The 243,413-nt window shown below is 38.0% G+C and overlaps 8 protein-coding genes across 18 annotated transcripts; 6 read left to right on the plus strand and 2 right to left on the minus strand.

Moving 5' to 3' along the window:
* The first annotated feature begins 363 nt into the window (after positions 1–363).
* Positions 364–24,281, plus strand: LOC117422133 (adhesion G protein-coupled receptor G3-like). The gene is made up of 14 exons (XM_058991389.1): positions 364–443; positions 1,443–1,484; positions 2,343–2,414; positions 3,884–5,153; positions 6,581–6,725; positions 8,058–8,189; positions 9,823–9,930; positions 11,565–11,604; positions 13,436–13,536; positions 16,104–16,225; positions 17,904–18,172; positions 18,567–18,657; positions 20,420–20,700; positions 22,107–24,281. Exons 4-14 carry the CDS (start codon positions 3,901–3,903, stop codon positions 22,226–22,228), a joined length of 2,664 nt encoding a protein of 887 aa, XP_058847372.1. The 5' UTR covers positions 364–443; positions 1,443–1,484; positions 2,343–2,414; positions 3,884–3,900; the 3' UTR covers positions 22,229–24,281.
* Positions 24,282–29,209: 4,928 nt separating this feature from the next.
* LOC117970505 (L-amino-acid oxidase-like) lies at positions 29,210–34,002 on the plus strand. The gene is made up of 4 exons (XM_058990622.1): positions 29,210–29,502; positions 30,077–30,291; positions 31,633–31,769; positions 32,557–34,002. The coding sequence occupies exons 1-4, from the start codon at positions 29,490–29,492 to the stop codon at positions 33,347–33,349; spliced, it is 1,158 nt and encodes a 385-aa protein (XP_058846605.1). The 5' UTR covers positions 29,210–29,489; the 3' UTR covers positions 33,350–34,002.
* Positions 34,003–34,854: 852 nt separating this feature from the next.
* Positions 34,855–42,049, minus strand: LOC117432012 (small kinetochore-associated protein-like). Of its 7 annotated transcripts, none has more exons than XM_034053428.3 (9): positions 41,961–42,049; positions 40,985–41,059; positions 39,144–39,285; positions 38,753–38,782; positions 37,842–37,941; positions 37,451–37,565; positions 37,068–37,129; positions 36,688–36,762; positions 34,855–35,441 (listed from the first exon to the last, which is right to left on the minus strand). In XM_034053428.3, the coding sequence occupies exons 2-9, from the start codon at positions 41,046–41,048 to the stop codon at positions 35,283–35,285; spliced, it is 747 nt and encodes a 248-aa protein (XP_033909319.2). In that variant the 5' UTR covers positions 41,049–41,059; positions 41,961–42,049; the 3' UTR covers positions 34,855–35,282. The 7 variants fall into 7 exon arrangements, with proteins under 7 accessions (XP_033909319.2, XP_058847381.1, XP_058847379.1 ...); XM_058991398.1 differs by having other exon boundaries at positions 40,970–41,059; XM_058991396.1 differs by lacking the exon at positions 41,961–42,049 and adding an exon at positions 41,679–41,938.
* A 9-nt stretch (positions 42,050–42,058) lies between these two features.
* LOC117416944 (kinetochore scaffold 1-like) lies at positions 42,059–70,385 on the plus strand. 4 transcript variants are annotated; one of them, XM_058991393.1, is made up of 30 exons: positions 42,059–42,140; positions 43,250–43,297; positions 44,604–44,643; positions 44,935–44,994; positions 47,020–47,096; positions 47,312–47,358; positions 47,605–47,632; positions 48,598–48,635; positions 50,310–50,362; positions 50,962–51,163; positions 52,162–52,186; positions 52,346–52,383; positions 52,584–52,636; positions 53,547–58,574; positions 59,933–60,086; positions 60,605–60,672; positions 62,650–62,748; positions 62,924–63,039; positions 63,223–63,313; positions 64,153–64,269; positions 64,521–64,608; positions 65,226–65,312; positions 65,692–65,731; positions 66,145–66,249; positions 66,411–66,511; positions 66,806–66,874; positions 67,434–67,543; positions 68,010–68,131; positions 68,562–68,687; positions 69,768–70,385. In XM_058991393.1, the coding sequence occupies exons 2-30, from the start codon at positions 43,266–43,268 to the stop codon at positions 69,889–69,891; spliced, it is 7,338 nt and encodes a 2,445-aa protein (XP_058847376.1). In that variant the 5' UTR covers positions 42,059–42,140; positions 43,250–43,265; the 3' UTR covers positions 69,892–70,385. The 4 variants fall into 4 exon arrangements, with proteins under 4 accessions (XP_058847376.1, XP_058847375.1, XP_058847373.1 ...); XM_058991392.1 differs by having other exon boundaries at positions 42,073–42,140; positions 43,247–43,297; XM_058991390.1 differs by having other exon boundaries at positions 42,109–42,266; positions 43,247–43,297.
* Positions 70,386–78,230: 7,845 nt separating this feature from the next.
* LOC117424632 (DNA repair protein RAD51 homolog A) lies at positions 78,231–104,164 on the plus strand. The gene is made up of 10 exons (XM_034041201.2): positions 78,231–78,459; positions 79,038–79,146; positions 79,764–79,901; positions 82,233–82,350; positions 87,019–87,110; positions 88,543–88,637; positions 92,214–92,327; positions 93,852–93,981; positions 100,260–100,381; positions 103,948–104,164. Exons 2-10 carry the CDS (start codon positions 79,051–79,053, stop codon positions 104,069–104,071), a joined length of 1,029 nt encoding a protein of 342 aa, XP_033897092.1. The 5' UTR covers positions 78,231–78,459; positions 79,038–79,050; the 3' UTR covers positions 104,072–104,164.
* A 37,595-nt stretch (positions 104,165–141,759) lies between these two features.
* On the plus strand, positions 141,760–145,886 carry LOC117425026 (cytochrome P450 1B1-like). The gene has a single exon (XM_034041659.3). It carries the CDS (start codon positions 142,196–142,198, stop codon positions 143,780–143,782), a length of 1,587 nt encoding a protein of 528 aa, XP_033897550.3. The 5' UTR covers positions 141,760–142,195; the 3' UTR covers positions 143,783–145,886.
* Positions 145,887–152,401: 6,515 nt separating this feature from the next.
* LOC117424383 (regulator of microtubule dynamics protein 3-like) lies at positions 152,402–232,913 on the minus strand. Of its 2 annotated transcripts, none has more exons than XM_058991403.1 (13): positions 232,898–232,913; positions 231,834–232,103; positions 229,627–229,807; positions 225,069–225,215; positions 220,654–220,942; positions 218,792–218,894; positions 208,782–208,842; positions 172,208–172,283; positions 170,252–170,329; positions 165,563–165,661; positions 164,877–164,930; positions 158,949–159,029; positions 152,402–158,191 (listed from the first exon to the last, which is right to left on the minus strand). In XM_058991403.1, exons 2-13 carry the CDS (start codon positions 232,045–232,047, stop codon positions 158,141–158,143), a joined length of 1,434 nt encoding a protein of 477 aa, XP_058847386.1. In that variant the 5' UTR covers positions 232,048–232,103; positions 232,898–232,913; the 3' UTR covers positions 152,402–158,140. The 2 variants fall into 2 exon arrangements, with proteins under 2 accessions (XP_058847386.1, XP_058847385.1); XM_058991402.1 differs by lacking the exon at positions 232,898–232,913 and adding an exon at positions 232,231–232,485.
* Positions 232,914–235,410: 2,497 nt separating this feature from the next.
* LOC117418204 (GTP cyclohydrolase 1 feedback regulatory protein) lies at positions 235,411–239,265 on the plus strand. Its single transcript, XM_034030948.3, has 3 exons — positions 235,411–235,602; positions 236,439–236,533; positions 237,810–239,265. The coding sequence occupies exons 1-3, from the start codon at positions 235,567–235,569 to the stop codon at positions 237,937–237,939; spliced, it is 261 nt and encodes an 86-aa protein (XP_033886839.1). The 5' UTR covers positions 235,411–235,566; the 3' UTR covers positions 237,940–239,265.
* The last annotated feature ends 4,148 nt before the right edge of the window (positions 239,266–243,413 follow it).

Here is a 243,413-nt window from a genome sequence, read left to right on the forward strand (position 1 = left end):
AAAGCCAACATAATTTAAAGTCATATTAAAATAATCACCACTTTTTTCATTGGCAAGGAATGCTGAATTTTTAAAGATGTTGAAAAACTAATGGATATGCAGTTTTCTTTGGAATTACTGGAAAAATTTGAGAAAAACGGAATAAAACTGAAAATCCAGGAAACAACTATAGACACTCACTGTGCTCCAAATTATGAATATACTTTTATAGCAGAAATCCGTGAAAAGACAACTGAAATAAAGCAATCTAAGAAGCTGTCTATTTCCTCCTTATTTCTAACAGTTTTTAATTGTGCTTATTTATGTACACTTAGCAGGCATGAAGAAAGTGGAAGAGAGCGGACACTACACAATATATTTAAAATCCCTCTCCATTTCAACTCTACGAATACTATCAGGATGCAATGAAAACACTGTTTACTGGTGCCCCAGCCAAATAACTGGTACCGTTTCTGTTTTTATCTCTATTTTCTGTGTTTTCCATTAATGGTTTGAATGTCTCCCTTCCTTTATCAGCATCAATACATTACTTAAGGAGCTACATTTGCATTTCATATGGAAAACTGATGTGGTTAGATGACAATCTGTTAACACTGCACTGACTGATGAATGGAGTTATTGTCATTGCTACATAAAAGCACCTAATGCTAAATCAGTTAAAGTCAGAACAAAAATGAATGGTCTTTCCCCATACATTCATAAGAACTAAGAACATTTAAAAAAAAGAGGTCGTTTGGCCCATATGAGCTTGTCCTGTTCCTGGTAGCTCATTGATCTCAGAACTTTGTCAAGTTGGATCTTAAAGGGTCTAAGTGATTGTTTCTCAACAACATGACTAGGTTGCCCATGTCATACCCTCACCACTCTGTGATGAAATGCCTTATTCTCTCTGTCCTAAGCCTATCTTCACTTAATTTCCAAATGTGTCCTCTGGTCCTGGTTTCAATTTTTTGTGGCTATTTATCAATGCATTTATTATTCAAACACTAATAAAATATTTTACACATTTTATTACTATGAGAACCCATTTTTTTTTCAACATCATCCACAAAGCCATCTACTGAAAAGTAGGGGTGTGCAGAAACTCGTTCTCATAGTCGTAATAGCCTTTAAGAAGTATTTATTGTTAGGTATTCAATAAATCCATTAATTAATGTGTTGATTTCAAAAGTTTCATTGTCAGTTTTACAGCCTTGGCCAGCGCTCAAGAAAATAATCTTTCAAAGTTTTTTAAAACACTCAATGCGGAAGTTAATTTCCATTGATTGGCACTCAATTGTAGAGGTGAGGGAAGGACAGTTTTTTTTTGTTGTTTTGCATTAAACCACATAAGTGGTGTAAATTTCCTTTTTCATGATAAAACGGCATGCTTAACTCATTGACGTGATCACTTACTTAACCAGATGTCTCAAATGAATTACTTGACCGTTCATCCATTCCAGAGCCCTGTGAAGACACATGTAATGGGACTACATTTACTCAAGGTACCTTCATTTTTATCCTGTCCATTGGTTTTGATGATCATATTACAGACATTATAAGCTTTAGGCAACTACTTATGGGTATAAAATATGTATTCTTTGCTTTTAATCATTTGCTGTTTTAGTCATCAGTCATCTGGTGACTTTTTAAAACCGAGCAGTTTAAATAACTCAATAGAGCTCTCAGAATCATGTCTAAAAGAGCATCAGATACACCAGTGAAGAAGTGTAAAGTCTTGTGCTGGGTTTAGACCATTTGGGCCAATAAAGAAACCCAAACCCCCAAAGTGTGTGTTCCAATTTCTAACATGGAAAGGCAATACAACAGGCAAACGGATTACATAGCTAAATGTGCAGAAGTATATGTTGCTAAGAATATATCTCCTCCTGTCCTGTCGTGTTTTTTTTTCTGAATGTACTGTATGTCTAGTTATCCCCCATTTTAATACTGTATCAGCTCATTACAAAAACAGGATTTAATATCATGAGCTGTGATATAGATCAAAGGGATACTTCATATTATTTACCTGTTGTCTTATTCATATTTTTTACCAGTCTTACTGCTACAATGGCTTTGCGTCACCCACTGAATGAAGTTCATTTCAAGTTAGTGGGTGGTGTCTAAAAAATCACTACTAGGGATATGTTGCTGTACTTTGTAACCCTCTGAAACTGCTATTTTGATGGGCAGTTGCACACCCCTTTTTATTTTATTGATCCACATTGCAAGTGCCATGTGTTGTGAAACAGAGTTGGATCTCATCAGAAAGATGGCAGCTTTTATTACAAACAGTCCATAGAGTATGGTTGATGAGGTCAGACTCCATTGCCTTTAATTTCATTATCTTGCTTTTTTTTCAGGCAACTGCTTAGCTGTCTGCATCAATGCATCCAAAATATGCACCAATAATTTTACAACCCTTCCTTGTGACGGTAAACACATTACTTCGTTTAAAACATGATACACTGTTTTAATCAGATTTAAGTTCCTCAGTTTGTAAGTGTTTTAAGCAGATTCATCTTGCATTCCTGATCAATTATAAAAGTTTGCTATTTATTAAAGCTGTGCACGGTGACATGCAAAAGTTCTGTCCATATCTAAAACACTACCGAACCTATGAAAGCCACACATACGCCGCAAAGCAGAAAATATAGCTCATTCTAGTTTTTAAACTACATTTGGGACCATCTGTCATACCCGTTTCATTTGGAAGGAAAATACTGACACTTTGGAGTACATAAGTTTTACAAATACAAAATAAATCATCTAATACACAAGAACATAGAACTGGTTTTACAGGCGCCGCTTAGCACTAATCTTATGCACTACCTAATGTTAATTTACAACATCCAACATTAGAGCTAATTGGGTGTGTGAAACCAGACCTTTAGTTAGAAGTTAGTTATCATTCATCGCATTTGAGTTCAAGTTCTTGTTTAGTTATTGTCTCTAGTACACATTTGCAAGTGTATTTTTTCTACTAAAGACCGTTCAAACATGCATAGTATCATCAATGTGAGGTAAGAGAGTGAGACTAATTTGATTATTAGTCTCACCTTCAACACCTGTAAAAACATGACATCTTGTTAGAATCTTGATTTAACTCAACCAGCCCCTCATACCACACATTTCCTCACGGAAGCTCACTCAGTCATCAGTGAAACTGACAATCACATTAGTCTCAATCTATTTAGTTTCCTTAGGCCCTTGTGGGGATTGGGAAATTGGTTCAGTATGTGTAGGATATATTTTGATCAATTAAATGATAGTAAGCCAACTTAATATACAGCTTCTGCCAATTCCTTAATATTTATATTATTGAAGCAGTGCACAGCAAGTGTGGATTCACTTTTAAAAATGTACCTTTTTTTTTTGGTTAGTTTTTTTTTTTTTTTAAATGCTGTTTTTCAGATATGTATGTTGAATAAAAAATCAACCCAGAAACATACCTTCATTTTGCAGATGAAAACACTTACAAATTGTTTATTAACATAATAATTATTCATGAAATGCTATACATTTGTGGATACAACAGAACAAAAATGTGTACCCATTATTGTACTTTTGTCTGGACAAAAAATTGGACATTGAATTCAAAATAATTTTCTTGTCAAAACAGTTTGAAATAATTTAACTTAAGTGAACATCATGGTGGAATATTAAAACATCATAAGTATTAACCTTATGCCTTTTCTTTGTAGATTTCACACCAGGGCATATGTCACTGTTAATCTCAGAAACTGGTAAATCATAAGACTATCTAACCCTAAATCAGTTACTAGTATCAATAACTTGATCATCCAAGTTCTAACCTCAATTTGTTGAGACTTAAAAATAGTTTGGTGAAGATAAATGCTATGAATAATTCAATAAGTTCCTGTTTCTCTCTCTCTCTTTTTAGATGTTAATTTCCAGCCCATGTATGTCCTCAGTGTGAATTTTACACAAAATAAAAATTATACTGTCAGCTGTAACACATGTAATTTGACAACCACCACAGCAACTACCAATACTACACCAGTGCCCTCAACTGCTACACCAGCATCCACACCCACAAGTACTACACCAATGCCCTCAACTGCTACACCAGCATCCACACCCACAAGTACTACACCAGCATTCACACCCACAAGTACTACACCAGTGCCCTCAACTGCTACACCAGCATCCACACCCACAAGTACTACACCAGTGCCCTCAACTGCTACACCAGCATCCACACCCACAACTGCTACACCAGCATCCACACCCACAACTACTACACCAGTGCCCTCAACTGCTACACCAGCATCCACACCCAAAAGTACTACACCAATGCCCTCAACTGCTACACCAGCATCCACACCCACAAGTACTACACCAGCATTCACACCCACAAGTACTACACCAGTGCCCTCAACTGCTACACCAGCATCCACACCCACAAGTACTACACCAGTGCCCTCAACTGCTACACCAGCATCCACACCCACAAGTACTACACCAGTGCCCTCAACTGCTACACCAGCATCCACACCCAAAAGTACTACACCAATGCCCTCAACTGCTACACCAGCATCCACACCCACAAGTACTACACCAGTGCCCTCAACTGCTACACCAGCATCCACACCCACAAGTACTACACCAGTGCCCTCAACTGCTACACCAGCATCCACACCCACAACTGCTACACCAGCATCCACACCCACAAGTACTACACCAGTGCCCTCAACTGCTACACCAGCATCCACACCCAAAAGTACTACACCAATGCCCTCAACTGCTACACCAGCATCCACACCCACAAGTACTACACCAGTGCCCTCAACTGCTACACCAGCATCCACACCCACAAGTACTACACCAGTGCCCTCAACTGCTACACCAGCATCCACACCCACAACTGCTACACCAGCATCCACACCCACAAGTACTACACCAGTGCCCTCAACTGCTACACCAGCATCCACACCCAAAAGTACTACACCAATGCCCTCAACTGCTACACCAGCATCCACACCCACAAGTACTACACCAGTGCCTTCAACTGCTACACTAGCTTCCACCGCCCCCACGTGTCATTGTAATTTCACTGAGGATCTAAATATGTTTCCAAAAATGATTCAAGCAGCAGAAAAGAACTGTGGAAGTGACATCAAGTCAAAGTGTGGAGTCTCTTTGAAATTAAAGTGAGTATGCAGGCACAGACTCGCACACAGTATTATTTTTTCCAGTACCTCTTAATAAAAATGTTTCCACAAAATATTCAAGCTTTTATCACCTACAATGGTTCAAATTGGTAAAAAGATTTGGGTATTGTGACAAGGATGACAGAGGTTGAGACTCAGAGACAAATTGAAAGTTCAAAAATAAAGTTTTTAATACATAAAAATACAAAATAAATCGGCACGAGGGCCAAACAAAAAGGTTTCAAAAACACAAACAATCAACACAAAAACAAAACTTACAAAAATACGGCTTCCAGGCTGGGCATTGCCTTCACTGGTTTGCAAAAACAAACAGAAAAACAGCACACACAAAATCTTTCAATCTTTCTTTCTTTCTTTCTTTCTTTCTTTCTTTCTTTCTTTCTTTCTTTCTTTCTTTCTTTCTTTCTTTCTTTCTTTCTTTCTTTCTTTCTTTCTTTCTTTCTTTCTTTCTTGAACTCTCTCCCCCAAATGGGAGGCTAAGGCCTCCTTTTATGCCAAGTGGCTGAGTGCTTAATTGAATAATTAATTGGTTGGTTGCTCCCACCTGACGCAATCAACCTGGGCAGGGAGGAGAATTTAACTCCATCCCTGCCAGTATTTCCATGGGCAGAGCCCTGCTCTGCCACAGGTATATATTTACTTTTTTTTAATCTGGTGGGATAAAGGGTTTAATTTTACACCTGGCCTTACAATGATTATGAACATATTTACCTGAATTATAAAGAATATTCTAACATGGACAATTTACATTTACAATACTAAGGTGTATACAGTTAAGGACAGGAAATTAATTAAAGACAAGCTTAGTCAAGTTGACAGACGTTCTAATGCTTTATTGAATGTATTGTTTGAGTCCGGAACATGTGAAATATTGTGACATATATATATGAAATATACTGTACCGGCCTGATATGTATTCTTCAGATTTGTTTTATTATATAAAGTCATGATATTTAGAATAGTGGATGTACACAAAAGTTTTAAAGGGTTAAAAAGAATATCATGACTTTTCAGACAAAAGTCCTTCAGCTGAAAAATATACCTAGCATCCATCTTTGACAGCCTCTGTAGAGCAGCCAATAGAAATCCAGTATTTTCATGATTGTTCTTTAGTAAATCGCCTCAGTATTCCTGCCTACCAAACCCATTATTATTCTCAGAGGCAAACTCCAAACTAATACAAAAAAATGCTTTCAAAAGGTACAGTATTTCAATTTAAGTTGCTCTGAAGATTGTAATATATATAGTTTCTACAGTCTATAATTGAGTTTCTTTGAATTTGAATTTGCATGTAAATCTTTATCTGGCTACCCTGCTTATTTCCTCTCTATAGAAGTATGCAATTATTTGCCTAACATTTTGGGTGAAGGGTGTGCAAATAAACTGGATGTATTTATTTGTTACAGATCTTCTTTAATGAAACTTTTGGATGACGACGAAGGTTTCAATGAGTCCATCAAAATAATCGATACAGATGTTATGAAAGGGCTTGTGGTGAAATCCAACACCAGTGACCTTAAAGACATGCTGTTTGACTTTTCTGCACAAGGAGTAAGTGCTAGTTTCTGTTATAATAAGGCTCATATTTCAAGAGCAATCCGATTTTCAGGGACTTTTTTGTTGTGGTTATAAATGCTATGGTGCAGACAACAAAACAGCAAGTTTGAAAGTAGAGTAACTTTACACTTAAGTAGTGGAACCCCTGTATGAGTATAGACTGTCTAATTTAAGGTAGAAATCTATGACTATACCTCCAATACATTTTTGAGTGGACACAACCTTTTCTTGATATTGTTTGCTGTTGTGGGATTGAGAACCCAACTCAAAAGTAAATGCAGTACTCAAACAGAGGGGATAGAGCTGGACTATTCCGCAGTGTGCCTGCTCTACTCAAATTATTTTACAATCAGGGTTTCCAGTTTTTTGAGTGTTTTTGCCTGTTCAGCTCTGGTGAATACATAATCACACGGGAGAGTTTATTAGTTAAACCAGTTGTTTTCATTGCTGTAACATGTATGTCTTTATTCCTGCTTGAGATATCATAATATACATCATTACAGTTTGTTCCATTGTATAGACGTTTATGAATTCATTTTACAGAAAGGGTTCAGATCTTGATTTGCTGTGTATTTTGATTGTTGGGGCAGACAAATGTGAATATATTATTTAAAGCTGCAGCATCATACACTAATGTTCATTTTAAAGCTAACTTCAAATCCCTGATGGCAGGAGAGAACACGAGCTTCTCTTGCATTGTATCCTATTAGCCACCACGTCAGTTTCTGAGCTACTTGCAGCAGTAGGAGTTAATTTTTTTTGAGGGTGTAGCTTTTGTTCTACTGATAACCTTTAGTAAGAAATCTTGCATTCATTAAATCCAGTGATGGAAGGACCTGGCGAATCGCACTGTTCTAAATTAGGCCACACTGCAAAGCTGTGCATGTTATATAATCAGAATACTCCATGGACATTCAGAGAGTGCTGTGCTTATTTCACTCACAATGAGAGCCGTGAACGACCTACTTGACATCGGGATTCATTCACAAAGCTTTAGTTCATGAGTTGTTTAAAGAATGTTTTTGAATATTTCTGATATTTATGGCACAGTGCTTTACTGTTGTTAAGGAAACCACCAATATTCCAGAACAGTTATATCTAATTCATAAAAACAGACTTTAAAAAAAAACAAAACATTATTTAAATAAAACTTAAGAGTTGAAGCTTTGTGAATAGAGCCCACAATGACAAAAAAACTGTGATTTTAACAAGGTTGCCTAAAATGCTAAATGACTTCACTCTTCTTCCACTCATAAACACCACTTATATTGTGAAAATATAATATACAGAGTGTGTTTAGTTTCTTTTTCCATTCTTCTGTTTCAGGTCTATGAAACATCAAGACCTACAAATAATTTTACAGGATCAATAAAGATTTCAGTGGAAGCATTGAGGAAGAATAGCACAGGAACAAATGTAAAAGTTGCTGTTGTCAGTTTTGCTCCCATATATTTTCAGGTAAGCCTCATTAAAACAACTCCCCAATCCAAGTCTACATTCTGCCACCCAGCAGTGGAGTCAGCTCAAGTCTTAAACCCCTCTGTGAGGGGCAGTTGAGGTCAGTACCATTATGGTATTCATACAAATATATATCTTTTTCAATAATACTGTTCTCCAACAACCTGGCTGCCCTCCAAATTCGAATTAGTGCATTCTGAAACAGAAACTGAGAATAATCAAGAAAACAAACAACATCAAATTTGCCAAATTAAATTATCATAACGAGCCATTGGTGAGATCACTGATGTGATTATTTCTTTATTTACTGCAGTGCAACAAAAACCAGACAACAGACCTTTTTTTTGTCTATTTTCCTAGGCTATATGTCAAATGTAAACTGAAGGGATGTGCCGAATGCTTGGATCATCTGAGTATCCAAGATTGAGAATTGAAAAAGTCTTTCACTCGTAAAAAGCTTACTGCTTTATAATTTTGAATCCCTGGTGTACACGCCCACCAGTTTCCTAGTGCCAGTGGACATTTGATGCCGAGCACAACAGTAAATAAAAATGGTTACTGTGTTATTTAATCACAGGAAACCTGTACCAGGCTTTCCGGTGAGGTGACACAAGGACATTAGGGATGCACAGGGGTTGCTGTCAGTCGGTTAAGGTCAAGATAGAGGCAACAGATCAGACTTTGAGGGAGAATACACAGTAGGCTCTAAGATGCATCCAACATGACTGTTTCATGAGGAGCAGACACAAAAGCAATGACTTTCTAACTGTTACATATTGACACCATATTTTCTGAAGATAGAGATGGTGAAATGAAGGATCGTCATATATCCCTCACAACAGTCAAAGCAGCTGCCCAAACTGCCCTTGGTGGCCCTACACTCAGTTAACAGAGTTATGGCAGATGTTTCAGTTTTGTTTAAACATAAGGTCTTTCTATATTCTAGTTATGTACCATTGATATGTAAATCCTACATTATTGTGTGCAGCATGGAAAACATGTAACATGCCTTGTTTCATCCCAGTTCTGCCTGCTATCTAAATCTCTTTGGGTTTGCTGGGCTGCCACAAATACAAGATTGCTAATATTCCTTTCTATCAAGATAGTTTATCTAGATTAGAAAGAGCAGCGATCCATTTGCATGTGCTACATTGGATTCCCACTGATTTTGAGCTTCAGGATTTGTCTTAGCACTTTGTCAAAGGCTTTTTGAAAGTCCACGTATTGTTATCCATTTTCCTTGCTGTAGCTTATTTTAGAAATCCAGGAGGCCAGCAGGATTGTCCTTTTAGGAATGAATGTTTACTGCCTCCTCCTAATGCATCTGTACAGCATTTTTTTTTCTTTTTGTATAAGCTTTTGGTGTTGAAGTCAAGTGTCAGTCACTGTGTAGATTGCTAATAATTGTGAATGAGCTTAGGAAGACCGTTGATCCAGAATGTGAAAGGCCCAAATGCATAAGCACAAACCAAGTGCACATTGCTGAGTCATTTTAAGCCCAATAACTCCAAATAAAAATCATTCCGTTGTGTATTTTATCAATGTACTGATATGTATTGTGTGAAAAATAATATAGTCTTACTTAATAATCCTAACTCTAACAAGCTACTTTCTGTGTTTTTGTTTTATTTAGGATAACAACATTTTAATTTCAAGTGCTGAGGTGATTGGGATTGAAAAGCAGAGTCCAGTTTCCAATCTCACAGATCCTGTAACAATCTCATTTCCCTACAATTCACAAGTAAGGCCTTTTCAGATTTCTAAGCATTTAGCAATTTGTCATCCCAAATTATTAGATTCAAATGCTTGAAAGACCCGTGATGTACTTCAAGGTAAATGATCCTAAACAACAGTAGCATTTGTTTGATCTGCAGGATTCTACACATACTTAAAAATCTGTATATTCTGAAATTAAGTTTAAAAATAAAGGATTGAAAAGTCTTATTTAGCACCCCTTTAAAGTTAAATTCACCGTAGAAGACAAATGAACTATTAAGTGCCAGTAGTACAAAGTTGCCAAGCCTGTTATCTCAGATACCATTTGAGGTAGTGACTTCAAAACCCTGTATGTTAAATGTGGTGGTGACCATGACATTGACCTCTTTCCTAATATGGCTGTCATGCGAGGTCATGTGATTTTCTGCTGTATAGAGATAGTACACTTTAAGATATTGTCTTAATGTTATGTAAACAGCTGTGTTCTTTGATTTTCGTAGTCCGTTACTGGTGTTGTCAAGTACAAAAAGTGTAACTCAGACCTAGAATGTGGATAAAACGACTGTGTATAATATATTAAACCTGTCTAATCCAGCCCCTCTGCAAACCCACATTCTGTATCATTTTGGGTTCGGTGCTAAATCCCTATTAATGGTTTTATATTCTCTACAGTCCGGATTCCGTCATGACATGCAAGTCTTCTCTGCCTAAAATCAGTCTAACCGTGCAGTCCGGCACCAAGTCATGTGTTTCTTTAGTTTGCTTTATTTTATAAATTTATATTCAAGTATGTTTTCTAACTATGTCCTGCGGGTTTGGTACATCTACAGTAATATCGATGTGCACATAATGGAGAAAGTAAAATAAAAATGAATACAGTCCAACCAACACTAGACATGCATTTCACAGGTAAAGACAACATTTCCCTACAACTCGTGTTAAGAAATAAAAAGCTTTTTGTACAGCATGCAAAGTATTACAATGAAAAGATAAAACAAAGGAAGGGAATTATGCAAAACCAGTACAAAAATACTATGTAAAAATGTAAACAGTGGCTCTTATCCAACATGCAAATAAATAAAGCATACTGTATGGACCTTCATTGGGTATTCCACATGCAATGGTAGACATCTTTATTTTAAAACATGATACATAATGCTGTACTACCTCTTAAAGAAATCTCTGTTTGCAAGCCATGCTTTCCATTAATGTTGCACTTGCTTGGTCACTTTGAGGGTGATATTGTCCCCATCCTTCAATGGCTTCTTTCCTGTGACTGAAGCTAATGGAAGTGCAAAACAGGTCATATTTATGGAACTATTTTGTTAGCTACAATTGCTTTAAATCACTTACTACATCCATTCAAGCAATTACATGTTTCTACAGACAGCAATGCACTAAAAATGCACACCACAACATGCTAATGAAAAAGACCTGTCAGAGTTTATGATTTGATGCCATACTAATTAAAAAGAAATATTCTGTGCCATGGACAGGGAAAATATGAGACAGTATTCCTTTTGTTACATTGTAGTCTCAGAATTGCTGCATATGTGTACTAATTATTATAATACTTTGTTTTAATGTTAATGGTACTAACTAAACTGAAGTGTTTTCCTGTAACATTTTTCAAGGATAATTCCATATTTCTGTTTTCAGAACAATTCTACTCTTCGATGTGTATTCAGGGACAGAAAAGGTATTTTAAATTGTTTTCTTTTATTTAGTTTTCATCTGTTTTTTATGAGGCTATTCCTAAGCAAGAAGCACATATTTAAAATGGTATATGTTCATATGTGAGCGTGTGCATGAGTCAGCTAGTAGAAAAACAGTTGCCCAAGCTTCTATTTAGTACAGTTGCAGCCATGCCCAGCTATAAAAATGATCAAGTGTGGCACTCTATGCTCAGCACCACAATTTAAGTCAATGTGATGTAGGCTTTGGGTTACCTGTCTTGCATGTTTTGTGCACTAGAGGGCATGTTTAGAAGGTGGAATTTAACAGATTGTCACTGAAATACAAGAGCTTCAAGTCATAGATCTTATACTGTAGTGTATGATTGCGGTAACAGATTGAATATGCTAAAGTTTAGATAAGGAATTCAAGCAACTGCTGGAGACACACAGAAATGCAGTATGGTACAGGCAAAGGAAAATTGGTGTTATTACTGTAAATTAACTCTTAAGTAGCATACAACATTAAAAAGTATGACATTTGGTCCTAGAATTACTTTTGTTGCGTACTGACTCACTTTAACTGGTTTTCCATCCAAATAGCGAGTGAGTTAAGGGAAGTTTATTTCATTTTATCTCACCAAAAAAATAACCATGCTAAATTTGTTTCCATACCACGATTGAGAAAAAATTCTCGTTATCTCACAAAAAAAAATTCTCGTTATCTCACAAAAAAAAATTCTCGTTATCTCACAAAAAAAAATTCTCGTTATCTCACAAAAAAAGCATGGCATACCAAAAAAAATAAAAATAAATACAGAACTACTTTCATCTGTTTCGTCATAATATTCAAATTTACAATAAACTGCTAGGCTGTGAGAACTAAATTTCTACTGTTATAGAAAAATTAAAATGAACTGCATACGATACACTATATACGGGAATATATTGCTTTCAAAATAGCAGCATACCATTACCATGACTATGACACTGACCTCTTCCCTAATACAGCTGTCATGTGGAGGTCATGTGAACAGCTGGATTCTTTGATTTTCTTAGTCCATTACTGGGTTCAGGATTAAAAAAAATTAAAAAAAAACACTCAGATCTAGAATGTGTATAATATATTAAACCTGTCTAATCCAGCCCCTCTGCAAACCCACACTCTTTATAATTCGGCACAATTTTTGGGTTTGGTGCTAAATCCCTATTAATGGTTTGATAGTCTCTACAGTCCGGATTCCGTCATGACATGCAAGTCTTCTCTGCCTAAAATCAGTCTAATCATGCAGTCCGGCACCAAGACATGTGTTTCTTTAGTTTGTTTTATTTTCTAAATTTATATTCAAGTATGTTTTCTAACTATGTCCTGCGGGTTTGGTACATCTACAGTAATATCCAATAAAAATGAATATAGTCCAACCAACGCTAGACATACATTTCACAGGTTAAGACAACATTTCCCTACAACTCGTGTTAAGAAACAAAAAGCTTTTTGTACAGCATGCAAAGTATTACAATGAAAAGATAAAACAAAGGAAGGGAATTATGCAAAACAAGTACAAAAGTATTTTGTAGAAATGTAAATAGTGGCTCTGTACCTAACATTCAGCTCACAGATATGGATATATGGATATAAATACAACTATACATTTTGTATAATTGGGGTCTGAAATTGACTTACAACATGGAGGTGCAGCTTATTTCTAGTACAGGATATGTGTCTGGGATGGAATTTGTATAAATAATTAGTCAAGCAGGAATATGTGGCCACAGCATTGCAGAGTCTTTGACCAGTTCTTCAAAATGATAATGCATTTCACTTCACTCTTTGTTGTCTTTCTGTTTTTCCCACAGACGGCAAAGATTTCTGGAGTGAAACTGGGGTTGAAACTGTTTATGAAGAAAATAAAATCAGTTGCAGAAGTTATCACTTGAGTTTCTTTGCTGTACTAGTGGTAAGAAAAAAAGATTTCTGGATTGATTCATATACAGACGTGCTCAAATTTGTTGGTACCCCTCCACAAAAAACGAAGAATGCACAATTTTCTCTGAAATAACTTGAAACTGACAAAAGTAATTGGCATCCACCATTGTTTATTCCATATTTAATAGAAATCAGACTTTGCTTTTGATTTTTTATTCAACATAATATTGTAAATAATAAAACAAATGAAAATGGCATGGACAAAAATGATGGGACCCTTAACCTAATATTTTGTTGCACAACCTTTAGAGGCAATCACTGCAATCAAACGTTTTCTGTAGCTCTCAATGAGACTTCTGCACCTGTTAACAGGTAGTTTGGCCCACTCTTCCTGAGCAAACTGCTCCAGCTGTCTCAGGTTGGATGGGTGCCTTCTCCAGACTGCAAGTTTCAGCTCTTTCCATAGATGTTCGATAGGATTCAGATCAGGACTCATAGAAGGCCACTTCAGAATAGTCCAATGTTTTGTTCTTATCCATTCTTGGGTGCTTTTAGCTGTGTGTTTTGGGTCATTATCCTGTTGGAGGACCCATGACCTGCGACTGAGACAGAGCTTTCTGACACTGGGCAGTACGTTTCGCTCCAGAATGCCTTGATAGTCTTGAGATTTCATTGTGCCCTGCACAGATTCAAGGCACCCTGTGCCAGGCGCAGCAAAGCAGCCCCAAAACATAACCGAGCCTCCTCCATGTTTCACTGTAGGTATGGTGTTCTTTTCTTTGAAAGCTTCATTTTTTCGTCTGTGAACATAGAGCTGATGTGACTTGCCAAAAAGCTCCAGTTTTGACTCATCTGTCCAAAGGACATTCTCCCAGAAGGATTGTGGCTCGTCAATATGCATTTTATTAAATTCCAGTCTGGCTTTTTTATGTTTTTCTGTCAAAAGTGGAGTCCTCCTGGGTCTTCTTCCATGGAGCCCACTTTCGCTCAAAAAGCGACGGATGGTGCGATCAGAAACTGACGTACCTTCACCTCGGAGTTCAGCTTGTATCTCTTTGGCAGTTATCCTTGGTTCTTTTTCTACCATTCGCACTATCTTTCTGTTCAATCTGGGGTCGATTTTCCTCTTGCGGCCGCGCCCAGGGAGGTTGGCTACTTAAACTTCTTAATAATATTTGCAACTGTTGTCACAGGAACATCAAGCTGCTTGGAGATGGTCTTGTAGCCTTTACCTTTACCATGCTTGTCTATTATTTTCTTTCTGATCTCCTCAGACAACTCTCTCCTTTGCTTTCTCTGGTCCATGTTCAGTGTGGTGCACACAATGATACCAAACAGCACAGTGACTACTTTTATCCATTTAAATAGGCTGAATGATTGATTACAAGATTGGAGACATGTGTGATACTAATTAAAGAAACTAATTAGTTTGAAATATCACTATAATCCAATTATTTATTATCTTTTCTAAGGGGTACCAACAAATGTGTCCAGGCCATTTTAGAATATCTTTGTAGACTAAGCAATAATTCATCTCTTTTCACAGCTTCTTTGCTTTATTCTATGACATACCAAAGGCATGCAAGTATACATGATAAAATAGCTTTTAATTTCATCACTTTTCAGGAGGAATGAAGCATTATTTCAATGAGCTGTAAGGGTACCAACAAATTTGAGCACGTCTGTATTTAGGAATAGGTGCATGTGTGCTCACTAAATATCTTAATATACTTGCTTTAGATAATTATCTTATCATCCGTAACTATTAAACACTCAGTAGTGCTGAATTAAGAACTTGTCTAATTCAATTAGATAATTGCCTCCTATTCAAAAATAATCATAATATTGTAATAGGTATTCAACTCTACAGGTTAATGGCACCCCAAAACTTATTCATTTACTACTAATGTAAAAAGGATGGATGAGGCATTTTATCCCCCCAAAATGTGTTTCAGCAAGATTGACATTGCTTATTAAAATCCTTTTCATGTATTTGAAAATGGGGCAACAATGCTCCAACTGCAGTTCTGTATTTCTTGCTGGATAATAGTTTGTGGTATCACTTCACTTGCATATCTATTCAAAAGTGTAATTTCTGAAAGAATTGTGTTTTAGCAAACACATATTTAAATTAAAAAAAGTAATATCTAGTACAGCTCCGCCTAAAGAAATCTCTATTTTCAAGCAATGCTTTTAGACTGGCTTGCACTTCTTGGCTCATTTCATTTGCTGAGTAAAATTGTCCCCACCCCTTCATTGGTTTCTTCTCTATCAATAACCAACAAGCAGCCTACTGAATGACATGCTTTCAACCAGTAACATGCTTTGACCTACAAAACACTGCCGGGTGAAATGAGCAGTAACAAGTAACAGCAGTTACAGACTTCCTGGATGGCAAAGCAAGCAAACTGGGAACTTTCTTTAACTTAGTGTATTACCAGATGTTTTTAAATTAAAATACATGTATAGCTAATGGAAGTGCAAAATGGGTAATATGTATGAAATGATTTTGTTAGTAACAATCACTTTAAATCCAAGTGAATACATTTCTTTTTCAATTTTTTGGGATAAATATTTGTGTTCTCTGATTTCCCACAGAGCCCCGGTAACATTACTATCAGTGCAGAGGCCTTGAAATCTCTGACCTATATCTCATACATCGGCTGCGGGATTTCCTTCTTTTTCTTGTGTGTGGTCCTGTTCATGCACTGCATGTTGAGGTATTGTATAACTTAAGAACATAAGAACATTTCTGAAGGAGAGGAGGCCTTTTGTCCCATCTGTTCATCCAGTTCCTAGTAGCTGATTAATCTCAGAACTTTGCCAAGTTGGATCTTAAAGGAACCAAATGATTGTGCCTCAAGAACATGACTAGGTTGCCCATGCCATGCCCTCACCACTCTGTGTAATGAAGTGCCTCCTTCCCTCTATCCTAAGTCTATCTCCACTTCATTTCCAACTATGTCCTCTGGACCTGGTTTCTGTACTTATTGGTTCAGATTAAACCACCACCAAAACACCATAAAACACTACATTATTTACAGGCAGAGCTCTTGCTCTGCCACAAATGGACTAACCCTTCACACTGTTTATAATTTTAAAATATTTTCATGTGGTCAGGGGGGCATTCCTTCAAGTGTTAATGCAACTAAAAATTCCCAAAAGTGTCATTAGTTACATTTGAATTGATTCAAGTGAAACTAATCATTCCAGACAGTGTTCTCAGAAGATTTCAATAATAGGTTAATAAACATTCCTTTGTGTTACTTGAATATTGTAGTTGACACTTCACAAAATGAATCCAGTGAGTCCACTTTGTTAGCTGTTAACACCAGTCCATGTTCATCATTCGTGGGGGTAAACTAACCTGGTCCACACAAAGGTTAACTCTATTAAGATGTTTTCCATTTGTTCAACAACCTCTGGTTACACTTTAAAACAGTGCTGAGACAAACATGGTGATTTTATCCATTCAAGATTCAGACAAGTATTGGAATATTCGTTCATTTGCAAAGCGTAATCAAAGACATTATATGGAACGCTTTATGAAAGCTGAAAAATATCCCAGTCATAAGAATAGGTTGTGAAGACCTTACTTTACCCTAGTGAACGAACGACAAAACAAAGGCCGGCATACAGTAGTTATGGTTAAAAAAAAGCCTTGTGTGTATTTCAGGTACAAGCAGTACATAAAGTAGATAACACACTTTTTTTTATAACCTCTGCACTGTCATGTCTTTTCAATAAACAAAATGGCCATAGACACATTTTCATAAAGTAAGAACAATTTACGAGGTGTTGTACAATAACATTTTTTTTACCGTTTTTTAATTCTCTTTTATTACATTCCACATAACAAAAAGTTGAATCACAACATTAAAGAAATACAAAATGTCGACCCCTACAGTATACAAGACATTTATTTATTAAGTTGGGCCAGTGTTGAAACCGTGAGGCATTTCAGAGTGATCTGATCTGCACCTGATCTGTATCATATGGAAGTCAGAAACAGACCCTGATTGACTCGCTTCCAAATCACTGTTTGGCAGTTTATTTTGCGTGCGTATCCAAATTTAAAATGCTGGTTTTTGGAGATCCAGAAGTAAGTACAGGACCAAAAAAGCATCAGTGTTGATCTTCAATTATTTTTTTATTATACTATAGAAATACCACACAGATAGAGCCATTTTTCCACTTGCTAATTTAGAAACTGTCACACAAATTGTAGCAAGGTTGTAAATCGGTGCAAGACAAAGCACGATTTGATACGGACATGATTTTTATTACCTTCAAACACATGCTAAAAATTTGCATTTGGATATTCGGATATTTGTACAGTACAGCAGTACAGTACAGCAGGAAGAACATTACTAGTCATGAAATGTTCTTTTCTTTCAGGAAAGCCAAATCCAATAATACCACCTCAGTCCTCATAAACTTGTGTGCTGCTTTGGCCTTGCTAAATCTCACCTTCCTCCTTAATGAGTGGCTGGCAAACATGAATAACAAGGGACTCTGTAGTTTCATCGGAGGCACCATGCACTATGCCCTGCTCTCCACCTTTACATGGTTTGGAATTGAAGCTTTCCACTTGTACCTGCTGATGATAAAGGTCTTCAACATTGAGATAAAGCATTATCTGAAGAAGCTGGCTGTTGTTGGCTGGGGTGAGGCTCAGTATACTGCAGTGTGAGGTGGTGGAGTAATGGAAATGCTTTGAAGATAGCATTCAAAACGTACATGTTTTTTTAAAACTGTGTTATCAGGGCCAGCAGAACTTTCTGAACACAAATCTATTTTTTTTAAGTCACTATTCAAAGTTTATTCCCGTTGCTAAAATATATCATAATTACCCTCTGACCTTTAGTTCCATGTTATTTCCTCAAATCATGGAGGAAAGCTTCTGAAAATAGCTGTCTATAATTCAGAAAGATGCTGAACACCATGTGGTGTTTACTGCTAGTACATTACTTACTGTTGCTAGGTCTGGACATTTTAGAAATACTTTTATACTTATATTAATTAAGTTGTCAAACAGAATCTTGCTTTTTTTTATTTTAGGACTACCATCGCTAGTTGTCATGGTGATTGGAAGTTTGGGCAAGTATGGAAAATACAGCATATCCACTAAGGATGGGAAGTCTGTTTACATGTAAGTCAAGTAGTATACTAACATCCAGATATCAAATAAGGAATATTTTACTATTAGCATTACTATTTTAAATACATGTTGCATTATACTATATATATATTGTAGCGTTCTCGGTTCCCGCAGGCAGGCGCATCACACAGGGCGAGGAAATCCACACACAGGCGGAGAGCGGGCGCGAACCCGGGACCTCTCGCACTGAAGCATAGCGCCGATACCGCTGTACAAAAGAGCCGACTCCTTTGCAAGGAGCGTATATCGGGCTTATGTCTCTGTGTGTGATTACGTCACCTACCAGCCCTACTGCTGCCTTCCCCCGTGCACGCTACACTCTCCCCTGCCAGCCTCAAGTCCGCCCCGGACTTGCTAACCAGGCTACAGTCCGACAAGTGCGTGCTGGGGTACCTGCGTCCACTTCTGACACCAATGTAGCGTTCTCGGTTCCCGCAGGCAGGCGCATCACACAGGGCGAGGAAATCCACACACAGGCGGAGAGCGGGCGCGAACCCGGGACCTCTCGCACTGAAGCATAGCGCCGATACCGCTGTACAAAAGAGCCGACTCCTTTGCAAGGAGCGTATATCGGGCTTATGTCTCTGTGTGTGATTACGTCACCTACCAGCCCTACTGCTGCCTTCCCCCGTGCACGCTACACTCTCCCCTGCCAGCCTCAAGTCCGCCCCGGACTTGCTAACCAGGCTACAGTCCGACAAGTGCGTGCTGGGGTACCTGCGTCCACTTCTGACACCAATGTAGCGTTCTCGGTTCCCGCAGGCAGGCGCATCACACAGGGCGAGGAAATCCACACACAGGCGGAGAGCGGGCGCGAACCCGGGACCTCTCGCACTGAAGCATAGCGCCGATACCGCTGTACAAAAGAGCCGACTCCTTTGCAAGGAGCGTATATCGGGCTTATGTCTCTGTGTGTGATTACGTCACCTACCAGCCCTACTGCTGCCTTCCCCCGTGCACGCTACACTCTCCCCTGCCAGCCTCAAGTCCGCCCCGGACTTGCTAACCAGGCTACAGTCCGACAAGTGCGTGCTGGGGTACCTGCGTCCACTTCTGACACCAATGTAGCGTTCTCGGTTCCCGCAGGCAGGCGCATCACACAGGGCGAGGAAATCCACACACAGGCGGAGAGCGGGCGCGAACCCGGGACCTCTCGCACTGAAGCATAGCGCCGATACCGCTGTACAAAAGAGCCGGCTCCTTTGCAAGGAGCGTATATCGGGCTTATGTCTCTGTGTGTGATTACGTCGCCTACCAGCCCTACTGCTGCCTTCCCCCGTGCACGCTACAATATATATATATATACATATATATATATATATATATATATATATATATATATATATATATATATATATATTTAACTTACAGTAATAAACATTTATTCATAATAATTTCTATTAATGCATTCAAATGGACACCAGCAACTTCTCACTAGGAACAGGTTAAGCTGTGGTGCCTCAAGAAAAGCAGGCCAGCAGTTTTTAATGTGCAGTGATTCTAATAAGAATTAAGAATTCAAGTTAACTGTCTCAGTTCTTAAGTTCAGTATGTTAAACAGACAGCCCCTACCGAATGTAAAGTCATGGATTTTCTTGGTTTAAATTAATATGTTCACCAATCAGTAAACAACGACCTACAGCTGAGAATAAAGGGCCTTGGCTATACCATAAGAGTCAGAGCAGCAGTCCTTTCTCTACAGCCTCGTGTTTACTCGTCTCTGATATAGCTTTGGTGTTTCCTTCCTCACCAGGTGTTGGCTGATGGATCCTGTAGCCCAGTACATCACCATCATTGGCTACTATGCAGTGCTGTTTGTTTTTAATCTGATGATCTTCGCTGCAGTGGCAGTGAGAATCATTCGTCTGACAAAGGCTGGTCCTGACTCACAAAAGGGTACTGTCAAGAAAAATGCATGTATCCTGCTTGGCCTGTGTTGCTTACTGGGCATAACATGGGGAGTGATGTTCTTCAGCTTTGGACCCCTCCAGGAGCCTTCATTTTATATCTTTTGTATCCTGAATTCCCTGCAAGGTAAGCAATATGAAAAATGTGCTGCCACTGCCTCTTAAGGATTGCAAACCATGATTTTAAAATCAATTTCTTACCTTGATATCACAAATCCACCTATTCTTTTCCTGAAGACCTTTAATTCTTTGGTAGATATTTTGTAGATATTTCCTAAATAGACACTGCTTCCTTGTATTTAATGACTTCATGTGTTTTAGTTCAAGTTCATTCACAAGTGAAAAACCGAAAGGTTATCAGCACAACATAGCAAAATAGCAGTAATGATATTAATAAGGCTAATGAAAGGTAAGAAATTGATTTTAAAGAACTGGTTAGCACTCCTTGAAGAGGTCACAATGCAAGCAGAGTTGCACACATTTGCAAAATCTTTGAATATCTGACCCTCAGTTATTAAGCCATGCTGTTAGGCCCTGTCCACACTACATAACCGATCTCGAGAACCGTACTCAAAAACATTTTGATGAATCCAGCTTAAAGCGTCCACTCTGAAGTACTGTTTCATGTTTAGTCGGGCTTGATGCGTACACATACTATTAAAAAAGTTCAGTTACAGTTCCTAGCAGCGCAATGAAAAGTGGAAACGAATACGATAATATCCCACCTTGCACTATATTTTAAAAACACACAGCGTTGCTCACCTGCACATTCTTGTTTAAAACAGAGGAAGGACACAGCAATGAAAATCACTGTCAAGAGCTGAAGTGCCTGATTAGCATGTTAATCAGTAATGATGATAAATGGTTAAATTATGATAAATGAATGATAAATTATGGTTCTCCAGGATTTTGTGATGTGGTGAAATATAAAAACGGTGTAGGGGCCCAGAAGAAATAAAACCAGCCCTTGAGTGTGTAGATGTAACAGCGAAGTATATTGTACAGATTCTGGAGAGAAGTAATACTGGAAGTCTGCAGTTAGTTCTCTGACGCGTAATCACAAGTTACAACCTTTTATACCAGTGCACAGACAAGATAATGATCAAAGAAGTAGACCTGTTTTATGTACGTATACCAGTGACAAGATAACTATCAAAGGAGTAGACTTGTTGTCTACGTGCAGTAGAACATTTACTCATGTGGGTGTTGTCTCTGTTACATTTTAGGGAAGATGTTACATTTAGCAAAACGTTGACTCACTTATCCTAGTTCCACTATGTTATTCACACATATCCTTGGAGAAATAGTACATTATAATTCATTTAACCCCTTCAACGGCTGAGGGTGTTATGAGGCACGACGTTGTAGGCACATCCCAGCACCCTGCCGTACCATAATGCAGAATCGTGATAGCTGCAACCAATTCCCCTGTGCAGCGAGGTGTAACGTCAGGAAATAAGATATCACCTTGTTTTGTTTGAATTGACAGGGTCAGGAACTTATCAGTACATTCTATTACCCCTGTCCCAACAGGTGTCTTTCTGTTCGTGTGGTACTACAATTCAAGCCAAATTCCCAAGCCATTGGACCCAATCAGCCAGAAGCCTGACAACACTTCCAGCAACACTAGCACAGATACAGGGAGACCTTGTTAAACACATGTCTTCTCAACCATGCGTTGAAGACATAGTAGGGCTGGGATGAGATGGTTTTCTTATGAAGGTTTGGATTCACAGACCTCGATTAACACTACCTTACTACTGCATTAGATGCTCCAAGATTAGTGTTAATCAGGGCCTGTGAAACTCATCACAAGAGTTCATCTTAACCCAAGGTAAAACTTTTTGCACAATATTACCCTAACCCTTTTCTGATACAATTGTATACATACATATATTGTGCAAAAAGATTTATAAATTAAGTACATGCATAATACCACTGCAATTATGTGTAAGTACACATGTATTTACTAAGTAACTACTATGTAAAGACACCATAATTAGAGACACTTCGTGTGAACTTTATCACCATGATATATCTAATTAAGCTCCTAATAAACCCTGAAATGGCTTTACCGCTTATCATGAAAAATGTTCAACCGCTCTGAAAAGCCCTAAAGATTAATATGTAAAAAAAAAATGTTTACCAAGCCCAGTATACACAAGGAAACACTGCCTTTGTCCAATCGGGAGAGATTCATTGATCATGTGACTATGGAAGATGGCGTGGTTTAGATAAAATACATTATTTTATTGATGTACACTGACAGACCATGTCTGTGCAACGTAAAAAGCAAACAATACCATAACCGTAATCTTAAAAAAAAAAAAAAAAAAATCCATTCCTCCATTTTCAGACTGTGTAGAGAGCATTTTCCTCTGGTATGCCACATGTGTGGTCCAGTGGTTAAAGAAAAGGGCTTGTAACCAAGAGGTCCCCGGTTCAAATCCCCCCTCAGCCACTGACTCATTGTGTGACCCTGAGCAAGTCACTTGTGCTCCGTCTTTTGGGTGAGACGTAATTGTAAGTGACTCTGCAGCTGATGCATAGTTCACACATCCTAGTCTCTGTAAGTCGCCTTGGATAAAGGTGTCTGCTAAATAAACAAATAATAATAACATTTACTGAATGAATACTTAAAAAATATATATATATATACTATATATATATATCATACTAAAAGTACAGTTTGTTTTAACTACATATTTTACATTTAAATACTTCAGTCAACCATATACAGTACCATGCAATACTGTACTTTTAACTTTTAACTAGGTTCCTATCAAAGATGATGTAGCATAGACTTGTAGTCATTGTAGACGTATTCAATATTAAGTTGTGATTTATTTGAGGTGGAAAATGAACTAGAAAATATATAGTTACTTTTCAGACCTTTTTATTTTAATAATAGAACACTCGCAATCAAGCTTTACTTAGAGAATGCTTGAATACTCCATGCTGTATAGTTAGCTAGCAGTTGTTATTTTTATTACAATTAGTAGTAATGTTTATATCTACAGGAGTTTACAGTGTTATTATTTTACAGTTGTCATGGGATAGTAAGACTGTAGTTAAAAAGCACACACATCTTCACCGCCTTCATCAAGGACATACCAGCAAAAATGCAAACAGATTCCAAGAGAATAAAAATGTATTCAACAAGAAAATATTGCAAAACTGAGAAAATAAACTATGAATGTACTGACAAACCGCAGAAACCATGGCGATTCATTTAGCACTGTGTAATGAATAGGAATCTCAACACATTAAATGAAAAGTCAAGGTCTGGACACCATCTGCAAACCATACAGTTTAAAGACAAACACCTTATCATTCAACTGAAGAGCAAGCTCTATAGTGGAGAGGTACATGTCTTCTGCTGATGTCAGTATTATTAACTCATCAGCCACTATGAGGAGATCCATTACAACTGAGTGCTGGAGACAAGAAGTAACTTCTCTCTTGTGAAATAAAATTACAGTCTTATCAGGTGTGCTTTATTATTATTATTATTATTATTATTATTATTATTATTATTATTATTATTATTAGACGTAGTAGTAGTAGTATTACAAATAATCATATACCTTTTTGATATTATTAGTAGTAATTATGTTTTACATCAGTAATTTATACATGTTTTAATAAAGATATAATATATTACTTTTGTAATTATTAATGAGATTTGGAATATGGAATTCAATTATGTGTGTGTATTGTGGGTATCATTTATCTTAATAAAGGTTCAAATAAGTTACATTGTGTTTGTCGTAAATTATATTTTAAAATATTCTTGTAAGGCTGAGGGCGAACATGTGGCCGCATAAGCCCTTCCAGCCTAAGCGCCAACAGGAGCACCAGCGGTGTAGAACACCACCGCAGCACCTGCCGCGGCCACGGGGTGCTAAGACCTCTCCCTCAAGTACAGCAGCGCGTGGTCAACCTCCATTTGTAAGACTGCAGCGTGGAAGGTGGCGCCCTCGTGGCTCTGGCCAGGCCCCTCGCGAACGAGCGCAGCCGAAACAGCCCTGAAATCTCCAGGCAGCTGTTAACCCACCCCTACACTGTCCCACAGCTCCAGTTCTGGCAACATTGCACCGACGACATCTGGGTGCACAAAACTATACTCACCGGGTACACTCTTCAGTTCCGGTTAAAACCTCCCCCCTTCCGGGGAGTGGTGGTAACTGCAGTGAAGGACTCGGTTCAGTCCTCAGCTCAGAAATACAGGCATTGCTCAGGAAGTGTGCAATTCAACAAGTAGACCCTGCTCTGATCGACCAGGGGTTCTATTCCAAATACTTCCTGGTGCCCAAAAAGGACGGCGGGCTCCGCCCTATTTTAGATCTGCGAGTACTGAACAAATACCTGCGGGTGTTATCATTCAGGATGCTTACGCACAGGCACATCATCCAGTCAGTCCGACACGGCGACTGGTTCACCACCGTGGACCTGACAGATGCGTACTTTCACGTTCCCATCTGCCCGGGTCACAGGAAGTATCTGCGTTTCGCATTTCAGAGCAGGGTATACGAGTTTTGTGTCCTTCCATTCGGCCTGTCACTAGCTCCTCGAACCTTTTCGAAATGTATGGATGCCATTCTAGCTCCCTTGCGGGTTCAAGGCGTCCGACTGCTGAACTATCTGGACGACTGGCTCGTCTGCGCACAGTCAAAGGAGCAGTTGGCACAGCACACAGTGATGGTTACAGACCATCTTCAGCGGCTAGGTCTGAAGATCAATTCAGAAAAGAGCTGCCTCGTGCCGAGCCAACAGACCAAATTCTTGGGTCTGCATCTGGACTCAGTGTCCATGGAAGCGACCCTGTCGACACAAAGAGTTGCCTCGCTGGAGCGGTGTCTCTCCCTATTCAGGTTGAGAGAAACAGTCAGCATGGAGCTGTCTCAGCACATGCTGGGGTTGATGGCTGCCACCTCGCAAGCCCTTCCTTTGGGCTTACTACACCAGAGACCTCTGCAGGCCTGGTTCAATGCCTTCACATTGCATCCACGGAGAGACAAACACCGCAGGTTGAGGGTATCCCGAACCTGCTGGGAAGCACTGCGCTGGTGGAAAGTTCCATCGAACATCCGCCAGGGCGTACACTTGGGTCCCATCTTCCGAAGGGAGGTTATTACGACCGACGCTTCCAACCGGGGTTGGGGAGCAGTCTGGAACGGGTCGGGGACTCGCGGAGTGTGGTCAGGACCCTGGAGGTCGGCCCACATCAATGCTCTGGAACTCAGAGCGGTGGACCTCGCCCTTCGGCACTTCTTGCCAGTGCTTCTAGGCAAGCATGTGTTAGTGCGGTCAGACAACACCACAGTTGCGTCGTACATCAACCGCCAGGGCGGCTTGCGGTCCCCCGGTCCCCCTATGTGCATTTCCACCGATTCCGATGCTTCCCGCCTTCTTGGAGAAGGTCAGGGTAGAGCAAGCGATAGTGATTCTGATCGCTCCTCGGTGGCCTCGGAGAATATGGTTCCCAAGTCTGGTGCAGTTGCTGCACAGTCGCCTGAGGCAGCTCCCTCTGCGAGTGGACCTGTTGTCCCAAGCTCAAGGAGGGCTATGGCACCCGAACCCCAAGCTCATGCAGCTATGGGCTTGGCCCCTGAGCGGGAGCGCCTGTCAGCCCTAGGGCTTTCTACGGCGGTGATTTTGACCATTCAGAGTGCCAGAGCACCCTCTACTAGGTCGCAATACACGTACAAATGGCAGTTGTTTCAGAATTGGTGTCTGGCAGAGGGCCATGACCCAATATCCTGCCATATGGCAGTGATATTACAGTTTCTACAGAAACTGTTAGATGAAGGGAAATCTCCTTCTACACTTAAAGTGTATTTAGCCGCCATATCGGCTTGCCATGTACGCATTGACGGTTTATCACCAGGTTGCCATTTTCTGACATTGCAGTTCCTGAAGGGCGCAAGACGTTTGCGGCCTCCGAGAACGACCAGTTTACCGTCATGGAGCCTTGACGTGGTACTAGAAGCCCTTACCAAGGCACCGTTCGAGCCTCTCCACAGCGTGGATTTGAAGCTTGTGTCTATAAAAACTGCGTTTTTGCTGTCTGTGGTATCAGCCAAACGCGTGAGCGAGTTACATGCGCTTTCAGTGCATTCGTCATGTACTCGTTTCGCAGGAGACAGTTCTAAGGTCTCCATGCGCCCTTACCCGGCCTTTTTACCCAAGGTCATATCCCCGTTTCATATGAACCAATCAGTCGAGTTGATGGCGTTCCATCCTCCTTTTTCTTCCCCAGAGGAAGAACGGTTACACATGCTCTGCCCCGTGCGGGCATTGAGGTGTTATATTGACCGTACAGCGACTGTGAGGCAAACGGGACAATTGTTCATATGCCATGGTTCTAGGACTTTGGGTCAGCCGTTGTCTAAACAACGCCTTTCCCATTGGATAGTGGGTGCTATTAAATTAGCTTATGAATCTGCAGGCCTTCCGCCACCAGGGCAGTTGAAGGCGCATTCCACTAGGGGTATGGCGACATCCTGGGCCCTCTTTAGAGGGGTGCCGGTGTCTGACATTTGCGCAGCAGCCAGTTGGGCTACACCGCATACTTTCATGAGGTTTTACCGGTTGAACGTGCTGGATTCCTCTGCTCCACTATTTGGAGCATCTGTACTACACTCTATGACGCCTCAGGATGCGGACATATAGAGTGGTTGATAAGATGGTGTTGACTATTCCACCTTAGGACAGGTGTCATTGCGAGCATAGACGCTGAGGCGCAGCTCCGCATATGCGTAGATGTACTGCCTACGCAGTTGCGTTATGACGTAAGTCTGTCCTACTGCTGAGAATCCTCCCTCGCGACGGCTTGGGTACACTGTTCCCATACCTTGATGGTTATTTTCGACTTGAAAGGGAACGATAGGCTGAAAAAAGAAACAAGGACCAGGGGTCACAAATGGAGATTAGATAAAGGGGCATTCAGAACAGAAAATAGGAGGCGCTTTTTTACACAGAGAATTGTGAGGGTCTGGAACCAACTCCCCAGTAATGTTGTTGAAGCTGACACCCTGGGATCCTTCAAGAAGCTGCTTGATGAGATTCTGGGATCAATAAGCTACTAACAACGCGCAAGATGGGCCAAATGGCTTCTTCTCATTTGTAAACTTTCTTATGTTCTTAACAAAACACTATCAATACCAAAACAAACAACAATGGCCTGGAGATTTAATGTGTGATCCACAGAAGACGGAGAAATGTATGGGAGAGCAGAATAACACAAAAATACTGTTATGTTATGTCACCATGTATTATAATATAGCTGTATGATTCACAGTTGGGTATACATCAATTGTATGGTATCCTTTTCAGTTTCATTTCATTTCAACCATGGTTTAATGAGCTGATGTTTGCTATTTAAGTTCTGGACTTTCAAGTCCTTTAATAAACATACAGAATTTTATGAAGTGGTCTCTAAACCTCAAGGCAGCCAGTATGCTTCCTGTTTGCTGAAATAAGTTTACCAGGGCTACTTTCAGTTTGAGCAGTTTTCAACTGAGAAAGAATTGCTTAGTACAGCAGTGTCATTACTGGAATGTAATGCAAGGTTTTGTCTTAGCAGAAGAGGCACAAGAATAACCCCCATATTCCGAGATGACTCGGAATATGGGGGTTATTCTTGTGCCTCTTCTGCTAAGACAAAACCTTGCATTACATTCCAGTAATGACACAGAGTTTAAAGGACTGGTTATGGGGTAAAGTTGAAAAGTTTATTTTCGAGGGATGCTGCTCTACTTCTTTGCAGATGGAGGCCCTGAAGGCACAAGGAATTCACCAAGTGAGAAACTGTTGTTGCATGTTGCAGTGACAAGTTTGCTCAGGTATCAAGTATGAACTGAGGTACCAAAAAGTTGTCAACAAGTTCAAAGTAGGCAGTGTGTTTAAGTGAACCCAATGATGTAAGGAGATGAATTAGTGTAAAGATCTTAGAAGAACTAATACTGCTGTCAGCAGCGAACCCTGTTAATGTGTGTGACTCTGCTCAGCCTTTGATGAACGCCATGTATGGTCAAGTAGCTCATGACAGTGATGCTTATCAGATTCGTCGCCTAGGTAAGTTCTAGATCATATTTTTGGGATGTCATTTCTTCCTATGAAAAGCTTTACACAAAGAGGCACTTTTTTACACAGAGAATTGTGCGGGTCTGGAACCAACTCCCCAGTAATGTTGTTGAAGCTGACACCCTGGGATCCTTCAAGAAGCTGCTTGATGAGATTCTGGGATCAATAAGCTACTAACAATCAAACGAGCATGATGGGTCGAATGGCCTCCTCTCAATTGTAAACTTTCTTATGTTCTTATGTTATGAGTTCAAAGGTTCTAAGTCTTGTTTGTGTGAGCTAGCTTGACTTAAATGGACAGATACAGTAGATCCCTCAAAAAAGTCACAGTAAAAAGCATGACAATGTGTAATAAAGACTGCTAAGCACAGTATAGAATAGATAAGCATTGTAAAGCCTAGACAGGTACTGAATGGTAAAACATGCTAAAATGTGACACTGCTCGTTACTGTGAGACATGCAGCCTGCTAGTGAAAAACAAACCTTACACTTCACTATTACACTGTGCAAAGATTACTCAGAATTTAATATCAATCGATCTTTAAAGTTTTTGTATAGATGTCTCTTTTTGTATAAAATGATTGGGGGTGTTGCAAGTGTTAGTGTTATGGTATTGATGTCAGCTGCTTATTTTTTTATTTGCTTATAATAATACAAATGTGTCAGCAAAGTGAAACTAAAACATTGCTTCCTGTTAAGCAGGAGGCATTCTAATAACCGGAAAAATACATTTCTGAGAAGTTGAACCATTGAGCAATATGTACTAGTTGCAGTCCCACTTCAGTATATAAGGGATTCTGTACAATCACCTTCTCGTTACACTGAAACATGGAGCGATGCGGTATGTAACCCTAGTGTATGTTTCTATTTGCTGTGGCAATTGTGAAAACTGTTTTTCAATATTATTGGAACTGTTTTGTACAATAAAAATAAATAAATATTGGTGCTTTAATGCAGAAACTAGGAATTAAGAAAATCATTTTGTAAGCTTTTTCTCCAATTTATGCATCAGTTTAAAAAAAATTCCGTAGTGATAATTGCCAAGACTGGTGGAATATTAATTTAAAAAAAAAAAACATAATAACAAGTGGAGATGTGTAACACTGTATTTACACAGTTGTAGCAACACATGGGGACGTGTAACGCAATATGTTTTGGAGCCCCGCTACTTACTCTTTAAGTTTTTTTATTGGTGTAAATACTTAGCTACTGTATAATCTCTTAAAGAGTCACAACACTCAGAAATAAGAGTAGGGGCACCCACCATCTTAGACAGGTGCCCTTAGGTGTTCTTGTATGAGATTACATAAAGAAAGTCACACTGTCGTATACTACATAAATATAGCAATACACTCATACTTGTTTACAAAGAATCAAGTCGCAATTGTCTTTACTGTTTACTGTTTTTTCCCAAGGTGTCTTGCTGGTAGGTCTTCTGGTGATATTACCAAGGACACAAACAGAGGAGAATCCCTTTGAAAAATGCTTCCATGATCCCGATTATGAGTTTCTACTACAGATTGCGGAAAATGGCCTCAACAAGACTCAGTGTCCTAAGCATATTGCAATTGTCGGAGCTGGAATGTCTGGATTAATTGCTGCTAAACTGCTGGAGGAAGCTGGCCACAGGGTATGGTATTCAGATACTCTCCATAGTTGCTCTGGTAGAGTCTAAACATGTATGGCTGGTTTCACAGATCCAGATTAGCACTAATCTTGGTTTACCTTATCTAAATTAACATTGGGTAGTCCAGGATTAGTACTAATCAGGGTCTGCGAAACCAGCCATTAGAGCTGCATTCATAAAGAATGTTTATCTCAGAGACTTTTTTATTTTTTTCAGCTGAACTTAAAACCTGCAGCTATTTTTAGTGCCATATTCATATATTTTTAAAATGTATCTTGTCAGTGCTTTCAGTCACATTTGTGTAGAGCTTGTTTAAGTATAAAAACAGTAGTCAAACACAGAAGTGACTACTGAAATTAAGAAAAAAAATCAATATACAAGACATTGAGCTATAATAAAATATATTCTAATACAGGTACTTTTATTCAGTCTCCCAAACACACATTTTTCTACAAGCTTTATGCAGTAGAATTTAATCTTAGTATTTAACTAGGACAGACTGGGGTAGATCTGTAGCTAACAGCCAGGAGTGCCCAATGTACTACTGTGCAGAGGCCCTCCGCAAATGGCACCTCATGTTATCAGCTGATAACGTGCCACTAGGGTCCAATCGGTATCCAATCATTGATGTTCTTCTGAGAGAAGATCTGAAAGGAGGTTATGGAGGATGTGTACTAGGAATCTTACCCTTGTGGCAAAGCGTTAGCACCCTTCCTCAAAGCCTATTCACTTTAAAGTTTTACTTTCCTTCACCACCCGAATCTTTCTGCCTCTCGAACACATTCATCACCGCGCAGCCAAACTGCAGGTCTTTTATATTATGGCCGAGGGGTTAACTAGCTAGTAATTATCTTATTACCCCTCGGCCATAGTCTGCACGAGTTTAATAACGCATTGTCACAAGGTATTTATACAATAAATAATACAAAACAATACCATGGCGGACGGCATCTCGCTCGTCCGACCAAAAAATTATAAAATACAAATAACACAGCTTTTTGCTGTCGTATATAATATAAATCATAATGCACCAACTCTTAGAACTGCTGTTTAGTATTCAATAATCGAGAAGATGTTTTCCGAGCTCGGCAAATGACACCAATGTCAGCTTGCAGATCTATTAACAGTCAGCCGGTTGTTTTTTTGAGTTGTTTCGAATGAACAGTAAGGTATAAAAATCTGTACCTGTGCAGGTTTTGTACCTCCATCAATATGAAGCCATGTGCAAAATGTTCAGATTAATCCAACAAGGTGTTCAGGAATTACCATCTTCTCAAGCTTTGTACAATCTCCAACCAAAACTGAATGAATTCTAATTTCCTTGATACTTTTCTGTCTCAACAGGAATATTTACAGAAGGAAGGCAACTTAAGTAGAGCAGCAGTCCGAATGGTTGGTGATATTCTCAATGAGCAGTCCTTGTTTTACACAGCTTTAACTGAAAGTCTACGAGATGAAGCTGACCTCAATGACAAAGTCACGTAAGATATTTTCAAATCTGCATTCGTTTTTTTATAACTAAACATACTAGGGAGTGGGGTGGTTGCAAGTGATACATATGATTTCATACAATACTCTCAATATGTGTTTGTTTCTTCTTTGTATATTTACTTATACTGAAGTATAAGAAAACCTTTAGTACCACAATGTAATTTACTGAGTGCTGTTATTGAGACAAGCTATAGAGTATATAAGTGTGTAAACGGGTTTGGAAAAACAACACAGAAAACTGATCATGGAAACCCAAATGCCAGTCGATGGTGAGGTCTATCTGTTTATATTTTTATGTGGAACATTCCATGTGACAAAGCCTACTGTCTGACTATTCCGAGAACAGCAACTATAATCATGAAAATGGTCAGTTATTACATTTTTTGACCAGTACTGGGAAAGCCAGACAAGGAATGAACAAAATGTAGCCTTAATAGGAGGGATGGCTTTACTACACATTTGTCAAATATTTTTAACTAAGCTGCGAATTTGTTTTAGTTTCCTTCTATTCTAACTGTTTTAATTTATTGTTTTATATATCAAAGTTTTCCGAGGGTTTGGTAGTCTACAGCATGCTGATGTTAGGTAATTATGGTGTGATATATTTGGGAATAACGAGGGTGGCCTTAATACTGAATGCAGGACTTTACCTAATATTTAAGGGAGCTTTATATTGTCAATAGGATCAAATTAGGTCTAATTAAACTTTAAATAAAAGTTTAAACAATCAACATGCTCTATACAATACATGTAAAGATGTTTTATTTTTTATTCCAGATTTCATGGAATAAGTGGTGGTCTTGAACTACTGCCCAGAGCTATATATCAACATCTTAGTTGTGCAATTCTTCTGAAATCAAAAGCTGTGGAAATAAATCAAAACCTGCAGGATGTCAGAATTGTTTACAAAGACAAGGATGACAACTCAGTCAGTAACCTCAAGGCAGATTACCTTCTGTTCACTGGGACAGCAAAGGCTGCTTTGCATGTAAAATTTAACCCACCACTTCCAGATTTTAAAACAGAGGCCCTTCGTAACACCCACTATGATAGTGCAACTAAAATATTCCTGGCATTTCGAGAGAAGTTCTGGGTGGAGGAAGGGATACGTGGTGGGAAATCAATCACAGATCACCCATCAAGGTACATTTACTACATCAGTAACAGTTTCCCAAGTGGAGTTGGTTTAGTGCTTGCTTCGTATACCTGGTCAGATGATTCCTCATTCTTTCTAGGAATGAGTGATGATGAATGCATGCAATTGGCACTCAATGACCTTGCTTCAATACATGGTGAAAAGATTCGAAGCCTCTATGAAGGTGGTGTGGTGAAAAAATGGAGCTTAGATGAGTACAGCCTTGGTGCCTTTGCTTTGTTCACCCCGTATCAGCTGACAGAATATTCTTCCGATGTGTTTAAGCCTGCAGGAAGAGTACATTTTGCTGGAGAACACACTGCCCTCCCTCATGCTTGGATCGAAACGTCGATAAAGTCTGCAGTTAGGGCAGCCAGAAATATTAATAATGAAGCATGTACTGAAGTCCTTCCTAATGAAAAGACAGAACTTTAAAAAAAAAAGGCCAAAAGTGTTGTTGTCTATATACAAATCATCTTTAGGCAGAAATGTGAAAATACCACCTTTTTGTCTGAAACAAATATTTGTAAAACTTGATCATTTGTTTCTGTATGTTTCTGTTTGTTTTTTTTTGGAAACTAACAGGCATACAATTTTAAAAAAAGAGACCTGTTTTTTGTTACTGGCTACTTTTTAGGGAAATACAAAGATTTTATGGAATGGAGCCAACACAATCATGCCTGTGATTTGACTTATATTGGTAAAACATCCTGTCCAACACCGCAGTGCTATTGACAATCCTGTTACCAACCATTTGTTGCAGAATAAACACAATTTATTTATGTTTAGATTCTTGGGTATTGAAAGGGGTTTTGTGCCCAGAAGAGGTGGCACTGTCAATTATCTTTTGTTAAAATGTTAATGTTTTTGGATATACACTTTGGGCACCTTGAATCCAGATGGTCTTAATGAAGAGTTGGATCTCTGTAAAACTATCTTATATTATATATTGATGTTTATGATCTTTGCATGTACAGATATTGGATTATGAATCTGTATACTACTTTGGAAATATGTTGTTTACAATTATGTTTGACTTTTCAGATATGAAGATGTCAGATTGATTTTGAATAAATGTTCAGCTTCAATTAGGGATTTGTGCTTTCTGTACTGTTTTAATTCTTTAACGAATAGGATAAAGTAAAGGCAGAATACTGCATACATGAAATGAACAGGTATGTGTAATTCTACTTTTATTCACAATCTCCTCTCATTAACTTACTCCAACAGTTCATTTAGATTGTCCTTTCGCTATAGAACGCCTTGATATTACAGACAAACGGCTTGGACCCCAACAGGTTCGTTATAGCGACGGTGTACTGTATTACATTTTATTTATAAATCAGCTTTACGAAGTAGCTATGTTCTGTACATCAGCTAGATGAAAGACATTGCTGTCGAAACGCTTCAGGATTCTTATAGTGAATTCTCAATAACAAGGTTTTCCTCAGCTGAAAATATTGAGTGTGCAGTCGTTTCATTTTAAAAGAATGGGGCCAAGGAAATGTTGCTGTTACTATACTATTTAAGTTCCTAAAGTTGCTGTGATAATTTATAAAATTTGCTAAGACAATAGTTTAAATAAAAAACTTCAAAGATTTAACCAACCTCGCCACTACATTCTATATATATACACAATTTGTTTGTTTTTTTAAATTTAATTTTACAGTACCAGGATCCTGGATTGCATCAACCACTTAATTCCAGGATAACCATAGAGAAGTGGTTGATGCAGCCCAGAATGATTACCCAGTGCTGTAAGGTTCATCCAGGTGGAGCAGAAAAAAAACGTAACAACTGTATTCTTGAGTTTAATAAACTTCGAACCTATATGAAACAAGCATATTTCAAGCACCTCTTCCTGTGTTTATACGTGTTGTCCGCATTGCAGCAAATCCCTCCCCCCACCAACAACAGCAACAACATATTCCTGATACAAGTAGTTTTGATATATATTTTATTTTCACAAATCATAGGTACATAAACTTGGACCGAAGAGATTATTTCCTTCTAAACATTGCAGGCATATTGTGGGAACAGAAAACCAGAGCATTGATCAGGATACGTTGCGATCCTTTGAAGATTTTCTTTTAACACTGCGGTACAGTGCACTTAAATACAAATGGGAAGAAAGTAGTGTATACAGTGTAGCTAATAATTTAAAAAGCTGATAAACCTGCAAGCCTATCAACAGCCTGACATTGTTTCTCCAGCCTTGTGAAGGGGATACAAATATATTTTTAAATGATTAAGCATTTCAAGCTGACCACGCTTTTACAGAGAGGGGTATCCAGCATGTAAGGGTTCTGTGGAAATCATGAATGACTTAAGACATACAGTACAGTATACACTTTAATTAGAAAACAGTTTACAAATATTGTACATTTACAGCATTTTTAGTTTCCAGCAGCGTTTGTGCTTCCTCCAGTTCTTTCTGCATGTTTTCCAAATCGGCTTGAAAATCACCTTGCTCCTGAAGGCAACTCCCTCTTTCTTCCTTTAATATTCTTCCCTTGTTATTCAGTTCCTGCATGCAACAATAAAAATAGCTTATATATTATCATGGCAAAAACGTTAACAAAAACAGCAAACCCTATGTGTCATTTGCAGTGTACCAGTGACTTAGTCTACATCAAAATACAAACTAGAACATCCTGCAAATCTATCAAACTTAATCCTGACTGCAGCGTACCAAATACATGATCCCAGTAATTGGTTTAACTGATCGGAACAAGTTAGGTCGATAATGGCGACTAACCTACAGCTATGGCCAAAGGTTTAGCATCACCCTATAGAATTAACACATTTTGTTTCATAAAGTCGAATGAAACCTACTAAATAATGTTACATTAGTATATTAAATTACATACCGTTTTGTAGTTTTCCACCTACTTAACAAAAAACTGATCTGACTGACTGCCCGAGCGTGACGGGCATAGGAAACGTACGGAATAGTTCAGATGTATGAGTCATTTCAGAGGAAAAATGCAGCAGTCTCTGCAAACAAATGTAAGCAGTAAATGCTTAGAACAAGCACGCGTACTAAGTTAATCCACTTGAACAGGATCATCACGAATCTGATTTGGTGATTTGGTACGCTGCAATCAGGATCTTGTTTAGTCTGATTTTGCAGATGATCCACCTGTGATTTAACTTCCGGTACGCTGCAATCGGGATTTGAAGGTGTACTAACTTTAGTCCAATCAAGTGGACTAAACCTGCTTAATCCACTAGTTAGACACAGCAAGTGGACTAAATTTGGTATGCTGCAATTGACCCTTTGTGCTCTTAGCACAAAATGGTAAAAACAAACAAACAATAAATTATCTGATTGTCTACATTGGCGGCATTAATTGTATTATTGGGTTATTAATTTGAACCTTAATGAACACTCCACAGCTGTGACCTCCATTAGGTAAGTTAATATAAAATGAATGCACTCCTTATTTACTTACGTTTCTTTTTTTCTTTTAACCAAATATGGGGCATTATATGATGAAAATTATAGCGCAAATTATTAAGAGCATTTGGGGTGTATGTGCACCTGTCTGTCTCTCCATCTTTGTTACACTAAGTTTTTACAGAGAGAGGAAGGCACTAATTCAATTGGTCTGGACATATTTTAGTACACGGTATTGGAGGTACAGTATATTAATCAGTATAATAAAAAAAGTGTCCTGTTTGATGCCAATTCATAATTTTTAGCAGAGGCAGGGCAAGAATGCCACCAATATGCTTGCTATACATGTCATCTACTCTGTGTGTCCATTTACCTGCAGTTGTGCTCTCTGGATAGCAGCATTCCTGCTGAACTGCTCGAGTTCATTCTTTAGATCCTGGACTAGACTCTGGAGAAAATAAAAAAAGACAAACTATTAATCTTACCCTGGTGCCATCCGTTTCTAAGATCAGTATCCTAAATAACAGTAAAGCCTGTCAGGTCCGAAAAATGATGACGAATTATACAGAATGGTGGTTTATAGAGGGGCTGGATCAGACATGTTTTACTGTAACTGCTTTTAAAATGAGTACCCTTTACTGTGAAGCTTTACTTTAAAAAGCAATGGTAAGTACAGTATTTAATCTAGAAATACCAACAAGGTCTGGTTTCTGGTGACGTATTCCACAGAAGGGGAGTTATTGTTTTGCTTACCATGGTTTCTTTTCTTTGCTCTTCATTCTGTTGTGCTGATTCAAGGATTCTACCACCGGAAACTAATGATTAAAATAAAAATAAATAAATACATACAATCAAAAAACAGTAATTCAACAGAAGCTGCATACGTTTTATAGTATTTTCTTTGTAATATTATAAAACAAACAATTTAAAATACATGTCATTCATGAATCCATAAAATACCCATGGATCTAAACAGTGTTGGATCCAAATACCACTGTTCATTAATTAATTAATTAATTAATTAATTAATTAATTAATTAATTAATTAAAAAACATTTTATTACACAGGCAAATCCACAGCTCAGACAAAACCCAAACCTTTATTGTAACACAAAGGTGCAGCAGTAAAAGGTTACCTGGATCAATATTGCTGGTTTCTAGATACAGCATGCAGGTCTCTAACTGCTTTTGTAGTTCATTACTGTTGCCCTCCAGCTTTGTGTTTTTCTCCAACAGCTCTCCAATATTCTCCTTAGAAACAGAAAGGTATCTCAATTCACTAAAGCAGGGTCTGCTTTATGATACATATTCACTCCAGGAGTTTTAGTTCAAATTCAAGTCAATGGTATAGCTGCAGTCGGATCATGTGACCTACAGCAACCACAATGCTGCATTTTTTCTACAGTGTATCCTCAATTAACATAAAAAAGATGAAGTGAAGAAACAAAAGAGCCAGTAATGTTTATAAAAAATAAAACACAAAGAGCCTATTAAGTTGTTATAGGTGACAGGAAGGTTGTAAATTACCTTTGCTTCCGACAAGTTTTCAATGAGCTGATGATTGGCGGCCTCAAGCAATTGATTCTTGTCTCTGAGCTCTGCCTCCAACTTGAGTCGTGCTGCCGGTCTGGAAAGACAAAAAACATGTGTAAGCACATTGCTTTATACAGGCCAGGAAGTGCTTAGCATTATTAGTAATGCTATTGGATCAATATCTTTAGAATCTTATAACTAATGAATGTGTTCTGCATTAACTGTTTCTGTGTCTTTGACAAGCGTTCTTGTCACTTTTGTCTCCCTTGATGTTCCAATGACAATAAATACATTTTTAATAAAAGGCTGTAACACTGGTCTTTGTGGTCGTGTGAGGTTTATTCTCAGGATTCTGCACCAGAAGACATTGATGGCAGCAAGTATAACCTTAAAATGTATGAAACATGTTTAAAAAACATCTGTCTTGCAATATAATATGGTATATACCCATAAGTATTTGTTAGCATTTTTATTTGATAGCACCATTTATGAAACTGAAGCTACAACACAGTTTAAAGTTATGAAAAAACTCTCCGGCAACTGTTACTGTTTCTGAATACTGTCCCAAATACATTATCACTGCAACAAATGCTGGATAATGTAATGTAATTTGCTTTGTTATTACACAGATTGTTTATTTTATTACATAATGCATCGCTTACTAAATAGGGAATTTGGGCAAAATATTGTTACTGAATGTTGGCTTTAATTTTATTGCGTCAATTGGTTTGGTTTGTACTTCTTTGTGAATTAAACACAATCAATAAATATCCATGTTTATAGAGTACAGTTTTGTTTTTGACAATTAGTTTACCCATGGAAAGAAACATGGAAGGGTATTAGGATACAATTCCATTGCCAGCATTGACTTCGAGCCCAGGTAGAAGATGAAAATGTTAACTCACCCCCTGGCAGCATACGTAGAAGGCTTTTTCCTGTAACAGAACATTAACGACTCAGTACTCTTGTTTTCTAGTCTGCTTCAGATCTTCTAATAATTGCAGTATCAATTTAAAAAGAACAGTAATTGTGAAATCCAGTTTATCATTTCTTAGCAGTCAGCGATTGTTCCCGTTTCGATCAGTACAAATCATTTATACATAAGTATGTATATACATTATATATTTAAAATAAGCATATTTTGCTTTATAATCCAGCCAGATGAGAAATGTTTTTAAATATTAAATTTGCATGAGTGACTGTTTTTTGCATTGAAAGTTTAATTAAGAGAGATGGTGTATATAAATAGGGGTTGTTCTTAAATAGCAAACACTATCCACCAACATCTCTATTTACCTTTGGTTGGCAGCTGTATTCTGTGCTTTGAATACTGCACCGTTTTGACTTTTAGAAGCAAAGTTGAAAAGAACAGGTAATTCTTTATTGAGCTCAAGCTTGGGAACAAAGGTCTTCTTTCCATTGTCCATAGGTTTGGAAGCTGAAAAACATGCGAGATTATTATAAATCCCTTTTCTGAAAATATGAGCTCTGAAGGTTTTTCTAGACAACATTTTCCTTAAAAGGTCATTTAAAACCCCCTACTGCTGAAGGTCTACTCAGCCTGCGAGTCAAGCTTGCTTCTACAGGAAAACTTTTGTCCCCGCAGCTAAAAATGCCTTCTGGGGAATGTAAACAGATATTTATGTTTATGTTATACTTTTGGCCTTAATGCTTTTTACCCCCTTACTCTCAAATTTAAAAGCCAGTAGAAATTCTTACAATTGTAGCACACACACTAAAGCAGAAATGTGTGGATTGTTTCCACATCCTTGCTTCAGCCTGTTGCGTGTCAAGTGGTTTAATTAGCCTTCTATTCCAACACATTAATTATGTTTATGAAATATATATAATTAGTAGTTTGGTACACTCATCAGCGCCTCAAAGTTTTTTTTTATACACATTTGTAAAAATTAACTAAATTAATGGATAAAAAAATGCAATTTTCCCTTTTAAAATAAACTATAAAAGTAATATTTTTCTCTACCCTTTGAAACATTTATGTATTAAAAGTGCTTACAGAAACCTAGAATATAACAGCCAGACACTGATCCTCTGTTGGCCCTGCCTTGTTTTCAAAGCCTGTCTGATTGGCCAAGCGCTGGAAGCAAATGATATCAGGACTAGGGGTGTGTAAAGAGGCAGGCATGGACACAAAGGGCGCCAGGGCTGAGCAAGTCACCTTGTGAAAACAAGGCAGAAGTCATGAAATCTCATGGAAATATGAATACGATGGTAACAATCCCCAAGAATAATCAAGATTTTTTCGAAATAAAATTCTTAAAACCTCTTCTGAACCTCTGTGCCTTTCTACAACAAAAAATATGTGGTTGCATGTCTGTTTATCAACTATTAAAAAAAAATACTGTTATCATAAAATGAATACTGATTTTGTTGTCCAAAAATCAGAAACAGAAAACTGCACTGAATTCCAACATGAGGTCATAGCATAGCAAGTATGGAAAGGTTGTGGGTGCAAAGGTGGTGACAAATGCACGTAGCCCTGGTGCACGTTGCTACGGCTTTGTTACAATGTCCTCAACCGATGAAGCAACAAAGTGCATTAGCCATCTACACAGAACAGAGTTGCATGGAAAAATGGTATCTGTGGAGCGGGTAAGTGATTTATGTATTTAACCCAACAAATAAGAGAATGTTGCACTCTGCAATATCAAACTTGCTTAAATGCGATTTACTTGTTCTTATCTGCTCCCTATTTTACTGCATTTAATCCTGTACTTTAGAGTAGTGTAATCTGTCACAAGTGTTATTTAATCTGTAGTATTTTGTATTTAATTCTATCCTGATGTAACTGACATCAGGATATTGAATCGTATTTTGTCATACTTGTACTTGCTAGAACCGAAGTCATTGTATTTTATCTTGCTCTTAATTGTATTAATACTTGTACTCTGATTCTTGAAATGTATTTTTGTTGACGACTAAGTCGCCCTGGATAAGGGCGTCTGCTAAGAAATAAATAATATTAATAATAATATTAATAATAATAATAATAATAATAATAATAATAATAGCATAAGCTTTCAAGTAGTATGTATTAATGTACTGTTGACACAAAAGTTTCATACATCTGCAATGTGGTTATTATTTAATAAACAGTTTACCAGGGAGTCTGTTACCCAAATTATCTTTTGAGCCTTGATACATTGGAAGTTTTGAGGACTGCATGTCTCCTTGTTCCATGAATTTGATACCTGAAAAGACACAGAATAGTATTTATTTCTACAGCTGGTTTTGTATTAAACAACCTACATTTGAAGTTTGTGATATGTCTTTTACCACAATTTGTACCCACTAAATGTTTATATCCGATTAATTTGAAGGCCTTTTTTTCTCTTAATTTGGAAATAATTAATATTAAGTGATGACCATTTTCACCGTTCCCACTTTTACAAACTGAAGTATAAGCAAAATACAAGAACCGTTAAAATATTCAACAGAAGAGAGACCAGTGATAGCCTAGCACAAGAGACAGGCAAATAGATTTTAAAACATTGGGAACGTACGTACGCCTTACAAAAAGATCTCAAACCAGAGAAAGGGATATAGAGGTTCCCAACTTCAGATAAGTCGTTTCGACAAAACATTTGATTGCAGACACACTTTAGACTTTTACATATATCTGGCGAAACCAATTATGATGAAACTTACAATACATCACTTACATTTGTAGATGTATCAACCTCTTGTTAATTCTGATTATACTTCCTAGTCATTTTTTCTCACTTCATTTCCGGTGTCATTTTTTTTAGAACAAGTTATTGAAGAACTGGTTTTACCATTTAATAGCAATATTGCATGTACTTCGCTCACAATTGTGTGATAACAAGGCTGGAACTCCGTACGTTAACAGCATGTACAACGAAGTTATTTTGCGCAACACAGTTTACCGGTGAAACGCTGGTTTTGGTACCCCATGGAATTCAGTATCCACTGTAATTTCACGCCTGCATCGAGACTATTACACCAGTAAAACCATCTGTGTAACTACAGAAAACTACGATGGGTGCGCTATTCATCAAGCTGCAGTGACATATTAGTTAAAAAATAACTTAAGTCTTAAACATGACATAACATAACATACTAGACTCAAACCTTTTTGTTTATTCTGCTGCAGGACAATCTCCAATACCCGCTCTAAAGTTTGAAAAATTGCACCACCCACAAATATACGTCATGAATATTGAAATCCGTTTGAAAATGTAAATGTCACTTCCTTTAACCGTGTGCAGGGAGCGGAATTGGTGGTGACAGCAGTGACTACGCATGCGTTTGGTAAGGCGGTTAAATTTAAAAAATGTATCTGGAGGACAATGCCAAGAGAAAGGATTACTAAGAGTGTGTATTATTTGGAAAAAGACACATAAATCATACAGATACATTTCCTTACTGTTGTAACAGGTAAGTGAGAGCTTTTAAATTGATAGCGCTCAAACTTACTTGCCTGATTTTTTTGTTTACTAGCTCGACTAGCGGAAGTGTTTTTGTTACATTTTTTCATACAGCACCGAAATAGAAATATGCAATTTGGAAATACATGTTATAAATGTTTATACACATTTTTGTGCAAAGACGTTTCTGATATACATTGCTTGCAGTCGATGTCATCCTTGTATATAATTTACATTAGAGTAAACAGTACTTAGAGTCTGTAGGATATTCCCTTTTGTTTACCGTATTCATAATTGAAAATTGCATTTCATGTAATTTCACGGACTGCACTGCATTAGTGATACAATTGGTCTATACTAGTAGGAATAATATTTACTATTAATCGCCTTATCCAATTAGATTCCAGCATGATTTAACTTCAGGATGCTGTGGTATTTTTATAGCTATGGCATGAGTTACAATTCATGCTAGACGGGGTGAAAACGTTAGTAAAACCCCAGGGCCATAACACACTTTTAAGCTGCCTTTTGTGAATGTGTTTTATTATTATTATTATTCAATTCAATTATATTGATTTCGTAAAGCTGCATCTCCTGCTGCAAAAATCGTAACTTGGGTGCATGCAGCATGAATGATGAAGGTGTTCGTATTTTTTGTGTGTGACAGCCTTGGTGGTTCATTACAATATTATGTTTTTTTTAAAAAGTAATTTTTATTTATTTATTTTCTCCAAAGGTTGGCGATATTTCTTAGGTCTGTTTTTTACAGTGAGGTCGTGGCTGTTGCTGTATAGTGTAGTATTTAATTCATATCATGTAACGTCCAATCTTTTAGAAATACTAATGAAGTCTGAGAATCTAACAAACATTCTGACACTACAGTACATCTGTAATCAGAAGTGCAAAGCAGACCATGCTGGTGATATTCTGGTTTTGCATATTTGTACAATCATTTCTTTAATAATTCATTTTTGTAAAATATTTTTTCAGCAGGTATCTTCATGCACAAATGGAGGACCCTGGATCTGTACAAAATGAAAAGTATTTTTTTTAAATTCCAATTTAATATATTGACTTTGAAAATGCTTCTTGATATTACTTCCTAATATTGCTACAAATTTGCCTGATATTATTATTATTTATTTATTATTATTTATTTATTAGCAGACGCCCTTATCCAGGGCGACTTACAATCGTAAGCAAATACATTTCAAGTGTTACAATACAAGTAATACAATAAGAGCAAGAAATACAATAACTTTTGTTCAAGCAAGTACAAGTGTGACAAACCACAATTCAATAATACAGCAGATAATAGTGATAGTTACATCAGGATATGATTAAATAGTGATAGTTACATCAGGATATGATTAAATACAAAGTACTACAGGTTAAACACTTGGCAGATTACAGTATTCTGAAGTACAGGATTAAATGCAGTAAAATAGGGGGCAGATAAGAGCAAAATAAAGCACATTTACATGAAGGGTGATAGTGTCCCAGGATACAAACAGAGGAGTTCTACAGGTGCTGTTTGAAGAGGTGAGTCTTAAGGAGGCGCCGGAATGTGGTCAGGGACTGGGCAGTCCTGACATCTGTAGGAAGGTCATTCCACCACTGGGGAGCAAGGGTGGAGAAGGAGCGGGCTCTGGAGGCAGGGGAGCGTAGCGGAGGTAGAGCTAGTCTTCTAGTGCAGGCGGAGCGGAGAGGTCGAGTGGGGGTGTAGGGAGAGATGAGGGTCTGGAGGTACCTGGGTGCAGTCTGGTCAAAGCATCTGTAGGCTAGTACAAGAGTCTTGAACTGGATGCGAGCGGTGATCGGGAGCCAGTGGAGCGAGCGGAGTAGTGGAGTAGCGTGGGCGAAGCGAGGCAGAGAGAACACCAGGCGGGCAGCAGAGTTCTGGATGAGCTGGAGCAGACGGGTGGTGGACACAGGGAGGCCAGCCAGGAGGGAGTTGCAGTAGTCTAGGCGGGAGAGTACCAGGGCCTGGACCAGGAGCTGGGTAGCATAGTTGGTGATAGGCCCAAGGTTAACTTGAACTGATTATCTAATGATGAAACTTGGTTACTACAAAATCAATATTTCCAGAGCTCTGATATCTGTACATAATCAATATACGATTTCAAAGAAAACATCTTCAAAATTGACCACATCCCACAATCCAAGCTGCCAAATACTTGCATAATGAAACAAATCCAGGATACTAATAACACAGGACCATAATCCAGATAGGCTGTTTGTTTTCAATATTGTAATTGCTTATCTTTGGATCGTATGTATTAATACCAAGTTTATTTTAAGTGAATAATTGTATAATTTAATCTCGTCATTCAATTGTGTTATGCAGTGGTCAGACTGAACTGAAACCAAAGAGGAGGATCTCATCAGTAAGTGTATTTATTTGTCAAATAACTTAATTCAAATATAGATTTTACAGTGTTAAAAGATTTTTCTCAAACATACTGTAAATTGTTCTTGGTGAGGAGATTAGTGAAATTGATTTAGTGCCATGCCCCAGGCTGATTTATGCCCCAGGACATGTACATTTAAAAAATATAGTTTCCGACTTGAGTAAGAGCAAAAAAAAAAATAATGTACAATGTCTAGTTCCAATATTTATGCTGTGTTCAAAATGTCTGCAATTTACATGTAAACATATAATTTTCCCTATGTTTTAGATATTGAAGGCACCTCGGAGTCCCCTTACGTCTATTGGGCCTATCAATGACAAAGTTAAGGTAATATTTCAGTAATGAAAGTTAACATCTCCAATTTTCTAAATGTAATTATAAATGAGAATCTGCAATCTGCAGAACGGAAGTGAAACTAAGAACTAGACGAAGGAGCCTATTTATTTGATCTAAGCGGATCTAAATGCTTTATCTACAGGGCCTTTTTTATACAAATATTATATACAGTGCCTTGCGAAAGTATTCGGCCCCCTTGAACTTTGCGACCTTTTGCCACATTTCAGGCTTCAAACATAAAGATATGAAACTGTAATTTTTTGTGAAGAATCAACAACAAGTGGGACACAATCATGAAGTGGAACGAAATTTATTGGATATTTCAAACTTTTTTAACAAATAAAAAACTGAAAAATTGGGCGTGCAAAATTATTCAGCCCCCTTAAGTTAATACTTTGTAGCGCCACCTTTTGCTGCGATTACAGCTGTAAGTCGCTTGGGGTATGTCTCTATCAGTTTTGCACATCGAGAGACTGAAATTTTTGCCCATTCCTCCTTGCAAAACAGCTCGAGCTCAGTGAGGTTGGATGGAGAGCATTTGTGAACAGCAGTTTTCAGTTCTTTCCACAGATTCTCGATTGGATTCAGGTCTGGACTTTGACTTGGCCATTCTAACACCTGGATATGTTTATTTGTGAACCATTCCATTGTAGATTTTGCTTTATGTTTTGGATCATTGTCTTGTTGGAAGACAAATCTCCGTCCCAGTCTCAGGTCTTTTGCAGACTCCATCAGGTTTTCTTCCAGAATGGTCCTGTATTTGGCTCCATCCATCTTCCCATCAATTTTAACCATCTTCCCTGTCCCTGCTGAAGAAAAGCAGGCCCAAACCATGATGCTGCCACCACCATGTTTGACAGTGGGGATGGTGTGTTCAGGGTGATGAGCTGTGTTGCTTTTACGCCAAACATAACGTTTTGCATTGTTGCCAAAAAGTTCGATTTTGGTTTCATCTGACCAGAGCACCTTCTTCCACATGTTTGGTGTGTCTCCCAGGTGGCTTGTGGCAAACTGTAAACGACACTTTTTATGGATATCTTTAAGAAATGGCTTTCTTCTTGCCACTCTTCCATAAAGGCCAGATTTGTGCAGTATACGACTGATTGTTGTCCTATGGACAGAGTCTCCCACCTCAGCTGTAGATCTCTGCAGTTCATCCAGAGTGATCATGGGCCTCTTGGCTGCATCTCTGATCAGTCTTCTCCTTGTATGAGCTGAAAGTTTAGAGGGACGGCCAGGTCTTGGTAGATTTGCAGTGGTCTGATACTCCTTCCATTTCAATATTATCGCTTGCACAGTGCTCCTTGGGATGTTTAAAGCTTGGGAAATCTTTTTGTATCCAAATCCGTCTTTAAACTTCTCCACAACAGTATCTCGGACCTGCCTGGTGTGTTCCTTGTTCTTCATGATGCTCTCTGCGCTTTAAACGGACCTCTGAGACTATCACAGTGCAGGTGCATTTATACGGAGACTTGATTACACACAGGTGGATTCTATTTATCATCATTAGTCATTTAGGTCAACATTGGATCATTCAGAGATCCTCACTGAACTTCTGGAGAGAGTTTGCTGCACTGAAAGTAAAGGGGCTGAATAATTTTGCACGCCCAATTTTTCAGTTTTTTATTTGTTAAAAAAGTTTGAAATATCCAATAAATTTCGTTCCACTTCATGATTGTGTCCCACTTGTTGTTGATTCTTCACAAAAAATTACAGTTTCATATCTTTGTTTGAAGCCTGAAATGTGGCAAAAGGTCGCAAAGTTCAAGGGGGCCGAATACTTTCGCAAGGCACTGTATATATAGTCTATGTATATATATATATATATATATATATATATATATATGTCTAACTGCACATATTGCTTGCTTTTCTAATGCTAATGAATTTGCAAGTTTAGGGGCCAGTATCAAATTATTTTACATTTGCAAAGCATTATTGATTTTATATATATATATATATATAATATATTATAATATATAATGTATATATGTATATTTATGTGTGTGTTTTTAGGAGTGTCCAACAAAGCCAGTTGAAAAAAAACAGCGCAAATCTCGGAGAGTCAGCTTTGCTGAGACCACAGGTGTAAAGTAAGAGATTAACAAATAATGTATTTTTCATATTAATTGACATTTTGATAACTTTGAATTTGGTCTGTAATTCCTTAGCAAACTGCATTAATAATAATAATAATAATAATAATAATAATAATAAATCAACCACTTGTAAAGTAGAGTAAAGCATTACTGTATGAAAAACCCTGAAACAATTCCAATGTGTGAAATATTGTTGATTTAATTTCCAGGGTGTTTGAGAAAGATGCTACAGAGATAACACTTTTGAATAATGCAGGTAATCTTATAATTTTGTTAACAGGTGTTTTAGATTTTAGATATTGTCCATATTCTGCTTTTACAGACAGCAAACCTACAGCATTAGTTTTTCTTTAACCCCAGTGGGTGAAAAAAAGTTCACCATGTGTAAGAATTTGAGCTGTATGCATATGTTTGACTCTGTTTTAACACTGATAGGGAAAACAACTGTTACATTATAGAATGGGGTAATTAAAATGTCACAAAGTTCTCTCTCATATTTCAGCAAAGGAAGTGGAAGGGGAGCAGCAGAAGTAAGTACAAACAAAATTGAAAATAGATAATTTGTTCATGAAGTTCACATTTGTTATGGTAACTAACTCCACATTAGAGTTCCCAGCAATATATGGCAAGTTATTCTAATTATATAGTAAACTGAAGAAACATTTGTTACTAGGTAGTACTGCTGCATGTAATGATTATCTATTGATTATTGCTAGGGTTATTTTGAATAATTAACCAAACATCACTCAACAGCAAGTTCAACCATTTTTTTTAAATGTTGTGAAACAAACAAAAATCTGCACACCATGGGTAACTGATGCTTTTGATCCATTTTTTTTTTTTCTAACCTTGGAGACTTCTTTATCAGATACATATTTGTTTGATTTGTTCTTCATTGAACTTTTTTTGAATTCTGAACGTTGGGCAGATATCGCCACAATTGCTAATGCACACACGTTATTGTAAGAGTGTGTTTGTTATTGTTTAGGATCAGTAATTATTTCAAAGTTAATATTTATATTTACAAGGGGCTCTCCCGAGTGGCGCATCCAGTAAAAGCACTCGCGTTGTGTGCAGGATGCGCCCTATAGTGTGGAAGTCGCCGTTTCGAGTCCAGGCTACTCCTTTGCCGACCGAGGAGCTCCCAGGGGGCGGCGCTACCCAGGGGAGGGAGGGTTATGTCGGCCAGGGTGTCCTCGGCTCACCGCGCACCAGCGACCCCTGTGGTTTGGCCGGGTGCCTGCGGGCTTGCCTGTAAGCTGTAGCTCCGGGTGGCTGCATGGCGAGTGTAAAAAAGCAAGCGGCTTTGGAGGACAACGTATGTTCGGTTAAAGTTAGTTAAAGGTTGGTAAAACAATGTGTACACGTGAGCTGCAGTAGTAAAAGTGTAAGATTGTAATCTGTTTGCATCCAGTTGAATTATTAATATGATCATTTCTGAAATTTAATCTGTACACACTTTTGTAAAATTAAAACAAACTTCTTCATTGTGTAGGATGGACGCTGTTCAAGATGTGAAACGACAGATTAGTGGTAAGTCTTCTTTAAAGTTAAAATGAGGATTTATATAACACAAGGGATGCACAGATTGTGTGGTGTGGTGTGGTGTTGGTGGTGGTGTTGTTGTGGTGTGTTTATCTGGCCTGAATCAGGTTACCGATATTTAGGGCTTCTGTTTTATAAATTTCATTTTTCGATGCTTATTTTGAGCGATTTGAGTTTTTTGCTTTTATATAGTGTATGACATTGTTTTCGGTTATTTTCCAAAGTCTTGGCCGTTTTTTTGTTTTTTTTTCTGGCACAATATATCGTAATTCGACAGTGTTTGCACATTTAAGTTGTACCATCTTTTCTTTGCTGACTTCCACAACGAAAGCTTAGTCACAGGCACATACTTCCAATAGAAACGTAGGGATTTGCTGCCACTCAGTAGTTGGGGTAGGTTTAAAGTATTCAGAACTGCATTGGTAAAGGTAGTGTTTTTATTATTATTATTATTATTATTATTATTATTAAAGACAAGCTTACATTGAAAACCATTTTTATTTAGAAATATTTTGGTACATAAAAATGCTACAATAAGACTGCAAAGAAACTAAATAATAATGTGCATTCAACATACTTGTGTCAAAAACATAAACACAACATACTTCTGTAGATTTCACATGTATGCAAGCCTGTTTATTATGTATAACCTTTAGTACCTGATACAAAGGTCCATAGGAGTCTGTGTGGTCGTGGTTAAAGAAAAGGGCTTGTAACCAGGAGGTCCCGGGTTCAAATCCCGGCTCACTTACTGACTCACTGTGTGACCTTGAGCAAGTCAGTTAACCTCCTTGTGCTCTGTCTTTCGGGTGAGACGTAAGTGACTGCAGCTGATGCATAGTTAACACACCCTAGTCTCTGTAAGTCGCCTTGGATAAAGGCGTCTGCAAAATTAAACAAATAACAAAAGAAAGGCAGATGATGAATAATTGAAAAGCCCCAAGCATACAAATGGTGGTTATGCATAAACAGAACATATGTTCATATTGTTACCAATACCAACATCAAAAAAATAATACATTAAACAGAGTGTGGATTGGAGATGAAAACTGTGGGTCTGTCGCATCAAAGATTTGGGACTGTGACTTTGAATTTGATATGTATTGGAATCAACACGGCATGTTTACTACACTGCAGCTTGGCTACAGTGGAGTCATTACAAATGGCAGATAATAATAAATAATAATAATTGTTGATTAATTATATTGAAAAGCAGATTATGGTATTTTGTTATTGATCGGTGCCGATTTCCAATGATCAGTGGATTCAGAAAGGGATATACTAGAATTAAAAAATATATGCTTGCAGTACTGCTACTGCTAATTGACCCCTGTTGAACGTTAATTCTTCTGGCCTCAAATGCTTTAGGAACATCCACACTTAAAATAACATTAGGTAGTCCACGATTAGTGTTAATCTAGGTGTTTGAAACTAGCCATTAGTGGTTCCTGACAACGCTGCCCTTAGTTATGTGATTCAGTCTGGAAAAAATGGCAATTTGTGCCGTAATGTAAATGGTTACCTTTTAAAGGTTAATTTGTGCACTTCTAGGATACAAAATCTCACATTCATCCAAATTGTAACAGCATTTTTTGACTTGCACAACACGATTACTGGCAGAAATATGAATTGTAATAATTGGTTTTTTTTTTATTCTTTTAGGTATGGAAACATTGCTTCATGCTCCCATCCAGGTTTCCCAGCAACAGTTTGGGGTAAGATATTTTGTGTAACATTGGTTGAAGTTATATACTGAAGTTGTGTGTGTGTGTGTGTGCTTGCTGGTTGATTTGGCAAGCCTAAGGTTTAAGCAAAGCATCTATTTTAGTTATTCATTTGTAACAGATCTTAGTAGCTTGAAATTAAACAGAAATACATTGTCAAGAAATGATTAAATATATAAATTCACTTCCCAGCATTCCAAGATATTATCTATCACACAACTTCTGTATTCGTTGTGGTTGTGTATTCTTTATGCAATCCCTGTTGATGGGGAAGCAACTGATGTAAACACAGAATTGTCAAAGCACTAAACGTATAAATAATGGAGCTTTTATAAACATTACTACTGTGGGCATTCCTTTGCAGAATTCATTGAATAACTTATTTTCTTTCTGACTAGTTATTTCATTAATTATAAACTGGAAAATCTTCCAAAGTCTTTTTGATTGTTTTTAATGTATATAGCACAGCACGTGTAATTTGTTAATACTAATTAATACAATCTTTCTAATTTATTTTACATGTCATTTTTAAAAATGTGGATCATTGAGTGGTTAAGAATCTTGAAGGGTTGTGTTCCTATGTTTTTCAGGAAAACTACAATGAACAAGTCAACATCGAGAGAACCACGGGTGACAGGACAATTGTGTTTTCCGGTGATGATAATGAAGACATGGATATGACCTACAGCCACACCGTTCTCATTAATGAAAATCCAACCAGTAATGAAAATCCTTCTTCATCCAAAACTGGAAAAGTGGACTTTAAGGATTTTCTTTCCAGGCTTAATGCAGGTAAACAATTAAATAAACCATTATTTACTGAATGTTTACCACACATACAAAGTATGTGGAAACCTGTCCATTTCTCACTATAGTGCCTCATAAATAACAGTATAAGCATCAAATGGAATTTGCATAATCAGCTTTATATCGTTTGATGTGCTATTTGGTTTATCTACATTCTGCAGCTAGAACTGTTATTGTTGCTTCCTTATTTTGAAATTTGGAGTATCAAAAAAAGGATATGGCAAGCCAGTTTAATTGCAAAAAGTCATTTATCTACATGTATAAGATATGTGTGTGTGTGTGTGTGTGTGTAATTTCTTTATTTCTTTATTTATATATATTTGTGGCAAAGCGTCCCAGCCCACGCTGGTTTGCACCCTTCAATTAGCGACACACACACAGGAACTGTAAGTTTCAGCATGGTTGCACACTTTTATTCAACAAAAATAATTGGGGAGAAAACAACAAAAAAATTAAAAATTAAAAAATTAATAAAATTGGCGACTACTAAATAAAAATAAATAAAACACAAGCCTGTCTCCAATTGGAGACCTAGACTAAACACAAGTTCCTTAACTGAAGGGTTGGGATGGTTTTCCCAACAAAACCATTCTTTTTAATTTGACCAGGCTGGGCAAAGCCTTCAGTGGTCAAAACACACAGCATTCCTTTCTGTTCCCAGCTCCCTGGCAGTCCACCCCCATACTGAGAACAAATCCTGCTTTTATACCATGGGGATGAGGCTTAATTGATCGCCAATTACCCAATTTATGCCTCAGCCACATTCCAGGCAAGGACTCACTAAGGCAGCATTCTTTTCCCCTGCCAACCACCACTCACACTTTTCCCTCCATTTCCCCACCTTGCCACAATATTTTATTTATTTATTTATTTATTTATTTATTTATTTATTTATTTATTTTTTTTAAGGACATGGTCCTTCAGCTGTTAAGAGGATTTTATAATTGCACTAAAGACAGCTTATTTTCTCTCTCACATTCCAGCAAAAAAAACAGATGAACAATTAAAGTAAGTACAAAATCCAATTTTAAATCTCTCTCCCTCTCTTTTTATTTATTTATTTATTTATTATATATATATATATATATATATATATATATATATATATATATATATACTTTTTTGTATAAAGAATACTCAATTAACTAAGTACTTTTGTCACTCTAGGATAACAAAAAATCAGAATGTGCACCGTCAGACAAGTGGTAAGTATTTATTTAACTAACATTTTCTGTGGGTGAATGAAGACCTGTGAATAAATGGTGATATAATTCAGCATTACAGTACAAATTATAGTTACTTTGTGCTCAATATTGTAGCTGTTGACACCCTCACTATCTGTAAAGACTGCATGTATTTTAAGGTTGCATGAGCTAGCATATTGAATTATTTTTTTTTTCCCCAGACATGGAAGCCTTTATTTGTGATTCCAACCCAGTTACACTGCAAAAGTTTGAGGTAAAACATTTTGTATTGAGTCCTGTGAAAACCAGTATTATTTGAACTTGGAGACTTCTGTTAGACATAGTGCTAATTTACTTGACTCTTATTTTGCTTTTTAATGTTCTTACTGGTCCACTTTTATGTTGCTGAGAATCTTTTGGTTCTTCATTTGCTTTTGAGGATATGAAGATATTTCAAATGCAATAATACATTTGCTTCCAAATATTGGTTTAAATATGGAACATGTGATGGTTTTTGTACTCTAATTGATTACATGTTAATATTGCATGTGTTCATTTATATTTAAAAAAACTTAGTATACTGTAACCCCATTTCACATTAGTAAAGATTGGATGCCATTATATTTAGTAGAAATGGGAATGCAAACAGATTGAATGTCCTTATAGTTCTTGATATTTTTGTGAAAAATGTGTTTATAAAAATTAGCATTCCAACACATGATGATCTGTATCATGAGTAGACCACATTTCTTTAATAAAATTAATGATCCAGCCAGCAACATGTAATTTTAATGCATATATTGTAAATATTATTGAGGGTGGTAGCATATTACTTCAACCTCTTCACATACAGAGTTGTGAAGGTATGGAAAGGGTTACCTTTTCATGTTGAGACCACTTGGAACCAACATGACAAAGTTTTGAGATCAGTTGGCTCCTAAAACCTGTGATGGTCCGAATAGCCTCCTCCTCGTTTGTAAATTTATGTGTATGTGTTTTATATAGTATATGTTTTTACATGTGAATAACCACCGCTACAATAGTAGTAGTAATAATAATAATAATGTTAAAAAATCATACAAAAATCATTATTTAACATCAGCCCTCATACTATACTACTGCAAGGTTTTGTCTTGGTGTTTGTGTTTGTGTACTTTTCTAAGTTTTTTTTTTTTCCCAATCAGAAAAACTGCAATGATCAATTCAACTTGCAAAGAACCATGGGAGACAAGACAATTGTATTTTCCAGTGATAACAATGAAGACATGAATGTGACTCGTAGCCACACCGTTCTCACTGATGAAAATTATGATAAAAGGAAAAGTAGAGCTTCTACTTCCGTCAAGTTGGATTTCAGAACGTTAATTTCAGGTGTAAAGACAAGTGAGGAGGATAATCTGTCTGGAAGAAGGCAGGCAGGTACACCTTATAGTAGTTCTGAAGATCAAGCGCTCTCTGGGAAAGCCCTTGCAGAAAACAAATCTCAGTTTACAGGGTTCCTGTCAAGCATTAACCCTAATGGACAAAGTGCATCTGTAAATTTAAATGGACCAATTGATAATCTGCCAGTAATTCAGCCAAATCCTCCTTCATTAAAAGTTGGAAAAGTAGACTTTAAGGATTTTCTTTCCAGACTTAATGCGGGTAAATCCACGACTGCTAAAGAAAACAGTTTTGCTGCAAGTACAGAGATGTTCGGTTTTGACTTGGACAAACCGTGGGTGAACAATGCTAATAGTTCTTTGCCAACTAACACTGATAGTTTAGGCGTAAACTTCTTTCCAGAAAAAAGGAATGTTTTGTTTGAGGAGCTGGATATGGAGATTACCAAAAGCCACACTGCTGCAATTGACGACAACTTTATGAGACAGTTAACTGGTCAACAAGAGGATTTTACTGGACATCAAAGACCATGCAGTCTACAACCAAGTATGTCATTATTTCCCACTGACCAGGAACTAAAAAGGAGTAGCACTGTTAGTAAAAAGTCTGTTAACCAGGCATTGTCTGAAAGTGTACCTGGTTCTTCATTCCTTTTCCCTAAAGATCAAACTATTGTGTTTGCTGGAGATGACAATATGGATATGACTAGAAGTCACACAGTTGCAATAGATAGTCAGAGTCTACAACATAACATGACTGGACAAAGAGTGTTTGGGACTGGTAGGGAAATCTGCTGTGAATCTGGAAAATCTCTAAAGACAAGCAGTACTGTAGAGAATCGTACAGAAAGGTCTGAACTTGGTCTGAATCTGTCAAAGAGCATCACTACTCACTACTCCCAACCTGATGAGCAAGATGATATGGAAATGACAAAAAGCCAGATAGTTGCAATTGACTACAAGGATATTGAGGCAAATAATCAACAAATGGAGAGCACAAGAACATCTAGAAAAAGCGTGTCTGGCTTATGTTCTATTCCTGGTGATAAAACTGTTGTCTTTAGAGATGAACAAGATGATATGGAAATGACAAGAAGCCAGACAGTTGCAATTGATTACAAGGATGTTGAGGCAGTTAGCAATCCAATTACATGGACCAGTAGAAGTGTTGGTGCCCCAGTAATGTCACTTCCCACTGATAAAACCGTTGTGTTTTCTGAAGAACTGGATGATATGGACATGACTAAAAGTCATACCGTGGCTATTGATAGCAGAAGTCTTTTGCAAACGTCAAATGGAGGTAAGATGGACTGCAAGAATATGGAGGCAGTTAATCCACTAATGGGGATCCCTAGAAAACCTCGGAAAAGTGTGGGTGGTTTATTTTCACTTCCTGCAGATAAAACTGTTATGTTCACTGAGGAACAGGATGACATGGACATGACTAAAAGCTTAACAGTTGCTATTGACTACAAGACTATTGAGGCAGTTAATCCACTAAAGGAGTTCACCAGAAAATCAAGGAGAAGTGTGGCTGGTTTAACTTTTCCTGTGGTTAAAACTGTAGTGTTTACAGAGAAACATGATGATATGGACATGACTAAAAGCCATACAGTGGCTATTGACAGAAAGCACTTTATGCAAGCTTCAGGAGTCTTTTCAGAATCTAAGTCTATGTCTAAAAGTGGCCAAAACAGTGCTTTAGTCTGTGATGAACAAGATGACATGGAAATGACAAGAAGCCAGACTGTTGCAATAGACTACAAAAATATAGAAGCAGTAAATGTTCTAGCAGTGAGCCCCAGCAAAAGAGGTACTCCTGGGACCATACCTATTAATAAAACAGTTGTGTTTTCTGAAGAACTGGATGATATGGACATGACTAAATGTCATACCATGGCTATTGATAGCACAAGTCTTTTGCAAACTTCAACTGGAGCTAAGATGGACTGCAAGAATATGGAAGCAGTTAATCCACTAATGGAGATCTGTAGAAAACCTCGGAAAAGTGTGGGTGGTTTATTTTCTCTTCCTGCAGGTAAAACTGTTATGTTCGCTGAGGAACAGGATGACATGGAAATGACAAGAAGCCAGACAGTTGCAATTGATTACAAGGATGTTGAGGCAGTTAGCAATCCAATTACATGGACCAGTAGAAGTGTTGGTGCCCCAGTAATGTCACTTCCCACTGATAAAACAGTTGTGTTTTCTGAAGAACTGGATGATATGGACATGACTAAATGCCATACAGTGGCTATAGACAGCAGGGGCCTTTTACAAACTTCAAGTGGAGGCAAGATGGACTACAAGAATATAGAGGCTGTTAATCCACAAATGGGGGTCACCGGGAAGCCTAAAAAAAGTATGACTGGTTTATTTTTTCTTCCTGCAGATAAAACTGTTATGTTTGCAGAGGAACATGATGATATGGACATGACTAAAAGCCATACAGCGGCTATTGACAGCAGGGGCCTTTCAGAGTCCTCCAGTAAAGAAAAGATAGACTGCAAAAATTTAGAGACTGTTAATCCACTTTTTGGGACGAGAAAATCTCGAAAAGGTGTGGCTGGTATATGTTCTCTTCCTGCAGATAGAACTGTTATGTTTGCAGAGGAACATGATGATATGGACATGACTAAAAGCCATACAGCGGCTATTGACAGCAGGGGCCTTTCAGAGTCCTCCAGTAAAGAAAAGATAGACTGCAAAAATTTAGAGACTGTTAATCCACTTTTTGGGACGAGAAAATCTCGAAAAGGTGTGGCTGGTATATGTTCTCTTCCTGCAGATAGAACTGTTATGTTTGCAGAGGAAAATGATGATATGGACATGACTAAAAGTCATACAGTAGCTATTGACAGCAAGAGCAACTTACAAGCTTCAAACAAAGAAACGACTGTGTTAGATTCTACTCTGTCTTTGTGTAAAAGTGACCTTAGTGCTGTTTTGTTGTCTGATGAGCAAGAAGACATGGAAATAACAAGAAGCAAAACTGTTGCAATTGACTACAAAACTATTGATTTAAATTGTGAACTAGGAATGGGGATCTCTAGGAAAAGTGCTGGTTTAGCATCCCATCCATCAGATAAAACCGTAGTGTTTTCAGGGGAAGAGAATGATATGGAAATTACTAAAAGTCACACAGTTGCTGTTGATGGTAGCAGCTTTGAGGCCAGTGCAAAACAGAACTTAATTATGCCAAATAAGCCTGGAAGAGCAAGTTCCCTGCAGATAAATTGGATTTCCCAGAACAAAAAGACTGAAAATGAAATGGAAATGACCAGAAGCCATACTGTCTGTATAGATGACCAGCTTCCTATGGAGACTCGAGGTATATACAGTGTTGCATCATCTTCTGATAATAGGACTGTAGTATTTTCATCTGAACAGGATGATATGGATATAACCAGAAGCAATACAGTAGCAATCGACAGCAAAGATCTGCAGACCACTAAGAATGTGAGAGAATCAGTATTGACTGCTTCTAATGAGCAAAACATTGTTTTCTCTGGAGGGGAAAACATGAGTGCAAACCGTGGTATTGGTGGCAGTAATGATAACAGTGCACATCTAAACAATAAAAAAAAATATTTTGACCCTGAGAAGCAAGAGGCAGAAGTTGTGGATTCTAAAGACAAGATAGATGCTGCTCATGTCAGTAATCAAACTGCAAAACTCAAGAGAAAGAGTGTTTCTTTCAGATTTCCAGAACATGAATTTGATTCTGAAAGGGAAGTAAAAATAATCTGTACAGCTCCAACCACTGAGTTAAACAGCTTGAATACTATTCCTTTGGAAAACACTGAAAGTTTCAGGTGTCAGACACTAAATAAAGAACTTACTGAAACTGTTCATGTGGATAAGGCAAGTGAAAACTTAAACATGGGAAATGATGATGAGCATGCACCCCACCAGCCACCAATGGTGGAAAGTGATGGAAATAAATCAATGCAGAAAACATCTTCCTGCGAAGAATCTATATTTACAGGAGAAGAGCCTCTACTAGTGGCCACAAAAGCTAGGAGGAGGAGTCTTGCTGATATCCATTCAAAGCTTAAAAGCATTCGAAAGATTTATGAAGAATGTCCAGAGAAGGAAATGTCTAGTCATACAGCCCCTTTGCCTTTGCAGGTAATAGAGTTAAAACCTGAAAACACAGATCGCAAGAATGAAGATGCATTATCTAACAAAAGCTGTCGAAATGAGAATAAAAGCTTTGCTGACAAAAGTGAGTTAATGGAAGAAGCACCTGAAGAGCCTAGGGACCAGCCATTGGAAAGCAGTTTTGTTCTTGGAGATCAAACTAGGAATATGACTACCCCAGTAAACTTCAGCAAAGAAACGCCTCAAACGAAACGGGTATCACTTGGAGTTTTCCGTCCTAAGCTGCCGAATAAAAAGAGACCACATTCGTCTGAAGGCTTTTTGGATGGCAGTAATCCGACTAAGTTAACAGGCTACCATCTCTTTGGAAAACATCTCTCTAAAACAGCTGGTTTGGGAGCTCTAGAAGATGCATCTAGGCCACAAAGTACATTTTCTTTAGTGGAAAACCTACATGAAGAAATACTTCCAGAATTTAATGACGAGATGGATTCAGCTGAAAGCTTGAACAGTGAATTTCCAACAAGCTGTTATGATGAGACCAAGCCTATGGAGGAACTTCAAAAAAAGAGTAACACAGAGGATTTATTCTTTGACTGCCCAGAACCAGTGGGAACAAGAGGCCAGAAAAGACCATTGCCAGAAGATAGCAGTGAGGATAAAATGTTAATTGAGAGTACTGAGAAAAGGAGGAGCCAAGATGGGGTGTCTTCAAACAGAGAACAGGTATGTCTGTTTTAAAAAGCATACATATATATATATCAGTGGCATGCCATGGGTTTCCCAAAAGGTCATGCAGTGAGACTGTATGAATGTAACATTAGATAGAGGCCGGCACTGGTACCCGAAAACTGGGTACCCGTTGGGATTTAAATTACCCGACACAAACCCGGGTCCAATTTTACTACCCGGGTATTGATTTATTAATTTGAGAAAATATGCCATTGATTATTTATTTATTTATTTATTTATTTGTTTGTTTCTCAGTAATTTATTCATATACCACAAGCCAGTACTTTTGGGTGGCACTAGGACCCAGTGAAAAGCCTAGCCTGCCTGCCTTGGTTGGTGCGCAATGCATTATGGGGCACTCTAAAGGTGCAAACAAAATTAAATCAGTATGAGCTAACGACCGTGCACAGTCGCAGACTGTCATGCTACTTGAATACAGCATGACTTGAGCTCCACAACCCACGTGTGGCTGCATCGTCACTCAGAGAGCCTGGTACTGTTTTAAGTGCCAGACTAGTCATGCAGAGCTAACGCAGCGTGACTCGAACATAGCACAAAGAATGGAGTGGTCTGCGCATGAACACGCATATAAAAAAAAAAAAAGATTATTTAGACAGACACATTTTATATTATCGTATTATGGCAACATTCTTAGTTTTCTGATGCCGTGCATGATTTTCATATATATATATATATATATATATATATATATATATATATATATATATATATATATATATATATATATATATATATATATACATACTGTGTGTGTGTGTGTATATATATAATATAATATAATAAAGCATCAGGTATATGATTTACTGGTAACATGAAGTTAAAATAGAAGTACTGCAGACTGATAGAGAAGCAACACTGAGGCCAGTTTGTGGCTGACACACCTCTGAGCAGTTGAAGTAAAACCATAAAATGCAAAGAAAACACAAAATGAGTATATGTGCCGTCCAAAACAAAATGGTAGTGCGGTGAACTCAGTTCAACTTCTCTTAAAGGCATTTAGCAAATGTACATCTGTACACCTCTTTCGCTTGAATTAGTAAAACGTACTTCTTGAAGTGATTCCTCTTGTGTTTGCTTTATGGCGCTACCATTCTAATTCTGAACTTGGAAGGGAATTGAGAATTATTTATTTATATGAATAAAAAATTCTTGTTAATATTACACATGGTTTTTGTATTCTATTGTAAATTGTAATGCTATTTGTACCATATTTTAAATTTAAGCTGTGCATATACTTTGTGTAGTATGTTTTCCTCATTAGACAAATGTTTCAGCTTGTTCTTTTATAACAATTGTTTTAAACTTAACTGTTTATTCTTTTTCTGTTATAGGTGACAAAGTATACAAGCCAGTGGGACAGCAATGGAGAAGGTATCGCAGCAGAAAATCCACCAAGCATGCTGGCTAAGACCTTGGACAGCACCAATTCTAGCAGCAACACACTGAACTTCACCAAATGTGATAGTACCTTCGGTGACTTAAGTGGTAAATACAACTATACTTAAATTAATTTAAAAGCCTCTGTCTACTCAAGTTTCATCTACAAGGGGGTCCTGGGGTCCTGGAATCCTTCAAGAAGCTACTTGATGAGATTCTGGGATCAATAAGCTACTAACAACCAAACGAGCAAGATGGGCCAAATGGCCTCCTGTCGTTTGTAACCTTTCTTATGTTCTTAAAGTAATTCCTGTATATGTGATGTGATTTATATGATCGTACCTTCTCATGCGTTATATTTATAAATATTTTATGAAAAACATTTCTTGTTTTGCAATATACAGTGGAAAATTTGGTAATAGTATTTGGTCCAAAGAAGTGGAGTTCATAAAGATGCGGTTTCTTGGTGTGTTCAAGGAACGGCATCTTTCATAAGATTTGCACTTCTAAAAGAGGTCACAGTCCTATCACTTTAACTTGGATTACCCCTATTGAAATGCAACATTTTTGCAGTCCGGAATATTAGCTGATTTTTATTAATTTTTTGTTTGTTTGTTACTTCTCAGAACAGAGATACAGTCAGATGGAGTCCCAGTTTCTAAATGGTGATCGGTATGAACACAATTTAAGAGAGGTAATAACTTTTTGAAGTCAATATAAGAATGGTCATGATTAATAACATTTCTTCACAATGCACTTGGGTCTCAAATATGCAGTTTTGAAAGAAACACATGTTATAGCACACGTGTATTTTCATTTCAAAACATATCTGGTGCTACATTAGGTTAAAAATAACTATTTGGAAGTCATGCTTTTTAATGGTCTTGTACTTCCTGGAGAGTGAAATTGTCCCCACCCCTTCACTGACATTTTATTCTTGTTCATAACCAATCAGCTGCTTCCCCTATTGACTGACACGCTTTCAGCGAGTAACAAACTTTGACCCAGAAGATACTGGTGAGGTGAGATATAATACAAATGCAAACAGATAACCCAAGATAAAAGCATGGCAACTGAGTTTCCTTTAACACTAGAAAAGCCAAGCTGGTCAATTTCACTGTTTTTGGTTTTAAAATTGAAATTACTCTGCGTTCCAGAATGTAATGTGCATGCCCGTTTGTGACTTTTCCTAAATAAGTCATAAATAAACGCTGTTTGAGCTGCATATTCGCAAGAAATTGATAATTAAGCAAGTCATTTTAATCGGTTATTTCAATAAATATTTATTCATCAAATGTATTTGGCCAGAGAATTGAAGAAAAAAAAAAACACCCTGGTAGGAAAGGAACTGTAAATAAGGCAAGATGCGAACTACCCCCTTCAGCTCCAGGCTTGCGAGCACCCTTGCACTCGACTACACTGTTCAGGCACTGCAGCTGTGCCACGATCAGTGTTTACAAGTGCAAGAAGAACAAAACGGTGATTATTCTCAGCTCTATGCACTAAACAAAAAAAGCCTGAGACTACAATGCCACAAAGTTCGGTGTGGATGTGCTGGACCAGATGGCACAACAGTATTCAGTCAAAGGCGGATCTTGTCTGTGGCTTGTGGCTGTATTTTAACATTTTGGACCTGGCAGCCATCAATGTGTGTGTTTTGAACAAGGGATGTACCAGGGAAAACTGTAACAGGAGGGACTTCATCTTGCAGTTAGCCACGGAGCTTCGGCAAGCACATATGGATCAGAAAAGGGCAGAGATAGATGCACCTTCTGGCAGTGCTGCAGCCGCTGCACCCACACGCAAGAGGAAGCAATGCCAGGTTGCAAAATGCAACGACAACAAAACTTTGGATGTCTACGTCGGTTGTGGAAGGGCAGTGTGCGGTAAATGCTCAGGGAAAGTGGAGAAGCGTGTATTGTGTGTGGACTGTAGAGGTTAGAAAGCTACCAGGTATATAGGCTAAATAAATGTTATGTTAATAGTTTATTGTATTTTATAGTTATTTATGTTTTGTAGTGCATTTATATACCATTTTTGAAGATAAAAAGACCCTTTTGATGTTATTTTTACAAACAAATAAAATGTTTATACAATTTTGTATGTACAAAGACCCGTTACAAAGTAGTTACTAGTGAAATGTGAAATGTACTGCTCTTTTTGAAAAATAGTTTGTTTTGTTTTCCATTTAAATATGGTGTTTCTGCGATGCAAATGTTTGATTTGATGTTTATAAATAAAACGTTTGAGTTTTGTATGATTGTTTGCTTTCCATTGTCATATTACAGCTGTTTAAAAAGCTACCGGTTAAAATGACAGGTTTGGCGCTTCTAAGTAGTTTGAAATTCCAGCACTTCTAGTGTTAATCTAAAGTAGTACCAGGTATGGTGTTAAAAAAATAAATTTGTGCTGTAACATGTTTCTTTTAAATAATGCACATTTGGGACATATGTAACTAATGGGACTGCAAAATAGCTAAGATTTGTGGAATACTTTTGTTTGCCAGAATTACTTTTTGATAGTTATGGATGACAGTAAAAGCACTGCTGCTTAAAATGTAGTTCTATGTCATGAATTTCTTCTCTTTTAAATGAGAGTATTAAATGGATGTGTACACATTGTTTTTATAAAGTTTCTTAGCTTCCTAGTAAGCGTCTTCTCTTTATTTCAGAAATGTCTGGATGGCAGTATCACAGTTAAAGAGTTTTTACAGGTCCTTGGGGTCAATATCCTTATCCAGAGACCTAGACAGAGCCAGCTTCCCCCCAAAGTAAGACTTGAAACAGTTTTTTTCTGTATCGTGCCTGGCACAGCAGCTACCCTACTCTTTAAATGATTTTTATGATGAGTGGAGCATAATGTGAATTTGTTAAAACTTGAAGCACCTCATGGTCAGCATGTCTATTAATTGAAGCTTGACACCAATTACTCTTTTCGTATTTCAGTTTGCAGCCGATGCAGCCCCTACACCTGAGGATTGGCTAAATGAGATGTATATTTATCGGCCACAACTTAAGGTTTATGAGGAAGACTGCCAAGCCCTGTATGAAACCATTGAGAAGTAAGTTTAAGTTTCTATCTTGTGAACAAAGAACCACATTGATTAGAGAAAAAACTGAGACCACACAGCAGTTAATGCCGTTAAAGATCTTAGCCACCATGTAGTGTATGGCTTACTTAAAAAGCTTCTAGTTTGTCATTGTCAAAGTGTTACCTTTTGAAAATCTTTTTTTTTTTTTTTAAGGTTAAAGAAACAAAATTGTGATCAGGAGAAAAGTCTGAGGAGTTTAAATGAACCTCTTTGGAAGATGGTGAAAACGTATTCTGAAGAACAGGTACACTTTAGTTTACTCTTATTAAGAGCTCCATAACACCTGTAGACAAATACCTGGTCCATGCATTCATGTTTATTCCTTTTAATATTAAAACTTGAGGTATGGTGCCAACAACTTTCACCTTTTAATCTAAGATACTATCTACCTATTTGGTCATATGACTTTTTAGTTTCCGGACATTAAAGACCTAACACATAAAGGTACTGACATTATACTCTATACCCAATGACATTGACCTCTGACCTAATATGGCTACCATATTGAGGTCATGTAACATTTTTCTTTTGTATGGAGTGGAGACTACACATTTTATTGTCTTAACATTTAGTACATATCTGAATTCTTAGATTTTTTTAAAATTCCATTAAAAAAGAATGTTTAATTGTCACATTTGTTTTATCCAGAGTACATGCTTTGACTATTGTCTTGGTACGCAGGTGTATTCTATAATTCTCTAAATAAAGATTTAAATAAAGGTGATGTCCAATTGACATTTGCCAAATTGTTCCCCAATTTACAGTTGGTACATAGCTGTACTGTATTTTGTTTTCCTCCAGAAATATCAGTTTCACTTTTCAAAATGTTTCATTAGAGATGCCATGCCCCCTAGGATGCTTTGTTTTTGTTGCACCCAAAAAAATACCTGTCCTAGTTATTACCTGCTTCAATTAAATTAAATTAACACTTTCATGATTGCTTGGGTTGTAGGAGAGAGTTGTAGGTTTGTTTTAGTGTTTAGCAAAACTCATGTTTGATTTGACCTGGAAATATTGAAATAACGATGCATGCATTTTCTGAAATGGCTGTCTTTGTTACTGATACTATTTTGTCCCATCTAGTTGAGAAGCCTAGGATCGATGCTGAATGAAAGGAAGTCAGATTTCAGAAGGAAATCTAAAATGTTGTCTCACGAAAGAAAGGTTGGCCTGTATTCCAAGCTGCTGCAGTCTGCACAAGTAAGAAACGATTTAGCTCCCACTGACTTGTTTTGTTTTTTGTAGAGTAAAACTAAAGTTTATCATTTAGTCTTTCTTTTTTTTATCATATTTTATGCAATTCATACACACCTTTATTTTTTGTAGAGAAGGATTCGATGTATCATTTAGTCTTATTTTTTTATCATGTTTTATGCAATGTCTATTTTATGCAATTTGTACATCTTTGTTTATATATTTTTTTCTAAGTATATTCATTACTGTGTCTGTAGTCTGAACAGAAGAAATTGGAAGACAAGATTACCATGACTGACAAATTACTTTCTGACCTGGATGAATGTATGAGTTCTCTGGAAGCTGGTAAATGGAGCATTTTTATAACACATTTGCAATATGCTGCTTAATCTTTATTGCCACCAGTTTGCAACCTACCTCCCTTGATTTTTACTAATGATATATATAATTATACCATGTTTACTCAAATTTAAGTCGCCCCTGAATTCAAGTCACCCCCCCAAATACAGACACAAAAAAAAAGACGCAGAATGCAAGTCACATTTAACTCGTAATGAAATACATATAATTAATTAACGGTTAAATTACGTTTTAATGTCTAGGTGCCAGCAGGGAACACTGTATTGCTGTACATTAAAGCACCAGAGTATGTCACCTATTATATTAGAAATGCAAATGGGAAAAGAAAATATGTACAGTACTTTCAGTATTGAACAACAGTCTTTGCATTTTATGGTAGCTGGTAAAGGGTAAATTACCTTGAACTTTATTTCAGTCTGCTTTATTGTCCTCGTTTGTTTAATTTGGCCATAAGTACTGTAACTATTTGAATTAGTATTTATATTGATAGACTGTTGTAATGTTCAACTACAGCATAGACAAGCTCATTATTCACTGTGTCATGCTACATGAGGGAATAAACAACAATTAGGCAAGCAAAGATGTTTTGTCTTTCTTTTTAGAAGCTACAAACATGGATTTATTTGAGGTGGAAGATGATGACCACAGTATTTCTGAGCTGGAACTTGCTGTGAAAGCCATGGAAGAAGGTAAGTAATGCAACTGGATGTGATTCAATTACTTTTTAATGGAGACATCCACAAGTATAGCTGTCAAAATAGCCCCATTACATAGGCTAGTCTTTGTGCGGAATATGTAGATCAGCATTTAGACATCTTAATATTCCTTATATCCTAAATGCCTTTTAGTGATATTTTAGAAATTAAGGGTTGATTGTAACATAGGGGAATTCAATTTTAGTTTTTTCAGTTTGTGTACTAGACGTTATGAAAGACATTTTCTGTAACATCACAAACTTGACATGGTACATTTGTGTAAAAGCAAGGTTTCTGTCTGACTAACTATGAAGTGAGTTTTCTGATTTTGTGTTTTCCACAATAATACTAAATACATTTTCTTAATTTCTAGAATTTGAACATTTAAAGACACACGAGGCAAATATTGAAAGGTAAGTTTCAGTTTAATCCTTTTTTTTTTTCCAGTGGGATGCCAGTGCTTTTTAATTATTTTTTGGTGAACATAAGAAAAGTTATTAATTGGAGATGGCCATTCAGCCCATTGATGCTTATCCAGTAATAGCTAATTCATCCCTGTACTGCATCCCTCCCCCTCAGATCAATTTAAAGTTACATGAATATAAATATTTTGACAACAGTCCACTTAAGAGTAAGTTGTTGCGTAAACCAGGCAGATCTAGCATGCTTTTTCAAACTCATAAAAGATTAGGATAGAATTCTTCAGCCCAAGGAAAGAACAAACCTTCCAACAGTACTGTGAATGGTTGAATTTATACATGATTTATAATGCAATTTAAAAAAAAATAAGCAAACTAAAATATTTTCCCAACCTTGTGTTTTTCAGAGAACAGTTGAATTTATATTCTGAACAAAAGAACATGAAGAGTAAACTTTGTAAGCTGCAGGAGAAAAAAAGGCAGTTGGAAATGTCAATTCAAGAGCTCAGCAGGTTAGTTAGTACTTTTTGCATTGCATTTCATTATTTAGAAGGACTTTCCTTAAAACTTTGAATTGTAGTAATGTAATGAGCTTTCAAAAAAGAGGGTTTGTACTATCCAGAGTAGTTTAAATGGTTTCACTCACATTCATCACATATTTACCCCTTTTCAGTTTGGCAGAATGGACACTTTCTGAATGGCTGGATGAGAGAGCCGTCTTCACCTTTCTCAATGGCTCCCTTGAACTTGAACTGATATTTGGAGAACCAGTTGGTGGGTACCTGCAGTAGACATGACAGAAACCATTGTTTTTGAATCTCTGCTGATTCTGTCTTTTTTACTTTAGCATTAGAACTTCAAAATAATATGTTGAAGACGTTGAAAAAGCCGAAACATTTGTAATTAAAATGTATTTAGTTTCTTTTAAGATTTTATCATTTTGATATTTGAATGCTATAATGTTGGCATCTTGATGACTGTGGTAAGCCTGCAACAGGTCACGTGTGCACAAAATAATGTCAATTCGACACAAACCCAGGCCAATAACTTTATTTTATCCCTGTACAGATGGAGTTCAGTTTAATGGCAAACCAGGCAAGAAGATACTGGATATAAAGGTTTACACACTCCTGGATGGTACGTACAAATCTTCTTGGTTGTGCTCCTGTTTCAAACATTGCCTTTTTGTCTTAGCAGCCATTGCACTCTGCGGTCCGCCGATGCAGTGGGCAATAGGGCTTTCTTGTCCTACGCACCAAGCCTGTGGAACTCACTGCCGCTCGAGATTCAAGTTTCTGAGTCCCTGTCTGTTTTTAAATCTTGCCTTAAAACACATTTATTTAAATTGGCATTCTCTTAGATTCTTTGTTTTTGATTTTCTTTTTTTTGTTTGTTTTTTGTTTTTTGTTAGTAGTTTGTATCCAGTTCTCTATAGGTAATGAGTTTGTTTTATTGCTATTTTACTTGTCTTCCCTTGCTTTGTTAAGCGCTTTGTGCTAATCCTTTATGAAAGGCGCTATATAAAACAAAGTATTATTATTATTATTATTATTATTATTATTATTATTATTATTATTATTATTATTGTTGGATCATTGTATACTACAGGTTCTCGAAGTACAGGGAAATTCAGTAAAATCGTAATTTGAGAGCACATTGGTTGAATTTGATTTTAAATATGTACTGTTTTCCACAGATGAGGCAGCCCCATCATCTTCACTTGTTGCTCACAAACTGATCACCCAGTTTATTGAGAGTAAAGTCAGCTTGTGCCAGAAATACACAACACAGCAAGATCTTCAAAAGGTAGGCTTGCATGATGCTGTCTTATATCTTTACTTTGGCCAAATAAAAAAATTTCATTATTTCTGTACATCTACTTTTATTACTACCATTAGAAAATACATAATATTCTGTTTGTTTATTGATGTAATAGCAAAGTTATTGTAAAGCATTACTACTGTTGTGCGATGATGTAATCTACAGTTCTGACACTGCATCAAGTACTGTTTCATTTTAGTTTAAGTTTTTGTTTTTCGGTGCAAGATGTAGTCCTTGGAGAAAATCCCTGTACACCAAATGGGTCCCTATCATATATGAATGCTAAAAGACATGAATCAGGCATTTGGTTTATTAGACAGCCTTTATCAAAACACGTGTGAACATTTTTATGTCATGGTATTTCCTGCAACAATAAAAATAAATGTTAACTTTGTCCATTTAGTGCGTATTTTATTACTTTTTGTACTTTTTTCTATTGCTATCTTTACAGCTTCTACTTGATATTTCTCTTGTGGTCTGTCGTTGTCGCCTCCTTGGAGAAGAACTCCATTATCTCCAGAAGAATGGCCCTGCTAAGTTTGAAATCCTGGAAATGGTGATTTTGAACACAGAGTAAGTACTTTAGGGGATAAATAGTAAAAAGTGGTTGTTGCTAACAAAATAAATCCCTAAAACTTACCTGTTCACTTTCATTTGCTACAGAGGTATCAAATGTGCACGGATTTATTTGGACTCCGGACCAGATATCTATTCACAAATACAGTCTAACCTATTTTTCATGGACCTACATGGGGTGGACTGCACATTTGAGACCTACAGTATATAGTGAATAGAAGTGCACAACAAAGATTAATGGCATTACTTTACTTTAATTGGTTACAATACTGGAGAAACACAAGATTCGCAAAACATTGACTCGATGTCCGGCCCCTTGGGTATTTCATATTACAGACCTTAGATAGACATTATTTCATTTAGGGTTTTGTTTAGTAGTTCCATTCTAAAATTCTCATTGTGTGGTTTTTTTTTTTTTTTTGTACAGCATCAAGATCATCTTTTCCAGTTTCAAAGCATTTGCCAAGTTTGAGATCACATTGTCTCTAACCCCAGTTTACCCAGCATCTCGACTTCATCTGTCAAGTTTCAACAACTACATTGGAAACGCAAGGTGAGTAGGTTGTAATCAAAATTAAATACAGAAGTACATGCAGAACTGAGAGCTAGAAGTGGCTTGTCAGTATGTGAATTGACTTGGGTGCAAAGGCACCTTCTGTAAAGCTTAATTTTATCACCTAGTACAGTATCTGTAAAGTTCTTGGTTCCATAAGCAATTAGTTGGTACGCTATACCAAGACTTCATCGTTCAGTTGCAAGGTTGCACTTATACTGGATTTAACTGAGGTTTAAAGTAGTCTTGAAGACTGCTTTATGGACTCAATTTTAACATACACATTTAAATTATTTATTTATTTCCAAGGTGTCAAACTTCAAAACCTACGTACCAGCAGTGGCTTAATTTAACCCCATTTACAGGTTTAAATTAGACCATGCCTCAAAGTTTAACTCTGTGTTTTTTCTCTTTCCAAACGCTAATATTTTTTAGTGATTTTATAGTTATAGATTTTCTTGTTTTGTTCGGAATTTACAACTTTGAATAGAATATTTTTTTTATACATTTGGACAGTATGAACGCATGTTGGTTTTAATAAATTCAATAACATATCAAAAGAACTTGATGCTGGAAGTTAGATGTCAACGTACGACTTGATGCTACTGGAACAATTTCTTTTAATGCAGGGAGTAGTAGACCAGGACTAAAGGATTATACCTGTACTTTGCTACTGTCTACTTCCTACTTCCTGAATGTTGCATTTGACCCCATTTGTTTTATTGTTTTTCTCTCCTAATACCCTTTGAATATTAGTCTTGCCTTGTAGGACACAGGCTAAGATTTCCCCTCCTAGTGTCTCGGCCAAAGTTATATTTCTCTCGTTCTCCCTGAATGTATAGGTTTACATGCTTGTACTAGGAAACCAACCCGTCAAATGATTTTGCTAAAACAATACAGGTATTTTGAGTTGATAATATATATTGAGAAATGTAAATACAATAGACCTGTAGTAAAGATGCATATTTAACCATCTACCTGCCCACTCTGACACTGGCATTCATTGAAGTTTTTTGCTGCCATCATCCCTGGTATATAAAATAAAAAAATTGTTATTTACAATTCTTTCTCATTTTTCAGCTGTGACCAGGTGGAACAAATTATATCTACTGTTAAACCAGCAAATTCTTATTTGACCAGAATAGTTGAAAAGATTCACCAGAATCTACTCACTAAAGAGCATCCCTGGAACACTGTGTGTTGAAGAAGCTCAATATATCCTCATGTCATTCTGTATATATACAATGCAACGTGATGCTGTACAAAGCCATATGGGTACAGCAACCCCTGCCAGTACTGTGGATAATATATGCAGGTAAAGCCTGAAAACTTCTCAACCTTTTTTTGTAACTTTGAAACATGTTTATGTAAAGAATTGTTGTAATTTAAAACGTGATGTGCTTTTGTTATAATATTTAGAAAGTTGGATTTTGTCAGATATTCAAGTCAGTGTTCTGATGTTTTTATAAAGTAAAAAATGTTATTTCAGCATAATTTTAAAAAGGGGCAACATTTGCTATTTTTTTTCATTACTAATAAATGCCATAGACTTTGTTTTGCATTCTAAAAATGCAGTGATATTCCAAACCAAAATCAGATGACAGGTACTTAGTTATTTGTCCCTTTTTAAAAAACAAAAACAAAGTGAATTCAGTTGTTGAATAAAATGTGTTTGCATCAACAATGTGTTTGCATCAACTATGTGTGGTGTGTTGTTGTGTGGGTTTTTTTTTTTGTTTTTTTTTTTTAAATCATTTGAGTTGTGGGTCTCTCCTATGCCAAGTGGTAAATTTTTGCGTTCAATCAAATATTAAACTTTGTGTACTCCTGACATACAGTAGAATGGACTACTACACATAAAGGGTTCTATGCCAATCAAACCATTTTATACCCAATTTTTGAATTCAGCTGTCTTGATTTGACATTTGAAACTGCGTGAACTATTAGGAAATTAATCTATTCTTGGGTATCAGATTTTTTAAATAAAGAAATGTATCAAAAGGACAGCTAAGAACTGAGGATCACTGACAAAGCTGTGCTGGGAAGCTGTATCCAGTGGCATATTTCACCTTTCATTGGTAGACTGATTGAAAGCGCTAACCAGAACTGTAGTATATAGAACCAAGAGTGTTTTACATCTATCAGACATGTGGTGCTGAGGCAGGATAAATGTGATCCATCAGAGTGCAAAACTATTGTTATTTTTATTTTTTTAAACCTTTTATCTTACTGAGGGAGACATTCTAGCACTGGTCAGACCTGGTAGTAGAATTGGACAGTGCTTGTTTTCAACTGGCCAAGTTGGTTCAAGGCAGTGTATAACTGGTTAAATTCAGTGTGGATCTCTATTAATTTGTGCTGACATTTTACCAGGGTTATTTGTGCTGACATTTTACCAGGGTTATGCATTTAGGTAAAATGCTGCAAATTCCATTCTTTAACCACTGACTGCCACTGCAAGTCATTTGAACAGCTGCTGATGCAAGCACTGCTTCTGTGACTGAACTCAATTCAGAAGCAGACAAGGCAACCACAAAGCTAAAAGTTGATATTGCTCTGTTGTATGGTTTTGTTTTTATTGTAACATCAATATGATTAGTCTCTGTGAATTGCCTTGGATAAAGGCATCTGCTAAACAAATAATAAAGAAAATATGTATAGAATTAATAGTAACCCCTTAAAGTTAACAAGACTGATTTAAAAAAAAAAAAAAAAATGTAAAGAAAATAACAAAAATATTTGTGATCCTAAATTTCACTATATTTCTGCTCTACACAGAGAAAAATATAATATAGGGGTTTGATACTCTGGATTGTGTTTTGATAAAAAGAGAAACACCATAGCCTCATTCAGCAAAGGAGGTTGATCTCATGAAAGAGGTACTTCAGTAAAATATGAGCTCAGAAAATATGAAAAGTATTTGGAAGTCGGGTTTACGTAGCTTGGAAACCACGGTGATCCCCAGCTTCATTGTGTTGTGTGTGCAAAAGTGAGGCCTTGCAAGCTCTGCAGGCATCTGACATATTTTTTACATTTGTTTTTCAGTATTGTCAGGTAAAAAAAATGGGTGGAGGTGGTCATTATTTTTTCCTTACCCATGGGAGGCCTGCTATATCAGAAAAGGGCCTAGAAAAAACAAGAATTGGGGGGGGGGGGGGGGATGACTTGATTATAGGCCTTAAAGTCTTAAAGGGGTGGTGGTTAGCCAAAGTGCAGCAGAGAAACCAGGACCACAAGACAGTTGCAAATTATGTGGAAATAGACTTGACAGGGGTAGGAAACACTTATTTACATAGAGTAGTGAGGGTATGGAATGGGTTACCTAGTCATGTTTTGAATGCTGAATCACTGGGATAATTTAAGACCCCACTTTATAAAGTTTTAAAATCAATCATCTAATAGCAATTGGAGGAGCACAGATGGCCCAAATGGCCTCCTTTGAGTCATACATTTGTTATGTTGCAGTAAACGATTATCTAAAAATTCTATGTTTTTATAAAATGTAACTTGGTTGTGAACGCAACTGTTTTAAATGGAGTTGACCGAATGGCTCTGCCCTGGTCATAGTCAATACAGTGGCTTCACTTTACTTAAGATGTAGGACATGTGTCTGAATATGTCGTCATATGACATGGGGATCAAAAGGATTAGGTTAGTACCCTGACCTCCCAGCCCAGGGAACTGAATTATTTTTGAACAGCAGTTACTGACCTAAAGTATCGCAGTACATGCACCACCTCATCTAAACTGCAGAGGGCAGTAAAAGACACAGAAAAGATGTAATAGTAAATTTAAGCAACCTCATGCCCACTTCATACAAACTCACTTCATCATGCTGAGCAATGATCGAAGTATGCTTTCTGCTTTCTAGTAACTACTGTACCTGATGACTTCCATACTGACTCATCGGGAAATACTTTTTACTATAATTCAGTGTTTCCTGTGAATCAACGTGGACAGGGTATGTATAGTGTATGTGGTAGTCGTGCATACTGCCACTTTTACTCATCAGCATAAAGGTGCAATTTAATAAGACAGAGAAATCTGGACCAGATGTACTACCGCCACAACTTTTTCATTCTTAAATGACCTGAGCATTAACAGCACTATGTATCACGTTTTCATGGTGTCCTCTATCTACTGTTGCAATAGAAGCAGACACATGCCTATTCCGCTCACATTCATGGAAGACAGAAATCGATTGATTATATTTTAGTATATAATTGAATATGTTTGTTGGACAGTGCAGTATTATTATTAAATTATAATTATATATATATATATATATATATATATATATATATATATATATATATATATATATATATACACACACAATTATTTATATTGAAACAAGTTAACTATATTGCTGGTGTCAAATGGAAAACAGCATGGTTTCTGCTTTATTATTATTAGTAGTAGTAGTAGTATTCTATAACAGGTAATTCTAGAAATCATTTTAAATATACAATCAAGTAAGATTATGCACTCCATACCACACTGCAGTAGTTTCAGGTGAATAACATTGCGTGCCTGGTAATAATTAAGCAATGTGATTGACCCTATAGCAAGCAGAACCCACAGACATTTAACTTTGTAATCTGATTCTACTCACTTCAAACTACCTCTGTGCACATGGACTGTAGCTAATAAAGACTAACCGAGGAATACGTTGATCTAACTCCAGTGTTGAGGCTGTGGATTGTGCAGGGAAGGTCATGCCCACTGCCACTGAGCCCAGGCTGAAGGCCAGAGCGGAGATCCCATTAGATACACTGCAGTCAAAGCACTCTGTACCCTTTACTGACCTTCCTATTCTACCAGCACAATCTGGTTCACATCACAGCAGTGTATGATCAGCTAAGAAGAAGAGACTTACTCTTTTAATATGTACTCACATTATTGGCCTTAAAAATATAAATAATGTATAAAGTGGAGTATACAGTGCCTTGCGAAAGTATTCGGCCCCCTTGAACTTTGCGACCTTTTGCCACATTTCAGGATTCAAACATAAAGATATGAAACTGTAATTTTTTGTGAAGAATCAACAACAAGTGGGACACAATCATGAAGTGGAACGAAATTTATTGGATATTTCAAACTTTTTTAACAAATAAAAAACTGAAAAATTGGGCGTGCAAAATTATTCAGCCCCTTTACTTTCAGTGCAGCAAACTCTCTCCAGAAGTTCAGTGAGGATCTCTGAATGATCCAATGTTGACCTAAATGACTAATGATGATAAATAGAATCCACCTGTGTGTAATCAAGTCTCTGTATAAATGCACCTGCACTGTGATAGTCTCAGAGGTCCGTTTAAAGCGCAGAGAGCATCATGAAGAACAAGGAACACACCAGGCAGGTCCGAGATACTGTTGTGGAGAAGTTTAAAGCCGGATTTGGATACAAAAAGATTTCCCAAGCTTTAAACATCCCAAGGAGCACTGTGCAAGCGATAATATTGAAATGGAAGGAGTATCAGACCACTGCAAATCTACCAAGACCTGGCCGTCCCTCTAAACTTTCAGCTCATACAAGGAGAAGACTGATCAGAGATGCAGCCAAGAGGCCCATGATCACTCTGGATGAACTGCAGAGATCTACAGCTGAGGTGGGAGACTCTGTCCATAGGACAACAATCAGTCGTATACTGCACAAATCTGGCCTTTATGGAAGAGTGGCAAGAAGAAAGCCATTTCTTAAAGATATCCATAAAAAGTGTCGTTTACAGTTTGCCACAAGCCACCTGGGAGACACACCAAACATGTGGAAGAAGGTGCTCTGGTCAGATGAAACCAAAATTGAACTTTTTGGCAACAATGCAAAACGTTATGTTTGGCGTAAAAGCAACACAGCTCATCACCCTGAACACACCATCCCCACTGTCAAACATGGTGGTGGCAGCATCATGGTTTGGGCCTGCTTTTCTTCAGCAGGGACAGGGAAGATGGTTAAAATTGATGGGAAGATGGATGGAGCCAAATACAGGACCATTCTGGAAGAAAACCTGATGGAGTCTGCAAAAGACCTGAGACTGGGACGGAGATTTGTCTTCCAACAAGACAATGATCCAAAACATAAAGCAAATTCTACAATGGAATGGTTCACAAATAAACATATCCAGGTGTTAGAATGGCCAAGTCAAAGTCCAGACCTGAATCCAATCGAGAATCTGTGGAAAGAACTGAAAACTGCTGTTCACAAATGCTCTCCATCCAACCTCACTGAGCTCGAGCTGTTTTGCAAGGAGGAATGGGCAAAAATTTCAGTCTCTCGATGTGCAAAACTGATAGAGACATACCCCAAGCGACTTACAGCTGTAATCGCAGCAAAAGGTGGCGCTACAAAGTATTAACTTAAGGGGGCTGAATAATTTTGCACGCCCAATTTTTCAGTTTTTTATTTGTTAAAAAAGTTTGAAATATCCAATAAATTTCGTTCCACTTCATGATTGTGTCCCACTTGTTGTTGATTCTTCACAAAAAATTACAGTTTCATATCTTTATGTTTGAAGCCTGAAATGTGGCAAAAGGTCGCAAAGTTCAAGGGGGCCGAATACTTTCGCAAGGCACTGTATGTGGCAGTCGGAAGGATACCAGATTTGGGGATCCCTATTGATGGGGTGCTTTTGTGAATCACAAGCTTTTCGATGCAAAATGAATTGCATGTAAATTTCTGGGACTTTTCGTTTCACTAACTTTACACAATACAGGTACAGTCTTGTGAATTTGTCTGGCCTCTTGTAGGTTTTGCTTGTGGTAAAGATATCATAAAATGGCTGAATGGACTACTTTAAAACTGCAATATGTAGGGTTAGATAAGATAAAACATTTTATATAAAATACTGTAAACTGAATTGCTACCAAAACAAATGTTCATTTGAAGTCATGTTACTATATTCTTGTTGACAGAGATATACCATCCATCGGTTAGTCTTTTTTTTTTTTACCTTTATCTTAATTACCGCTCTTCTAATAGACAATTTGACTTGGACATCATGTTGATTTTCACACAATACTAATACCTTGTTATATGACCAAATCTAAGACATATCTTGCTAACTGCTACTATTTTACTTTCCCATATCCAGGCATTACCATGCTTTCACTATGCTTTACTACACTTTGCTAGGTAGCAAGGTATACTGCAGTAACTGCCAGGAAAACTTCAATGAAGTCAATCTGTTAGAGCTCTTGATCTACCCCTCCTACTATGCACTGGACTTGCCTGACCTCATCACCATGTTACTGGATCCTCAGCTGATGCACTATCCTTGCCCTATTGCATTACTACTATGTCTTTGTAGATATAAATTGTTGTAATCCTAACTTGTTGCATCTTATTTCATATTGTACTTTAGTAGTATAATTTGCGCTCACCGCAAACTGTATTTAAATATTGACCTTGCATTGTAACCCTGTACTGCCCTGTAACACCTGTAAGTCTTCTTGGATAAAGACACCTGCCAAACAAACAAATAAATAAATAAATAAATAGATAATAGTAAGACAGAAGCAGAGGAAGCATGCATGGCAACTCCAGTACTGAAGCCCTCTCAGGGGACCGCTAATTCAGCTCTGCAATGGAAACAGACCACACGCCCGAAGCAATTTTCATTCACAGCTGGCAAATGTCTGAATGTTGCAACAATCCATGTACACCTTTGTACTGTATATCTGACTGAGACACTGAGACACTATCAGTCATTCTGAGCAGATTACAGGCAACAGACCCCAAGACTACATTTATAACAGCCAATTAAAGCTGCAGTGTCCCACAGTAGGATTACTGGGAGTCTGTATATTATAGTCTTTAAAACTTTGTCATTCTAGATACTAGAACAGTTAACACCTGTATTTGTTATGCTGTTAACACTTTAACACAAATATCAAAAGCTCCTAAACGTTCATCATTAGTTCATATTGTTAACATCCTTGTGTATATGCAATTAATAGGACACCGCATGTGGAATAACCAGTTGCTTTAATTCCATTTTCATTCATAAGCATCTTAAATTGCTTTACAATGTCAGAAACTAAATAACAAAAGCAATAACGATACAATAAATACAAACTTTTACAGTTTAAGCCATTTCAGTATTTTATTTGTTAAAAGTACATTTTTAATAATTCCTTAATTTTAAAATAATCATTCATTTAGGCAACTGTTCTCCCCCACATCCAGCTTGACCCCTGTAGAACTGAATTTTAACTTATTTGACCTTATAAGCGCTTGCTGAAAATATAACGATCCCTTGCTGGGGATGCATATCCCTGCCCAGGGCGTATAGCGGAGGATGGTGTACATGTATACGGTATGTCGTGCTTTAGAGTTTTACATATATCTATAAACCGCTTATTCAATTGTAATGATTTATGACTCTTAAACACTCAATAGTGCTGAAATATGAACTACTAAAAGAAACTGAAATTCAATTACAAACATTTCAACTAGAAGTCTTTTTCAATGTCTTCTTCTTTAGCACCTGTTAGTGTGTGCATCAAAATGTTCTTTCACAAGTTACTGAGTACATCACAACATCCCTTGTAAAAGCAAAGCAAAGCAGAGTGTAATAGAGCATAACGAACGTAGGCATTGTTCAGACCAATGGTATGGTAAAGCACATTAATAACATGGCAAACCTATGGTAAATGCATTGCCATTGGAAAAGCATGGTAAAACCCAGTGGAGGTGGGTTGTCGAGGATGTGTGGCACACTCTACAACGGTTTCTCAGAGATGTCGGGTTCAGTGGTCAAGAGTTGCGTCGCACAGTGAAGAACTTATCTGAAGCAGCAGAGAGGAGCAGCAACTGGCTGTGGTTATTATTATTTGTTTATTTAGCAGACACCTTTATCCAAGGCGACTTACAGAGACTAGGGTGTGTGAACTATGCATCAGCTGCAGAGTCACTTACAATTACATCTCACCCGAAATACAGAGCACAAGGAGGTTAAGTGACTTGCTCAGGGTCACACAATGAGTCAGTGGTTGAACTTGGGACCTTCTGGTTACAAGCCTGTTTCTTTAACCACTGGACCACACAGCCTCCTGGTTGAGAGGGAAAGATTTTGGCTGGGGATCTCAAGCACCTCATCGCAACTGTTGTGTGTGCTGGGGAGGAAAAATAAGCTGATCCCTCGAACCAGCATTACACTTCAGCCATCAACACCAGGCAGAAGGATATCTACATCATCAGATGGACAGAAATGCAAATGGATGGAGATGCAGATGGATCACATTTGTGTACTGTAAAGCTACGTCTTAGTTGGTGCTTATCCATCGAGTTCAAATCAGCCTGACGTTTTAACATCTCCTCACATGTAATGGAAATCATGGTAAATTTTAGGGATATGGGGAATATGGAGGCTGTCTATGGACATATTTATGTGTCTTTCTATCTGACACCGATATAATGTATATGTTTTTTTTTTTTTGTTTTTTTTTTGGATTTATTTTTTTAATATATAAATACCAAACATAACTCACATGTGTCTGACCGTTTTAAAACACCATGTGACACTGCACCTTTAAGAAAATGCTTTTTTTCCCTTCTGAAAGGAATATCGTCATCACGCGAGAACTTCCTGGATGGCCGAGCGGGAGATTTAATATTTAACACAGGGACAATAACACAACAGTGAAGGAGGAGAGAGCGGAAAGAAAAACATAATACAGATTGTAATACTGTAAAAAAAGATACATTATTTAAGGAATTAATTAGAACTAAGTGTTACTGGAAAAATCCCAACGGAACCGTATTTCACATAACACGGTGGGTACATTATGTAACTGGTTACGGCAAGCTTTATAATGTTTGTCACTTTGATTTGCATACTGTATTTTGGATTAATGTCCTGTGAACACAAATCCAGGAGATGTCTTTGTGCAAGAAATATTTTTTTATATCTAGCCTATGTGAGTTTTGAATACATCATTTGCATAGCTACCGTAGTGAAAGTTTTCTTTTAGCTAATGACTGTAGTAGAACAGGCCTCCGGCCAGATGTTTCTTAACTTCCCGTTCTGCATGTAAACAGTCTGTCTTTTCAGGGGGAGGTCTGAATATTTTGTAAGAACAGTAATTGTATTTTGATTTTATTTACGTGGTCTGTTCATCATTCTATAGTATTGTATTATAAGGCGAGTACTGCTTTCCTGGCAGTGAGAAGAAATGTAGCTTTCAATGGTTTAAAAAGTTATTTCTCGAGAGCTCTTTATTAATTTAAACAAGATTATATGGATTCTGTCTGCACAAAGTGGGCGTCTAAGATGAACTGATTTAATGCAACACAGTAATGATGATGATTATTATTTATTATCTGCTTCCTCTGTGTTTATTTCGTGTTTTCAGACAGTTTTCCAGCATGGCCATGCAGATGTTGAGTAGTAATAATAAAACCGCCGACGCTGAAGTGGAGCAGGAGGAGAATTTTGGACCACAACCCTTAAGCAGACTGGAGGTATGAAGGATATGCTAGAGCAGGGATTATCAAACTTGGTTTTCATTCCAACCGAGCTCTCAGTTACTTGACTAGACCCTTAATTGAACTGATAATTTGCTTAATTAGACCTTTTTACTTGTTTTCAGCTCTTGACAGTTGTATATTTCAAGTTAGCTGTAACATTTTGTAAGTAACTTGAACTGCAACTGTTTAAGAGCTGATAACAAGTAAGAATATCTAATTAAGCAAATTATGTTCAATTAAGGGTCAAGTAAAGCAATTGAGAGCTCGGTTGAGAACCCCTGTGCTACAGCATACATGTGTTTATTTCACTTATAAATCTGTAACCAAAAACCTCACGTCTGCTAATCGTTAATGTTTGTAACCAATTAAGAACCAATGTTTGTGCTTATAAGGTATTGAGTCATTTCAAAGCATTATATTTAAGATGATAATGTTTAAATATGAAACTGAATGAGAAGTGAGTCTTTTCAGCTGTTTCCATTGTCCATTGCTGTGCTCTGGTGCATGTTTTAAACATGTTCTGCTGAGCACCATTCTTGTACAAATTTAACTTGTGTGACAGACCCCTGTGACCGTCTGTTTAGTAATATGCTTCATTTTCCCTGGCACAGCAATGTGGGATCAGTGCGAACGACGTAAAAAAGTTGGAGGAAGCTGGGTTCCATACAGTGGAGGCAGTTTCTTATGCACCGAAGAAAGAGTTGCTGAATATTAAAGGAATCAGTGAAGCTAAAGCTGAGAAAATATTGGTAAGAAATATGTCTCTGATTAGCCATTGTTTTTTTTGCAACATTAGGTGTGACTGATGTTAATTCTTTTCAGTTATCAATCCTGAGAATATATCTCTGCTAAAGGATTGCTCTTCACTCATATTACACTTTTGCATTTAAGTTTTCTTGGTCTTGCAGGGCATTTAAATACTGGACTGGAATAGCTACTGAAAAAAAGTAGTTAAAGAAAAGGGCTTTTAACCAGGAGGTCCCTGGTTCAAATCCCAGCTCACTCACTGACTCATTGTGTTACCCTGAGCAAGTCACTTAACCTCCTTGTGTCTTTCGGGTGAGACTTTGCTGTAAGTGACGCTGCAGCTGATGCATAGTTCACACACCCTAGTCTCTGTAAGTCACCTTGGATAAAGGCATCTGCTAAATAAACAATGTTGCAAAAATGTTCCTAAACAAAATAATCTAAAAAGTTACATGTACAAACATTTTCACAAGGTGTTCAATTGTGTTTGTGTCAGTTAGATGTGTGTTTTTTTAGTTCAGATTTCATAATTGTATATATAAAGTTTATGTATGTCAGTTAAATATACTTATCTAATTTATTTTAACTCGCTTTAATCAGAATATTTAATAAGAAATACGTTACCACTGTTTTGGTAATGTAGGTATTATAATATTGAAACTCCCAAAAATCTAGTATTTACAGTAGTAGTGCATGATGAATCTGTTGCCATGCTTGCAGAACGCATAATAAAACTTATCATGTTCCGGCTGGTACCAGTCTTGTGCAGTATTTTTACACCTGTTAAGCATCAGTCTGAAGCAATTGAGCATATAATTAACAAGCATGGCTCAATTGTGTACGATTAAAACCTTTAGAGCATCAGTGTTATCCTGAGACCTATAAATGGGCTCCCAGTCTTTTATACAAGTTAAGGCAACTGAGTCACAGCTAATGCTATACAAGGTATATGTTGACACCAGTTGAATAACGCATTAGCTTCTACCACTGAAACTTGGCGATTCAGTTTTTTCTCCACTTGGAAGAAAGGAAGATGTCTATGCATATTTAAATCATGTTTTACAATGGCTAATAAAATGTTAAACTTAATGGAACATTTTTAGGGCCAGGTTGCAGCTTTAACACTCAATAACTCACTGGTGAAGACTGCTAATGAAACAAAAAGGTGTACAGCTTAAAGTTGTTTTGTACTGATCTGGATTTTCTAGTTCAACAAACTAGTAAACTACATCGAATAATATCCAGTTGTAAAATCTAACAAAGGTTGAAATAAACACTACATATGTTCCATAAAATTAAGAAACATGGCTGATTTGTGTCTTGACATTAGAAGCAAATTTCACAAACTATGACTTTTTTTTTTTAATTTGTCACAATCTTTTTCTTGCTCTCAACCAGCAAAATGGAGTTTAAATTCATGCTGATAAGGGGATACTTCATGCCCTTTCCATAATTAAAGCATCTCATGCTAATACAGTGAACATATTCTGATGACTTTATTAAACATGCAAAATATCATTTATAATATAAATATCAAAGTGCATATATGATCATTAAGATACATGTGTCATTTTCATTGCTGTACAGATTCAGATCATATCACCTATTCCTTAAAGGGACCTGTTTTCGCAAAAAGGGCAATACAGAATGCATTTAACCTGTAACATAATGAAAAACTACTAAAATATAGGAATGATTATGGTCCAACTGCTTACCGGCCAGATTAATTAACAATGTAATAATAAATGTTGGTAGGTATAATGTTCATAACTTTTAACTGTAAACCATCAAATACTTTTCTCGCTCATGTTTTTCCATTAAAGACTGTTTCTTTTTGTAATTCTGCTTAACATACAAGCTGTTATAATAGGAATACTGCCGAAATGAATGCATAGTTTCCTGTGTTCTCTGCAGTGCACTTTCTGAGAGTTTGCAAACAAACTTACTACTGACCAAATGCTATTTTAACACCTCTATCTTCATTGTTAGTCTGTTTTTTTTAATTAACTACAGAAGTTGGTCCCCATTAGGAACTAAAGGTCTGTTTCCCATAATGTTAAAACCACTGCATCTAAAACTTGCTCGTTTTAATATGTACAAAATAATTTAATTCTGCTGCATTTAAAGTGTCTTTACAAGGCTGTAAATTCTTCTGTGATCTGAAGGCTGCTTGGTGAAAATTTGGAATGAAATTGACACAAAATGTAACTAAAAATGTTTTATCTGACACCAAAAATGTACTCTTTAACCTATTGCCTGAAAAGACTCTAAAATAGGACCTGTAATGAATTCCTGTTAAATGTTAAGTCGTAGTATGCTCTTTTCTTTGACAGGCAGAGGCGGCTAAATTGGTGCCAATGGGGTTCACAACTGCCACAGAATTCCATCAGCGCAGATCTGAGATAATACAGATCTCAACAGGGTCAAAAGAGCTGGACAAGCTACTTCAAGGTGAGTGATTATGTGTCATTTGTGGTCACAGTTTTAGGTTGAAGCTTAATTATGCTTCCCCTCTTTCTGCGTTTTTTACATGTCCTAGTTCAGGGTTCTTGTAAAATTGTTTTGCTTGTTTTTCTATAAAATGATTTAAAAACATTAACACCTAAAGGTTAATGTAAATGGTTTAATAAGAAATTATAGATTTTGTACATAGTGACTCCGGCTAAGTTAGATAATGACGAAAGGCACCAAAGTTTACAGGCAATCTAGGGTTCTGCTACAGCTATTGCAATTACTGAAGTTTCATCATTACTGTAAGATTCTGTACATCTAGACACTTGAACATTGCATGTGAATTAAAAAGCATTTTAAAATATTTAATAGATCGTAAGAAACGGTTGATCAAAAAGTGATTTTTTTTCCCCCCTAAATAAAGCATATGGCAAATAAAACTGATTGAAATGAACTATGGAATACACCTTGCACCTAAGCCTTTGTGTGTCTGTTTGGTTTAATTAGTATGTATGATTATCTAGTACAGTATTCACAAGTCAAACAGGAATGTGTAAGTGCCCGATTCAAAATGGTTTAGTGGTCTAAGGTGCTGTGTTCAGGTTGCTGACTGCTGGAGGCATAGGTTTGACTCCTGTATTAATAGTTTTACAGTGAAAACCAGGGATTGAATTTCTTCACATTTTGTGTTTCAGATGGTCACTTAAATGTGTTAATTTAGGGGTCCACTATCAAATCTTGGACTCAAACTCATAAGGAGCATTGTACTTTAATCTAAAAAGTCTGACCGGTTCATTGTTAACATCTATCAATCAAGCTGATGTAGGATCTAGGAAACATGGGTCCTTCTGAATTTTGAGATCTAAAACCCTGTTGATTGTACCAGACGCTCACTTAGTCTAGTTCTTGCTTTGTGTAGTATGTGTTCTTTTATGTCCATTCTTTCCCAATAATGCAGCAGTAGTGGTTAGGGCTCTGGACTCTTGACTGGAGGGTCGTGGGTTCAATCCCAGATGGGGGACCCTTGAGCAAGGTACTTTACCTAGATTGCTCCAGTAAAAAAAAAAAAAAACTGTATAAATGGGTAATTGTATGTAAAAATAATGTGATAACTTGTAACAATTGTAAGTCGTCCTGGGTAAGGGTGTCTGCTAAGAAATAAATAATAATAATGCAGTAAAGGGCATGGTTTGGATTTTTCCCACGTTGTGGGTACTTCTCTATAGACTCCGATTTCTTAGAGGGCCTTAATCTGTCCTTTAAATCTTTCTTGTCCGCAGTATTTTTCCCATTGTCCCATTTCCAGCGCATCTGTTGTATCTTGGTTTTCTTTAAACCATAGCATCTGTTCTTCCTGATGTACCAGGGGTAGTCGTTTGTAGGATTCAACGAAGTTTGAAAAATGCAACAGAAGGGTATACAAACTGTGGGATTGCTTTCTTGACAGCAGTTGTGACCATTGCAGCAGCCAGTTTATAGTTCTGGGTTTCAATTTGGGATTTTAGGGCAGTGCTGAAAATGTGGCAGCACATTTTGTCTCAAGCCATTTACTTGTGTTAGATTGATTTGGTAGTTTGGCAGTGCATGGAAGGGGAACATGTTTGTCCCTGTGGTCCCCCCGTCTTTGAAGCTCCCTGCAGCCTGTGGCCATCTTCCGTCAACAGCTCTCAGTCTCACTCTACATGTGGAATATGCCCACAAAAATACTTCTGCCATCTACTGTAAACTTCATGGAACAGCAGCTCCATCGTGTTTCACACTATGGGGTCTCTTCATGAGTTCTATCCCTGTAGTTCTTACTGCTTTAAAGCAAAGTTGACAAGTGATTGACATACGAATTAAACTTAACTCCACTGTTTGGAAGGTACATTTGTGGGGTATAAGATTGAGTTTAGTATTAAATACAAATGTGCTGGTTTAAGGGGAAGGTCGTCCTTAGTAATCAATGTAAGATTAATCTGCACAATGCATTCGAAGCTATGTAGTTTTTCAACAATGTAATACTTGGACTGTGATGGAAAGATCCGTCACTGAGTAATACTGGACTTTTTAAAACTATGAGTAAAAACAAAATGGCAACTAATTGGATTCAAGAATCAGGAGACAGCAAGAAAAATTTGAATGTTTGGAAACCAATAAATTATAGTTAGTGTTGGCTAAATCCTCTAATATTAAAGATGAATAGTATAATGCAAGCATTTTAAATTGAAACTGGTCTTGGGTGAAACCCATTCATACTGTCCTCAATACTATGTTAAATTCATGTGTCTTATAAAAATAAAATAAAAATTCTATGATGGGTATCACATCTCATAATATGGAAAATGTTGTATTCTTTAAGATGAAAACATGAAAGTTATTTTTAAACGGGGGTCGGGGGGGAGACACATGCATTATCTTTTTTACATTTCTGTACTTTGCATTGGTTTTACCAGAGTGTTTTTTTTTTTTTTAATTGCTGTATTTTCAAAAGCCAGGTTGGGTGTTTACAGTCTGGATACATTCCAAAGTTCTGTTCCAGGGATCATCTTAACTTAGTAATGCGGTTTAGGGAAAACCAAAAGCTCCCCATTGATCCATCTGGGTGGATTGGGCACAAAGAGAATGAAACTGACAAACTGCAGATGGTAGGAAAATGTCTAAGCGGACGCTGTAATTATGCCCTTTCTCTGCCTACTTTATAGGAGCTTCACATAACCCTACAGCTGTGGTCCTCAGTTTTTTTGGCCATAGCCACATGTAATTTGGGTGCTTGATAATATTTTTGTACACGACATTACATTCAAATACAGACATATCAAATGGCACAAAACAGACATTCCAATAACTAGTTCCTCTACTACAGTACTGCATCAGTGTACATATTACCCAATGTCAGTTTGTGTTGCAGGCACAAGTTTGCCTAAGCACACAGCGTTGAGGGCCACAGTAGGACAGTGTGGGTGTGAATTACAGGGACTGTTCATGTTGGAGAATTGGTCGTCGTACCTCTCTGGAAACTTAGACAGAAAGGTTGGCTTTAGTTTCGTTTCAGTTTTCTTTGGAGGATCTTCTGGGGCTCGTTTGTGTCAAACATGAACGTTGATAAATTTATTAGGAAAAAGCTTTTGTATAACCTTTGACCCCCTTGATGAGTTCACTCCCAAATATCTCTAGGTTTCCTGTAAAACAATACAATTCTCAGAATTGAGGGAGTAAAATGGCAATAAGCGTTTTGATTTTTAGAAGGAAAAGATCATTATCATTCTTCAGATGCATTGTGCAATTCATTTATTAAAATGATGTATGTTTTTGGATGTAGGTAAATACAGGGTTGGCTGAATCACTTGAATGAAAAAAACATTATATATATATATAATATTATATATATATATATATATATATATATATATATATATATATATATATGTGTATAAATCATTTTTTTATTTACTACCTATTTTATATAGTTTCTCAAGGAAAATCCATGAAAAATATGTTTTAAAAACCTTTTATTAACACAAGCATCTTAAACTCTTAGGGCTGCATTCTGATCACAGTGCAAGTGCAAGTATGAACGGCACTTGCCCCCGATTCTGTAGAGCATAAATGGAGTAAAGACATAAAAAAAAACTGCACTGAAATGGTATGTCTTGCCCTGTTATAGAGCTGCCCCATCATTAACATATTCACCGAAGCGATTCTGATGACCGTGCAATGGGGTCCCAAATAGACAATTGAGCACTGTGTTAAGACCTGCTGAAACCAGGTTTATTTAGTGGGGCAAACAGAAACTTTAAAAAGCAAAGTAGTCCTAAGTAACAACTGCATGTGCTTGGACTGACACAGAAAGAGGAAATCAAAGAAAGAAAAGTAAAAGATAAGAATGACTGGGATGAGTGAGAGGTATTTTTTTTGTGGAGTACTCCATCTCTAAATTCTTGTAGTTCACATTGTAGTTCATTTAGAGGATGCCACAATGATAAATAATTTGCTTTATTTAGGCATTCATTTAAGATTTGAGTAGTTTGGTATGTAACTATTCACAAACCACCATTTCCAACATCCTTAAATTTACAGTTTGGAGGTACTGCAGACTTTTTTTTTCTTTTCTTTTTTTTTTTAAATAAAAAAAAAAAATCATCAACCCTGGATAAATATAATGCATTTACAGTTTATCAGTTGATAATGCAACAATGCTGAGCTCAAGATAGCTGGACTCTTGTTCGTACACTCTTTTTTTTCACTTTAAACCTCTAATTCAGGATGTTAAATTCTGACTTCTTTTCTATGTTAAACTTTAACAAATTGGCAATCTATGTAACTAATCAGAGAAGCCTTCATGAGAATTTAATTTGGAGTGGTGCTTATTTCTGATAACGGTCTAATGACCAATTCTAAATGTTTAACATTTTAGAATATGTTTAAACTCTAAACTATCAACATCCCTTTTGTTATAATTTAGTTATTTAGGTTTAACCGCTGAAGCCCAAATTGAATGTGACATTCCACTTCAATGAAACAGGTAATCTATTACTCCTAAATGGTTTCATATTTGTCCTGCTGGGCAGGAGGTGGTAAACAGTTTTTTATTGAATTACTAATACATATGGTAATTGTAGTAAACTGTCACTGTAGCAGGTATAAAGATGTAGTGCTTAAGTCTTTTCATTTCTATTTTATTTACAGGTGGAATTGAAACAGGCTCAATTACAGAAATGTTTGGAGAGTTTCGCACTGGTAAAACACAGCTATGCCATACTCTGGCTGTGACCTGTCAGGTAATCATTATATCTATCTAAATATTGCCAGGCCTATCTGAATATTCAGTTGAGTAACTCAGCAATTCAAAGGAAAACTTGAACCTGGTGCATGACGACATGGTTGTTTGGAATTGGTCTTACTGTACCTGATGTCCTATGTGTGCAGTAGCCACCAGATAAAGTACAAAGGAATAGAAAATAAACGTACGTGCCTGGCAATCATTTTTATAGCAAGAATGGAGCCATGAGACGTTCCCCTTACGGATAAATGAGCATTAGTGTTTTATGACTCCACTAGATTATGATGCTGAACCAGAAAAAAATATATATCTAACATCATTATACCAGAAATAATCACTAAAAGCACATACGTTTTTGTATAAAAATATACTTTTCAAACATTATTTACAGTAAGACATACAATTTAAGTTACAGTACCGGAAACAACATTCTCAGTACAGTTCTGTGCTGAAAAACACATTGAAACAAAAACAAACTTACACGCACATCAACACTAAAACCTACAGTAATGAAAAATAAAACAAAATATTGTATTACAATGTAAAGCACCAGTGCATTTATGATACTAGTATTGTCGGTTAGCACTTTGCTTTTATTTGATCAAATGCAATACCGGCAACGATACACTACTGTAACAACTTCGTTAACGAATAAAAAAAAAATCATTAGGCTACTTAAATGGTTCAGTAGCTATTAATGTGTGTTCCCGACGCTTCCTGATTTGTTGCATGTCGTAGGATGGATAAATGAGAGTTAACAACTGAAAATGTGTGTCACGGTTATGTGTATTTTAGAATCGAATCAATATGCTACAGCGCTGACCGAATGATTTAATGAGAGGTGGATAAATGAGTGCTGACTACTTGATGACTTTAGAACAAAGACACAATAAATGTAAAATGCCACAACCTGCCAGATCTCCCACCCATGCTAATCACTTCTCAATAAAGATTGTCCTTGGGTATTCCCTAAAAGACAGTTTGTTGATCTACCCATGCGTGCCTATTAGACTTGTGCAATTTTGTTTAGTAAGTATTGCTGGTTCTTTGAAATATCAAGACAACCCGCAGTAACCCTCGTCCCTCCCACATTGAGGCATTGAGATGGTTTGACATCATCACTTTGGGAAGGTATTTGGAAACATTCTTGGCCATTCAACCAGGCACCCAATAAGCTCAGGGTATTTGCATAGGCATAATGGTCTAACAAAAAACAGTTAAAAAGCTGTATTTGTTGCAGTTAATTTGAAATTGTGTGTATAGCAAGGAATTGCTTAATTGGGTTCTACAGTGTGATCATGAATCTTTACAACATTGCAAGAATTTTTGATGTATTGATTTAAAAGGTCGATTTGTTTTTATTTGAATCCCTGTGTATCATATATTTCTTAGTATCTTTATAAAGGATTAATGTTTTTGTTTGTTCCCAGCTTCCAATTGACCAAGGTGGCGGAGAGGGCAAAGCCATGTATGTTGACACAGAAGGGACCTTCCGGCCTGAGCGACTGCTTGCAGTTGCTGAAAGGTAATTTTTGTCAGGAACCAGGTCGTGGTACAGGGATTACCTGTGCCAGTTTTACATTGCCTAATGCCTGAAATCTACTTTAAACTCAGGAGGGGAAAATTCCAATCCCCAATGCTAAGTAAAATATTACAGTTCTGTAACCCTCTGCAGTTGGTAGCAGTGGCAAGCACTTCCTTTTTTTGGTTAAGTATTATTTAAATTTACAGATAAAACTTGATTGTATGATGCATAATCATTTGACACGTTCATTATTAAAAGACAATACAAACTAACACGTTTACTTCTAGGTACACATTATGTCGTATCTTCATTTAGTCAACATGGTAAAAATATAACTTTGTGTGAAAAAGTGTATACTAATGTTTGTGGTAAATGCTGGTGGCGAGTCTTGTATAATATAATTGTATAATTATCACTGATTTGACTAAGCTAAAGAAATGGTTCTAAACTGTTGACCTGGCTTTCCCTGATATTCAGTCTGGTAATCCCCACTGGCTATGCCTGTCTGTCGTGAGAACATTTCCTGTTTACCAGAAATGAGTTGCAGTAGACCATGGATAACCTCCTATCTTTCTCTCCGTGCTAAACAAGATAATGGAAGTCATGCACTGCTCCGGTGCTTCAGTCTTGTAATGACCTACCAGACTGAATCATGCTGAAGGATGTCTGCAGAAGTGGGAAATCAGTCTAGTTTCTCACTGTCTAGTCACATGTGAATAACCAAACAAATGTCATTACTGTACAGAGAATGTCAATATTATTTTATTACAAGCCCCCATCACCTTACAAACCAATATAACCTGGAACATTAAGAAAAGAGCACCCCAAATAATCCCAGTCACATTTTAATTTTTTGTACCATAACGTCATATAACGTCGGGGCTTTCTATGAAAGACTCTTTAACTGTAAGACCTACAAAGTGATGGTAATAATAAATACTAGCTAAGATTTACTGGAAACATTTAGTTAACTCTGTCCTGTTGGTTTAAAATTGTTGCTTTTGTGGAGAAACCATGGTTGGCTTACAGTCGTAAAGTGTTACAGTAGTGTTTTAGTTAAGGGATAATGGCATGTTACAAGGTTATAATGGAACTGCCGAGTCCAAGGCAGAGATCACAGGTTATTTGAATTATTATTATTATTAATAATAATAATATTATTATTATTATTATTATTATTATTATTATTATTATTATTATTATTATTATTATTATTATTATTTATTATTATTAAGAAGAAGAAGAAGTCAATTTTAAGAGTTATTTTAACTCTGTCGTAAATAATAATTGTAGTCTACTGAGGTAAATTTGATAACTGGGCTTGAGTGTCCCTATGAAGTGTTTCATCAGTAAGTGCTTTCAGAACAGGTGTAGTTAATGACCTCCATAGAAAACAATGGCAGAGCAGTGTCTTGTTTTTGTATCATTTTAAATAATTAAAAGTTAGACACATGAAGAAAAGTAATAGAATCCTTATCATTGGTACTAAAACTGACCAGTAGTGGTTTGGAAATGCACCCACAAGCCTTAATGTTGGCATTCTTTTCATTATTTCTTTCAGATCATTAAAATGTTGAATATTATTTTCTATTATACTTTAATCGGACTAAACCTAAAATTTAGTTAGTACCATTACATTTTTGTCAGCACATTCTACAAGGGAGAGAACTAACTTCCAAGAGAATGTTGGAATTAATATTGTGCAGACATGAAAATCATTAATCCAGGTAGCAAATAATGTTTTAAAATGTGTATGTAATTAGTATGTAACTTCACTGTGTATCATAGTCTGTGAGAATTGCCTTGTTGGTCATTTCTGCAACCTTTTATGTTATTTTAACTCTTACAGCCTTAGAATGTACTTGTGTTCATGATGATGTCCAGTATGTAATCCTTAAACATCCCCTAGGACTAGGTGCTTATAATATTAAGGGCTCCAGAGTGCAACTGGACAGTGGGTAGCGTTCTTCCATATCCACCAAGTATATTCTGCCAGAACTTCATAACAAATCTGAAGTGACCTGAACAGTAAACTGTGTCATCAGTATAAACTTAATTAATTTAAAATTACATTGAGGCCCCAGCTAGTACTGTGTAAAGCGGATTGATTCTGGTAGTCACCTGTTTATGCACAGTGTCAATTGTTTACGTGTCATCCAAGTTATTCAATTTATCAGTTATAAAAGAAACAGTTGGGCTTAAGTGAATGACTACTAGTTGTTTGCAATGCGTATTTGACCATCTTTCCTAAGCACTGGAGAAAATAAGATCGATCACTATTTAGCTTCAAAATCACACATAAAACAAAAGGCTACTACACAGGCTGCTGAACAGAACTTAAAAAAAAAAAAAACAGCTTTCAGAAACCAACCTGGAAAGTCAGCCCAGACAAAGTATTTCTGTCGGCAAGTTAAATAAATACTACAACGATCTAGCACAGCCACCTCGCTTCAGTTCAACCTGCTGCTTACTTTTTCACAGATGGAATTTTAGACCCAAATATCTACATTTTCTTTGTTTTGACTCGGTACTAATACAATTTCCAAACTTCCAATCAATTCAGTGGATGCAGAAGGTGCAGTCTTAATGCATGGGCAAGTCAACTGCAGGGGGATGCTGCATGCTTGCCTTTAACAAATGACAGCACTTTGTTTTAGTGAGGAAGCAAGTAGCACTATTTTTAGGCTTTATAGTGTTCTAAAATACAGTCTACTTGGGTTTATTTAATCTTTAAACAGGTCCGCAAAATCCTAATTTTATTCTGCAACCTACCCGTGAAAAATACGTAAATTTACAGCGATTTAAGTAGACCCCTAAGTATAACCATTTACCCAACCACTGTAAAAGCATTAAAAGACCTGCAAAATACATTATTTTGGATGCTTGAACTATGATTTCACGCTTCCTTTGCTGTTGCAACATGCTCTCGCCTTCTCACGGCATGCTGCTATGAAGTGTTTGAGCTCCCCTGTGCTACATAATGAGGTCTCGCTCTCCTGCTGTGTTCGTGTGTACTGCTGGCCTCCCTTTTTCCTTTGCCCCTGAGATTTAGGCCCTACAGCAGTTATCACAATGACCCGTGAACCGATCATTAATTATCTAGCGGTGCTTACCACATGGTTGAAAACATACCTGCTACCCTGTCATTCTATATGTATATTTTATACATATTCTATCAACTTCTCCCATCTTGCACGGTATGGCTGTCCCACCTCCTTCCTGATGTTTTAAATAGTATTGCGTGAAAAACAACTCTAGACTTCTGCTTAAACACTGTCTAGGTGGCCACAATTGCATATAGGTCAACTGCCAGTATACTGCTGCATTTTGTATTTCCTGTATAAAAGAAAAAAAGTAACTCATTTTTTTTATATACATTGAACATTGTTTAAAATTGCATCTGCGTGTTGCTTGAGATTTACTTTTGCCAAATTAAATACATTGACCTGTGTTTTTTTTTTAATGCTTTCAGAATCTCATGGATTTTGTGAGATCCTATTAGTATTTTTTAATTAATGTTGTGTACCACATTTGTTGTAAAAATTGTAACCGTTTTTTTTTTTTTTCCATTTAAAGGTATGGGCTATCAGGAAGTGATGTGCTGGATAATGTAGCATACGCCCGGGCATTCAACACAGACCACCAAACTCAGCTATTGTATCAAGCAGCTGCTATGATGGCAGAGTCCAGGTAATATTTCATCTTAAGAGGAAGGCAGTGCCATTTTGGGAACATTTCTTTGAATAAACCTAGGCTTGAAAATACATAGAGAAGTATAATTGATGTACAATGCTTACCCTATGTATAAACACCAAAATAATCTTATGTTAAAAGCAGTTATTTGAAGTACTAGAAGTCATGTCCCCATTGGATTCTGTCAGTCATAACTATAGCTGTTATAGTGTCGTGCACAAAGATGTAATTAAAGTAATATTTAAAAAAAACAAAAAACTTTTGCCTAATTGAAGCTGTGTAACATAACCAGTTACTTCTGGAACCCATCTGGTACTATTAAAGAGATGGTTACTAATGAAAGATTGATGGGGTGAGGAGTAGCAACCCTAATCTTTTTTTTTTTTTATCTACTAAATTGTGGTGATTTTAGCAGCAGCTGCTGTGTAATCCAGATGCTAGACTGACATTGCAAAATATCTTTGACTTCTTTCACTGAGAAATTATAACTCATTAAGGTTGTTCTGTAAGATTGGTTTCCTCTTAAAGACCCAAAATGTTGAACATAATTACCAGATTCCATGTTGAAACTTTAGAAGTCAACATCTCGTGCCATTTTTGTATAAAAGTTTTTAAATTCTTGGAGATAAACGTTTAATTGCAGCTGTGTAATGACATGTTGGGTCTGCCAGCAGAAAGCTAGCCAGTGGTGTCTGTAATTGGTACAGTCAGCCTGGGACTCGGGGAGAGATAGCAATATGGATGCAACTTTCAAGACTTGTAGAATTTGTACATGTGATCTTGCATGGAAAAATAACACATCTTTTAACAATTAATTAGCCTGTCGCATGTTTATAGATGTATTCTTTCATCTTTGGGATATGCTGCAGTGTTAAGTAACTTACTGCCCACCAACTGTCAAATTATATTGTATCAGCTCGACTGATCTCCATTTAAAAAAAAAAAGGCAGACACAAACATTTAACCTTTTTTTTTTTATGCCGAGATGGGATGCACCATCTGTCATTTAAACACATCTAAACCTTCATAAAAAGCATACTGTGATGTATCAACTAAAGACTGGATTGTTCAGTCTTGATGTCTTTCGAAGTTGAAACAGACTCCCAAGTTTATTCCTAATATACGAGTTATCTTTTGGTTAATAGTGTATCATCTGCTCATATGAAAATCATTATAGTTTGCATTGTAGGCTATAAAATAAAAGGAATGTTTTGGTCTATTTTTCTAGTAAGTTTGCAAATCACAAACCTATTTTTTTCCACTGTTAGAGAAAAGTTTATGGTAAGAGGTTTATAGACACCAAATGGTGAAACACCTAGAACAGAAAAGTAATATTGCTGCATTTATAGATTGTCTTCTACTGTGAACTCTTGTTTTAGTTGGAAAAAAAAGTCTTTACTGTCAGAACTGTTTGTGCTGCAAAATACATGTTCTAATAATACATTCAAAATAGATTTCTGGCGTGCTGTATACCCTAACAGTACAAGGGATTTAAGTATTTTACTCTTTCATGGTCCCCAGATATGCATTGCTAATAGTGGACAGTGCCACAGCCCTGTACAGGACAGATTACTCAGGCAGGGGAGAGCTGGCTGCCAGACAGATGCACTTGGCCAGGTTTCTACGAATGCTGCTTCGACTCGCAGATGAGGTACTGTTCTGTGGTTGCTGAAGTTATATCACACAATGTACAATCTGATTCCAAGAAGAATTTTATATATATGGACAAGAAAAGAAGTAGAATTTTCAGATACCATAAAACTTGAGCAAGGTTCAATTGAGACTGACCTCTTCTGTAAACCTACTGACATGCACCAGTATTTACACATGTCCTCTGCACATCCAATACACACTAAAATCCCAAAGGGTCTATGAATAAGAATATGAAGCATATGCTCAAAAGAAAGTGACTGTAAAACAAAGAAATGAAATAAAAACAAATCTTAAAAAGAGGATACAAAGAAAGAATTAGAGTTAAGAAAAGTAGATAAACTAAAACTAGATGATCTAGTAGATTGTAAAAAGAGATAAAAATGTCAAGAGTCCCATTAGTAATGACTTACTCAAGATAGATAGATAATTATGCAAATTCTACATAATTCAGAAAAATTGAAAAAAGTATTTCTTAAGGCCCCAGTTGTAGCATTCAAAAGAGAAGCTAATTTAGGTGATATTTTGGTTCACAGTAAACATAAAAGAATAATTGACAGAATATGTTGTACAAATAATTGCACTAGTACATGTAAAGTGTGTAAATAGGACAAAAGTAAAAATATAATTAAACATAAGAACAACTCATATCCACTAAAAACTAATACATACTGTAAAAATAGCAATGTTTATGGAATAGCCATTGAAAAATGTGATGAAATAAAATATGTTGAGACTGGAATAACTTTATATAAAATAATTCAGAATCACCTTTCATTAATTAGAAATATATATATATATTTTTTAAATTAATGAACCGATAGTACAACACTTCACCAGTCAAGGACATGACATAAATGATGTAAGGTTTGTAGTATTAGAACAGCTAAAATTAGACAATGCGACATAGAAGAATAAAAAAAAAAAGTAAATGGATAAGTAGACTGAACACTATTATGCCAGCGGGACTCGACAGAAAATAATGAACTAATTAACTCCAATAAATATATAACATTTAAATAAATAAATAAACAAAATCCATTCAAAAATTGTGCATGCTGATGCACTTGGGAGGCCAAATCAAGGCTGATCCTCAGAGCCAGCATTGCATGATAATATAAATATCAGTTTATATAAAATAATGTTAATTAGAATTAATACAGATTTAAAGATAGGAGTAAAATGATGTCACAATATGTAGAACACCATTACATCATGTAAGAATAAATCATGGATTTGAATATAAATAATAACAAGTAGTTGTCATGCTGTCAAAAACCTATAAATACCTCCAATGTTTTGATTCCAACACATACTCCCTTGAGAGAGATATGTACAACATATCGAAATGTTGGGCAGCTGGCTCTTTGAGCTTTCATCTTAATATTAGAGAGGACATAGGGTACTCAGGTATTCTCAATATTACCTGAATCCATTTTCAGGATTCAAATCCCTTTTTGCTAACTCACGCGACCTGTTGTAACGATATGATTCCTCAAAACACAATGCGCTGTCAATCGCACCATCGTGTATCAATCTGTTTGTACCACTGAAGCACAGAGAAATTAGAAATTATGATGCGATTAAAATGGTTAGAAATGCAAGCACAAAAAAAAAAATTAACAACTTTTTCAAGCAAGTGTCAATATTTACGAATGCGAGATGACGTCAGTCTGAGATATAATATGATATATATATATATATATAAATTAGTTTTATTTTGTTTTTAGGTGCCGCACTTCAAGATGATGTGTGTAATCATTGAGTTTGTAAATTTCTGGACCTAAGTAAACTTCTTTAATGGAAAATTACGTTTTCATTACCATTCTTATCTATTTTCCTTCCATCACCACACTTTGTGCTCATTGTTCAGTATTATTAGGCGAGTGCGAAAATTGTAAAAAAATGTTTTGTATGTGACGTGATTCCTGAGTGTTGGCCTCAGATGCGTGAGGTCAGCTGGCTTGCATTCCCTTCCCTTCTCCCCTGCTCTGTCCATGACGTACAACGACCTTCAAACTTGATTATTTCAACCTACAGCCACAAACACGCGTGCATTAGTTCGTAGTGCTTCAGGGGCAAAAGCGGTGTAATTAACCCCTTCCAGGAATCTGGTAACCCGGTTCCTAGAAGGCCTAGAACCGACTTTATATAATTAGACATGACATCTACCCGATGTCATGTCTAATTATATATAGATATGCAAAAGTATTCTGACCAATTCTCTCATATTACTGAATTACAAATGGTACATTGAAATTTCGTTCTGTTTGATATTTTATTTTAAAACACTGAAACTCAAAATCAATTATTGTAAGGTGACATTGGTTTTATGTTGGGAAATATTTTTAAGAAAAATAAAAAACTGAAATATCTTGCTTGCATAAGTATTCAACCCCCACACAGTAATATTTGGTAGAGCCACCTTTCTCTGCAATAACAGCTTTAAGTCTTTTGGGGTAAGTATGTACCAGCTTCGCACACAGTGTCGGAGTGATTTTGGCCCATTCTTCTTGGCAGATTTGCTCCGGTTGTTCAGGTTTGTTGGACGACGCTTGTGGACCACAATTTTCAAATAGTGCCACAGATTCTCAATGGGATTGAGATCAGGACTTTCACTTTTTTGTTCTTGAACCACTCCAGTGTTGCTTTGGCCTTATGCTTGGGATCATTGTCCTGCTGAAAGGTGAATTTCCTCCCAAGCTTCAGTTTTTTAGCGGACTGAAGCAGGTTCTCTTGCAGTATTTCCCTGTATTTTGCTCCATCCATTCTTCCTTCAATTTTAACAAGATGCCCAGTCCTTGCTGATGAGAAGCATCCCCACAGCATGATGCTGCCACCACCATACTTCACTGTAGGGATGGTGTGTCTTGAGGCATGGGCAGTGTTAGGTTTGCGCCACACATAGCGCTTTGGCCAAAAAGCTCTATCTTGGTCTCATCTGACCACAAAACCTTTTCCTACATCGCAGCTGGGTCACTCGCATGCTTTCTGGCAATCTCCAGACGTGCTTTCAGATGGTACTTTGAGTAACGGCTTCTTTCTTGCCACCCTCCCATATAGGCCAGTGTTATGCAGAGATCTTGATATGGTTGACTGGTGCACCATTACTCCACTCCCAGCCACTGAACTCTGTAGCTCCTTCAAAGTGATTGTTGGCCTCTCTGTGGCTTCTCTCACAAGTCTCCTTCTTGTTTGAGCGCTGAGTTTTGAGGGACGGCCTTTTATTGGCAGTGCCTGGGTGGTGTGATGCAGCTTCCACTTCCTGATTATTGATCCAACTGTGCTCACTGGGATATCCAAACACTTGGATATTATTTTGTACCCTTTCCTTAATCAATGCATTTGTATTACTTTATCTCTAACTTCTGTAGAATGCTCTTTGGTCTTCATTTTCCTTCAGATTCACAGCCTGACCAATGATCCTTCAACAGTGGGGTTTTTATCCAGAAAATGTGACAGCAACTTTAATGGTTCACAGGTGGAGGCCAATGGTAAGGTAATTGTGTCCTCGTTAGGGCAATTTCTTTCATCGGTGTAAACTGGGAGCTTCCACAGCACAGGGGTTGAATACTTATGCAAGCAAGATATTTCAGTTTTTTATTTTTCTTAAATATTTCCCAACATAAAACCAATGTCACCTTACAATAATTGATTTTGAGTTTCAGTGTTTTAAAATAAAATATCAAACAGAACGAAATGTCAGTGTACCATTTGTAATTCAGTAATATGAGAGAATTGGTCAGGGGTCTGAATACTTTTGCAAGGCACTATATACAGCTCTGGAAAAAATTAAGAGACCACTGCAAAATTATCAGTTTCTTTGGTTTTACTATTTATAGGTATGTGTTTGGGTAAAATGAACATTTTTGTTTTATTCTATAAACTACTGACAACATTTATCCCAAATTCCAAATAAAAATATTGTCATTTAGAGCATTTATTTGCAGAAAATGACAACTGGTCAAAATAACAAAAAAGATGCAGTGTTGTCAGACCTCGAATAATGCAAAGAAAATAAGTTCATATTCATTTTTAAACAACACAATACTAATGTTTTAACTTAGGAAGAGTTCAGAAATCAATATTTGGTGGAATAACCCTGATTTTCAAGCACAGCTTTCATGCGTCTTGGCATGCTCTCCACCAGTCTTTCACATTGATGTTGGGTGAGTTTATGCCACTCCTGGCGCAAAAATTCAAGCAGCTCGGCTTTGTTTGATGGCTTGTGACCATCCATCTTCCTCTTGATCACATTCCAGAGGTTTTCAATGGGGTTCAGGTCGGAGATTGGGTTGGCCATGACAGGGTCTTGATCTGGTGGTCCTCCAGCCACACCTTGATTGACCTGGCTGTGTGGCATGGAGCATTGTCCTGCTGGAAAAACCAATCCTCAGAGTTGGGGAACATTGTCAGAGCAGAAGGAAGCCAGTTTTCTTCCAGGACAACCTTGTACTTGGCTTGATTCATGCCAAAGTTGCCCGATTCCAGCCTTGCTGAAGCACCCCCAGATCATCACCGATCCTCCACCACATTTCACAGTGGGTGCAAGACACTGTGGCTTGTAGGCCTCTCCAGGTCTCCGTCTAACCACTAGACGACCAGGTGTTGGGCAAAGCTGAAAATTGGACTCATCTGGGGGTGCTTCAGCAAGGCTGGAATCGAGCAGATTTGTCTTTGTGAAGGACGCATGAATCAAGCCAAGTACAAGGTTGTCCTGGAAGAAAACTTGCTTCCTTCTGCTCTGACAATGTTCCCCAACTCTGAGGATTGTTTTTTCCAGCAGGACAATGCTCCATGCCACACAGCCAGGTCAATCAAGGTGTGGATGGAGGACCACCAGATCAAGACCCTGTCATGGCCAGCCCAATCTCCAGACCTGAACCCCATTGAAAACCTCTGGAATGTGATCAAGAGGAAGATGGATGGTCACAAACCATCAAACAAAGCCGAGCTGCTTGAATTTTTGTGCCTGGAATGGCACAAAGTCACCCAACATCAATGTGAAAGACTGGTGGAGAGCATGCCAAGACGCATGAAAGTTGTGCTTGAAAATCAGGGTTATTCTACCAAATATTGATTTCTGAACTCTTCCTAAGTTAAAACATTAGTATTGTGTTTAAAAATGAATATGAACTTATTTTCTTTGCATTATTCGAGGTCTAACAACACTGCATCTTTTTTGTTATTTTGACCAGTTGTCATTTTCTGCAAATAAATGCTCTAAATGACAATATTTTTATTTGGAATTTGGGAGAAATGTTGTCAGTAGTTTATAGAATAAAACAAAAATGTTCATTTTACCCAAACACATACCTATAAATAGTAAAACCAGAGAAACTGATAATTTTGCAGTGGTCTCAATTTTTTCCAGAGCTGTGTGTAATATATATATATATATATATATATATATATATATATATATATATATATATATATATATATATAAAATAATAATGAAACAATTACAAACCAGGCTTGATGTTAACCTAGAATGGCTCATTTGAAGTTCATACTACTAAAGGCAGGCAGTAATGCTTCAAGCATTGGATGTGGTAAAAGCAGATGAACATTTACCAAAGTCTGTTTTTATTTTGGATGAACTGTTGCATAAGTGTGGCATGTGTGTGTGTGTGTGTTTTGTTTTATATAAATACAAAAGTTCCTTTGTATAAACATCAAAAGTTCTACGTGTCTCATTGCTATGCCAGAGGGTACAATAACACAGCTTGTCCGAAGTGAGGTTCTTATTCTGTGATTTATTTATTTATTTTGTTTTATTTCTTTCCAAGTAAGCAAAACTACTTTTTTGGTTGTCCTCCAGTAAAGAAGAAACTCTGCCAATCCCGATCAAAGTGTTCAAGTCTCATTTGCATTTGAAATAAATCAGCAAACAAAAGTTGTTTTTTTTCTTTGACTCATTTTGTGGTTTTTAAAACCTTTTTTCTTTCCCTTTCATTGTCATTTTTGGGAAGTCTGTTTACCCAAAATGTGTCATTTCAGCAGGGAAAATGAAATTCCATGAATTTCTGAATTACTAAGGACAGTTACTGGGGAATCTCCAGGTTTCAACAAGGCAATGATCAAAAGGTGTTAGGAGTGTAGATCCAATGGTATCAATATCTACTTTTTATGTGTCTAAACGTAACTGCGTTTGACATTGTATTAAATAAATTGGGTTACATCGTTTTTAATACTGCATTTGAAAGTAGATTTGCAGTAAAATGCCATTATTGCTGGTAGAGCTGTGTTGGTAAAATGGTTGTCTCTTCTCTCTAGTTTGGTGTTGCTGTGGTGATTACTAACCAGGTGGTGGCACAAGTGGATGGTGCAGCAATGTTTGCTGCAGACCCGAAGAAGCCGATTGGAGGGAATATTATTGCACATGCTTCAACCACTAGGTGAGAGTACAATTTTTTTTTTAGCTATTACATTTTATATAACCTACAGAATTTAAATAAGAGGGAAACTGATTTTATTACACAGTGTAACACATTTTATTTATTTTTTTTTGTTCCTGGGTAGTAAGTGTTATTTCCTAATTGCTTATGCCTCAAAAGTATAGAAAATGGCTATTATTCCCTACAAACTTTGCTTTTGTGACCAGGACAGTGATATTTTGAAATGTACCTATTTTCCAGAACATTCCAGATACATTCAGTGCTGAGTAAACTTGGAGTAACTTCTAGAACTTTCTAGAACTTGCCAGTAATATAAATAGTAGTATAAATACAGGGGCCTTAAGCCCACCAGTTCAGTTTAGTTCCAGCTGCCTAAGTGGATACATATATGCATTTTTCTGAGATGGCATCAAGGTCATAGGAGACTTCAAAATGGTGGCATTCCTGATGGGTCTCCAAGGCGGTTTTACCAAGTTTCCCTGCTATCTTTGCCTTTGGGACAGCAGGGACACCAAGGCGCACTACCACAGGCGGGACTGGCCACAGCGGACCGAGTTCTCTGTGGGGAGGAACAACGTCAAGTGGGAGCCACTGGTGGACCCCCGGAAGGTGCTGATGCCACCACTGCACATCAAATTGGGCCTTATGAAACAATTTGTCAGAGCTCTAGATAAGGAGTCGGCAGCCTTCAAGTACCTTCAAGACTTCTTCCCTAAGCTGTCTGAGGCAAAGGTCAAAGCCGGTGTCTTCGTCGGACCACAGATAAAGAAGATCCTGGAGTGCAATGAATTCCCCAAGAAGCTCACTAGTAAGGAGAAAGCGGCTTGGAACAGCTTTGTCGCAGTGGTTCGGGGCTTCCTGGGCAATCACAAGGCCGAAAACTATGTGGAGCTGGTTGAGACTCTGGTGAAGAACTACGGCACAATGGGCTGTAGGATGTCCCTCAAAGTCCATATCCTTGATGCTCATCTTGATAAATTCAAGGAGAACATGGGAGCGTACTCGGAGGAGCAAGGCGAGCGCTTCCACCAGGATATACTGGACTTTGAACGCTGCTACCAAGGACAGTATAACGAGAACATGATGGGAGACTACATTTGGGGGCTGATTCGTGAAAGTGATTTACAGTATAATCGTAAATCTCGAAAAACTACTCGCTTCTAAATCTTTTATAGTCATTTTTGTATTACTTTAGTATAAATACATGTTAATTTGGATTCATATGTTGTTTTTTTCTGACTTTATGTGAATGAAAAGACACACATTCGCCCGTTTTCTCATTGGAAATAGGTCAATTTCAAAATATCACTGTCCTGGTCACAAAAGCAAAGTTTGTGGGGAAGAATAGCCATTTTCTATACTTTTGAGGCATAAGCAATTATTGAAATAACACTTACTACCCAGGAGCAAAAATTGTGTTACATACAGACGTGCTCAAATTTGTTGGTACCCCTCCACAAAAAATGAAGAATGCACAATTTTCTCTGAAATAACTTGAAACTGACAAAAGTAATTGGCATCCACCATTGTTTATTCCATATTTAATAGAAATCAGACTTTGCTTTTGATTTTTTATTCAACATAATATTGTAAATAATAAAACAAATGAAAATGGCATGGACAAAAATGATGGGACCGCTAACCTAATATTTTGTTGCACAACCCTTAGAGGCAATCACTGCAATCAAACGTTTTCTGTAGCTCTCAGTGAGACTTCTGCACCTGTTAACAGGTAGTTTGGCCCACTCTTCCTGAGCAAACTGCTCCAGCTGTCTCAGGTTTGATGGGTGCCTTCTCCAGACTGCAAGTTTCAGCTCTTTCCATAGATGTTCGATAGGATTCAGATCAGGACACATAGAAGGCCACTTCAGAATAGTCCAATGTTTTGTTCTTATCCATTCTTGGGTGCTTTTAGCTGTGTGTTTTGGGTCATTATCCTGTTGGAGGACCAATGACCTGCGACTGAGACAGAGCTTTCTGACACCGGGCAGTACGTTTCGCTTCAGAATGCCTTGATAGTCTTGAGATTTCATTGTGCCCTGCACAGATTCAAGGCACCCTGTGCCAGGCGCAGCAAAGCAGCCCCAAAACATAACCGAGCCTCCTCCATGTTTCACTGTAGGTATGGTGTTCTTTTCTTTGAAAGCTTCATTTTTTCGTCTGTGAACATAGAGCTGATGTGACTTGCCAAAAAGCTCCAGTTTTGACTCATCTGTCCAAAGGGCATTCTCCCAGAAGGATTGTGGCTTGTCAATATGCATTTTAGCAAATTCCAGTCTGGCTTTTTTATGTTTTTCTTTCAAAAGTGGAGTCCTCCTGGGTCTTCTTCCATGGAGCCCACTTTCGCTCAAACAGCGACGGATGGTGCAATCAGAAACTGACGTACCTTCACCTTGGAGTTCAGCTTGTATCTCTTTGGCAGTTATCCTTGGTTCTTTTTCTACCATTCGCACTATCCTTCTGTTCAATCTGGGGTCGATTTTCGTCTTGTGGCCGCGCCCAGGGAGGTTGGTTACAGTTCCATGGACCTTAAACTTCTTAATAATATTTGCAACTGTTGTCACAGGAACATCAAGCTGCTTGGAGATGGTCTTGTAGCCTTTACCTTTACCATGCTTGTCTATTATTTTCTTTCTGATCTCCTCAGACAACTCTCTCCTTTGCTTTCTCTGGTCCATGTTCAGTGTGGTGCACACAATGATACCAAACAGCACAGTGACTACTTTTCTCCATTTAAATAGGCTGAATGACTGATTACAAGATTGGAGACATGTGTGATACTAATTAAAGAAACTAATTAGTTTGAAATATCACTATAACCCAATTATTTATTATCTTTTCTAAGGGGTACCAACAAATGTGTCCAGGCCATTTTAGAATATCTTTGTAGAATAAGCAATAATTCATCTCTTTTCACAGCTTCTTTGCTTTATTCTATGACATACCAAAGGCATGCAAGTATACATGATAAAATAGCTTTTAATTTCATCACTTTTCAGGAGGAATGAAGCATTATTTCAATGAGCTGTAAGGGTACCAACAAATTTGAGCACGTCTGTAGTGTTATAGATCCTTGGGCAAGTTCTATGTTTACTTCCTTATTTAATTAATCAATTAATTATAGAATTCAACTGAATTTGACACAGTAGTTGATACAACCTAATTGCACATTTTCAGCTGATGTGTTACAATCGTGTTCTTGTTGCTGAACAATTTGGAGCTATACATGTTTACTTGCCAGTTAAAATGTGTTACTTACTTAAATTAGTACAGTAATAGTTTTGCTAATCTTTATTGGTTTCAAAGCAACCAGTGTTGCGACTCCTGGTGCAGTGTGACTGGCATTATTGGGGTAAACTATTCCAGTGGTATGTTTAGACTCCTTAACCTGTTAGAATGCTATCCATAACCAATAGTGCTGAATTTAGAAATCACAGACCTCATAAATGAAATTAAAAACTTTAGTAAACATTTGTTTTTTAATTCTTTTAGGTTTCAAAGTGCTTTGACTTTTACATTACATTTTTATAACTTGCCACATTATCTTTCTTTTTCTTTTTAACCAGGCTGTACTTGAGAAAAGGTCGAGGAGAAACGAGGATCTGTAAGATTTACGACTCCCCTTGCCTTCCAGAGGCAGAGGCAATGTTTGCAATTAATCCGGACGGTGTTGGTGATGCGAAAGATTGAGCTTCATAGTGCTGAAGCCTGTTGCACGTGAAGATGGAGACCCTAGAGCAACAAATACAATGTGAACTTCAATAAATAAAAAAACTACTTTCATTTGTGTGTCAGTTTAAATCCACTACGGAGATAATGGCCACTTTGCACTGTTGGATGGTGTATAACTAGCCTAATTATCTTTTAGTTAAATGGCTTTGGAAAGAAATTCTCGCTTATATAAGGCGGCTTTATTAGGAAGCGGCTCCAAATGGTGATTTTAAAAGGTTGAAAAAAGCCGTTTTGTGGTTTTGCAACAAGCAGATGTGGCTGTTTTTGGTTTTGCAATGCATCGAAGGAAAGAGGCAACATGTAGCCATGGGACAGTCCTTGAGAGGCGATTCCACAATAGTCAACATTGTGAATGTATGACAGGTGGAGGCAACATGACTAACCCAGAGATGGCTTTATAACCTGCTTTACTCCATAGACCTTGATCAGAAACACCCACACTATTGAGTAACTTACAGTAAGGTGGAAAAGAGTGGAGTGTTTGTTGGTTTTAGTTTTTTTTTGTGTAGTTTAAAAAAAAAAAAGACTAGTTTCAATCCCATTTGTGTTAGTCACTGTCTTCTGTAACACTCTTCTGTATATAAGATTTAATATGTAAACTAATAAAATAAAAATAAAAAAATTTAAACCACCTGGTTTGCAGGCTCTAACTTTATTTACACAGTGACACCAGTAGATATTCAGCCTTCTTGCTGCAGTTTATTCCTTTCTCATTCTCGTTGTTAGATTGCCTTTTATAAATGACTAGATGGAGTTGAACTTATATATACAGTATTCAAAAGAAAAAGTACCAGCTTCTTGAAACAAACTGAAAAACACATTGGTGTGTTCTGAAGGTGTCTGCTGTCATCGAGATGAAAGCTGCTAAGTTGCAGGTGTCTTTTATATTTGTAAAGGAGCTGATGCTTTGTTCTTTGCTATGTATAGATTTACAAGATCATTGCAAGAACAGGGTCATTTTCTTGTTTTATGTCTCTTGTGAGAGGCTATTTTAGGGTGCGTTCATATTGCTTTGTTCCAAACAGTCTCAGTTCAGTTCCTTCGTTTAAAATAATTAATCGATTTGCTTGCTGTTGACACTTACCTGGAAGCAAATGTACTGAGTTTGTTTGGGTGTAAAATGGAAGTGTTTTTTTCAGAATAGCTCATTTGTGTTCACACTGCAGTTGTTTCTTATGATTGGTGGACACAGTGTTTACACGATCCTGCAATTCTGGTATCGTTTGTTCCTTCAGCCTATCAATGACACAAAATTATATATTATGCTATTTATGTATTTTGTCAAGTTCTGCATGGACTTTGGTGTCCTACCAAATTCTAAAAATGCCTCAGTTTTTCACTGTCCATATTGTTCTGTTGGACATTTGCTCAAACTTTATACTGTACTTTACATTTTTGCAGACTACCAAACAAGCTACACACAAACCTCTGCAAACTAACTGCCCCAGTTCACATTTAAGCAAACAAACTAACTGAGACGACCTCTTAAGGTTTGGTTTATTTGCCATGTGAACTTTGTTGTTCACATTACACTCTTAACGAAGCAAACTGTTTGGAACCCAACCCCAAACTCGGTGTGAACACAGCCTTAGTTTTTTCAAACAAAAATCCTAACTTCTGTACTCTACTGAATTTCGTGTTTCTAGGCATTTCTGAGAATTTCTCTGAAGTCTCTGGAGTGGCCATTTAGACGTGGGCTCAGTGGACTCATTCTGTAAAATAAAAAACGTAAAGCTCATATAGTGTATACCAAACAAACAAGCTGGAGAGTGTCGTTTATTCCATACAGCTCTGATCCTCATTATAAAAATGCTGTCAACATTGTTTTACAATACTCAGAATGATATTATCTTTTCCAGGACTGGTTTGCCACCACTCGCACACAGCTCAGACATGCCTCTGTTGTGGTCAGTAACATCTGTTGCTGATCCCATGGGAATTATGTCTCGCTGAAATACGCAACTCAATTCATCCCTAACCACTGGAAGAGGGAAAGTACAGCAGGTCCTTTTTTTCAAAAAGAAAATGCTCTGCTGTTGTGCTGTAAATCATTTAAGATGCTACCAATCACAGTAGCATGATATCGCTTCCTTTATATTTACAGCTGTGTGTGGTCAGTAGGAATATGCATTTGCAGTTACTAGTTTAAATGTGCAGCATTTCCGCTAAACCACTTCTCCACTTTTCCCATTATGGAAACTTGAGCTTGAAGTCTAGTCAAACATGTATACACTTGACAGATTGATTACTCTAAATAACTACTCTTGGTTTAATTTATATTCTTCCATTTCACTGTAATTAACCAACCACTTTCCTATAATCCACTACTTCTAATTATGAAAGCACTGATTTCATGTCACATCAGTGCTTGAATAAAAACAACATCCGTGGAGGTAATGTGATTCTGCCAACTAAAAAAAACTAAAAACCCTGCAAGGATACAAGTTAATACATTTCATTAAATTAGCTTGAACCATATTGAACACATTCTTCGAGGACTTTATTTATATAACATGCATTTTAAACAGCTTTTCTATGAACACCAATTTTGTCCTAAAATAATTTGAGATACTGTATCCCCATATTAACCCTTTTACACACTATATGTTGACCATTGTCCAATGAACAATAGTCCATTAGTTTGTTGTATTTCTTATTTTGATATTTATCATGTTCATTCATTGGGTTTTACATTAGTGCATTATATTTTCTTTAGCTTCTGTTACCTGTCTCCACAGTTTGAATGTTACTGACCGTATTGGTTTTGCACCTAAAAGAAACTCTAAACAACAGAAAGCAACAACATTGATTCCTCCTGTGAAAAGTGTAGCCTCTCCTTTTTTTAAAGTTACTGGATAAGTGATAATCTTTATTTGCATGGATTTTGGCCTTTCTAGATTTTTTTTATGTAATAAAGTACTGTACAGCAAGCTAAGAGTGCTTGTGTCTATGTAATTAGACTGTTATTTATTCAAGTAATACGGTGAGTTGTAGAATAGAACTACTCATATTTCTAATCAGTTTTATGCAACATGCTTTTTTGTGTGTTTGCCGACAATTTCTGTTCTGATTGCCCTCCTCATATTGTATGTATTACACACTTAACTTGCTGTCACAGTATATACTCTATAATGCTAAGGTAACATTTTCTTTTCGCATGCATTTTAATTTAAAGTAGTTGTTGCTGACAAAATAGTTCTATCGATCTTGCCAGTCGTGCATTTCCTTTTGCTACTTAGGTCTCAAATGTGCAGTTTCGATATATTGAGCAAGCTGTACATTGAGGTAGTTTATTCACTTCTTTGGTAATTTCACCTGGACACTGAGACTTTCCCCACCCCTTCAACATCTACTTTAACCAACCAGCTGCTTCCCCTATTGACTGACATTTTTTACAACCAGTTAAATGTTTTGATGCCACTGAGGTGGAATTATCTAGGAAGAATAAGAGACTACCTGAAAGTAAATAATTTGAATTTTTTACTACCTAGTGTAGTAACAGATACACTTGTTATATGAAATACATGTTTGCTGTACCGGTAACATATGTTTCTTTTTAAACTACACATGAGACCTAAGTAGAGAATGGAAGTGAATGGCAGATAAGGTCTGTGGAATTATTTTGGTAGCTGCAGTGACTTTAAGGGACCTGTAATCTCATTATTTTATTTGAGGGACTGCTGATAACAGACGATTAGCAAAAAATGAACCCCAGGGATTCAATTCAATTCAAACTCCTGCTGGACATATAAAGAGTACCTAGAGATTTCATATCTTATCTACAAGCATTTAACATCACCTGAGAAGCAATAATATAATCACCTGAGAAGCAATAATTGGTATAATATCTAAATGCAACAGTTTTTTTTTTTTTATTTCATGCAATCCTGGTCTCCTGTTATTCTGAAGGCTTTAAGCAGTTCACTATAATCATACAAATGGATTCCTTGATGTTGGTCTCTTTACTACATTCTTTCGTTGCTAATCCTTCTAAGAACTGAACTGTATTGAAATTGTTATTTGTCCAACTTGCTTACCACTTTGGGGACTGTCAGCAAATAACATCCTCAGGCTGTTACTGCTTGAGAAGCTAACCCAGACTTCTACAAAGCCATGGTCTTTTTCCCCTTTGCTATACTGAACATTTTAAAGTACATTCCACAGAACAGAGCTAATATAATCAATATGGATGATTCCTAAAAAGTTTTAAAAAAACATGCAACTGGCATTCAAATACAGGAGAAAGCCAAGGCTTAATAAACTGTATAGAATTCTACCCTGGAAAAAAGGACTTCATTTGTTTCTGGTTTGTTATTGTTCCTTCATGCGCCTCACAACAAAACATCAAAACGAGCCATCTGTAATTAAAAGCAGTTGGAGGGACTTAAGGATCTTGTCTTGTCAATAACAATGATGTAATCGCTACCCTAATGCTGTTACAACCTAATATACACAGCAAAAGTCTTGGAGGACACACCCTTATTCCAGGGTGTAGTCGGAGCAGGCAGGCATGGTACGCTTAAAATATACATTTTAACCAGAACGTAGTGGAACAGTTGGTAATACAGGACGTCCTATTTTAAGCCAAGACATTTGTAAATGTCAATGAAATCTGGGTGTGAACAATCTGGTAATGTTCTGGTACCGTAATATTCTGCACAATTAAATCTTGTGATATATACAGTAGAAGCATGGGTGTAAAGACAATTTGCACGGCTCCTAACCAGAAAAGACTTTTTTAAAGCAGCTCTTATTTAGATATTTTTTTCACGATGTACGCCTTCATTCACTGTATACAGTAGGTCTCTAATGTGTAGTTTTAGCAAACATGTATTTTCATTTTAAAACATGGCGCCTGGTACTTAGAGAGTGAAACTGTCCTCTTCAGGGCCTTCCTTCCTGTCAGTCACCAACCAGATGCTTCCCTTAATGACTGACATGCTTTGCAACCAGTAAGATGCTTGACCCAGAAGACACTGAGCTAGCAAGTGTAAGAGACCTTCTGGAAGGCAAGTTAAGTGAACTGAGAAATTCATTCTTCCAAGTGTAGTCGCAGATGTTTTCAAATTAAAATACGTGTTTATAATATCATGTGTTTCTTTCAAAAGTGCACATTTGAGATGTATATTGTGAATGGAATTGCACTACAATTAGGATAGATGTATGTGGGTTTTTTTGCTGCAACCTGTGCCTGATTAAAGAAATTTCAATTTACAACTGAAAATATGATTTTCTTATAAATTAATAATTTGATGCTTTTTGCTGTAGCATTGTATTTGGAACTTGCTTTTGAGGTAAGGAGACCATGAATAACTATTTTTTTGGGGGGAAGGGTCTGTCTGACAAAAAATAAATTATGTTAACCATAAAGGAAATACTCAGATATTCCATTTTTTTTTTCTTCATAGAACCAATATTAAAACCTGATTTTGCCAAGCATCCGTTCTGTCCAGAAACATTTTTCAAGCCAGCCGTGGGCTCATTGTGAACACAGCCTTAGTTTTACAAACAAAAACCCTAACTTCAGTATATTGAATTTCATGTTTCTGGAAATTACTCAGATCTCTGGAGTGTTAATTTCGAAGTGGGCTGACAGTTGACTTGTTGTGTATTAATATAAAATAAATGAAAAAAAAAAGAAAGAAAGAAGACAATTAAGATATTGAATCTCTAGCCTTCTCGGTAGCTGAGTACTGCTCTCCTGCCTGGCACAACAGCAGCCACACGAAGAAGGTAGACACAGCCCTGAACAACAGCATCACCGGGTGCATTAGATCTACGCCCACTGAGCTGCTACCGATTCTCAGCGGCATCTCTCCACCAAATCTTCGCAGAGAAGCAAGTTGCATCAACCTTGCACTGAAAGCCTTGGATGACCCCAACCACCTGCTGCACGATGCCATCTGCAACCGGAACACCACGATCCTCCGCCTAAAAAAACGGCACACACCTTCTAACACAATGAGGTGCCTTATGAAAGAAGCAAATAACGACAATGGCACCAATTGGGCTAACAAAAAGTGGCAAGACGCGTGGAATAATAACAACCACAGACTGAAACAGTTTATCGACAAAGTATCTAACAAACCCGCTGGAAATGACCTACCCAGACAAGCCTGGGTCAAGCTGAACCGACTAAGATCTGGACATGGCCGTTTCCGGGCCACCCTACACAAGTGGGGTCTCACTGATGACCCAATTTGCGAATGCGGCGACGGCAAGGAGCAGACGGCCGACCACATTCTATACTCCTGCCCTCGCTTCAGGTGCCCCGGCAACTTCACCGATTTGGATGATGCCAGCCGCGACTGGCTGAGGCACCTGACTGTGACAATATAACTATGTAATTTCTGCATGTTAAGCTCATACGAAAAAAAAATAAATAAATACGCAACTCTCAATTCATCCCTAACCACTGGAAGAGGAAACTCTTCTTTGAAACATTGAAGATATTGGCCTGTAAGGACTCTTCCTATGTAAATCGAACATGTTCCATTAGGTTAATGTCTATTCCATTCATGTATATACAAACTTTCCCAAATTGGCAGTTTTCCATGTCAGGAATTATTCTGTTTCCAGTTATGGAAAACACTGCCCGATCATATTCAGGAGTACTAAACATAAACTTCAGTATGTCTAAGTAATAGAAATTCATGTATTCAGTTTTACTAAAAATAAACTATTTCATATTTGAAATGAACTGCTGGACTGCTTTTGCACTGTAAACTCTAGCTAATTACAAGATGAAATGTTGTATTTCTTGCTGTCATCAAGTTGCTTTTGCAATATACGAGAGACTCTTATAGCAGTGCATGTATTTGCTTGTTACTGACTCAAGAGATGTTGACGAGGTAATGGCTGTGTTGTAACCTTTTAATCCATGCAGGAGGGGGCTGTTCAAACCCAAGTCTGGTTAACTTTCAATCATACCTCCTATAAACATCTTACAAATAAAAATAAACAGTTCTCACAGAACTGTTCTAGATGAAGCATTCAAAGGGAAGTATAACTTATAAACAGAAATAAAAGATCTGTTCACCCTGTCAGCTGTTGAAATGAATCCCAAACATACTTTTTGGAAGCACTGTCCTGACGTTTGGGGGAAAAAAAAGTTCTAAGGTTAAGCAGCTTTTAGTTCTCTAGATTTGAAGGGAAACCCTTGAAATGACTTCTAAATTATTCATTCTGCATTTTAACAGTGCTTTTCCAGCAAAGATAAACATATTACTATGAATACACACAGCTGGTGACTAAAGCCTGTTCACATACATATATGAAAAAAGGTTTCTGTAACACAAACCTGTATTTAGTAGGTTTTGGTTACCAGAAGGAGAAAATGCAGATTTAAAGTGAATGCCTCAAACAGGTGGTCTGCTATTATACCTAGCAGTATGGGGCTGGATTTCAGTCTGCATTTTGCATCTCTTTTATTGTGTATATACAAAAAGAAACGCCTGGTGCTCATGCGGGTTAGGGGGACCAAATCGACTAGCATTGCTTCTCCTCACCATGGTTCTACTGGCCAGGCACCTGATGAGCTCAAAGCAGACACCTGCAGGGCTGGTCTTTGCCCTCCATGAGCTGGTAACTCACTGACCTCTGCTGTGGAGTACCTGGATGTAAAGAGCCAATTGGCTCCTGAGCTGTTGTGGGGGAATTGCTGCTGTGAGGGAACATAACTGAACATTTTAAATAGGACATTCTAAATCCCAGGGGGGGGGGGGGGGGGACGGACACTGCTGCTGTACTCTTGAGCAAGGTACTTTACCTAGATTGCTCCAGTAAAAACCCAACTGTATAAATGGGTAATTGTATGTAAAAAATAATGTGATATCTTGTAACAATTGTAAGTCGCCCTGGATAAGGGCGTCTGCTAATAAATTATAATAATAATAATAATAATAATAATAATAATAATAATAATAAATATTTGAGCAAATACTTGACTTGAAGAAAGGAACTTGTTTTTTTTTAGGAATTGGTAAAAAATAAAATGATTATCATGAAAATTACAGTACATTTTACAGCCAACCTTTTTAAAACTTGACTTTCCAGTATACTTGACACAAAGAATTTATCAGCTCTAGCTGATAACTATCCCATATAACTGATTAACTAAAAATGAAATAAAACATACTTTTCACAAGGTTGCCCTCTCTATTTATGACCAGACAGCTGGGTCATGGTACTGTCTGGTTTGAGACAAGAAGAACATTTTTAGTCACCCACAAACACTGCAGCTGTTTACTAAATGTTCAGTTTTCACGCCCCCCCCCCCCCCCCCAAAATAAAAATAAACCAGGCTGTTGTCTAATTATTGCACAAATGGGGTTAAAAGAGCCTGTGAGAAGGTGAGGGAGCGGAAGAGGGAGCAGCATGGTCACGCAAACAGAGCAAGCCAAGCAGGAGCAGGGCAGGGTTCTCACGCAGAGCTCTGTGGCCGTGTTGTATATCTTGTCACGCTACAGCCGTCCTGTCAACATGTATCAACGACGACAGCAGCACTCATCCCAGGCCTATGGGAGGGCTGTGCACTTGTGACCCAAACTCCCCTCTCAAAGGGGAGAATACTAAAAATACTGCAAAAGCAAAACGGATTGAAAGCTATTTTTGCATGTGTTTGCAGTTCCCAACATGGCAAACTGATTTTTCCCAATTTAGAATGAAGATGTTTTTTCATGTAATGATTTATTACTTTAAACTTATAGAAAACTGTATGAAACATATGTGAGATTTTTTTTTCTTTGAACATTTATTATCTCCCATACAAATGTAATGAAGTCTCTAGTTCAGCCAAAGTGTCTTTATATTAGGAAGCAGCAGCACTGTCAAGAGCAGTGCTCTGTATTGTCAGCAATACTAAAGGAAACGTCCTTGTAGCAAATCACAAGCTGTCTCTTACTTCTATAAAGACCCTTTGACTGATCCAGGCTACATTACAGTTGTTAATGCCAGCAACCAGAACAGAATATTTGACTAATTGCAATATGAATCACTCCGAATGATTGTAAAAAGAAATGGGAAGAAGATGTTACTTGATCATTTTTACTCTCTTTAAGGAGCCTGTCTTTGTGAAGACGGGCTATTGTCTTCGTCTATCAGCGAATACAAGTACAATCCTGGTTTGTTTATGATTATTTTAGTTTACAGTTCTCTGAAGAGAATGTAACTACGCGTGGAGATCGGATTGGCTAACAAGTGTTCCAACCTGTGCAAATATGTCACCATATCAGCACAGCATGGAACTTTTAGAACCACTCTGGTTGATATACTTGACAACTTTCAGTATAAGTAACTGGAACTATTTAACTACTGTAGTTATCTAATGATAGTCTTCCTTCTAAATTAATATGCCGAAAGAGTTACATGACATTACTGTCCCAATATTTATTTAACCAACAAGTATATTTTTATTGTGCCTTTGTGACAGGTTGGTGAGTGGTGAATAACTATGACACACAGTACACTGGAGTACTCCCAAACACAGTCCGTGTTTATTTAAAGTTATTTACACAAACAAAAGAAAACAAGTCACCCCTATACCAGTGATGGGATAGGGACGGGTTTGCAGTCCCAAACAAAAATAACACTCCAGTAGCCACAATCCTCCGTGCACGAAACTGTGCACACACTCCGGCTGATCACTATGTCTCAGTGTAAGGGGCCATACTCACATAGCTGCGTCTCCTTTGTACTACCCAACTCCTCCTTGCAATCAGCCCGGCGCCCTGGCTTGTCCAATCGCTGCCTGCCTCGTAAACAATCGCAAGGGATTTGTTTTGTATACGTGCAGCTACGTGCTTCCGCCAAGATGGCCGACCTCCGGTTTCTGCCTACCGCCGAGTCAACCAATCTGCGGAGAAGCATACCGCTTACCTTACACAGCGCCCTTTCTGGTCGGAGGGAGATTTACAGCTTAGATTCTTTCTGTCTGTGTCACAACCTTGCACAGCAATTGTCGTACAATGATGTTTTGATTTTGGTCAATCCATTGCTACATGTGTTCTCCGTTCCTAGAAGTGCATATGGAACATGAGAAATGAGCATATGGTGTGAGAAACGATGTGCCTGGCAGCACAGCTGATTCTGTTCAAGTACAAGAGAAATCTGAAATGTATCACCTTTGTGGGATTTTTCGAAAATGTGGGGGTCACAAGTTCCTTGCTGGCGCTGGTTCCTGAGGGTTGTGTGTTTTATGGTCTGCAGGTCACCAGATGTGTCTGGAGCTGTGGTCAGAAAGGGTAATAAATTACTTTCTTGAGGTTGAAGGTTTTCCTGAGGAAAGACAACTCCAAATTATACAGTCTGCCGTGAATGAATATAACTTTTTATGAGAAAGAATGAAAAATGATTTTGTTTTTGTGTTTGATTTTACAAGCAATTTGTAAAGAAATAAACACGTACAAACTACTTTTTTTTTCTTTAGAAAAAGACAACTTGGTTGCATTTGGGAACCCCTACATTGTTTATTTCTATTTTTGTTTCTCTGTAGAGTGAAAGCTTAGTCAATCTCCATGAAATGTTACATGAAACACATATAAAGCGAATGTTTTTAGATGCCATTTCTTGCCTTTCTGTAGCTTTTTCTCAAAAAGATTAACCTTTCAGAAGACGAATAAGATAGGACCAGGTTCATCCCCTATGGGTCCTATTCACAAAACTTTAATTCCCACTTTTTTTAAAGCACATTTCATTTAATTAAATAGGACAGTATTCCCTTGACTGTTTCAAAAGCAAGTATGTGCTGTAATTGTATGTTTTAATGTTAAAGATTTTATTAAGTCAAATTATTGCAAGTCACACTTTGTTTTAAATGTTGACATTTTAGAGGATACTTCCAGACCAAGATATGATGTTTGTCTCCTCTTATGCTCCTATATCAGATGTATCTGAAATAATATAGAGCCTGCATTACCTAAATATAACCAGTTAGAGAAATAGTGAGGACTTGAGTCATGTACTGCCATATTGCATCAATTAGACATTGACAAATGACAAACCGTTAGCACATCAAACAAACAAAACACGAAGCACTGACGATAATTAATAACGTCCGTTTCCTGTTTGGTCAAATCTCGTAACCACATCAAAGGAACAGATTACATCGTCACATCCCCAATTATACCCTTAGTCATGCCCCCTGCGATAGCTGGTCCAGTCACGTCTCCTCCAATCCATGACTGACACATTGCATACCGCTTTAGGGTGATGACGTCAGGCATTGTGACTCCGCCCCCTTCCTGGCTAGCTGGCTTCCGACTGACCCTGGAATGAACTGCCAGACCAACCAGTACGAGGCACTCTGTTCCTGTTAAACAGCGCCCTCACTGATGGGGAGGGAGATTGTTGATTAGGATTCATTCGCTCTCTGTCACACAGTGCTATAACACTTTATATCTATTTGGAAAATTTCATCCTAGAGGTGTTCACTAACATTTACTGGAAAAAATTGTCAATGTCCTATAATTGAACAGGTTGCACAATCTTGTTTTGTTATAATCCAGACACACAACTTTTGCCATGGCTGCTGCCAGAAGACATTTTAAAACTTGGACTTCCTTGTGCATTCTCCCTGGGCTACACTAATACATAAATATTATAAATATCTTAAATGTGTGTCTGTGTGAGGGAGGGGTCTTCACTACATCTGGTATCTATTAACATCCTCAAATATCTCACACTGATATGAGAAAATGAAAATGTAAAAACAAATGTGAGAGTCGGTATCAATCACACTTGATTGTTCTATTATAGTACGACTGTAGAAAGTGCACCTGTACTGAGTGGCGTTGGTCCATTGTAATGAGTCTCCTCCTACAACTGACATCAGCATAAGACACATACTTGCCTCTCGACTACAAAGCTTTCTCTTTAGTTGAATGGTAAGACTTTCACCTTTGAACCGTATGGTTTCCAGTCTGCGTCCAGCCCGTGCCTTTCCATTTAATGGGCCAAGATACCAATTAATTACCCCATGGCATCACAAATGCCATTCCTAGGCCCTTATAGTAAATTACCTTTTATATCTATTTATAATAATTTGTCTTCTTGTGAGCCCTTGGGACACATGATCAGCTGCATTAACTTATTAAAAATAAACAGGCAAAAGAAGTCATTTTGGTGCTTGGAACCTATGTTGACATTAGTTGTAAGAAGCAGCACCTCAAAAAGATTGTAAGTCGCCCTGGATAAGGGCGTCTGCTAATAAATAAATAATAATAATAATACAAAAAATTATGTTCTTGTGTGTGACTGTGTGACTGTTCAACAGCACACTCCACTGACATTTCTTTCAGCTAACTAGACTGCAGGTTATAGCTCTGAAAAGCAGTACTGTACTATAATTGTGTCCACAGTTGAAGTGATCACTCTGTTTGCTGGCAAACAGAACTCTACCTGCCTCATTACTACTAAGCCTTCCATGTTTATACACCATTAATCACTGCTATAAAACAAGGTGGTTTCTCAGATTAGACGGACGCCCTGGGTCTCTTTCTAGTTTGGCTGCCATTCAGACCATGTGTGTTACCTTCCAAAGACCAGACGACCAGTTCCTTCTCCAAATAAACTGTGAAAGACAGGCCTGCTTCTGAAATAGGAATGACCTCCTATTACATTACACTAACTGCCTCCTTGCTGGGGCGATACTTTCCCCTTTCACCCCTAACCTCACTTGATACATCCCATTGTGACACATTTATCAAGGTCTATATGTTAAAGGACATTTTGCCAATGTTTTGTGATGCAAAATCGAACTGCCCTTGCTTTAAAATGAGTGAATAAAAATGCACATAGAGTAGGACCCTATTTACAAAAATATAAGGAATGTTTAGTTAAGGGCTATTTTTAAAAAACATTTTGACTAATAAAATGTGAAGATCGTGAAAAGTTTAACCTAAGAGAAGGTTTTATCCATGAGCAGATAAATACAAAATAAAACACATTCCTTAACTTCACTGAAATATATAAGAAATATTTTTTCAACAAGCGTTGAGAGGTCGAGCAATGAAAAACTTTTTGTATTCACTGCTCCTGAGAGATATTTTTTTTTAAACACATTTTATTTTGATCTACCTTGCATTCATTCAAATCCATTGACAGGATAGCTAATTGAACTGTTTCTAAAATTTGCTGAGCAGATGTGGAGCTTGATCTAAGGAAAGTAATTCTCATAATTCAGGTGTTTAATTTAGGTTTACATATACATTTGGTTTATTTCAGTCATGAGGAAGACTGTAAACAAATTCAGTACTCAATGTCCATCATCCATCATCAATGTCCAACATCAATGTCCAGTGAGTATCCTAGATTCATAATAATAACATGCTATACATGTAACTAAAGCTGAGGGAACACAAAGCCACTTTTTCAGGAACAGTGTCTTGAAACCTGGTTCCAGGAGACCGGTAGACCTAGTTGGGGCAGCTTTGCTGTATCGAACCCTGTCTTCCATGGCGTGCCAAGCAGTGGCCTGAAAACTAGTCTCTTGAACCCAAGTCCCAAGCCACAAAGCGGCTTTGTTTTCCCTCAGCTTAAGTCATATATAATGAGTAACATATTAATAATGTATCATTAAAATGCTATTGTAATGAACTGCTATTCCTTTTCCTTATATTTTTATAAGCTCCTTTAATACCATGTCTATTTTTTTTTAATGGTTCCTTAAGTTAAAGTGAGTCACATTATTTTAGTACTATAATTTGATGGTTTCCTGTTTTGTTGTCTCTTTTGAGCTGCTGCTATTACAGGTAGTGTTCTGTCTGTTTGTTTTTGTTATGGAACAGTCAGGTTACACGTTTCAGTAGGCGGCAGGGTCTGGAAGTATAATATGAATATGTGACTGACTAAAGAGTGATTAAGCATGTACTATAGTAGCATAGTGTTGTGTTATTCTGCAGTTTAAAGGAATAGCAAGTCTTGAAAGACTTGGTCAAGACTTGGTAAAAAAAAATGCTCCTATTCCAGATATTCAGATTCCTTTTAAAAGATATATATCTATAAATAAAATCTCCGCTTTCAAACAAAATGGCACTTCTGTGGCATTACTGCCCATAATAATACAGCTGAGCCACGTTTAATTGGGATGGGATAAAGTGTAACCAAGGGAGAGCTAATGGGACACGATCGCTGCCAAGATGAAATCCAACTTAGAAGGAAATGGTTTTTTTTGTGTGTTGAGTGATTTGTGAGAAGAGTAAACACACATTAACTTACAGAAACAGGTTAGAAATGGGTCTCCTGTTCAAAAACATAATGCATGACCATTCCTTTACTCCCGAGGGGACATCGCTACTGTCAGGATCCACTGGATGATTGATATCTCCAGACCGTACCCTTACACCCCATTCCTCTTGGGAATTTCCATTGAAACTGGTTCTGAGATAAGAGTGCGGCTAGACTAGATACCCTCTGCCTGTTAGTAGTGTTTAAGAAAAGGCCTTTCTAGGTTTAACGTAGCTGCTGTAAGGGTAAGTGTGTTCTAAAACATAATATTGCCCTGGTCTTTAAGGTGCGATGTTTTATTAGGGTCGTGAGTTTACAATGTGAATATAATGCACATCATGATTATACATTACTTTCTGCTCATACTGTTACATTTACTGAATGTTCATATTTGAATAATCTTGAGCTGAATCTTTTTGCATTTGGCTTCGATTATCTGTTTTAATTTTACACTGTTTTCATTTTTTAATCATTACTTTCTGTAACACTACAGGTCTTAGGCAAGTGCACAGTATTTGCACAGGACTAAATTATTTCATGTCAGTACAAACAATATTTTGAGTTAAAATCCTTTGGCACACTCATTGTGCCATTGGGCCTCTTATGTCCGCACAAAAAATGTGGCACCTCAATTAAATATTATTTTGAGTCGTATGTGTGGACACTGATTATAGAGGCTAATTAAATTGAACATAATGTAGGTTTTATAAGCCAAAAGTGCAGCAGGATTTATGATACTCTCTTTAATGATGCAGACTGCTGAGGTATTTACATACTCTAGGCCTCTGTCCAGCTTGATAATTCACCATAATGACAGTTATGAGTCAAAGGATTTAAAAAACGTCTTGGCCCACAGATGAAGGTAATAATGTACATTGTGTTTGTGTATAAATATATTTTTTATTTGTGGTTTTAGATAATGAACCTGACCTTCTGAAATCACATGGGCAGCTGACATTAAATGAGAAAAAAAGCAAAACAAACACAGCACATTCAATAGACGCTAAACAATCAAATATTCTACTGCTTTCTATTATACTGTAGCTTACATTCTGCATTAAGCAAAATATTTAAATCTATGATGTTCAGGCTCACAAACAAGAATGACTCCTATTAATCTATATTATACACCAATAATGCCAGTTATTCCTGAACCACAGTTCCGATCTTTGTGTTGAACCTGTCCAAGCATTATTTCCAAGCAATCACTCTTTCAGCTTGTGGCAGGATGGCTTGCAGTGGTGAGGTGTGGTAACGTCACGGACCAGGAAGTAACAGAACCACAACAATGGATGGGCGGGTGAAACTGAACGCAACGGCGTTCAGCTGATTTTATTAATAAACAAAACAAACGATTTGAACAAAACAACAAAAACCAAAGGGCACGAGGGCCAAACGAATAAACAGACAAACAAGTAAGTGTTGTGCTGGCTAATCCAGAACGTTTTAGCAATTGTTTATTTTAAAGTCTGTCTCCTCTCTGTACACCCAACCCTGCAGCACGGACAGCTGCAGGTTCTTATACTCTGGCCGAGGGGTTAACTAGCTGTTAATTATCTTATTACCCCTCGGCCACAGTCTGCACGCGTTTGGTAAGGATGTGTGACTGTCAGCTAGTTAAATAATCAGTAGCTGATCAGCCACGCATCCTCACGGGTTTTTAAATATAAAAAACAAATAACAAAAGACGCAGCGCTTTTATCCGCGCCGCAAACAAATACAAATAATAATAAATAAATACATAGGGGCGGGACACTCCGCCACACAGCTTCATGCTGGTCATAACCTTGTTTCTCCAAATCATCCTATTGCTGTACCGAGGGTGTCACTGACAAAGTGGTGGCAGGACAGCATCTCTCATGCACCCTAACAATGGAAGATACATATTACAAAATATGTCAAGCCAGGTTTGCACTGGAGACATCTATGGGCTTAATGAAGACTGACTATTACCCTGGAAAAACTAGGCGCTTCATTAAGCTAAAATATTTTGATAACTTCTTCTCACTTGTGTTGGGTGTCTGATTTGCCTTTTAAAGTAATTTGGGTTCAGACACTGTGGCACGAATAGCCAGTGTGTGAACCCAACAGAAAGCAAATTGTGCTAAAGAGCAGTTTTGCCCGAGCATTGCTGATTCATCTGATATTAAAGGCTTCGGTAGCACTTTGATTGCATTTGCATAGAGAATACTATTTCATTCATCTGAGGGACACACGATTCTCCCAGTCGCACCAGATCCTGTGGGACGATAAGTGATTACAGTTACAAGCCTGACATTGAAACTCCCTCAGTCTTGTGTTTACACGCGAGGGGGGAGAATGTAATAGAATTTCATAATACAGAACAGTTGTCAGAGTTACCATGCCGCGCGTAGGACATGAAATGTTGGAATAAACAATAACAGAGTTTTGGCTTGTGTTTGTGTACTGTACCTTCAGATCAAGCGAACTTAAACAAACTTATTGAGCTTCAAATGAGATGCTTTATTATAACCTTGCCTGTGCTTTGTTGTTTAAGAGCCTGATTTCCCACAAGATTGAAATAAATAAGCCTGTGATAGCATCGTCACCTATAATTATGGTGATATATTTACTACTATCATTATTATGTTTACATGCTAAACATCATCAGCTGCTTGGTTTGATTAATTGGACTGCTTTCCAGTGAGAGAAATTTCATATTTAAAGAGGTACATGCAGAAAGAAGACGGTTTAAGTAATATAAAAAATGTGTCCTAAGAAAAAAGTCTGCACGTGTATATACAAGCTTAAAAAGCCTAATTAAAGTTTGTTTATAATCATTTTAGTTCACAGTTCTCTCAGAACAATGGGTTACTATGTGTTTAAGTCTGGAAGTAATTTGTGGGACAGCTGCATTATTGTTATTGTAAATATTGACCTTCAAATGCTTTAATCTTGATTTTCATTTTTAGAACACTTAGGATGATGAGGATTGTTGTAAAATGCAGGCCCTGAACAGCAAAACTTTACAGCCAAGTGTCCCAAGCATAGTATATTTAACAGAAACGGTTATTGAGACAGTGTAAAAGACAAGAGTGTTGGTGTGGAGCGTGAGTCATACAGTCAGGGGAGCGCAGGTTCGCATTCTGGTTGTGCAAAGCTGCTGGTCTTTGCACTACCAGGAAATATTCATTGGCCTGCAGGGCTGAACTTGTCCTCCGGGACACGATAGCTTGCTGACATCCTCTGTAGAATTCCTGGGTTCAAGGAGGCAGTTGGATTGGTTGTAGGATCAGAGGTTGCCCACTGACCTTCAGTTCTCTTGAGCTGTTGAGGGAACATAATTGGGCAAACTAAAATTGCCATGAAGGAAACAAAGAGGTATGACTCAGACAGGGCAGCAATACAGTGGTGGAAGACATACATTAGGACATTGTAGTTCATCAAATATTCACTTGAAAATCCTTTTGCAGCAGGAGTCCAGACAGATGTTACTACTTTGTGGTATTTTGTGGCAAGAAAATATGCTTTTTGACAAAATTGAACCCTATGAGCTCAGATAAAGAACTTCCTCATTGTAATTGCTCTTTCAGAGCAGACATAAACTATGCCTGTACTGAAAGTTTACCACAGTGCGACAGACATATCTGTTAGGACATTAAACCTGACTTGAACTCTCACAAATAGCTTTTCAGTTGCTTCAATACTCATGTCTACGATACCTACCACAAGCTTTGATACATCTGTAAAGCTGTCATTTATAATGGTGTTCAAGATACTGTATTTCTTCCCTTACATTATGTCCTTGGGATGCTTTGTTAATGTTCACAAACTGAGAAACTGTAGGATGTAGGATCAGAAACTAGTAGGTACTGTGCCTAAATCAAATACAATGTATACAGGGGAGCTCAGGGATATACAAGGGTTTAACTAATTGGTCCAACTGTTTCTGAATAGGCAATCAATCAGAATGTGCTTGTTTATAGTACTGTAGAATTAGACTGTAGCCCTCAATAGAAGGTCTCCGCCTGTTGATGATATCGATCCTCAGAACTACAAATTCTCTGTAGTCTACTGAATTGACTAACAGGCAAAGACCTAGACTGGAAGTGTCAAGTTTGCCAACCTGCAACAGTGTTGGGGAAATCCACTTGTCCTCCACCAAGTCAAAAGAGGATCCCAATGTGTGAACTATAATGTGAGCTCATGAATATTTATCAAGGTTTTCACATTGGGAAGCACTAGAGAGCAATGCGTATAATCATTATGGTTCACCTGACACTTTAAAACACTCCAGTAGGCTACATTACTCTCATGCTTAACTTTTTAATGGATATTTTTGAAATGGTGTGTTTTCTGAGTTTGCCAGATGTATGATAGGACACACACAATCATTCTTTAGTTTGATTGTCTTGTTTAATAGAAGTGTTTGGTCAATCTGTCAAAATATAGTTGGTTAACCAAAAGCCTGAACATTTCAGTCATTTGATGACAGGTTTTACAGCATAATGGTAACATATTGGTACACTGGTTAAAACAAAGAACAATTCATGGCAGTGGCAGTATTGAAAGGATAGTTCTTACAAGTGCATATTGGCACAACACATAAAAACAGTGCACATGAATAAATTCACACACAAAAATCTGTATAATGTTTTTTTTAATTTTGTTTATTTGTGTTTTATTGTTAATTTAAATAGATTGTTCCCATCAATAAACCAAGAGTTACAATACAAATAAAAAAGGGAAGAATCGCATTCTAAGAAGGACCCCAGCTGTGGGACCCAGTCTGGCAGCATTCCCAAGTAAAAAATCAGAGAACAGAAAGGGGAGGGGCCAACCCAACCTCTCTCTGACCCTGCTTTATTTTCAGGCAACTAAATGGCATTGAGCCACTGAGGCGGAAAATACAGATGTGCAATGAAGAGGGAATCACGGAACATTATCCACCCAATTACACAATTCAAAGAGATCCCTGCCTGCACCACCAGCGCTGCACGTAATGTTGTGCGTGTCTGTGCGATCAGGACTGTTGGCCTCTCAGGCCTCACAGACCTCCTCAAGGGAGAGCTTGTAATTCCATTATGAAATACATTTTAACATAGTAATAGCTGAGAAATAGAACTACTGTATGTAGATATTAAAAATGTACCCAATTACAATTTCCATCAGGAATACTCATGCGATGGAGAACAGTATTTTTTAAAGCTTAGATAACTAATACAACGTTTTACATATTTTAATTACATCTTTGGCCTTTGGCCTCGCCCTTCGAGGTACCCCTGCCCATCATTTTGTTTGCTGATAGTGGAGAGGCTGACTGTAGGGAAGCCATGGGCAGGGGGCAGGATAACTCCTGAGTTCCTGGGTGTAAGAGGAATGTCTTCCTGGAAACAAACACTAAAAGCTGTAAATATTAAATTATAGTCTAGAATTTGAAAAAAAAAAAAAAAAAAAGTATTTTTAATTACTTATCCAGTTAGAATTCCCAAGGATGTCCCTATTACAATTATAGCAATGAAAATACATACAGTATAGGGCAGTATTGCATTACTGTGAATTTATTAATTAATAAAGCTTAATCTCAGACCTGAATTCTTCTTCACTGTTTGATGTGTGCTGCTTCAGACACTTAAGTTCCCCCAGTTTTTTTGACAGCATATGGTTTACTTAATATTCTAATTACACCAAAATAGCGCAGACAAACACTAAACAAACAACACGGTACATATCTCAACAAGACTAAACTTTTTCTGTTTTCTGGCACAATGTGCATTGTAATTATCACATGGGAACAACCTCTAACACACCAATGCATGTTTTGTTTTTTGCTCTCACTGTACCAGACAAATGCAATTTTTTTTAAAATACAGCAGATAAACCTAATTACTGTATGTGTTGCGATCAGTGCCAGAGCGCTTTGCATTCTGATCAGCAACAGATTTCAAAAACATAATATAGGGTGACCCTGTAAATATTACATATCTTAAATAATGCATTTTACTTTTTGTGTACCCAAATGCACCATAGCACATTCTGTTGGATTATGTAAGGGAAGCAATAGTAAGCCATGGTATTTTCAGTGGTAAAATATAGTATAGTATAGAATAAAATGCAATTCATGAATTCACAATGGGATTATCATTGTGCCAGGTCTCTAGCAGTGGGATAAAATTAACATACAGATAATATCACACAATACATTCAGAAGAATGATTCTGGAACCTTCTATTTGCTCTTTCAGAAAGTGGTTGGTATTTAGTTACAACACATCTATCAGAAGCTACCAAAGGGTAAGACAATTATTCACATTTCTAAACACTATCAATTTTACTGTTAACCTAAAAACAGTCACATCCAAGATTCATCAAATACCACAAAGCAAAACATGTCATTTGTTGAAATGCAATCTGCTTGGACTGGTTTTGGATGAGATATATTGTTATACAAGCAAACTGAACTAATTCAATAGGAAAAGAAAATCATAAAAAAAAATTCTAGAATTGCTTAGTAACATTGCTCCAATATTGTGACATACAAACCAAACAAGAACACAATTACAAAATGTAAGTACTGTATTTTGGCATCTAATATTTTAAAACCAGTACCAAAAGACGATTTACCCTTTAGGTTGCACAACATTTTACTGTACTATCTGTTTTTAAAGTAAATATCAATCACACCTATTGATTGTGGTGTATGGTTTATAATGATTTAAATTTTAACATTTAGCATAATTTGCTTCCCTCCCACAGAAAGGCAAGTAAACAATGTTTTGAGGTTGGGCTTGTGTGGCAATGCGCCCCGCCCCTGTGTGCATTTGTGTGTTATGTGTTGTATGTTGCGTGTGTAAATGTTGGTGTATAGATTGGTACACGGGATATAAACGGGTCTGTGTTTCACGTGTGATTTAAAAAGTGTAGATTTGTATTTAGGCACGAGGAGAGCACAAATCACTTCACGTGCTGGTTAAATGTAATATGTGAGCACGGGGTTGCACAGAATTAATTCACGTGCTGGGATTCAAGTGAATAATTAATTAGTAATTGAATCCCAGCACAACAGTATATATAGAGACACGTAGCACTCAGTCGGGGTTGGGTGTTCGAGAGTGGAGAACGGGTGAGAGAGAAGGAGAACGTAAAGTAAAGGAAAATAATAATCTAGAAGTGTTTGTACTCACCGTGTTTGTTTGTCTCTCCGTGCACCGTTTGTTAAGTGTTTAGTACGTTTTGTTTGTCTTTTTATTTTGGCGTGTAGTGCCGTGTCCCGTGTTTTTGTCTGTTCAAACCTTTTATTTTCTGTTCTGTTTATTAAATGCTGAGTGCGATCACGCGCTCAGCTTAACCAAAACCCCAAATCTCTGTGTGTTACTTCCTGATTCTGGTCTGACGCCACCCACTCCGGCCGTCTTTGTGACACGTGGTGTCCTGCGTGGGATCGACAGCGCCTCCAGGACTCAGGCCAGAGCAGGAACCGCATTTTTTGAGGGAAAAAAAAAAGTGTTGGATTACAAAAAATATATATAAATAAATAAAATGGGATGGAAGGAGGATAAAGAGGTGAAGGACAGGGAGGAGGAGTGCCGCCTAAGGGCCAGACATCCACGGCGATCTAACAAGCCAACGCCGGGGTGCCTCCTCTGCGACCAGGATCATCTGTTCGCCAACTGTCCCTTCCGCAGTTATGAGGAGGAGCCTGAGCGTCCACAGCCCAAGTGGGAGGAGCCTGAGCGTCCACAGCCCAAGTGGGAGGAGCCTGAGCGTCCACAGCCCAAGTGGGAGGAGCCTGAGCGTCCACAGCCCAAGTGGGTGGAGCCTGAGCGTCCACAGCCCAAGTGGGAGGAGCCTGAGCGTCCACAGCCCGAGTGGGAGGAGCCTGAGCGTCCACAGCCCGAGTGGGAGGAGCCCGAGCGTCCACAGCCCGAGTGGGGGGAGCCCGAGCGTCCTACGCCTGAGTGGGAGGAGCCCGAACGTCCTACGCCTGAGTGGGAGGAGCCCGAACGTCCTACGCCTGAGTGGGAGGAGCCCGAACGTCCTACGCCTGTGGGAGGAGCCCGAACGTCCTACGCCTGAGTGGGAGGAACCCAAACGTCCTACGCCTGAGTGGGAGGAGCCCGAACGTCCTACGCCTGAGTGGGAGGAGCCCGAACGTCCTACGCCTGAGTGGGAGGAGCCGAACGTCCTACGCCTGAGTGGGAGGAGCCCGAACGTCCTACGCCTGAGTGGGGGGAGCCCGAACGTCCTACGCCTGAGTGGGGGGAGCCCGAACGTCCACAGCCCAAGAGGGGGGAGTCGGTGCGTCCACAGCCCAAAAGGGAGGAGTCGGTGCGTCCACAGCCCAAAGAGAGGAAAGTCGGGGCTTCCATAACCCTAGGAACCAAGCTGCCAGCAGAGGGGGAATGCCTGCTGGTCCCACCTCCACCAGCAGAGGGAAAATGCCTGCTGTCCCCATCTCCACCAGCAGAGGAAGAATGCCTGCTGGTTTCCCCTTCAGAGGCAGAGCCGCACCAGTCCCCTGCAAGAGAGGCAGAGCAGCACCAGTCCCCTGAAAAAGGGGAAGACTACACGCTGCTCCCACCTTCACCGGCAGGAGCAGAGCAGCCGGAGCTGTCTCTGCCTCCGCCACCTTCACCGGCAGGAGCAGAGCAGCAGGAACTGCCTCTGCCTCCGCCAGCTGGGTCCCTGTCGACCAGCAGAGGGTGAATGCCTGCTGGTATCACTTCCCCCACCAGCAGAGGATGAATGCCTGCTGGTATCACTTCCCCCACCAGCAGAGGATGAATGCCTACTGGTATCACTTTCCCCACCATCACGAGGAGAGGAGCGGGAGCTGCCTCTGCCTCCATCACCATCAGGGGGAGAGAAGCAGGAGCTGCCTCTCCCTTCACCAGAAAGACCAGGACGTGAAGCTGGCGGCCCTCCGCAGCCCTTGCATAGGCTGCTGAGGGAAGCATTGGGAAGAATCGCCTGGTCGCAGAGGCCGAGAAGAGGGCCAACACCCGCACCCCGGCTGGTCCTGACTCCCTGCCACGCTTCACCCTCGCCTGGGGCTGCCAGCCGCGCCGCATCGCCTGGGGCTGCCAGCCGCGCCGCATCGCCTGGGGCTGCTAGTTACTCCGCATCGCAGCAGGAAGTACTTTGGCCGGAACCCCACCAAGGGGAGCTGTCGGCCACGAAGAAGGGGGAGGAGGTCTGGAGACCACCAACCCCAGCAGCAGTTTCGCTGCCGGAGATCGTGGGGGAGGTCAGGAGACCTGCTCCCACTGCAGCAGTTTCGCTGCCGGAGATCGTGGGGGAGGTCTGGAGACCTGCTCCCACTGCAGCAGTTTCGCTGCCGGAGATCGTGGGGGAGGTCCGGAGACCTGCTCCCACTGCAGCAGTTTCGCTGCCGGAGATCGTGGGGGAGGTCCGGAGACCTGCTCCCACTGCAGCTTCTTCGCTGCCGGCAGTACTGTGGTCGGAGCCCCACCAAAGGGAGCTACCGGCTACAAAGACAGGGGGAGAGGTCAGGAGACCACTTTCCCCAGCAGCAGTTTCGCTGCAAGCATGGACCAGCAGGCTGTCAGCCGTGCCACTACCGGCAGGGGTGCTGACAGCATGGCCAGCCATGGGCCCACTGAAGCCTCCCTTTCCAGCCCGAGACTTTGTCCTGGACTGCTGGATTTTTAAGGGGGGAGGTGGCCGTTGAGGCCATGTGTGCTGCGCACAAGGGGGGGTATATGTGGCAATGCGCCCCGCCCCTGTGTGCATTTGTGTGTTATGTGTTGTATGTTGTGTGTGTAAATGTTGGTGTATAGATTGGTACACGGGATATAAACGGGTCTGTGTTTCACGTGTGATTTAAAAAGTGTAGATTTGTATTTAGGCACGAGGAGAGCACAAATCACTTCACGTGCTGGTTAAATGTAATATGTGAGCACGGGGTTGCACAGAATTAATTCACGTGCTGGGATTCAAGTGAATAATTAATTAGTAATTGAATCCCAGCACAACAGTATATATAGAGACACATAGCACTCAGTCGGGGTTGGGTGTTCGAGAGTGGAGAACGGGTGAGAGAGAAGGAGAACGTAAAGGAAAATAATAATCTAGAAGTGTTTGTACTCACCGTGTTTGTTTGTCTCTCCGTGCACCGTTTGTTAAGTGTTTAGTACGTTTTGTTTGTCTTTTTATTTTGGCGTGTAGTGCCGTGTCCCGTGTTTTTGTCTGTTCAAACCTTTTATTTTCTGTTCTGTTTATTAAATGCTGAGCGCGATCACGCGCTCAGCTTAACCAAAACCCCAAATCTCTGTGTGTTACTTCCTGATTCTGGTCTGACGCCACCCACTCCGGCCGTCTTTGTGACAGCTTGTCACACAGTGACACAATTTACACATAATTGTGTGAACTTGATGGAAAAGCGACACATACTGTACTTATAGACAGATTGCACACACTGTGCACTTGAACTTCAACACTAGTTACAAAGCTAAATCCACCTGTCATGGTTGTTTTAGTATTATAGGTTATGATATGTCATACAAAAATATTTTAGTTTTACAAGTGGGTTGGCATAAACCTGCCACTAGCCTCTCTTTACAAAGCAACCGAATATCAGGTCATTAGATGTAACCTGTCTGGTCCAAAATCTGAGTGAGCTGTGCACCAGCTCGCTTAAACGAAATCAGGGTCATCTGGAAGCCATTTCTTCCTTTACTCTGTGGTTTTTTTTCTTCTTCTCATTTGAATCTTTCTTCAATTCAACCCACTTGTAATGCAACTCTGCAGACGCAAATGACAAAAAGGCCAAACTAATAAAGCCACTAGTATAATAATTTTCCTTACTGAATATACCTTCTTAAACATTATGAAAAAAAGATGGGTGTGTTTTAAATGTATTTGAAACATTTCAGTGACATCACCCATTGATATTTTAATTGTTACGATTTCAATTGCTTGTTTCCCTCTCTGAAAGTAATCACTTTGAAAACCAACAACCAAAACTACAATAAATGATCATTTTTAGCCTATTTGCAGGACTAGTAGCTATCAATACTTTTGCTGTAGGTCTTGAGATCTATTAAATATTATATGTTTTATATTATCAGTGGTCTTCAGCAAAGGCATTGTGAACTGTTGAATTAGACCTATATAAGTAGGATAAACAACTCACCTAACAAGAGACAGCTTATTGCTTAATAGGAATCAGAATCTTCTTTTAAAATGTATCTTGGGCTGTGTCAAGTTACTGTTGCTTAGCACTTGACACTTAACACAGTTTGTACATCAAGTCCAAGCAAAATATAAAAGAAAACTTCGACACAACTTAAAACATAACCCATCGCTCTCCTTTCGAAAAATGTTTCAACTCCACAGAGCTGGAGACGTGCAGAGTTCATGTAAACAGGGCTGTGGAGACTGATACAGACGTGCGATGATGGCACATACAAGGATTTCTGTATGGTCAATAATTCATGGGTCTAGTACAGTGGTCCTGAGAGGGTTACAGTAGTGTTTTACATGAGTGCGATTTAGCCAGAAACCTATAATACAATGTATACTTTCAGCAATCCCTGTATCTTTTATATAAAAAAAAAAACAGGCTTAATAACAAAAACAAAGTAAATCTCGGATAATAAAAGCACGCCGTTTGACTGCAGGGTAAAGTCTCCCTAGTTACACTGGTTAAAATGAAGACTAAATATATGGATGGAGTTTGGGTTAACTAAGGACAAAATCATTTGTGTTAACAAAAACTAAATAAATGTTCTTAAATTATTGACACATAATGGCTACACAATGTCCCTTATTCTAAACACTTTAGCCCAGTCTGACATTTGTATGTAAGATTATAGATTATATTCACCACAGAGTAACCAGGGCTTAAAGGAATGAGAAAGAAGAAGGTTGATGGAACTGAATTTATTTAGTTTAGAACTAGTAACAATTCCCAGGAGCCTGATTTAATTATTATAAGTAATTGACAAAGTTAACCCTCTGCAATACTTTAAGCACCAGGACCACCAGTTGGAAATTAAGTGGAGATAGAATCAGGACAGAGATGGTGAGGGAATGGATGGGTTACTTAGCCATGCTGTTGATGCTGAAACTTGATTGGGATCCTTTAAGATCTGCCTTGAAAACGTTTTGAGGTCAGTCAGCTACTAGGAACAGGACAAACATTGATTGGTTGAAGGGCCTCCTCTTGTTTGTACATTTGTATATGTTTCTTAATTATGTCCCCTGCTCTCCGTCATACACTAGAAAATCCCTGGCAAATCCTGTCAATAAATTCCAAATTAGAGCTATCAGGATGATGAAAAAGTTGATGACCATCAGCAGATTAGAATAGAATTAGCAATGATCTGTTTAATCACAATTTGATAGGTGTTTCTCCAGTGTGATATACAGATCTACAGAGAGACAGGCATCCCCATATAACACCAGAATCTGTTATTCCCAATGCAATCATTTATGTAAAAGAATGATTATACCAAGTTTCATGACAGTTGGATAAACAGTGTGACATACAGTGCAGATGGACAGATGGATCTAATGTTAATAGTTTCATGACAATTGGATAAACAGTGTGACATACAGTGCAGATGGACAGATGGATCTAATGTTAATAGTTTCATGACAATTGGATAAACAGTGTGACATACAGTACAGATGGACAGATGGATCTAATGTTAATAGTTTCATGACAGTTGGATAAACAGTATGACATACAGTACAGATGGACAGATGGATCTAATGTTAATAGTTTCATGACAACTGGAAAAGTGGATCTCCATATATATGGAAATATGTATGTAGGAATGCCACCAGCATGGATAATAAGTAGTAAACCCAGGAGTTTTACTCAAATTTATGGAGCTTTTGTAGAATAAGAATTGATGTCACATTTACTACCGCCTCTCCTGTGTGCTGACCCTAATGTGCTCTCCAAACTACCCACATCTGACCCCCCAACACCCCTCCTCCTGCCGTGCGTGACAGAGGCTCACTGAAAAGTGGAAATGAGACTAGTAAACAATGATTAGCTCCAGGACTCACAGCCCCGGCAACTACAGCCGTCCCCTGGCAGTCGCCAGTGTTCACATGCAATGCTCATTCCGAGTCAGCCTTGGGTCAACCCCATTTTCACACAGCCCGGTTAGACGACATAATCACAGGCAAACACAGGATCCACACGCACAAGCACACAAGCAATCGAAATAAAGCTGGGACTAATTAGGGATGATAGTGTGTGTGTGGAGGGGGGGGGGGGGGGGGGGGGGGGGGAGTGTAGAATTACATGCTGAAAGGGGTTTCCTACTAGGTAGGAATCTGTGGCAGGCAGGAAAAATACAGACATTCAGTTTAGCTGCGTTTGTTATTGTTTGCCTAAGCCTTTGATAACAAAGACATCTGTCATGTACGAAGGACTGTTTTCTTTTGACCAGAACACTTTGTTTAGGCTGAAATTTGAGATTAAGAAAATTAAGTTTTATTTAAGTGTATTTTTAAATGCCTGACTGTTTTATGGGTAGACATTGGAAAGGAAACAGTTCAAACCGATGCTGTTTTTAATTCTCCAGGTGGGCAGCCTCATCTGGAGAGGAAGACCAGTGCCAGTTTAGTGTGATTGACATCGCTCCAAAGGTCAAAGTGCATCCAAAAAGCTAGCCAGGGAAAAGGAACAGAGCTACACGAGCGCTTCCCCACGACAGTCAAAAGTATATTCTCAGGAATTTCACAACATAGGTTCACCTGTTTTTACTGTACACTCTCTATAAAAATAAACGACAAATACAGTATAAAGCTGAGATATACACACACCTCCAGACTGTCGCTGATGAAACCACTGAAATGCTAGCAAATGCCAAGCAGGACTCTGTGAAGCTTAGTCAGCTTAGAGCTTAGATCCTTAAGACCGTAGCATCAATTCCCTCTGTTGGAAGGTATTTTAATACAGAAGCCCCTCCTTAATTTCCATAAAATGACAGCCACAGTATTTAGAAGCCTGTTGTAAACCCATGCCATAATACAAAAAGGACAGGAACAAATAGATTTTTTTCAGGAATAATAGTGCTACAATCATAGCGTGCTATCTCTGTTTTGGTTGTGATGTTGTTTGGAAACTTGGAGAGTGGCAAATGACTTTTCACCACACAGTTAAAACTGTTAAAAACTGATGGAGTCTGTTCAGTTGATCTAAATGGAGGTGGTTTTAAAAAAGTTACGTTTATTATATAAATAAAGCAATGTAGTGTGACACTATCACGTGGCGTGGTCGTTAGAAAACACCTCACGTTCTGTCTCAACGAGTTCTGAGGCAAATCTATCATGCATAGTGTTGAGGCACGCTATAGAGGGCAGCAGTGTGGAGTAGTGGTTAGGGCTCTGGACTCTTGACCGGAGGGTTGTGGGTTCAATCCCCACTGCTGTTGTACCCTTGAGCAAGGTACTTTACCTAGATTGCTCCAGTAAAAACCCAACTGTATAAATGGGTAATTGTATATAAAAATAATGTGATATCTGTATAATGTGAAATAATGTATAATGTGATATGTTGTAACAATTGTAAGTCACCCTGGATAAGGGCGTCTGCTAAGAAATAAATAATAATAATATAGAATTTGCTGTTTGTGGTTTTGCATCTTTCTGGTCTTAATGAAATCTGCACGGAATAGATGTACTGCTATAAATTCTACCGGGAAGGAAATCAAGAAAGCAGAAGCAGCACACAGGAGCGTGTGGGCCATTTAATATTTATTTCAGATGTTCCAGCAGTGTGGAAACACCAGGTTCACTGGAGGTAGGGCTGTTCAGAGATATTCTGAGCACAACAAGTGGGGCTGGAAGATTAAGAGAAGCACCCTCCACAGTTGCAGTCTCTGTATCACATATTTGGTTGAGGAAGTTATACTTTTGAAGCTCAATGAGGGTTGATTTACACAGATTTTACAAAACTAGTGGAAGGATCTTCCTAATTAGATGGGGTTATGAGTGGTAGACATGCATGAGTTGGTTTGATTAATACAGCAGGTATTGCACAAACACATCTTCAAGCTTCACCGAGTAATACTGGTCTGAGTTTGAAGTGTGAAGACTGATATAACCCATACACAGTTGCTATAAATCTATACTGCTTTACTGTTATTAAACAAGTTAAAAATCAAACTATTTGGTTTTCTAATCATTACCAACCTGTATTTAGTCCATTGTCAATTTCATTGAAAAGAGTGAAAAGGTTGATGATGTGAATACCGTTGAGTGGCTGAGGTACACAGCTGATTGTGATGTTACCATTTTGAATGGACTTCCGAGAGGTGCTGCAGGTATGATTTTTTTAAAGCAGGTAAAACACAGTAAGAACGACGACTTCCTTCATGTGACTTTAGGAAGTACAGCATTAAAGTACCGGTATCTGTAAGAAGCCTTCGATAAATGTTCATCTCCAATAGCTTCAAATAAATTACCAATAAAAAATGTACTTTAACACATACTGTAACCAGTTATTAATTGTTTTTGTTTGTGAATCCATCCAAATGTAACCGTAGCTCAGAGTTTACCAGATGAAGCCAAAATATGCAAGGTTTAGGTATTTTATGCAGACCTTGAATGGGCTACAGACACCCAACTGTGACAATCTGCTTTGAACCTTATCCGCTATCCAAAAGAATGTCCAGCATTTGAAGAGTTAAGCAGCTTGGCCTCTCCCAATGTTTTTCTTTGGCAAGTGTGGGATTCATTTGCGAGTTAATTACTGCTTTTGCAGACCTTTTTAAAGAGCGAGAAGTGGCAATGTCATGCTACTGGACACGCAAGGCATTTGGCAGCCGGAACAAACTAAATGGGCAACCCCTACTGTTCTGCCGAATAAACAAGCTCAATTTTCACCCTTAACCTCCCTTCAAATTCATCATTTGCTCCTAAACTCATACTTGGCACGGCATTTGACAATTTAGCCTTTCCTCTATTTAAATGACTGGTAGCATGAAGACCTAACAAACTATCTTTACCTTTTTACTTGAGAGTTATATTAATTTATTCACTGGAAAATTATTAATTTACACACTGCATACCTCTCCCACCTGACACCAGAAACCATATTAAAACCCAACCATTTACTTTGCATGGAACCTGCATTAGTTCCTGTACTTATAAATAAAGCAAATATATTAAAGCAAAATAAGTTGATTTGACAATTTTGTTTGAATTCAAAGATATATTCAAATGTTGAAATAAATCATATATAAATATGCACAATAGACAGCCAAATTCCAACAATAAACTAATAGTTGTATTTTGAGTGAAGTCAAAGATAAATGTTCCAAATAAAAGCACTATTTTTTGGTTCCTTGTTAGCTTTATAATACTAGAATGATTGTAGCCCTCTCCATAAATTTCAGTTTGTCTTTTACGCTTACTTTAAATAGGACCCTACTTTTTTTTATAAAGTAGCATCTCACTGCTGGTGAAAGAACTAAGTTCTCTTAATGCAAACTCCCCAACAGGAGCACACACTTGTGAAGGTGCATCTTGGTCATCAAAAATTCAGAACAAATGATTTGATGAAAGATGGTTTCCTGACCTGGCAGTGAGTATATAGTCCCATTCTGGCAGTGAGTATATATTCCCATTAGGATTTGCTGATGTTATTATCGTGCACTGTTAATTGTCTGGAAGATTGCTGCCATACCACCACATGAATGGGCCATCTGCAATGCCAGTGGAAGCTGCGTACCAACATTCAAGACCCATTTCAGTGCATCATCTCAGGGTTTCCTGAACTAACATGGTCCAGGACGTTGTTTTGGTGTGCTGGCCAGCAAAGTTCTCTTAACTAAGACCTCAATGACATTTAGTGCACAGGAAATGCCTTCTGACCAATTAGGCTGCATTACTACCACTGCACTGCTGCCCATTTAGAGACTCCCTGGTGTGTCTACCTGGCTAAACCAGACAACCCCCAGGGGGCAGCAGGTTAAACTTTACAGCTTATTATTTCACATAAGTGAATTTAAACATGGCAGGCTTCCAGAGATACACATTTACAAGTGTCTTCTAATCATGTTGTTGGGTTGTTTGGCACTTTGATTGGCTGATGGTAGTGAACCATTATGTAATATACTGTAGATTGAAAGTTGTTTCTTGCTGGTACCCAGTCATTTCCTGTAGGCCAGTTTCACTGCACTGGTGTGTCGCTGCAATCAGATCAAGTGACCTACAGCACATTAGCCAAAGATACTTGAAAGTGTTCAACGTGTAAATTATTATTTTTAAATGACACATACATTTCTGTATATTTTTAATAGAATAGTATAAATGCACCCGTATAAAAGTTTAGTAAAAGCTGAGCAAATTGTAATAACTCATAGGTGATCATTGTAAAGCCCAGAGAGGTATAGTAAAGCATGGCAAACTATGGTAAATGCATTTATAAACATGGGAAAAGCATGAGAAAACCACCAAATTACTCCATATATCTCTTGTGCTCTCTTATACTCTCAATAACTGGTACAAAAGAATGCCCTCACCAAGTTTCATCAACGGTGGATAAGCAGCTCTCTGGATGGTTCAAAAAATGTGTCTGTGTGGGGTCAAGTACGCAACACATGTCCCACTGCCAAATGTAACATGACTTTGGAATGGGCCGGTCTTGAAAACAGATGGTACATTGGCTTTATTTTAAGCATACATTATTCATTTTGTTGATTGCTTAAAGATAGTTCAGTCTGTGTGAAAGTAGGTCATTATTTTTTCTTGTACGATTACAGGAATAGTGTAGACAGGGTGTTAGTCACACATTGAACTTGAGCTTATGATGTGCTCCACATGCTCCATACGCGGTTTCCATTGCAGCCAATAGGGAACACTGTTTTACATTACTGAGAAGTTCTTTAGTTCTAGCTGCCTGCCATAGACATCTGTAACATAGGCTAGATCAGCCTACCTATATGATTTTATATTAGCAAGCGTCAGCGCCATCTAGAGTACTGCTGTGCACTGCTTTTAAAACAAAAGGAAGCTTGAGCCATAGACACTTTGGCTGATCTAGCCTAAGTTACAAATAGAACTAGAACTCAAGAAAAAACACCTTAGAGTATTTGAGATTTGAGTTGATGCAATACCACTCATAATGAGAACAAGCATCATAAAAAGGAGACAGTGAAAAAAAATTGATGAAAATTATATTTGAAGGTGAGTTAGGGAAGCACAGCGCCCCCCTGCTCCCCATGGTTCATAGTGGAAGTTGTGACGTCATGTGCTAACCTTTTATAACAATACCTTTACTCCGCTCGTGAGATGTTACTTTCTAACCCCCCTGTATGACTGACTTGTGATTGTACTCTCGCTCTGCTCACAAGAGGTTGAAATCGCAGCAGTTGATTTTCTGATTCCCTTGATAGCCCCTAACCTTTCTCTTCTCAACATCCTGGAGACAAAATCCACTGCAGTACATTCTCCCCATCAAATGACTCTAATCTGTCACTGGTGAAAGCTATCCCCAAAAGATATCATATCTACTGTCCATCCATCACAACCACCTCTTGGCTCATGTGTCAAGTCCGACCGCATCACTCTGGGCAGCATTTCTGCCAGATTTCCTTGCAATGTCCATTTCTTTTCTTACTCGGTGGTCCCCTGGCCTGTCACTAATTTTCACAGTGCACTGTCTGTCTGCTCGTCTGATTAATGCTTACTCTTTCAGTAGCTTATTATGTCAGCAGATACACTGGTTCCTGCCCGCCGGCACTGCAATGTGATATAGCTCTCTTCCTGCAAAAGACACAGCTGTCTGCTGCTGCATGCTAGAGCAGACAGGCAACTGTAAAGGGAGGGCGTGACGCAGAAGTGAATGCTAAAATCTTTTTCGCTATTATTACAGCACATTCATTCATTCGGACTAAAGAGATTATAGGAAAGGTAATTTCCCGATAGTCCTAGGGTTAAAGTCTGTTCTAAAAGGTATTTAAGATGCAGCAGAGCTTATTGGTTACTTTCACAAAAACAATAATCTGACACAACTTTATCTGAATAAGGAGGTCTAGTCCGTTTTCTTCCAGTTTTAGCTGTATAGACATACGTTTCCTCACTCTTGAAACTACACTAAACATTCAGTTTTTGCTAATCTTGCAGCAGTAGGAGGTTATAATTTGATACATTCTTTGTTATAGCTCCACATGTACCAGCATTGTTGTTTTTTGTGGTGGTTGTTATACAGTTTATTATATATATATAACGACGTTCTACAATATGAAAAATGTGTATTTTAAAAGCACGGGATACCTTTAGTTTTCGTACATCCTTGGGGTGGAAATTCTGATTAACTAAATTAAATACTAATTCCGCAAAGGGAGCTGATTATTGTTCTGCTTTTAAAAGAAAAAAAAAATCAAGCAGGGGATTTATTTGTCATGAACAAACTGTTTTCTGTAGTTAAATGGTGAAAGACGCTGATGTAATGAATTCTATAATTAAGAGCATGACACGGATATCAGGTTAACAGCATGTATTATTGTTATTCAAATACAACAAGCATTCATTCAAAGCAGTTATTGCAACATATATTTCTAGACGAAATATACACGTCCATTAGTCGTCGATATCAACACAGCGTGATCAATACTACCTGGGATATCGGGAGAACTCTTTCAGGGCAGGATGGAGAAGTCTTCAAAAGATTGAAATCCCGAGTGACTCATTGTCTTACATCCCAGGTACTCTTTTACATTCACTAACCACTTTGTAAAGCTCTTTATTAATAGCATCTCTCTTTATTAATAGCAGCTCTCTTTGGTATGTACCCCCACCTGTTCCCAGCCATCTCCAGGCAACAGATTATAAACACATCTGTGTATTCATATACTGTATTTACCCTGTAGTGTTTATGTTGGTAACACCTTTTTTTAAAGATGTGTTTGTAATCTGTTTTTTAAGATCTATGATTCATTCAATATTTTATTTTGCAGTGTACTTTGTTTTAGGGTGCTAATTTGTAATGAAGCAAATACTTGGTACATCTTTTTTTATTGCTTGTATTCGTTTGATTTATACACTGTAGTGATTATTTTGGCAACACGTGTTTCGTGCATTCTCAGACAGGTCAAATAAACACAGAGATGTGTTTAAAACGTGTTGCATAATATTTATGTTGAATTCTTAAACATTTGATTTGACATTGTCTATTGCAATGCGGTGTGCGTGCCAGTTGCAGAGCTCTTGCAGAAGCCTCTGTCCTTTTAACTCTGAGTTTAGGAAATGCTTTAATGTTCTGAATTAGGGTCATTAGCTTCTTGCATAAATAAACTTCACAGCTGGTGGAGAAATAACAAACGTGAATCCCAAAGCTTCTTTAGGGCGATGCTTTAAACGTAGAAATTAAAAAAGATTGTGAAATAGTTGGGGACACCGGGGACAGTTGTAACACGGAACGGTTGTAACACCTTCAATTTCTCCAATCAGAAACAAGCTAGAGTGCCATCACTCACTGTGCGCCCAGTTCAAGTCTCAGTCTGCCTGTGGAAGAGGAGCTGTCTGTGCCAAAGCCCTGAGATTGTATATAAAATATTTTTTTGACCTAGTAGAGTACATTGTTTCCCCAATTTTATTTTTGTGATATATACTTGTGTTACCCAGTTTATGGACTCGGGCTTTTAATATTCATATCCCTGATCTCTGTACTTATAATTGACACAATTTATTGCTCTTAGTTTTGTTCTTTCTTGCTGGAACATGAGGTTTAGTAATGGCTCCCTGGGTTGGGGCCAGTTGTAACACGTGTTACAGTTGACCCCAAACATATTTGCTTCATATGAAAATTGATGTTATTCAATAAAACATTCAATTCTTGAGTTAAATTAAATATGTTGTTATTTATTTAATTATTCTTCACAGAATGTTATATCTGACCCCACCCCCAGTTACAACTGACCCTGGCCATGGGGTCAATTGTAACATCGGACACCTTACATTTCAAGCCCTCTTAACATATGTATATCATCGCTTAAAACAGGGTAACTATGGGGATTGGTAGAGGACAGGTGTAAGTTGTTTGTATCAAAGTCTGGTCAAACTAGCTCAAATCATCTGTGCGGAATGGAGAGAAAGGTAAAAAAAATGTTACAACTGTCCCCGGTCTCCCCTAGTGAAACAAACGTTTTACTCTGCTTGTGTAACTACCTGTAACGTTTCCAGGTATTGAAACACACGGCGAACTTCGAAGCAAATGCAAATATACCTTTTCTAAGAGGAACAAAGCAATTGTCAGGCAAGGGCACGCACATCATTCTCCTTTCGTCTGTCTCGGGGAGTTCAAGAATGCAACACAGAACGTGCGCACTGTGGCGAAACGGCTCCCGAAGTCGCAGTTACAGCCTCAAGTCACGGTCTCAGTAGACAAATGAATTACTGAAATAGACTTTCTAGAAAAGACTTACTTCAGAATTAATCAAGTTGTTCTTTCAATAACGTGGTATTTATTATCACAGTTAATTGTATAACACGGTCAAAACTACTAAGACTGTTTATAAATGTATAAATCACGATTCAGTATTCCATTCATTGTCTTTAGGCCACGTAGCTTTGTTTTAACAAATAAATCGTCGCAGCATTTGCTTCCACTTAATTTTGTGTGTTGGAGTCATTTTCTCTACGTTTTTCTCAACAGCCTTGCAAGTATTCCCATTGAGAAATGGTGAGCGTCAGCGTATGGAAAGCAGTGTGACTTTGCTGAGTTCTGCGGTTTTTCCCTTCATACAGTAGCCGCTTTCTTTCATTACCTTATGACTATTTCCAAGCATCGGGGCTACGCGTAGCTCCGACCTTCTTAAAGGCGCAGCATAATGTTAACATTGCTCTGTGGTCATTGGAGGATGGGGAAGCATATACGCATGGTACTAATTTTAATTGTAATTAGTTGCTGTTTGAAATTATAATGCAGTGCCAATTCTGTACTATCTGGAAGCATTCAAACACTGGCACCAACTACCGGTTTTAACGACCAATTTTCTTGAAAGGAAAAATACATAAGGTATTGTTCCAAACTCCTAGCACTTGGAAGTGCTAGGAGTACCTCATGTATCCCTTTCTTTTATTAGCCAACTGGGGAAGTTGTAAATGTAAAGTGAACTATGTGAGCCCAATTTAAACAGCTTGCAGTTGACAGTGTAAGAATTTCTTATTTTAAAATTAATTTTAAGTTAGAAATATGTTATCTGTAAATGTAGCAAAGTGTTGTGACTCAGCTGAACAAACAACTTTTGCTTTAAGTTAATTTACTATTATTTATTTTTTAAGTAATAATAACAACTTTATTATTTAAATTACATTAGGTATATCTACCTGTGTTGCACGCAACTTAAGTTCTGACTGAATAGTTTGGGTAAACCCAGTCATTGCTTGATTTAGTATATATGTTATTTATTTTTTTCTGAAAGAAAACCGGTAAACAATCACAAAATCCATGTTATCCTTTTGTTTCGTTTTTCAGTAATAATAATGATGACAAACAACTCGAAGTTACAAAAACGAAAAGCTCAAGGACTTTTCCTTAACAGACAAATACAAACAAAAAACAATAAATAGTCAATGGCTTGTTCAAATTCGAAAACACTTTTATGAAAATATTAAGAAGAGCTGCACAATTCTACAATCGCGTGCGCGTTTTCAGCATGTTCTATTCGCAAATGGTATAGCAATAGATCAGATAAGTATTGTATAGAAGTTTCCAATCCAAATTAGTTCATTTTAACTAATGAGCATTACAGCAAAAACAACCAAAAACACTGATTGAAAACGCCGGCCGGCTGTTCGGTATTTTGGAAGCATTAATGAAAGTGATATAAAATGAGCAGCATTTACTTATATTTATTCACAGGTTTTGTTTCAAAAGTTACAAAACTGGTGAGTTTGAAGCGGAATGACTTTACACAACAAAACATACACGTGTGATTTAGCACAACAATAATTCACAAAATGTAAAAGACACAGACATCGGTTAATAAAGGGCTGTTTAATATATATATATATATATATATATATATATATATATATATATATATATATATATATATATATATATATATATATACATAAGCGTATGTATTTATAAATAAAGTAAATAAATAAATAAATAAACAAACACAAGCAAATCTAAGACGAACCTTTTACACAAAACATGTTTTAAATAGTTTTTTAGTAGGTTTCCAGCCTCCTCTTCTCCGCGCGCTGCTCCTTTAACAGTTGCAACATGAAATGCTTAACTAACAGAGTTGTGTTCTACTACCTGTGTATAAGACCTTCACTAGTTGTAAAATTTCAGTTCCCTTGGGCGCTTTCCGGGACGAGTCTGAGATCACTATTGGAATGAGATCACTGAACGAGGCTGATCGACGCTCTTGGGTGCTGCGGGGCTACCACAATGGGAGGAGTACGGTAATAAACCACAGCCCAGCCCCTTGAAGTACAAAGATATATAAAGGAGAGTAAAGGCTATGTACAGAGCATTACTAAATTGAAATCTACAACAGGGGAATGAATGAAACCTACTCAAAGGATTTTTACCTGATGGTTCTCAGCAAGTGAAGACAGGCATTTATTTATTCATTAAAAACATGAAGGGGAGCTTGGAAACTGAAGCAGAATTATAAACAAATGAAACTACCCTGCAATTTGAAGGAACATTGCACCAACAACAACTCATTACATTTTACAGGGACTTTATCTTAGATTTTCAAATTTACAGCATTGAAAAACTAAGTGAGGTTTCAGATTTGCATGCTTGATCTGTAATTTTCTGTTGAACATTTAAAGTTCACACTTACATAAAAAGCTAAATAACCACAGCTGGTTCATTTTGAGGACACAAAAGAGTGAAGCCAGTTTAACTTCTCATTGCAAGACAGCGAACATTTTATTTACCAGCATGGCTCTTTGGGACACAGACTTTGGAGTGAAGGGAAGTAGCACTGCCAGGGAGTGGGGTGTTCAGATCCAGCCTGCACTCATAGCCTCTTTCTTGTTTCTGGTCTGTCTTGAAGCCTGGCTGTGGGTGAGGAATCTGAGACAGAACAGACGCTTGCCTGGCCCCTTTGCCTGGCCAGTGGTGGGCAATGCCATGCAGCTGGGGCAGATGCCCCATATAACCTTTTCCAAACTGGCCAAAAAGTATGGCAATGTCTACCAGATCAGCCTTGGCAGCAACAAAATTGTTGTTCTAAATGGTGAGGTCGCAATACGGCAAGCCTTGCTTAAGCACAGCACTGCGTTTGCTGGTAGACCCAACTTTGGCACTTTTCAAATGGTCTCCGGTGGCAAGAGTATGGTTTTTGGGGGCTACACCAGGCTGTGGAAGGAGCATCGGAGAATTGCTCAGTCAACAATTAGAGCTTTCTCCACAGCCAACAGCCATACCAAGAAACTCTTTGAGCAGCATGTTGTGGGAGAGGCTATAGACCTCATCAAGGTTTTTCTGTGCCTTGGCGCTGATAGTTGTTACTTTGAACCCGGGCATGAATTAACAGTGGCCGCCGCCAATGTCATCTGCGCTCTTTGTTTCGGCAAGCGCTATAGCCACGACGACCAGGAGTTTAAGACCCTTCTGGGCAGGGTGGACAAGTTTGGTGAGACGGTGGGTGCAGGGAGTTTGGTGGATGCCATGCCTTGGCTGCAGGCTTTTCCAAACCCAGTCCGCAGCGGTTACCTGAACTTCAAAGAACTCAACAATGAATTTTTTGAGTTTGTGAAAGATAAGATCATCCAGCACCGGCAGACATATGACCCCGAGGTCACGCGAGACATGAGTGATGCCATCATTGGTGTGATAGAGCATGGGACGGGTACCGGAGATGGTCTAACCAAGGAACATGTTGAAGGTACTGTTAATGACCTGATGGGTGCTGGGCAAGACACCATCTCAACAGCACTTCACTGGGTTCTCTTGCTTTTGGTGAAGTACCCCAATATCCAGAGCAAGATTCAAGAGCTGATTGACAAAGAAGTGGGCCGGGAAAGGTTGCCTACCATTGAAGACAAAAGCAAGCTTGCCTACCTAGAGGCTTTCATCTATGAGACCATGCGCTTCACCAGCTTTGTGCCGATCACCATCCCCCATTCCACCACCTCCGATGTGACTATCGAAGGCCACTACATCCCCAAAGACACTGTGGTTTTTGTGAACCAGTGGTCGGTGAACCACGATGAGCTGAAATGGAAGGATCCTCATGTCTTTGAGCCCTCCAGGTTTCTGAATGAGAGTGGGATCATCGACAGGGACCTGACCAACAGCGTGATGATCTTCTCCATGGGAAAGCGGCGGTGTATCGGTGATCAGATTGCCAAACTCCAGATATTTCTGTTCACAGCCATCCTGCTTCACCAGTGCACATTTGAAGCGAATCCTGCAGACAAACCCAGCCTGGATTGCTCCTATGGGCTAAGTCTGAAACCCACCCACTTCGTTTTGACTGCAAAGCTAAGGGGAACATTTCTAGACTTGGTTTCACCAGCATAAAAAAGTCAGACTTTTGTACAACCTTTCACTGAGATGTACCATCCAGACACACTCCAGTATTCCAGTAAGTCATTATTTTGTGTGTGTTTTAAAACTACGGGCAATCAGGTTTGAGATTAGAAAGGTCTGATTATCTGCACGATCTTTCTTCAATCAACTGTTGTCAATATCCATGCTAGGTAATCACTTTATAAACCCCTGTTTAATATTAAAAAAGTTTAACAACCACCCATAACAGACTAGAAACAAAATGACCTTAGAGTGCTGTAGATTTACACTGAAGAAAAAGCAGCTTGTTTCACTTAAAGCGTGTTGATTGAGTGTTTTAAAAATGACGATCCAGAGTAAAGGGAGCAGGCGAGTTACAGTTAAAGTAAATGAAGTCAAGTATGGCATTTTTTTTATTTGTGTTTTTTAACCAATAAAAAAGATCACTTGTTACTGTACTGTACTAACTAAAAACAGGAACATCTTACTGTTTCACTCAAACATGACAAGCTATAATTAGACCGTTTCTGTTGTTATTATTATTATTATTATTATTATTATTATTATTATTATTATTATTATTATTATTAATAATAATAATAATAATAATAATAATAATAATAATAATAATAATAATAATAATAATACACGTGGGGGAGTTAATTCTAATAGGGGTAGCATTCTAATACTTGGTGTTCGTTTTGACTTCAGGGGTTTTCAATTCTAGCTACGGGTATCCATAACAGTCCAGGATCTTGATTTCAACCAGCTTCTATTTTAAATTTGAATTCTGCAGTCAGATACACATAGACCAATCACAGTGACTACAGGCTATTCAGTCCATCTCAAAAGTTTGTCTGTGCGTTCTGAGTGAATGTGCAAAGCAAAGCAATGCAGATTCAGGATCCTTTTGAAAAGGACTACAATTTCTATATATCTGATAAGAAGTAGCTTACTTACAGGTAACATTAATGACAATGTGATCCGCTTCAAAATACTTTATTTCATTTCAAAACCAGTCTGCAGGTCTGTGCTGTCCCACTAAAATCATCCCCATACTTTATACAAATACCTCTGCAGGTCTGTGCTTTCCCAATACAATCATCCCCATACTGTATACAAATACCTCTGTAGCTATATGGCGTTTTATTTTAAAAAATAATTCAGAAGGCATTTATTTATTGTTGTCAAATGTGTGGTTTTTTGCATTTGGTTTTTAATAGCAGGTGAACATTTAAATATCAGTATTAATGTAGAAAACACTTTACTGAACATTATCAAATACTAAACTACTATTTACTATGCTATTTTAGAAATATTAATCAGGTCTTGGCACAAACACATATTGTTCTTGTTATATATTATAGTTTTTATCGTAGCTCTTTCTACTTTGACTTTGTCAAAACACTACAAATGAATATATGGGGTTTTAAACATCCTTTGCAGTGTTGTTGGGACTTCTACAAAGCTGCTATGAGGACAGCAGCACCATAATTACACTTCTATCCCAGCCATATTGTCCCTATTCTTCTAGGTGAGTGCACATTCCAAGATAGCAGAATGTGTAAGTTAGCTTGTTAAATAGTCTGTATAACACATTAAGAAGTATACGCTTGACAGAACTAGAAAATAATACAAAACCAATGATGCTAAATGTTTCCTATACTAAAGTGTTTACCATGCTGAAGTATGCATTTTTACAATGCTTTATTTCATTTGGGATTGGCCACACTTGATCCCATATTGCCAATCCATTGGGCCAGCATGTCTACCACCATTCCTTTCAAAGAACTGACTTTAATAAAGCAAGGGACTCATCTTTCAAACTGTTCTGAATGATATCTGCCTGATCTTGTATTATGTATTTTCATGTATTGAATGTATACCCTAAATTATTGTAAATCAGTATTGATATTATTATACAACGGTTCAGTTCACTCAATTGTATTTGTGAATTATATTTCTGTACTTTTATATCTTCAGTTCTTTTGGGTTTATCAACAATAATGTGAATTCAATTTAAGTGATATACGTGTTTGTGTTTTTTTTTTGTTTGTTTGTTTTTAATAATTGTTGCACAAATCACCTATATAAATAAATATACAAAACATCCAAACTGGCTCAGAATTGACTGTGTGCTCAAAATACTCACCTGAAGTTATTTACGACCCCTTTAAAATATTTTGAACGACTTGAAACTGCTCCACAGGCATCGAGACAATGGCGGAGAGCCAGAAAAGGGCATTTCTTAGATAGTCAGGAGGGTCCTAATACACAAAGTAAGTATCCCTATAGTGGCAAGTTATACTGAAAATAAACTCTGGAAAACCTTATCTAAATTATAATGTTAAAGCAATGAGAGGTAAGTAAATAGTGTTTAAAGACTTGCTTGTTTCCCTTTAATCTTTAGAGAAAAGCATGCTTGAGGTAAATGAACACATATTGTATTTTCCTATTGTCAGCCCTCATATAAATGTAGTATACCACTAGTATTCTTTGTCACACACTATGTAAATATGATAATAATATATTGGTAACATACTACACAATCAATATTAAGATGAATAAAGTATTTCCCATGCAATAAGTATGCTGCCAATATATGATTTCACCTTTACTACTGAGAAAGATTATTCTCGAGGTAATGGGAACTCAATGCAATGATATATAAACCTTTTTTTTTTTGACTAAGTATGCAAAGATTAGCATAGGACACATATCACACTTAATAGATTCGAAAGAATAAACTTTCATGTGAATTATAATAATGCTAATGTATGCAGAAAGACCCTGAAAGTGACTTGATCACAGCTGTGGCCCCGGAGCCTGAAGAGAACAGGAATCTGTATCTGATAACATACCTAATCCCCAATGAAAACAATATACTAAAGAAAAATGGGTAGTGCTAGTTACATGTATAAGCAGACACGGGTATGCTTTCTAAGCCTTAGTCTTTAATTTAAAGTACTGGAGTACATGCAATGAATCAATCTATCTATCTATCTATCTATCTATCTATCTATCTATCTATCTATCTATCTATCTATCTATATATATATATATATATATATATATATATATATATCCAACGGTCACATGATACTCTCTTTATTTCGTATTTCTTATAGGGCCTTTATATTTCAAAGATATTATTAAAACTACTACATATTGAGGACGTTTCTGCAATCCAGGCATGAATTCAATCCAAGTTTATTGTATTGCCATGCTGCAGCTATCATGGTGGAAACATCATTTGAACTTAATCCAGACCCTTCTTCTGCTGCATTTGTAAATCATATTGTAGGCATCATGAGGATAAACTAATCTCCTACCAAGCATTTCTGAGCCCTGGGTTTAGCTAACTCTGTATCTCTATCTCACCACAGGGTCAGGGAAAGGCTGATGAGGTAATGTGTTGCTGGCACTTTGCACTTAGAACACTAGGGGGCGCCATCAGTAACAAGGGTCCTGAAAAAGCACACGAAGCAGCAGCCCTTTCTGCAACAATAACCAGCATGTTGCAGGATGACAGGGTGGCAGGTTTGAGCATAGTTAGGAGGATTGCAGGGGCTTCAATGACCTCAAATCACGGATTAAACACAGTGCATTTTATCTTTAAATGTATTTCTCACATAAATTCTCATTACTCAGTGATTGCATATACTTTGAGCAAGGAAGTAATTGTGAATCAAATGCTTAAATTTACCCAGTGAAGCTGCATTTTAAAATGTCGTGGTAATTGATTCAAGAATTCAGGAACTCATTACATAAAAGATGTCTGACCTATCTTGTAAGTATTTGGAACCATCACCATGTCTACATTGAATAATGACACTGTTTTCTAAACTGTAGTGGTAACAGACTCATTTTAGTATACATCAGACACCAGGAAAATAGGAAACAGTGTCCCCTCTTTTATGAGTCCATTCAAACAGGTGACTGAACAATGATTAAAGCAGGATGGTAGAACCTGCCTTCTTGGTTGGTCTGGGCCACAACTCCCTGGTAGTAGAAGCTTAGCTTTGGGTTTCTATATAGTAGGTCCATTTCTTCATCCACACATTGCTTTAGAGAAGTTCCAACGTACATAGTGCACATTTCCCTAAATTCACAGCATTTTAAAAAGAAAGACGCCTCGACCTCTTACATGGAGGATACATATTAATGTTCATATAACAGTAGGTCAAATTAGAACCCAAGAGTTTGACTTGCACAGTACGAAAGTCTGATGTTAAAGAAGCCGCCTAAATTTCAACCAAACTTTCACAATTGAGCTTCTCTACGATTATTGAGCCGTATTCGTGGGAGGGACAGCGTTGACACCAAGTCTTATAGAACAATGTAGAACCACAAAGGGGTGTAAAAAGTACATTTTGAAACCTTGCACAAGTTCAAAAGATGGGGAGGTTTGGGAGGGACTCAAATGCTGACAAACGACAAATGAATGTTATCGCTTCGCTCCCCCATATCCCTGGAGTTCTTTTTTAAAACGCATTTCAACCTGCCAAAAAAGGGCAATTCTCAAATGTTTTGAACATTCCAACACGCAAAGCACTTTGTCAGGTAGCATACAGTTATTACTGTTCAAACCTCCAGCTCTGGTCTTGGCAAGAAGAGGGACAGACTGGGAGAGAGGCAGGCACAAGCGCTACTCGCCTCAAGCTCACAACCTTCCCAGGGAGAGACAGCAGCTCTGAAAAGGCTTTTTCATTGACCACCGAGGTCAGACAATCCCCCAGGGTCCTAAAGGGGTTTGAAATTTTAATATGAAAACAAAACTTGCATTGGTTTTTTTTGTTTTTAGAACATTTAGTTCTAGCTCAGAAAGCAAAACAGCACTAGAAAAAAACACATTACTGAGCTTATTGGATACACCTTTAATGAGGGGGATTTATATATATACAGTATATAAAAAATAGAATTGCCACAGGACCACAGTATAATGAAAAAGTTGATGGCTATGACATATATCAACAGTATGTACAGAATAGTAGAGAATACGAATGAGCTATTATAGGTTTACTCATAATTTGATAAGTGATTCTCCAGATAAATGCAAAAATTGTGTGACATGAAGACTGGTGGATGAATGGGCACACAGACACCTCAATATATCTCCAGAATCTGATACGCTCACAAATGTATTCTAAATAATGTTAATACCAAGTTTCATTGTAAACTTGTGTGTTATTCGGAGGGCATGAGCGAGGGCTCCTCCCTCATATTTCCTTTCTCCTAATAACATCTGCTAATCCCCTATTTCAACCCCAAGCAATGCGCTTGCTCTCTGTCTTGCATTTTTTGTTTTCCTCCATCCTCCCCCACTACGCTTTCCTCCTCTATTTGGCCACTCCACCTCTGCAACTGTGCTCCTCCTCTGCAACGGTCTCCCTCCTGGGGGTAAGTGAAGCCCAGTCGTCGCTGGCTTCGTCCTCCGTGAGGAAGGTTCTCCAAGAATCAAGGGGGACTCCTGGCCAAATCTATCTAACACTCTTTCATCTTCCCATTTTCTCACCTCTAGAGCCTCCTTGGTGGAAGTATCGGTTGCTTCCCAGCCTTGGAGACGGTTCAGTCTCACCTCTGCGAGGGTGGCTCTCCGCGAGCCAAGGGGAGTCTCCTTACTCTTCTCTAAGTTATAAAGCACCTGATATTGTCCATAACTTAAATAAAATAATGTTATTATCAAATTTCATGACAATTGTATTAGCGCTTCTCCAAATATATGAAAGAATGTGTGAAGTGTTACACACGTATGTATGTGTGAATGACCAGCTCCCCTGCATCCCCTTAGGGTTTTCATCCCTACCAAGGGAAATTTTACAAGATTAGCATTATTAAGACCCACTGATGTCTCCATCATTACAACAGAACTGTATAAGCAGGAAGCTGACATTCCAACATTTCATTTGAGTTATAACTCACATATTCAAGGCAAACCATTAAGAAGTTACAATCCCCCCCAGCCCCAATTAACCTGAATGGATTTCAGTCGGGCTTAAATAAAAAACTTTTCAGTAAACTGGCATTGAGTGATCCATAATGTTATTGTGTTAGTTCTGTATTCCCTTAGAGGCTATAACTTGTGTAGATATTACACTAATAAGCCGAATAACCCACGAGCTCCCGAAGGGCGGATTACTTTCCTCAGATCAAGCTCTACATCTGCTTCTTCAATGCGGCGTCATTTGGAACAGTGAGATTTTCCGAATCATTCTGTTGTTGGATTTTAATGAATGCAAGATAGCTTGCAAAATGAGATCTGGTAAGAAAAGTCTTTACTCAGGACTACAGAATATGTTATACGATGCTAGATATCTCGACGCTTGTTGTGCAAGAAATGTTCTCTGCACTCAAAAAAGTGGATTAGTTGTAAATCCATTACAAATTGTTATAAAATGTAACTTCATACTCTTATTCTTCTTAGACAGAGAGACTTTCAAATAGGATAAACAGTATTTTTGGGGCAATGAAACAAAATAAAGCAATAAACTTAACTAGATCTCTCCCTCTTGCAGTCACACCAGTTCCAACTGCTTGTGTGCCTGCAGCTGTGTGGTACTGTAGCTAAAAGCATACTTTAATCAATTATGCTTTTGCATCGTTACAATGGTCAAATTATACTAAATACACCATTTTAGAAATACTATAAGAAACTTAATACATTCAATGGCAAACGTTTTGACTAGAAGTCTTTCTCAATGTCTTCCAGTCGTTTGTCATTGGATTTTTTATTTTCTTTTGTGTTTCGAAATTTAGCACTAGTGAGTGTTTAATACTTATGAATACATACACCTTAAGAAATCGTTTTATTTTTCTGTTGGCTGGAAGTAGGTTACCCCGTTCTCCCAAGTTCAGTGAATCTGAGATCTGACCTTTACTGACATATTTCGCTGAACTAACGCTCTCTTCTCCTCTTCATGTATTATATTTGGAAGGCCAATTATGACTTTTCCCTAGGTTTCCTGCCTCATTCTCCTTATTTCCTAAATTTAGATGACTCAGTTATTATTTTATAACAGATGGCAAAATGACTAGCCATATTTCCAGTAAAGGGGAACTCATGACCATTTTCTACAGTATTCATGTAATGATTTAATGATGCAAGTAAGCTATTTAGCCAGGATACAGCCTGCCTCCCACAAGGTGCTGAAACTGGATTAGCAATACCACAGTGGACTGCAGTTGCAGAAAGAAAAACCTGTTAGCATATATGGAGGTTGTCTGTGTCTTATACTCTTCCTGTGTCTTGTAATCTCTTGTAGTAATATTTCTTATCAGCAGGGTGAGTACTGTCACAAAGACGGCCAGAGTGGGTTGCGTCAGACCAGAAAGGAATTCAAACACAGACAGTGGTTGTGATGAGCTGAGTGCAATGGCTGCACTCAGCGTTTATTAACAAATAAAAGGTTTGAAAACAGCACAAAAACAGGACACGGCACTTGCGCCAAAATAAACAGACATACAAAACGGACTAACACTAAACAAACGGTGCACGGACAGACAAACAAACACGGTGAGAACAAACACTTATATTTACGATCTTTACTTCTAATTACTCCTTTCTCTCTCACCCGTTCTCCTCTTCCGAACACCCAACCACGAGTGACTAAACGTGCATCTATTTATACTGTTTGTGCTGGGATTCAATTACTAATTAATTATTCACTTGAATCCCAGCACGTGAATTCATTACGTGCAACCACGTGCCACACATTATATTTTAAATGCACGTGCGTGATGTGCAATCCCGTGCCTAAATACAAATATACAATTTAAACACACGTGAAACACAGACCCGTTTATATCCCGTGTACCAATCTATACACCAACATTAACACACGCAACACACAACACATAACACACAAAACACACAGGGGCGGGCACTTTGCCACAGGTACAAAAAGGCTTGTTTATAGATCCTTCGAATGAAGACTTCGCATGTTGTCTCTGAAATTCACAATTATGCACAATGAATATCTTGTTTGTGTTACATGCCGATTTTGATGGTTAATAAAGTATTAGTATTAAACTGACTAATAGTTGTATTGAGCGAATCACTCTGTGTTAATCCACTATATAGGTTGAAAATTAGGGCACGGTTTTGAACAGGGTAGTGTTTTGAACATCCTACACCAGACCGTTCCCAACTGTATCCTGGGTCATTTTTCTTCATCTTTCATGAGAGCGAAGTCCTCAAACAACAAAAAATAGAACAAAAAAAAAAAAACCCTAAAAAAAAAAAGAACAAGGCACATGTCTGACCTCTTGACCCTAAAAACTGTGCAGCAGGAAGCAGGGTTGTGGAAATGCAGTTTTATTGTTCGTACTTTAAATCTAGTAAAGCTCTTTTTCTGTTTTTGATTTGTAGGGAGAAAAAAAAAAAAAAATACATCTCACTGTTTGAGCCCACATGTATCTTACTGACACCGACAGATACCGCAGCACAAGTCTGTAAATCTAGAAGGATCAATATGAAGGCGCCTGGGTTACAGTTAGGGAACCTACATTTACTACTTGGGGTTTCCTTTGGATGTAATGGCATCTGTACAGAAAGGCAAGAGACTTTTAAATCAGTCGTAACCTTGTCACTGTTAAAAAGAGTACTTCAGTAAAGAAAAACACAGAGACTGATTGATTTTTCAAAATTTATTGACCACACAACTACTAGATTGCATTAAAACCACAGATTAAACAAAATTACAACCTGCAAGAGGCCAAATACATAAACTGAAACCAAATAAACATTTGAAAAAAAAAAAGAATACATAAAGAAAACACATTTTGTAGCAGTCCCGCCAGTGTTTGTTATTTCTAGTTTTGCAGTCAAGCTAGGTGGCACAAAGATACAGACTACTTGAATAGGTCTTCAATACTATTTCAAACAAAAAGGTCCACCATTTTGTTAAACATGTGGCAAACAAATAAAATAATTTCACTGCAACAAATACAATATTTATATAAATATTTAATAAAACTATATATGTCAGTGCTTTATTACATGTTCACAAGTGTAAGCTTGGATTTTACAGAGATAATTTTGCTAACATGTCTTTAAGAAGCCCCCCTCCAGTTGCCCTAACTGAGGAAAAGACCATCATTACTGCTAGTATTTCAGATAAAAAAACAAAAGTACTTTTATTATTGTAATAAACTCATTAATAACCAAGAGGTAACATTTACATCTACTGTCTTCACACTTGAGCACAATGAATCCAAGTCGTGTTATTGTTTAATGTGGCTCTGTTTACATATACACGCAAATGCAGGGTCAAACTACTCTGGTAGTAATGAATGCAGGCTCGAAAGTACCAAAGGTGGATGTTAGTCCAGTCGTCAGTCGAACTCAAAGACGAGTCAAGGGAAGTGTGAACAAAACAGGTTGCGAATCTTGCTTCAGTGCACACGCAACACTACTGTAAAGTGCTAGTGTGAAAGTGGTACAAGTCAAATGTTTCGGCGTATGCCATCAACGTTGTGAATCATGCGGTTTATCAAAACGGTTTTATACACGCTTTGAAATTTTGTTTCACATTTGATTTTCCACTTAGAACTGCTCCAATGACACAATTCATAGTTTACTGTAGGAACACAAGGTCCCGCAACTGTCAGTGACTAGTGAGTGCTACAAGCTGCTTACTACCGATTGTATCAGAGTATTCCTATGGTAACTCCTCAGGTTTTGGTCTGCTGATAAACCCCTAAATCAAACTGAAGAAACAAAAGCTTTAGGATCAGACCCATTTATCCCTCTACCTTTTGTGCGTGAAGAGGATTTGTGTAGCACAGAAACAATGTTGATTGATTAGGTAACAGTTGTCAGTTCTACAGTAAAACAAAAAAATATATAATAACTAAAAAAAAGATTTTTCCATAACTATCTATCTACTGTACTTTTGAAAAAGTTTCTACGGTCCCCCAAACTTTTTAGGAGTTACAAAGAGGAAATGCATGTATTGTACAACTTAAAACATGACTCAGGCTTGATTGAACTATGTAAATCAGTGCTCACATGAATTAATTTGCCTTGTTTACTTATTTCCTTAAGTATTTTATAAATAAAATAAAATAGCAACAGGTGGTATTGGCAAGCATTTGTTTTAGAGTAAATCTGACGTACTTAGAATTATCCTTTTAAATAGGGTACTGGACCTTGTTCATTCTGACTTTCCAATAAATTTCAGGTTGTTTTGCGAAACTGTAACACTGTTGCCAATAATAGGTGACAGCTGGATGACATGGCCATTAAAAAAATAAATAAAATAAAAATAAATAAAAAAATTGACAGATTAAAGCAGCAATGTAAATTAAAATTTCCAAACAGACAGACAATGCATTTAAACTAAGTAAAAAAAAAAAAGTTACACACGTAACCTTTTGAGGAAAAATAAATAAAAGCATTAACAGCTGCGTGCCAGTGCTTATACATTAGTTCTAAACTCCTCTCGGTAATCTGTCTAACAAGATTTTACTACATACAATGTGGTGTTTCTAGTTTTTGAGAGTTCCCAAACAGCGCAGTATGATCGTGCATGTGGTCTTGGGAGTAGAAATGCTTCCCCTATTTCTACTTTCAAGAACAAAGAAGAGCCTGTTCTTTAACCCTGTGTAAACTCCTATTCTACCCCATGGAGATGTGCGAATAAAGGAACTCTGGAAGGTTCATTATGTTTTGACTCCTGCTTTTCATTAAACCTACCTCTGCACACCACTATTCCAAATTAAGCACAAAACAACAAAACAACTTCTTCTAGCAACTGTATGACATTAAACACAGTTTTCTTTATTCCTTTAGAACACGAGTTTTTAAGACCTAGATATGTCAGAAAATGCTTTCTATAAACCTCCTGCTTAGATAATTGAAATACTCTACTCTGCTGTTCGGATTTCAATTAAATACTTGACACATTGTCTTCCAAAAGAGGCTTCTACTCCTAAGAGACCTTCTATTTAGACCTCTGATATACTGCGAAATGCAGTTTCTTAACCATCTCCTGACACATGCAATTTGACAATCAACGGGTTTGAAACCACAGCAAACACCTTCTTAAAGGACATGGTGCTAACAACATAATTCCTCAATTGTATCCCATATATACTGCCATCATTTTGTAGGTCTAAGATTTTCTTATATGAAAAATGCATACATTACTGCAAAGGTGTTGAAGCAGTGTTACAGAAGAATATTTATCGAGCGCGCCTTACAGGTACTTTGTAAAGGTAATCTACCTAATGTTAAAAATACTCCCTCTGTAATAATGCCTGTAATTAATTTCGCCCTTGCCTGAGTCAACCCCCCGTCAACCACACACTTTTGCCTTAACAACAACTTTACGCCCCCTAGACATAGACTCGCCAGAATCTGGTATATATATGTATATTTTTTTTCCTACAAGGACTCAAACTCCCAGAAGCAAGTCACATGTGTCAGATGGGTTCCTTCAATGGGAAGTGCAGCACGAAAAAGAGTGCAAGATACATTCGCCAGTTTTGTTTCAAATGTTTTGAAAAAAAAAAAACATTACAAATAATTACAATATTGTACTTTAACAAATCTCTGAATCTTTCCACAATATCAACAGTGCAGTTGTCGGACTGTGCCCTGAAGCAGTGATCACTAATCAAGAAGGAGTACACAACACATTTATCATGTGTCCTTGACTTCATGCTCAATTAAAGCCATCTTGTTCCCTCCTGACATAACAAAAGCCAAGCTACTGTACATTTATAAGTTAATTACACTCAACACAGTAGAACAACGCTCCAATGTTCCTAAACCCTGCCACAAATAACAAATAACTGTATTCCCAACTGTGGATTGCCACTGTCCTGATAACCTTTACACTACTACTTTTCCTGCAATATGACTACATATCTTCTCCGATTGACAGCACACAATAAACTAAACCACACAGATCCAAAACACCAGCACACTAACTCTGTAAAGGAAATGAGACAGCAGTGATATTATAAGAAAGAATATATTAGAAAAGAACATCACTTGTTTTTCCATCATAGAACAACCTAAATGTAATATTTGTATCTGAATCTTTGCATTTGCTGCTGATTAATCATTTGGGCTTCATAATTTAATAACATCCATTCTTAATATGCGCAACTATATACTATCTTCTATATTACACATCTGTGTAGTAGCAGGCCTTCCACGTTCTAAAATGAACAAAACAGGATAAAACTGTAACCCCCCTCCCCCCAGACCACCATCCAATTACTCACAGCTTGAATAAATAAACCTCTAGATCAAATTCTCTCATCCCCTATTATTTACAAGATTCTTTCAATTTGATGTTTAATGTATTTGAAAGTGTGTGATCTGTGCTTCTGCACCTGCCAAGTCTCCCTTCTGTTGGCATGAGAATCCCCTTTTTCAGCTCAAATACTTTTTTTGTTGGTTAAAAATCTGCATCAGCTCATATTTTTCAATCAGACCTTCAAGTCTCCTATTAATCTGGTGGTAGTGGTACTCTGACCATCTATATACAGGAATTTTGCCAGTTAGGGGTAGGAAATCTTTTTTTTAATGGCTGTTCTGAGTTAAGAAATATCATGCTCAGTCATTTCTAAGTCCAAAACTCTTGTCTAGGGAGATCATGGATTGATTAATGATCAAACCTCACATAATTAGAAAACTCCACTAGCACACATAGAAGCTTTAGAATTAATCTGAAGAAACGCGATTCTTTATACCCTGTTTCCTGAGAACTATTTAGCACAGGTGTTTTATGAGTGACTCAATGTGTTACACTGTAAAAAATAAAAAATAAAATAAAGTGATTTATACTTCATAGATCTGATTAACAGAGGAATCAAGAATGACACACAGGCGATTATATGAGAATGAAGTTGGCATTGGTTTACGGATTCATTGGAATTGCACATTAATTAATGTGGAAGGCACAATATAGTTTGAATTAGCGTGGAATGTAGTATTTCACAGTGTACTGTGCTATTTTGTTTAACTAGCTTTCCAGTAATATGTTAAAGTACACCGAATCATGTTACATAACTTTAGCTTCCACCTTTACTCTGTATTGAGAACAATAAATATACACTATCTAATCTAATAAATCTAAATATTAAAACAAATTTGCAACAAATCAATGCAAGTGCATAGCAATCTCAATTTACTTGTAGCATGCTGCTCTCTGATTGGTCGATCACACTTTCCACCCCTTGAAACATTTCACAATATCACCAAGGCTGGAGCTACATCAGAAAATATGAATAATGAAATATGAATCTCCTAGCAAAGAAAAAAAGCAGAGGCTAACTCCTGCCTACAAAAACATCTGCACCGTCCTCTTTCAATAACATTACAGCATTCGTTAATAATCTGTCAATCCATTACTCTCCAGTCAAATAAAATCCATTAAATACACAAATACATGGGATCAGTAGTTATTACTATTTGTAAAATAATATAGTACTTCTCTCACACACACACAGCGATGCTCACCTGATGCAAACAGTGGACGGACACACAAATTAATTAATTAGTTTAAATGCCTAATTAGTATATTTGTAAGTAACAATGATAAACACCACTTTATAATCAAATTGTTCTAGTCCAGGGTGTTGTGATATACTGAAATATCACAACGGTGTGGAGTCAGAGGCAACACCCTGTCGTACCATTATTCTTAACTCACAAAAGACTGTTTAGATAATAAACAGTTTCATCCTGTCTGACCCTAGCAGTACCCACTTGGTCAATATACACAATTACACAATGAGGCTGAATCAAGTATATTAGCCAATTTACTGTTAGCTAGGAAAAGGGTTTTTTAGGAAAATAAAAATTCAAGCTTGAAACACAGTGAGCCAAAAACATTTTATAATTTACTGAAATAGATATTTTCTCAAGCTAAAAGTTAATTGAATTAGCCCCAGTTACTGTACATATTCACTGGTTTCAATTAGGACAAAAGGAATGATTTCTAAAAGAACAAGTTAGTTTGTGTCTTTTATATTCAACATGCAAATACCAAGACAAACATTTCCTTTATAAAACAAATAAAATATCTGTTATAACAGTTATAAAAAAAACAAAAAACAAATAAACAAACAAAAACACACAGTAGGATATAATCAAATCCTGCACTTCATACAAAAGTCTTTGTCAGTTGCCCTTAAAGACATGAACACACTTGTTTGATCATTCACTCTGTTCAATACAACTGAAGACCCTGGAAGAAAGCATTCCCAAGTCACATTCAAAATTCACATTTCACTTTCTACAAGGGTCTTGCATTCCAACACCTCTGCTGTCCTGTACGGAGGTAAATCGCTTTAGGTCCAAACTCCATCCCTCCCCCCTCCCCAACCCTTTGCTGCAAGTATCACGTAAACTTCTCATTCTCTTAGGGTTTCTAGCATTTCTTCCAAGCTTTCATTGTTTATGTCCTGAAAGGAAAGTGAAAACAAAGTAAAAAGTTAATGCAGGATTTATTACATTTCTATTTAACATACTTTCTGTTTTCTGAAGTTGACCGTGCAGCTGCAAGGCTTGCTAGCTCAGCTAACCTCTTATATGAACCGACGCAGCAAACTGACACCTCTTACATGTGCATCTGCACCTACCCAGCCAACTGACATCCTGGGTGAATTCTGAGATATCAGAATGCAACAGTATGTTTGACATTATTGTGACATTAAATAAGACACAAAATTGGATTGGTACTGTGGCAACTGGCCTACTTGCAACCAGCCCAGTGCTGATTGAGATAGGAGAGCACATGAACGTCAGGTGTGCATTCATTTTGCCTGAATCCACACCAGAACGTCCATACAAAGATTAATCTCAATACAAAACAACATCAACAATAATAATAATTCAAGGGCAAGAGAAGTGGCGGGAGAAGACTTGCATGAATGGCAGTGAATGAGAGAATGCAGACAGGTAACTACTCCAGGACTATTTACAGTAGGTGAGGGGTTTGTCCTGCTCTGTCCAAACTACAGCAAGCTTACATCTGAATGTCTTTAAAACCTGACTTTGACAAATGTTTCAAATGTAATTTGTAGATGGAGTGAAATCCTTTTATTACAACCACCAAATATTTTTGAGAGCGCGCTGGTCATAAATCAATCTTTAGTTTTGATGTCCTTGATGTTCTGAATGCACGCCTCTTGTTCCTCTACACAGCATTGCCATTCTTACCTCATTTGTGACACAGGTCATCTTTGAAGTCAACTCTGCCCAGTGTTGAGCTGCTGAGTTGTTGCCCAGATCCTTGTAGCACTGAGGAAACAGAGCACAAAAATGAACGAATGAGTTCACAGGGATAAACCTGAACTTCACACTGCAGCAGGGTTTCCCCTGGGTTCTAGATTTTTGACTAATCCTTTCTAAAAACATTAGTCACTCCAGATATTCAGTAGTCACTATTGGCGCACAGCTCAAGTTTTCAAGGGTGTTATGAGTCCTGTTTTTATTTTATACCTTAAATCACTGTATTGACCAAAACAATTATTTAATTAAACCATTTTAATAATGCTCTACAGTTTAAATAAATTTGTAATTTACAGCTGTAAAATTTTAGAACATTAAAACTCAAGAACCAGATTTATTTGCCCTGAAAAGCTACATACAGACACAGAATGCATTATGAATTACTTATACCATGTATGTCTTTACAATAAAAAGAAAAAATAACAGTGTTAGAATATTATATACAACCCATGGAAACAGAGTTTTGCAATAAGGCTGAAACTGTGTTGCTTGTTTTCTTTTTCTGTTATCTGATGCTTGTTAGCTTTGTTTGTTCTTTTTTTTCTGGTGTTCCGAATCCAAGTCTTCATTTTCTACAACGTGTTGTTCTGGTTGTTCTGTAAATCTAAAATAAGTTAAAGACCAGGCGTTTAGTTTTTAAAATGTCTTTTTTTGTATCCCAGACAGACTGCAGTAACCGCCCAACTGTTTATATTACATTTAAGCAACAGGGCTTATTTAAAATGTACATATTTAATATGTAAATGAGCCGTGTGTGCACTGAACGCTCTGTCACAGCTCGTCAGTCTGGTGTTAGCGATTAAACGTTGATTACATGACAAAAGTTTGCAATAGATTGGCAAGTGTTACTGAATAAAATGCGTTGTCTGCCATTTCAGAATTTTTCTCGAGTACCCCCAGGGGTACGTGTACCCCAGTTTGAAAACTGCTAGAAGAAACCACATTACCAACAGAGACATTTTTTATTCTTAGCCACCACGTAAATATTTGGACAGTTTTCAAATCAATTGTTGCTTTATTTTTACAACGTGTTGTTGATAATACGATAAACGCGTATATCTGCTTCAGGTTAAACGATGGCCCGTGTTACAGAACACTACAAATAAAATGTCAAATATACACTATGTATTTTGTTGGTTTTGTGGATTTGCTATGTTTTTAACTTATTTTAATACTGCACATAATGATATGGTTTTGAAAATGCTACTTACCAAAACCATGCTGCACGTGAACTGTATTACATAATAATTTCCTTTATTCCGATTCCAGTGGTGTTTTCTCAATGCAAGATGTATTGTAGGCATATATACCACATACACTGTGTGTGTGTATATATATATATATATATATATATATATATATATATATATATATATATATATATATATATATAATTTTACCATGCTCGTTATAGGCCTACTGGCGAAATGGTCAAGAGACAGTTGGTGCTTAACACATATGGAATAATTTTGGCCCTGAATTTTTGGTCATAGAAAAGACACATTTTACATATTTTATAACGTTACCGTAGGCTTTTTTTTTTTTTTTTTTTTTTATTTTTTAGTCAATGATGCGGTTTTCGTTTCACATATCTTCTGCACACAGTATTTTTAAGCACAACTATAATAACCTACATTTCAACAGTCACTGCCGAAGCTTATTACTTATTCTTCCAGAAGTAATGGTCGGGTGTAACAGGGATATGATGTTATATTTGCGCAATATGAAACTGAGGCGCTGATTGGCTGACTGCATTTACGTCGCCTACCACGGGATGAGAACGTTGCAGAGTCAATGAATCGATGAGGCCGAGGCGCTGATCTGATCAGAAGCAGTGACTCTATGGTTTATCGATCCCTTCTTTTCAAGAAAGAGACGTTGTGTGTGACTTTAACAAAAGGGAATTTTTATAGTACAAACAGAAACGATCGTCACTAGTGACGATTCCACATTTTTTTTGTCGTCACTTTAAAAAAACATTCGCAAATTACGAGAGTGACGAGCGACAGTGAAACCCCTGCACTGCAGAGCATTTACTGAGGCCATTAAAGCTCAGGCTGACCAGGAGGGGGTTGCTCAACCATGTGACCAACTTGAGAAAGTCCTTGGCAGTCTTTACAATGTCTTGGTCACCCCGCATATGGAGAAATAAGGTCAATGGCCATCAAAACAGGCTTCATCAACATGGAACACAATTAGAAATCTCTGAATAGCTACAGTTTCTGAAGTTGTAATTTTGACACTTCCAAGTAAATCAAAGGGGTTTATTTTAACAATCTAAACAGTGCTGGATCTAAATATCAAAACCCTCAAATTCTTAAACATGCTGTGGGTGTCTTTCCACTTTATTTCTTATTGTGTTTAATGTCATCTCTGGAGGAAAACACCAGTAGGATGTATATAGACTGAATAGGTGGTTTATATAGACATGTCACAGGGTGGTATGTTTGATTAGATCAATTATTTAAGAATTGATACCAGAGTAAGCTTTACTATCTGCTAACGCGCAGTTAAACATCACAAGCTGAAGGAAAGACCGAGCCAGAGGGTATTAAAGCTATTAGAAAATTGGTACAGTATGTATTTACATGTATTTTAGTATTTACAGTAGAACTATTTTGGTAGCTGCTGTTTTTTTAATCATTCTGCATGTCTGTTTTTCTTAGGACTTTACAAATAATTAGATGTAGCTACGTTTTCTAGTTGAGCGTTTAATAATTATGGATGGCTTCTCATTAATTCTTTCTGACTGCTTACAAATAAGTCCAAGATGTTAATTTGAATGTGTCTAATACAACATTTTAAAGGTTTAGGAAAATTAATCTAATATAAATATTGTTTTAAAATCCCTAATAAAAAGGTACCAAAACTTTACTTGTCAAGCACCAGCTTCTTTACAATGAAGGAAACTGTCTTTGTCTAAAATAAATGTAAGCATGCGTGTGTGTGTGTATGAAATGGGCTTCATTTCTTTAGGCAGAACATAATGTGTCCTGTTTTTAATCAAACCTCTCAAAAAAACAAAGCCAAATATTGAACCATGTTACAACAAACAGGAGGGTATCTGTTTTAAATTTAAAGTGGCCCATTTCACTCTTCTTACCAGCTTAGGAAAGTATCCTAAGGGGCAGCTTTTCAGCACGCAGGAATCACCCTGCCATTATACCTTCTCGAAGCCGACAAAACAGCCTCCTTCCACAGCTCTTTGAAGTGAAGCAACTAAAACCCAGCTGTTTCTAATGGCTATTAGCACTGAGATACACTGGCAGCGGTCAAACAGCAACAACTGCCTCTATGCATCACTGAGTTTGTTGTGATTTGGTTTATTCAGATTTTGTAATGTTTTTTTTTTTTTAATAAAATCATACATTAATTGTAAACAAGAACATCATAATATGTATGAACTAGAAAAAGTTACGACAATGAGAAACGTAACCAGTTACACCAGCAACAGATTGTCATAGGTTTTTACCTAAATGAAAATAAATCTACGATACAAAAAACACATCATAGGTAAGTACTGTGATTCTTGAAATGTATTTTTGTTTGCGACTGTAAGTCGCCCTGGATAAGGGCGTCTGCTAAGAAATAATAATAATGATAATAATAATAATAATGATAATGAGAATCCATATGCAAATAAGATGAACGAAACTTCACATGGAAATTAGGTTCAATGTGTCGAAAAATGTGAACTTTGGGAACCAAAGAAAGAAGCAAGCGAATTGAAAACAGGTTGTGATATGAAAGTTGAAAATGAAATGAAAATAGCTATATAGGAAAGAAAATACTATGATACAAAGGGCCTATATTGTTTAAAAATGTATGGTTGCTGAAATCATGTCAAGGCAGAACATAGCTCCCTCTAGTGGAGAGCAGGGGACTGTGGTAAGGTGATCTTTTGGGGCCGGTTTTTCAAAACTTTTAATCTGGGTAACAGTGATCAGGATTTTGCAATCCTATATTTTGTAATATACTTTTATCTTGATAATTTTTTATTATTTTATAAAAAGGCCATTATTTTTTATATAACCTAATTTAACAAAAGAAATAAGACCGTGGTAATAATGAGAAATACACAACTTTATTTATATTGTTTTATATTATTTTTTTAACAAAAATCACTTTTAATGTTAGTGCACATATAATGCATGCAAACAATTGTTATTTTATTTATGCCTACTTAACAGAAATTAAATAACTAAACCTAAATTGAATAAAAATAAAACTTTTGAAAAAAGTATGTGTTTTTTTACATCATCGTCTTCCCTGTCAGTCGGGAGTCCAACATCTCAGACGAGCTTTAAGGAGGCGTATGTGAAGGTGTATGCACGTGCTTTTTTTTTTTATTAAAGCTATACCACCGTTTTCTTTTTGCCTGCATGGATACAAAACTATTCGATTTTGACATATAGTGTGTGTTTGTTATGACAATTCAAACTAAATATCGATGTTCTATGATCATTTAAAAGCTAAATCCACCTCCGCAGTAGGATCACAATTATCCTGGTATTTTAAATCAAAGTAATCCTGATCTCCTCTTTAAATTCTGAAAAACCCAATTGCAACATTTAATCATGATTAAAACAGTGGTCGGATTACCAAAACAAAATCTGGATCACAGTAATCCCGTCGCATTTTGATGTTTTGAAAAACACAATTGCACAATATAATCCAATTCAAACACGGAAATCAGATTACCAAAGTTTTGAAAAACCGTCCCCTGTACAGCAATCTGATTTCTTAAAATAACGTTATTATCATTATAAATAACATATCGATTTTTTTTATTTTTTACTTTAAGCCAACATTTAGAAGCTAAATGCACAAGATTTGTGTGAAATAACTGAAATAAATTAAATACATTTATCAAAAATAGTTTAATTACTAAATTTTCCCTTAACAGACTTCAATTGAATTCATGTATAAAGCTCTTAAGTCACTTCACTCTGGCACATTTCACAAGCACGACAAATCAGAGTAAAAAAATTAATTAAAAAATTAAAAAGGAGCTGTTTCTCATGGGTAATGGTTTACAGGGATTACTTGTGGCTGCTGAGAGGAATGTGCATTAACCATCAATCAACGTCACACCTTTTCAACTTTAAGAAATGTTGGAAAAACCAAGAACTAATTATGCCAAACCAGTCTGAGACATACTAAACCTGATTTTATCACCTGAAATGACAACAGTAGACTCCCCCTTCTTAAACCAAACAACTGTATCAAAGTCAGCACCATAAGCAGTCTAGAGCATGTTCTTTTAAATACTGAGGAGAAGAGCACAAGGAGACACCCTCATTAGCCTCTTACTGAGGTGCAGACTAACACAATAACTCAAACAAGTTGTGTGGTTTTTGTGTTGTAATATGAACATGCAATTTATTAGACAAATGTTTTCATCAATGTAATGACAGTGAGTTAGCATTAAGGGTGCTAGTCTCTGAACTTTCCGTTTAATCTTCTAAATGTTAAAACTTTAGGATTAAATATGTTTAAACTTTTAAAATTACTGAGAATGTTTACCGAACAGAAAGCCATCATAAGATGCCTTCCATCACTATTTAATAAATTACTAAAACATGCATTTGTGTTTCAGACTGGATGTGAAGCATTTATCTGTATATGTGAATTAATTTAAGCGATACGTTGATTTGGGAATCAAAATAATTTAGAATGAATCTGTTTTTACTTGTGTTCCAAATAGCAATGATTTTTACAGTAAGGAGACACGCACAACATTTACAGATAATGGCAATGATGGAATGGATCCAGTGTACAATGGCCTTTAGTTTCAGAACTGTTGTAATACCTAAGCAGGGGTGTCTGCACAGTTCAACAATGTAACTACATTACCTTTGCAATGTACAGCCTTGCAGTTTTAGAATAACCTGGGCTCAGCTCTTCAGTCTGCAAGAAAATAAGGGAAACATTTACATCTTGTTTGCTTCTCCAAACACAATCAATAAAGTAGGGGCATTATATATTTTTTCCAACTTTAAAAGGATAGTCAGGCCAGCAATACTGAATGTTTATTGGTACAGTAAGTGCATATTTTTGTCAATCATGTATAATCTAAGGCTGTAATTCTATCGAGGGTTTCTGGTGAAATATAAAACATGAGAGAGCTAGCTTTGACTCAAATTTGTGCGAAAAAAAAAAATCATAATTTTAATGTTTCAAACATTATTAAATTATCACCTGAACTATGTATAAATCTATATACCGTGCCCCCCCTTTATAATGCTATATAGTTACCAGCGGTTTGTGTTCCGCCCTATAATGAAAGTTCAAGTGGAGCCACGGCCATTCTGCTTTATAGCTGGTTCTGAGGTATAAAGGGGAGCACTGTACAAGTGCAACTATCTAAAAAAGGCAAGATTCCCAACAAACTTCACAATTGTAACAATTCCTAAAAAAAAATCAAGTTTTTAAAAATGACAAAATACAATGAATAATTAAATATCATTTCCACCTGGGTAGGAGAAACCAAAAAAAACGCGGGAATCCGTGCCAGCATGTAAATGAGCAGAAGGAAGTACCTTGAGGAAGTTCTGCAGGGCATCGTGGACTGTGGCAGTGGGAAGGGTCTCATAAATTGCTGAAGCAGCCTTTCTCTCCAGCCAGCCCAGATTGGACACCTGCACAAGACAAACGGTTAGTACTGGTACTGATCAAAACAGTGTCTATGTGTATCAGCTCAACTTGTTCGTGTTAGCTGCATACTTTAAATAGCAAAACAAATAAAGACAAAAGTTAAAAGAAATGATCAAATAAGTTACCTTTTCTTTGGGAAAATCTGATCAATATATCAGAAGGCCAGACAAGTAAAGCAGACCATTTTTACTACTATGACACAAATGCATTAAGAAGCACCATAAGCCTGGCATCAATATTTTGAAGATCTGAACAAGCTGCTGTTCTGGCTGCCAATGATCTTAACGTCTGACGTATTCATACTGTCAGACCTCATACAGCTCTTAAATGGTTCTCTGCAAGATTATACCAAGCTGCTCACTCTCTTAAAGCAACATTACTTGAGTGGTTAGAATCATTGTTCACTGCAAATAATGTGGCCACACCCTTTATATTTTCATAACAATAATTAGGCAGGTATCAAAACAGACAATTATAACATACTTGTTAAAAGAAGCAGCAGAAATCCTCTTAGGCACTTTCATTCACTATGTAGATCTCACAAGCACAGTTTTGAAAGAAGCACATGTGACAGCAAATGGCAATCTTCATTTAAAAGAAGCATCTCTGGTACGTGGAAGTAAGGTAGCTTTCTTTAGCCTAGTTTGGTACCAGGCAGGGTTGGGGGCAAATCCTGTTTTTCTATTCCAATTTCATTTCCTTTTAAAAATCAATTCCCATTCCCCTTTTATCCATTGGCAACACATTACTCCCATTGAAGTCACTGTTAGTCAATTAAATTGGCTTCAAATGAAAGAGTCTAAAACAATCACAACAATTATTATGCCTCTAAAATATAAATTCCAATTCCTTCTAAAGAATTTTGGAATTAAAAAATATTAATACCAGATAGTATTTCTAAAATGGAAAGTTTTCCTGAACATGCGAGACCTGTATGGCAAATGGAAATGCACGACAGGTACCATTTAAGAAGCTGTAACCACTTAAAGTATAGACATACTTAAAATGGAAGACATTAGAGCTTTGTGTACTTGGCTTAGTTTCTAACAGTTTTATGGATGGATGTTATGTATGCAATACAATTATTAAAACAGAAAATATAAACCACGAAGAGAAACTTGTTTTTGCTTTTTTAAAAGCCATGTCATGAAATGTGATCTGTTTGTGCGATTTGCTCTGAGAGTGCTCTGATTATCTTCAATCTAGACACAACTCCTTGCAGATGTACGAAACCGAGGAACAAAGCACGATTATGATGATCAATTTCGTGTACACATAATGTTCAAATCTATTTGGGAAGGAACAAAACCTAATGATCAGGTAATATCTTTCACCAGATTGCTGCCTTTGTTTATTTGCTTGTTCGGTGCTGGCAGCATGTTAGCCAGGGCACCACAGAGGAGCAGAGATTACTGTTCTGTCCAGCTGCCCCTCTGATCGCCTGCTCCTCTCAGACAGGTTTAATCAATTTCACAGAAATTTGCCCATTAGAGGTCTTTGATTTTGTACTCTCGCTCTACAGCAGGGCCCAGCACTTCAAGCATCCTCCCACTGCTACTGAAATGTTACTCACAGGCGGTTATATCAACGAGAGGAAAGAGCTTTTGAAAAGCTCAGGGTTGCTTCTCTGCTTTACGCTGATGGATTTTTTAAAATTATTATTAAAAGTATCAAGCATAAATAAATGCTATAAATGACAATAGCTTGTGAGAAAACCCAGCTGCTTGATTCAAGTAGGTGATCAAACATTTATGCAGATATAAACTGCACAATAACATTACATTTTTCAGCCATTCCTAAGGCAGAGGAATGCAGTGGATTAAAAATCAATAGTCCTTTATGAGCAATATGTAATTAGAATAAAACAATTATTCATTTTAATAAAAACAAAATTATAAAAAATAGGTAGAAATAGGTTTCTGCTTGGAATCTTGTGTTGTATCAGTTTTCTGCCACTCACAAGGACCTTGTATAACTTCTTTGGTCATTCATTATCATTCGTGGGCAGAAGAGTTTACCAGTTTGACCAGATTGTTTACAAGGGTTTCATTCCTGAAGCAATCGCAATAATGTAAACTAGTGCCTGCACATGCAGAGGGTCCTCAGTCGCATAATAATGGCACAGTACCTGAAAGGTTAAAAATCTTTGTATCAATTGAAAGTTTTTTTTTATTACAGCCAGATGCAAAGAAAAAAAGCCTATAAGACAGATAGTTATAGGGTTCACCATGAGATTGACAGATGGACCGACGCAATCTGTGCACAAGGGTCTGCATGTTTTGAGCGAGGGGGTACACACAGCACTGGAAACACACACAGAGTAGTCATTCATTCATTCTTTTGATAAAGCTTTAAATACTAAAAACAGTACAGGGAGAAAAGGAATGCATAGACACGACTGTAGTTATATACATATCCCTTTAAAATGTAATACCTCACAATTTAAAACACAAGAGAACCATCTTCAGGGCTTCTCACAAATTCTGAGATGATTAAAACAAAACACACCCTTGTGATTCCTCCTAAGACAATAAAAAACACCACTATTTGTTTTAAGTAGTTTGCGATCAGGTTGCTCAATAACATATTTCTTCATATTGTGGTTCAAAACCGCTTGTCTGGGTTAGAGATCATCTGACATCTTGTATAAACAAAGCTTCCCCACAGTCATTGCTGCCCGGATTGTGCTAACACGTTTTATATCTGGCAACATTTAAAGGACTTAAAACAGAGTCTTTAAAAACAGTGCTTCTGTGATTATGGTACCTGGTGAATGCTGTATCAGTCTTTGACTTAAAGGTGCTTAACTGCGAAGAATTAGCATCTGTCATACAATTAGAATCATCAAATACAGTTGAAGTTCTTACCACAGTGACACGAGACCAAGTCGGATACATGACGTATCTACAAAGGAGGCTTGTCACTAACATTTGGCTTGAGTGATTGAAGACATTGAATGTAGAACATTTCTTTTAGGATTTCTAAATTGATCATTTTAGTAAACTGCACATGTAAAAATAGAACAACTTTGGAGCGGGGTGTTAATAAAAAAAAAATAAAATAAAAAGGTTTCTGTAATTCACATCTGCTGGCTGACACTGCAGCTCAGGAAGCCAGCGCTCGCCTAAGCAGAGGCGCAGATTCGAAAGAAAAACACCCGAGGACAAGACATGCTTATGAAAATGTACAACATACAACCGCAGCTCTGGAATAGCTGCTATTACAGCCATTTGGGCTTAAAAGATTTATTGGAAGTTCCTCTTTGCATTGAAAGAATCAGGGCTAATATTCACACAGTCTTCCAAACTTGAGCACCGATTTGCATGGCTTACCATTTTTTGTTTGATGTTACAGACTGCCCATCTCTATGGTCAACATGTTAGTATTCAACATGGATAAAGCTTTAAAAATGGTAGATTTGAATATCTTCCCCATGACTTGTATGTGCATTTGCAAATACATAAATTTGCAAGTTGTGCCATTTCATTTTCTTTCAGGACATTGAGTTGAACAGTTTGGAAAGACTAGATATCATAATTACTACTGCATTTAAACACTCAATAGTGCAGAAATTAGAAATACTAAAATAAATAAATTCAATAACAAACATTTCGACTATAAGTCTTTTTCAATGTTTGTTTCTTTTAATATTTCTAAAGACTAGCTCTTACCTTTAACTTTAAACATTCCATCTTAACATACACTTAGTCATAAGTAGGTATGGGCATCTCCACCTTCTCCAGGGATATGCTTACTTAGCAAGGACTAAAATGCAACATGTTAGTAAAGGTTCACATGCTTTCCTAGCTTTAGGAGCTGTGCATGACAGTGCTCTGATTAAGTGAATGGCACAGCTATCCGTGCAAGGCTAGTGCTGTTAGGGCACTTAGTTCCATTTCACTGGATTTGCTTTGTTGGTAGTCGTGACCTGCAGTTACTCTAAACTTTTGTCCCATAATTGCTCCCATATGAAAACAACAACAGAGACGTATGGTACCACAGCATGCCACTGCTGGTAACTGAATTTCTATCCAAACCACAGTAGCAGTAATAGGTTTTCAATCCACTTCAGAACGGTTGAAGACAATTTTTTTGGGGGGTGGGGGGGGGGGGGCACAGATTTTTTTAAAGCATGCTGGAGTCCCTTTTTTGTTTAATCCATGTTACAATGGAAACAATTGGGTGCTGCCATTATTTCCAGAATTGCATTCGCCGTCATGACACAATCTCTACAATGTATTTGAACAGGCAGCTATCTTAACCATCATTTTATACTAAAAGTGTGGCATTTGGAACATAGTGTGGCTGAGGAGAGACCTACAGACAAGATAACTCAAGAACACACACTTGCATGGATGACTTCAAGTCATACAAAAAAGGTCAGTATTTACTGGTATTTCAAACTAGTCAAGGGTCCACTTGTACATCAATCAGCAGGAAGAGCATTCTAAATGCTAGCAATGAAGACCACGGCTCCCTGAGGGTAATGGTACCAAACATGCCCACCCTCCCCACCCCCTCATACAGACACACCTATAACCTGAGTGCTGGGGATTTAAAGCTCTTTATCTTACATCATAGCACCACCTTCCGAGCAGATAGTAGCACATTGGGTCATTGGACTTCAAGGCGATTGCCTTATCGATGTGTTCCTGTATAAATGACAAAACACAGTTACAAGTCACAAAAAGGTCATCTGGAAAACAGAGGCAACCATGATGAATACAAGACAGTACAAAGATAAAGACTCACAGAAAGAACCCCTTTCAACGATTACAACAGAGCTTTAAATGTGCCGTGCCACATGTATTTCTGACATATTTGAGAAGGTTGTAAGTTGATAAAGCTCATGCTGAAAATACCTTGGTGCTTCTACTCAGATATACCTACAGTATTGCATATTACACTCAAATCCTTCTGTTAAGTTGATTGTAGCAAACAAGATCATTCCATAAATATGACCTGTTTTGCACTTGCATTAGCTACATAGATCTCAAATGTGCAGCTTTGAAAGAAATCCATGTTATAACAAACATGTATTTTTAAACCTGATATTTGGTACTAGATCATATTCCTTATTCTCAGAAAATCTGCAACACTTGCCCTTCCTGATGTCATTTCATCTTAGCAGTGTCTTCTGGGTCAAAGCATGTTACTGTCACTCAATAGAGGAACCAGCTGGTTGGTTAATAACAGGAAAGAAGCCATTAGAGGAGTTGGGGACCCTTCAGGTGAAATGATCGAGCACGTGCAACACAACTGAAAGCATGGCTTACAAACAGATATTTCTTTAACCAAGTGTAGTACCAGATAGGTTTTAAAATTAAACATGTTTAGTATGACAAGTTTTTTTTTTCTTCCAAAACACTTCAGACTGATATAATGAATAGAAGGAGGACAACAGGTAAGATTTACTCAATCATTTTGTTAGCTACAATCATAGCAATGCCAGGAGTGGCTGCTTAGCTCACAGTGAGAAAACAGCTTTAAGAAAGCATGTGAGCATGTGTGCCTGTAGCTTAAAATACCTTTAGAATGTAAAACTAGAGAGCTAACCAGGCTTGGTTTCTGATGAAATTCAGTGCAGTGAAGGGTAATACTGAGGAATGTGGTGAACAGTCACTGTGGAATCGAGTCGTATAAATAACAAGACCGTGGAACACTTCAGTTTTAAACAGCCATGTTAGTCTGGGTACCTTCAGAAATAATGCAGCACAATAGCAAGAGCACAGTCCTAGAAATTATATTTGACAGCTATGGAAATTCTGTTCTGGCTTTTACAAACAAACTTTAGCCAACAATATCTTGTTATAATTACTGCACTTCTTTGGAACACAAAGTAGTCATTCACTTTAGCCAATTAACCTTTCTTTGACCGAATTTAACTGTTTGATATTTTTATTTGCTTTGGATATTGTTGAATGCATTTGGCTTTTTATTTTTTAACTTGTATTTTTTCCCCAATTATGTCACCTCAACACTGAACAGCGATCTCTTTTCCCACTGCCCAGCCGTTTGCATCTTTTCAAACAGCGAACATAAGCAACTGATGTTGCCATGCTACTTAACCCTGGAGGCGAGAGTTCAGCTTGACTGGTTGCCACCCTGCCTTATCTGGCGCCTGGCCAGTAAGGGTTGTTGTGTCAAAGCAAGGCAAACAAAACACAGACATTTTATCTCCAGTGAAACACATTGCCAAACCATTACAGTCAACAAAAGGAAAAGAATGGGGGAAAACAACTTGAAACAAGTAGATAGGGGAGGACTAGTGATACATATGTAATTCTACCGCAAATGCACTTCCGTCCATCTGAAACCGCACACTTAACTGCGTTTTTAAATTTAGATAGCTGACTACAAATATTGACATTGCTAGATTTAGAACACACAAAAACATGGCTGTCGCTTGCTTTGAAATTGTAGCATGCGATTTGTCGACTACCAGTTTCTGAGGTCGACTATTCGGTGCTACCCCTACAAACAGAAAATAACAATGTTGCTATAGGCTTTTTAAAATAATTTGTATTTACCTTAAAAATGTAGCCACTCTTGAGACGCCCATGCGTGCTCTCGTAGCGAGATGTAAGGCCCGTCAAAACCGCAAACCTGGGGGGGGAGGGAGAGAGACACTGGTTTAATGATGGATAATTTCCTGATATGTTAACATAAAGGGAGATACCGAGGTAAAAAATGATGTTTCCAAGCAGAAACCACGGTAAGCGAAGGTCTTATGTGCTCATTAAGCACAATATTGAATCAACAGATTTCTGTCATGATGATACCATCTCAAGCCACGACGATGAAGCTGTTCTCTCACACACTGCTTCTGTTGTAAAACACTCAGTCCCTGTGAGGGATGGTCCGAGTGGATCTAATAGTATTGAGCATAAAGTTCTCCTTCAGGGTTTATACCTAAATTGTCAAATTAATTTTTCTTTGTTACAGGATATAAAAAAATACAGTGGAGTTTGTGAGGCAAATTAGGTGGTATTGGGTGGAGAATTAATAAAACTCCACCCAGTTGTTTGAAATGGCTAAAAAAAATAAAATAAAAAAAACAACTATCCCAAACCTGAAGAGTTGTGCTTTTCTAGAGATAATTCACACTTGGTTAATAGAACCCTGTATGATATATAAAAAAAAGTTGTTTAATTAAAGGCATATTGATTTAGATCTAAGAACTGCCATCATTTCAAATAATTCAAACAAATTTACCCCTGCTGCTAATCTGCCCTGCATGTTTTTTAATTTGCAGAATGCATTAATTCCAACTAACTTGCTTTTCTGTTCAAAAGTAGACTACATGAACTACATTATAACTTTACATATTTAACTCTAATGCATGTGCACACAGCCTACCAACTGTATTGAGGGGTGGAGCTGTAGTTATGCAAGTTACATTCAATAAACAGTACTGCTTTTTCAGGGGTGACATACAGACTGTGGGCTCAGTTGTTTGTTAGTGCTCCTGTAATTATGAAAGCACCAAACAGCTAGATGTGATATCTTTGGTCAACAAATACAAAGCCTCTGTGGGGCACAATGTCATATCAAATTGAATAGTTTGTCCAGGAGGTTTGGTGGGTTTGGTGGGTTTGGTGGTGCAGTGGTTAAAGAAAAGGGCTTGTTACCAGGAGGTTCCAGGTTCAATCCCAGCCATAGACTCACTGTGCGTGACCCTGAGCAAGTCACTTAACTTCACCGTCCTTCGGATTAGACGTAAAACTGAGGTCTTATTGTAAGTGACTCTACAGCAGCAGTTGTGATGCAAAGTTCACCCCCTAGTCTCTAAGTCGCTTTGGATAAAAAAGCATCCGCTAAAATGACTAAATAATAATAATAATAATATAAGCCTGTAAATACAATGTTGCTACCTTCAATAGGAGATATGAGGCTTTGACACCTCACTAGGATGCTTAATTAAGAATGCATCAAATAGGGCTCCCGAGTGGCGCATCCAGTAAAGGCGCTCCTCGCAGGATGTGCCCTATAGCCTGGAGATCGCAAGTTCGAATCCAGGCTATGTCACAGCTGACCGTGACCGAGAGTTCCTAGGGGGCGGCGCACAATTGGCTGAGCGCTGCCCGGGTAGGGAGGGCTTAGGTCGGCAGGGGAATCCACGGCTCACCGCGCATCAGCGACCCCTGTGGCCGATAGGGCGCCTGTGGCTCTGCAGCGGAGCCGCCAGATCTGTGTTGTCCTCCGGCACTATAGGTCTGGTGGCATTGCTGTGGATCCGCAGTGCGAAAAATGACGGCTTGGAAGGAGCACGTTTCGGAGGACGCGTGTTCAAGCCTCCGTTTCCCGAGTCGGCGGGGGGGTTGCGAGCGGTGAGCCGGGGATACAGATAATAATTGGGCATGCTAAATTGGGGTGAAAACCGGGGTAAAAATAATTGGCGACGACTAAATTTAAAAAAAAAAAAAAAAAGAAAGAAAAAAAAAAAAAAGAATGCATCAAATAAGTACAACTCCAGATAACGTAAGAATTATTACCCAAACATATTAAATGCTAGAAACATGACCTCAGCAGCAAGTCCTCCAATCCAAAGTATATTTCTGTGTGTTTTCACTTCTGTATCAGTGTGGTTATGTGTTTTGAACAAAGCCTCATTTCAACTCTTAAGCCCATTTGATTTGTACAGCACTACTCTACCATATTTTATCTCTACTGTCCACTTTATTCAAACAACAAGGAGTAGTGGCAGGCTGTTATAAACAGTAGGCACTTAACTGAAGGCAAGATTAATTCCAAATCTTAGTTGACTTCTCAGGGCATCTACAAAATAACTGCCAAGCACACAAGGTCGAGACAATCCATGAGGTTTAGTGACCCATCACAGTTAAGACCCACTGATTTGTGTCCTGGACGGCCACTCCACTCTATGTTCAACAGGTAAAATTTCATAATTAACTACAACAGGGTCTCGATGGATGTTTAATTGGTTCAATTAAACGATTCAGAACAGGGTTGGAAGAGACCAGGAGTGGAAGGGCTAACTTTGGCCACCCCTGCATTAAAGGAACAAGGTCATTCAGAGGGTCTCTAAATCTGAGCTTGACTCACAATCCATATTCAACTACTGCACAGGGTATGGCCTTATGAATCGAGAAGGATATTACAGAATTCATTTAAAAATAAAATAAAACGACGTGCTGAGAGGCACAGTGCTCGTTCAGTGTGTACCAGGGGGTTTATGACCCTGGTCAAACCACAAGATTCCAGTTGGCCCCAGTTCGGGAACAATAACTTCCCCACACAGTGGTGAAGGAGTTGCTTTTCTCTCCAATGTAATTATACAGTACAACAGAGAGTAGTGAAAGCAGGAGTCGGTGAGTCTGCCTTAATTCTCAGTGCAGGGATCACATAGCACCACAGAACCCATTAGATTGAGGTCTGTACTTTGGCTGACTCCCCATCACAGCAGACCCCTTTCCCCTTTTAGATTCCCCTCCCCCACCCAGGGCTGCCAGGAGGTAAGATATATGGCTCTCGGTGGCCCAGCACCTCCAAGGTAGCGGTTGTCCATACTGCCAATGAAAACAACCCCCCTTTCTTTTCCCGGGCAAAGTCTTTCTCAATCACAGAAGTCAGAGATCTGCCAATGTGGAGTGCCAACAATTACAGTGTTTGGAAAAAAAAAAGACGACTTTCATAAATGAACGTACGTGGACAGCGTGCCGCCTGCTTGTTCCTTCAAGGACACGCACGCCCGAATGGACTACATGCATCAATTTACATTATTTAGCATGTATAGTTCTACAAAGGGGAACAGAGGGCATAGTTAAATATTAGTGTAATCCAAAGGTATTAAGCTTACAAGTCTCTATTTACTGTATATTTAATTTAGTTTTCTAGGCTTTATTTTGATTCCATTTTAAAATTTCTCCTGCCACCACACTATTACACTGACTTCAGCATTTCCCAGCACAAGGAGGAGAAGAATATGAATTAGCAGGGCAGCATGCACACCCAAGCTTTAATTCATTCTACTTAAAAGCACATGAACTCATTTAACGTTGTAGATTGTGCTTCTGTATTTAAAAAGTAACTTTGTTCCAGGTTATAACTGAACAGAAGCTCATACATTGACTCTTTGTCCTGCAGTATGTTTTTATTAGAAGCTCCAAATCAGATATTCAACAGAAGCGTAAAGGAAATGCTGTCAATTACGTTTAAGGAAACCTTTTGGCATGGTTTAATCCAATGTAGTTTCCTGTAACTTTTTTTATTTTAAATGATTTTTAAACGAAAGCCGACAAAGAGTAAAACATTATGTCCAGCTCGCCGATGCAATGCAATTAATTACCTACAACAAATGAACACATTTTTATATAAAAAAAAATAAACATAGGGTACTGTATGTTGCGGCAGTGGGCTTCAAAGCTAGATCAGCTTGCATTCATACTTTTTATTTTGCTATTAAAATAAACTTAATACATTCAATGACCAATGTTTTGACAAGAAGTCTTTTTCAAAATCGGCAAAATTGAATTTATTAAGTTTCTTTTAATATTTCTAAATTCAGCACTAGTGTTAATAGTTATGGATACTTTTTATTGTGGACTAAAATGTACAAGTACTGTACCCGCTATTCAAACAAGATGTCATGTTAAAAAGTAATAGCAGGGTTCCGAAAAAGACGTCTTCTACAACTGTTTAAATAAATGTAACTGTAATTTTTCTTTTCATTGTTAACATCCCGACAACTTTTTACACTTTTAAACTAGGGCCCTACCAAATTCACAGTACATTTTCATAAATTGCATGGTCATAACATTTTAAAAATCTTAAATTTAATGGTTTCAGCTATTTACATCTTACATATCACGGTGGTGTAACAAAGTATGAACATGGAGTTAAAAACGGCAAAATATAAACATTTAAAGCCCTGAAGTTAACAAAAGCATGTGACTAACAAAGTAGAAACGCTAAAATAAAATGAAACTGAAATCCAGAGGATCACTCTATGATTGTTGTTTCTGTTATTTAAAAAAAAAAAAATGTTCTGGTTTTAAACATCAGTAACTTAAAAAAAGATTCTGAAATTCTGTTTCTCTTCACTCCCTGTCTCTGTGGTGTAAATACCTGTCCGTATTTAGACACGGCTCTCTGCATCCATTGAGTTTGTTGGAATTGACAGACAGCGCCGAGCTAGGGACAGGTCTGTAGCTGGACAATATATCCAGAGGCTAAAAAAATATTTATTGTATTTATTTTTTTGTCCTGCGGTGCTTTTAATGAATTTTTCTGCTCATACTACTACTTGGTATATATGTGGCTTCCAAATTATTTTACATGATCCGCTGCAGTAATGATTGCAGCACTTTTTGATTTATTTTGGGCACTCATTTTAAAATGTAGGTCTAATTTGACTCGCCTGACGGTACTACCAGCAGTGTTGCCAACTTTTCAGATCTGGAAGTTGCCAGATCGGCCTCAGAAATTCGCTATTTTAAAGCAAAAGTCCCCAAACAAATCATAGTACACAGACACACCAACAACAACAACAACAACAACAACAACAACAACACATAATAATGCAATGGTGTAGTACGCGAAAATGGTTCCCCCAGTCAAAATTTCATAGATTAGCCTATGAAAAATCCCCCCCCCCCCCCTCCTCCTCCTCACCCCAGAACAAATTTCAGACATTGAAAATAAATTTTTAGCTTTGCAGGACGAATTACATTTTAAGCATGCCTATTGTAAATAAATAAATAAATAAATAAAAAATAATAATAATAAAAAAAAGGTACAACAAGATATTTGAGTTTAAAACATAAAAAAAGGCTTAACTGGTGTTGATATATCAACGTCAAATGTAATAGGCTACGTGATGCATTTTGAAATACAGAATTATCACAATCAAATGGCTGTGCTCCAAACCCCAAAAAGCATGGGAAAGTTTGCCACATCTGTAACTGCAAAAACAAAACTGAACTGAAACAAGCTAACAAATTGCATCAGGAACCTGTAACGGTACATATAACTTCATTGGAATTTAGTGCAGGGTAGAAGCACACAAAACACAATTTCACGGTGCAGAACGAATTTCACGGTCCGTGTCACGTTTTTCATGGTGAAATGGGTAGGGCCCTACTTATAACTTGAAGCCTGTTTCAAAGCTCTTTTCAAAATATCCGCTCCAGTGCGCTGGGGTTTGAGATCAGACCTCTCATCAGTGGTTCCCAACCCTGGTTCTGGGGACCCCCTGTGTCTGCTGGTTTTCATTCCAACTGAGCTCTCAATTATCCAGACCCTTAAATTTAACTGACAATCTGCTTTAACACCTTTTTAATTGTTTTCAGCTCTTAAAACAGTTGCATCATTCAAGTTACTTATAAAATGTTACAGCTAACTTGAAATCTGCAATTGTTTAGGAGCAGAAAACAATTAGAAAGGTCTAATTAAACAAAATCAGTTCAATTAAGGGTCTAATTAAGTAATTGAGAGCACAGTTGGAATGAAAACTAGCAGACACAGGGGGTCCCCAGGACCAGGGTTGGGAACCACTGCAGGAAGAGCAATTTAAAAAAACAAACAAAAAAAAAATGACATGCTCTGGCTTTTCTTTTCTGTATCACATCATGGATCGTTATTGCTGTGTTACCTGTTACTTAAACAGTTGTAGCAACATGTGGGGACGTGCAACGCTATATTGTTTGGAACCCCGCTACTTACTCTAAGTGTTGGCAGCTGTTTAGTCTTGTGGTAAAAGCTAATTTTCTGTTATACGTGTAAAATTCTACTTGGCAAATTCCATCTTCCACTCACATTGCTGAAGTGTTTAAACTAGGGTGCTAAACTGTCCACTGGTTTACATTTTAGTGGCCTTTGTTTAATTGTGTTGTTGCGTTCTTTACAAATTCTGTACTGAATCATATGAAAAAACCCAAAACAAACCAACTGACACACATTTGCAGATAATTCTATTATATTTGTAATTACCTGCAGTTTAATGTCTTTTTAACCCTTTGCGGTCCATTGTCGGACTGGGTCCGACATTGCAATTATTCCTCACAGGTCCTTTGTCGGACTGGGTCCGACATCATTATAGCAACGCAATAAACGGGTGTTTAGTCGTTTTTTCTCCGGAAAAAGCCGAGAAAACCATTCAATTGCCGAGTGGTAGCGACAGGAGCCGAGACAAGTCGGAAAAAAAAAAAAAAAAAAAAAAAAAGGCGTATTTCATGAATAGTCATACATGGTATCAGGTATCAGATAATGGGCGTCCATAATAAACAAGCTGGCTAAGTGCGTCAGCGCACTGAGACTATCATGGACATTTGCAGAGCTTTTTTCAGATGTTATAGTAATAAAATAATGACTTTGATCGCATTATTGAGGAGTTTGGTGATAAAACGAGTGATCTGGAGATGATCGATCGGTATGTACGACTATTATTATTATTATTATTTATTTCTTACACAGCTGAACGCTATAGCAAACAAAAGGCTGGGGAGGGGCTGGAGATGCCTAGTGTGTGCTTTGTTGATATGCAGGGCCATTTAAACCCGTTTGACTGTGAAAAAAAATACTTTTAAACAGCGCGTATAAAATTAACTGCGCGTGTGAAAATTAATTATTCCTGGCGTGCCTGACGCGCGATTAATAAATGGACCGCAAAATTGTTTTTACAAACAATACATTTGTTATTAATTTTTTACATGACTTTCCCAATCAAGAAAATATATTACACAACCCCTTTCACTTTAATACACTGAAAAACATACAGTACTGTAATTACTGAAGATAGAGGCTGAATAAAAAGAGAAAACACCATAAATGTAGTTATTCCACAAATGAGGACAACCAAACTGCTTACAGCTATCCTGAAGAGTGAAATAAGCAAAGCACTCTCATGAACTTCCATGGAGTATTCCATTTATATAACAAGTACAATATTTGGGAACAGTGTGTTTAAACCGATATTTAACAGGTGATATCAGGGAATTACTTCCCTTTAAATCAAGCTCTGCCAAGCAACTTGCCAGAATCTGGAACCGTGACACATTCTCCCAGTTATTCTGTCGTTGGATTTGAATAAATGCAAGATACAGCTATGGCTAAACGTTTTGCATCCCCCTATAGAATTAACTCATAAAGTCGCATGAAACCTGCTGCATAATGTTACATTAAGATATTAAATTACATAACACTTTGTAGTGTCATATACTTAACAAAAAACTGACAAATGGAAAAATGTGACATTTCAAAATCTAATATGAATTACTGTACCATTATTATGGCTTCCGGTGGACTTCTGCAATATAGATTCTATAGTTTCTTTGATTACATAATGTTAAATAAAATATCTAAATTATGTTCAAATAGTTACTAGGTATTTTTTTTATTGTCTCAATTAAATTCTAGGTCATGCAAAACTTTTGGACGTAGCTGAATAATCCAAAATGAGATCCAGACAAGAAATATTTACTCAGGACTACCAAATATAAAAACTGTATCTACTTGTTAGCTGTTTAATAAAAAATAGTAAGAAACGCCTCTCAACTAATCTGTGGTGAAGGTCCTTGGGCAAAGGCTCCTAGCCTTACTGCTATCTTGGTATGCAACCATGGCAGGGGAATTTTCAAATAACTATGTAACTTGGTGTCCGACTGACATATTTCTCAAAACAAATTAATTTCCTATTGAAAATTATATATTTTTAGAAAGGTAACATTTTAATCTACGCTGCACATTAACTTATTAATACATTTAAAAATTGTTTTTGCCTTTTTTTTGTACTTTCATATTTTGAATCTCATAACCGACCCCTGTCCCAGAGTATGATTTTTAAGTTTCAGAGTGAAATGTTACACATTTAATTATTATAATGTTATGTTTTTATACAAAAATCTGAAAGAAGTATTTAAGTTGTTTCAAAAACATATGTTAAATATGAGAAAAGCTATGTCATTTTCTATTTATACACCATTCTATGCATGTCCCAGAGTTTTGCACACAAAATCTCATAACCGACACCCACTGACTTTTTGTGTAGAAATGCTAACATATCAATAAAGTCTTTCAATCAAGGTGAAAGGTCAAGGGTTTCTGTAGGGAAGGACTGGAGACAGGGGTAAATATGCTCTTCATTATTTTTAAAATATTACCGTTTAACTCCCTAGTACAGCCTGGCACAGTTGTCTAGCTCATAACCAACACCGCTAGCAAAACATGGAAATAAAAATATTTATGAAATGTACATGTATTTAATATAAATTTACTTTATCCTCATTGTTATTACATTGAAATCGGAAAACAATGGCTGCCCTGTTTGTTGTAAATGGACAAAGAAGTGAAATTTCTCACAACCGACACCTTACAATTTTTCTCATAACCGACACGTTTCAAAAACAAGAAAAATGTTGGTTATGAGAAGTTAGTGTCGGTTATGATTTTTATATTATTTACTTGTATACTTCAAATCTGTATACTTCAAATCATTTTTTGGGGTGTCACACATTAATAACACTAAAATCCCATTATATAGAGATAGTTAGGGTTACAATCAGTTTTATATTCTCTTCCGGATCCAGAGCTGATAGTTAAGATATTAATAAGATGTCTTTGTATATAGCAAGGCTGAGCTATGTATTTGTGAGAAGTTTAGAAGATACATGGAAAGAAGAAAAAATTATATTGAGAGACAAAATAAGAACCTAGCAAAGGAAAAGACGTAAAAAAAAATATATACCAATAAGTGAAGTGTCAGATACGGTACAGAGGGGTAGAAGAAAGAATTGGAAAAAGGCTTTTCATAAAAAACAAAAGACAGACCGACAACTAAAAGAACTGACCACTGTCACTCCACAATCAACACCACCACATCCTGTAAATCAGGGAAATAAGTGTGCAGAAAGGCCCTCTGTATCTGGAGCAGGCCAGGTCCAAACGCATGAATCACCGTGCACCTCTAGAAAAAGTCTTGGGAAGGGAAGACAGATAGAAGAGAATACTTCCAAAGAAGAAAAACCATAAAGGCCACAGAAAAAGCAAAGTTCCTTGAGGAAAAGATAAGAAAGCTGGAAAGACAAACTGAAAAATACAAATTCTGATGTAGACTTGCTTGTGTGTTTTGGATCATTGTCTTGCTGCATGACCCAGCTGCGCTTCAGCTTCAGCTCACGGACGGATGGCCTGACATTCTCCCGTAGAATTCTCTGATACAGAGCAGAATTCATGGTTCCTTCAATGATGGCAAGGCGTCCAGGTCCTGATGCAGCAAAGCATCCCCAAACCATGACACTACCACCACCATGCTTGACCGTTGGTATGAGGTTCTTACTGTGGAATGCAGTATTTGGTTTTCGCCAGACATAACGGGGCTCATGTCTGCCAAAAAGTTCCACTTTTGACTCATCTGTCCATAGAACATTGTTCCAGAACTCTTGAGGATCATCCAGGTGCTTTTTGGCAAACTTGAGACGAGCATTCATGTTCTTCTTAGTGAGCAATGGTTTCCACCGTGCTACTCTACCATGAATCCCATTTTTGCCCAGTGTCTTTCTGATGGTGGGGTCATGAACACTGACCTCAGCTGAGGCGAGAGAGGCCTGCAGATCCCTGGATGTTGTTCTAGGGTTCTATGTGACTTCCTGGCCGATTTTATGCCTTGCTCTTGGAGAGATTTTGGCAGGACGGCCACTCCTGGGAAGATTCACTACTGTCCCAAACTTTCTCCATTTGGACAATATGGCTCTGACTGTGGTTCGGTGGAGGCCCAGAGCCTTAGCAATGGCTTTGTAACCCTTTCCAAACTGATAGGCATCAACAACTTTTTCTGGAGGTCTTCAGGAATTTCTTTTGTTCGTGGCATGATGTGCCTCTAGAACCTGTGTGCTGACAACTTCACTCTGATGGTAAGGGCCAAAGTTAGTCAGATTTATATTGGGCAGGGCTGGCCCAAATCAGGCCTGGTTGTTAACCAAAGTACTCAAACAGTGGACCCTAATTATCCCTATAATTGGGTTGAGTTAACTGGGGGGGGGGGGGGGGGGGGCAATAACTTTTTCACACCTGAAGATTACCTGTTTGATTACCTTGCACACAAAACAAATGAAAGAAGCACCAAACTTTGGGGTCATTTTTTCTCTCAGACTCCCTCTATATACTACAACCCACAAAAAAATCTGACCAAATACAATGTGAAAAATGTGCAAAAATGCAGTAAATCAGACGGGGCAAATACTTTTTCACGGCACTGTATATAGTTTTAAAATGTATTTAAATAAAGGGCTCAAAGGGTACCATGTCAACTGGAATATGATATAGAAGGACAGCCTGCAGTCTGTAACCCTTTCTTCTGATGCTTTAATGAATTGCACCCAAGGATTTAGCTATAAGATGAAGTGCTGAGAAAGAAACTCATAACCAACACAGAGCTTTCATAACCGACACCCCACACTCATAACCAACACTGTAATTAAAATTAGAATTTAAAGAAATATGAAATATAAGTTTAAAAAACAAATGCTATAGTTGTTTTCTATTTGCAAAACACTCCACATCTAAGTACCGTTTGCTTAGGAATTATTTTTTCTTCAGGAAAAAAACTTTTATGAAAATGTTATTTAATAGAGTGTCAGTTATGAGGTAGAAATTTAAATAATTTAAATTAAAAACAATGAGTTTTTAATTATTGGGTGAAATATACATAACAAAAAAAATTACAATTCTAGAAATACCACTTTTATAAATCTATCTGAACAACAGTGTTCAGTTTTAACAAGTTTTCTATTGGGTGTCAGTTATGAGATTGAGGGGTTCATGAAAGAAAATTAAGAAAAAAATACAAAAAAATGAAAAATATTAACTGTGCCAATAGTAGGAAAACTTTGAAGATTGCTGATTGAGTATAGGTTTAAAAAAACACATAACAGCAATGATTTTATATCAGCTTTTTATCAGTCCAAGTTACATAGTTATTTGAAAATTCCCCGTCAACAAAATAAATACCCTGTCACTCCTCATTGCTTTGATGCCGCACAGGTTCCCCAATGCCTTCCTTTCCCCTCTTGTCAGACTAATGCGCAAAATAAACTCAGAAAGCAGCTGGCGTGGAATTAAAACCAAGGCAGTACTTCAGATCAAGTGCTTCTGATGAGGTCATAAAATGGGTGAAAGGTTTGTAAAGACACTTAGTGTTTCATTTCATGCTATTGTAGTAGAGAACAGTCAGTGTTACTTTCCACTAAACTATGTGTCAGCACCACTAACACTCAAGCTGCCAGTCTGCTTCCATTACAGTAGAATATATACTATACAGTATTATTGGCGAATTAACAGAATAGATGCAGAAGTAGAGAAAATTACCTTAACATTAGCAAAACTACACAAGTAGGCCTACATACTGTACAGTTGGATTCGATACACAGGGACAGCATATAAGAATGTGGCAATAGACAAGTTCATTTCTGCAAGTATACCATATGGTAGTTCCATCAAAGGAAAAAGCACGGTACTTCCTAAATATTTCATTTTTGGCAACATACCCAATTTAGAGACCCTTGACCTTTCCCAGTCTCAGTCAAGCCCTGAAGGGAGATACCCCATATCAAGAGGTGAGAAGGTTTTCCAGTCTCCATGCCAGCCTTTAGTCTTACTATATATACCTTTGATGCATCATCATATTCTGTCATGGTTTGCACCTGACTTGCATCAAAGACCAGGGTTGGGGTCAATTCCTACTTTTCAATTCCAATTCCATTTCTAATTCCTTTGTCAAATCAATTCCCATTCCCTTTGAATCAATTCCAACACATTATTGATCAAAATTGCAATTCGCAGTATTCTGTTAAAATGAGCTTCTCACAGTGGAAGCACATTAGTTAAATTGAAGTCACCATTAGTCAATTAAAATGGCTTCAAATTAAAGCAATTGAAGAATCGCAACAATTGTGTCTAAAATATCAATTCTAGTTCCTTTGAATTGGAATTGGGAATTGATTTTAAAAAAGGAATTGGAATTGAAAAACAGGAATTGATCTCAACCAAGACAGATTTCAAGCAGCCAGCCCATGGTCAGCAATAATACGGCTTCTGATCTCTTTTGACCCAAACTAGATTTAAACCCTGCTGGTAAAGTTTAAAGCTTTGTACCCCACTGCCAATAAATTGAGCCAACAAGTCAACCCTAGAGAAAAGTATCTGTATCTCGGTGTCTGCAAATAAAAACCACATACATACAGTAATCTTTTGCAGGTATTCAAAACACTTGATAAATGCACATGCTGTTTTCACAATGGGAGCTGTGTGCGTATTTGCCCCCTATAGTTCTTGTAGACAACCCCCCATGCTGAGACCACATTGCTACAAAAGAGACTGCCTTGCTGAAACCCAAACAAGGAATGCTAGTTTTCACATAGCTCCTCCAGCTGAGAAAATACTTAGAAAATTGTGTAAGAAGACAAGCATTTGCAAACACTGATGTTTGAGATCCGATGACAGAATTTTCACTTGCTGTCTGCCACAACAGACGTCAGAGCCTTGTTCTGCTCTTTCTGAAGCAAACCAATTAAACAGGGTCCAAAAAAAAAAAAAAAGTTGAGAAAACAGGAGCGACTAATCTTTTCCCACAGAAACTTGATCTGAACAGCATCTCCTAAGGAACAGGAACCTTAGATATTGTTTTCTTTTTGCATTATCTACTGATATTTTTTCAGTCATTAATTTCTTTAACCAATACTTCACTAATGCCGTCACAAAAATACAACAGCCACTACTTATACAGATCATTGGTTAAGATCACCAGCAAGGTTTGTTAACAGGCAAACAAATGGTTGTTTTGCAGTGATAGTCACTTGTAATCTAACCTTAATGTATACTACATTCTTAATCATTTAATAGGAATCACCCTATAAAACTGTCTCTGGAGTAATGTATTTGCAGAAGTCAGCTTGCTGACCATAAGTGGAGTTGACTTTAATGGGAATTCACCAATATCTTCCAAAATAAGCATTAAAAAACAAAAGTAGATGGACTTTCAGATAGAACGTCTAGCTTAAAAAAAAAATGGAAGGAAAGCAAAACATTGAAACATGCAAATTAGAGATTAAGCAATTAAGAGTTTCAAAATAAAACCCTGATTAGAGTGCATTACCATCTGGTAGTTGACCTTGTCTGTATGGTAGCAACTGCTCTACCAACCTGACACAGTCATCTTACTAACTTGAGTTTTATTGCTTAATAATCATTTATTTTCTTACTGCAACTATAAAATTAGCTTTGAGATTAACCACTGTATATACAGACGCCTGTTTTTCATCTCATGTTTAAGTTCCCTTGTGTAAAACTCAAACCGACAGTTATTTGTTTATTTTGCATATAACAATAGTGTAAACAGTATTTATATTTCTCAGACTAGTTCTGCATCTAAAGGGAATGTCTACAAAGCAGCAAAATAAATAAAACATAGCAGCACATCTCTGCCAAGCAGATCCTTGAACGTCAGAACACACCCTCCCATAAAATATCAACAGAAAAATCCAACAAACTTTCATCATTATGAATTGGAATGTCATTTAGTATATATACAAAGCCAGCTGGAATTTCCAGAAGGGAAAGTATAAGAACTGTAGGTAACATAGTAATCAATAGCCTGCAATTCCTGGTTTGAGCTGCCACTGCACAATGTTCCTTTGCAGTTTTCACTGGAAATAAAGTACTCCTTTGGTTTCAATTGGCCCTAACACCTGTGTCTGAGTATGTGCCTCATCCTGATATTTATGTAAGCACCTTTATGGCTGTTGAATGCAAGTACATTTCTTTAGAACAGCATACTGACAGTAAAAATGACAACTATAGCGTTGTAGGTCGACTTCCCTTTCCTCAGTTGTTTCATACTGTAAATAGCAAATTAGTAATTCACTTGCAATTACAATAGCAACAGCAGCTGCACTTGAAAAATTGGAAAGATAACCCATTTTTGTTTTCAAATGCAGGTAAGATTCATTTAACACAGTGATTGTTAATAAATCTTATCTTAGGTGTGTTCAATAATTTTTCTTTACTAACTTCTTTAAATAAATTACCATTACAAAAATCTTATTTGTGCATTTTTCATATAGCAAAATCCAAGAACTACACAATGGTGGCAATATATATTAGAGAAGATTTACTGGAATTATTTTATTAGCATTATGTATTTTAAAACCAAAAGAGAAACACACAATTTTAAATGAGGACCCTACAAATGATCACATCATTAAGTATGTGATCTTTTACATCTTTTTAGTATCAGATAAATAAGTGATAGTGTAAATATTGTTACAGGATTACATCGGACGATAGGCTGTGCAAGTTCCACCCCTCCTCCCCTCCGCCATCTGGGAACAATTAGTTCCTAAAGCTTTCAGACAAATAAAAATAAAGAAATAAAAGAAAAACATTATTAATGCTAGATTATTTACGGATATCACCTTTGGTGAATAACATGCTATACATTGACAGCTGCTTTAACGCTGGAACAAGATTAATGGCCAGCACTTCACCTGAAGACCAGCATCTGCATCCAATGACTTTACTTTCACACTCGACGGATGTGTGGGCGTTTGGGCTTATTTCCCAAAGGGAGTAAAAGGGATTTCTAGAAACGACAAGGTCAGTGTAGGTCTACATTTGACTTTCTTTCTTCTTCTTTTTATTTTTTATTTATACTGCCCAATAAATAAATAGTTTTTATCCCCAATTGCACAGTGCATCATAATACATGTCTCTGTTCTGGCTCTCTGCATCTCTGCTGCCAGTATCGCATTTGATTGCATTGCAGTCTGTTGAATAGTATGTACAATTGCTTGTGACTGCTTGGTTGTAATCCAGCACAATACGATCACAAGCTATTGATCGCACTGAAACCGCATAGTGTATCTACTGAAGGACTTAATTGCATACTGCCTTAATCAAATATGACATTGACATTCTGAAATAATCTCAGCAGGGATTCTGCCCAGATGCGCATTCAATACCATATTTAAAAGTAATTGTAGCTAACATAAAATGTACATCCATTAATGATATAGGTCTCAAATGTGCAGTTTTGAAAGAAACAAATGTTCTAGCAAACATGTATTTTTATTTTAAAACATGATATCTGGTACCGCACTAGGTTATATAAATTTCTTCACAGGTCATGCTTTTAGACTGCCTTGCACTTTCTGGGTCATTTCACTTGGAGAGCAAAACTGTCCCTACCCCTTCACTGGCTTATTTGCTGTAAATAACCAACCAGCTGTCCCCCCCCCCCCACCATTAACTGACATGCTTTCAGCCAGTAACATGCTTCAACCCAGAGAGTTTCCAATAATTTAGGGTATTACCTTTTATCATGTTTTAAAATGAAAATACATGTGTGCTACAACATGCGTTTCTTTTAAAACTGCACATCTGAGACCTACACACCTCATGGAGGCGCAAAATGGCAAAGATGTATGGAATAATGTTGTTTGCTACAATTACTGCAAGCCTATTGTGAAAACTGTATCAAAAAGTCAAATCAGTAAATCGCTCCTCAACATAACAAGACGACACAAAGGATCTGGGGTAACTTCGCACACTCGACGGTCAATGGAATTTATAGAAAACAAGAAATTGTACTTTATAGGGGAAATAACATGTGTAGTAAATTCACACATCAGTTTGGAATTTATCGGTCACACAGGAGAAACTGCAACAGTTTATTAAATAAAAACCTTCAGGAAATGAAACTTAAGGATTTAAAATAACGGCAAAAGGCTTTGGTAATAACAGATGGTGCCAAACCTTCAAGGTACAATAAATGACTTGCTGGGTTGAGAAATTAGGAGTTTGCCTCCTGGTACGGCACACAGGTGATTCCAGTTTTGAAAGAATTATTCAGAACTGTGAGGGAAACATATGGCTAAGAGGAGTAGACTGCATGAACCTTCTACCTTGCATAAGTGGAAGACTCCCTTGATTGAATGGCAACATCTTGGAGTGAATATTCCCAGGTTTAGGCCCCACCATTGCTACTAAATGAGGAAACAGCAAGGTCCAGTTTCCTTGGAAACGCAATGAAGTGATTCACTCAGTGGATTCTCCTCGCGTCAGCAAACCTCAAATATCAGGAGAACCCAGAGTAAATCATCTTTCTCAAAATATACAGTAAATGAAGAAATAATTATGCACTTGGATCCTTTAAAGACACAACTGAGATCAATACTACTAGGATCCAGACAAGCTTAGATGGGACAAATGGCCTCCTCTAGTTCGTACTTTTTTTTTTTTATGTTCTTATGTAAAAGATTTCTGGAGTTCAGACTAGAGCACCAGATGGACTCCAGCAATTTTCACTGCTCTCCATTTCATCAAAGCTGTACGGGTAATGAAATAATAATTCATGGTATCATAATCACATTTAAAAAGGTGGGAGGACCCAGCTGTCCAAACAAGATCCCTACGGAAAGGAAATGCAACACCTTTTTGGGCTATCCAGAGCCAAGCAGAAATTTTTAAAAGTGGCCAAGACCACATCACGATCACCACAATACAAGCAGGTAGAATGCGTATGTAAGTTGTTACTACCCGCCTGCAAATCTGTTCAAAGCAATCAACTTCAAGCAGACTGATGTCATCCGGATGCTTGCATCAGTGCTCAAACTGCAGCCAGCTGTAGGCCCCAACAGAAAGGATGACTTCCTTCAAGAACACTGACAGGGCTGTTTTTATCAGGCACACAGGCTGCGTGTGTGTTAACCCTCAGTGACGCTAATGAGAAGGCCCCTGTCCAGCTGGATACTCTGCCAAACAGTTACAAATTGACTTCTGATTAAACAAGAACACAAAATTTAAAAAACACACAAATCACAAAACAAATACAACAATTGCTAAAAACTGCGTCAATTTAAATTTGGTCACCCTACATTCCTTCTAATGAACCGCAGGCAACAGTTGTAGAAGTGCAGTGACAATTATGGGCCCATTCATCTTCTTTATTAATCCTGCTGTTGTAATTGTTTGTGGTGTGAGGTGTTATTCGAATTCACCACAAAACAAAATAGTGATGAAATACAGCAGAGTATAGCCATACATGCTGCCCTGGACCTTGTCACAGAACAAACACTTAACATTGTAATAATCTTTTAATGTTTTCTTATTTAATGCAAATGCAGTGTTTCTGTTGGTGCTCTTTGTGACATCCCAATCAGCAGGTTGGCAGGGGGCAGTACTGAAATGCATAAGCCTTTGGGATGTGGTCGTGACAGATTGAAAAATACATGAGTTTGGAACCTAAACTACTCATAATTGTTATCCGTGCATATCAGAGAAATAGAGAAACGTGACCAGTTTGTGTGAATGTTTTCTCAGACACTGCTCAGAAAGCTTGGCTGATCGAATAAACATAAGCACACAGAGGGAAAGCTTATACCTTTTTTTATCAGGATCAACTAAATATGTATAGAAAACATGTCACAAATGAAAATAGAATACCTAAAGTTTTAAAAGTAAATTGAATAAATTGTCAAAGTAGTATACTTGCTGCTTCAGCTAATCCAACATCACCCAAGTGTTTCAAATCTCCTTCACTGCACGCTCCATATGAAAGAGAGCTACCTCTGGGGAAGCTGGGGGCTCTCAAAACAACCTTTACAAAAACAGATGGGCGGACACCTGCAATGCTGTACATCTCCGCAAGGACATGCAGGAAAACAATTACACTAACCTCAAGAATCAACAGCTAATTATCCAAATATTGGGGAACGCTGCCAAGTTAAACAGCTTAGGATGCTAAGGGGAACCCTGAATCGCTAACCATGCAACTGTGCTGGTTCACTGGAGGGAGTACTTAAGTAGAAAGAGAAAAAAAAAAAAAAACATGAGGAGGACTGAAAAGGGATTACAGGGAAAGTAGGAAAACCAAAAAAAATGCCCCGAGGTAAAGATTCTACTCAAGTTACACACTCAAGACATAGAACCACCTGTGAAATCTCCCTGGCCACCCAAAGCAGTCACCAAAGATGCTCCTTTGCTCCTTCTGAAACGACCTCCCTGGTTTTGCAAATTGAAAACTGCTGCCGAGGCGCGCAGTTTGTGTAAGCAGGAGGCCCGGGAGCTCTGCAAAGAGCCAGTTGTGTTCTGGAGCTACCCGTGGAAGTGGATACAGCGGAGCCACAGGGGAATGCAGACAGGGTTTACTGTTCTCCTCACTGCATTCCTCACTGCATACGTCTTCTATTTTGCACATGTTGGGTGAGAGGTTTAGGTAAATAATAAAATAAAAAATGAAGCACTATGTTATGGGAATTCTGCTACCCCCAGATACAACACCTGTGGTATGAATTCCTTTTTTTGGGGGGAAATTATTTTTTCAATTATTTTAGTGGACCTATAGGGTACTGGTATCTGAAAGAAACAAAGCTCTACTATAATGCCTCAATTTTGCCCTTCTAATAAGTGAGAGGGTGTTAAATATCTTAAAAAGAGTTAGCCCTATCCAATATTTAAAACACAGCACAGAAACAAGGACCAGAGGACACTGATGGAAATTAAATCAAGATACTTTTTTCAGAGTGGTGAATGGGTTTTCCAGAATGGGTTACCAGGCCACACTGATGATGCTGGATCATTGGAATCCTTTAAGACCCGACTTAGCAACTTGGATCTGGACTAGTATTGATGGGCCAAATGACCTCCTCTTGTTCATAAATGTTCTTATGCACATTATATAATTTTCACACACATTACCCTTTTCACTCCAGTAGTTGTAACTGGGTATTAAAATCCCCTTTTGATAGAAGTGCAGTACTGGAGTGTGTGTGTGGGGCTGCAGTGAATGCAGTTCCAGTAGTTGGGCACTCCTTAGCCAGAATGCTTACTGTAACTATCCACCAGAGGGGATACAAGAGAAGCACCACACACTCTGTATGCAGGTGACAACAGAACCTAACTTTGCAGATATATATATTTTTTTTTCACAGCTAGCACACAGAGGAGTTTGTTTTATATGTAATGCTTAAGTAACTAGGCCTCACCAGCAACATTAATAGTATTCAAACAACAGGAAGGAACATAAAGCTATAAGGTTTCTTCCTGCACATATAGTAGGAATTTCTTCATCATTACAAATGTGAGCTCATTTTGTGCATGTGCGTGTCTTTGAACTGGGGGTTACAGAGGGGCAGCATTTAAAACGGCGGTGCATCCCTAAACACTCTTTTATTATTTTCAATTATCGGTACTTGGGGCAGGACAATTACATTTTCCACTTGAAAGTAGCCAAATCTTTTCTCTACCAGCTCTAAAAATTATTTTCTCACCACATGTTCGAGGAAATGATTCATTAACTGCGGCCAAACAGGGGGGAGAGGGTGATCGGGTAGCCATTATCCAAAATTAAAACCAGCTTCTTACCCGAGGCCAGAACAAGATAAACTGTGAAAGCTGCAATCAGTGCTGAAGGGGCTACGGGTGCTGCGAGTCAATGCTAGGACAGCTCTCTGAAGACTTAAAATACTGGCTTCCTGTTATAACCCTTGACCTAAAGGCCATTAAACGATCTTTCCTTTTGTGACTAGCTAGGTAAAAACCTGACAATGAGTGACAATGAAGATAATTGTAGGCATATGAAGGTCCCAGTTCAACTCATGTGAATTAGAATAATATAAAAGGCAGTAAAAGCTACAAAACTACTTTTTTAGAGAGTTAATTTAATGCTTGCCCACGTCACAAAACCATAATTTAACACAACTCGGCACAACGGTGTGCTGAAGGGAGGCCTTGGTTTGAATGCCAGGGATTGTCCAGGTATGATTTAGCTGCGCTCTCTTGCAGAGTTTTCTGCTCATTTGGCTCCTGGTGGAACACTATCTGACTGTATTCAATTCAATTACAATTCTACACAAAATAAGAAGCGACTTTAGACTACTTACAAGTTGCCAATATTACATTTCAAAGATTTATTTCTTGGAGAGTGGCTCCACTGGCACAAGCACAACCATGTGGTGTGCAGGCCAATGTTCTCTAGGTATTACACAGACAGCATCTTACTGGCACTGGTACTCCCGCAGGTTACGGAGGCAGAAATATCAGGGACCAAATTTGCAGAGTGAGCTTAAGTAGATATAAGGGCTGGCCTCTGCCATCCAGGAGCCGGTAGCTGGCCGACATTTCTTGTCAACAGTTTAACAGGTTTGGCGGTGGGATGTTTACTGACCTTCAGTTGTGGGGAGTTACTTTTCTGATTTGGTAACTTTAACAGGTGCCTTTTTATTTTCTGTAAGAAAGTGTGCGAATGATGATTTAGAGTAAAAAGCTTTGAGAATCCACCCCAAGGTGTTTTAATGTGAGTAATACAGTATTTCCACTGCCCGTATCCAGTTTGCCAGCAGGACATTGCTTTAGGAAAACATTTTTAAGATGGGAACAGAAGAAAAGACAGGGAGTAGGAGAACGTTTCAATTCTCTTTTTTGCCGGCAACTCACTGGAAATAGGTAGTAAAACAAGCAAACTAACAATAAAATTAGACAGAAATAAAATCAATCTTTAAAAATGCTGAATACCTGACCAGAAAGGCCCTTCAATCCAACATTTTTATGTCAATAGTGAGAGTCCAGTGGTTTTTAACCACCGATGTTTAGAAGAAGAATGCAATTACTACCTAAATCCCAATACATAGGTCACAAGGATTCCACATCATTCATGGGCCTCTAGAGCAGTGCAGTGTTTGGGGACATGTGCAGGAGCAAGAGGTTATGAGAACCTAGGGAGGATGGGAACAGGAGATTCATTATGTTTATTTCTATTTCCTTCATTTGCACTCAATAACACATGTTCAGATTAGTGACTTGTTTGAGTGCAGCTCGTAACCTGCATCATATTAACAAGCATGTCAGCGACATTCACCTTGTGCTGCTGCTGGAAATTCATAGAGAAATCAGTAACATGAAGTTGTTCATCATGACCTATATACACCACTACAAAAAAAAAAAAAAGATAAGACATTTGCCTCGATATACTCTGAGATTCTGAAACTCAGTAAACTGTGCTTAAAAAAGTACTTCTTTAAATGTTTTATAAAGCTTGGTAGAGAAAGCTGCTTATTCAGGTATGCATTCTCTGCCCAATATCATCGACTCAATACATGTGAGTGCTCTCAGTGCTGGTCATATCCACTGCTGCAGCTTTTACTTTCTCTTTCTTCTCCTTACAATAACACTAATTCGGGCATTCAAAATAACTGCAACCACAGGAATTGTTAAATGCACCACTCAATTCCAATTATGTTTCATGTCCATCAGCATCTCAATAATAAGCAATTCCCTACAGCTTACAATGTACCAAGATGGGTGCCAAGTGCATCGATAATTCAGTTAGAGGCTTCTTGGTACTTCTAGTAGTCATTCTTACCAGTGTCATGTGATCACTTACAACAATCCAAGAGGTTATTATTATTATTATTATTTATTTCTTAGCAGACGCCCTTATCCAGGGCGACTTACAATTGTTACAAGATATCACATTATTTTTACATACAATTACCCATTTATACAGTTGGGTTTTTACTGGAGCAATCTAGGTAAAGTACCTTGCTCAAGGGTACAGCAGCAGTGTCCCCACCGGGATTTGAACCCATGACCCTCCGGTCAAGAGTCCAGAGCCCTAACCACTACTCCACACTGCTGCCCGTTTGTCCAAACCATTACATAACAATAAGTAACAAGTTAGTTCTGAAACACATTAAAGCCCACCCCCACGAAAAAAAGAAAATGTGTTTAGTCAAATGAATAAAATGCTTCTATATTCGAGCGCTTCACTGTATATATGAATAGACACAGATGCATTCTTTGCTGATGTCGTAGAACGGGGTAACTTGACAGCCTTTGTATGAGGATTAGCTATTTGCACACAACTGGCCACATGTTACCAATCACAAAGAACAAGCCTGCGAGAACTGTTTAAGAGAACAATGAAGCCTATTGGTGGATCAAGTGTAAATTCAATCCAAATGTAAAGACAAAAAATAGCCAGCAAGAACAAAGCTCCCAAAAACATGGACATGGGTCGCAGAGGATTTACTAGTGGGAAATGGCAAGGGTTATGATTTTGTACCTTCCTTGAAGGTGCAGATCATTATTTTTGAGCAAACTGGGATTTTTAATAAGAAACCATTTGCAATACATTAGGCGATTATGCACCTTAAAATCACAGCATGATCACAGATCTTCTCAGAAAGAGTGGGACATTGTACATGCGTAACATAGTGGAGGCTGGGTACGATCTGACGACCTTAAGCGTTTTCACCACTGGTTCAGTTCATACTCATGCACAGGGATTTCTACCAGACATATGCATCTTTATGTGCTTTAAAAAGCAATAAATTGATCGTTCATACATTGTGATGAAGTTGACACTTGTACGTACTGTTCCAGGTGTCTGCTCTCACCAACCCCATCTCCTTGTGCGAAAATAAAGCACTCTCACAATTGCTTTCAGTGAAACAGGACGGTGCCTGTGTGTTTATTTCTTTCCAAACAAAATAAAGCAAAACAAAAACCTAACTCCTCTCCGGCACTCTGTCTAAACTTTGATCACCGACCTAACTAACCACCGGACAGCTAGTCCGTTTACAGATATCCATACCAAACAACTCTCTTCTGGTTTTACCTCAGTTTTCTTTTGTCCACACTCCACACACGAATTCTTTCCAACCCCCAACCAACAGAACACACAAAGCGTGGCCTTTTTCTTCATCAAACTAAGCAGTCACAGCTGATTAGTATTTTCTCATTATCCTCAATTACACCACAAATTATCCAATTTAGGTGGCCTTTACTAAGATGGCATCTTGGTAACTTCAGCTTTACTAAGATGGAGTGTCCTCTCCCAACCCTCCAGGCTCCTAAAGCCTCCATATTCTTGATAGGAGAGTCCACTCCATCACAGCATATAAAAGGAGTCCACGTTTAACAGGAACAAGTGTAAGTCTATTAAAAGGCATGGCCGCATGTATTGTCACACGAGTCATGCAAATGTGGTTTAGTTACAGCTGGAATGTACTGTAGAGCCCTAATACAGGATACTACAATTTATAGATGCTGTTATTAAGGTTTGTTGGCTTATTTTATTGTGTGACACTGGCAACGTAACACCCAGTGAGAATAGCGAACCGGTTCCATGTAAAGTATGTTGACTTTATTTTTTTTCTTTTTACCATCTTGACCGCCTGCTCTCATATCACCCACATCATCCTACCCTCTGCAGTCAAGCAACCTGCCAGAGTAGGTTCCGGTTAGTATTGATAACTTAGAGCAGGGAGGTGAAGTGGAAGACTATTCAGTTATTCTAGTTCTATTTCATTATCTGACCCCCGTTTTCCTCCGCCAAGTTAGAATGTCAAACTATGTTCATTCACTGCAACAACTCCCCACAACAGTTTAGGAGAATGGAAGGTCAGTGGGTGTCCCGTGCTCCCACGACCAAGCCAATTGCCTCTTTACATCCAGGAGGACAATGACAAGCCCAACATGTGTCTGCTAAAGCTCGCCCGGTTCCTGGTCAGTAGGGGTCACTGTAGCGTGGCAAGGTGACGCCAATTTCACTTCCGTAACCCATGGGAGTTTAGGGCCAAGGCAATGTACTCTCAAATGAGTCTTAGGGGGCCTTAATCACATAGTTTGGTACAATTGTTCAGAGGCAACCTTTGTATTCTCTCCTGGTGAAGACCAGAGAAGGGAAAATTCTACAGTGCTTAATATCTTTAACAACTCTCTTTTTTCATTACTTCACAGGAAAACATAAAAATGAGAATAAACTGTTTTACATTTAATGCCTAATAATGAAAAGGCTGAGCTTGTAAAATGGTTTGTAGATGTGTGCAGCTGGGTGTACTGTTGGGCTGCTCCCAGACAGGCAGAATCATAAACAGCATTGTCCCAGGGGCTACGGCTCTCCTCCTCCCCTCTCAAGAGCTGGCCTCCGCAGTTAGTGAGGGGGCTCAGCAGCCCCTCTGCGCCTGAACGTTTGCTCCGAAAAAAAGACCAGTAAATAAACTCAGACCTCACCTTCGCAGGCAGAATGTTTGCAAGTTTAAAGATTAACAGATTCCAAAAATTTAATTAATATAAAAGGGTTTGTATTTATTTTATTTTTTTAGTTGCGTTGAGCGATGTCTGGACAACTAATAAACGAGTTGTGCAAAGTCATCCAGAAAGTCAAGCAAATAAGCAATTGTTTTTTCCAATTAGAAACCAAATAACCGGAGGGCTACTTTGTTAGTGATGGAGAAGTCAAGCTGGTTTGAATCCAGACAGATCGGCGGCATACACACCTCATGAGAGCAATTCAAATGTTCCTGTACTTCCAGCACAGAGAAGGGGATAATCACTGCCAATATACACAGGGCAAGTATTGCCAGCATGTACAGGGTGTTTTCAAATTCACTTGACCAGAGGTATACTACTGGAAAAGCATACGCTGTAGAGCAATGGAACTTGCAACTGTATACAACAATGGTACTGTATAACTAGCATAATAGGACACGTTCTTTCCAGTATGTATAATTATTACTAGCATGCTCAGGGGTTAAGGATGGCAAAAACATATACTCAAATGCAATTACTGAAAATGCCTGGATTAGATTCAGATTGAAAGCTGGTATGGCCTCACAATGGCGAATTGGGAAGACAAAATAAAAACAAAAAAACGACAGTAGCATCTCTAACCACAATAATATGAAAAAGTATCTCACCACTAACATCCTGTACATAAAGTAGTAAAGGTGACTCCACTATATGCTTGTAGCTGAGGATATGTATTAAATTACTTCAGCAGAGAAAACATTTGTCTGTTAGACTAATAGGTTATTTAAGTTTGATGTGTTTAAGTTACAGATGATAATTTGGATGGTAATTGTTACTTTTCACTATTTATTGTGTAAAGGCAAAAAAATATTTTTATGAGCATCATTGTAAGAGTTCTTAATCACATCAAGACATACACCTATGAAATAAGTATTCCAGGGCTTGCCTTGCAATGTAAGGAAAAGGTTTACGTCCAGATTTCTCTATTGTAAATAAATGCAAACATGGAAGGTCTCCTAACAAGTATCACAATACTGTACTAAAGCACTGTGTGGAGTGGCACAGTTATACTTCCACATTGAACTATAATACTCTTCAAAGTTTCTAAATTACGGTACTGTGGTACGTATTTAATATCAAGCAACAGAAATTATAACTGCATGCACATGCTTACTTTTCCAAGCAGCGCTATTCTGCTCTTCTGAATCAAACTAATCTTGACTGACAAACTTTCAACCACCTCAACCTGAGCCGTGCCAAACCACCAGAATGCATCAAGACAGCTGTGGATTAGACGCCTAAACATAGCGAGTTGCCAGATTAGCCACGGGAGATCTTAATGCATGTTATCAGCTGATATTACAACTTAACAGTGCAGTAGCTGGCATAACCAGTCTAGCTTGAGGTTGTCGGTTGAACTCCCAGCCAAAGTTTATTCAGCCAGGATTCTAATGTTAAAACGGCACTGAAGCAGGGTGTGTTTTTTTTTTCTTCACCCTCTCTGGGTCGTATTTTGAAGCAAGTGCAAAAAGCACATTTTCAGGGGAAGTTTTAATGGTATATAAATAGCAAATACAACAGTAGTGCAGTTAAATTGTTATTGTTGCTCCCTGGAAATGCACAATTGGATCGATTAATAAGACAAAATTATTGAACGAATACTTCATTTATTTCACAGGTTTATGTGTAACTTGTCTGTGAAGTTACTGGCCTAAGTGATTGATTTGTTGTTTCTGAGTACAGCAACCAACAAGGGAATCTAATCCAAAATAATATGTTATATATGAAAGCCTTTAAATGATGCAGCAAAGAAAACATTATCCATCATTATTTTTGCAGGTATATTACTGCTTTGGAAATTACGGTGTCTGACGACTGATTGTGTATCTTTTTAAACCGGTGACAAATTTAACCAAACGCCACTCACAAAAGCTTCCATGAATAATTTGCTCCATTTCAAAGCCGGTTCACTATAAAGGCTCGATTGAAATTATAGGATCTACCACTACCAAGTCCTCTTAAACACTGTGGTGTAGTACTGGATGCGCTATCCTTGTTCTTCAACAACAATATGCTGTACGGGAGTGTTTGCCTCCACAGGTAAGAGTTAACACAGAATGGCTTTGCGCTCAATAAGACTGGATGCTTTGACCTCTTATTTAGTTTATCTGGTTAGACAAGCACATAAAAAGTGTATACAAAATGGGATTTATGAAAACATATCGTGGGGGAAATGTAAACATGTAAGTGCCTCACCATTTTTGTCAAATCACTCTCCTTTCTTGGGCCAAGTGTGCTGGTGATGTTTCAATTTTTCAGTAGAAACTTTGGAAGCCTATTGCTTATAACAAATATTTAGATAGAACTGGCATAATTAAGTACTTTTTTCTTAATAAAGCAGTTTTTTTAATTTGTGTTTTACAGCAATATAAGCCCTCTACTTCAATAGCTTTCAGTAGTTTAAAAATAAACTTAGACCCTTACTGGGACCACAGTTAGCACTGATTAGTGTTAATCAGACTCTAAGAAACGTTTGTTTGTTTGTTGTTACATGATTAACACTGTTACTCCTGCTGCCCTGTCCTCTCTCTACGTCCTGTCCCATACCCCGCGTCTCACCGGACGGGGAGGTGGGACGGGTCTTCTCCTCTCTCCCTCCTTACTCTTTTCTGTCCCCTCTGATCTCACCTCCCTCTCTGTCACTACCTTTGAATTTCATGCAGTCCAACTAACCTCTCCCTGTCAACTCCTGCTCATTGTTTTGTACCGCCCCCCTGGGCCTCTCACTCACTTTCTGGATGAACTCGACTATCTACTCTCCTCCCTCCCCTCTCTGTCTACCCCGACTGTCCTGTTGGGTGACTTCAACATCCATCTCTCCAACCCCAGCCACTCTGCTGGATTCCTCCCTCTCCTTCACTCCTTCGACTTCTGTCTCTCTCCGTCCCCTCCTACCCACAAAGCTGGCCGTCAACTGGACCTCACCTTCTCCAGGGCCTGCTGCCCCTCCAACCTCTCTGTCACCCCCCTGGACCTCTCTGATCACTATTTCATCTCTTTTTCTCTGTCTCTCCCCCCTCTCCCTGCTCCTCCTACCCCCACTGTCACCTCTCGCCGTAACCTCCGCTCTCTCTCCCCCTCTGTCCTTGCCTCCACTGCTCTCTCTCACCTCCCTCCTATCGACTCCTTTTCACAACTCTCCGTAGACTCTGCTACCTCCACCCTCTTCTCCTCACTCACCTCCTCCCTCGACTCCCTCTGTCCCCTCACCTCCCGACCCGCTCGCCCCTCCCCTCCCCACCCCATCCCTGGCTCTCCTCTGTGCTCCGCTCGGCAAGAATCACACTGCGATCTGCTGAAAAGAAATGGAAGAGAACCAAACTCCCTGCTGCCCTAGACCTTTACCGCACTCTTCTCTCCTCCTTCTCCTCTACTCTCTCCTCTGCTAAATGTGCTTATTTCCAATCTGTAATCCAAGCCTCCACTAACAACCCACGTAAACTATTCTCTACCTTCTCCTCCCTCCTAAACCCTCCCCCCCCTCCTCCTCCCTCCTCTATCTCCCCTGACGACTTTGCCTCCTTCTTCTCTTCTAAAATCTCAGATATCCGCAAACTCTTTAACACCTCTCCCTCCCCCGCACCCCCTCCTGCTCCAACCCCTACACCCACTACATCCCCTACTAACTCGCCCTCCCTCTCCACCTTCTTGCCCCTCTCAGACTCTGACCTCTCCTCCCTGCTCCAGGGTCACAAACCCACCACGTGTGCCTTGGACCCCCTCCCCACTCACCTCTTTCAAGCTGCTGCTCCTGCTCTACTCCCCTTCATCTCCTCCCTCCTCAACACCTCTCTACTTTCTGGCATCTTCCCCTCTGCCTTCAAAAAAGCCTCTATCACTCCCCTCCTCAAAAAACCTACCCTCGACCCCACCTCCCTCCAGAGCTACCGTCCTGTCTCCCTCCTACCCTTCCTCTCCAAAACCCTCGAGCGGACTGTACACCGCCAGCTCTCTGCTTTCCTGTCCAACCACTCTCTGCTTGACCCTCTCCAATCTGGCTTCCGCTCTGCTCACTCCACTGAAACCGCCCTTCTCTCTGTCACCAACTCACTTAAGTGTGCCCGAGCTGCCTCTCTCTCCTCTGTCCTAATTCTCCTCGACCTCTCTGCTGCCTTTGACACTGTTGATCACTCTATTCTACTATCATCTCTTGCTGACCTGGGGATCTCTGGCACTGCTCTGGCCTGGTTCTCCTCCTACCTCTCCAACCGCACTTACCAGGTAACCTGGCGTGGAGCAACCTCCACACCTCACCCTCTCTTGACTGGAGTCCCCCAAGGGTCAGTCTTGGGTCCTCTCCTGTTCTCTCTCTACACCCGCTCCCTGGGCCCCCTCATCGCATCCTATGGTTTCTCATACCATTTCTATGCTGATGATGCTCAGATTTTCCTCTCCTTCCCCACCTCTGACTCCACCATCTCCTCCCGTATCTCTACCTGTCTGTCTGCTATTTCCTCCTGGATGCACTCGCATCACCTCAAACTCAACCTCTCTAAATCTGACCTCCTTTTCTTTCCCTCCTCCTCCCCCTCCTCTGATCTCTCTATCTCTGTTCCTCTGGAATCTACCACACTCTCTCCCTCTTCCTCAGCTAAAAACCTTGGAGTCACCCTGGACCCCTGCCTCTCTTATTCCCAGCACATCTCCACTCTGGCACGCACTTGCAGATTCTTCCTGAGCAACATCCGAAGAATCCGACCCTTCCTCACCAACTATGCTACCCAGCTCCTGGTCCAGGCCCTGGTACTCTCCCGCCTAGACTACTGCAACTCCCTCCTGGCTGGCCTCCCTGCGTCCGCCACCCGTCCGCTCCAGCTCATCCAGAACTCTGCTGCTCGCCTGGTGTTCTCTCTACCTCGCTTCGCCCACGCTACTCCACTACTCCGCTCGCTCCACTGGCTCCCGATCACCGCTCGCATCCAGTTCAAGACTCTTGTACTAGCCTACAGATGCCTTGATCAGACTGCACCCAGCTACCTCCAGACCCTCATCTCTCCCTACACCCCCACTCGACCTCTCCGCTCCGCCTGCACTAGAAGACTGGCTCTACCTCCGCTACGCTCCCCTGCCTCCCGAGCCCGCTCCTTCTCCACCCTTGCTCCGCAGTGGTGGAACGACCTTCCTACAGATGTCAGGACTGCCCAGTCCCTGACCACATTCCGGCGCCTCCTTAAGACTCACCTCTTCAAACAGCACCTGTAGAACTCCTCTGTTGTATCCTGGGACACTATCACCCTTCATTTAAATATGCTTTATTTTGCTCTTATCTGCCCCCTATTTTACTGCATTTAATCCTGTACCTCAGAATATTGTAATCTCCCAAGTGTTTAATCTGTAGTATTTTGTACTTAATCATATCCTGATGTAACTATCACTACTTAATCATATCCTGATGTAACTTTCACTATTATCTGCTGTATTATTGAATTGTGGTTTGTCACACTTGAGAATTATTGTATTTCTTGTTCTTATTGTATGACTTATATTGTAACACTTGAATGTATTTGTATTTGCTTGCGATTGTAAGTCGCCCTGGATAAGGGCGTCTGCTAAGAAATAAATAATAATAATAATAATAATAATAATGATTACAACATCACTTGCTTTATACAGTATTTGAATCGATGCCATCATTATACAATTGTTATCACATTTTAAAAGCAACTCTTGTGGTGTAGGAGGAAAATGGAATGTTTTCAATTAACAGGTTCAGAAACAAGACTTGTCAACAACCAAAATGAACCATCATTAAACACTGCAACACATGGAGTTGATCAAAACACAGTAGTGCAATGATGTCACAGTCACACAATTGATCTCCATCGTTTCTTTTCTTTTTTGGAACGCATTAGGGCCCGGACTTGTTTGAAGTGGTATTGCGTGTCATTTATCGTGTTTTTTTTTCTTCAGTTTCTGAGGACTGGCATGCCTTTCATCACATCCTACAGCTCGGGGAGTGATTTTTCCCAAACATGTCTCATCATGAATGTATACATCATACATATACATATACATATATATGCAGGATTGTGGATTCATAATAGAAAGCATCATTAGAACCTGAAGACCCAGTAAAGTGAGAAAGTTCTGGGGGAAAGTCTGCAATGGTGTTGATAAACGTAGTGTTCTGCATTGTGTGCCTGTATTAGCAGAATGCTGAAGTGAGTAGACATTAGTCATTTATTAGATATCCTGTGTTGTTTTGTATTTTTGACATTGAATTATGTATACTTTAAATCAACCTTGGTTAGCAAGTAACGTAATTTTCTGAATTCTATTTTATTGCAATTACGGAATAAGATTTTATTGCAATTACTCCAATATTGTGTGTGGAGATGCTTTGACTGTGAGTTCAAGAGGTGCTCTTCAGTTGTAGTTGTCTGCCACAGACATGTGCAACATTGTGCACATCACAGAAAGTGTCTGTATTAGCAGGCACCATCACCATTTAGCGCATCGTTATATAAAGCCAACAAAACAAAAGGTAAACTGTTCCAAAGTTAGGTCACTAGAGGGCATTGGCTCTTACTTCCATTAAGACTAATCTAGCCTTATGTTACATGCATCTATGAAGAGCAGATCCTGCGCTCAGGGGAAAGACCATTAACACAGACTTATCAAACATTTAAAACACAGTAATGGAAATAACTGTGGTTGCTTAAGAGTTGTTATTTGTATTAAAAATCTTTAAGCAGCTTCTTAATCCACAGCAGTGACTTCTTATCTAAGCAAAACACCTAATAAATGAAAGAGGATTTTAAGAAAACTGCATATTCACATGGATGAAAGTGGCCATTGATCATTTTGACCGAAACTCCTTGGGCAAAATCAATCTTTTGGCCAGGGGCCCGTCGAAGCTCTGGGGTTGTACATGCTCTCAGATGCACTCTGAGCCATTTAGACCACTTTCTGAGCCATTTAGACCACTTTTAGAATCAAATTTGAACTTGACTTTGTAGAAAAAGAATTTCATTAATTACTTCTACAGCTTGTCATTTTACCAGATGGATCAACCTGATAAATTACACAGGAGGCTAGTTTTTGAAATGTTACTCAAACCTGTTACATGTATGCCTATTTCACATTATTGATAAGCTCTGGAGCAGTAAACTTTCTCATTCAATAACACAGAGTCAGTTTTGGTACCTACAGGAGAGTGTTTTATTCTAAAACCAGTACAACAATTCCGTGCGTTAATCAATGTCAGAAGCAATAGTCCAAGAATTGCCCGTCTCAATCATAGGTGCCTAATTTTGTGCCTAAAAAGGATTAAGTGGATTTTACAATTAAGAACCTCTAAGATCCCAAGCAAACCTTGCTGTTGTGAAGTTATGGTTTTAGTAATTGCAAGCCGACAAAACTGGGCAGGTGTTTCAGCATGAAATGTTCAATATGTACTTACTGAGCACACATTAATTACAAATACATACAAGTAGCACCAAATGGCACAACTAGTACCAATGGCATCTCTGCAGTGATACACCTAGAATTCCAACATGTAGTTTATTAAAGGAAAGTGTCAAACAAACAAAGAAAAGCAAGTACTGTTCTTTTGAAGGTAATTATTCCCTAAGTAAGGCAGTTGAAAATACTTGCCATGTCAGAAGCATGGGTTTACCATATATAAAAAAAAAAGACTTCATTCTGAAGCAAATGCAAATATATATTGTTTGCTTAATAAAACAATTAACAGTATACATTTAACAGTATAAACTTAATTGCAGGAAGGACCAGTCAAGAATTGTTTTTTGTTTTATACAATTAAAATGGTCGTATTCCTCTAGAAACTGCTCTTTGCTTTGTGCTTCCTTCTAAATATAGTCCACCGAGTTAGAGGGCAAAGTCTGCCCAGTACTGCAACCAAGGCATTTATCGCTAGTTTTAAAATATTGCCATCTTTTATTTTAAATATTGGGGCAAGTTTTGTTTTTGCTTGGGATCGGGAACGTTATTTTATATCTTTAACAAGGGCCGACAGTGCTCAGAACAACCGGGAGAGTATAAGCAAAAAGTTTTAATTACCTTACGATTTCAGGTACATGCCTTTAAAGTAAGATGACACTGGCTGCGAAAGAAGGACTGCAACTCTATTGTCGTTTTTTATACACAAATAAACTTACAGTGAATGAGTAATACACAACAAGTTTCAATATGAAACCTAAGCTGAAAATTAATTAATATTTTAATGAAAAACATTCTAGCCTACTTCATTAAAGTAAAATACCACCGCTTCAGATTATTACTCGTGCTTAATAACAGTAACATTTTATTTAGAGGTGGTGTTGAACCTAAACGTGCATTTCTTTTTATTTATTTATTTATTTATTTATTTATTTATTATTTAAAATAAATGTCAGACCTGGTGTCTTCTGAATGACTTTCCGTTTTTTTTCTTTTTTAATCACATTTTAAACCAGTTAAAGCATACACTGAGTAAAAAAAGTAGAGGGGCAAAATATAGTTTGCCTCCCCTGTGCACTATGGGTTGGGCGCCTATGGTCTCAATCACTTTACAGTTCAACAGGAGGAAAAAAAGAACTCTGAAAAGGTCACAAAAATTAAGTACATGTGAAAACATTTTGCAGTTTTCCACAAATAGAAAATTTACCCACACCCCCATTTTTTAAATTTCTACACGAATCATAGGAATGGACCTGGGAGAGGCCATTTTGACAGAATTCCCTATACAGACGGAAAACTTTCAACCATGTAATTAGAAACAGATGTGAACAAATACACCTTGTTCAAACTATATATTGACCTCCATAGCCTGTATTAGCACATGACGCCAAGGGTGGACTAAAGGTGCAGGGCACAGCATTCAATTCAGCCAAGACCAGCTGCCAGGTTGTGGTTTATGAATAAGGTGACCAGATTTTTAAGTCCTTAAACTGGGACTATGGACACATTGTGAAAACTTCCAAGCTACAGGGAAGCTCTAGGGTTTTTATTTTCACTTTGGCAATGTTTGATCTAATATCATATTGAAAGTGAATGCAGAGACTTGTGGTGATATTAATGAGTGGAATCTTTCTTTCAAAAACTTGTTTTTGTGAATAAATGATCTTATTGTCTTTGTAACTTTATTTCTACACAAGTATAGGTATTACATTACATAGTAGCAATTCAATAATATCAAACTCCGAGATTCTATTTTATTGCCGATTACTGCTGCAAATCTAGTCCTTTTTCTGCCTAAAACTGCATCTTCTCATTTTGATTTGCACTTTCCATCTTGCTAGCCTCTCTATGCTAGCCTCCAGTGTCCAATCTGCAAACTAGGCCCTTCCTGTATGAAAACATTACATATCTCAATATTTATTAAACATACCAGTGTTCCCAAAGTGGGACTGTCCTGTCCAAAAAACAGGACAACTGGTCACCTTATTTATAAATAAAATTTGAAGCCAGGTTAGCCCTAATAGTGTTTCATTTAATCTTGAACTTGGAACTTTTTATACCATTTTTTTTTTCATAACATTTCTTTTTTCGTAGCTTTTTCAAAAGGATGTTTTTTGTCAGATATTTCTTATCATGAGAGCGGTATCCATAGCAACAGGTTGTAGGATGAGGTCAAATAGCTCATTTGCACTGAGGTCGAGTGTCTGTCTCCATCTGGCAAACCCTCTCTCAGCTTGGACTTCCGTAAACCCCTCAGCTTTCAATTCCGAAGAATAGCCAGCAGCGCAAATAATCACAGCTGGCATGCAAATTGGATATTACCTAAAGTTTGGATATAGAGCAGGTCATACTCTGAATATACATAAACAGGAGAATTAACTTGCATCCTGTTTTATCAGAAATATGTTGTGCTGCTAGACACAAGTTTAATTCCTGTAACAAATTCAAGGCCCCCCCCCCCCCCTTGTTTCTTGAATGTTTTACCTTAAGTCTCTGCTCTGTGATGAGCTCACTGCTCTGAGCTGCTGCAGCTGTGGCCTGCTTTAAACCCATGATAGGACTAGAAAGCGGGAAGGGAAAGTAGGCAGTATGGGAAGCATCAAACACAATCCCAGGGATTAGTTACAAGCGTTGTAACATTAGCCCTCCAATGCAGGAAACCATTGCTAATAGAGATTACCAATTTGTAGATGACTGAGGTTTGTACCACCTCATGTAGATACGCGCGAGGTCCACAATGCAAATCGTATTGGACCATGTGACACGATGGCTTGTTTGGGGACATCAGGCACGATTACCAATAAAGACAGACAAACCAGCACGGGTAACAATTGTTTTTAGATATTAGCTTCTTTATCCCACGACTCACATCTCTCGTACCGCCTCTGAACACACTAACCTTGATCAGCCAAAGCTGTGGGTTTATATACATGTGACCGTCTCTAAATTAGTAATAAAATCATTCAAGCTGGAAACGGTCACATTCTGCACGAGTTTAGCATGGATGGGGAAGTTCAACCCCATCCATGCTGCAAAACAATTAAATAAAATAACGTGTTTTTACACACATAAACAATACATTTTAAATAATAACACAACAAATAATATATAATACACATGGGCAGGGTGTACCCTGTCACAGACCAGAACAACGTGGATACAATTTCAAGGTATGAAATTTATTTTATAGACCAAAAGTTAAATTAAATAACTTAAAAACATTACGATTTTATAAGACAACAGGCAATCACCTAACACATTAAGTTTATTCAGTGTCTACAAAATGCAAATGTAATCTGCCACGGAGAAGCTCCGGTTTTGTTATAATGTTAACCCTGGTTTCACCCACGTTAAAAATGAACACATACTAGGTAGATTATTATTATTATTTTATCAAAATTCTGACTATGAAAAAACAAAAAACAGGAGCAAATAGATAGCTATAACTATCATGATCCAAGTAACGGCTTCCTTGTTTTATCAGTAAAAATAATAGACTAAATACAATCTTGAGGTGCATTAAATTTATATTTATATATATATATATATATATATATATATATATATATATATATATATATATATATATATATATATATATATATATGTGTGTGTGTGTGTGTGTGTGTCTGTATATATTGCATCGTCAAACTATAACTTATACACATAGCTGTCACTGTCACCCAGCGTGTTTTTTTTTTGTTTTTTTTTCCATAATCTTGGTTGATATCCCTTATTCTGTTATTACTTCTTAGTTAATTTCTAAAAATGCAGTGAAAAGGCAGTGTGCGAGCATACATATTTATGAACACGTTGCATGAATCTTTTAAATGTAGTGGTATCGTGCTAGAATTAACAGCTCGGTTGTGGTTGTAACTTATAATTTATACAATGCAGGATTCAACAATAATGTGGCACACAGTATTTATTTATTTATTTATTTTTAAAACAACTGAAGACAGATAAGAGGATAATTTCATACCATTTAATTTGCACAGATGAAACATAACCTGGTTAACCGAACTGATGGCATATCAAATGCTTAGATGACAGATGTGGTTGTGTTCTTGTAGAACTTAAGCATAAAACTAAATACATTTCGGCAAGGAATTGCATTAGTTCCATTACTTAGTTGAACACAAGGTGGTTTCAATAAATACTTTCTGATTTAAATATAGACCTACAATGTGATAGTTTGACATATTCTGTCTATTTAAAACAGTAGGTAGGTGTTTCTTTTTTTTTTTTTTTTTTTTTTTTTTTTTTTTAATTACTTTTATATATAATTATTAGTTGAATAAACCGCTACCAAATAAGACCATTTTGCTACCTACTTTCCAGCCAAGTAGGAAATCCTCACTAATGCCTTAAAAAGTTAACTTCTAGCCCTGTATATTTTATATTACTGGTATATATACATATAAAGAACTAGCATCTACTCAATATTTAGAACTACACATAAGACTTGCAGGGCCGTTAATTACTTATTTTGTATGCTGTAAGTCTGTTTACCCTCGCCACTAGCCAAAAGGATGGAGATTAAATTGAATTCTGTAAAGCTAAACTGTGAAGAAAACAACAGCATGAAAAAGAACTACGTACCACTTGTGGCACTCGGCACACTGGTCATCTTTCTGGAGAGCTGCTTCTGCCTCTTCTCTCCCTGCAGAAACAAGACGCAAGAATCTGAGACATGACACATTGTTCAATGGAGCCACTGCATTGTGGGCCAGATCGATCCACTATCAGGCCCCTTTGTAAAGTCAGATATATTTCTGCTTTCCCACATTGTTGCCGAATAGTTTCGCACAACTCACAGTTTATTTTGGTCTAATGGATTACGACACATTTTCTATTTTGAGTTCCCTTCTCCAGACACTTGGTATATGCTCAGAAGCAATCAAACTTAAGCACAGAATGTTTTTTTATGAACAAGAAAAGTTGACGACTATGGTGGTTAGCTCACATCTTTAAGAAGTTAATTATAAACAGTTTTTTTCACTTATGAGTAGTTTCTGATAGGCTGACACACCAAGACCGAGTGGTGTGGAGATACTGGTATCCAGAGTCAACAAAAGGACAGTGTCAGACATTATTGACACCTGTTTAATTTGTGAGACAGCTAACCTGGAACTCATGACAGGAAAGGTGCATGTTAATGTAAAAATACATCTGTATTTGATGCCATTACTTTTTGAATACTGAAAGGTGACATACTTTATTCTGGCGAGTGCATCCACAATGCTTTGGTTCATCAATGACTAGGCTGGCCTCGGCCATTGCCATTTCAAAACACAATGAATGAGGCCTCTTTACTACTCAAATATAAGTGAACCAATTGGTAATTAAGTTAGGTCAACCCCTAAATTACATGAATCACCATGGCTCTTGCATACACACCAAAAGTAAACAGAATATAAGCAGAACATTAAACTGTATCATAAAACAAATCTGAAGCCAATGTAAAGAATCTGTGAAATATGTTCATAAGTTATGGTTCTGGTCAGGATTTTAGCTGCAACATTTTAACTTAATTGTAACCATAAGGCAAAGTGAGTAGATTAATTAAGCATGGGGAGTCCCAGTTCATCTGAATACCAGCAAATGGATTGCATCAAACACAATCCCAGTGATCAGTAACGAGCATTGTAACATTGGCAGCCCATGGTAGGTGCTTCACACAAACACACATACAGGTTCACTGTTTTAAAATAATTGTAATCTAACCGAACCCCTTTAAGGATCGATCGATAAATATATACAGGTAGTGAACAAAAAAATGGAAACACCAATGCAAAGTCACTTAATAGGGAGTTGGGCCACTATGGTATCCCGCTCTGTGGAGTTCTAGGTGGACCGTTTTTGATGAAACTGGCTGCTCGCGCCCCAGGTTGAAACTTGCAGTCAATTTACAGTTGCTCGCCTGTTTTGCCTTGCACTTTGAATTAATACACCGACGTCACCTTAGACACCGTTGCTCATGAAACATCAGCAAGTTGAGCTGCCTTGGTCACTGAAGCTCCTGACAAACGCACCTCAACAATAACCCCTCTTTCAGTCACTGAGGTCTCCTCTTGCAGCCATGCTAGCCATAATTATAGGCAACCAGGCCTGTCCAGCAAATTTATACATGACCCTAAGCATGCTGGGATGTTATTTGCTTAATTAACGCATGAGCCACACCTGTGTGGAAGCCCTTGCTTTCAATATACTTGGTGTCCCTCATTTACCCAAGTGTTTCACTACCTGTACTACAAACCTTCAATTTTGTTAGCTGTAGGCTGGTATAAAACTTGCTAAAGAAACTGTTTCGTGGTGGGTTTCAACCTTTAAAAAAAAAAATATATATATATATATATATATAATATATATATATATAACTTATTTATTTCTTAGCAGACGCCCTTATCCAGGGCGATTTACAATTGTTACAAGATATCATATTATTTTTACAATCAATTACATTATTTTACACATTATTTTTTACATACAATTACCCATTTATGCAGTTGGGTTTTTACTGGAGGAATCTAGGTAAAGTACCTTGCTCAAGGGTACAGCAGCAGCGTCCCCCACCTGGGATTGAACCCAGAGTCCAGAGCCCACACTGCTATTTTTATATATATTATATAAAGAGTGATGTCAGAATGAAGGCTACAGAGCCTCATCCCTAAATGTCTAGCATTCTGTGAAAGTGTTTGTCCCACAGTCATTTGTTACAAGATCAGCAGTAAAAACTGTTTTTTATACAGTGAAAACATTTTTAAAAAACAATGTATTTATATAGCACTCAATTGGCATCTACTCAATATTTAAAGAACATAAGGTTTGCAGAGCAGGGAATTACTTATTTTGTATGAGTCCGTTGCCCTCAGCACCAGCCAAAAGCATGGATAACAAATTGAGTGTGTAATGCTAAACTGTGAAAAAAAAACAACAGTATGAAAAAAGACAGACTAAATGTGGCCTTGTTACTTCACCTTCTACTCAAATGTAAGTGAACCAATTGTTAATTAAGCTAGGTCAACCCCTAACTTTAATTAATTACCATGGCTCTTGCATACACACCCAAAATAAACAGTTTTTTTTTTTTATAAAAACAATGTTTGTTTAGGGCGATACCAGAATAAAGCAGGACACACTTTTTCAAGCACCAACAAGGCACAGAGCACTTGTGGTCAGAAAAAAGACAAACAGACTTTTCAAACAGAATGAGGCAGGCGAAGGGTGAAAAGGGTAAAGTGACGGGTGAGATACATAAACACACACATACACACACACACACACACAGTAGCTTATAAAAATAATACAAATGGTGCATGACATAGCACCGAAACAAAGAGGAGACTGTAATGAAAGGAGATGCAAACTTATAGAGGAGTTGATGAGGAGCAGCTGGACCAGGCGGCAGTCTGAAATTAATAACACAGCAACAATGGGGGCAAACTCACCAGCAGACTTAACCATTTCAATCCCAAAAGCTGTATACACAAAGACAATAATATTGGGGTACAAACCCACTTAACCTATGCTGCACAACACAGCACAATACATTATCTTAATTGGCTCCTGGGTGGGAAATGCAGGCCAAGTTTAGTCATTATGGTTCAATCGCCAGCAACGACAACATTGAGTTTTACTTAAAAGAACACCCCAGGATCTTAATGAGCAATGTTGTTTTGCTGCATTTTTCAACCATGATAACAGCAAATATTTTGTAGGTAACTCAATTTTACTAGTTTCTAAAGTTCCACAAGTCGACTTGCCAGTCGAATTGTCTGTGTATTTTTACACGTGTCCTAAAAATCTGATTTTAAAACAAGGCTTGCTCCTTTGAAATATTTATCTTTCAGGGACTCACAAAATACCATAATAAAATCACTCAACTTTTAGAGTACATATTTGACTGGGGTTCTTCATTGGAACTCCATAAAACTTAATTACAGCAGGTTTCGACACTTTCACTTTATGAGTTGTTTCTGAGCTGACAACATGCTGTGCTTGAGTGGGGTGGAGCAACTGCTATCCAAAGTCATCAATAGGAAAGTATCAGATATGATGGACACCTGTTTCGTTTGCCGCAATTTCCTTAGCTTGGCTATCTCCACAACAGCTACTGGTCAGAAGCAGAGAATAAACTGAAAATTAAGTAGCCACTGCAACCCGTTGCACAATCAGCAGGTTTCACAATGTTTCAATAAAGAACCTGCTCAAAATGAAATGCTTTATTCTAAAAGGCAAGTGATTTATGATGCTATTTTGTGAGCCTCTGAAAAAATGATCAAAAAAGGAACAAGCCTCCTGTTAGTAATAGCTTTGTATAACTAGCGTTACTGAAAGATCTGGGGTTAAGTGGTCATTACAGTAAAAGCCAAAAAAATACTTGGCCATTTTCTTATAGTGTTATGAGTGTTTCAGGTTGGGAGATAGATTGTTTTCTTCCAAACACCGCAGTCTACCCATTTCATGCTCCCTCCTGCAACAATGCCGTTTCTCTGTTGAAATGAGCGGTGTATTGTGGGAACAAAACCTGTATTGTTGCAGAAGGGAGCGTGATCAGACACCCTGCGATCCTCTGAAGAGATTATTTTTTTCTCCTGGAGAACATTCCCGAGTAAATGTTGAGAAATGTGTTGCCCGGTTGATTTATGATGTGTGATTAAAGTTTTCAAGAGTCAGCAATAGGTTTAAAAAAAAATAACACTGCAGTATAGATAACAGAGGACACAGCAAGGTAACATATTACATTTCTTGTAAACACTGCAGGGTGTTCTGTTACACTTTAATTGATCTATTAAATGCCATGATAAATCAATATTAATATTAATTGTTGGACAGTTTAAAGATAATTGTGTGAGACATTAAAAAATATATATTACAAAAAACATGCTGTAAAATGTGTTATTTCTCCCAATACATTTTTATAATACCAAGGCTCAAAGTTTGTTATAGATCGATCATCAGTCATACCAACTAGCCAAATTTACTTCAATACTGCCACTGCTTTGCTTGTCCTTGCATATTTGAAAGTATTGTACTGTCAATGTGATCACATTAATTGGTGCCAACATATTCCCAATAAAAAGAAGAAAATACAATTACAAAAACACTTTTCTGAAGTTAATTTATTTCAAGGTGCCAAATTGAACGTAATTTATAATCATCAAGACTACAAATAAAAAAAGGAAATATTTACGTCTCAGAGCTGACCTAGTGTTCAACAGGCTAGCATGCAACAGTCTGGTTAGTTTTATGACTTTGTTTTACGAATTTCCAAGTTATTCTCATTTCTCGAGGGAAATAAAAAAATAATTAATTGTTGGTGTGGTGGAAGAGGCTTGCAGACTCAGGATCACATCATAGGCCCTTCAGGGTCAAAAAGCTCCATTCTGGTCTTACCATAGCAACCATACCACAACAACTTCAAGCCTTGAAAGGCTTGTTAGAGAGGCAAGTTCCCTTTCTTACCCAATGAGAGCATTTCTTGGTTTCACAAAAAATGTTAAATGTATTGAAGTGTTACAATTTGCTGTGTCCCGTGTTGTCCATAACGCAGAATTATATTACAACATATTGTTGATTAAATTTTTAAAAAAATTTTTTATCACACATCATGGTGAATACATTTCTCAACATTTACTCGGGAGCGTTCGCCAGGAGACAGAGAATATATCGTGCAAGCATCTCTGTGTATCCAGATCACACTCCCTCCTGCAACAATTCTGTTCTTACAATACGCCTCTTGTTTCAACCACACTACCAGCATTGTTGCAGAAGGAGTATGATCTGGATACACGGCAATGTTCAGAAGAAAAATGATTGTTCTCCTGGCAAACATTCCAGAGTAAAAGTAAAAAAAAAATAAAATAAATACCCTAGAGGGGTGTGCAATTCGTATCGCCCGACGCCCGGGACAACATTTGTGTTTTGCTGTTATACTTTGCACGTTGGACAAATATATATATATTTTTTTTCCTATATTCGTTCTGTTGCTAGAAAAAACACTCCTGGTAAAACACTTTACCTATGATGCGGGAAGAAAACTATCAAACCAATTGAAATGTTGAAAAGAATATCCTACCATATGGACAACACAAGATACAGCAAATATGAAGTAATGTGTTTCTTGTGCAAGGGGTTATTTCTCCTGTGCACACACATCACATGTTTCCCTTTAACTAGTGAGCGAGCCTTTGGTAATGGCTAAATAAGCTGAAGAAGAAATATACTGCCTCATAACTGTCAGTTTCACACTCACCTGCAAATCATTATTCTTCATCTGCTTGTTAGCGTTCAGGAAGAGACCTGATAAATTGCATAAACCTTTGAATTCTGTTTCATGTAAACTACGGAAACGAGGCCAGTCAACAAACCACAAACTGCTGTCAACTGAAGCGTGGCTTTAACATTTTAAGTTAACCCATTTTTAGGCATGTCTTAAAAACTATTTTAGTAGTGATTTATGGAATGTCCAGAAACATGGCTTTTGACATCAATTCATTGTTATGCAACAGGAAAGGGCTGTGACTGATTTTCTACAGCAGTTTCAAAAGATGGTAGAGGTGAGGGTTAAAGAGAAAACAACCTCATTAAATGCCATTGTCTCCTTCACTTGAGGACAGGCTACTTTTTAGAGCATTTCTAAATGGCCCTTTGGTTAACGACTAAATTAAATGGAATTAAATGGAATAGAGAGTAGCTCTGTATTCATACCAACTATAAAACACACTTTATTCAAGAACTATTAGGTGAACTATGACCTATATTGTGCTTTTGGTATTGCATCATGATACTACCCATACTTAATTCTATTACAATATGATACATATCATGTAAAGACAGTATCATGATTCATCGATACATACTGAATCATTACACCCCTATCAGTATTATCAAAAAGCTGGCCACATCCACAGTAAAGTGAGACATGCAGAGGTATGTATTTCCGTAGATAGATTAGTGGTTCTCTAGATACATGTACTGTGTTTGTGTACATACAGATAGATACTGTGGGGGGTCATTATTAAATGATGTCATCCAAAAAAAGACAAGATTATAGTGCCAATGACCAATATGAGAGTGTTAACAGTTAACTTGCAGAATGCTGTTAATGACTGTTCACCAGCCATTACAGCATTAAGACCACTAAGAGGCCAATCAAATCAGAGTTTCTGGCACCATTTTTACAACCAAGGTTGGCAGGTCTGGTATTAATAAATAAAAAAAATCTGGTACAGCACAGCACAGCACAGAGGATTGCAACCTACAGCAACGGGCATGCAATGGCTTCCAAATGTTATTTACAACAAAATGTATCTAATTAAGTAAAATGAAGGTAGGGATCCAAATGATATTTCAGAATTATTATTTCAGACGTTTGTTTATGTGCAGGTTTTGGCTTGAAAGAAGACAATCTCTGTTTGATCGCAGCTATGGAGACAGGGATGAGGATTTGTATTGTGCTTTATTTAAATGTCAGGCAAGCTGTTTCTGCCCAAAGCAGCATTTCTCATTTCCACTTCCTAAGTTACTGCCAAAAGAATACTGAACAGACTGTGTTCCTAAACTAGGTTAAAAGTGTCTTTCTTGTGCTGCTTTGTACTTGAAAATGCACACTTATTAAATCCAGTAGTCCACAACCCCAACCATTTTTATGCTACCACTTTTATGGTCACATTTTTAACCTTTAAATAATACTTATTTTAAGTCTCCGATTGGCTGGGAAGCGTTCATTAATTGCCAGAAAAGGACCAATTTACAGCTCTATGCTATAATCGTAAAACATACTGGTAGTTTTTTTGTCTACAGTTAAAGCCACTCGACTTAGTCTTCTAGTGTTAATCACATTTAATTAAAGTAATGATTACTGATTCAAATTGCATTTTTATTTTTAATACACATTTAAAAGTTCCTAATTTATCCTATGTAAAAAGGTACTCCTTTTCATAAATCTATGGCCACACAAACTAGCCAATCAAGCAGAGTTATACTTGTTTCAATGAACAAATGCAATCAAAACTATGTAGAAATGCTACAGTTTAAGCAAAAAAAAAAGATTTTTGGGTTGCATAAACTGAAACCATAGTTCTGCAAGCTTTCGCCTTCATGTACATAACAAAACCACACAAGCTAAAACATTCTATGCCAATGTTTGGTGTTTCTTTGGTCGATTGTGCAATTACCTCTTCTTATGGTTGTCCAAGTGTTGGTCAAAACTAATCTGTTCTGTCTTTTTTTTATTGCAGTGTAAAGGAATAAACAGAAATATAAAACTACTGTCAAAATGTTAAATCACATTCCACTCCAAATGCAAATCCTGACCCACTGCTCTTACCCTCTTCATGAAGAGCTCTCAAACACTACCCACTGGTATATTGTAAATTAAAATAAATCATTTACTTAACACTACAAGCGGTTTCTGGTTTTAAAATTTAATTTTCTCCACTCGTGTAACACATATGGGGCTGCGCATTCATGCTGTCCGTACGTATTACATATTCTCACAAAGCATGAAACGCAAGAGTGCATAAATAAAGGAGATATATTACATTATACCTAAAAGCCCAGGGAGCAGTCACATTGACGGCCACAAAGAAAACAACTGTATTTTGATTAAACAGAACAGTATTCTACGTTATCATATTTTATTTACCAGTTCACAATGTGTTTAGCTGTAATTAGATTAGTCTCTACTCTCTGCCTGAGTGAATGACTGACAGTCTATTGTTTTTCAATCAGCCTTTTCAAAGGCTGGCGCGTCAATTAGCAGGGGATTAATGAAAAAAAAAATACCAGAGACCGTGGAGTTTTACAATGCAACAAAATACGGAGATGGTGTTTTGGATCAGATGTCACGGTATTCTGTGAAATCTGGCTCCCGCCGGTGGCATTTTCAGGTGTTTTACAATGTATTGGACCTAGCAGCCATCAACTGGGTACTTTACAAAGAATGCACAAAGAAGAATTTACCAAGGAGAGTATATTTTACAGTTAGTACAAGAACAGCATTTGGAACAGAGGGAGACTGCCAAGCGTATACCCACAGCTGAAGCTGACAACCCCGCTGAGAGCCGCAAGAGACGCCAATGCCAGGTTGGCAAGTGCAATAAAAATAAAACTTCGGACAGCTGTGCCCTGTGCAGAAAGGCGGCATGTGGAAAGTGCACTGCACATGTGGAGAAGCGCATTATCTGTGTGTTTTTTTTTTTTTAAATTATTTGGAAATCGGCAATTATTTTTCTTATTTTCTCCCCAATTTTGTAAGCCAAATTATTGTTTATTTCAACCCAGCTCACCGCTGCTACCCCCGCGCTTACTCGGGAGGGACGAAGACGGACACACGCATCCTCCGAAATGTGTGCCATCAGCCGTCCGCTTCTTTTCACTCTGCAGGCCCACCATGCTGTCACCTCAGAGCTACAGCGTCGGAGGACCACCCAGCTCTGGGCAACTTACAGGCAGGCCCGCAGGCGCCCCCGGCCAGTCTACAGGGGTCAATGGTGCGCGGTGAGCTGAGGACACCCTGGCCGACCTAAGTTGTTCAGATGTTTATGTGACGTACTCAATAAAATAAATAATAATTACATACGACTGTTTCTCCTTTCGTTATACTATTTACAGTGTTTTGAATACAGCCGTCAGAAAGACTGCTGCGGGGCTTCTAGGTATGAGAGCGGGTCTTCTAGTGTTAAAGCCTTTGCCCTGGCAGAGGGCGCATTCATTTCTTATGAACAAGCTAGGCAAGTTTGCAGAATACAACAGTAAGAAAAATTGGATTGCTGGTTTTGTCACGTGAGCTGTTCAGTGTGTTGATATGCAAATAAATCCAGTTTGCCTGCGGGGCGTATCAGCTTCAACCTCCATCTCGATCTCCTGCCTGTCACTCAGCAGCGAATGCACGCACCCACATGGCAGGTGGCTACTCTGTCACAAGCATTAATACCCTGTATCTTTCTAAACGAGGAATTTGGGAGAGCTCCCTAATACAAGCTGAATCTCAAAACAATAATTGTGTGAATATAGTAATTGTTTCAGCTGTGAATGGTATTTAAAACAGGATTCATTCATCTGATTTTTTATATATCCACCCTTACTGTGGTCCCACCGCAGTCGGATATGCGACGGATTACTGTATTACACTTCTTAAGCTGTTTTCCCACAGGCGCTCATGGATATCCATCTGCTTGGATTGAGATTTATGGCTCAGACTCGCATCATATAACAAACTGATCTGCTTTGCCGATTTGCTCCGATAACATGGACTTGAAATAGAGAGCAATACCATGTGACTTTTTAGTGCAATCCATGACTTTTCCCATGACCCTATAATAAAACACCAATGTTCCAGGGTATTCCAGGACTGGATTTTGTTAAAGCAGTTTTCTAGGACTTTCCAGGTTTTCAACAGGGGCCAGACCAGTAGGGTACGCTGTAACACAATCTGCAGAAACAGTTCCTGCCCATTTTGCCTCCCCAATACACGGCAGCGCCAGTACCAACACGACCTTCAAATTTGTACAGCCAGGACGCAAACCTGCATTTCCCTGAACACCATGCAGAAGTGCCTTGACCAGGTGAGGCTGCTGGGGATCACACTATAATGTGACTCTCACCTTGTTCTGCGTAGGATTGCTTCTCGTCTTTGTCTTCTGTGATCTCATACATGTCTTTGTAGGAACGGGCCAGCCGCCACAGAAATTCTTTCTTCTCCTTGTACTATTATTGAGAAACACAGAAAAACAGCTGCATGAAACTGCTGTCTATTTATTTAACAAGAGTATCTATTGAGACTGAATTGTCATCAACAAGGTGGTGTTGGCTAGTGAGGCATTCTGTGGTTTTACACAGTGGGGTCAATGTAATTTTTTTTGCTGACAAACTTACATTATTTATAATTATTTAGTAGCAGGTGCCCCTTAAGGGAGACTTTAAAAATGTTTTTGTGTTAACTAGAACATGGAATATCACAGGGCATGATTATAAAATGTAATCTGCTATGATTTCTTGGCCTTCTGTTTTTAAAAACAACTCAATTTTATAACAGAACATTAAACTGATGGGGACATACAAATATTGTGATGCTTAGTAGAACTCACATGGCCCGACGACTATCTCCACTGCTTCTGTAAATTGTTACATGTCCGAAATATCACAGATCGCAATTAATATATTCTTTTGGTTTAGAATCGCTCTTTGTAACATTTTCTGTTTCAGTCACCACACCCTGGTGACTTCTTAATTTTTTTTTTTAAGTTAGAGAGCTCTCACACACGTCTTCTCTAAGTAAAACTGGTACACCCGAATGTAACCAGTAACCAGCCCCCCTGCAATGCTGCCTGCCCCAGTGGTGCTTAAAAATACCACATTTGTTCTATGTGGTATTTCTTCCTGATGTACTATAGTTACTAGTGGCCAGTGTTGCAGGGGTACAGGTCAATGGTTACACTGTGGTGTACCAGCTGTACTTAAGACAGAAGACAGGTTTGACAGCTCAGTTAGCCACGGGTGCTTAAAGCGTCTGTTCTAAACAGTCATCAGGATGTATTGACTGAAGCAGAATATGATACACAATGGGAATTGAAACAAGAATACTTTAGGTCAAGGTAACTGTGATATTTCATACCCGTACCAAGTTATTCTTTAAGGAGATTGAGGTCACACTACATGGATTTGCCACAGTTAATGGATGCATTAGATAAAACATTAAAGTCTAGTGACTTTAAAAATCAAGCAGGATTTACCAGGCCCCTTGCTAATATGAGGCAACCGGCCAGATCAACTCTGCTTTACAGGATGAGGCTAGCTGTCAGATCTAATTACAGCAGCATGTCCTTTTTCAGCATCAATGTTCTGGTATTTCCTTCCTCTTGAAGTGTGAAATATTGTTTCCTTTAAAGCCTTTTAAACTGCTTAAATGTACTTGTTTTTAAAATGTTGAAGTTATTCATTGTTGTACGATTGTCCCCCGTTTTACTGTAACCTCGCTGTTGTAGCCAAATTGGCACCAATGAGAATGGAAAAAAAGATACTGAAAAAGCAGTTTAGCATTTTTAACTTTTGAAATTAATAATAACCCTTGATCATCATCTCCGTTTCTACCAATTTCCCTTCCACATGGTCACAGTGGCCATGAACTAATTTGTCGTAGCATAAATAATTTCCCCTTTAACATTTAATTAACGTTTACTTGTAATGGGAATAAAATAAAACGGCAAATGTGCTTTTTTTTAATAGGACTTTCACTTACAATAAAGTGCCATCCGGGGGCCAACTTCTGTAAGGCTCTCTGCATACAACTAGTGCACAGTATCCTTGACAAATGTTAAAACAATATGGATTATGTTTAAATACACTCTATATATCGCTGTGATATGGACAACTCAGGATACAGGAAAGTTGAAGAACCACAATTCTGGAAAACAATGGCGGCTGTTCTTAAGTACAACATATCCAAGAGTGCCATGGTCACACTGACCATGGGCTTGTTGCTTAGCAACAGCTGGAACCCCTCGGTGTGGTCCTGGATGGTCCCCGTATGGAGCCTGTCGCTCGTCTCCATCATGAGGTTGAACTCATCATCAGGCAGCTCCGTGGTCAGTTGGGCGATGGGGTCATCATCTAGGCTGAGGGAATCCCGGCGGAGAGCCTTCACTGTGGCGCAACTCACTTCCTCATCATCCTCCTCCTCCTCCTCCTCGGTATCCCTGTCAGTCTCTTTGTCCGTCTCGCCATTGTAATCAGACTCTGCATTAGCAGTCGTGTATCTGAAACACAGAGCGAGAAAGCAGACCGTGTTACTGACACACGCAGCTTCCCTCAAAATCAATTATTTAAAATAGGCCATTAGACAATAGGAAGCCTTTATTTTCCACGTGGAAGGGTGCAGCAGAGGGGAATTTCGGAATGAACTGAACATACAAAATAGAATATTGCTCTATGCCTGGCAGCAATAAAAGCTGAGTACAAACCGAGATTCAATGAAGCAATAACTTTCCCTTACCTTGTGCCCAGATTATCTTCGATTTCCACATTTAAGAAAAGCATGTGATCTTTTAATTCTGTTAGCGTCATCTGCTCAGGAGTAGGTCGCCAAGCTTCTGTCTATACAAAGTTTCATAACTGGATGAATGGTTCACAGTACATAGCTACTAATTTAAGTGACATATTGACTGACAGAAAACATCTCTATAATATCCACATTGCCAGTGATATGCATTACTCATTTCAGGCTATTCACTGGAAATATTTGCGTTTTGCTTTTACTGCTGTTCCCTGTAATGCTGCCTGAAACAATTACCAATTTTTTTTTTTTAATTAATATGCTCATCATTGCTTATTCAAATTATTCTGAAAACGAATAAATGGCAATTTTTCCAAATAAATTTAGAGCACCCAATTATGTCCCCCTCACCATGGCAATATGCAACAACAACTGGAGTACAAAGGCCAGCCTTGCAGGTGTCCGCTTGAGCTCACCTGCTGTCTTGCCAATAGGGTCTGGTATAGCATGTAGAGTACAAAATGTCCCTGCAGTTTTTGCCTCACTAACTCGTGACCGTGCCAGAACCAATGACACACCCATGGAATCCTCAGAAGAACGGTGCTCCCATGGCTTTGTGACTCATCCTGCACTCCACACAACCCACTCAGGGACCACTTATACAATTATGGATATTTAATTACCCACTGCAGTATTTATAATTCTGGGTGTTTGAACCTGCCTTACTATTCCAGTACAACAACAAAAACAACAGGTCGGCCAGGGTGTCCTTGGCTCACCGCGCACCAGCAACCCCTGTAGTCTGGCCAGGCGCCTGTGGGCTGGCCTGTAAGCTGCCCAGAGCTGCGTTGTCCTCCGACGCTGTAGCTCTGGGTTGGCTGCATGGCGGGCCTGCAGAGTGAAAAGAGCGGTTGGCTGATGACACATGCTTCAGAGGACAGTGTGTGTTCGTCTTCGCCGCTCCCTAGTCAGCACAGGGGTGGTATGGGTGAGCTGAGCCTAAAAGAAACCGGATTGTGCGTGACCATGCATAGTGATCTCTATGGAAAGCCATCTGGGTCAAAAACGTTTTGTGCTGCTTTAGAGCGGATCAGAATCTCATGGGGCAGAAAAAAGGCAAGCATATCATTCTGAAATGCCTCTTAATCAGTACCCAACTTGCTGGAAATGTTGTGCAGTGATTTTTATATAGATTTTATATATTATATATTTTATGTTGCGACTTTCAGTTATGTGGAATATAACGTACAATGCCATTTCCACGTTTGTTAAAATTTCAGTTTTCATTTGCTTGTGTCGATGGCCACTGTTTACTGCGAAGAAACAGCAATGGCAAGGAATGAAAAAAAAGTAAACAATAAACAAAATGTGGTTTCAATCTTTGTTTTGTATTTAATTCACTTGGGTAAAGTAAGCTCTACACAATTTATTCTTTGCTCCTGGGACATTTTTCTACTTTAACGTGTTACATATTGTAATGCTGCCTCAGCCTGCGTGCTGAGCAATATAAAGGCTTTTATTACTTTTTGAAAACAAATGATTATCCAAACAAATATTTAAACTATGAGAAAATATCCAAACATGAAAATCCTGCGCTCATCCCAGCACTACTGAATAATGCATCAAGGAACCAAAAAAATGTGTCAGGATGGGGAGAGTTTAGAAAAAGAACACACTCGAAAGCAACGGTACAAGGGAATATATGAAAAATACCAAATTACAACACACAAAGCTAACAATACTATTCAATGTCATGTGTTTTGCTCCTCAATAAGACTCCTGGAGAGGTTTTTGGATGGAAAAACACACATGGACAATTTTGTTTTCTGGTCACACTGCATTAACAGGATCTGGAAAAAATATTTTTCAGAAGAACAAACAGCAAAAAATCTAATGGTTCCACCTAATGATAAAAAGCCGGTGTACAATGGAGATTGCCCATTCATCTGAGTGACCCGTTAAGAACACCACTCCAGCTGTCCACCCCGTCACTAGGCATTGACACAGTGCCTGGTTTAAGCAGAGCCAACAACACGTCCAAACCAATTCTTGATGATTTCACTCTACAGTACTATAAATCTGATACAGGTTCTTATTTTACTGAACTCTTGGGAGGCAGGAGATATTTGATTAAAACCAGGAAACAAAAAAAGGTTTACATTTGCCAGGCTGCTGTTAGGCTGCTGAGACAATGGTTTGTTTTTATTTGGCTTCAATACAATCGCCATATTATGCTGTGTATAGCAACCAACTTTATATTGCACAATACTTCAACATACCGAGTGAAAAATGTAAATGCAGGCTGCTATAAGAATACTTTCACATAATGCAAATTGGGTAATATGTAACATTAATGTCCAATGCAGTGCTTATTTCAGCTAGATAATTAAACGTGCCGAATGTTAGATGTCCTGAGATGGCACTTAACAAAAGACATGGTCAATTATCTAGCAGACAGTGACTGGTACTCAAATGTCTGGCTTCTGGGAGTTTGAGTTCTTATAAAGAAAATAGCATTTTGGTTTATTTTGAATTCTTGTGAGATAGATATTTTTAAAAGATGCATTCAGGAAGAGTCATTGTCTAAAAAAAAGAAATTCTGAATTGTTTTTCATACAAAGACTCAAACTTCCAGAAGCAACTCGTTGTCAGACGCGTACCTTCGATGGGAAGTGCAGCATGGGAAAAAATGAATTCTACAAAATAATGATCATACATATTAAATAAGACTTACTGGAATTATTTTGTTAGCTATACATACTTAAACTAATTCTGGTAAAGAACAGTATATTTGACACCTGTCCTAAAACACAATCTCGGGTCTCAATAGTTTATTTTCAAGTTGGCTCTTAAAGTATGATCGATGCAGTATTTATGGTCACAAATGGACTTTAATAGCATAGAGGCTAATATTCAGAAAATGCAACCTGGTATAAAAGATTCACCCCAACGACTCTGTTGGGAATCTGCTTTTTTCCATCATTGTTTTTCCTCAAAGTCAGGAAGAAGGGAAGTTTTTAATACCTTAATGTGAAATTTCCCTCTGAGGGCAAAAAACAAGTGCCAGGACAAGAAAGCAAAGGTGGTTCTGTTGAAAAGCAAAGGTTTACCCATGCCAAGGATGGGCTTCCTCTCCCTGGTACATCAGAACAAACTGATAAATGTCTGGTTGGATATTAATAAGAGGCGATTCAGGAGGTAAAACAGGAATTCCCACTGTGGCCAGCGGAAGACAAATGGTGCTCAAAAAGGGGGTTCTAAAAGTATGTTTTGGCAGAGCAATTCTTTATATATTTTCTCTAATTCACACAATGCCCTTCGGTTTCCTGTTTTCTTTCCTGAACAGGGTCTCTTCAATTCATTTGAAAATATTGCAGATAAAAAAGTGCATCATGAGAATTATTCTTTGAATCAACAATAATTTTAAGCATCTCTCTTACAAGGCCAACAACCTAATATAATGTACTGCAATCGTACTGTGAGGGAAGGAAACTGCATTTTTAGAGAGCCACATCCCATTATCTCAAACAAGGATGTTGGTTCATCTGTGAGTAACCTGTCATAGGATGATTTGTGTACACAGAGGACACAATTACATAATACTTGGAGCCTTGCTTTAATGATCAGGTGGAAGCATAAATACTTTAAATACCAGGTAACTGAATAGGACTCTATGCAATCTATGGATGGCAGAATAGAAAGATGGCACTTTTCAAATATGTGAGATTTAAGATCGGTTTCACAAACCCTGATTAGCACTGCTTAGACCTGATTAGACTACCTTTTAAACTGACACTAGGTAGTCCAAGATTTGTGATAAGCAGGGTCTGTGAAAGTCTGTGGACTCAATTAATAACAGTAATTTAAAGAGACAGGACGTGGTAACCTACCCTCCCTCACTCTCCCCATCGTACACACTGGCTGCGCCTGCGCTTGCACTGAAGTAAATGGAGCTTGAGCTCATGGAGTCTGAGCGCTCCCTCATGAAGAAATGTCTCCGTTTCCGCGCTGCCTTCTGACTCTCCTCCGCGCTGGATCTGTGAAAAGGTAATCAAAAATGAATTCAGATGAGAATGGCAATGTACACTGAGAGACGCATTTCATGTATAGTTCTCAAAAGGGTTGGACAAAAAAAATAGAAACACCAGCCATAACGCGGTCAGTAGGGTGCACAGCCAACTTGAACAACCAAGAAAGTACTGATTCGAAGCCAGGTCCAAGGTGTTTCAATTGTTTTTGAGGGATACATGACCATTCCTCAACGATTTCCACTACCAACTCCTTAATGAAGAATTGGGGTGGATAAGTGCAGCAAGTTCTTCAAAGTTATCCTTGTAAACAATCTTTTTTTTTGCCATGGACCAGAAAAGTCTGACCGATCTGCAGTCTTGCTCATCATGAATGAAACTGGCTTGCAGCAGGGAGATGTACCTTTATGGAAATTAAATGAATCAGTCACATGAAAAATGCAATTTACACAACTTGTTAATTGTGTGCAACATACCATATGTGTTTCCAATTTTGTATCCAACCCCTGTAAATACAGTATTCCAAATAAAAACTGAACAAGGTAAAGCAGGCTACAATGACATACATTTATGGATGTGGATTTATCTTATGCAAGAAATGTCCAAACCAGGTTTCATCATATCTGGAGTTCTAAAGATAGCCTTTATAAACCTGACAAATGAGATGCCATAACTCATGCGAATTTAGATCACCGTGATCTAGATCTGACACCATCATGCATCTTGTACTAAGGAATGCCAATACCAAGTTTCATCACAAGAGCAAGAGTTAAAAATGTAAGTATGACAAACTTACATATGGACGTATGTACAATAGTGGTAAAACGACACAATAATGTCATGGTATAATACGTACTGCAACATGTATCACGATACATTGGATGGTCTTGATGATGCATAAAACCATCTAATGAAACCATTTAATGACGTACCACAAGTCATTGATTCATGATGAATTGCTACACCTCCAATGTACAAGCACTATTATTTAATAATCTCAGTTGACATACATCCTTGTCACAAAGACGGCCAGAGTGGGTGGCGTCAGACCAGAAAACAGGAACACAAACAGACAGAGATGTGGTTTGGTATAAGCTGGGCGCGTGATCGCGCTCAGCATTTAATAAACAGAAAATAAAAGGTTTGAAACACAAAAACACGGGACACGGCACTATACGCCAAAATAAAGATACAAACAAAACAGACTAAACAGTGAACAGACAAACGGACAAACACGGTGACTGAAAACACTAATTACTTTACTTTACTTTACTTTTGACTTTCTTTTCTCCTTCTCTCTCTCCCGTTCTCCACTCACCGAACACCAACCCCGACTGAGTGAAACTGTGCATCTATATATACTGTTGTGCTGGGATTCAATTACTAATTAATTACTCACTTGAATCCCAGCACGTGAATTCATTACGTGCAACCCCGTGCCACACATTATACACATTTTATCTGCACGTGAAGTGATGTGCCATCCTCGTGCCTAAATATAATTATACACTTTTTAAATATACGTGAAACACAGACCCGTTCATATCCCGTGTACCAATCTATACACCAACATTTACACACGCAACATACAAATGCACACAGGGACGGGGCACATTGCCACATATACCCCCCCTTGTGCGCAGCACACATGGCCTCAACGGCCACCTCCCCCCTTAAAAACCCAGCAGTCCAGAACAAAGTCTTGGGCTGGGAAGGGAGGCTTCAGTGGGCCCTTGGCTGGCAATGCTGTCAGCACCCCTGCCGGTAGTGGCACGGCTGACAGCCTGTTGGTCCCGTCCTGCAGCGAAAAAGCTGCGGGGGCAGGTGGTCCCCCGACCTCCCCCTTCTTCGTAGCCGGCAGCTCCCTCCTGTGGGGCTCCGGCCACAAGAACTCCTGCAGCGAAACTGCTGCTGGGGAAAGTGGTCTCCAGACCTCCTCCCCCTTCTTCGTGGCCGGCAGCTCCCCTTTCTGGGGCTCCGGCCACCGTACTCCCTGCGGAGGTACGGGCAGCAGAGGCAGCTCCTGCTCCTCTGCTCCGGGCGGTGGCGGAGGCAGAGGCAGCTCCAGCTCCTCTGCTCCTGGCGGTGGTGGAGGCAGAGGCAGCTCCTGCTCCTCTGCTCCTGGCGGTGGTGGAGGCAGAGGCAGCTCCAGCTCCTCTGCTCCTTGCGGTGGTGGTGGCGGAGGCAGAGGCAGCTCCTGCTCCTCTGCTCCTTGCGGTGGTGGTGGCGGAGGCAGAGGCAGCTCCTGCTCCTCTGCTCCTGGAGGTGGTGGAGGCAGAGGCAGCTCCTGCTGCTCTGCTCCTTGCGGTGGTGGTGGCGGAGGCAGAGGCAGCTCCTGCTCCTCTGCTCCCTGCGGTGGTGGTGGCGGAGGCAGAGGCAGCTCCTGCTCCTCTGCTCCTGGAGGTGGTGGAGGTAGAGGCAGCTCCAGCTCCTCTGCTCCTGGCGGTGCTGGCTCCCTCTGCTGTGGCGGCTGGGCATGTGCACGCTGTGCTGCCTTCAGCAGCATAGCGAGAGGCTGCTGGGGGACACCAGCATCCTGCCCTTCTCCCCCCCAAAAATTTTCAGGGGGTCGAGCCTGTAACTCCTCCCCTTCTGGCTCTTGGGGCTGAACCAGCAGGCATTTTCCCTCTGCTGGTGGCTTGGGTCCCAGGGCTGTGGAAGCCCCGACTTGCCTCCCTTTGGGCTGTGGACGCCCCGACTCCTCCCTGTTGGGCTGTGGACGCCCCGACTCCTCCCTGTTGGGCTGTGGACGCCCCGACTCCTCCCTGTTGGGCTGTGGACGCCCCGACTCCTCCCTGTTGGGCTGTGGACGCCCCGACTCCTCCCTGTTGGGCTGTGGACGCCCCGACTCCTCCCTGTTGGGCTGTGGACGCCCCGACTCCTCCCTGTTGGGCTGTGGACGCCCCGACTCCTCCCTGTTGGGCTGTGGACGCCCCGACTCCTCCCTGTTGGGCTGTGGACGTTCGGGCTCCCCCCACTCAGGCGTAGGACGTTCGGGCTCCTCCCACTCAGGCGTAGGACGTTCGGGCTCCTCCCACTCAGGCGTAGGACGTTCGGGCTCCTCCCACTCAGGCGTAGGACGTTCGGGCTCCTCCCACTCAGGCGTAGGACGTTCGGGCTCCTCCCACTCAGGCGTAGGACGTTCGGGCTCCTCCCACTCAGGCGTAGGACGTTCGGGCTCCTCCCACTCAGGCGTAGGACGTTCGGGCTCCTCCCACTCAGGCGTAGGACGTTCGGGCTCCTCCCACTCAGGCGTAGGACATTCGGGCTCCTTCCGCTTGGGCTCCTCCCATTTGGGCTGTGGATGCTCAGGCTCCTCCCATTTGGGCTGTGGAGGCAAAACCAGCAGGCATTCACCCTCTGCTGGTGGAGATGGGGACAGCAGGTACTCACCCTCTGCTGGTGGTCCTGCTACCTGGGCTGCTGTTCCGTCTATGGTTGCCTCCAGGTAGCTGAGGACAAACTCCACACCTTCCTCCAAGGTGTTTGGGGTGTGTTCCTCCTGATATGCCTCCCATCTCTCACTGTCCATCATCCACAGGGCCCGGACGACCATGGGCAGAGACTGGGCCTCCAGCCCAGCATTCTCCAGGAACCAGCCCCGCAGTTTGATGGCGTCTTCTGCCATTGATTTTTTTTTTTTTTTGTTTTGTTTTTTCCCCCAAAACAATATTTGTAATCTTTTTTTTTTTTTTTTTTTTTTTTTTTTTTTTTAATCCATACCCCTCCTGGTCTGACGCTTGGAGGCGCGGCTATCCCACGAAGACACCACGTGTCACAAAGACGGCCAGAGTGGGTGGCGTCAGACCAGAAAACAGGAACACAAACAGACAGAGATGTGGTTTGGTATAAGCTGGGCGCGTGATCGCGCTCAGCATTTAATAAACAGAAAATAAAAGGTTTGAAACACAAAAACACGGGACACGGCACTATACGCCAAAATAAAGATACAAACAAAACAGACTAAACAGTGAACAGACAAACGGACAAACACGGTGACTGAAAACACTAATTACTTTACTTTACTTTACTTTTGACTTTCTTTTCTCCTTCTCTCTCTCCCGTTCTCCACTCACCGAACACCAACCCCGACTGAGTGAAACTGTGCATCTATATATACTGTTGTGCTGGGATTCAATTACTAATTAATTACTCACTTGAATCCCAGCACGTGAATTCATTACGTGCAACCCCGTGCCACACATTATACACATTTTATCTGCACGTGAAGTGATGTGCCATCCTCGTGCCTAAATATAATTATACACTTTTTAAATATACGTGAAACACAGACCCGTTTATATCCCGTGTACCAATCTATACACCAACATTTACACACGCAACATACAAATGCACACAGGGACGGGGCACATTGCCACAATCCTCCATCAGGCTTAGCCTAAATAAATTATGTTCTTACTTGACTTCTTTGACTATCTGCACAACAATCCCCTCAAGCCCCTTCCTCAGGTCAGCCACCTCGGTCTTGAGCTCCATCACACACTGCAGCATTGTGTCCAGCTGGTTCCAAAACTCCACCTGCTGCTCCGGCATCAAGCCACGGCCACCCGTCTCCCTCAGGACAGCACAGACTCGAGAAGCTGAACATGGACACAAAAACTGAACTATCAAGTACTTCTTGATTGCAATACAATGACAAAATCAGACAGCTAGCTGATCACCACAGAAAAGCAAAGTATGATGCACATAAGATGTAATGTAAAGGTGGCTAAGTTAACCATGACAAATGGGGCAAACTTGGCTCCCACTTTTGCCATTCATGTTGCTACTTTGTAGCTAGTTTGTACTGCAATACAATGCGGGCAAAGTTTGCCCATTTTACAGATATCACAGCTTAATATGGTGGACCCTTTATGCTAACTTGGCCATTTTTGTACATGTGAGACGTATTTAGACAGATACAACCTACAATACATCTGCAACAAACTGTAAATACAAATTTAGACCCATTAGTGTCATGATAAAGCAGACCACCATGTGATCTCTGAAAATGTAAGTGTCTCTGCACGTATGGACCACAGGGGATAATAGTCTCTGCTCAATTAAAGTAAAAGAAAACCCCAAAAGTTAAATTATTTACAAGCATTAGGCCTACCTAGAAATTAACTTGTATATTTTACAATTGTTTTTGTATTTATTTTGTAATATGAGCATGTAAGGGGCTTAATGTACAGTAGCACATTGTCTTCTTCCCTGAGAATATGATGCACACCAGACCGATATAAAATTAAGACAACATTGTTTCATTTCATTATATATATATATATATATATTACACATACACACACTGTATATAGGCAGAGAATGCCACACTGCTGATTTCTTTTTATTACATTCACAAATTGTTTCTTTTTGACCGAGAACCGGCTAGGCTCATTTCGCAGCGTTTTTGCAGGGTTGTGTGTGGAGCTGCATATTATGTGATAAAGAGCCTTTATCCTCTGGGCCACCTGTCAGCTGAAGTCTTTTTCACCCCAACCCACCCCCCAGCTACAGAGGTACTATTGAGATGGGCACACCCTAAATCGAACTTAATTGAGAGAACCATACAATTAAGTTGTAGCCAAAATCTCAATGTGCTTGTTCAATATTATATGAAAACCAAAAAAGTGACATGAATGCAATATGGAAGTCATAAAACACAAGAGCTCAAAGAGAAGATTACCCCCACATTTACTGTGAGGAGTTTCCTTGTAAGTATATCTGATTTGAAATTGCAGTGTCATCTTTACACAAACTTAAGCACCCCCTCAACGGGATATGTTTTACTGCAATGTCCCTTCTCAGCTCCCGGTTTGAAACTGAACCCAAATATTAAGTCACCCTGATATTTCTCAGCCATTGTTTTGCCCTGAAAATATTCTGGTTGATAAACAAACAGCTGATGTATCCTATTCAATACATTTGTCATATGATGCATTATAAATAGGCAGATGTTACTACCAGTAGGATTTTTACTGACACTAAGGCAGCTGATTCCACAGCTGCCAGTAGCAGCACAAAACAAATTACTAATATAACCACCCATTTCGCTTTCTCAAAGCGTATATCTTTCTTTAGCCCTGATAAGCTACTAGCAGCATTCTTTGGGTCTTCCCACAGGCAGCAGAATTTGTATTTGTAATAGAAACGCAGAATTAGATTTTCTATTGGTTCTAATCATTTAGATAACATGTATGCACCACAGAACATTCAAACTGACTCATTGTGTGACCCTGAGCAAGTCACTTAATCTCCTTGTGCTCCGTCTTTCGGGTGAGACGTAATTGTAAGTGACTCTGCAGCTGATGCATAGTTCACACACCCTAGTCTCTGTAAATCGCCTTGGATAAAGGCGTCTGCTAAATAAACAAATAATACATAAACTGCTAGCACATGTTGCTAAAATTGACAGTGCCATAATGCTATATTATCTAAACAGCCCAATACTGTGCCAATTAACATACCTTTCATTGTAAGAACAGAAATCGTTAAGGGAATATTTTATGTCAGGTCCAGTAACTTACTACTTGGATCTTGTAACAAGCCAAAACGTAAAATAATCGACAGTCATACCACCACCCGCAGCAAGGACTTCACGTGTTTGAATGTGAAAACAAAAAGTACCTTGGCTCTCCAAATCTCTCGCACTGCTGCTAGTGATGTTTCCATGTGGTCCAACAGTAGTGTATAACATAGGCGGGGAGCTGTTTTCATTCTCAAGTCGTCGGCCTTTTCTTTTTTTTCTATCTTTGTAAATCAAATAAATTATCCACCCGGCTCCTGCCGTGGCTCCTAACGTGACGAGCCCCACCACGGCGTTCGACCCCAGTTTAACCATTTGGAGTACCGTAGTTGGTAAATATGAATTCAATGCCAATCCCTTTTCACGAATAGCTTAATATTAAAAAAAAGAAAATAAACACGTTGTTATCAAATACAAATGTTTTAAAAATTATTTCGTCAGATAAATGTAGCCTATTTACCTATCATAAACAATTTAAATAAAATTTGAATGCACTACCAATGTTTTATCACCGGCACATATCTTTTATTTCGTAGCTACCCAGTCAGAACCGTGTCGCATTTGTTTGTCTCGTTTACCAGTTGTATGTTTTAATTCTTAATATTCAATTTTTTTGTTTGTTTTTTAATTATTTTTTTTTCAGTATGCATAGCTACAATTTCACTTTCTACATTGCACCGCGGGAATGTAAAAGCAGACGAACTCAACTTGTGCAACACAAAAAAAGGTTCGTCGGGAAACTGCCCTGCACTTTTGCTAGGTAGTTTTCAGTTGAAAGAGGTCATGTATGCAAATACGAGTATATTGGTGCCAACTAAATTAAATTAAATTACAGTAATAGTGTATATCCCAACATATATACTGCCGACTATTCAATTCATAATATTTTATTTTATGCAAGATAGGATTGATTACAGATGACTTCATTATCAACAGGTTAATACGTTTACACCCAAGTATTATTACTTTATCAGTGTTACCAAAAACGTAGGCCTATACAACATTACAAAAACCCTTCCACTTACTGTCCAATTTACACTTTAAATTCAAAATATCAATTTCCACAAATCAAAATGACTCTTACAATCTCAAGTGTTAACAAATAGTAAATACTCCAGTCAATCAACATTACCTCAAATAAACTTTTTAAAATACATTTTCTCACCTTTTAGCACTTCGCAACATGAGCACTGCGCTCCCTGTTATTGTGTTGAAGATCAGAAAAGGTACCAGGATGCAGCATTTATATATATATATATATATATATATATATATATATATATATATATATATATATATATATATATATATATATATATATGTGTGTGTGTGTGTGTGTGTGTGTGTGTGTGTGTGTGTGTGCGTATATATATGTATTTATACACACACACACACACACACACACACACACACACACACACACATATATATATATATATATATATATATATATATATATATATATATATATATATATATATCATTAGATTAGATTTTTTTAATATCCTGACGAAAAAGTGGACCTTTAATAATGTTAGGCTACTAAAGCTAATACGAGTTTTTAAAGCAATGGTTATTAACGCCATTGAGTGCTTATAGTTAATTCAATAATTCTAGAATTCTTTCTTGTCTGTACTTTCATTCACTATAGGTCTCACATGTGTAAGAACTGTGTTAGAACAACACATGGGAGATGCGACTACCTCAAACAAGTATATATCTGGTGCCATACTGAGCTAAAGAAAGTTTTATGTTTGCATGCCTTACTTTCAGGTAATCTGTTACAATTGCACTTCCTAGGTCATTCACCTGAGCAGTGTTTTCCAGAGAAGGCACACCACTGGATACAAAGTGGGAAACAACGGGTTGATTAATGGTAGGGGGAAACAGTGATGAAAGGGGTAGAGAGAATTTTACTGAACAAATGAAATGACCAAGAAAGAGAAAACATATAAACATAAACTGTATAATATTGAAATGTTCAGGCCAGTGGCATCAGCTTCCTAATGCAATAGGTTAATAATTAATAATTAAAGACCTGTAGACTGTTCCACCATAACCCTGCTGATAAGCTCTCATGTGCATCAATGTCTTTATTAATCTTTCACTAAAATTAGATTAAAATGAAAGCTTTAAAATCCTTTAAACTACATTTATATGATAAGACAATTCTATTAATAATAATAATAATAATAATAATAATAATAATAATAATAATAATAATAATACCACCATATTTCTTACCACCCATGTACAGCACACGTGTGGTGCTTTTGGTTTAAATTTCCAATCGGAATCTTAAAAAATATATATTTTTCTAACACCATAATTCGATAGACAGTTCACAGAAGTTAGGTACATCTCTTACAAACGGTAGAAAAGGTTTTCATGTTAAGTGAAAAGCACCCTGTGGATATTAAAGATGTTATTTATCTCCCTGCACGGATATGAAGATTATCTCAATTTGCAGGCTTCCATTTTCAAATGCTCCTCTTTCTATTCAAGAGACAGCTGTACCATCGCCTGCTGTGCCTTTATTTCATTCTTGTTATTACTTAAGGAAATTATATTTTTCTTTGCCTTCGCTGTACTGTAGTTATACGATAGAAATCAGTGCATTGTATTCTTTTTGATGTCAGTGCTCCTGTTATGCGAAGGATCTGTTTGTTTGTTTGTTTGTTTTCAGTAGTCCCATATAAAAAGGAAAATGTATAAAAATTATACATTTCATGATCTGAACAACCACAGATTACAAATTAATTTACACTAACTTTCTTTTTGTGGGGAGTGGCACTTGAATGTAGTTATAAAACAAAACACCTTACACCTTGATAAGATATATATATATATTAGTATATAATCTCAATATATAAAGAAGAACGTTAGTCAGTCAGTCTGTCTGTTATGCATTCGTACCCCGCAGGAGCCAGTGCAATCACACTTTGCATGGCCTCCTCTTTGAACCAGGGGAAGGTTTAGGGCTATGTTTGGATCCAAAATTTTGACCCCCGGGGTATTTTATTTAGTAACCCCACTGCTGGATCACGTAGCCATGTATCTCAAATTAAAGAAACCCACAAAAACACACCAAAAAATAAAAATAACAATTTTTTAATTAAAAAATGGCAAACCCCAGACAATAATAATAATAATAATAATAATAATAATAATAATAATAATAATAATAATAATAATAATAAAGTTTAAAAAGGGAAAGGGGTCCGAGCGCATTGTGCGACATTCAAGACCCGTAACTCATAGGAAACCATAAGGCTACCTTTCCCCAATTTGTCATGCATGAAATATTGAAATATTGAATTTCCCCGAGCAACGCCGGGTACTTCAGCTAGTTTCAAATAGTTAATAATAAGCATGGCAAACCATGACCTAAGATGAGGCAGCAATTCAGAAATCATACAGAATACACATACAGTAATAGAAAAAAAATGATTTGAATACACTATAATATCTGTTTAATTTAACACATTCCCATTGTGACAAATGCTATCCTATAGTATTGCCAAATTTGCAAATAGAGTTCTGTCGTGTGTAACTATTGTGTATTTCCCGTTTCATCATTATCACGCCGGTCCTGTGCGTTTGTCTTTAATAATTGTGACTAGGTACTGCCAGTTTTTAATTTGGGGCTCTCCGATTGGCTCCTCGGAGTGAGTGTTTCCGCATGCCACTGTCCGAGTGAGTGGCAGAAGAAAAATCTCAGGTTCAGAACGGGAACTTGTATTTATATATGCCTGTGGATCGGAACTATTTCCAAACAAAAACCTCGGGGGACAAGAAGAACCAACACAAAAGGGTAGAAAGTGAAGTGCAAGGATGCCTTACGTACTCATCAGCACACAAATCCGACTGGTTTGTAACATACATTGCTTTGATAAATACAATTATTATCATTCTGTTCAAAGGCAGCCATTACCGATTGTCACTGACATCCTAATCCATGCTAATACGATTTATTAAACAAGGTAATGTCTGTTTCCCAATGATCAACTTTTTATATGCCTTAACGCAGTCTAATTAAAACATATAACTCGCTTTTATTTGTGAATGCACGAGTGTTTAGCGGTCTATTTCTTTGCATTTGAAGGAAATGTGATGTCTTCGGTAAATGTTTGGATAATGGAAATCATTCTAAAACGTACTGGGCAGTAGTTCTAATAAAACATACACAATGACAACTGAAATACAGTTTGTTGTGTACTTTTTTACATGAAGTAAACGTCATAAAAAACGGATATTCGCCATTTAAGGTTTCGCAAGTGTCTGGGTGTGTTGTTTGGGACTTTAGACCTTTTAGGGGCGGGATTGGGTTTTGTTCAAACCTGGAAGTGATTATAGTAAGTTACTGCACTAAGCAGCACGGTCAGTTTGAAGCAAACTGCTTGCATTGTTATTTGCTCAACCACAATCAAACTAGTTATCTTGCAACTACCGGTACTTGCTGTATCCCGGTCTGTCGTACTACCCTTTCAGCACCACGTACGCAGAACAGTGCCGTATCACAAGCGTCAGTACCAAATATATCAAGCTAATTCGTGGCGATGCTTTTGGAGATCTCTAAACTAACGGTCATGCCATTCTAGTCACTGAACACAGCATTATTCCTTTCAAAATGAGCGAGCTCTTGGTTTTACTGCATATTGTTTAAATATGTTACAGTAACACTTGAATTTCCTTTTGCTTTCTAGGAGACAGGTCCCACAATGGTTGGCGATGAATATTCAGATTCAGCACTAATGAACTATTTAGGAGCCAGAAAGACTACAATGCTAGGGAACAATTTGTGAGTACAAACCGATGCCCTTGTTTCTTACAGTAAAAAGTAATGGACATGACATACTGTTTTTAAAAGGCTTTCTTGACTCCGTTACTGTAGAAGTCAAACCCACTCGGCATGTGACTCGCTCATTTGCATGTTATATAAGAATGATAAAAAATGGAGACATTGGCCAGGTTTCTATGGAAAAAGAAAGTCTCACCTTTTCCTCACGCATATGCTGGTAGTAATTCTCGGGTAGTGTGGGTTTCCGTGTAGTTTTCTTTTAGCCAGAGAAATTTGCCATCTAAATGCAAATGACGGAATTAATATTAAAATAAGGGAGGTTATATTTAAATATTTCTGTCTGAGTTCCAATTTCCAAAACATACATAACGTTACACAAATAAAAAAACAACGTTCCAAAAGAAAGCAATTATTGTATTATTTGCTATACATTTTTAATGCATATATTATTATTATTATTATTATTATTATTATTATTATTATTATTATTATTATTATTTATTTCTTAGCAGACGCCCTTATCCAGGGCGACTTACAATCGTAAGCAAATACATTTCAAGTGTTACAATACAAGTAATATATATATATATATATATATATATATATATATATATATATATATATATATAAGTCAATTATACAAATACATATATACTATTTACGTTTTCCTACTGAACAATTGCATTAACAATTCTGATCATTATGGTTGTCTATGAACGCAGCTAAAATACCAGCACTTTAGATTAATGATATAAAAATGATCCAGTCAAAATGTTTACAGTATATCTCTTAAAATATTGCTGGTAAATCTACAATAGGCTACCCTCATCGCCCACATTTCCCATTACATATTCTTATTATAACAACAATAAATACCTGAATATCAATTCCGCAGTGACTGTGCGAGGCTCTCGCCAGTAGAATGTGGTTATATATATATTTGTTCTTGTTGTTATTGAGAATCCAGTATACCGGTAGTCCATACGGGTTCAGCACATTTCTCAGTAGATGCTGATCCACCCAGGACTGTCTGGACCTTTGTTATGTATAATCTCAGTGTTATGTAAAACCTGGTTTCCTAATGTAAATATTAAAACATCAGTTAAAATTACACTTGAAGCCACTTGATGTTTAAATGTTGTTATCTTGCTCATTCTGCTAAAGAAAGTGTTCAGTTAAGAAGTAAAAGAAGCACCCGAAAAGACTGACAGAGGAGATGGGTAGACATAGACTTGCGCTTTGATGTCTAACTGAGAATGTTTTGTTTGTATTGCAGTTCGGAATACCATGTGGACGAGCCACCTCGATTGATTCTAGACAAGCTAGAGCAGGCTGGCTATAGGGTGGTGAGCATGACTGGGGTGGGCCAGACACTGGTGTGGTGTCTACACAAGGACACTCTATGAACAACATGGGGATTCTAACTAGGATGTCCTTTTACATACCTTCATCTCAGTGTCCCGTAATAGTGAAGAGAAGCATGTCTTCAATTATAAATACTTTGTAAAAAGGTAGTACAGTCATGCTTTCAAACACTTCCCATGCAACAAATAGGTCCAAAGAGTTTGAGATGTTGTGAACTGTACCATTTTAATATGCTCCCTTTGACTTTGTTCATCCCTATGAACTGTTCAGCTATGTATATATATATATATATATATATATATATATATATATATGTGTGTGTGTGTGTGTGTGTATACCCATATTCCTTCGAATTTAAGATGCACTTTTTAACTTAAATTCGAGTACAGTAGTGATATTAAAATTGCTAACAAGACGTGACTATCCGAGTACTCAAACAGCAGCGTCACTGACTGCTGAGAAAAGACGAACCAAAATGTTACTGCCTGACATACAGGCAGCCATTTTCAAAGAAGTCATTAGCTTACGAATTCACTGAGGAGCTTTTACAATTTCAGCATTTCTAACAAACAGTACCATCTTGGACAGATTGGAAATGCTGATCAGACCCCTGTATTTTTCGACATGCCAAGCAATACAGTTCCCAAATTATGGAGAAAAACAGGTGTGAGTAATCACAACTGGAAATGAGAAGCAACACATAACTGTAATGCTCTGTGTGATAGCAGACGACCGCAAATTGCCTCCATATGCGTAATTGAGGTTGTATCTTGATAGATGCATATTTATTTTATGTTTTATTTTTTCCTCAAATTGAGGGTGGGGAATTTGAGCTGTGTCTTAAATTCGAAGGATACACATACACACACACACACACACACACACACACACACAGTATGTCTAGGAAAGATAACTCAAAGCTGCAGGCCACATCAATCCTGTATGAAAGATCACTTTACTCAAAACAGCAGTCCAGTAAACTAATGAAATATATTAGAATACCTCAGGCTGTTTCTGTTTCTGTTTCATTGGTTATCTTTGTTATTCTGTATAAAGAATAAGACTTTGTAGAAGTCAATTCCTTTGTGCTGCACATATGTGTAATATGTGAGCTATAAAACAGATAATGGCTTTGTTATATGGGCAGGTTTCTGAGTATGGCACTGCTGTGTAGTATTGGATAGTGTTGTACTATCTATTTATTTGCTACTTTTTTAGGACCCAATTACTGATTTTTATAGTAAGGAAACATGGGAGTACTGTTATGTAGACTTTATATTCAGTGTGTTTACTGTGAAAAACTAATTTAAACAAGAAAATAAAGAAATGTGCAATTTGTGGTAAATAAGTTTTGTCATTGATTTATTTATTTAAAATTGTATTTGCTGGGAAAACCATACAAGGACAATCAGTCCATTTACAAAGGTGTCCCAGGAGGAAGGCAGGGGCAAGTTACAGTTACATACAAGCATACAGTAAGCACTCAATGCTATTATCCGTGTATTATTGTGTTCATTTCACATCACTCACAAATCACAAGGCTGGTTCAAATGATAAAGTGACAGTATGGATCTAAGTTCTATGAGTAGTTTTTTTTTTTTCAGTCTGATGGGCAGCAGAAGCTTTCCTTCCAATAGCTATTCTCACTTTTGGTATTTGAAATAAGGAATAAACACCTGGAACAGACTGTTAACAGATTATTTATTTAAAGTTTGTGTTTAATGAAACAGCTTTGAAAAAGGAGCAAGGTTACAAAGAGGATACTGTAGTCTGGAATTGTACAACAAAGAATAGCTTTGACTGCCTAGGATATCCAGAAGTTGTAAGACTTCCCTCGACAGCATGAATTCCATAGAGGAAACTGATTAACTTCTCTCTTCACACAGAAACAAAGGCCCCTGTTAGTCAAATCAAAGCACAATTTTTGGCGAAAGGAAAAAAGAAACCTAAAAGTACACTAGTATAAAACTATTTAGTTGGATTTCAGAGCCCTGTAATTCATATACAAGAGATGTTTCGCACTGGTTTTGTAAGTGGCCGTTAAACTTCCCGGAAATAGATTCTAGTTTAGAAATACTAAAAGAAATTAAAAGGCCAAAAGGCAAGAAAAGAAAAAAGTTAATATATAGAAGTTGCTCTTGTATTAATATTCAGATTAATTTTATATAAATCAGTGTTGGAATTTTTTTTTTATATATATATATATATATATATATATATATATATATATATATATATATAAATAATAAGCCAATTATACAAATACATATATACTATTTACAAGTTTTCCTACTGAACAATTGCATTAACAATTCTGATCATTATGGTTGTATGTATATATATAGAGATAGACACACACACTATGTATAATAGTACTAGTATTGAAATACCTCTGCTCTCCAGTTCAAATTAGGTGGCAGGTTACAATATACTGGGCAGAAATTTCTGCTACCTCTTTTTTTCCCCCACCCAAGAAGATCTGTCGTTTATCTTCAATGCCATTATCCTTTAAATACAACATTTAGATTCAAACAGGAAACCAAAAAATGTGTAGCATCTGTAGTTTCAGAAATAGCACTGTCAAATCCTAAACATGTAAACGTGTATATAACACGTTTAATTAGAAATATTTTTTCTTATAATACGTGTTTCATACATTTAAAGTGTTATACTTACTGTTTAAGGTATTTATTAAGTAAATCGCAGTTCAATAATCCTCAGATTGGCAACTGAAGTCATGGCTCCATTAAACCCAGGTGGCTATGACATCTCACAAGATTTCAACTTCTCAACAAAACAGGACTCCATATGGTCAGATAGAGGCAATGTTTTTTTAAACAGACCACACTTTTTTCTTTTTAAATGATTCATGTGAAACAATGTATTTATGACCAGCACTGGTCTTTGGCACATTTGGAGAGACAGTCCATCAGCTCTGAAAAAGCATTGCTTCTTTTTTACACCTAGGGACACCATTACTGATGCAAAAGGCAATGACATCATGCAGAAAATTCTTTAAAAAGCCATCGACCTGATTACTTAGAGTGGTTTCCGTTGGATTCCATGTGTTTACTTGGTTGCCGTGGCAGCTGCCCCAGTGGTTTGAGGATGAAAAGCAGATCGGAACATATCCTGCGTTGGTGAAGCCAATGCCAACCATCTGCTTTTGGTGGTACAATTAGAAACTAATCTTCAGCTGGTTAATTGCCAGTGTGTAATTCAAACGGGATCTGACATGAACAGGTTTGGCCCGGCACTGTGTTTCATGAGGTACCGTGACTTGGCTAAATTGTGGCTCTAATTGCACCTATTACGACATTAAGAACACACTATATATAAATAAATAAATAAATAAATAAATAAATAAAGCTTACGAGCCACAAACTGCAAGAATAAACAGGATTTACCATGCATTATGTATTTATACACCTGACAAATCACAATAAAGAAACACAGATGTGCATTTGTGATAAACCGAGACTACTGTAGTTGTTACTGAGAATCTGTATCACTGTGTACCAACTAAAAAGACACTACAGTATGTCAAAGCACGTGGTCGGTATCATAATACCATGGTCAAAGGCTAAAACAACATGGCACAGAAACTGATAAAGTAACTTAACTAAGAAAATAAAAGAATACAGCTGTGTGGCAAAGATTAAAACAGTTTACTGTCTCTATACAGCAGAAACTTAAAAGACACATGACAGCATAGTATACACTATAGAACTATACAGTTCTGTAAACATAAAGCCACTACCTCAAATGGTTTCTGTTTGATATGAGAGAACATAAGAACATTTACGAACGAAATGATGCCATTCGGCCCACCTATGCGTATCTGGTTTCGACCAGCTGATTAATCTCAGAACTTTATTCAGTTGGGTCTTAAAAGATCCAAGTGATTCACCATCAACAATATGATAAGGTAACCCATTCCATACCATAACCCCCCTCTGTCTGAAGCAGTGTCCCCTACCCACTATCTAAACTTCAACTAATTTTGAACTGTGTCCTCTGGTCCTGGTTTCTGTGCTTATTGGTTAGGGTTAACTTTGTCCTTTTAAGATTTTAAAGGCTTCAAATCAAGCCCACCCTAATTGTTTGATTGAGGCCAAACAGATTTAATTCAGATTCCGACGAATGATGCCAAGCCTGGTGTCCAGCCTATTCCGAACAGTTTTTTTTTTTGTCTCCTGAGCTCTGCATGTGTTATATTAATTGACATGTCTCAACACTAAAAGTCAATAACGCCCATCTGCTTACCTATTTTAAACAAGGCTGAGATGCTTCCTTTGTTCATATAATGCTGGAGTCATCAGATCTGCACATCCTACTGCCATCTGCTGAAAATGTCGGAAAGCATTTACACATAGGGATGACCTTTAGTACCCTGGTACAATCTGGAATTTCAAATTTTATTTTAACACAGTATTATTATAAACGGTGCAACTAATACAGAACCATTAAAAAACAAAAATGCAACATTATGGCACGCTTGATTTGTTTTGACTATTCCTATTTAGTATCCATCTGTTTTCCATTAGATATCCTGTATTTCTTAATATAAATCCCAAAACCAATTAATTAACACATTACGTCACATTTGCTGTCCCTTCTTGTCTGTATCGCAGAGTTATATTTTTAAACACATTGCTGACTCTTCATTTTTAATTACACATCATGCGTTATAAATTAACTGGACAGCACATTTCTCAACATTTACTGTCTGCCCAGGGAGAAAAAAAATCTTATAAGTATCGCAGTGTATCCAAATCACGCTCGCTGCTGCAACAATGCCGGTTACGCCACTATTATAAATTAGCGGCAGAATTGTTGCAGGAAGAAAAAACATCTTTCTCCTGGCGAACGTTTATGTGTGCATAAAAACATATAAAAAATATATAGAATATTGTGTTTCTTGTAAACACCGCAGGGTGCTCTGTAACACTTAATACACACCTCGGCAGTCAGCCAATGAGCTTGCATGTAACAGCGCTGTTACCCAACGACATTACCGTAACACTTAACATTACAAATTGTTTCATCATGACCAATCTTTGCATAATATGCATAGTTTCTGCAGTGTTGCTCTTCTGTTTTACAAACATCCATAACGACGTATGTTAAATTACCCAAGATAAACATTTTATAAAAATGAATACTTTACCAACTGACCATTGTACAATTAAGAGTATTCGGCAGTTTCTATTTATTCCTTGGCAATGAGATTCTCGTTCTGATTAAATAATGAAGAACAGCATTTCATTTACAGCAGGGGTTTCAATTCCCTGGAAAGAACACAAAACTGCTGCCCAGGAATGCAAGCACAACTCCATTCCGTGCCTGGCTTTCACTCAGTGCCATTAGTCCCTGAAAGCACACGTATCAACTGGTTTTGTTTGGTTGAATAGATTGTATGCCTTTTTTCTTTTTTAAATTAAATGCCCCCAATTATTTTACCATTATGTTCCAGAATGTCCAATTACATTCTATCACCACAGTAATTCCCCAC

This window comes from Acipenser ruthenus, chromosome 18 (assembly GCF_902713425.1).
Source record: "Acipenser ruthenus chromosome 18, fAciRut3.2 maternal haplotype, whole genome shotgun sequence".
Taxonomy (NCBI): Eukaryota; Metazoa; Chordata; class Actinopteri; order Acipenseriformes; family Acipenseridae; genus Acipenser; species Acipenser ruthenus.

What these genes read in the sequence shown, in the direction of transcription:
- LOC117416944 (XM_058991393.1), top strand. Translation starts at nt 43,266, where the DNA reads ATGGAGGACCCTGGATCTGTACAAAATGAAAA. An exon ending in TGTCTTCAAACAGAGAACAG is followed by an intron (nt 58,575 to 59,932) that starts GTATGTCTGTTT and finishes TTTCTGTTATAG; the next exon opens with GTGACAAAGTATACAAGCCA. An exon ending in GGTTTACACACTCCTGGATG is followed by an intron (nt 66,875 to 67,433) that starts GTACGTACAAAT and finishes TGTTTTCCACAG; the next exon opens with ATGAGGCAGCCCCATCATCT.
- LOC117432012 (XM_058991395.1), bottom strand. Translation starts at nt 41,721, where the DNA reads ATGCTGTTAACGTACGGAGTTCCAGCCTTGTTATCACACAATT. An exon ending in TTTGGGTAACAGACTCCCTG is followed by an intron (nt 39,286 to 40,969) that starts GTAAACTGTTTA and finishes CATGTTTTTCAG; the next exon opens with CTTCCAAACCTATGGACAAT. An exon ending in AACCAGCAATATTGATCCAG is followed by an intron (nt 37,130 to 37,450) that starts GTAACCTTTTAC and finishes TTTAATCATTAG; the next exon opens with TTTCCGGTGGTAGAATCCTT.
- LOC117418204 (XM_034030948.3), top strand. Translation starts at nt 235,567, where the DNA reads ATGCCTTACGTACTCATCAGCACACAAATCCGACTG. An exon ending in TCAGCACACAAATCCGACTG is followed by an intron (nt 235,603 to 236,438) that starts GTTTGTAACATA and finishes TTTGCTTTCTAG; the next exon opens with GAGACAGGTCCCACAATGGT. An exon ending in ACAATGCTAGGGAACAATTT is followed by an intron (nt 236,534 to 237,809) that starts GTGAGTACAAAC and finishes TTTGTATTGCAG; the next exon opens with TTCGGAATACCATGTGGACG.
- LOC117424632 (XM_034041201.2), top strand. Translation starts at nt 79,051, where the DNA reads ATGGCCATGCAGATGTTGAGTAGTAATAATAAAACCGCCGACGCTGAA. An exon ending in GCTGGACAAGCTACTTCAAG is followed by an intron (nt 82,351 to 87,018) that starts GTGAGTGATTAT and finishes TTTTATTTACAG; the next exon opens with GTGGAATTGAAACAGGCTCA. An exon ending in GCACATGCTTCAACCACTAG is followed by an intron (nt 100,382 to 103,947) that starts GTGAGAGTACAA and finishes CTTTTTAACCAG; the next exon opens with GCTGTACTTGAGAAAAGGTC.
- LOC117422133 (XM_058991389.1), top strand. Translation starts at nt 3,901, where the DNA reads ATGTATGTCCTCAGTGTGAATTTTACACAAAATAAAAATTATACTGTC. An exon ending in TGTATTCAGGGACAGAAAAG is followed by an intron (nt 11,605 to 13,435) that starts GTATTTTAAATT and finishes TTTTTCCCACAG; the next exon opens with ACGGCAAAGATTTCTGGAGT. An exon ending in GATGGGAAGTCTGTTTACAT is followed by an intron (nt 18,658 to 20,419) that starts GTAAGTCAAGTA and finishes CTTCCTCACCAG; the next exon opens with GTGTTGGCTGATGGATCCTG.
- LOC117970505 (XM_058990622.1), top strand. An exon ending in TGGAGGAAGCTGGCCACAGG is followed by an intron (nt 30,292 to 31,632) that starts GTATGGTATTCA and finishes CTGTCTCAACAG; the next exon opens with GAATATTTACAGAAGGAAGG. An exon ending in GACCTCAATGACAAAGTCAC is followed by an intron (nt 31,770 to 32,556) that starts GTAAGATATTTT and finishes TTTTTATTCCAG; the next exon opens with ATTTCATGGAATAAGTGGTG.
- LOC117424383 (XM_058991403.1), bottom strand. Translation starts at nt 232,047, where the DNA reads ATGGTTAAACTGGGGTCGAACGCCGTGGTGGGGCTCGTCACGTTAGGA. An exon ending in CAGATAGTCAAAGAAGTCAA is followed by an intron (nt 225,216 to 229,626) that starts GTAAGAACATAA and finishes ACCTTTTCACAG; the next exon opens with ATCCAGCGCGGAGGAGAGTC. An exon ending in TGTGCCGAGTGCCACAAGTG is followed by an intron (nt 172,284 to 208,781) that starts GTACGTAGTTCT and finishes CTCCCCCCCCAG; the next exon opens with GTTTGCGGTTTTGACGGGCC.
- LOC117425026 (XM_034041659.3), top strand. Translation starts at nt 142,196, where the DNA reads ATGGCTCTTTGGGACACAGACTTTGGAGTGAAGGGAAGTAGCACTGCC.